Source organism: Hoplias malabaricus, chromosome 9 (genome assembly GCF_029633855.1).
Source record: "Hoplias malabaricus isolate fHopMal1 chromosome 9, fHopMal1.hap1, whole genome shotgun sequence".
NCBI lineage: Eukaryota > Metazoa > Chordata > Actinopteri > Characiformes > Erythrinidae > Hoplias > Hoplias malabaricus.
The window spans coordinates 36,615,874-36,904,231 of NC_089808.1; the positions used below are offsets into that span (position 1 = coordinate 36,615,874).

At 42.7% G+C, this 288,358-nt stretch overlaps 7 protein-coding genes across 13 annotated transcripts in view; 4 read left to right on the forward strand and 3 right to left on the reverse strand.

Moving 5' to 3' along the window:
- Positions 1-24,988: 24,988 nt before the first annotated feature.
- adcyap1b (adenylate cyclase activating polypeptide 1b) lies at positions 24,989-30,841 on the reverse strand. 2 transcript variants are annotated; one of them, XM_066681721.1, is made up of 5 exons: positions 30,285-30,841; positions 29,616-29,720; positions 28,296-28,430; positions 27,292-27,396; positions 24,989-25,865 (listed from the first exon to the last, which is right to left on the reverse strand). In XM_066681721.1, the coding sequence occupies exons 2-5, from the start codon at positions 29,717-29,719 to the stop codon at positions 25,694-25,696; spliced, it is 516 nt and encodes a 171-aa protein (XP_066537818.1). In that variant the 5' UTR covers position 29,720; positions 30,285-30,841; the 3' UTR covers positions 24,989-25,693. The 2 variants fall into 2 exon arrangements, with proteins under 2 accessions (XP_066537818.1, XP_066537819.1); XM_066681722.1 differs by lacking the exon at positions 27,292-27,396 and having other exon boundaries at positions 24,991-25,865.
- Positions 30,842-43,704: 12,863 nt separating this feature from the next.
- Positions 43,705-94,425, forward strand: yes1 (YES proto-oncogene 1, Src family tyrosine kinase). Its single transcript, XM_066682083.1, has 12 exons — positions 43,705-44,153; positions 72,755-73,045; positions 76,032-76,131; positions 78,294-78,392; positions 78,863-78,966; positions 79,266-79,415; positions 80,729-80,884; positions 82,299-82,478; positions 83,107-83,183; positions 86,711-86,864; positions 88,643-88,774; positions 91,169-94,425. The coding sequence occupies exons 2-12, from the start codon at positions 72,763-72,765 to the stop codon at positions 91,375-91,377; spliced, it is 1,644 nt and encodes a 547-aa protein (XP_066538180.1). The 5' UTR covers positions 43,705-44,153; positions 72,755-72,762; the 3' UTR covers positions 91,378-94,425.
- Positions 94,426-96,432: 2,007 nt separating this feature from the next.
- On the reverse strand, positions 96,433-120,398 carry clul1 (clusterin-like 1 (retinal)). 5 transcript variants are annotated; one of them, XR_010804134.1, is made up of 12 exons: positions 120,188-120,321; positions 117,742-117,835; positions 116,719-116,853; positions 116,443-116,572; positions 105,302-105,439; positions 104,138-104,286; positions 102,541-102,711; positions 101,762-102,200; positions 99,929-100,051; positions 99,160-99,374; positions 97,734-97,960; positions 96,433-96,678 (listed from the first exon to the last, which is right to left on the reverse strand). XR_010804134.1 is itself a non-coding variant. In XM_066680212.1 (12 exons), exons 5-12 carry the CDS (start codon positions 105,402-105,404, stop codon positions 96,663-96,665), a joined length of 1,389 nt encoding a protein of 462 aa, XP_066536309.1. In that variant the 5' UTR covers positions 105,405-105,439; positions 116,443-116,572; positions 116,719-116,853; positions 117,742-117,835; positions 120,188-120,321; the 3' UTR covers positions 96,433-96,662. The 5 variants fall into 5 exon arrangements, 4 of the variants coding, with proteins under 4 accessions (XP_066536309.1, XP_066536311.1, XP_066536310.1 ...); XM_066680212.1 differs by having other exon boundaries at positions 97,788-97,960; XM_066680214.1 differs by lacking the exon at positions 117,742-117,835 and having other exon boundaries at positions 97,788-97,960; positions 120,263-120,398.
- Positions 120,375-184,180, forward strand: colec12 (collectin sub-family member 12). 2 transcript variants are annotated; one of them, XM_066680211.1, is made up of 23 exons: positions 120,375-120,509; positions 125,952-126,002; positions 150,732-150,854; positions 160,581-160,667; positions 160,768-161,811; positions 161,913-162,425; positions 162,536-162,678; positions 162,860-162,969; positions 163,724-163,789; positions 169,196-169,311; positions 173,098-173,182; positions 174,288-174,363; positions 174,642-174,737; positions 174,815-174,961; positions 176,556-176,646; positions 176,745-176,940; positions 177,046-177,140; positions 177,632-177,720; positions 177,969-178,056; positions 178,372-178,426; positions 178,734-178,884; positions 179,114-179,250; positions 179,407-184,180. In XM_066680211.1, the coding sequence occupies exons 1-23, from the start codon at positions 120,503-120,505 to the stop codon at positions 179,612-179,614; spliced, it is 3,774 nt and encodes a 1,257-aa protein (XP_066536308.1). In that variant the 5' UTR covers positions 120,375-120,502; the 3' UTR covers positions 179,615-184,180. The 2 variants fall into 2 exon arrangements, with proteins under 2 accessions (XP_066536308.1, XP_066536307.1); XM_066680210.1 differs by lacking the exons at positions 169,196-169,311; positions 173,098-173,182; positions 174,288-174,363; ... (9 more) ...; positions 179,114-179,250; positions 179,407-184,180 and adding an exon at positions 163,952-165,332 and having other exon boundaries at positions 163,724-163,866.
- A 2,974-nt stretch (positions 184,181-187,154) lies between these two features.
- On the forward strand, positions 187,155-196,709 carry tmem236 (transmembrane protein 236). Its single transcript, XM_066680298.1, has 4 exons — positions 187,155-187,408; positions 190,724-190,796; positions 191,877-192,000; positions 195,699-196,709. Exons 1-4 carry the CDS (start codon positions 187,155-187,157, stop codon positions 196,310-196,312), a joined length of 1,065 nt encoding a protein of 354 aa, XP_066536395.1. The 3' UTR covers positions 196,313-196,709.
- A 4,384-nt stretch (positions 196,710-201,093) lies between these two features.
- On the forward strand, positions 201,094-260,832 carry cacnb2b (calcium channel, voltage-dependent, beta 2b). The gene is made up of 15 exons (XM_066680938.1): positions 201,094-201,141; positions 241,951-242,028; positions 243,217-243,339; positions 244,976-245,115; positions 246,538-246,599; positions 246,883-246,905; positions 249,103-249,183; positions 249,915-249,973; positions 250,497-250,606; positions 252,196-252,204; positions 254,593-254,744; positions 255,360-255,455; positions 255,994-256,167; positions 259,455-260,049; positions 260,482-260,832. The coding sequence occupies exons 1-15, from the start codon at positions 201,094-201,096 to the stop codon at positions 260,664-260,666; spliced, it is 1,935 nt and encodes a 644-aa protein (XP_066537035.1). The 3' UTR covers positions 260,667-260,832.
- Positions 260,833-274,084: 13,252 nt separating this feature from the next.
- The window catches only part of LOC136707417 (macrophage mannose receptor 1-like), a 32,020-nt gene continuing 17,746 nt past the window's right edge, over positions 274,085-288,358 (reverse strand). Inside the window, exons 26-30 of the mRNA XM_066681474.1 lie at positions 287,511-287,669; positions 281,794-281,910; positions 281,358-281,567; positions 275,267-275,299; positions 274,085-275,186 (exon numbers count right to left, since the gene is read on the reverse strand). Of these exons, the coding sequence (XP_066537571.1) occupies positions 274,984-275,186; positions 275,267-275,299; positions 281,358-281,567; positions 281,794-281,910; positions 287,511-287,669 (722 nt within the window). The 3' untranslated portion in view covers positions 274,085-274,983. The remainder of the gene's footprint in view (positions 275,187-275,266; positions 275,300-281,357; positions 281,568-281,793; positions 281,911-287,510; positions 287,670-288,358) is intronic.

Consider the following 288,358-nt stretch of genomic DNA (forward strand, 5'->3'; position numbering starts at 1 on the left):
TGACGGACAGAGAGACGGAGAGGTGTAGACTGATAGATGGACAGATGAAGAGATGTAGAGTAACAGTCAGTGGCACATACAGAAATGTAGACTGATGGATGGTCAGACAGAGAAATGTAGACTGATTGACAGAGATATGTAGACTGACAGACAGATGTGGACTGAGACAGAAATATATACAGGCTGACAGATGAACAGAGAGACTGAGAGATGTAGACTAATAGACGGAAAGACAGAGATGTAGACTGACAGACAGTGGGACAGACATAAATGTAGCCTGGTAGATGGACAGGCAGAGAGATGTAGACTGAGAGACTGACAAATGAAGAAATATAGACTGATAGATGGTCAGACAGAGAAATGTAGACTGATGGACAGAGAGATGTAGACTGACAAACATATAGACATACAGACAGAGATGTAGACTGATAGATGGTCAGACAGAGACATGTACACTGATAGACAGATGGACAGATGTAAGCTGATGGACAGATGGAGAGATGTAGACAGACAGATGGAGAGATGTAAGCTGATGGACAGATGGAGAGATGTAGACAGACGGAGAGATGTAAGCTGATGGACAGATGGAGAGATGTAGACAGACGGAGAGATGTAAGCTGATGGACAGATGGAGAGATGTAGACAGACAGATGGAGAGATGTAAGCTGATGGACAGATGGAGAGATGTAAGCTGATGGACAGAGGGACAGATGGAGAGATGTAGACAGATGGAGAGATGTAAGCTGACAGACAGAGGGACAGATTGAGAGATGTAGACTAATAGATGGACAGATGGAGCGATGTAGACGGAGAGATGTAAGCTGATGGACAGGGACAGATGGAGAGATGTAGACAGAGAGATGTAAGCTGACAGACAGAGGGACAGATGGAGAGATGTAGACTGATAGATGGACAGATGGAGCAATGTAGACGGAGAGATGTAAGCTGATGGACAGGGACAGATGGAGAGATGTATACTGATAGATGGAGCAATGTAGATGGAGAGATGTAAGCTGATGGACAGATGGAGAGATGTAGACTGATAGATGGACAGATGGAGAGATGTAGTCTGATAGATGGACAGATGGAGAAATGTAGACGGACAGACGGAGAGATGTAAGCTGACGGACAGAGGGACAGATGGAGAGATATAGACTGATAGATGAACAGATAGAGAGATGTAGACTAATAGATGGACAGATGGAGCGATGTAGACGGAGAGATGTAAGCTGATGGACAGGGACAGATGGAGAGATGTAGACAGAGAGATGTAAGCTGACAGACAGAGGGACAGATGGAGAGATGTAGACTGATAGATGGACAGATGGAGCAATGTAGACGGAGAGATGTAAGCTGATGGACAGGGACAGATGGAGAGATGTATACTGATAGATGGAGCAATGTAGATGGAGAGATGTAAGCTGATGGACAGATGGAGAGATGTAGACTGATAGATGGACAGATGGAGAGATGTAGTCTGATAGATGGACAGATGGAGAAATGTAGACGGACAGACGGAGAGATGTAAGCTGACGGACAGAGGGACAGATGGAGAGATATAGACTGATAGATGAACAGATAGAGAGATGTAGACTAATAGATGGACAGATGGAGAGATGTAGACTAATAGATGGACTGATGGAGAGATGTAGACTAATAGATGGACAGATGGAGAGATGTAGACTGATAGATGGACAGATGGAGAGATGTAGACTGATAGATGGACAGATAGAGAGATGTAGACTAATAGATGGACAGATAGAGAGATGTAGACTAATAGATGGACAAATGGAGAGATGTAGACTAATAGATGGACAGATGGAGAGATGTAGACTAATAGATGGACAGATGGAGAGATGTAGACTAATAGATGGACAGATGGAGAGATGTAGACTAATAGATGGACAGATGGAGAGATGTAGACTAATAGATGGACAGATGGAGAGATATAGACTGATAGATGGACAGATAGAGAGATGTAGACTGATAGATGGACAGATAGAGAGATGTAGACTAATAGATGGACAGATGGAGAGATGTAGACTAATAGATGGACAGATGGAGAGATGTAGACTGATAGATGGACAGATGGAGAGATGTAGACTGATAGATGGACAGATGGAGAGATGTAGACTGATAGATGGACAGATGGAGAGATGTAGTCTGATAGAGGGACAGATGGAGAAATGTAGACGGACAGACGGAGAGATGTAAGCTGACGGACAGAGGGACAGATGGAGAGATGTAGACTGATAGATGGACAGATAGAGAGATGTAGACTAATAGATGGACAGATGGAGAGATGTAGACTAATAGATGGACAGATGGAGAGATGTAGACTGATAGATGGACAGATGGAGGGATGTAGACTAATAGATGGACAGATGGAGAGATGTAGACTGATAGATGGACAGATGGAGAGATGTAGACAGTAATCGATGCAGAACTAGAGCTCTAGATGTGTTTATAACAATAAAAGAAGTGTAAATGTATATGAAATATGTCTTGCCAGTAGCTGATAACATTTATTATATTAATGTCTGTTTGTTGTTGTTATTTATTCTGATGCTGTTTTCCCAAGTCTGTGTGTGTGTGTGTGTGTGTGTGTGAGAGAGAGAGAGAGAGAGAGAGAGAGAGAGAGAGAGAGAGAGAGAGCTTGAGCAGCACAGGCAGAGGCACGTCCCATCGTTCAGCTGCTGTTAAAGTCCTCCTGGGGGTCTGCTGTCTGTATTTCACAGGTGAGAATAAGGGGCTCTTGCTGAGACAAATACACACACACACTCAATTTAGTGGAGCAGTGCTGAGCTGGTTGGCAAAAAAGAACACACCCCACCCCCGTCCGCGTTTATAGCAGTGTCCTGCTGCTGTCCTCTCTTACTGAACCCACTCTGTTGTACAAATCTGAAAGTGTGTAACTATGATGTCCTCAGAACTAAGGACCCTCTCTCAATCCCTGAAAATCTGTGCTTCACCATGTTTTACGGTCAGCACTGTGCTAGGTTTCTCCTGGCATCTTCCAAACCCAGACAGGTCCATCATCCTGGTAATGAGGAGTGCTGCAGCAGAACGGAGCAGTTAGTGTTCTCCTGCTAGCGTGTTGAGCTTGGGTGAGTGTGTGAAACCAGAGGTGTGTTCCAGCATCATGTCCAGTGATTCCAAGTAGACTCCGGAGTCTACCCTCCCTGCCCCTGATTAGGGGAAGTATTTACAGAGGATGGATGGATGGGTGAACAATAATGTGGTCATTTGATATGGTGTTCTGCCATATCTGCCCCGAGACAATCAGGTAAGCCCATTGATGACTGTTTGCTTAGTGTGTTATTTAAAGTTTAAAGCCAGTGAGAGTCTTCTGTCCACTGTAGAATAAAGCAGCGTGTGATCTGTGTTCAGGAAGCATGAGTTTCATATGTGGAGCATGGCTGCTGTAGGTGGCAGAGCTATGAAGAAGGAACCTGACATGATCATTGGTGGGAGATACCGCTAACCAGGACGGGGGGAGCTCTCTTCATCTCCTGCCAGTATTTATAGCTCCTGTATGAACGGAAGTAATTGCTTGGGCTTGACTCTTGCCCTGACCTGACTGCTGTTTGACGAGTGGGCTTGTTTTAGGCCATTGACTATAAATGTTTGCTCCCTTCTGCAAGCTTCCTTCCCGCGCTCTGCCAGTGACAGTTGTGGGTTTATTTCTGGCCGAATGGAAGCTGCTGGGTGACAGGTTTTCAGCTGATTCCTGTCCCTTAATCATGAGCGAATCTGGCAATGTGTTTCCGTCCTCTTCCTGCGTTTAGCCAGGCACTCATTCATTACCACGGACTCTCATTCAGCAGATCAGTCATAGGCCAGGGAGAGGACAGGGGGGGGGGGGGGGGGGGGCGAGTGGGTGGCCAGGAGATGGAGGCTCCTTCTATTTTGCTTATGAAAGAAAATGGGATGGGTAAACAGATATGCAGACAGGCAGTCAGATGGATAGATAGACAGCGAGACAGAGTAGAACAACATTGATGAAATCATTTCAGTGATACCTCTCAAGGAGGGGTGGATATATTATGCAGTAAGTGAACAGTCCGTTCTTGAAGTTGATGCAGGAAGCAGGATAAATGGGGAGTATAAGGATCTGAGCAGCTTTGACAAGGGCCAAATTGTGCTGGTCATAATCAGATGCAGCAGGTGGGATTTAAGGTGGAAATCGAGGGTTCATATTACAGAAGAGTTAGGAGTGGAGGACAGTATGCGACTGTCAAATGACTCAAGTCTAGCAATGCTACTCTGATATCACTGCAGACTGGCAGAACCACCTGGGAACAAATCACCTTTAATATGTTCCACTGATGTATTAGGCTTTTACCACTTTGTAGGGAAGATTGTAAGTACTTTACCTTGTAACTTGACAAGATGACACTTGAAAACATGGGTAAAACATGAGAAAGGATTGACTCTTAGTTGAATACTGCCCGCCACAGCTACATAAATCTGCTCGGCATTCGATTCCAAAAGCTTGGTCATTTACTGAGGCCCCTCCCCTTTTGCAGCTACAACAGTTTCTGCCGAGTTGTTTTGTTTTCCTGATTTCAGAGGGATGTGCCTTGTGTCTGTGTTTCTCTCTCTCTTTCTTCTCAGAGTGCAGAGAGAAGCACTAGCGTTTCCCCCTCCAGGATCCACCTCCACCCAACCCCCCATTATCCCAGTCTCATTGGATGTTCCTGTTTAAAAGCCCACCAGTCACGTTCTCCACCCCCGTCACTGCCAACGACAGGGTTGTCTTGGGGAAGACGCCACTAACATCAGCTTACAGCTGCCAGAGTGAGAGAGATGTGTCACTGAGAGGGGGGTCCTGAGTCCCAGAAACGTGGGATTTAACAGGAACAGAGCTGTGTGATGAAAGCCTAAGGCTCCAAAGGCAGGTGTCAGAAGCTCTGGATTTGCTTATAGAGACGTTCAAGGCTACGTCAGCACTTTCAGCTGACCTTCAGTCAGTACCACTGTGTGTCCTGTAAAATCCCATTAGATGAAGATTCCAATGGCTTTGTTGCCCTTTAATTTATGCTCCATAGAGTGGGTCCGGTTGCTACCTGATTTGTGCTGCTGCATTTGCGCAACATCCAGGCCACTAGGTGACAGTATAGCGTCTTTTTTATACACTTGAAAAGAGATGTTTGTTGCTGTATTCCTGCGCCATAGATGGGTAACTGTGGCTTATTGCTGCTGTTTCAGATGCATTATTTAAGGTGGAACTGAATCCAAACTCAGGATGGCGCTAACTACGTCACAGTAAACGCATACCTAGTGCTACAAAACTCACCAGCTCAAGTTACAAATGAGTTTCTTTGGTAATTCAAACAGTGAATAACAACTTACACAAGTTAAACGTCAACCACAAACAAGGTACAGTCGCTTTCTTACTCAAACATATGGCTCCACCTTAAAAGATGCGCATTACTTAATGTGGAACTGACTGCACGTTCAGGGGACTGCTAACTTTAAATTAAATGAATCACACACCAATAGTGCTCCAGAACTAAACAGATACGATTCTGTGGTAACTGCAGTGAATAGAAAGTACATTTAGAAAATAGGTACATGAGCTTTGCTTGACGTAAACAAGGACTACTGACGTGCAGACTGACCAATTAAATGTTTACAGAGAAGGTTATCGACCAATAACGGTAGCTCTACAGTCAGACCGTCCAATCAGAAGATTTTAGGCCACTTCACCACGCCCCCTTCTCACTCGAGTGAACCAATCGGAGTAGGGGAGGGCGGGACTAGTTTGTGAAAGAAACGCTTCTCGAAATTCTATGTAAGTTCTAGAAAAACAAAATTCCGCCCGGACATTTTTTTAAGTCTAAAAAAGAGGACATGTCCGGGTAAAAGAGGACATGTCCGGGTAAAAGAGGACGTCTGGTCACCCTAGTTCAGTTCCACCTTAAAAAGGTATGGCACTCCTGAATGAACACAGTTTGTTCAGCTGTGAGAACAATAGTTCTCCAGAATCTTCTATGCTGCCCTTAAGGTTGATCTTGTAGATCCTTAATTCTTAGCATTTTGTCACTGACTGAACCTTGTATCCCCATAATGGTACTCCAGAACTTACATAGTGCAGTTTCTGAAGTGCTAAGCCTGGAATAGCCACAACAGAGGCTCTGCTTTCCCTATTACAGGTCAGTGAAGCATCCCAATGATTCTGAAGTGTGTATATTTAAGGTAATAAAACTACTTGGTGTTCCTTTAACGTTGGTTTTTGCACTCTTGCATAAACGTAGGACCCAGGCTGTGACTGGACAGAGGCAGGACAATTCTAAAGTGTGGGTACTCTGTGTAATTTGCAGCACAAAATCAGAACCGCTGGTTTTATCCCAGACCTAGGCAGCGTTTTTTTGTTTTGTTTTTTTTAAATAACATGTAACTTTAAGTCATTTCAAAGCATTTCTGTCGAGCCATTCCTTGCGAAATTGTGACACAGTGTAAAGGATGGCCAATGCCTCCAGAAGAGAAAACAATAACGGATAAATGACTCAGTGCCCTGGCCGTATATTATTGCCGCTGTGTTTATTGTTTTGCCTGAACATCAAAATGCATTGCTGCTAATAGGATTTGTACTGGTAGAAAAGGGTGAAAACTATTCTTTCCTTCTGTACTGGGTCTATTTTTCAACCTACCAAGAAAGCACTGCCAATTATAGGCCCTCAGCTTCATTCATCCCATATGTATGACAGATCAGCAGCACGGACTGCTCCCCGAGCTGCACCTGAGCCTTGGCTTCTCAGTGCCTCAGCTGCCAAAAATGCACGGACAGGGAGGCTGCTGAAAACAGCACCCCGTTATAGCCTAGAGCTAAATATACAGAGAAGTCTATATATGTGCATAAAGATACATTAAAAATCAGTGACTCGGCCAGTGGTCATAGTCACCATTCATTGTTTATGCCAGGTCTGTTGTTGCCTGTTGTTGTTGTTGTTGCTAAGCTAGTCCTCAGTCTCTTTTCCCCGGTTCTTCCCTAAAGACCTTCCACAGATGTTCTGCTTTAGTTTGTACAGAGATATAGGCGCCTGTGGCTTAGCAACACTGTCGCTCTGTATATCCCCCAGCTGCAGCATAAATAGAGGCGAAAGCATGATACTAATACAACCACTGCCAGTGTGCGTTCACACACACACACTGTTGTTTATTATGATTTGAGCTGGTAATTACATTGATATCCAGGTGTGTTTGGATAGGAACACTTCCCTCCTGGCTCTGACTCTGGCTCTGGCTCTGTTTTGGTTTTTGCTCACTGTCGTTCTCAATTTCAGTCAGACCCAGAACAACACTTAACTACTCTTTACAGTTTTAGTGCATTAAAGCAACTCTAGGTAGTATTTATTCTGTAAAATTACAGCTTCAGAATAACTGAATCTCCACTGATCTGTAATCGGCTCAGAACTGCATTATGTAACTTTTGGAAGGGTGTAGGAAACTTCCCCCTCTCGCCTTGATTCAGGACAGTGCTGTAAATGCGAATTACAGGGGGAGCCCTAGAGCAAACATACCAAACCTTACCTAGTGTTCCTTTAATATGTTAAGTGTGTTAACACCATAAATGATCCTAGCATCATTAACCCAGGTCCCTGGTTTCACATTGGGGCAGAATCTTTAAATCACTGAGCAGCAAACTGACAAAAGCAATAGTGCAAAGTACAGCAGTTTCTCTTGAACTAGAGCGAAAGGACTAGAATCACAGGAGAGTTACGACCACTGAGAGTGGGCTTTATAAGCCCCCTTAAGCCCAAACTATTATTCAGAATGGTGAGCTAGATCCTATCATCAGGAGTTCACAAGTCCCATCCCTGGTGATGCTTCAGTCGTACGAGGCTGGGTCATGGAGAGCACAACAGACTTGGCTTATTAGGTGGGTAGGATGGCCCCCTCCTCTCCTCGTCACACTGCACAGTGCTAGGCAGCGTGGGTGTCTGTCAGCTGATGTGACAGCTCTGGGAGGTTGGTGCTCTTCTCAGGGTGGAAGTGGCTATGACTGTGATCTTAGGCGCATGTGCCGCTGCTCCACTTTCCCATTCTTTTGGAAATGTGTTTTTTATGGCGATTGTAGGAAAGCATGAGTTGTGCATGGCTCTAAATGATCCTGGGTTCAACCCCTGCCACGGTTCACTGTCTGTGAGGAGTGTGGTGTGTTGTCCCTGTGCGTGTTCTGTGGTTTCCTCCCTCAGTCCAAAACCACGTTTGTAAGTGGAGTGGCTGTGTGAAATTGTTAGCAGGTGAGTGTGTGTGTGAGACTGGGTGAGTGTGTGAATTTGTCCACAGGTGTGAGTGTGTGTGACTGGGTGAATATTTAAAATTGTCCACAGGTGTGAGTGTGTGAGTGACTGGGTGAGTGTGTGAAATAGTCCACGGTTTTGAGTGTGAATGACTGGGTGAGTGTGTGAAATAATCCACAGTTTTGAGTGTGACTGGGTGAGTGTGTGAAATAATCCACAGTTTTGAGTGTGAATGACTGGGTGAGTGTGTGAAATAATCCACAGTTCTGAGTGTGAATGACTGGGTGAGTGTGTGAAATAGTCCACAGTTTTGAGTGTGAATGACTGGGTGAGTGTGTGAAATAATCCACAGTTTTGAGTGTGAATGACTGGGTGAGTGTGTGAAATAGTCCACGGTTTTGAGTGTGACTGAGTGAGTGTGTGAAATAGTCCACAGTTTTGAGTGTGAATGACTGGGTGAGTGTGTGAAATAATCCACAGTTTTGAGTGTGACTGAGTGAGTGTGTGAAATAGTCCACAGTTTTGAGTGTGAATGACTGGGTGAGTGTGTGAAATAATCCACAGTTTTGAGTGTGACTGGGTGAGTGTGTGAAATAATCCACAGTTTTGAGTGTGAATGACTGGGTGAGTGTGTGAAATAATCCACAGTTTTGAGTGTGAGTGACTGGGTGAGTGTGTGAAATAATCCACAGTTTTGAGTGTGAGTGACTGGTTGTGTGTGTGAAATAGTCCACAGGTGTGAGTGACTGGGTGAGTGTGTGAAATAGTCCACAGTTCTGAGTCTAAGTGACTGGGTGAGTGTGTGAAATAGTTCACAGGTGTGAGTGTGAATGACTGGGTGAGTGTGTGAAATAGTCCACAGTTCTGAGTGTGAATGACTGGGTGAGTGTGTGAAATAGTCCACAGTTCTGAGTGTGAGTGACTGGGTGAGTGTGTGAAATAGTCCACAGATGTGAGTGTGAGTGACTGGGTGAGTGTGTGAAATAGTCCACAGATGTGAGTGTGAATGACTGGGTGAATGTGTGAAATAGTCCACAGTTCTGAGTGTGAATGACTGGGTGAGTGTGTGTGACTGGGTGAATATTTAAAATTGTCCACAGGTGTGAGTGTGAATGACTGGGTGAGTGTGTGAAATAGTCCACAGTTCTGAGTGTGAATGACTGGGTGAGTGTGTGAAACAGTCCACAGTTCTGAGTGTGAATGACTGGGTGAGTGTGTGAAATAATCCACAGTTCTGAGTGTGAATGACTGGGTGAGTGTGTGAAATAATCCACAGTTCTGAGTGTGAATGACTGGGTGAGTGTGTTCCTGCCTTGTGCCCAGTGATGGCAGGTAGAGTCAAGCCCCATCCGGAAGTGCATACAGGTGATGAATGAATGAATCAGTGATTAATTGGTGAGTGCACTGTTGAACATTTCTTCACACATTTGTACGTACAGAGTGCATTTTTGTGAATGTTCAGAGCTGAAACAAATCGTCCTGCTTTGTCTTTTTTAGAGTCAGATTTTAAAGTGTTTTACAGTTGTGATTAATCAACATCAGAAACTAATGCAATTCATCTCAATACATTTCCTTTAATGCTGAAAGTGCTGCAGGCCATACACACAGTGATTCATTAGACCCAGATTCTTTTTAGATGTGTGTTTGTATGTGTTCATTTGGAGTCACAGTGCATGCACAATGGAACTAGTCTTAATTGGAGGCTTTGTTTTTGCTCAGTGTCCTTGGTTATAGGGACGCAACAAGAAGAACCCGAGGAAAATGCTAACGCAGGCAGAGGCGGTCATCGTACGGTTAAAACAATGAATTTAAATCAGTTTAAATCAGGGTTTGAGTACACCAGGAATAGCTGGTACATTTACAGGGCTGTTTGTCTTCGCTGAAACCCCCACTGACTCCTTTCTGCTCCCCTGCAATAAAGAATCCTTTCAGCTGTGAAGAAAACCTTCAAACAGCCCTACAACAAACCAGGAGCACTCATCAGGACACAGGTAGAGGGGGCTCAAAGGAGAAAAAGAAAAGACCTTTGGCACCTTTTTTTGGGCACAGCTGGTGCAGTTCAACTGCAGAACAGAATGGCCTTGTTGCTAAAAAGACCTACTTTCTGCTGAATTCGTTCTTATGAGCAAATAACACACACACACACACACACACACGACCAGGCACAAGGAAGCCAGCAAACATTCATTCGTTCATATCCTGTAACCACTTCATTCTGCTCAGGTTTATGGTGTGTTGCTTGGCCCAAGGCAGGAACACTCCCTGGAAAGGGCGCCATCACAGGACATCACACACTCACGCTTGTGGACAATTTGACGCATTCACCCAGTCACTCACACAAACACCTGTGAACAGTGAATTTCACACACTCATCCCTCTGGAGAAATTCACACATTCACCCTGTCACTCACACACTCAGCCCTGTGAACAAATTCACAAACTCACCCCTCTGGAGTAATTCACACACTCATCCTGTCACTCACACACTCACCCCTCTGGAGAAATTCACACACTCACCCTGTCACTCACACACTCACCCCTGTGGACAAATTCACACACTCACCCTGTCACTCACACACTCATCCCTCTGGAGAAATTCACACATTCACCCTGTCACTCACACACTCATCCCTCTGGAGAAATTCACGCACTCATCCTGTCACTCACACACTCAGCCCTGTGGACAAATTCACACATTCACCCTGTCACTCACACACTCATCCCTCTGGAGAAATTCACACACTCACCCTGTCCCTCACACACTGACCCCTCTGGAGAAATTCACACATTCACCCTGTCACTCACACCCTCACCCCTCTGGAGAAATTTACACATTCACCCTGTCACACACACACTCACCCCTCTGGAGAAATTCACACATTCACCCTGTCACTCACACACTCACGCTTATGGACAATTTGACGCACTCACCCAGTCACTCACACACTCATCCTTCTGGGCAAATTCACACACTCACCCTGTCACTCACACTCTCAGCCCTGTGGACAAATTCACAGTTTCACACATTCACACTTGAGGACAGTTTCACACATTCACCCTGTCACTCACACACTCAGCCCTGTGGACAAATTCAGTTTCACACATTCACACTTGAGGACAGTTTCACACATTCACCCTGTCACTCACACACTCAGCCCTGTGGACAAATTCAGTTTCACACATTCACACTTGAGGACAGTTTCACACATTCACCCTGTCATTCACATTCACGCCTGTGGACGATTTTATCCACTCGCCCAGTCATTCAAGCATGCATATACAACCCCAAGTTCAGATTCCAAGATGGCTGCCCATACATCCACAGCATTTTAAAACTGTTGTGTTTTACAGTTTATTATCGCTTCTATTATTGTCTCATTAAATCAGTCAAACACACAGTGCTGTCCAGCTGCTGTATTAGAATGTGTTTCCATGGCGTTTGGATGTAAAAGAATGTCCCAAAATGTGCTGCTATCCACTGGTATCGCTAACAGTGCTAACAGGAAACAAGCTAAGTATGAAAACCTGGGGCATCGTTTTCTGAATGTTTGGATTGAACTGTAACACGCTCAGCTCAAGTGTGACATCATTCCCCACATCTGATTTATGAGGGACAAAGATCGCAGCATTTATGTTGAAGAAGAAGAAAGCTATATTAAAACAATGTGCCCTGCCATGATTGAAATGTTTCAGAAATGTCAAATCAGTCTCTTCATCTACGGCTGCTGAGACTGTGGACTCCAATTCCCACAGTCCCTCAGGGAGTCACATGCCACCAAACTTTGCACTCAGGGTGTTTACCGTCACCTTAAAAGCACCGGTATGCTAGGCTTTCTCTCTCTGCTCACAGCAGAGAGATGGTATTTGGAATTTTTGCTACAGACGGAACTGACTCTAAATTCGGGAGAGCACTAACTGCATGAAAGTAAACGCAGAACGAACGTGCTACAAAACTAAACAGTTGAGTTACAAATGAAATTCTGTGGTAAATTCAAAGAGCTAATAAAAACGTACATATAAAGTAAACTTCAGTCACGTACAAACAACGCTTGAATTTGTTTTTCCCCTCAAACATACAGTTCCACATTAAAAGACGCAGAGCTTCTGAACATAAACAAACAAGAGAACAATGTTTCCCCACAGTCGTGGATCCCCTTTAAGGTGATGCTGATTGGCTGCAGTGTAAGGGTCTGGACGTGATTCCCAGAGTCCACAGTTTTAGCAGTCGTAGATGCAGAGGCTGCTCTTACAGTAAAGATTAAAGGCAGTGTGTAACTGTGTTTTATACTGAACATGGTGAAATAACATTGTGCATTCTAAAGTTTGGGGACACCCGCTAAAAGCAGTGAATTCAGCTGTTAATGCAGCAAAGGGAGACAAAGTTTATTAATATTACACCAGTGTACACCAGCTGCTGGCCAGTCCTTCAGCTGACAGTCCACCCGTGCTGTGTGTCCGGTCACTTCAAAGCCTTAGCAGAATAAAGGCATGTTTCACAAGTAAACAAGATTAGGGATTCAGGTTAAGTGGCTGGCCGGGCAAAAACAGCAGCAAAGGGATTGGCAGTCAGTGTCCATATGTGTTTCATTTCATCACTCTCTCTCTCCCTCTCTGTGCCTCCCTCTGCCTTTGTCTCTCGCCAAGTGTCTATGTGCCTCCCTGGAGGCAAGTGGAGTGTGTTAGAGTCAGGACGGTGCTGCAGGTGGGATGTCTGAGTGTGTGTATTTGTGTCTTATGTGTGTGTAGAACTCATTGTTCTGATGCTGCAGTTCGGTATCTTGGTCGGTGCCTTGCCGGAACTCCCTCAGCCCCGGGGCCCTTTAACACGGGCCCCTGAATGATTCATGGGTCCAGAGTGAGGTTGCATCAGCGGTTGCCTTCAGCAGCAGACTGACCTCAAAGTGGATGCTCCGAACGAGAGCCACGCCGGCAGAGTCACCGCGCCGCCACCCAGAATAGGAGCACAGACTCGGCTAAAAATAACCCCCACTGCTCCCCTCTCCTCCAGACCCCACTACCCCACCTCCCCAGTTACCACGGCCACATCACTTACCTCTCTCACACTGCTCTGTGACTGCAAATTACTCCCAATGGGAGAATGCACAAACACCGCCCCCAACACACACACACACACACACACATGCACATAAGCTTGTCATTTTTCACTAGCAAGAACAAGCACACAAAGGCAAGGCCATGAGCTACAATGTGGGACAAACAGTACACTTAATGTTTTTGTAAATATTCTGTAATTCCAAATATGATGTCTGTTTCAGAAAGGACGCATGTTTATCAATTTGCATCACTATAATAGTTTTGCTGTGTGAACAATGATCATTCAGGGACTGAAAACGTCAATTATGCTATTTTTGCTATGTTTCTATTAAACTGGCCTTACTCTGCATAGGAAGTAAAATGCAAAGTCTAGAAGTCACACTTGGAACACATGCAGGATGTGGTTTCTCTTTGTTATGTATAAAGGAAGTGCGAACATTCCCGAAAAAGACGTCACTTAGAAGGCAGCATATGTTGAGGTACTATCTGTTTGTGCATATATATATATATATATATATATATATATATATATAAACACACACAGTACTGTGCAGAAGTCTTAGGTACCTAAGATAATTATATATATTTAAACTAATGCCTTCTCAGGAAGTGTGGTTACTCCCTTCAATTCGGCACGGTGGCTTAGTGGTTAGCACGTTCGCCTCCCAGCGCTGGGATCTTGGATTCAAGTCCCATCTGGGTGGAGTTTCCATGTTCTCCCCGTGTCTGTCCTCCGGGGGCTCCGGTTTCCTCCCACAGTCCAAAAACATGGAGGGTAGGTGAATTGGCTTCTGTCTAATAACTGTCCTGCTGTGTGAGTGAATGAGTGTGTATGTGTGTGTGCCCAGATATGGATTGGCGCTCTGTCCTGGGTGAAATCCTAGTGCCCGATGCAGTCCCCTAGGTGGACGGTCGTTCCTGGTCGAGAGTACGCTGTGTGTGTTTGGCTGCCGCTTCTTGCCAGTGTGTGGTCTGAGCAGTGTGGATTGTAAAGCGTCCTTGGGTATCTAGAAAGGCGCTATATAAGTGTAATGATGTCTAGAAGTCACACTTGGAACACATGCAGGATGTGGTTTCTCTTTGTTATGTAAATAGGAAGTGCGAACCTTCCCGAAAAAGACGTCACTTAGATGGCAGCATATGTTGAGGTAGTATCTGTTTGTGCATATATATATATATATATAAACACACACAGTACTGTGCAGAAGTCTTAAGTACCTAAGATAATTGTATATATTTAAACTAATGCCTTCTCAGGAAGTGTGGTTACTCCCTTCAAATCCAATACATTTATATCCTGTCAGTACACTCCATGGGACATATACATACATTATTCAGTCTGGATTTGTGTGGACTTCCCTCTCAGAAGACAATATATGTAGTGGCATATTGTCAGTACAGTCCAGAATGTGAATAGTATATGTTATGAGACACTGTATAGCTTTTTCTGCATGGGCGTGTGTGGATCTGTGTGGATTTTCTTCTCTCCCAGGGCAATATATCTCACAATAGAAATGGGATACATTGGAATTGATTAATTTTTGTCTGTGGGTCGGTGTGGATTCCCCTTCTTAGAAGCTGCCCACCCCTCTTCCTTTGCTTCATCAGACCCTAGTTCACACCCGTCTACCCGGCTTTGGCACCTTGGGATTGTAGGGAGGGGTTGGCGGGAAGTGATTTTGTGTGTGTGTGTGTGTGTGAGTGCGCTTCTGTGAGTGGGTGTACAGGATTTAGATGGAGGCTTCCCACAAGGTGCCTGACAGGCTGCTGTTTTCACAGCTTTAATTGAAGGAAAGAAGACTCTGCTGCCTGTCGCCCCCCCACCAAAACAGCTCAGTCTTATTTCCTTCTTTCTTTCTTTCAGTCTTTTTTTGTTGTTAAAACTGTCTGTCTGTAGAGAAGTGTGAGTTAAGAGGGGGATAAAAAAAAGCGAGATTTACATGTGTGGGAGTATATTGATTGAGATAAAAGCAAATCCTCTGAAAAATATAGCACCGGATACAAGTCTTATAGCACTTCCTTGGGTTCCCTTCTACTTACAGCTCTTAGGTAATATCCCTCCATGAGTGAAGTATTTATAACTTCCATGGAACAACACAAAAGCAGGCTTTCTGGGCTTCTATTGGTTGAAAGGACTTAAAAATACCACCTCTCACCACAGCCAGCCTCCCCAGTGTCCCTGCTTCTACGATTGACCATTCCAGGAACTGACCTTAAATGGCCTTTATCTTGAAAACATAAGCTTACCTCACCTTGAAACAAAATGTCATCCAGCAGGACCTTACACAAGGTCTGGATACGCAACAGTGCGGAAGGAACGGCGAATACACAATAAATTCACACCTTACAACAAACCCTCCGGAGAAGACATTAACATGGCACTAACTAGACGAGACAGCAGTACAACACTTTAATTGGGCCTACATGGTGGCTCCACTGGAAGCCCCTTTCCGAAGTTCTCCGCTTATGATCACTTGAGCACATACGTACGGACGCATCCATGCACTCCTCTGTGGCCTGTTGCTCAGCAACACTTCCCTGATTAGGTTAGCTGACTGTGGCTGCGAGGATCTGGCATCCGTACGGACTGCCGGATCAGATCACACTGCACACTCGTCCCCGGTCCCACGGGTGGAGCGGCTCACAGAACCTCCATTATACTCCTAGCCTCTCCACGGCACCCAACAAGGTCATGGAAACACAGAAGACGCGCACGTTCACCAGTGGGGATCCAGGCTAACATCATGGAAACTTAGCAAGGTTAGATAGAACATTTAAAACAACAGGAAAATCCAACAATGTTGCACTTGTAGCGCATTTGCAAAGATGTGTTAGGAGTCTGAAGTCTTTTTAGGGCTGCATTGTGCTGGAGCTACAAGGCCAGTGTGGCTAATGTAATGGAATTCTGAAGACAGCTTTGTAGATATGTACCATACAAGTTACGTGCTTCAGTCATAACTCTGTTGTGGCCACTGGCCACAAAAACAGCAAGGCTAACAGTAACACATGTTGTTCATTTTGAATGAGAAGAATGAGAGTCACTCAGAGGCTAGCAGCAATGCTAATCAAGCTAACCGTGTGACTGTAAACTTCAGCCCAGCTTAACTTATATATATATATATATATATATATATATATATATATATATATATATATATATATATATATATATATATTTATATATATATAAAATCAAAGGTTATAGCACCTAACCTTTGAGGAGTTCACCTCTTCTCATATTTTTACTGCATTAGAAAATGAAGAGTTGCCTGCTCTATCTTCCTCTGGGACTCTTCTGGAACTTACATTGTGTATTTTACGAGTTAGCTGCTGTGCTGAGGTTGTCATTGGCTTATAACAGCAGAAACACTGCTTTACTGTCTGTTTTACTAACAAACTGAATTCAATTCCTGTACTTTCAACGTGTCCTATATATAAATGACTACAAATATAGCATGTTAGCTAACTAGCCTTTATTACTTAACCACATTTACTGTTTCGGACACTTCAAGCTCACGTTTTGGAGGGAAATGGGGCAGAAATTTCTTGCCCTCTTCTTATTTACTTTCTCTCTCTCTTTACCTGGTCCTAACATGTTTGTTTTGTTTTGGTTTTAGTCAGGTCTGCATTGCTAACCACCACTAAACAACTCAGAACTTACACAATAGATTTAGACAGAGGGGAATGCGGGAGAGTGGAGAAATTAAAGAACACAACACGCAGCTGAACAGAACTTATAATGAAAGACACAGTCGGACATCATTTTTTTTTCTATAATAACAAACAGTATAAACATTATAAACCAAAATAAATGTCTTCCTGAGGCTGTTGGAGGCCCATAGTAGGCAGGTCCAACAGTACCTTCGCTCTGGTGAAGGCTAGCCAAACTTCCTCTGAGGTATCCACGTCTTTTTAACCTGCTGCTAACTCTACATAATGACATAGTTCAACATGATTGGATGAGAACATTAGCTAAACAGTGCTGTTACAACAATTATTACAAGTGTCCTTTGGCTGGTATCATGCTGAGGGATGGGAAGAGAGGGCTATTATGCCAACAAAGAGAGAAGGATGAGAAGGGTGCTCTCTTGGACTCTTTGTGATTGTCTGCAAAATATTATTGTTACAGTGACCACTTATTTCTAGCTTAATTCAAAAGTTTAAGGAACATTGTGGAATTGGCTTATTTCTCACTCACTCACATTTGGCATATTCAGATATATACCTCCAGGTGTCGCTATAAGCTCTGAAAAGGCTTTCACTGTTCTTTATCAATCACACTGCGTTCTAGTGTGAATATAATTAGCTTTAACTTCCATACTGACCCAGTAGAACGCATTTATGGATATGAGCTTCCCCAGTGGCAGGGAAGTTAGTGAATCAAGCTCTAAACCTGGTCAAAATGAGGGCGAAAAAATCAGCACGAAGGAAGCACCTTGGCAGCAGCTGCTATTTTTTATTCAGTCCAGGGATTCTATCATTTCTGGCATAATAGATAATAATATTGCAGACACAGTGCCTCTAGACCTATGTAATGGTTTCTTATTGGATTCCCATGCCCTCGATTTGGAACAGCATCGCAGCTTGCCCTGCCTTTGTAGCTCGTCGGGACATGCTGATTGATCTGGTGTGGGAATGGCCAGAGAACGGGATCACTATTTTAGGCTAATCTCTTGTTGAATATGAAATGCTATTCAGGTTGGGCTTCTTTAACCAGGCTAAGGTTGTGTTTATTTTATGCTGCAATACAGCGCTAAGCTCTCTCTCCACCCCTGTTTATTGTCCGGGCAAAACAACCAGCTCGTCCATCCTGCGGATCCGCAGAGAACCATTACCGCTGGCATGTGTAATAAGGCTCCTGGACTCACCGGCCACTCATATCCTCAGTTAAAGTGCACCCATTTGCACTTAGTCTTCAGACCCCCACCTGCTAGAGAGAGTGTGATGGAGCTTTCAAAGCCTGGATAGAGGCTATAGAGGCGGACAGGGCTTTTGCCACTCGGACTGATGCCCAGTCCACTGCAAACACACTTCGTGATAGAATGATAGACTCATCACACACAGAGAGAGAGAGAGACTGTGTAAGGCCTGACTAAGAGTTTTCTGTTCAGGTCTGTATTGGTGTAAATGGCAGAACCACAATAAGGTCACTTCGAGTTCATTAGCGCTAATATGAGCTGATGTGCCTTAAAGAGCGCAAGCGTTTCCTCCAACACTGACACTAACACACTCAGATTGGAGCCAGTTCTGGAGACGAAGGTCAGCAGAGTGCAGTACATTGTGCATGTCGTGTATGTCATGTTTCTTCGTTACTTAAAGAGTCCAAAAGAGCAGGACACCTGCATATCCCACATTTCTTCCCAGGATTAAAAAATACACTGAAGTAAGTTGAGTTTGTGGCTTTGGATCAGAAAAGCCACTCCAACCCATTCAGGAGGTATTGGATATAGCTTCATCTCTCCAGAGAACCGGGTTCCACCGCCCTACAGCCCATTGTACTCCATGCTGACTAAAGCTGAATTCATTAGTTTTTAATGGGTGTCTGCACATGTTTGCCTGATTAGAAATTGGTCAGCAGATGGCCTTTTTTGGAAAGTACACATATCATGTGAAGTGACTGGCCAATAAAACATGCGGTGCAAAAGTCAGAGACCATTCATTTCGTTTTCTAAATTAGCAGCTGTTCATTCATTCACCTTCGGTACCACTTCATCCTGTTCAGGGTTGCAGTGGGTCTGGAGCTTACCTGGAATCACTGGGTTCAAGGCTGGGTGCCAGTCCACCGACCACTCACCCCTTCACTCACATTCTCACAACAATGGACAATTTCACACAATCACACCATCTCTCGCACAATCACACCTGTGGACTCTTGAACCACCAATCTACCAACATTGAACCAACATGTGTTGTTGGACTGTTGGAGGAAACCAAAGAACATGGAGGAAACCCGCACAGACACAAGGAGAACACGCCGGACAGTGACCTCCATTATGCACAAATAATTGATTTATCAGCGTCAGAGAGTCACTTAGCCTTAGTGTTATTTGGTGTAGTGTGTGTACTCTTCTCCGGAGTCTCCAGTAAGATAATTCCCTAGTGTTTGGTTGGTTTTCTCATAGTGGAAGGATAGACATTAAGAGCGGTTTGGGCGGTCTACCAGCTCTGTTGTGATTAGTAAGAATCACAGGGTCCCATGTTCTCTCTAATGTGCACTGAACGGCCTGAAGTTTGTGGACACCAAGTCTCAGCCAGAGACGCTCCATCCACAAGTTGACGGAGTCTGATCATTTCAGTGCACTAATCTGGCCTCACCATCAGTATTCTGCCAGTTGCATTCTGATTGGCTCTCTGTACTTCCGCATATACGCACTTCCGTGTATCGTTTTGTGCTGGCTCTGGTATTGGTCCGACGTGACTCGCCTCCTTCTACACGTCATGCTAAAAGAGCAGACTTGTGATTGGTCCTTTTGGGTGTCAGTCAGATTTCTTTTCCTGCAGTAGTAGGTGGTTCTTTGCCACATTAAGTTGCAAAAGGCACCAGACTCTCCCTAGAGTGTCTGGCAATGCGACACTAGAGGGCGCCTGCTCATCTGTAATTTTTTGTTAATTCACAGTTGGTTGATGCTCTGCTGCAGAACCAGCTCCTACTCTTGTGATCAATCGCCATAAACTGCAGACCCCCAGCACAAACTTGCCGATTGTGAAATCTCCAAGTTACAACAGCGGTCAGATTTGTTTTGATGAGACTTCCACCCGCAAACTCTCCTTAGCTAATGGAAAACCCCATCCAGAGCTGGTCGTGCAACAAGGAAAACTTTGCTGATTTGAGAACTGGGGCCTTGTTTGTTCTAAAAAGCAAAAACAACATGTGACTACATGACAGGTAAACAGCGCCTAAGAGTACTGTCATCATTGTTGTGGTTTTCAAAGCCCGCCGTTCCAGTTAGAGACCCGGATTTGTGATGTCACAAGCTCCATTTTATAGGGAGAGCTATGTTAGCAGAAAAGTGACCAATTGAGCAAAGTCGAGCAGATGCCATGCAGTGGAAAAGCACCAATTAGAGCTTGATTCTGAAAGATCCAGCACCTCATCCTATTTTCATGGATCCGGCACCTCTATCTTATAAAGAAAAATATTTTCCCCCTATATCACCCCCACCAGGTCCACTCTCTGTGCTCCCTTATCTCTTAGTTTACAGAATAAGCCCCTCCCCTCAGCACAGTGTAGGCTTGGTGTTGTGTAAGGCTCTTACTTTAAGGTGGACAGTGTAAGAGACATTTGTGTTGTCTTGACTTTCACTTCCTACCTGGTGTATGGAATGAAAGCTGTGAGATAAAGCTCTGCTTTGGATAAAGAGGCAGGAGCAGAAAGGAGAAAACACCCCTGCGCTCGGGTTACAGTAACAGCCACCGAGAACCCCCTAAACGCATTAATGGAATATTGCACTTACCTTTTTTTGTGCGTGTGTTTTAATCACGGAGAGTAGAAACCTCTCGCAGAAGACTCCCTGCATCATGCTCTTCTTGTGTTGTATTTGAATCCTTTTATTTTATGGCGTTAGCATCTGATTGCTTTTGGGTGAGTTAGCGTTAAGATTCATGGGACGCGTGGATGGGCGACATCTGATATGTTTCTGATATACACGGAAATCCAGTGTGCCATATGTTCCCATATTTCCGTATGTTCATAGATATATATTTATATATGCACCTCCATGCTGGTGGATGCATGGCTATATAAATGTGTGTATGTTGTTATTGGTGTGGGTTTTATACGTATTAACACCAGCTCTACGTGGGACGAATTCCATACTGTGCTATGAACACTGTGAGGAAACCTATATGCTGTTGAGTCACCATCCATCATTGCTCATTAGCATCCTATAAAGGTGTTGTCCATTGAGCCTATTAGCATTGGGACTGCAAGAAAATACACAGAAGCCTCCATAACTAAGTAATCAGATTTGTTTTTCAGTTTTTACTGTTTCCACCATTTAGCTTCCTTCCTTTTTTTAAAGAGATGTGCTCTGAGCTTTTCAAAAGGAACTGCGTGGATGTTTAGTAGGCAGTCATCAGTGTTTTGGTTAGTTATATTTTCTGCTTTAAGGTTTTAAAGCAGCAGAAGCTTCTGTGTCTTCTTTTTTGTCTGTTTCCTTTTCTCAGTAACGGCTTCAAAACACAGTAGAGTCAAATTAGAGCAGTTAGCTAAAGTGCGCTAGCAGATCTAGAGTAGTGTGCCTATGTAAACTGAGAAAGTGTTTGGTTGCAAAGATTAGACATTGATTAGAAGTTGCATTGTTTTACAAAAGAAATTTATTCATACAAATCTTACAACACTTTGTATATATATGTATTTTTTTGCTGTTGAACATTTAAAAACATCAGCCCCCTAAGGAGTCGTAGATGTGCTAATATGATCGACTTCACTTTTTGCTAATAATATCCACTTAAGTCACACAAAGTAGTTCAGATATAGAGAAAACTTTCACATTAAGGCTTTTGGCGCTCTCAGAAATGTACACAACAGGCTGGGGCTGTGGGTCGGGCTCCATCAGGCGTTTTTTTTTTTTTGTTTTGTTTTGTTTTGTTTTAAATTCGCTAGCATTCAATTAACCCTCAAGCAAATGCAAGAAGATACAACACAAAGAAAAAAAAACAAGCTAGGCCTCTAAACACACCTGTGTTTTAATATATATGTGTGCGCTTTGGAATGATAATATTATAATAATAACCATGAGTCAGAAAGGTGAGACAGAAACAACTTTGCTTGCCACAATAACACATTCATTGAACAGCCTTTAGAACAGTTAATACTTCTTCTTTTTCTTGTTTTTTTTAGCCATTTACACCAGTTAAACAGCAAATCAGATGACAACATAACGCTGGCCATGCTTTTCAGCTTTAAACCGAGTCTTGCTCCAATCGGATTTGAAAGAAAACAACAAAAGAGAAGGATTAAAAGTAGGAGAACTAGGAAAAGGAAGATGGAGAGAGTGAAATGTAAGCTAATAGTCTGCAGCATCGTAGGGCCACTAAAAATTGCCATCCGTATTAAGTGGCGATTTTTGTCGTAACGTTTGTAGCAAGGCACCGGAGCAGAAAGCCGTGCTGTCTGTCGCACATCGCCGTCATGCTCTTGCTCTCACACACTCGCGCACACACTCGCACATCCATAAAAACATCCACACTCATATAAAGCCTGGGGAATGATGCCAAATTGAAGGAAGATTGATTTCATGCCTGGAACGACGGGCTAGAGATTGAATCAGTGGGCAAATAAAGGCCTGATTTCCATTTTGCAGAATATACTGAACACAAACCACAGACAGCAGTTTATGGACAGTGTGAGGGGCAGCGGAAACAACAACTTTGGACAGTTTGCATCACCGACCTGGTGACGACGGATAGAGATTAAACTGAGGTCTAAATGCTGCGTGATACTTATCTCTGAATTAAACCTACAGAGGGGCAGAACTGGTTAAGGAGATACCGCAACTTCCACTCATCAAACTAAAGGTACCACAAAGGGTTCTTAGCAGCAATATCACAAAATAGTGGCTCTCAAAGCATTGCCTTAAGGAACCAAAGAGGTTCTTCTATGGAAGTGGTACACAAAGCCCACGTTTGCTTGACCCCAACCTATAGACATCCAGCAAAACTGTGGACCATCTGAGGGTTCTTGAAAATCACTTTGAGAGTCAGTGCCTGAGGTTCTTCTATGGTAGTGGTCCTCAAGGATCCCCAGATGGTCCTCATTGTTGCTCCAAACCACCTCGTAACACATAAAGACAAGGCATGAATGTGGACTGTCTGGTGGGGGGTGGTCCCTGCAGAACACGCCTGAGAAGCACGGCTTTAGAAAACCAGATGTGGTCCTTCTATGGCCGTGGTTGAATAAGTGGTCTTCAGGGAACCAGAACACGAAACGTGGACCTTGTTGGGGATCTTGAGGACCACTGGTTTAGGTTCTTCTATGGTGTATGGTTCAATGGTTTTCAAAACAATCCTCAGGGACCCCCTAGACAGTTTACATCTTCACTTCAATCCAAATCTCAACTCATGGAGCATATATATATGGACTGACTGTCTGGGGTTCGCTATGGAGCACGTTGAAGAACCAAGGTTTCAAGAACCCAAAAGCAGTTCTTCTGTCATTGTGGCAACCAGTAAGCGTTCAGAGATCTCCAGTCAGTTCTTACTTTTGCTCCAACTCAACACACAATGCAAGACTGTGTCTGGAGACCCCTGAGGATTGCTTTGAGAACCACTGCTTTAAAGAAACAAAAGGCATTCTTCTACGGCAGTGATTCTCAAAATTGTTTCTCACGGACATGCAGGAGGTGCACATTGTTGTCTCCAATCCAACTAGAGAACCACTGCCACAGAACCCTCCACTGGAAGCCTCTTGTAAATGAATGTGGAGAATCTTTTAGAAGTTCAAAGAACTGCTCAGAAATTTAGAAGTTCCAAGAAGAACCCTTTCACCACCTGAGACTTCCTTGAACCTTTAGAAACCTCTTCACACCCACAGCTCTCTTTCCTGGAAACCCAAATTAATTTGTTCAGAGCCCTTTGCGTCAGCCTTTTGTTTTCAGAGTGTTGGCGGAGCATCTGGACTTGTGTAACTGGCCACATCTGGCTTCCCTGGACACTCTAATTCCCCAATCTTCTCTTACTCTCAGGGCGTCACTCCCTCTCTCATTCTCTCTGCACTTTCTTTGAAGTGATGCACGTTAACACAAATGATGATTGGTTTTTTTTATCATAGCCTAAAGATGAGGTGGGAGATGGAGATGAGGGGAGGGTCAAAAATTAAAAATTCAAAGGCTATCCAATCTAATCAAAAGCAAGTGAGCCTTAGTCTCAGTAGCAATACTGCTTCGGATTCCACAGGTTTGGACGCAAGTGCATTGCCATGTTCAAACACTGGACGATATCTAGGAGCCGGACTGAAATTACTTTCCCTTTCCCCTCACTTCCACTGAAAAGAATACCTTCTCCAGTTGTCTTTTTTTTTTTTTTTTGGTTTTCTCTGTCAACACATACACATCGTCTACAGTAACACAGTTTCAGGAAACAAAATAGAGCCGTACACGAAAGAAAAGAAGCAAAACCATGAGCACAGTCACTCAGAACATGCCTGGAACCCAGAAGATGACATGCTAGGGTTAACAACACATTAGAAAGGGCCACGACATGCACTTGAGACGGAGTTTTTTTTTTTTGTGGTTGTTTTTGTCCTTCTCTTTGGAAAGAGGGATGATTCTTGTCCATTAAGGCTGAAGAACAGGATCAGGTTGTATGAGCATGTTGAATACTCTTTAGTACATAGATACACAGAGCAAGCCTAAACAATGGAAAATGGAGGTATCTCAGAAGAAAACAAAGAGAAATAAGCCATTCTTAAAGCCCACAGAACACAAGAATCTGGCTTACATAAGACACACAGAGGTGGACTGCACATGCATGTATACACCACGTATATCATGCATACCAACGCAGGTGAGATGGAGTTTGTTGGGTCTTTAAGAGGGGCAATGTCCACTCAATTCATTCCCTTTGGGATGCATCTTCTCTTCGGCCTCATTCACAGCGTGGACGCTCGTGTAGGTCAGACAAGCGACTCTGCAAATGTCTCAACACAACTCACACAAACACCCCCCCCCCCCCCCCCCCCCCGCCCAACCCTTCTCTTCCCCCTGCCTCCTGACCACATCACAGCCTGTGCTTTACAGAGTTCAGCCTACATTCACTACCTCCCTGGGCCAACACCGGACAAAATAAAACTCTATCACTTCGCACTCTTTCGTTTTTGTTTTTTTTTGTTTGTTTTTTTGTTCCTCTTATGATTACAAAAATAAGTATAACATTCAGAACTTTGATTGTCTTTTTAAAATCTATTTATTTTTTTCTGCATATGATGAATTCCGAAAAAGAGAGATATGAAGCGCATAACGTTCAAGGTGCACAATTTTCATAGATATAGATGTATATAGATATGTATATTAATATTTTCCTACTTTTTTTTTTTTCCTTTTGGATAGTTTTCAACAAATAAAGCTATGTACATGGAACTAAAACCGATTTGGTCCACCAAAAAAAAAAGAAAAAAAATAGAGGAAAGGTAAAGAGGATAACTGTGCGGTCTCAAGTGCTTTCTTGTCGTACAAAAAAGAAAAAAAATAACAATGTTCTTAGTAAAATAATCATTTTAATGGCTTTACTTCATACATAAGTACATGTTGAAAGAAACACAGGCGCGATGCACTGGATTTTAGTCGGTTATGTTGGAGGGGCTTTGGGGGGCTGAATGTACAGAGGGGTGGTGGGCAGGTGGAGGAGGGGGGCAGGTGTTTTTGTCTGGTGGGGGGGATTTTTTTTCCTGGCTACAAATAAGCAAACCGACGTCCTTTGTTTCTAAATCTTTGTCTGTACCTTCTGCCCAGAACTGCGGCCAGATATTTCTTGACGGCCATTTGCTTTCGGTAGCGGCTGTAGCTGTCTGTGAAGATCCCATCCGAGTGGCGCTTGGACAGTGGCTCTTCTTCATCCTCTTCACTGTTAAAACACACACACACACACACACAGTCTTATTAATAAAAACTGCCTGAGGGTATTGAGGCATTATAAGTCTGTTTTTATATATAAACAGCACAATGTTAACTCTGAACACTCTAGGTATAAAACCATAAACGATTCATATATATTATTATTATTATATATATCATCTAATATAGGTACTAATATAGTCAAATATATAAGTATAAAAATAATACACATTTTTTTTTTAAAAAAAGCATATATGTAAATAACTGTAAAACCTATAATATAAGGATATTTTTCATAAATCAACAAATATGAAAATAACATTAAAATTATGAATACATATATAGTACACTTTTCGTACACTAAGAAAACCTTATTCACGTTTTTTTAACAAAGCCTTCCCAGTAAACAAGGAACGTCCCTGGAAGTTCAAAATAGGTCTAAAAGTAGTCTGTCGTCAAGGACATATTTTAAACGTCAATGGACGTCCAAATTCCATCGTAATAAGTTAGTTAAGTGGTGACCAATCGATAACATCAGTGGACGTCCAAAACGCGTTTTATACAAGTAATTTATTTCAGGACCAATTAATAACGTCAATGGACGTCGAAATACGTCTAATAGTCGTCTTTTCAACGTCTGTGTTTGGACGTCTTTTCAACTTTCATTTTCAACCTTAAGAGAACGTTGATTAGACGGCAGTCATTACGTTATTTCAACGTTGAATCAACGGCTAAATGTTTACTGTATTATATGGCAATGACAATGAAACGTAGTGTAGGCACGTGTTTAACGAATCTTAAATTATATAACGTTAAAACTAACGTTTTTAAAAAATACATCCATATAACGTAGAATATGCACGTTTTTTTTTTCATATAAAGCCGAACATTGCGGCAGCATTTATACGTTATATGTACGTTCTACTAATAAATAACGCCGTGTTAAACGTTAAATGCGCACGTTTTCAATCCCAACGAATTGGCAACGAAAGTGGAGCCTTTAAGCCTCGGAGGAGCCTCATAAATGATGCATAGTGGAGATGGAGCGTGTTCTGGCGCCATTCTTTAGCACCCCCCACCCTTCCTCTTCCCAAGGCGTTTAACCACACACACATACACACTTCTACACCAGCGTACACACTTCTACACGCGTCTGTTATTGTCTGAGCGAGTTTTTAGTTCGTTTGGGAACAAAGAGTCGAGGGAAGACCCACAGACAAGACAAAGAATACAGATATTACAAATAAATAAAAAACACAGGTGAAGGGGAACGGGAAGGGAAAGTGCGGAGAGGATAACGGGAAGACCCCCACCCCGCCCCTCTGTGAGGAAGAGGAGGGGGTGTGGGAAATAAAACACACAGGAAAAAAAAAGAAGAAGCCAAAATATAGATGAATGCAACAAAGGAAAGCAAAGGAAAAGAAAAAGGCCCTTACCCTACACGCACTGCCATCAGAGAATGCAGATATTTTCGCGCTGATAACTGAACCAGGAGGTCCCTCAAGGCTCTATCTAATAATCCATCTGCATGCCTTTCCGCTCTGAGGTAACACACACACACACACACACACACACACAGTGTCAGTGAGAGAGATGGGACACCACAACAATGCGTCCGACTCCGTCACGGTGTCCCAGAACTTACTGAGCTGTCTCTAAACATAACTCGACCACTTCATTTCCATTCATTTCAGCAGCGCGCGGCCATTTTGTCATGTCCGGTGGATAGTTCTAAGCTACAGGTATTCGCCGATTAAGATGCAACCTGGCTCCGCCTCAGACTATTGTTCACTGGACAACTTTATACACCCCCCCCCCCCCCCCCACACCACCTCGAAGCAGTATTTACTGGAGTGACGTCACCAGGAGGTGGAGAAAAACGTACATTTTAAGCTTAAAACTGTAATGACTTTCAAAAATACTGAATATCACACAAAGCTTCGCGAGGAGGCACAATAGGGGAGAGGAATGTAGGGAGCAAGGCAGCTCCGTGAGAATTGAGACACACCCTGTGCCTCAGCCGAGAAACGAAGGAAAACTAACGAAACGCAGTGCTTCATCCTCAATATCCACCCGTTTTCCTCACACTCTATAAATCTCTCTCTCTCTCTCTCTCTCTCTGTCTGTGTGATTTCCATTTTATTTTCTAAACGGAGTATATTTCTGCCCGTACTCTCATTTTCTGTGCAGTTATCTACTACGCTATCTCATCTCTACCGTTCACACGGTTGTTCGTGTTGCTGGACTAACTGCGTTAAAACTACAGCGAACGAAAAATAACAACAACAACCGCAACAACAAATAAAATGACTTAAATTAATTTAAAAAAGCAAATGAAACATTACGGGACATTAATTCCGAGAAACAGAGGGAGCAGACAGGAGCATACTGAGGGAGGACGGAGGGACGGAGGGAGGTGTGTTCTCCGGCCGCTGCTCACCTCTTCTCAGGCGGGTAATACAGCGTGTACATGTCGTCCGACAGCGGCGGAGAACTGCGGATGGACAGCGGCTCCGAGTCAAAGGCGAGGTCCCCCAGAGAGTTCCCGTCCTCATCGAACACGTCGCTCTCTAATCTAGAACCAGGAACAATGCTGGAATTTAGAATCCGGAGTTTAACATTCCCCAAATCCCAGAATTCTAATTCCATTTGCTCTTTCAAATTTCAAAAATTCTCACTGCAACATAATTCCAAAATATATAATTACAGTTGTCTATCTATCTATCTATCTATCTATCTATCTATCTATCTATCTATATAAAATATTATATATAGTTTATAATAATATAACTAATACGTAATATAATTTATATATGTACCGTTACCCCTATACGTTTTGTTTTTAAAAAATATATTTTTGTGACGCATTTTACAAAGAATTACATTACTCTACTGTCTTAAAAGTATTTAAATATATTTTATACATTTTTAAAAGCGTTTACAAAAATAATAAACAAATAAAATATACGTACTAATTATAATAATGTGGAATTTAGCAGCCAGTATATTTCTTCATAATTATTTCACATTTTTTTAAGCAACAAAATACAGTGAACCAGTTCCTGTTTAAAGCCACATTCCACGTGTCGATTTCCCGCTGATGTTTTAATGGATCTACATCAAACTACAAAAAAAAATCAAACTACAAAAAAAAAAAAAAAAGGGAACGTTCCCAACGGCTTTCTTTTTCCTACCCGTATTCCGAAGAGGCCCCGCCCCTCGGTGCCGGGATTGGCGGGTTGTGTCCCGCCTCCTGAATACTGATTGATAACTTAGTTTTCGGCTCCTGTGCTGTGATTGGTTGGTAATTTAAATTTACAAATTGTATGCCCAAAAGAGCCGGGATGATTAGAGACTAGTGAGCCTCGGAGCGGGGCCGGAAAACGGGCGGAAATACGCGAAGTAAAAAATTATAAAGAATTATACAAATAATTATAGTAATTGTGATTTTTTTAACCGAAGTCTCCTTATGGCTACAATGGCCAATGGCCGGTCAATTAGTTTTCACACAACATTAGATCAATTTAAATGAAACGAAACGCTAACGAATTTGCGTTGGTTTCAGAGCACTTCGTTACAGAAGGCAGAATTAATACATTTATCAAATATGAAATCCCTCAGACCGTGTCCGTACGTTAATAATACGGCTGTAAATTTGCAAGAACAAAGTATAAGTGAAACATTATTAAAAAATGCATTAAACGGAAAAATCAAGGACGTTTTTAAGTGAAGAAGTGAAGCGAAATGTGAAGGTTCGTACCTCGTGTTGGGGAAGGTGATCCCAACAGGCGTGCAGTAGGCGCTGGAGTGCATTAAGATCCCATAGATGAGCAGAGCCAAAGCAGCTTTACTAGTCCTGGCCATGCTGGAAAAGAACGACACACGTCTATTAATAAACATAGCTGTACACACATGTGAAAATACTTAAACCGTTAAAAACACTAGAAATGTATTGGAACGGATGTAAATTGTAATAGTACAAATAACGCTAGCAGTGCGTGTTTTTAACGTTTTTATCTTGAAAATCTACCGTTTCTATGTACATCTATTTTCACAGTCAATTTTTTTAACGAAGTAATACATTTCTGCTTTGAAGCGAGGCGTCATTTCTAGAACGATGAGGGAAAAGCAGCTATTAAAAAAGTTATACACATTTTTTTAAAGAAACGTTTTCAGGGCTTAAAAAGCTGTTAATAATTTTTAGGAACGCCTTGCACAGTTTTTCTCCAATCAGACGACAAGAAAAAATACGGCGATGTTTTAAATAAAAACGTTAAATGTAAAAAAAAAACTACTGCACGCGGAATTCCGTCTAAAAAATAAATAAATAAAAAATCCGTGTTCTTTTTTTTCTTTGTTGTTTTTGTTTGTTGTTGTTTTCAGAGCCCGGATGAAGGCGCGAAGTCAGAAGAGGGAGACGAGCACGTACCTATAGCAGGGTTTGGGAGAGTGAGAGAGGGAGAGGGAGAGAGAGAGGCTGGCTCTGCTCGGGGTGCGGCTGGATGTGTGCAGGAGGGAGAGAAAAAGGGAGAGGAGAGGTGGAGAAAGAGAGAGAGAGAGAGAGAGAGAAAGAGAGAGAGGGAGGGTGGGGGGGGTCTTTTCCTCGCAGCGCCTCTCCTCCCTCAGAAAGCGCCGCTCCGTGCTGTTTTCCCGCCGAGCTCTCGCGCTCCTCTCGCGCCTCTCTCCACTTTATTAAAGCGGGAAAAGGGAAAAGCGCACGCGCCGCACACACCTTCGCCAAACAAAAGCACGGAGGAGAAAGGGAGGTGCGCGCGCTGCGTCTGCGGGGCCTCTGCTCGTCCGTCCGCACTTTTCTTGCTCTCTCTCTCTCTCTCTCACTCTCTCGCTCTCTCTTTCTCTCCGGTTCGTCCTCTTCTTGTTGTTTCTGTATTGTTGTTCTTTTTTTGTGTTTGTTTCTTATTCTCTCGCGCGCGTCAAACTTTCCGCCCCTCCACCGTCCTCGGAGTTTTATCCATGAGAGCGCGAGCTCTGCCTCCTCTTCTCTTTTTTCACCTCCGAGGCGCATTAAGTATGCTGCTGACGTCACCAGCCTTCCTCCCGGAATATGACGGCGCAGCGCCTTCCTCATCCTCTCTCTCTCTCTCTCTCTCTCTCTCTCTCTCTCTCTCTCTCTTTCCGAGGCACGAACTTTACTCGCTTTTCGGTTTTTTAACTTCTTGGGTGTTTTTTTCAAAGAATTGGAAAACTCCAACTTTCTTTCTTTCTTTTCTGTCTTTATTCTTTCTTTCATTCTTAGTTTTCTCTCTTTCCTGTGATTTTTCTTTCTATTTCTTTATTATTTTTTTGTCTTTATGACTTTGCTTGTTTCTTTTTATTGTTCCACTTTTCTCTTTCTACATCACGTTTTTACTTATCCTTTCTTTTGTTTAATTCTTACTTTTTTCACTGTTTTAACTCCTTCACTCTTTTTTCTATCTTTTATCATTCTTTCATTTTCTCTCTTTTTCTTTATTTCATCATCTTTTTCTTTTTTCTAGTTTTTTTTCTGTCTTTCTCTCTTTCTTTCTCTGCTCTACTAAGCGGCTTGTTGGAACATTGCTCTGAGGATTTGATTTGATGGCACACGGCTGTATGAGAGCATCAGTGAGTTTGGGTACTGGTGATATTGATTGATTAATTGATTGATTGATTGATTGATTGTTACACTTTTCTAGCGCCTTTGTAGAACCCCAAGGTCACTTTACAATCAACACTGCACAGAACGTTCAGTTCTGGATCCTAAACACCACCTCTCCTCCTCCGTGTGTGTGTGTGTGTGTGTGTTTGATCACGGTGATCTACAGCTCATGTGCAGCTGCTCCGGAGGGTCCCGTTTCGTTTCGTGCCTTTTCTGTGGCGCTGTCCGGGCTGTAAGTGCGGCTGAGGGGGCTCGTTCTGAGGGAGCCGTGTGGTAGAAACAGAGGGAGCTGTCCGCCCCTGTGGTGCTGAAACAAAACCTCTCCCTCATACAACACCCTCTGCTTTGGCCTGAAGGACCACACGCACCACGTCAGTCCCGCTGCTGAAGAACCCCAGGCGGATACAGCTGTGAGCCGCAGCTGGTGTTTATCTAGAACCAAAACCTCATGAATTCTACTCGTCTGACTGCACATTCACCATCACCCACACACACACACACACACACACGAGAGACTCCTCCTTCTAACTGGGTTTAGAACAGTTAATAAAATAAAGGGTTCTCTAAAGAAGCCCATACAAGAGGCTCTCCCCTTTAACCAGGTTTAGAACCATTAATAAAAGTAAGTGGACTACCATTCATGGTTCTACAAGGCTTCTGTAGTTAAGAAAATGGTTCGATATAGAACCCTGAACATGTGAAGAACTGTTTGCATGAGTTCTTTGTATTGTGTAGGGGTTCTTCAGATTGATGGAGAACATGCTGTGGATGGTTCTGTATAACACCTTTTAGAAAATGGTTCTATACGGCACCAAAAAAGGTCAAGCTTGTTACAATAGGAGAACCATTTTTGGTGCCGTATAGAACCATCCACAGTATGTTCTCCATCAGTCTGAAGATTAGTAAAATAAAGGGTTCTCTAAAGAACCATGGTTCTGAGCATGAAAGAAGGGCGAGAGCCTCTAGAATGTGGTTCTGTAGAGAACCCTTTAATTTATGAATGATTCTAAACCTGGTAAAATGGGAGAGCCACTTTTATGTGATTCATTCTTTCATTCATTCATTCAGTCAGTCATTTGTCAACCATTATATAAAGGTTCTGTACAGAACCGTGTGTAGAAGGCCAGGCTGAATCAGTCACATGGTGTTTCTGGTTCTATACAGAACCTCTGCCTCTGACAAAGCCCCCTGAAGACCCGTCTAATAAACGAGTGTATTGTGCCCCCTGGTAATTTCAGGCTGTGGATGTGAATCTATAGGATCCTATGGAAGTCTATGGGCCTGCTGCGGAATGACCGCACATCTGTCCAGACTCATCCAGCTGCTGCTGAACTGCTGTGCAAGGCACGCTCGAGACGAATCGATCTCGCGATCGTGTAACACTAATCCCATAATCATGATAAAGACCCCCGGTGACGTGGCGTGGGCTCTGACGTGGCGTGACGCGGCGAACAATACAGTGCCACAGTCACTCAGCTCCGCAGCCTCCTGTATGAATCGCAGCGTGGCTCCTCCTACCCTCCTCAAAAGCCCCGCCCGTTTTCCAGCAGCCACGCCCACTGAGCGGTGATTGGCCGGCGTGCTCTTACTCACCGACCGGGTGCCATTCATAGCGCGGGGGGCTACCTGAAAACGGGTGGAGAGAAGGGAAGGCGTCGCTGCTGGGTCTTTATCAGCACTTCAACAGCGCCACCACGCGGCCGTTTCTGCTTCGAGCAACTTCAGACCTAAGGGTGCAAAAGTTTGGGTACCCCTTGATAGCGCCCTTGTTCTGTAAATGCAGGTTCTGAACAGTGGAAATCGCTGAGATTCACACAGCAGGGGGCTCAGCCTGAAATTTGGGGGCCTTCTTCTCCCTCAACATCCACAGCTGATGCACCCACGAGCAACCCAATCAGAGTTATTAACCTCTGCTGCCAGTGGTTTTAATCTTGTGGCTGATCGGTGTACAGTTTATGTACAATCACCGTGACAAACATGCGAGCCACACACTGCAGGCCCCTGGGACATCTAAGCCTAAGTGTTACCGCCTTAAATACCACCTTAAATGGTACACAGTGTCCCTCTCTCAGTGTTAATTAAGGGCCCTCTCAGGCACTTAGCTCCAGGAATGTTGTAGGGGAGGGGAGGGCTGTGAGAGATGAATCACGGTGAGTCACTCCTGCTACAGTACGCACTGTCAGAGCGCTACACATGGCTGGACTGAGGCCACTCCTTCTACACTGTATGGCCAGAAGTTTCCGGACATCTCATAACACGATGTCCTCTGAAATCGATAGCGATAATAGGGAAGCAGTTCTCATTTTGAGGCTGTAATATGTCTACTGTTCTGGAAAGGATCTACTAAACACACACACACACACACACACACACACAATCTTGTATCTGTGAATAGAGGGGACACTACATAGACTACCAGTTATTTTGAGGAGATGTACCCTTAACTTTCCCTTAAATCACTACTACCTTAACCTTAACCCTAACCGTAACCTCAGTAATCAAAGGTAAATCACACTTTTTATTGCATTAAAGCACCATTCCTTCATTGTCTGTAACCCTTATCCTGTTTAGGGTCGTGGTGAATCCGGACCCTACCCGGAATCAATGGACGCTAGATGGGAACACACCCTAGAGGGGGTGCCAGTCCTTCACAGGGCAACACACACTCTCACATTCACTCAAATACCCACAACTATGGACACTATTTGAGTCGCCAATCCACCTACCAACGTGTGTCTTTGGACTGTGGGAGGAAACCGGAGCACCCGGAGGAAACCCACGCAGACACAGGGAGAACACACCACACTCCTCACAGACAGTCACCCGGAGGTAACCCACACAGACACAGAGAGAACACACCACACTCCTCACAGACAGTCACCCGGAGGAAACCCACGCACACGCAGGGAGAACACACCACACTACTCACAGACAGTCACCCGGAGGAAACCCACGCTGACACAGAGAGAACACACCACACTCGTCACAGACAGTCACCCGGAGGAAACCCACGCAGACACAGGGAGAACACACCACACTCCTCACAGACAGTCACCCGGAGCAGGACTCCAACCCACGACCTCCTGGACCCTGGAGCTGTGTGAGTGCGCCACCATGCTGCCCAAGTAAATGACCACCAAAATATTCTCACAGTATCATAAAATCTGAGATGTTTGCGAGGACATCTGCTCATCACAAATACAAAAACACAGCCATCCACTTTGTGGAGACCCACTGCCAATTTTTCCATTTGTACTGGTTTAACCCATCGATAGAGCCTTATCCCAGCGATAAAAATGTAAGGGACAAGCCACAGGGAAGATATGACAGGTCCCCACCATGAGAGAGAGAGAGAGAGAGAGAGAGAGAGAGAGAGAGAGAAAGAAAGAAAGAAAGAGAGAGAGAGAAAGAAAGAAAGAGAGAGAGAGAGAGAGAAAGAAAGAGAGAGAGAGAGAGAGAGAAAGAAAGAGAGAGAGAAAGAAAGAGAGAGAGAGAGAGAGTACATACTGTAACCTTAAATAAGTTCAAGGCTATAATGTACAGTGCGTCACTGCTGCTCGTCTTAGTCGCCTCTTCAGTTTGATTTGAATGAAGAAACATCTCACACTGTTTCACTCTTTGTTTTACAGCAGTCACTGACTGGAGCCTACGCTGCTGTAAAGACCAGGCTTTAATCTGCCCACAGGGGGGAACTGGGAGAAGTGGACACTGTGTACACAGCAACCCCCTTAGTCACTTTCAGATTTACACCGGAGTAAGAACAATGTGTGACTTTATTGATCCTGTGAGCAAAGAGATTCTCTGCATTTAACCCTTCACACACACACACACACACACACACACACACACACACACACACACACAATCTTATGTCTGTGACTTGTGGGGACATTCATTTTGTGAACATTTCTCTAAGTACTAACACCTTAATCCTAATACCAACCCAACCTTAAAACCTTTCTTCTCCTTAAAATATAATGATTTAGTCCTGTTTTGGTCCCCACAGTGTGATAAATGTCTGGTACACACACACACACACACACACACACACAAACTCACACATTTGTGTGAGCAATTGTTTATCACACACCCTGTTCCTTCACTCGCTCCTGCCACACTCTTCCTGAGGGTCCTGGAGATCAGACTAAATCTAAATGAAATGTAATTATTACATTGTTGGGCCCTGCTGATGGTCCCTACAAAGAACACAGGTCCCCACAATGTCAGTGTTTTAACCGGTATTTGTCCCCACAATGTGATTTATACCTGCTTCACACAGAAAGTTAGTTCTGCTATACTTGTGAGGACCTCCACTGAAATAATGATTACTGTAGCTATTTAACACTTCACCTCAGCCTTAACCCCAGTGTCCAAGAGGAAATCACTTCACACTTTTATTTATTTATTTATTTTAATTAAATTAAATTTAATTAAAGCACCAAAAAAAATAATAAATAAAATATTTCTCTCAATGTCCTCCTCTCGGGTCTTTACTCCACCGCAGACGGACTCCGCTTGGGGTGAGAAAAGACAAGTACAGAGCTCTGTCAGAGCGTCTGATTTAAGGATGCTGATTGGCTAAATTCATGTCACTACATGAGCACCTGTCTTTTGATTGGCTCCTGCATTGACCCCGGTCCAGAACGGTGCCCTGTACAAACAGAGCAAACAGAAACACTCAACTTTCAATGGTGGTCAAGTCATTTTGGAGCATTTCTATTGGTCCATTCATCACGAAACTGTCACACAGCGTGAAGGACAGGTGCTGCCTTCAAATGTTGTAGTAAACCAATCGTGCACAGAAAACGAGATCCATGTTTTTAATCGGACTGAATGGATGAATGACTAATGAGTGAATTTGGTTATTTTAAGATGCTCTAGTATTTCTGAATCTGAATCTGAATCTGAAGCTGAATCTGAATCTGAATCTGAAGCTGAATCTGAATCTGAATTTGAATCTGAATCTGAATGTAACGGTACTGAAATGTAAACGAGACGCTCCGGAGCAGCTGCACATGAACCTACGCCCACACCAATATCAAATCTCAGCTTGACGGATTTAACCCCCCCCCCAAGCGCTGGGCTTTGGAGCCGTAGAACCATTCCCGGGAGCGATGGAGTGGGACCCAACACTTGGGGATGAGTTGGAGTGGCTTTAATGTAGAGGACTGCATTGAAATTCTCACAGCGCTGAGTTCAGAAGAACGTTAGGAAACATCACTGCGGTGTGAGGTGGAAGAGCCGGTAAACGGACCCTCGTTGTAGGACAGAGACATGTCTAACTAAAGTCTGAGAAGAGTCTTCAGCCGCCAGAGTGTGAGAGCTTTGAGGTGTGGATTAACGTGGTTGTTGGCTCTGCTGCGGTTTACTCAGTCCCTCTGTTTTGATTTGATTTTTCCATGTTTCCACGGGTGACACATGAGTAACACTCATCGCCTCCCATCTGCTCTCCCTTCTTCACTCAGGACACATGCGGTGCGCTGTGTTAGAGGAGCGAGGGATGTATAGAAGAGTAGTTAAAGGGCCAGTGTCGGGGGAAGCCAAACTCGCCTCCGGTTTTTGAAGCATTTGCCGAAACGGTTGTATGAGTTTCCTAGTCACGAAAAGTTACAGCTTCAACCAAAGTTAGGAACCACAGCCCCAGAGGAAACGTGGCACAGTGACAGAGCCCCAGTGCGGTGCCCAATCTCACCCCCCTGTCCTGATTGCGCTCCCCAAGGAGCCTCGAAACAGGGTGAAATCAGGACTGGGAGGTGAGATTGGGCACCACACCTGAGCTCCTGAACACTGGAAGCTAAGCTAACAGACTTGGCTTAGATAACCTTTATAAATATTGTTGTATTCTAAAGTGGTACTGTTTAAATTTGCAGGACGTTCCTTGCCAAAAAATACCACACCGCAGACTGTGGCATGACTCTCATTATAATGAACTGGATAAACTGCAAGTTGCAGACATCGTTAGCTTCTAAGAGCTCAAGAAAGCGTGTGAAATTACGGCTGTTGTTGTAAAATAAAAGATCAATCAAATCTAAGTGGATTTGTTAGAGCAGGGTCATCACCAGACCGTGCTGGACACCCACCCACCCTCCAGGACACCAAGTGGTCACCCAGGTCTTGACGGGAGCTTTCAGAAGCTTTATTATTATTATTATTATTATTATTATTATTATTATTATTATTTATTTGTGGCTCTTTCCAGCAACTGGTGCAATGAAGACACACGACTCCATTGTTCTCATCTCAGCAGAAGTCACTGCCAGCATCAACACTTGTGTTATAGCACCACCTACCAGCTCTGAGCTCTGTGGTCCTGACCACTTTTACTCCGGAGTGACATAACTGTCACTCCAGCAGGCGCCCGGAGAGAACAAATACACTCATCCCTTGCCAGACACGTCCGCTCTTGTGAGATCTCAGAAAACTGACACTCGTGGGATGATGGGAGATTCTGCTTTGGAGTTGAACACACAAAACTATATCTCCATCAATACCTGACCCCACCATCGCCCATCCGTCAATGGCCTCGCAGCTCAAAAGCCTTGATGGCAGGATACGTTCCGTAGATTTGTGATGTCATAAACCCTGGCTGTCTGATTCTGCCCATTTGAGACAGGAGGTGCTAACAAGTCTATGATATATTTTTAGAAGACGGCACAGTTTACAAGGCCTTGGTTTGTATTGTATCTCAGTGCAACACATTTGCAGTGTTTTATGCTTCATTTACATTGATGACATTTGGGAAACGCTGTGCTGTTACAGTAGTAGAGTAAAGGAGCACTGTTACGTGTTAGTTCTTATTCAAATAACAATACTACTTCCGCTTCTATTCATTTAATGGATGAGTTTTCCATAAGAAATACTTGCCTTAACTTTACCTTTATGGCATTTATCCAGAGCGACTTACTGGAATTACAGGAAGGCCAATGCGGTCTTAGTTAGGAGTCTTGCCCAAGGACTCTTATTGGTGTTGCACAGACGGGGAATCGAACCCATGTCTGTCACATGGGAGCCAATGGTGTTATCGCTGTACCACACCAACCGCCCTTTGACCCTTTGACACTAACCCTTTGACCTTTAACCCTTACCTGTCTAACTCTAATCCTCACGTTTACCGCAGTCCTGACCCCAACACAGACCCTAAGAAGCACAGTAAACAGTGTTTTTGTTTTGTTTTTTAAGATGTGTGACACAATGGTAAACATGACCCTGTCCCAGCTTTTTTAGAAGTCTCTGTTGCAGGCATCAGATTTCTAAATGTGTTTGTATTTAAACTACAACATCAGGGTGTTCAGAGAAAACACCGGAAAAGTTGTTGTGCTGTTGTCAGTTAAATAAAGCCTCAAGACAGTTAAACTGATCACAGATCATTGTATTTAGTCAAGGCACGTTTATTTATAGAGCACCTTTCATACACAAAGGCCAATCAAAGTACGGTACAGAGTCAAAGGAAGAGTACAAAGCATTAAGAATTAAAACATGAAGAGTATTTAAAAGATTAAGAGGGTGCAGTTGAAAAATACACGGATAAAATGGTATATTTACAACTATATATATATATATTAGAATATAAAATATAGAAACAGTCTTCTATCTGTGTCTACGTAAGTTTCCTCTGTGTGCGTCTGTTTCCTTCTACGGTTTTCAAAAACCCCACGCTGGGAGGTGAATTGGCGCCCCCTCCAGGGTGTGTCCCTACATTGCGCCCAGTGATTCTCCAGCTCCTTCTTATGACGTTGCAATAATCCGTGTTGTGTTTTATTCATCTCTCAACAAAAAGTGCATTTCCTCAACACAGCACCCTACTCTCTGCCAGAATGTACCACAGTGGTCCAGCCTCGTGTTGGGCGCTTGTAGTGGTAGTTTACTGATTTACAAGTCGTCTTATCCTGAGGTGTAACATCAGACAGTTTAGTCCCCTAAACTACAAACTCGGCTCTTTATCCGTGCTTCTCAAAGACCATCTTTAGTTTTGAAAGTGTACTACAGGAACACATAGGAACAGCTTGCACGTTTTCAATTGAGAAGCAAGGAAAAATATGGGATGCTGTGGAGTAGCTGCACATGAATCTAGTGAACTATGGGCTACAGAGGTATGGAATTCTGCTGTATCACAATGCCACGTGGCAAATTGCTTTGTGTTTTTAATAAGAAAACAGTCAGTGAAACCAAAGAGTCTTGTGTTAAAATGCAGTTCACGGCTCTGACCATCTCTAAGAGCTCTCTCTCTCTCTCACACACACACACACACACTTTTCTAATAATCCCAAATGGCCGTGTCCTTGTCGTGTATGTGCCAGCTCACTGAATGCCTGTCTCCGTGTGTTAGAGGTGGCACCACTGCCTGAGTGCAAGGGTTTTATTTATAAACATGAAGAGAGTTCATGGGCTTTGTTCTCGTCAGAAAGGCAGGGTGGCAGCGTCCCTGGTCTTTTCAGACTCTGTGTAGTCTGCGACTCTCTCTCCACTGACTGACACAGCAGCTAAGCGACTGTTTCCCTTGCTGTGTTCCTAAGCCCAGGAGAAGCCTTGGAAGAGGTGACGTGTTTGACTGTGCACTTTTGCCAGACGCTGGCGATGCTGACCTGTTCAGAACTGGAATGAGCAGTAGGGGTCAGATGAAGGAAAAGAGGCAAAATGAAGAAACTAATAATAATAATAATAATAATAATAATAATAATAATAATTCAGTCATTATCTGTAACTGCTTAATCAGTTCAGGGTCGCGGTGGGTCCAGAGCCTACCTGGAATCATTGGGCACAAGGCGGGAATACACTCTGGAGGGGGTGCCAGTCCTTCACAGGGCAACACACACACACCTACGGACACTTTTGAGTCACCAATCCACCTTCCAATGTGTGTTTTTGGAGCGTGGGAGGAAACCAAAGCACACAGAGGAAACCCACGCAGACACAGGGAGAACACACCACACTCCTCACAGACAGTCACCCAGAGGAAACCCACGCAGACACAGAGAGAACACACCACACTCCTCACAGACAGTCACCCGGAGGAAACCCACGCAGACACAGGGAGAACACACCACACTCCTCACAGACAGTCACCCGGAGGAAACCCACGCAGACACAGGGAGAACACACCAAACTCCTCACAGACAGTCACCCGGAGGAAACCCACGCAGACACAGGGAGAACACACCAAACTCCTCACAGACAGTCACCCGGAGGAAACCCACGCAGACACAGGGAGAACACACCACACTCCTCACAGACAGTCACCCGGAGGAAACCCACGCAGACACAGGGAGAAAACACCACACTCCTCACAGACAGTCACCCGGAGGAAACCCACGCAGACACAGGGAGAACACACCAAACTCCTCACAGACAGTCACCCGGAGGAAACCCACGCAGACACAGGGAGAACACACCACACTCCTCACAGACAGTCACCCGGAGTGGGACTAGAACCCTCAACCTCCAGGTCCCTGGAGCTGTGTGACAGAGGCACTACCTGCTGCACCACCGTGCCGCTCATAATAATAATAATAATTATATATATTTTTATTAAATACGCGACCAGAGATGATGTAACTATTGTTTGAAACCCATGTCCATAATACTGTGAAAGCTCCCACTGCCTCTCAGCTTGAGAACTGTGATTCTGTTTCACTGTGTCTCAAATGTTGATTCCAAATGTCTTGGCAATCTACTGGATGCTTGATGTGGGACTAGAAATGAGCCATTCGTCTTATTTCAGAGAGGTCCCCGCAAACCTTTTGTAGATATAAAGTCCCCCAGGACTGTGATTTGCAGAAGTAATATAATATAATGTAGTAATACAACTTGGATGAATTAGCTTGGTATTTGTGATCCAGAGGTATTTATCTGAGATCAGGACCCGACATTTGTAAATTTCCATCCATCCATCATCTGTAACCGCTTATCCAATTTAGGGTCGCGGGGGGTCCAGAGCCTACCTGGAATCATCGGGCGCAAGGCGGGAATACACCCTGGAGGGGACGCCATTTGTAAATTTAATAACAATTAATGCAATTCAGTCATTACAGCAACACAAATATATTTCTGCCAAATAAATAAATAAATAAATAGTATGTCAGTGGTCACAAATGCAGACCTCTTGTTTCCTGTGGAAATTTGAGAGCATCAAGTGACTCTAGAATAAGTCTAAGGTCACACTGCTAAATGTGAAGGGTCCTCCAGGGAACGCAAAACACAATAAGACCCTGTTAGCAAACCAGCTAAATGGCAGGCACTGGATGCTTTAAAAGACTTAGATTGGATGCACCCCATTTCTGCGACTAAAACGTGGCAAATTCATCCAATTTCAGACAGTTGGCAGCAATTACTGGTGAGTTCAAGCTGAATTACCCCCAGAAAATGAAAATGGAGTGGAAAAGCTCTCTCCTGGGGATGTTATAGCTGTTATGGGATTAAAAGCCCTTCAATCAGTTTCTGCACTAACACAGACTCCACCGGAAGGGGGCGCCAAAAGACTGGTTTAAATCTCAGCGTCATTAAAATAGTCTCTGGTACAGGGTTGCTCCTCATTTGATTGGAGCTGAAAAACCGCGATGTGGGAGATTTCAGGAGCACACAAACATCGCACCTCGTTTTCTCAGGGGCTCCTGGTGTTATCGCAGCCTGTTAACGCGAGAGCGGCGGCGGCGGCCATTTTACAGTGCGTGGCCTCTTCTTGAAGATTGTACAAAGAGCCTCACTGGTCGTCTCAGAGTTGTTTTCTGTTGCGGTTTTGCAACCCAGTGAAAAACATGATTCTCAGTGTGAATAATCATTGTTTAAGCTTAATTTTTATCCCAACATCTCAGTGCTGTATTGGTCTGTATTAGGTCTGTGGAGGAGAGAGGGCCCAAACGCAAATAACTCCCTACGTTCTTTGTCAGCACTAGGTTGTAGCATATTTACATACACATATGGAGACGGGCAGTTTGGCTTTGTATAAATGTTTTTATATTATACTATAGAGCTCTATGTGTTGTGTTATTTAAAAGCCAACATATTGAGCCGATTAAGGCTAAGAGCTTGGCTGCTAAATGATTGAAACAGTTTGCAGTACAAACTTAATCAATACCTTTCAGATTCTTGCCATAATGCCCCCTGAGAAAGTGAGGCTTGTATGAAATATTATTTTCTATTGTAACATCAATATGTCAGTAATTACACTACTCTTTCCAAAAGGAGGTAGCAAATATGTTTTTATAAACAGCATATGTACCGTTTTTTTTATACAGCAGTGAAATAAAATCTGAACTCCACATTTAAGGCAGTGAACACATTCACCCCTGAGTCTACGGTGCCCAAGGATCCGTTGAGTGTTAGGTGCCCTTCTCAGGGGCACTTGAGCTGTGGGCCTTCACTCCCCCACAACTTTTTTCCTGCTTGTCTAGTGAATCGAACTGGTGAAACCTTTGGCTTCGTGCCCTTTAGGACACATGGAGTGGACTATAATTTCAATGTTTTGTTTGAGCTCTAACCCAGTAAACAAGGAACGTCCCTGGACGTTCAAAATAAGTCTAAAAGTAGTCTGTCCGTCAAGGACCTATTTTAAACGTCAATGGACGTCCAAAATCCATCGTAATAAGTTAGTTAAGTGGTGACCAATCGATAACGTCAGTGGACGTCCAAAATGCGTTTTATACAAGTCATTTATTTCGGGACCAATTAATAACGTCAATGGACGTCCAAAATACGTCTAATAGTCGTCTTTTCAACGTCTGTGTTTGGACGTCTTTTCAAATTTCATTTTCAACCTTAAGAGAACGTTGATTAGACGACAGTCATTAAGTTATTTCTACGTCGAATCAATGGCTAAATGTTTACTGGGAAGTGTAAAGATGAGTGGGGATTAGTACCATTTTATACAGGACTGGTTTAATGTACATTTAGAGACTAGCGTGCTATCAAGACATATTACTTTAAGGATGTCATTTTTAATGCATTCATCCACTCTGAAAATACACAGCACGTGTCTCACCGCCGAGACTGTGGGACACCATTAGAAGAAGTGTGAGGAACAACAAAACAATCTTGAGACATTACACCCAAAAAGACACGAGTAAAATGGAGACGTCGGGCTATAACTGAACTTTAATGCTGAGACATGTGTGTTTCCATATAGAAGTAGACCAAGCTGGAGGGGGGAGAGGGTTTGAAAGGACAAGGAGGGTAGGAGCGAAAGAGGGAGGGTAGTAAGGAGGGAGAGGGGGCGGGTAGAGAGGGAAGGAGGAGGAGAGAAATGAGCTCAAACTGTAGGGACTCCTCTCTTCTCTCCGGGCTGCCTTTTGTCATGTAACCCAGCCATACCGGTTCCGGTTTAGAAGGGTTTTGTTTGGCGGAGCTCGGTCTCCATTACTCTTTCTCCTCTGGCTTCGGTCCCGTGTCGCAGATATCGAGGGACGTGACTGGATTTTATAAACCTCGGATTTCCTTCAACCTCAGGAACTGAGCAACAATAACAACAACAACACTCAGATTCTCTGCGTGTGTGTCCTTCTGCCGGAGGTTTGTAGCGTGGGAAAAGGAAAAAAAAAAGGAATGGGAGCAGCTTGGATTCCCACTCTGTAGCCACCACAAGACTCCCGAGTCTCTTCTGTTAGTTTTTGCTGAAGTTGTGCTGGTCGCATGCAACGGCGGGAAAAAGGAGACAGTATCTGAGAGAAGGTGAGAAAAGGAAAAATAAGGTCTGAATCTCCATGTTGGACAGAAGTGTGGCGGTGGAGTGGCCTGGCCTCGGCGCTGCTGGCTGTTGTCGGTGTTAAAAGGGGGTTTTGGTCTAAAATGGACGCGAAAACGCGGCGGCTACGGCCGACTCGACGTGTTTTCTTCGAGAAATGGCGAACGTCGAGCTGTTTTGTCGGGTTAAAACACGTTAAACTGGAAAACAACCCTCTGCTTTCGGCGTTGGTCGCTGGTGTTTTCTTCGCCCCTCAGCGCTGCGCTGAAACGTGGCTCCTCTTGGAAGTTTCAAGTCTGAAACCGTGATTTTTCTCTCAGAGGCAAATGACCGTTATTGTTCCGTTATTATGTCTCTCAGCTTGGCCCCTAATGTGTCGACACGAGGCGTTGGCGTTGGTCGTTTTCCCCCCATACTTCACAGGTTGAGTTGTAGCCTTTTATTTGGCTACTGTATACAACAAGATAAGGAGGGAGGGAGGTTTGTGTCTGAATGGCAGCCCTCTTTTGCTTTGAAGGGGGTGCTTTGCTCTGATAGTTGTGGTAAAGTCGGGGATTTTAAGTATTGTATTCATTGTCTACACTCTGCTCAAGTTTACAAGCTTTCAATTTGGTCTCTGTCGTACAGGAGGTCAAACATATATTCAGGCTTCACCACAGAGTCGGTGAAAACACTGCCTGTACTGTACTCTATGGCACATGAATTTTTAATATTCTTTTCAAAACAGAGCAGTTTATGTGTCCAGTCGTGAACAAGAGCCTTGTCTGTGCCTCTTTCCCTCCACTTTGTCTGAGAACTATGGCCGTGGTCAGTTCCCCCAACTCCATGTTACTGGTAGCCTTTTGTTTGGCTACTGTAATAGCACTGAGGGACTAGTTTTTTTTGCCTGAACGACTGAAGGCTGTCCTGTTTCATACTTTGTACTGATTAAGTTGAGAGGGAAATGTGCTAACACCATACACGTTTTTTTTCCTAGGCTTCTACACCCCACGCCAATTGACGCCACTGCGTTTAATGTATTGGGAATCCATTTTTAATTTTCTTTTGAAAACAAAGCTGTTTGTGTCCAATGGTGAACAAGAGCCAGCGTAATCCTCCCCTCCATAATCCTGTGAGCACAACCTCACCCACATTGGGTGCTGTGTCCTCCCTCCCTCTGTGATCTGTGCCAGTTCCAGTGTGAAGATCAGTTTCCACTCATTGAAATGTTCACCATTCATTGCTTCTAGCCTCTGAATGGCGTTCCACTGCTGAGGTCTTTTCACAGTTTAACAACAAGGACAAACTGTGATTACACCCCCCTCCTCCCCTCCCCTAAATATTCTGTTTAGGAATAGCTGTTCCTAGTTGTTGGGGATGACTGTGCCATGGTCCTATTGAGAAGAAGAAACCACTGGGTTAGGATAAGTCCAGCTCAAGAGATTTTTTTGTAACAGATCAGACAACACAGCTTTGAATTTAATGAGCCAGGAACAGAAGAATAATGTAAACTAAAACCAGCAAAGAATAAGCGCACAGATTGGAGCTTCCGTGTTCTCTCCTCTGGAGTTTTCCTTGTTGTGAAATTGCCTGAGAAGCCACCAGTCCTTGAATTCAACCTTTGAGCTCTGCTTCATATGGAGGGGGGTGTTTTAAGTATGTTTTCTTCCATTGGAATTCAGTTTACCAACTCACTGAGCGACACAAACTGGTGTAGAACTCACCAGACCGGAGGTGTTCAAATCTAGACATTGAACCAAGATTCTAGGTCTGGAATTTATAATATGGCTGTCTCGTGGGACACTATATCTGACCAGTCAGGTACGTTATCATTTGCAGGTATAGTGTAATACTGGCTGGTCATTTTTTTCAACTCCGCTTTGGAACCAGGACCCAGTGACTGGATTTGAAGACCTCTGAACTACAGTGTCCCAAAAATATTGAGACAGAAATGGAAAGACGCGCTCATTAACATGTTGAACCAATTTTAGATATAAGATGCAAAACCTGTTAGGTCATGGTTCCCTTTGACCCACAAGTTTTTCTAAAGTTGGATCACCATCCTTTATATGGGCTGTTGCTTTTGGGACACCATACAGACTTATTCTAGAAAATCAGAGCTGGGTTAAACGGCCTGTGAAAGTCTGTACCAAATACTCTTACGGATCTTAAGAGTTGTTAGTGGTCTGAATGTCTGTGTTTATGTGAGGAATGATTTCAATGCTTGAGTAATGTTTCATTTACTTTCGGATCAAACAGTTTTGCTCTAAAACCCTCCGCATAATGCATGGCGATAGAAAGAGGTCACCACTTCTCTTTCCTTCATTTTCCGCCTCATTTTTTCTTTTCCACGTTTCATCTTCTCCCTCAGTCCCTCGCTCCAGTCTTTGATAGGCACAGCAGGTGGCTGTTGGGTATGAATGGACTCGGAAGGAAGTTGCTGCCCCCCCCCCCCCCTCCTCCTTTTTGCTTGGCTCTGATTGGCAGCAGAGGCAGGATGCCATGGCGATTAGACCGTTCTGCAGAGCTGTGAGCATGCCAGCGCAATTACAGAGTTACACTTTAAAGCACTGCGGCCAGTCGCAGCCCAGCTCTCTATTTACAAACACAGCATTCTCAGAGCTGCTTCTCCACTGGCGTAGTGAGACCCAGACGTGAAATATAGCAAGTGAGCACTGTGAAATCAGCCGTCCTGTTTATGGCTCAGGGTGGTTCAGTTTTGTGCTCAGTTCCCAGGATGCAGGGCAAGCGTCTTGCCACAGTGGCAGGGCAGTATTTTATAATTATATCTTACGTATTATAAAATGCCAGCTGCTCTTTAAATTGAGTTAAAACTTTCAGGATAGTCGGACCAGAAGAAATGACCGATTATTGCTTGGAGTTAACATGAGTTTAGGAGGTAGTGCATTAAAGTAATGGAAACACATACAATACCATAAGTAGACTGTATACAGTGTAACATGTGACACTCAGATCAAGTGGTTTATGAACAGTGTGACTTTCCTTTAAAAAAATGGACAAATCTGATTAGCGACTTTCCCAAAGTCTGACTTTGTGAATACCGATGTTTACAGAGAAGTGTGTCACATTGGTAGAACCATGACCCGAGGCAGTTCGAGACAAGTGTGGCCGATGATGAAGGTGGCAGTTTGACCGTCGCTTCATTAGCATCCTAGCTGCTAGACAAAACGATGGAGGCGGATTTCAAACAGGAAGCAAGCCTTTAGCAGTAGACTCCATTTTGAATAAGGGGAAGCTTTCCAGGTGAAAACCGCACGTGGTGCACCTGTGGCTTGCAGCAGTGCCGTGGGGATTAGACGCCTGTCTCTGGTTATTATGTAACAGCATGGTGTCGCAGAGGACCGTCTGCACTGGGAGAGCAGCTGAGTTAAACACAGGCTCTAAACAAGCTGTGGTTCTGTTGAAGAAGCCCCTGCCTAAACATCCAGAGCTGTCACGGTCCTGAAAACAGTTTGTGTTGTTTGTTTGTTTTAATATGAGCGTAGTGTGACTAAATGGCCTGTTTCACACTTTGCTGCTGTTCATACAGTGGCTCATTTCAACTGATAAATCTCAAGCTTTGAACAGTTTTTAGACCTGGTAATTGATCCCAAAGGAGGTGTTTGATTGTTTACTGAACCCTAAGGGTGAGTATTACTGTAACAAAGCTTTACAAACTGCACATAAGTTAGGTATTTTGGTGAATATAAGAGGGTGGGAAGATGTATGTTGGTGCTTTTATAAGGATAGATTTATAGAACGTGGATATACACTGTATTAGGGCGGCATGGTGGCGCAACACGTAGCATCGCAGTCACACAGCTCCAGTTCTGGTTCTAGTCCCGCTCTGGGTGACTGTCTGTGAGGAGTGTGGTGTGTTCTCCCTGTGTTTGCGTGGGTTTCCTCCGGGTGACTGTCTGTGAGGAGTGTGGTGTGTTCTCCCTGTGTCTGCGTGGGTTTCCTCTGGGTGCTCCGGTTTCCTCCCACAGTCCAAAAACATGTTGGTAGGTGACTCAAAAGTGTCCGTAGGTATGAGTGTGTGTTGCCCTGTGAAGGACTGGCGCCCCCTCCAGGGTGTATTCCCGCCTTGCACCTAATGATTCCAGGTAGGCTCTGGACCCACCGCAACCCTAAACTGGATAAGAGGTTACAGATAATGAATGAATGAATATACTCTGTATTTTGTTGATCAGACCCCAGCAGTGTTCAAAACACTTTGTGTTGTTTTGTATTTCACTGCACACGGTGTTGTTTTCTTTTTTATGGAAGGAGTAATCATCACAGCATTTTGCTGCTAGTTGTACAATGTATGACTGTGTATGTCACCGACTTTGATTTGATTTGGATCTAGCCCTTCAGACGAGCAGGTTGGGCTCCCAATGGTCTGTGAAAATCTGGACCAGTGACTGTAGTAAACGGTGTCCTACTGTCAGTGGTCAATGCGGCGTCGTCTTCTTTTCTGGTATGTTTTTTGTTTGACGTTTTGTGACACTAACAGTACCACCATGCTCCTCATATTATCAGATATGGAGAGGATAGACAGACTCAACAAAGCCAGGCAAACTGGCTGAAACTTCTTAGAGACCTGACGACGAGACCGTGCTGGTAGTCACTTACGGTTATTCAGTGCTTTATATTTAGATTCATTCAATATTCATCCACACCCCACAAATAAAACCCCCAAATAATCAATCTCAAAATTAAAAACCAAACACGTACCCAATGAATGAATATCTGAATATTCAGGGCCAGCCCTACTGGAGGTTACCCAAGCTCCTCTGCCCCGTGGCTGGGCACAAACCCAGTAATGTCCATTGTCCATCATCCTTTGACATGCAGTCTGAGGGCGAAAAACAAAGCTAAAAATTGACAGTGGTTTAGTAAGTGACTATTAAACCAGGTTTAAATTACACAGAGCGTTCCCGGCTCAAGACCGAGCAGGAGCACATTTGTTTGCTTCTACTCAGTGGATGAATACACACCTAGTTTAAATGGTCAGTTGCAAGGTAGACATCAAGTTCAAGCCATTGATTTTGGGGCATAATTACAGTCAGCTCTAATTACCTTCAGTCAGATTTTTTTCACAGTTGTGACAGGTCTGTCCCGGAGGAAACATCACAAACCTCATGTGGCTGAAGCACAGATGGTAAGTTATGTATTCAACCACAAAGCTTGTCTGGTTTGTCTTTTTTAAGGACAGTCTGGTGTGTCCGACAGCCTTTTCTTTACCTGAATAAACAGACTGATACCCAGACATGCATCTTTACTCTCTGGACTGAATGAAGCCTGCGGCTCAAGGACCTTAATCGGCCCTGGCTGGAGCTCCAGTCCTGGCACAGAGCTGTCTGTCAAGTCATTGTGGTATCCGGTTCTCTAGATGTTCAGTCGGGTTCATGCTTGTGTTAGATTTGTACAAATTCTTCAGTACGTTATAATACATTGATTTGAAGATCACAGTTTAGATTCTTTGGCTTCAGTAGGTTGGAATCACAACAAAATCTAATACCAAGAGGCCATTTGAAATGCCAGCTATTCAGCCTCCAAACAAAAGTTTGAACTCGTTTTCCTGAACAGGCTAAGTTGAAGCACTGGTCTCTCTAAGAGAAGTGCTGAAGCAGTATATTCTCTTTGAGAAGTGTCCAGTCAGCAGGAGAATCTATTGGAATTTTGGCCTGAGATCTGTCCAATCGCATTACCATTGGGTTGCCAGGTGCACACAATAGTTTGCACTAATGTAGCAAATATATTCCACATATAAGTAAGGGATATTGATGATTGAAAGGTGTAAGGAGTGTGCTTTTTGCGTTTTATATGAAGGTGAATAGCAACATGCATGGAGGGTTTAAACACCATAGTTTTTTTAAGAAACTGAGGCAGATTAATGTGTGTTTCTTCATGGTTGTGTGTTTTAAACAAATTAAGGAGTAAGATTTGTGTTTGAAAAGCCTCATGAATTCACCCATTTAAGGTGGAACAGGGAATTCAAGATGATAAATAAAGCCAATATTAGCATCTCACTAGGGTAGGTGGATGTTTTAGTCACATGGTGTATACTTGTAGGGCGGCACGGTGGCGCAGCAGGTAGTGTCGCAGTCACACAGCTCCCGGGACCTGGAGGTTGTGGGTTAGAGTCTGTGGACTGTCTGTGAAGTGTTTGGTGCGTTCTCCCCGGTCCAAAAACACATGTTGGTAGGTGGATTAGCAACTCAAGTGTCTGTAGATGTGAGTGTGTGTCGCCCTGTGAAGGACTGACACCCCCTTCAGGGTGTGTTCCCACCTTGCACCCAGTGATTCCGGGTGGGCTCCGGACCCACCTCGACCCTGAATTGGACAAGCAGTTACACACAATGAATGAATGAATGTACACTTGTTGGTGTGTCTTGAATGGAAAGTTTGGAATAAGAATATTTTCAAAACAAGTTGTGTTTCAAAAGCTAGTACCTTGGCATAGCTGTCTGTTTAAGGTGGAATGGAGTAATAAAGTAAGAAGCCGTTGAATAGTCTCGCGTTGCCAGACACTCTAGTACCTTTCACCATTTACTGTGGCCAATATCCTTCTGCATGATGTCTAGAAGGTGGCAAACGGCCAACCAGAATGCTGGAACAATGATGACAGATCTTTCAGTTTTGCCCTTCACTTAAGCAGGTAGATGTTTATTGAAATGTACAGTTATTTTATGTGTTTTAAACGGAAAAAGTGGAATAACCATTGCTTAAAAATTTTCCAAAAGCTTGCTCTATCTCTGTTCTTAAGATGGAACAGTAAATTCAAGAAACCAGTGAATAACCCTTAAGACTTGTAAACAGACCCATTTTAAGGTGGAACTAAATGGTAAAATATGAAAATTGTGAATAAGAAGCAAATATCTGCCTCCCAAAGTGACATTTATGGTGGAAGGGAAAGTCGATAAGACCAGCCTCCACCCGAAGATGATGATTGGTAGCGAACAAACAAACACACATTTCCTGTCCATGTTTCTAATCTTGTGGCGACGAGTCGACTCCAGAGTTGTTCAGCATTGTTTTGACAGGGAGCTAGTTCCGTGTTCTTTCTGAGAGGAAGTTCGTTTGGATGTGTGTGTACATCACTTTGAGTAAAGAAGAAGGAACGGAAGTATTTTATTTTAAATGTTACACAGTGTGAACCAGGACATGAACCAACAAGATAAACCAGTGCCATGTTCATTTCAGCTTGACGTTAATGGCGTTCTCGTCGGTTTATGGTGGTGATTATAGTTCCAACGGTCACGGGTTCCTAAGACAATTGATACACAAACAGAAAGTAAACACACAATGTAACTTTAGTTGCACAATATTTGAGTTGCATCCTGTTTGTCCAGGTGGTGACAGCTGGGAATATCCAGAAATGAAACAAGAAAGAGAAAAGGACAAAAACAAGACCTGATGAGCAAATCAAAAGGGTTATGACCCTGGGATGCTCTGGATAGTCTTTCAGTTGTCTGTCTTTGGAGAGAAGATACTCACTTGGTCACCGTTAATTACCTGCCACTGCTGTTGGACACTAAAATGTATACGTTTTGCTGCTCAATTTAAAACCACCCCCATGGCTATTATAGTGAAGGTAGTCGAAAGATCTGAATGCACAGTTATACCACCTCAGAAAATCATGGATTAATTTCCTGATGGTTCAGAATGACACTCTGTGAATCATTCTCCAAGATTTATGGCCTGTGTGGCCATTGATGCCTGTGTCGTGTTGGCTCAGTTGTCTTGGTTCTGTTCCGTAATTAAGCTTCTAAATGGGTTCTGTACAGTCTCGCAGCGTTAGTCATTCTCCACTGATTAGTGCAAACAGCGCTGCCGTCTCTAACAAAGCCGCCTCGTGTTATCTCATCGACACCGAGCAGATCATCTCGCCACTGTCAGGGTTAATTTTTGACTTTCGCACGGTGGCGCCTTGGTGAAGTGCACTTCTTCATTAGGATGTGGGTCAGGCAGTCACCGTGTAATGTGATTTACCCAAGGCGGAATGGGAGCGTCATTAGTTCTGCGATGCTGACATCACCGATAAGGCAGGGCAGGCTCGAATGGTTTCAATAGGCTCTTACACGCACCCTTGCCCTTTCTTTTGTAGCAGCTATTTAAGCGACTCTCCTCCCTCGGTATGTAAGCTGAATTCAGTTGGACCTACCAGCAGGATTAAACACAGTTAGAGATGCCTTTCTAGATGCAGAGCAGATTGATTGTGTTAATGGAGGTGCTCCATTTAAGGACTTTGTAGCCCAGGACTAGTCTCCTGCACCTGGGAAGAACACATGTTAAAATGATTAGCTAATTTTGGCAGTTGAATCTAATTTAAGTCTGTGTATAATTCGTCAAGGCGTCTGGTTTTCATTAGCCCTGTGGGTGTTACGGCCATGTATTGATTGAATGCTTTTATGGGTGTTTACATGAAGCAGGGCAGTAACCACATACCATATACTGGCTTATTGATTGCATAGGTGTGTTACATCGGTAGCAGTTTACTCTTCTATTTGGAACAAGGTTTAATACCTTGTCGTCTGTCATTGTCAGATGGCTGTCAATTTACTTGTGGTGGTAATCACAGTAAGGCATTGTGAATGTTTAATAAAGATTTGGAAACTCTTGAAACCTGGGCTAATAATCGTTGAAGACAGTGTTCCAGTTCTCTGTGATGATAAACTGTGCTTCCCCGTTTCCGTCCTGAAGGGTTATGATGCAATCAGTTCACCGCATTAGCTCCAGAAGAAGTGCGTGTGACCGGATGTTATGGTTTGTGGAGTGAACACTTCTTTCAAGAGAGTGTCGCAAGACCGAAGTGGCATTCCGAGGTTGAGCAAATGGCTCAGGTTCCAAAGCATTGTTCATCTTTGCTCACATTCCTTAAATTCTGATTGAAACAATTAAAGTAATCGCAGTGTTTTTGTCGAGAATCAACCTCCAGAATGTATTGGTTTATTTTCACTGTGTGGGATGCAACGTGAATAGGAACATGCACTGAATGCCATTCTTAGTTTTCTCTTCCCTGAGGGAAACTGTTGCTTTGCATTTTGCTGCAGTTATTTTTTTTTAGCTCGAAGCTTGTTGCATTTATCTGAGTCATATTTAATCAAACCTGAGTGTGTAGTATTTGCACCTGTAACTGACAGTATGAGCGGCTGAATTAAGGCAAGTCAGGTCAAGACACGTGACGTACATTGGTCAGGCACAGACCTGCATTTTAACCATGGTGTGGATTTAGTAATCTTCCTCTGACCACATCTCATATTTACCCCGTTTACTTAGTCCTCCTCCGCTACTTTCACTTGAGTCAAAAACCCTGCGCCTACGGCAAAACAGTTATGAAAGTGTGTTTGATAGAGGCTGTATGTGTTAATCACTAAGCATCCAGTCACTATAATAGACAATAGTGTTGCACAGATACCATAGGTGTCTTGCAAATGGCCCACTACTCACTACTCCCTACATGTAGGGCACAGGGCACTTTTCAGGACACACCCCGTGCACGCCGCTAGATGCAGCTCCATTTAAAGTTGGGGCAGATTATAAACAGACTGGGTATTTCACACTACACAACTGGGGATCACACTACATGACCCCAAACTCCCCAACCAAACATGCAACTCGCGCTTCCTTAGAGACACATAAATACGGACGTACAACTTGCTGCGGTTATTATATGTTTCGATCCACAATGAAAAACACATGTATAAATGTTTTTGGGTCGTGGATGGGAAAACATAGTCAGCACGGTCTCTACATACTGCGGTAGAAGCTGGAGATTAGGAGAATAGCGCATAGTTGCAGCTATGTTCCACATTAAATGGTTCAGAAACAGCGCTATAGCACACGCCAGTGTTGTCATTTTAAGGTGGAATGGAAATTTAGATTTCAGTTGGAATAAAGGCTGTAACAGTGTGTTGTGTGGTGCACCATGATCTCCTACAGGTAATACTCACTATCTGGGGACATGTGCACCAGCACGATGTAATAATATTGTAGTTTTTCATAGTTTTACTGTTTAATCCGTCCTCCACTGCACGAGCATGTGTTTACTCTCTGTGCTCTGTTCTCATTGGCTGTTTGCAGGGGCTCGTTCAGCCTTGGGTTGGTGGAGAGCTTCAGGTAGAGAAAAAAAATCAAATGTTTGATATACTGCAACTAGATGATTTTGAGCAAAATTATTAAAAATCAGGCTAAAGGTCGTGTAGTGGAACCCCAGCTAAAGGTGTGCCAAAGAACACTGACCTCATTCAAGTGACCACAAAGAATCACACTATCACAGGTCAGCAGCAGTCCTTAGAAAATGCATTTCACAGTCGTGACAAATATCCTCATGACAGTGCAAAAAGCTGTTGAGTCAGGCTAGACTATGTCTTCCTACTTGTTACTGCACTGTAGAAATATTCATTATTTCTTTTCCATGGCTTTGAAACATAACATTTTTTTAATATGCGGTTAATAAAGAAGTTAATGGTGTTCATTCAAGTTTTTTATATCTTATCATCGATACAGAACACTGCTTTAACAAAGTAAAATCTGTAAGTATAGCAATGTAAATATCTGGATGTATAGGCATCTGTCTAGTAGTTGAGAGGGATAGAGTTGGTATCGGTGCTTGTTATCAGCAGATACTTGAACATTAAGTTCTGCAAGACTTTAATTGTTCTCAGTCATATGCTGGTTTTAGAACTTGAATACGAGACATAGTCTTAATCACTGTGAGTAAGGCTCAAGCTATTTTCTTGGACAATTGTCCTCCATTCCGTTTTGTTTTTCTTTTACTCTTTTTTTAATGTCGGTGTCAAAGTATAGGTAATATTTTGAATATTTTCAAATGACAGCTTCAAAGTCATTGTGATGCTCCACTAAGCTGTAATGGGTGGAATAGAGGGACTGTGCAGGGCTTAACACTGGAGAAACTGAACTATGTAATGTTTTGAACGAGTGTAGGACAATATTGATGGATTGTATAATTTCTGGAACTCTGATTCTAGCTTCTTCATGTTGCTAAGTAGAGAAATGGATTTGCGCCTGTTGTTTTCCTGCTGTCTGTGATATCGATTTTGTTTGAGGTATGTTTGTTTGTTGGTTTTTTTTTATTTGTAAATGGTTATGATCATGAAAAATGCCATCCAGGATCCAGTAGGTTAAACCCCGTACGACAGCACATAAAAACGATCTGGTATCATACATTTATATTAAACTTATTTCCATTCCCAATTGTCCTGTTTCTAATCCTACTTTTCCAGAGCTGGCCGAAGTGAAAGGATTATATTTGAACGCTGCCAGCAGGTCTTTGAGAAGTGAGATTAGGAATGGGTGTGGAGTGATTAGGCTTCACACCGTCGCTCCTTACTCTCTTACAGTGGAAAAGGACTCACGGTTCGTTCTCATGTATCATCCTTTAATTTAATTCTTCAATGTAATTTCATTTTTTCATACGTTTTAATTTTCCTCTGTGTTCTCTGGAACTCACCAGGCCGGTGTTTGAAGTGTAACTACAGGGTATTTGCCCTGTCAGATCCAGAGTTATTGCTCTGGCACCACCCACTATGAGTCAATACAAAGGTCTCAGTAATGAGTAACTACAGAGGATTTGGAATCATGCAGCAGGTTCTCCTCAAAGGCTCAGGCTGCCTCTAAAATCATGTTTATGGAATTTTCCCAATTCCCCAGTGCGGCTTAGTTTATATAATTATGTAAATTAACTGATTAAAATGTGTGCCTTTACCTGTTTAGAAAGGGATGAGAGTCTTTGGTCATTTTGTCTTCTTTCTGTGGCTGGGTTTTGACTCGTTTTAACGATGAGGGGTGTAAACCTCAGGCTTTGTCGCTCTGTAGGTTCATCAGGTTGTGGTTCAGTGTTTGACATAGTTCTTAAATTGTTCTTAAAGTAGACTGAATGTTTGTCCCTCTTTGCTGCAGTAATAGCTTCTACTATTTATAAATCATTTAAAGTAAACATTAGAACACTTCTGTGAGGATTTAACTGCATTCAAACACTAGGTTGTGTGTGATTGTTTGATCACTCATTCCAAATGTATTGAATGGAGCTCTGTACCTGCAGAGAGCACTTACCCGATTAGATTACAGAAATCTGGCCCTGGAACCAGGTTTTTTTTTCTAGTCCCAGTTCATTTGTGTTTCCAAGCAAACAGAGGGATTAAACCATGACGTGTAAACCCTGCAGAGCACTGTTTGGCCACAGAGACTTGTCAATCATGCAGACATCCAGCACAAACTTGCCGTCCATAAAGTCTCCACGCTTCAGTAGTGATCACATCTGTTTTTATTTCATCACTTGCTTTTTATGGAAATGATACAAGTGGTGTGTTCAGCTGACCATCCGTGTCCAGAATGGATGCACCGTGAAGTAGCTGAATTCACCAGTTCTAAGGGGTGTGTACAAACCTTTTGAAGAATCTTGTTTAGGGCCCTGTGATTTATTTTTCCCACGATGCAGAGAGCACGCAATCATGGAATTGAGGCAGAAACATTTGGAAATAAAGTTGGAAATGCACATAACTGAACACGCATAAAAAAATAATAAATAAATAAATAAATAAAACACCTGTTCTGTACAAACACACACAAGCTTCCACCCTTAGTTTTGAGTGATGCAGCCGTGTGGTCTCTGTGGCATTAGTGCAGTCTGGTACGCCGCTTTCCCCAGTTCTGTTCACATTCGCTTGCCTATAGTCTGCTGCCTCTGGGGCAAACTGGCCACAGTGTGTTCTACATGTTAGCTTTTACCTTAGTGTTTACTGATGTCTAATGATGTTAGCTGGTTCTGTCAGTTTGTCCTAGCTTGGTGCATATTGCTCTATTAGAAAATTCTCCCAGTGTAAAAAGTACAGACAGATTGCTATGAGAACTCCCAGTATTAAAACTACAGGTGAGGCATTTATATCGATAGGCCCTCTATCAGAGTACCGTATGATGGTTATGATTCACTGTAGATTTTCAGAACTATAGAAAATATAACTGTGATGTAGGGCTTGGCAATTAATCTAAAACTTATCGAAATCGACGTTCAGACATTCTAATCGACATAATCTTGTCTATATTATATATTAATGTCCCCACTGTGTTCATGTACTGTCCCTTTAAAACCACGTTACCAAACTGTAGTCATGTGATTCTGCCTGATTCTGCAACCTAAACGCTGAGGCAGACCACACGACTCAAACAGCTCGTACCAAAGAAAAACCCAGTGTCTGTGGTTTGAACGTTTTGCTTTGACTTTAATTAAGACATCACTGGACAAAAAGAAGTCGAATGTAAACGCTGAGAAAAAACAGCCAAAGCACAATCACACACCACATATAAACAGTGCTCAGAAAACAAGAGAACAACAAGCTCCCAGCGACATTAGAAAAAATATCCCAGCTTTAACACTGGAGAAAATTTACAGCACAAGCCTCGTCACTGAACGCAAAAACACAAAAAAACACAAAATAATCGTTAATTAATCGTAATCATGGTCAAATGTACAATTAATCGTGATATTGATTTGCGCTCATATCGCCCAGCACTTCTGTAATGTAAGTTATTTTAAACTTGACTCCAGGCTGAATCAGAATAAGAGATGTATATAATCCAGATGTGTTCATGTTTAAGAACCTCTGGAAAGACTGTTGCTAAATTATAGCAGCCACTTCAATAAACGAAAACATGGCGTTATGCTTTGGTTTGTTTAAATGTTGTGGTGATTTCTCTGCTGGCTGTTTGTGCAGGTCATGGTCATGTGCACATTCATGAAGATTAATCACAGCTTGAGTGTGGGTTATCAGAGAAAGTTGAGAGCCCAGTGTTTTCACCATGAAAAGGACGCGAGGCTGAAGGTTGAGTGCACCTTGGAGCAGGGGTTGTTTGTGAGATACTCTGTAAACTTTGCTGTAAGCGAAACTCAACCCTGAGAAAAGGCAGTGCAGTAAACACTAGTCATACGTTGTCTGTTAATGACAGTAACTGTCCTGGAAGTACAGCGTAGCAGGGCTTTAACTGCAAAGCAGCAGCTGCATTACTCTTACGCATTTCATGAATGCAGACACATTTTTCTGCCCATTTAAATATCTGTAACAAACGCCGCCACACGCAGGGAAGCAGTATGCCGCCAATCTATTATTTATTTTATCATGTATTTGTTGAATGGATTATAATTTCTTCATGTGATAGCTGCATTTTTCCCCTCAGGATAATTTCCAACTTTCAGTGTTAATAAAACATATGTGGAATAAACAAAATGAAAGATACAACAACAATGTTCATGCTGTTTTAACAAATCAAAGATGCTGTGTTGGCTTCTTTTAAAAATCTGTAAAAAGGCTCTTTCTAAAACCCTGTTTTGGGGCTTTTATTGCTGTCTGAATGACTCTATTTGGAATTAAATTCTATCATAAAATACAGGAGGTCCTCGGGTTACGCCAGTCCCGAGTTACGATGTTCCGTGTTTACGACACATCTCCCATTTACTGTATAAAGCCTTGTTTCGACTTAAGTGGTTTTGTGTCGTAAACGTCGTAACGTGAACTTCGTGTGTGGTGTGCGCGGTGGAAGAATACACGGTTACGCGGCTCTGGACCGAGGAGGATAGGTGTTAGGATAGGATAAGTGCTTACAGTATGGTATTTACGTACAGTATGTTCAGACTTGCACTGAAAATCGGTTTACGACGCAACGTAGGAACAGATCAACGTCGTAAGTCGAGGACCCCCTGTATAAGTAATAATAAACATAAGGGCTGTGCCATTGTATCGTCTGCGATAATATCGTCATAATTTTTAAATTATACAAAAAACAAACAAAAAAAATCAGTATTGTGATGATCATATTCTGACTTGTTTACATAAAAACTCAGCACAGCAATCGTTCTGTGTTTGTTTTGTTATTTACTGTGAAGTTTTAAGGTTACTTTTTATATAGTAGTTTAAGTTTGCTGTTTATACACACACACACACACTTTTCTGCACTTTTTTTTGTTGTGTGGTAGATTTATGCCACATTGTATTCTACAAAATCAGAATCTTGGTAAGTTACAGTTTACAAAATAAGCAAATGTTTACAGATACAATTGTAATACGATTGCAGCAGTAAAATAAAAGTTTTAATAAATGCAACCATTTAATACTATTGAAATATATCGATTCTTGGAGATTTTATACCAAATGAACCAACACAACTGTGAAACAAGACCCCCCAGTCTGTTTTTAAGAGCTAAGACAACACAGGAAACAATCAGTCCTACTTCTGATGTCATGTAGAAAGACTTCCGGACCCCTCGTCTGTGCAACTCCAAGACATGGTTTATGTGAGAACACAAAGGCAAGGTTAAATAGAGCAAAAACAAACCCAGTGAGTGTGGAGTAATACGACCACTGATGAACTATAGTGAGAGAAGACAACTGAGCCAAAACGGCTAGAAGCCAGTGCTCCGCTCGCTTGCTTCTCGCTGCTGTGCTCTCAGGGCCCGAGTAAGTAGTGGCTACTATCTAGTTTAAAGAAACTGGTCATTTAGATGGTGAGAACACTGCTTTGGTGTTTGATCCTTGTGGTGTTTTGACCAAAGCCGGCCACAGACCCCAGAACTGTTCACCTGTGTAAACCTGTTGAACAGCCAAATAAATCAGTCATATCTGGGCAGTCCATCAAATTCATGCCACTTTTACCTGCGGTGTGTGTGTGTGTGTAGTGACAGCCCTGCTGCTGTTATTACTAAAAAGCATTTCAACCTATAATCCCCGTAGCCAAAGCCCAAAAGCTCAGCTACATCCGGAGTTCCAGCACTGAAATCTCTGAGGGATTAGTGTTTAGCTGTCACTTCCACTTGGCTTGCTTTGTCACAGGGCTTATGGAGGGGGTTTTTGTGTCTTATCAATACTGTCCAGTACAGTGCATTTATCCATTTGTTACACTTTTCTAGTACGTCTCGCACTCGCCTGCTTCTCTGCAAGAAGAATGTAAGCTCTGCAGCCTGCGGGCTGTGTTAAATGCGGTCGTCCAGTCATGCCTCATCATGTGCTGTTGTGCAGCCCCCAGGTGCATTTATGAGACACAGAGACACTCAGAGATGCTTAAAAAGGAGCATGAAGCAGGATGTAAACAACAGGGAGTTCTCTTGAGACATTTGCCCTTGCTCTGAACCCACCGTGTTCCCTGGGCTCTAAAAAGCCAGCGTCCTTTGTGATGGGGGGGGTGTGGACCATTGAGGAACCATGTGAAAGGTGCTTCCCAGTGTAGAGATGGACTACAGTCTGTAACTATAGAACTACACTGGGCTCCTGTATGATCAGTGGAGCTGAGAGAATGTGTGTCTACCGTTTAACAGCACTTCCTTTACCCAGTGATGAGCAGTTTTCATCCTCTGTGAACTATTATGTGGACAGTGATTATTTCATCTCCCCCTTTGAACGTGTGGCTACAGAAGATACTAAAATAAGACTGTTTTAAAATACGTTTCTGAAGAACTGAAGCCTGAGCTTCCTGTCTGTGGTGGCACCAACAGCGAGCGCCCACAACCCGAGGACAGGCGAGTTTCCTGCCCCGCTCTCGCACGCAGAAGGGTTGAGGGCAGGTCTTTACTACTTTAGAGCAGTGGTTCTCAAAACTGTGGTACGTGAAGCTGCAAAAGGTGGTACACCAAATGACCTCGGAAAATGTGCTACTGAATTAGGGAATTATTTTCAGAACTGAAAATCTAGTTTACACGTGAAAATGTTCATAATTATGCCCCAATGAAATTTGTTGGTGTTAAAAAATCCAATGTGCTTTGCGTACGCCGAAGTCGATCACGTCTGTAAGGGAACGGGGGCGGAATTCTCTTTTTCTCCCAGAGGGAATGCGATCCCCCAGTTTTTTGTTTTTTGAGAAATCTGTTTAAAGACGGCACAGTTTCAGTTGTATAAAGTTCGTAAGCAAATGCTACAGAAAGATGAGAGCAATTCGGAAACGAGAAAAACAAACCTGAGACGTACTCCGGAGGACTAAATTTAGAGGTAAAAACTGACAGAAACAAAGTAAGAATACTGTAAATGTGAATGAAAAAAAATAGAAGAAAACACTGAAGGAAAACAACGTGGCCGTTCTTCGCGTCGTTAAAGTCCTAAAGCACTAATACAGCGCCGCACCTCCTTCACCTTCTGATACAAGCGCAGAGAGCCGCTGTGAGCTAATGACCTCCATTAACTGTGGAGTTTTTTCCCTTCTCCTTTAAAGGAACTCTTTTCGTGGGGATGCACCGATTTAGAATTTTCGGGCCCGATACGATAACCGATCATTAACAACGTGGAATAGCCGATACCGATGACTATCTGTTTTCATGTGTTTTATACAAATCAAATCAAATTTATTTATATAGCGCTTTTCACAACTGATGTTGTCACAAAGCAGCTTCACAGAATTCCAGTAAGACAAGATTTGACATGAAATGTAAAGACAAATGTAAAACCCTCAAGTGAGCAAGCCAGGGGCGACAGTGGCAAGGAAAAACTCCCCCAGCTGAGGAAGAAACCTTGGGAGGAACCAAGGCTCACAAGGGGTGACCCATCCTCCTCTGGTCAATCTACTGGTGATGATAGTTAGTAGTCCATGAGAACTTCAGTTAGTTCAGTATACAAGGGCTCCTGCACTGTGGTGGTTGAGAGTATCTTTCTGTTTTTTAACCTGGTGTGTGTGTGTGTGTGTGTACGCTGCTATCTGTGTGAGTGTACTGAACGTCACTCATATTTTAAATTAGTTTTAACCAAGGATTTGATTTAGTCCCAGTAACTGTTCTCTGAAGACACTATGAAAAATGTCCTCACAGCAGACATCGTTGTGTATTTACAGGCGTCTGCGCCTAACAATGGCATCCACAAAACAGTTGCCATGGTATCGGTTGTAATATCGGCTAAAATTTCAGTATCGGACCAATAAGATAACTAAAAAAAAATTCCGCATATGGACAAAAATATATATCGTTCACCAATATATCATTTATCCTTAGTTTTTTGTGTTGTTTGATTGTTTATTTATTTATTTAAATCACAGTCCTCGCAGCCTGTTTAATAGCAGCTCAGATCAATTTAAACGACTAATGTGTATTTTTTCTAATGTCGCTGGGAGCATGTTCCCCTCTTGTTTTTTGAGCACTGTTTATATTTGGTGTGTGATTGTGCTTTGGCAGCATTTACATTTGACTTATTTTTGTTCGGTGATGTCTTAATTAAAGTCAAAACACAACACGTCCAAACCACAGACGCTGAGTTGTTTTTTTTTTTGTATGAGCTGCTCAAGTCTTGTGGTCTGCCTCAGCGTTTAGGTTGCTTCCATGTGGCAGATAGGGGCAGAATCATGTGTCTTCACCTTGGTAACGTGGTTTTAAAGGGACAGTACATGAACACACAGTGCAGACATAACAGTATAAAAATACTGTTGATACAGACAAGATTATGTCGATTAGAAGTTCTGAATGTTTTGATTATTTTCCAATTACTTGCCCAGCCCTACATCACAGTGATTTTGAAGCTGTAGTTTTAAGTCAAAAACACTAACTACTTTAATCACTATGAAATATGTAGCAGTGTGGCTACATTGGTGAAGCAGGTAGGTGTCGCAGTCACACAGCTCCAGGGACCTGGAAGTTGTGGGTTTGAGTCCCGTTCCGGGTGACTGTCTGTGAGGAGTGTGGTGTGTTCTCCCTGTGTCTGCGTGGGTTTCCTCCGGGTGACTGTCTGTGAGGAGTGTGGTGTGTTCTCCCTGTGTCTGCGTGGGTTTCCTCCGGGTGACTGTCTGTGAGGAGTGTGGTGTGTTCTCCCTGTGTCTGCGTGGGTTTCCTCCGGGTGACTGTCTGTGAGGAGTGTGGTGTGTTCTCTCTGTGTCTGCGTGGGTTTCCTCCGGGTGACTGTCTGTGAGGAGTGTGGTGTGTTCTCTCTGTGTCTGCGTGGGTTTTCTCCGGGTGACTGTCTGTGAGGAGTGTGGTGTGTTCTCCCTGTGTCTGCGTGGGTTTCCTCCGGGTGACTGTCTGTGAGGAGTGTGGTGTGTTCTCCCTGTGTCTGTGTGGGTTTCCTCCAGGTGACGGTCTGTGAGGAGTGTGGTGTGTTCTCCCTGTGTCTGTGTGGGTTTCCTCCAGGTGACTGTCTGTGAGGAGTGTGGTGTGTTCTCCCTGTGTCTGTGTGGGTTTCCTCCAGGTGACTGTCTGTGAGGAGTGTGGTGTGTTCTCCCTGTGTCTGCAATATGACAATATTAGGACCTTTTATAAATCACTGCTTTCACATGCTTGTGTACGGCCCTACTTCTGAGTCATAGACTTACACTAGAGGAGCACTTTCATTCTTCACGGTGGAGTCCTCTGTATGCAGCTGAATCCTGAATCAGCAGTAGACCCTTTGCTCTTTGTGTGTGGGTGTGCTCTCAACGTGTCTGTTGACCAGCGAGTCCACACTGAGTTCATTAGAGCGGAGTTAAAGGGGCCATGCAGCATGTTGCTGATGTGGACACAGCTCTCTCTCTCGCCCCTCTATAGGGACAGAGCTGCTATTGTGCTCCAGCCATCCTCACATCTGCAGTTCACTCTCTCACCCCTCCCTCACATGCCATTATTCCCCCTCTCACACACATTTGCAGTCCTCGTCCTCTCCATTCATACCGCATCTCCTCCTCCTCTTTCACTGTTCTCATATCATCATCGCTGTGGGGCAAAAACCCATAGATATGTTAACGTCAGCTACTGATGATGGACCATCACAACTCATCCCTAAGGTATTGGATGAGTGTACTGACATCCCTTAGTCCTCATCCTCACTGTAAATTTGTTGCACTTTCTGAAATAAGCCTTACCTTTGGTGAAATATGGACATGAAGACTTCAGGACGTATTCACTCTAGTTAAAGTGATCTGATATCCTGACTTGCTCTTTTAAAGGGGATGTATTTTACCAGTTCTGGGGTCTGTGGAATGTATGTGTCAAAATACCAAAAGGATTGGGGCTGGGCAGTTAATCTACAATAAATCGAAATCGACATTCAGAGCTTCTAATTGAAATAATCTTTTCTATATCTATTATTATATTGATTATTATTATTCAGTTATGTCCCCACTGTGTGTTTATGTACTGTCCCTTTAAAACCACGCTACCACATGGAAGCAACCTAAACGCCGAAGCAGACCAAGCGACTCGAGCGGCTCGTACCAGAGAAAAACACATTGTCTGTGGTTTGGACATGCTGTTGTGTTTTGATTATAATAAAGACGACATTAAACAAAAAGAAGTCAAATGTAAACACTGAGAAAAACGAGAGGAACAAGCTCCTAGTGACATTAGAAAAAATGTCCCAGCGTTAACACTGGAGCACATTTACAGCACAAGCCTCGTCACTGAACTATGAGTCAAAAAACAAACAAACACAAAATAATTGTTCATTAATCATAATCGTGATAAAATGTTAAAATAATCGTGATATTGATTTGCGCTCATATCGCCCAGCACCAACAATGATCAAACTACACAACACTGTTCAGAGGGACAGGTTTCAGCTCCTGTTCCTTTTAAAGGCTAAGCACCACTTAATGGACCTCCATGAATATTTCACATTATTGTAGTTACTGACATATATAAGTATGAATTAAAATGAAAATAGCAGCTTAATTTGCTTTAAAACAGACAATTTTATTAAATTGACGGAAAAACCCGAGCTCGCTACGGAAATTCTTGAACGTAACCGTGAGGTCACTGGTGGACAACAGCTGAACAACGCTGCGGTAAAACACCGTTATGACTGACTGTTATGACAGTATCTAGCTAAATAACCAACATTATTCATGACAATAGCCTAGCAATAAGCTAAACTCAAATGTAGAGGTACCGTTGTTCTTGTAAATGTGATCGAAGTCGAACTCGAATTCATCCGACACTATAAACCTCCGTAATGCAGCTACGTAGCCGAGTATAATCTGAGCACCGAGTTTAGCGAGTCAAGCTAACGTTAACTAACACCAACTAAAACAGGCGAAGTGAGTGTCCTTACCCTGTTTACCTCCATGTTACAGAGGCTCTTGAACACCTTTCGTTGGTGTCCTTACATGTTCATATTGTTGGAAAAGCGCCAGTGAAATGAGCTACAGATAACGGAGTGAGCGGATGGTCCTTTCCAAAGTGCCCGTTTAAAGTGGACAAATTTAGTCCATTTTCTGGATATTTTGGGATCTTTGGGCCATTTGTGCACAGATGTCCCACTGTACATTGAATGATTGCAGCCAAAAACAACACACCTTTTCGTCATTTTGCATTAAATTAAGTGCAGCTTCTAGAGTTGTTGTCCACCATCTACGTCACAGGCAAGACGCCTATTAGAGTTTCCCAACATCGTTGGGGGGGCGGGGCCAACGGTCTTTTAAACCTTATTCCTTGAATTAGTAAGAAATAACATGTTTTCTGACGATCAATAAACACAAGTTAGGAACTCAAATTCCACTGGATTTATTTGTTTGACACTTTCATAGTGCTGCTGCTTAACTTTTAAATGTGAGCCCAGAAATGCTGCTCTTTAATCATTTTTGCGTTGTTCTCGTATTTCTCCACCCTCGCTCTGTTCAACCTCGTCTTTGTGCTGTGATTGAGACAGGATCAATCTGAGGAGCCTGCCCCATCTACGTAAAACCCAACACAAAATCAGAACTCGTTTTATCCCATGCTTCAGACTTGAAACTGTTCAACAGCTCCAGTGTCGGTAGGCGCTCCAGATCCACACACTAATGTGCTAATGCAATGAAAAATGACTTTCATATGTCCTCTTTAAGCAGGGTTTCACTGGGTGTTGGTGCTGGAGTGCTTTTCTGAAAGCTGGGATTGTGTTGAGATGTCACATGCTTTTGGCTGTTTTTAGGCTCTAAACACACTCCCTGGCATTGTTGCTGAATGAGGTTCTGTTAGTGTTTCTGCTCGGATGGGGTTCACAGCTGTATGCAGTCACAAGCCCAGCGTAAGGGGTCTTAACTTTCTCGGGTAGCAAGCAAACATCAGGGCCCGGATATGAGCAGGGCCCGGACTTCTCAGGCTCATTAGCCTTATGCTAAGAGCACACACAGCTGTGGCTGAGTGAAGTGTCCATAGGCCCAAGGAGATTCTCTGAAAAAGTCCTAGTGGGGCATACAGCTGTTTCTGGCCTCAAATTTTCCCCACTGTATTCAACCGGAGCCAGGGTCCTATGGTACACAGGGCTCTCCTTTTTTGTCTGAGTCACTCCTCTCCTCCGCTCTCTCATTGGAGAGCAGCCTCAGAGCCGGGGAGAGACATTGAAGTAAAATAGATCCTTGCTGTCATGCGTTTGGTCACCCCTTGTTTTTAAGGTGTACTCTCACTTGGCGTTCTGTACTTGTTTGACCCCCGAAGTCCAGTACATTAGTGTGATTGCTCTGTCTCAGTTGGACTCGGGGATGGTACGTGTCGTTGTGAGCGCTGACCGTGCCTGCGACTCACTGTAAACACACACAGCGGCAAAGGCGCCATTGTAATCTACTCATAGACATGTTTACTGTACGTCTGATATTTTGTAACTAAACCACCTCCACACGATTGAATCACTCCGCTTTTGGAGCAGATCCTTCCTCCTCAAAGCCACTTTGCTGTCACAGTGCCTGGAAGACTCACGTAATGAATGTAGGCCATATCGTGTGCAGCTGCATGATGTTATTACGCAAGTCAGAACATCACTATTATCACGATATAGGTTTTAAAAATTATAGCGATACGACATCGCACAGCTCTAACGGAAATCACTTCACTGCGTATGAGTGTTGAGAGTCAGTGCAGACAAAACTGCTCAAAATAAACCATAAAATCCTGAACCACATGGTAGGAGAGGGGAGGAGGGACACACAAAAGATACCTCCTTTGAGTTAGAGAGTTTTTCTATGTTGATCGATCTCAATATTCATCACAATGTTAACATTTTGTCTCACTGTGAAAAGGAAAGATTGCAATGGAACAATAACATTTTCATTCATTCATTATCTGTAAGTGCTTATCCAGTTCAGGGTCACGATGGGTCCAGAGCCTACCTGGAATTATTGGGCGCAAGAAGGGAACACACACTGGAGGGTGCGCCAGTCCTTCACAGGAAGTGTGACACACACTCACTCACACCTATGGACCCTTTTGAGTTGCCAATCCACCAACCAACGTGTGTTTTTAGCCCGTGGGAGGAAACCCACGCAGACACAGGGAGAACACACCACACTCTTCACAGACAGTCACCCGGAGGAAACCCACACAGACACAGGGAGAACACACCACACTCCTCACAGACAGTCCACGCAGACACAGGGAGAACACACCACACTCCTCACAGACAGTCACCCGGAGGAAACCCACACAGACACAGGGAGAACACACCACACTCCTCACAGACAGTCACCCGGAGGAAACCCACGCAGACACAGGGAGAACACACCACACTCCTCACAGACAGTCACCCGGAGCGGGACTCGAACCCACAACCTCCAGGACCCTGGAGCTGTGTGACTGCGACACTAACCTGCTGCACCACTGTGCCACCCACAATAATATTTTCTTACCACAAAAAAGTAACTTGTGTCATGAAAAAGTTCTTAGGGCATTAGAACCTCAAGAAGAAATAGTAAAAAGATGGGTTTAAAATAATAAAATAATAAATAAATAAATAAACAATCCCAAGTGCTGAACTGTAAACATATTGCCCATGATCCATTAGAAGGCTTAGAAGAGTGGAAGGCAGGTTGAACGTTTTCACCAATTCGCTGTCTGTAAGCGCTTATCCAGTTCAGGGTCGTGGTCCAGAACCAACCCAGAATCACTGAGTGCAAGGCGGGAACAGTTCTACCTTTGATAGTGTTTATTTAAGAGCAGCAGCCTGATCTATGGCATCGGATCCAATTAAAGATTTGTGAGCGGAGAAACATTTCCCGGGAGGAGAATACACTTTGAGTGAATAAAAATCCCTGTGAGTGAGGGAACGGTTCTGTGCTTGTGTTCTGACAGGGGGTCACCATAGGAGACTATAACATATTTAAAACACACACACAATCGCTTGAATGAAACCCATTACGGTCATGTTTTATGCTCTTAGGTTCACGCCGCCTCCTGTGTTCGTTTACTGTAATGGCATGAGTATACGCGCCTAAAAGAGTGAGGGCTGTGTAACTGGGGATAGAAATGAAGGTTTATTGAGCTCTGTATCAGTTGGGTTTCACTCTCTGATGATGCAGGCTTTAATAAAAATAGCAGCTCTTCCGGTTTGAAAAGTGCACTCTGCCTAAACGCAACTGATTTAAAACCAGAGAATCTCTCAGCCCTAGTCCTGACTGAAGCTCCTGCCTGAGACTTTCATGGCATTGCATTTTTGGCTTTGAGAAGCAACATGTTGGGTCCTGTCTTGATTAAAGGTCACAGCTCGTGCTTCCCGTCTGCTTCTTTTTTGTTCTTTTTTCCCTCGGTTCTTCGTAGGTTCCTCGGTGCACAGTTCCGAAGGCAGGGTTGAGGCGACGGGGACGGAGCTTGGTCTGAATGGAAACATGGCGAGGCATGTTCTTCCTTCTGCGGAACTGAAGGCTATCAGTTACTGTATCTGTCAATCTTTTGGTGCTGTATCTTCACTGTGTGGTACACGCAAGTGTGTCTGTGATTTTTGTCTTTGTCTCCACCTTCATCTGTCTCTTATCTGGATACTGTCTATGATCTCCAGGGAGATGAGCACGTCATTTTATTGGAACTCTGTTTGTGTAAACACGTGTGCACACACACATCCACTGTGTGTGTGTGCATTGTGAGCAGAGTTTGTGTGTGTACAAGTTCATTATGATCAGAAATGTGTGTGTGTGTGCATTGTGAGCACAGTTTGTGTGTACAAGTTCATTGTGTGTTTGTGTGTGTGTGTATATGTGTATACAGACATTGTGACCGGATCTTACTGCATGTGACTTAGTAGTAGGCGATAGGACCGCAAATCAATATCACTTCAATGAACTTTTTTTAAATCTATGATAATAATTAAACATTTTACCTCAATTATGATTAATGAATTGTTAATGTGGTGCAGCAGGTAGGTGTCGCAGTCACACAGCTCCAGGGGCCTGGAGGTTGTGGGTTCGATTCCCGCTCCAGGTGACTGTCTGTGAGGAGTTGGTGTGTTCTCCCAGTGTCCGCGTGGGTTTCCTCTGGGTGCTCCGGTTTCCTCCCACAGTCCAAAAACACACGTTGGTAGGTGGATTGGCGACTCAAGTGTTAAAACCACACTACCACGCTGTAGTCACATGATTCTACCCCTATCTGCAACACGACGGAGAACCTAAAGGCCAAAGCCAACCGAGTGTCTCGAGCAGCTGTGTAAAAAAACACATCGTCTGTGGTTTGGACGTGCTGTGTTTTGGTTATAATTAAGATTACACTGATATAGGTCATTTGTAAAAACTGTTTCAGCCAAAGGACAATCACACACCAAATAAAAACAGTGCTCAGAAAACGAGAGAGGAACAAGCTCCCAGCGACGTTAGAAAAAATAACCTAACTTTAATACTGGAGCATATTTACAGCACAAGCCTCGCCACTCGGCTACGAGGGTCAAAAACACAACAACAAATTAATCGTACATTAATCGTAATCATGGTAAACTATACAATTAATCGTAATATTGATTTGTGCTCATATCGCTCAGTACCTACTTCACAAGAGTCAAAACACATCCAAAACAAACACAGCATTTTTCTTAGGTACAAGTTTCTCGACTCGCTCGGTTGGCCTCAGTGTTTAGCTTCTCCTCCATGTTGCTTTCATGTGGCACATTGGATGGTGGCTGAATCATGTGACTGCAACACAATAGCGTGAAGTTAAAGGGATAGACGTGGACACAAAAACAACAACAACAAAAATGGATTATCAAGAATTAAAAGAAAAATCAATATAATCAATGAAGGTGAGGAACTTCTGATCGACGTACTGAATGTCTATTTTGCTTGGCCAACTCTATCTTCCCACATTCTTATTTTGCTTGGAAGACTGAGGAGAGTCCTCTGTGGGGAATTTTTATTTATTTAATTTTTGAGCAGGTCAAATGTGATGTACTTTATCTTGATTGAAAATGGATCCGGTGCGATCAGTTAATGCCATGTATAAACAATGCCTATGTCCGTCTGGATGGGAGTGTGTCTGTTATGGTGACTCTGTGGGGCTCCTGCAGCACACTCGGGGCCACCTGTTGCTTCAAGGCCTTGCTCACATTCCTCAGGGTCCAGCACATGTGCAGCTGGCCCGGCCGAGCCAAGTGGGGCGTACAGACAGACACACGCACACAGTCCTGTCAGCAATGTGGGCAGGAAGAGGGCGAGATTACACACTCCTCTACCAGCTCGTCCTATCAGATTCCCCCACAGAAAGATGACGCTACTCCGCACTAGAGATGAATGCTGGAGAGGCACTCGAGAGGCGTGATGAGTAGTCTCACACCGGAGAGTCTGAGTCTTTTTGCCCATTAATGTGACAAGGAACAGCCCACTTTGGCAGGAATGTTTTTTTTTTGTGTGTGTGAGAGACATGTAGGGGCAGGCACGGAGAAAACACATCAGTGAAGATGCCTCATTTAAAAGCTCCTACATGTGTCAAATAAACCCATGAAATGATTTTCAGAAAGAGGGACATAGAAATGAAACACCTTTTGGTGAACTGACACCAAACACACACACACACCAAAGGAAAGTGACAAAACAACCTAAAACCGCTGCTCTCCGGTCATTTGTTATTAACTTATTTTTATGATTCCTGTCTTTCTGTGCTCTCATGAGTTTGTGATTCTAGCTCTGATTTTATTCTTTTTATGTACGGTGGCCTAGAGAGTCCTGAAAGGTGCCTATAAATAAAATATATTATTATTATTATTAAAACCTTTGAGTAGCCAAGTGTGTGTCGTAAGTTTTCTAGCTCTTACTAACACAACCTATTTTTTTTTTTTTTAATTATCTTTGTTTCTTTCCTAGAACCCCCACATTTACTGCAAATAGCTCTTCAGTTCTGTGCTTCAGGCACAAGGTCATTCAATAACGAAAGGCTCTGGATCGTATCTGAAGCTGTATCAAACCTAACTCTGCCCTCCCTCACACCCCAGAGACACGCATGAATCAAACATCACTGCTCCTCACCGAGGTGGTGTGTGAGGGTTATTTTTCCCTTTATTAGGAGCATGTTCCTGATTTCCTTTTTAAATTCCTGTTTGTCTCATTGTACTACAACATACATGGTGTATTTTATCATTGTATTTCCACGTAACGCAGATGCCTTCATTGGTGAAACAGATGAATATTGTTTAGAATAGGCCCTGTATTATTTACAGGCGTACGTATTTGATCAGTGATTTTATCCCGGTCTGTTTACAATGGAAGGCGTATGTAAAGGAGCATTGTCTCCACTTCATTGCACAATGGCAGTATTATGAGTATTGTATTTATTAAAAAAAAAAAAAAAAGCAGGTTTGTCTGCTGTTCGTTGCATAATTTGAGAGGTTTATTTCCTCACTGCTGTTTTACTCTGACAGCTTTCTGCTGACAATGAGAAAGAAGTCAAGTCTGGTCAAGTGTACGTAGGGCGTTCTTCAATTATTGGTAATACAATAACATACAATGACGGCGATGAATAGTTCTCCCTTCTTAAAAGCTTTTTGAAATCAGATCATCTGTTAGATCCGTGGTGAATTTGAACAGTGGATTTAAACAAGGATCTGAACCACATCTATCAAATTGCATATAATGAATTTTAAAGATGCTTTTGTCCATGGCAACGTAGCTCTCCCTGTGATTGACTGATATCTGGTCCATGGCGTGGTTATGCCTTGAGCACATCAATTCCAGGTGGGCACCGGTCCCATAATAAAATTGAGGCGTTTACAGGAGATATGTAGTTTTAGAAGAAATGTGTTTTTAGTTCTGATCTAGGTACAGAAAAGTAAATGCAGTGTTAGGAGTCTTGCCCAAGGTTTCCTATTAGTGTAATGTTGTTACCCAATCAGAGCACCGAACCCTAGTCTTCTGTACAGAGATGTGTTTATATGAGCATGTACAGCATTGGGCAAATGTAGTAAATAGATGTTGATTTGGTTTGTAATGTTATGAATGCTGCTCAAGGACCTAGGTTGGTGTGGTGGGTTTACACAGGAATTGAATTGAACTGTAGTGTGCCGTGTTGGTCAGAGGTGTTGCTCTGCACCCAAAACCACGCCGACCACTTCAGTATGGTAGCGGTGTTACCCACTATGCCACGGCACAAGTCAGTTACTATTCAATGATAGTGGTCATGTTCCATAGTTTAAAATGAGCAGGACAGACCAGAGCTGCCAAACATCTGTTAATGAGTGTTTTGTGCTGAGGATGGGCCAAGCCTTCCATTGATTACAAATATCGTGATATTATTTTAGGGCCATATCACCCACCCCTAATATTGACAAAGCCGTTTGTTTGATGGTGGTCATGTTACTTGTTTGTTCTTGGAAGTTTTTCAGTGGATTTTATGCTGTTCGTATTGATATTGGTATTATATCGTATCGACAGAATTCAACTTCCTTAAACAGGTTTCTGACTTTGCTCCTGAGTGCAATTCTACACCAATCTGCCTCTTTGTGTCTCCCCACAGGCTTGACTATGGGTTGTGTCAAGAGTAAAGAGGACAAGGGTCCGACGCTGAAGTACCGGCCGGATGCGTCCAACCCCAGCACCGTCCCCTCCCACATGGGCCACTATGGGCCCGACCCCACCCAGATCGGTCAATCCCCTGCTCTGAAGGGCCCCATGAACAGCTACAACAGCCACTCAACTGCGCTCACTCCATTTGGCGGCTCCTCGTCTGTCATCACTCCTTTCGGCGGAGCTTCCTCTTCCTTCTCCGCGGTTGCCGTGAGCAACCCCTTCCCAGGCAGTGTCACAGGTGAGCGGATGTGGGAACTTAACAGTGGTAGTGTATTTATATCTAAAGGAGCTATCAGTTCTTTTCTTCACTGGTTTTTTTGGAATGTTGTCTGCTAGTTTTCATGCTAAAATGATTGGTTTTGTAGATGCTTTTATTCTGAGCAGTTCACAGATTAGGAGTTTTGGCCAAGGACTCTTATTGGTGTAGCATTGAACTGTAATATATTGTGTGGGAGCTGCCGAATTACTCACTATTCTCTGTCTGACACTAAGATTAATAGTGATTAAAGGCCTGTGTTTGTCCCAGCCATGTTTGAGGCCAAAGTACTCGCCTCGCAGTGGAAGCCAACACTATAAACAGACAAAGTAATAAACCAAGGATGGTCTATTTATGGGGTGGGGCAGTAGCGTTCTGTGGACTAGGGCACTGTGTAATTATGCCACTAGTATATAACACAGACATCCACTGGCATATGCCAATCTCCTACAGTGTAAAGCCACATTAAATCAGGCCTGACACCATAGATGTTTTTATGGTCTATTTTATATATAGAGATAAATGTTATAAATTATATTATTGTCAACATAAACATACCCCCAGAAACCTTAAAGGGTCTACTTTTTAAATAAATGAAGGTTGAAAATAAATGTATTTTTATCTGGTTGTTATAGAAAGATGAGTAACAAGAGGCACGTCTCTCTCTGAGACTCAGACCACGACCCTTGAGGCCCACCCATTCATATTCATGTGATAACAGCGTGATAATCCGGCCGCAATTATTGGTGGTGTACGACGTGTGAAAACGCTCATTTTAGTCACGTAAACTAAAGAACATGGCTATGTCTTCACACTGAGTGGGGAAATCCACGACGGCGCAGTCACACTTTTAAGCTGCCTGAGGAGAAACGGCACGTGAGGCACTGTTAGCAACGATGCTACGCTATTAACGGTTAGCGAGGGAATTCGTGAAGCTAACGGCAAAATGTGCAAAGGCACAGAGTTCACCTGATAGAGGGGAAAAACGGCTTTTAATCAACTTTGGGTGCGCTCTGCTGCTTTCAAGCAGTCGTCTGAAGCTCATATGTATGGCTTTGTTGGTCAAAAGCTGTCTGTGTCTTTGCTAAGTAAATAAATGCCACCATTTTACAAATTATTCAGTTGGTCTCACTGTTGTGGTGGGGGCTAATGGGTCATTGTCTTTGACTGTGTGGAGGGGATTTCTCACCTGTGTTTCTCATGAATAGTCAATGTGTGAGTCGCAGGTTTAGAACAATGGTGTCACATAAGTTCATAGCAAAATAGAAGAAAAACGAATTAAAAAATTAGAAAGCTGTAAACACCTGTGTGACATTAGTTAAAATATCGAGGCACGTCAGATCACCTCAGACAAGGCTGAAAGTCTTGAGACTCCTGGAGGTTTAGGAGCAATGATGTTTTCCCCCCCAAAAAAAAGGATTTTCAGACATTGAAATTGGAATATAAAAATATTAAAATAAAAAAAATGAACAAATAAAAAAAAAATGAATAAGTAAAACCACTGTTTACCAACAAATTGACATAAAAACCCCAGAATATTGACCAGAAAATCTATATATAATTGAAAGCACCAATCAAAAAGATCAGATCCTTACAAAAGCAACAGTGTTCTGATAGTGTGCTTGATCCCTAACTATAACCTAGGGTGCCTTTGAGAAGACGCATTGAAAATTGCCTAACAACGTGTTGTAATCCAATATATCCAATTGTGACCACCTTGAAATAGCTGCTACGTAAAATACAGCTTTAATGGAGCCTCGCACACGCTGCAGATGATCAGAGCACGGCGTAAAACAAAGCTTCACATTGTGTTTAATGTTCTCTCGTCTCGTACTAAATGACATCCTCTTGTTCACCGTGTCAGATATGTGTATCGTCCCGATGCAGCAGTGAGCTCGTGCTTCGGTTGCAGAAGGGTTTTAAATGTGTACTTTACAGAGGCCAGATGTTATGCAAATGATGCTATGAGCACAAAACCCTGTGCTAATGTGTCACGCTCAAAGAGAATTTCAAATTACAGTTGTGTGGCTGAGGGGGGGAGTTTGAGGAGTGAAGCGAACGCGATTCGTTTCTGTTCTCTCACTAATAATCACTCCATTCCTTCAGGCAGGACACTGAATAGCTCTATTGATGCTGCTCGTCTCTTTTCAGCGACTTTTCAGTGGTGGGGGTTGTTGCCATGTCAGTCTGTACCAAAAAAAAAAAAAGAAGGGCAGACTGCTGATAACCAAATCTTTGTCTGGGTTCTACAAACTATTCATAGGTTACGTTTGAGCCATTATTCCACTCGTGGATTGGTGCCATTTTGTGACGTGGTTGAAGGCAGGCTCAGAGTTTAAAGCTGCCATTTCCTCTGATGAACTGTGACTAAGGGGTTTTCTGGACTGAAAAAGTCAGAGTAGCTTGTTTTATCAGTCGTTTCTGCGCACTGTGTGTACTAAATACCCCTCACTCTTGATGATATTGGATCTATATCAGTGTGTTGTGTGATAGTAATCACCAGGCTAGTGCTATGCTATTGACAGACTCAGTCAGTGGGGGATAATCTGGTGTTCTGAGCTGGGGTGGGGTGGATCTGCTTTAATCTAATTCAGTCCTCTGGGTTTCCCCAGCTCTCAAGACTGCCTAAGCTCAGCCATCAATCAGGACCCATCGCCACTACCAGTACATTTCACGTCCGGAGACGGACATTGTTTGTGTAATTAAAGACAAAGGAAAGTCGATTAGAAACTGAGCGTCTGGAGTAATTGGACACTCCACATTGATAAGTATCCCTTACAGGCCTCTGTAAGTACTGCACTCGGTTGCGTTATGTGAAGGCACAAAGAACATGACGGCTTAATTGTACACAACGGGGTTCTGTTACTTGTTGTAGTGTCTATTTCATGTTCTGTCAGTTCTTATCAGACTGTGCAGTGAGATCCCAGTCTGTTTGGATTCACAGTCTGTTTGGATTATTTTCTTGTAGGAGGTGTAACATTCTTCGTGGCCTTATACGACTATGAAGCCCGGACATCGGATGACCTCTCCTTCAAGAAAGGGGACCGCTTTCAGATCATCAACAACACGTAAGTGTTTCCCACTGCTTGAGTTCTCAAATCCAGCTCTGAGTGGATCGCCCTTTTCTGGAGCTTGACTTTTATGGAGTAGGATTTTAATGCTTATATTTCTCTAAGCTGTTATTGTATTGAAGCTTGGCACCGGTCAAAATGTGGGTTAATACTTTGTCTTAATGGTCCATCTGTTCAGTCAGTGGTGCAGTTAGGATCTTAATTACTCCACAGCTCGGAGTGGACGTTCCTCAGAGCGCGGTGGGCAGATCCACTCCTTTGATGGGGGAATTTTAGCTGCGTGCCTTGCATTCCTCAGGTTCATAACCTTCTTTCTGAGTGTTGATATTTTGGCCAGTTTGGGCTTGTTGACTCTGCTGGGGTGTGGTGAGAACAGGTGTGTTGGGAAATGCAGTTTGTCATTGTGCCGCTCAGTTTGACTAAGGATAGGATTTTGTGCATTTGGAAAAATAACTTTTAAGCTTTTGGCATGAAATCCACTTTTAAAGAACTCGATACTGCTTTAAAAAAACACGTACGGCGTGTGTCACTAAGGACATTGTAGAGTGAATGCCATGGTGAATACTGTCTAAACGTTGTAATAGGTTTTAAACTACAGTTTAAAAACTAAAAAAAAGGTTCCTAAATGGTTCTAGGCATGGATATACAGTTCTAGTAAATCATTTAATTTATTTGTTTTTTCTAGGGTTGGGCGTTATAACGATAATACTGTATACCACGGTACAGGGGGTCCTCGGCTTACGACGTTGATCCGTTCCTACGTCGCGTCGTAAACCGATTTTCGGTGTAAGTTGGTACACACTGTACGTAAATAACATACTGTAAGCACTTATCCTATCCTAACACCTATCCTCCTCGGTCCCGAGCCGCGTAATTGCGTGTTTTACCGCTGCGCACACCAAACACGAAGTTCCGGTGTGGTCCTCCTCAGTCCTGCATTTTACTCTGTGTTTATAGCTCTTAGACTTTAATGAGAAAATATCCACATAATATAATAATAATGATTGTATGGGTATAGCACCTTTCAGATTCCCAAGGTCGCGTTACACAGGGAGGCACCAAAAAGAAACAACAACAACAAGAAAACAAAAGAGATTTGAAAGAAGAAAATGAAGAGCAGGGGGCGGTGACTTTGTGGTAAAGTCTTAAAGCGTGGGGACCATAATGCTGAATCATTTACCACCAGCTGTGACTAGTCTGAATTTAGCTACTGACAAGAGACCACTCTCAGTGGACCTCAGTGATTTTGCAGGACACTAGTGGTGTCTGGTAAAATAAAATAATTTATTACATAAAAGGAATACATAATAAAATCTATAAATTAGGGCTGTGCCGTATCGTATAATTCACAGTAATATCATCAGCATTTTTAAAACGATTAAAAACAAATCAGTATTGTGATGTCGTGATGTTGTTTAAATAATGACTCAGCACAGCGAATATTCTGTGTTTTTGATATTTCCTGTGAAGTTTTAAGGTCACTTTTTGTATAATTGTTTACGTTTGCCGTTTATATGAACACACTGCATTTTCTGCACTTTGTTTGTGTGGTAGATTTATGCCACATTATTGTTTTATACGAAATCAGAATCTTGGTAAATTACAGTTTGTAATTTATTTATTTATTTATTATGTTTGTTACATTTGTAGTAAAATAAATTTAAATAAAAATAACCATGTATTACCATTGATATAGTAAATTCTATATAGAATTAATATTAGTATAGCATTGATTTCTCTTTCAATAGTGTGTCCTTGAAATTATTAAAAGTATTTTTCAGTGTTTTTTTTTTTTTTTAATATCGACAAGAATATCGTTATCACCAAAATACCCGGAAATATCGTGATATTATTTTAGGGCCATATCGCCCACCCCTAATATAAATAATAAAAGAACAGTGCTGATATAACAGTGTATGTGTTTGGACACACTTGCAGCATCTCCGAGAGCTACAGCCTGATTGTTATTAATGTCTATGGGATATGTATGTAATACGACTCCAGGAATTCAGTAAAATTCTGGTTTGTTATGAAAATAAAACCTTATTAATGTGAGTAGTAACCCGTAGCCCTCTACAATGGGCTCTGTACGGTCACAGTTCTTTGTTGTTGGAGCTTGTTTCCTTATTGGTGATTTTTGCTCTTGTTCTCCTCCACAGAGAGGGAGACTGGTGGGAGGCCCGCTCCATCAACACGGGGAAGAAGGGCTACATTCCCAGCAATTATGTGGCCCCCGCCGACTCCATCCAGGCTGAAGAGTAAGAGTCTCCTCTCTCCCTGCTCTGATCCGCCCAGCTCTAATTAAGAGTGCATGACGTCCAGTCACACTGACCCCAGCACCCGAGCGCTTACAAACACACCACAGCACACATGACTGGACGACAAAAGAGCTTCTCTCTGACACATACCCAGACACACACACACACTCCCACAGAAGCCTCTTCCACTGGATGCATTAATGCACTCTGTCACTGTGTTGTCCTCCCACTGCAGAGGCAGTAGAGAAAGCCTGCTGGCACAATTCACCAATGCATTAGAGTAGCCCTAGGGAAATGTGGCAGTAGACCAGGCCACGGCCAGTCCGACAGACAGCGTCTGTTCTCTGCCAAGGCCCTGTGCCGTCACGACCACTCCCGGTTCAAGTAAAGCCAGGCCGTACGGATGCACCATGCTTCAGTTATCCAAGAGCTCCCAGCTGTAGCGTCACTTCCTTGTCTCGTTTTTGCAGATGGTACTTTGGGAAAATGGGGCGCAAAGACGCAGAGCGACTGCTGCTGGTGCCTGGAAACCAGCGGGGCACTTTCCTGGTCAGGGAGAGCGAGACAACAAAAGGTGAGAGATCCACAGCGTAGAAAGGAAGTGGAAGCTTAGAGTGACTGAAGCAGATGGACTTTCCTGCTCCTCCACTGAGCAGGGACAGCCTAGTATTTACTGACCGCAGTCTACACCCCTCTATACCCTGCTTTAACATCTGTATAGGGGTTTTAGCTTGAGCACTCCTTCATGTCTTTGTCCCTTTTGTCCCTGTTGTTCTTAACAGTGAGGTGGATGGCATGAGGACGTAAGTATTGCTTGACTGTAAACAGAGGCTTGTGATTTGTGTGTAAGTGTAAATTCCTTCCTCCGCACAGGAGCCTACTCTCTCTCCATACGGGACTGGGATGAGATGAAGGGAGACAATGTGAAACATTACAAAATCCGTAAGCTTGACAACGGAGGCTACTACATCACCACCAGGGCCCAGTTTGAGACGCTGCAGAAGCTGGTCAAACACTACACAGGTACAAATATGGTGTAGATATATCCTCTTGTGGTTTACAGGGCACAGCCAATGAGAACGTGAGTGTGGTCAGGTGCTGGTGTTGGGTGATTAGGGCTGGATCACAAACCCCCCTCCTTTAGTCATTATAAGGAGTGTCTTTGGACAAATGTTAAAGGAACACTAGATAGTTTTTTTAACTTTAAAGTACAGCATGAAAAGTTTGTGATGCTCCACAGGACTGAAATAAAGACAAAAAAAATAAAATCACCTCAGTCCTTGCTCTGAGTCCAAACTCTGAAACTGCACTGTGTATCTTTTTGAAGAGGGGAGGAAGTAGGTAGTTTAAGCCTGGGAGGTCAGTGAGTGTCTGAGCAGAGCACATGTGCAGAAGGCTGATGGATGTGGAGTGTCTGCTGCGCAACTGGCAGCAACAGGTGAGCGACATCTGTGTGGGGCACTATTTCATTCTCTGGGATTGGCTGGAAATCTTGGTTTATTGGGCTAAGAAGAGTGTTGAGCAGATTTTTTGACACCGTGGCCACTCTGATCTTAGGAAGGTCGCATGACGGCTCAGGAATGAAGTCAGAAAGCTCTTGTTTTGGGAACATCAGAGACTCTACATTTAAAAAAAGGTTTCCTTGGAAGATTTCTAGGTTTCTAATGGGGGTGGGGGCTTCATGTAGTTGGAAGCCGATCGCCTCCTCCGTCATCCCCCGTGTAGAAGGCTCACTCCTCCAGTGGCCTTTGCTTCTGCTTGTGTGTTGGGTGTCCTGCGTTTTAAGGTTTTGTTTTTCACAGTATTGCACTTTTTTCATGTGTTAAGGTGTTGGTGATACGTTTTGTTGACGAAAGTTCAGTAATAAGCTTTGTGAAGGTTACCGAGCAGTGAGCCAGGTTTGCGGCTGTTAACTTTAGCCAGATTAGCTTATCTGTCTGATGCTGTGGTTATAACGGTTAGCGTAACACCCAAATCACACTATGGAGGTAATAACACAGTCCACTGTATATTATGAGAGATATATGGGTTTTATCATGCATTCGTCAACATTTAATTCGATTCAATACTGAGGTAGTGTGTGTGCACAAGCCCCGATTGTGTTTATACCTTGAAGCGCCGAGAGCCGGTCGTGACCAATGTGAATATTCCTCGGCTCAGAAGGTCTGTGTATGTGTGAGACTTGTTTTCACGACGATACTGTAAATGTGAATTACACTCAGCAACAGGTAGAGGGAGCTCAGGAGACAAAAAGCCACTACAGTGCTGATATTAACATCGTAACGTCTTTAAGTGTAGCCTAACTCCCCATTTGATATGTCTCTCTGTGTTTGTAGAGCATGCAGACGGACTGTGTTACAGACTCACTACAGTGTGCCCAACAGTGAAGCCTCAGACTCAGGGCTTGGCTAAAGACGCCTGGGAGATCCCCCGCGAATCTCTGCGACTGGAAGTCAAACTGGGGCAGGGCTGCTTCGGGGAAGTCTGGATGGGTAAGAGAGAAATGCGTACACACCCCCACACACACACACACCACTTTAAAATACTTTACAGCAGCGTTTTTGCAGTTGAGCAGTAAAAAAATGTGCCACATTCCACCTCCCAGTAAAACTAAACCAAATATCAAATCAGCAGCAGTTGTTCTGGGGACTGCGTGGATTGGGTAACACTGCTGTACAGTTAGGGCATGACACGTGGACCATATGGACGCCAGCGCATACCAGTTTAAGAGTTCAGGCTTCAGCTCTGTCTATAAAATGTGTGAAGGTTAAACAAAATGTTTATGTAAGAGTTGAACTTGTGAATACTTGAGCCACCCAGGGACGGCGTACGTTAACAAAACAATAACAAACGCTACTCCAACTCATCCCAAAGCTATTGGGTGGTGCTCCATCACTCCTCCAATGCTGGGAGGCTTTATGTTTCTGTAACCGACGATGGCATTGGGCCTAGCGACTTTCAGCTCATGACAAACTTCTCCGCAGCAGTCATTATTTTCATTCTATGCCGAATATAAAGGCTTTCTGTTCTGTTCCGTTTCTGTTCAACTCACTGTAGCTGAATTCTCTCATTATTGGGGCCGTCATATTAACTTTCACGGATTTTGACGTGTTTAGCTCCAAACCTCCCACACACAAGCTGCAGAGAGCCTGTCACATTTAAGCATTTAACCTCCACATCCTGAGCTGATGATCACCGAGCCTGGAGCTGTGTATAATGGGCTGTTTGGAGAAGCTCGGTGCGGAGGGCTGCTGTGGAAGAGTGGGGTTTGGTAAACACTGCTTACCTCTTTCATCACGGCTCACAAAGCCTGGCCTACAGCAAGCCCCGACATGCAGCAGAACATTACGCAACCGGAGGAATTCCTCGCCTCTGCTTCGTGCAGGTTGCACACTCAGGCTAATAGCTGCCTTTTCCCCTGCAGTGAAACCTCAGAAGAGAAGTGGTGACAATTAGACCCCCCACTGAAACACACTCGGGAGTATCAGTAGGATCTGGCAAAGTAAAGCAGTTTACAGCAGCCTCGGCTTCTGACACAGAACCCGCAGCAGGATGGTGTTCTGTGGAAAGATAACTTTTTAATACAAAGGGCACACGTCCAGTTCTTGAGGTCCTCGGGCCATTAAACTCCTCCCATGAATAGAGAATGAAGCACTCAGGTGTGTTAGGAGCAGGAGCAGAATGAAAACACGGAGTGACTGCACGGACTGGATTGAAAACTGGATTAAACCACTTTGTTTAACGTCTTAATGTTTACAAATTTGTACAAAAACACCAAATGTATCTCTGCCCTCACTTTGTGTGGATTGCTGTGATTTCTAAGATTTCACCAACACTTTTAAAACATATTTGTGCACCTTAAAATATGAACGTGTATTGTATAATCTCTCTCTCTCTCTCTCTCAGGCACTTGGAACGGTACTACTAAGGTGGCAATAAAGACACTGAAGCCAGGGACCATGTCTCCGGAGGCTTTCCTGCAGGAAGCTCAGATCATGAAGAAGCTCAGACATGACAAGCTGGTGCCTCTGTACGCCGTGGTGTCCGAGGAACCCATCTACATCGTCACTGAGTACATGGGAAAAGGTAACACAAAAAGATGTGCATCAGTGTAAGAGAGGGAATGTTATATTAGGCGGTGGAGGTGTGTGTGTGTGTGGGGAGCTGACATTGGGGGGTATCCATATGTACGTCAGTAATACAGCCCAGTGTGTGAGACGACTTAAAATAATCTACGCACGGCATCTGTGATGGGGATGGGCAGAAAAGCTTGTTTGGCATTTGAATATCCGCATGAATCACATCTGTACCCAAACCACCCACTGCATCACTAGCTCTTCACAGGGGTCATCAGGTATGCACCTCCCCTCGTCAGTGTTTCGCTGAATTAAGCCCACGACACCCCCCAGAACGTACAACAGTGAAGTCTGGCATCCCAGACCCACCCCCCTCCAAGCTAGCTTTACAGTCATTCCTTACCCCTAAGCTTCAATAATCGTAAATCCACACTGGCCTCCCTGGTGACTAAAGCTGTACCTAGCCCCACTGGCACCGTTAATGCATGCTCAGTGCAACCAGTTACATGTGATTTTACATGCTACGGTACTGCTAATAAAGTACTGTTAATGTTAAACCACCCCCCAGACTCTGTGATGACAGGCAGAAGGAGAACATGACTCTGTATCATTCTCACGTCTGTGATTGTGTGTTCCAGGGAGTTTGCTGGACTTTCTGAAGGAAGGTGAAGGCAAATTCCTGAAGCTTCCCCAGCTGGTGGACATGGCGGCGCAGGTGAGAGAGGAGAGCCATCTGTGTTGTTTCCTGTGTGTGTGTGTGTGTGTGTGTGTGTGTGTGTGTGTGTGTGTGTCTCCTCTGCTCTGTTTTCTCTTAGTCAGCCTGTTACGGTGAACACGAAGCCAGCTGTTTTCTGCGCCTCCTGTCAACAGTCTGCAGACCAATTTAGAGGCGAGGAGAGTGTGGCAGAAGCTGAGAGAAAAGCATGTCTCAGAGCGGCTGGCTCTCACTTTCTTCCCCGTCTGGCTGTCATATCTCTTTAATATCTGATCTGACATCTCGCCACCCGCCTTCTTCTCCCAGGAACCTCTCATGCTCATTTTCCACCTGATGCTTCGAGCACTTAACCTCCGCTCCCCAGAGAACACTTCACTCTAATGCAACTGCTCACTTGTTTCTCTGTGCTCTTAAGGCAGCTTCTTCCGTCACTTTTCTCCTTCGTTCTTTTACTGTCACCACCACAGCGTCTTTACTTACTCCCTCAGAGCGCTGTAATCTCTGACACACAGAGGTCACTGTGTTGGAAACATGGATTCGTTCCGTGAGTTGAAGCTCATTGTGAGATCAACTGTAAGATGTCAGTTTGCTGCTGCTCAGCCTCTGAAGACTTTGGTTAAATGACATTACTTTTAAAAGACTCATATTTCATGTAGGGCTTTTTATTATTGTACTATTACAAGGGGGGTCTTCTCCTACTTGTAATGGGGCTTTTCCACTACATGGTACTTAATGGACCCTGCTGGTCTCTGCTTTGCTGTTTACCTTTCCATTAGTCAAATTTGGTCCCTGGAACAGGGCACCTGGTTGCTCGTAGTTCCAAGCGAGTCGAGTAGGTACTAAACCGTGTAGAGCACTGATTTGCCAGGGAAATGTGATCGCATTTGTTTTTGACTCTCAACGGCAGCACGTAAAGTCACGCCATAGACGCTGCTACAGCGATTGAAAACTCTTGATGCTCAGAGCTGTGTTCATTCCCAAACAACAACATGTGAATACATGATGAGTGAACAACATTACCGCTGCTGCTACTGCTGAGGTTTCAAAAACCTGCAGCTCCTTTTGCAGACGGTGTTTTGCAACGTCACCTGCTACATTCCCGTATTTGTGTGTGGAGGCGGGGTAGGGACTACTTGGAAAAAGTACCAGGTAGCGAAAAGTGGAGCAGAGCAGGTAACATGTAGTGTTAAAAGCACCATATATTTCCGTCCCATCTAAAACACACACAAGCTAATGCTCTTTGTAATTTTAACAGTAACCTATGGATAAAACTGTATTTTTACTCTTATCCTTTCCTTTGCCCTTTATGAAATACTTCTACTTACCAGTGGTTGAACAGCACATGCTACTAATTACTGTAGGTTTGTATGGGGATGGCATGAAGGAGTTTAAGAGAGAAAGTATTGCCCTTTTCACACATGAATTTCTAGAGAAACTCCGGAGTATCAGGTCTGGAAATGTCTCGGAAAAGTCGTTCACACATGTAGCTCACAGCAGCAGATCTTCAGCCTCAGGCACGTTCTCGCAGCGGGAGATGAAACACGTGCTTTAGGCGTGGCACACAGCACATGCTCGAGTAACTCCAGAACATTTCCCGAGTTGTTTTCACATGCACTGACTCAGACTTTACTCAGAGCACTTACTAGGGCTCGAGGAGGATAATGTCCAGGTAAAGTCCGGGACAAATGTAAACACCAGAACATTTCTGGATGACCGCGCAAGTGTGAAAGGGACTTATGAGTTAAGACACTGTCATGGTGACAGCAAAAAGGAGAGAGAAGAGCATGAGAACAATCATTGAATGTTTTTTTTTTTTTGTGTGTGTGATCAACAAAATGGAGTCTGTCATAAGAGTATTTTTATTTCCCTCCCTCCCCTCAGTGCTGTGGTTTCGTTGGCCATCTCTGACACAATTGAGTGGTTGACCATCACAGTCCAAGATTAACTATAGAGTCAGATTCTGTAGTATTTTAATGCCATCTGAAGGGGGGGGCATTAGGGGCTTTATGTCAGTGTTTTCAAAAGTCAGTGATTTCCCGTTTCACACAAATGTCCTAAAAACAGTTCTCAAAAAGCTACTTTTTCCACAAAAGTTTTCAACTTAAGGACATAGCAGAGATGTTGGGTCATCACACTGCGTCATTTAACTCCCCTGACACTGGGACAGGAACTCTGAATATAGTCTGTAATTGAAATACAACTCCAGCTATGACCCCCAGCTTAACTTTTCCCACATTCACACTGTTACGTTCAGTAGCATAGTTGTGCTCCTCAGAACGGCTCGGCTGCTTTGGGATCTGGTAATTGTTCTCAGGCTATTTGTGCACTCTCCTTAATTAAACTGCTAATGCGTCAGTAATGCTCTCAGCTCATACTGCTCGTTTGCTCTCTTTAATTAAACTCATGATGGCCACATTCCCAGGTTTTTACCACTTCCGCTCTGTGGAGTTCTTGTTTACTTGCGGCTGTACATCAAGGGCATGAGTTTATATGTAATAGTGAGTTACACAATTTTCTGGTGTTGCAACAAGAAACGACCCGTGTAAAGATGTGTTTGTTTGTGAACGTGTGTGACAGGTTTAATGTATCTTTACGTTCACGTCATACTAAAATACTACTGTATTTCAAACAAAACATAGCAAACAATTTTAATGAAATTGAATGTTTATTAATATAAATAAACTCGAATCTCCCAGTTTAGAATCCATAGAGTGGCCCACCATATGGGGGCGGCCATTTTTAAAATGGTTTTAGTAAAAAATCTGATATTTTCAGGTCACTAGAGCCCCTTTCACACATGCACTCTAGCGCCCTAGTGGAGACTCTGGGTAAAATTACTGTAGATTTGTATGGGGACGGCATGAAGGAGTTTAAAGGAGAACGTATTGCCCTTTTCACACATGAACTTACACATGAATATCTAGAGAAACTCCGGAGTATCGGGTCTGGAAATGGCTCGGAAAAGTCGTTTTCACATGCAGCTCACTTCTCACATGCACTGACTCAGACTTTACCCAGAACACTAGAGCCCATTTCACACATGCACTCTAGCGCCCTAGTGGATACTCTGGGTAATACAGGGTCAGGTGCTGCTTAGTTTCCTCAGAGCTTCTCTGGAGAACATATTTGAAATGTGCTTCGGTGTCATTCTGCTGGTTGTTATCGACGATAAAGACAAATCTTTGCAGTCTAATGACTCCTTTCAGAAAGTAAATATGGTAACACTTTAAAACCCTAGAGCTTTTTTTGTTGAGTCTCGAGTGAAAGGAATTAATATAGGGTCAGTTTCCCAGAGAGGGATTAGGCTTAGTCCTGCACTGCAGTGTTCTGAATTGAAAGGAAAATCCAGGACTTGGCATAAACCCTGTCTGGGAAACTAGCCCATAATTTTACCACATGCATTTGTTGTTCCCTGTAATAAAAACGGCAACATCTAAGGGTTAATCAGACCTCAGACCTGCAGGCTCTAGCTTGTGGTAAACCTTTGCCGGGGCGTAGTTTTAAGCCTGGTTTGCTTTCTCCTGCAGATCGCTGATGGCATGGCCTTCATTGAGAGAATGAACTACATTCACAGAGACCTGCGGGCAGCCAACATCCTGGTGGGGGATAATCTCGTCTGTAAGATCGCCGACTTTGGCTTGGCGAGGCTCATCGAAGACAACGAGTACACTGCAAGACAAGGTGCGTGTCTGACAGGGTGTTGGCGTCAGCAGAGGTGGTATTTGTTAAATAAAATGAAAAAATTGTAAAAAGCAGGAAATAAAATGGAACGCTCTGGAGTAGCTGCACATGATCATAAGTGTCCACAAGCTCCACGTCAAGTGTCAGAGGCCAGCGTTCAGCTTGTAGGAGGCAGCCATGATTGGTCAGATCAGTTTATTACTTGCTGGAGAGTGGGACGTTGCATGATATTGCCCTGAAATTCATTCTGTAAATGTTCTTATAAACTTTGGATTCACTTATTAATAATGGAATACCTCAATGAGCGGCACAGTGGAGCTACATGTAGTGTCTCTGCAGAGTCGTCTCAGGGGACTGTCTGTGTTGTGTTGTGTTCTCCCTGTGTCTGTGTGGGTTTCCTCCCACGGTTCAAAACCACATGTTGGTAGGTAGTTGATTATAGTCCTGTTTTACTGGAAGTTACAGTTTATATCACTGACATTCCAGGGATTTTAATGACTTCCTTCAAAAACAAAAACAAAAATGGGAAGTGGACACTGAAAAGGTCAATTAGGATGTTGCTCAGGGTCAGGGTTTATCCTGTTTGGCTTTATCTTCAGCTCCTTTTGGGTCACTGTGTCTGATCATGTTAATCGCCCCCTGCTGGAGGGACAGTTTGTTTGCCCTCGGGCCTTTTAGCCCTGGCCTGGGCTTGTCCGGTCACTGCTTAAGAACAGCTTCCTGCATGTGTCCAACTGTAAGAACCCTGTCCTCACACCTGGGTTCTGTCTTCCATCTTTAAATGAATATAATCGTGTGAAATGTGGAACCGAGCCTGATATTTCTGAGACCCGTGATCCACCTGGGTCTAGACCTCCCCGGGTTCAGGCAGGATCAGGTGAGCTGAATTCCACACGTCGCAGTAATCAGTAATTACACAAACGCCGTGTCGTCTGGAGCGCTGTAGTAGGAACTTCAGCAAATGGCTGTGGAAGTGCTCGGACAATACGGCTAAAAGGAAATCAGCATCTCGTTCCTCTTTGCTGTAACAAGAGCCTCTACTTCCCTAGGAAGGCTTGAAACGAGATGTAGGAACCTTTTCTGTGAGGATTTGATTGCATTCAGCCATGAGGACATTAATGAGGCCAGGTACTGATGTTCTGCAATGAGTTTCAGATCAAAAACCTCACTCTTAACTCACTCATTTTATTTTATGCTCCTTCTATGGGGATTATAAAGCAGTTGGAATGTGTCCAACATTCAAGATTGTAATAAAAAAAATACAATTTTTATTAATCTCCTTCCAAATGTTGAAAATCATGAACCAAGATGAGGATATCGCTTTATTCCTGCTTCTAAGGTGGGAAATATTGACTTATTTTTGCTGTTTTATGTTGTTTAGGTAGGAACCCACTTTTAAATTCAGGAGGCTGCTAACTGCATGAAAGTAAACGCAGACCCAAAGTGCAACAACTCGAGTTTCAAATGAGATTCTTTTTAGTTCAAACAGTTAATTAAAACATAAAGACAAGTGAAACTTCAGCCACATTCAAACAGCAGCCCCCCCTTCTAATGACTGTAGACGTCCCCTTTGAGCGGTGCTGGATTCACAAATTCAGAAAGTCGTCCACAAGCATTTGAAACTCTGCTCCAAATCCACGTTATATTCTTGTAGCTCTTTCAGGATATCAGTTGAAGTGAAGTTGTCATTCCTGGTGTGCATCACTCTACACTAACAGACACAGCCTCGAGCACTTTCTCTGTCACAGCTAAAGAACTCTGTCTCACTGTTCCTCCAGGAGCAAAGTTCCCCATCAAGTGGACGGCGCCGGAGGCTGCACTGTACGGCCGCTTCACCATCAAATCAGACGTCTGGTCCTTCGGCATCCTGCTGACCGAGCTGGTCACTAAGGGCAGAGTACCGTACCCGGGTAGGTCTCTCTGTCTACCTGTCTCTCTCGCTTTCTGTCTGTCTCTCTCGCTTTCTGTCTGTCTCTCTCTCTCTCGCTTTCTGTCTGTCTCTCTCTCTCTCGCTTTCTGTCTGTCTCTCTCTCTCTCTGTCTGTCTCTCTCTCTCTCTGTCTGTCTCTCTCTCTCTCTCTCTCTGTCTCTCTCGCTGTCTGTCTCTCTCTCTCTCTCTGTCTCTCTCGCTCTGTCTGTCTCTCTCGCTCTCTCTCTCTCTGTCTCTCTCGCTCTCTGTCTGTCTCTCGCTCTCTCTCTCTCTCTCTCTCTCTCTCTGTCTGTCTGTCTCTCTCTCTCTCTCACTCTCTGTCTCTCTCTCTCTCTCTGTTTCTCTTGCTCTCTGTCTGTCTCTCTCTCTCTCTGTCTGTCTCTCTTGCTCCCTCTCTGTTTCTCTTGCTCTCTCTGTCTGTCTCTCTCTCTCTGTTTCTCTTGCTCGCTCTCTCTCTCTCTCTAACAGAGAGAGAGAGAGAGAGATTAGAGTCCCAACTGTACATTTGCTTGGAAACAGTGTGCCAAACACCATCATATACCTGTGTCCTTAATGCTCTAACAGAACTGGAGATGACAGAGGGGTTAATAATGTTTACTTTTTAATATGTTATTATTCAATAAAAACGAAGTCTTTTTTTTTTTTTTTTTTTTTTTTTTTTTTTTTTTTTTTTTTTTTTTTTTATTATGAAAAAAAAACCTACCCAGGTGAAAGTTTAAAGGTGACATTATGCAGAACTCACTTTTTTGCTTGCTTTTGTGTTTCCACTCGGGTCTCTACTGCTCCAATAAACACAAGTGCGGAAAAAAAAAAACAGAAAAAAACGTTTTCAGAGTTTTGTGTCCGGAATCATAAGCTTCTACGAGCCGTTTGGATGGTTCCCTTATTGTGATGTCACAATAAGGACATTTGCATAGAACCACCCTGGCACCACCCCTCACCTGCGTAAACATAAGATGGGTGGGGCGTGGCTAGCAACAGCTTATTTGCATAAAAGTGACAGAGCCCTTAAACATCTCGTTCTGAAAGGGACTGAAACTGGCGATTACTCTCTACGTGAGAGTGACTTTGTACAAAGCACTTCATGAACACGTATCTCTCATAGACACGTTCTAACTTGTTTCAAAAATAAAAGGTAAAATGTGTCCCCTTTAAAACGCGAGCTGAGACAGAGGGTGCACATCTTCAGGCAGTAATTACTTTTTTGTTGTTTTTTTTTGCAGACAATCCTCGCTGCTCCTATGATATTAGCGTCATTATGTAAACAGACAGCACGTCTCTACCGGGAAACTGGTGTAATCCAGTTGGGTTTAGAGTCAAATCTGCGTCAGTGCTTTGTCGTATCTCCAAATCTGCACTTTTACCCAAACAAAGCACACCAACAAGGATCAAGAGTTCACATTAACATCCGACACTGTCATCTGAACTCATGTTTATGTGGCTGCAGGCCATCCAGAGTTTACAGCAATGTTCTAGCCTCGGGTTCAGAGCCTTCCTGGAAGATGGTTTTAGAGCAGCGTGCCGTACACCACACCTGCTTCTGTAATGTGGCTCGGTGCGTTTAACGAACACCTTTATCCACGGCGAAGGGCAGTGAGATGATGTGTGCGTCTGTCTGTCTCTTGTGCGCCCCCTGCTGGAGCTGTCAGACTCTGTTTAGTGTGTAATGACTGATCAGAGGCGGCCATCTGTCTGCGGCAGGAGTGTACACCGACTGGGCACCATTTCTTATTTACTGCCATCTGTGCTGACCAGCCCTGCCCAGCGGCCTCCGCAGCACATCACTAACCGCGTTATTCACATCTCTCTCTCACTCTTTCACTTTTTTTCCTCATGTTTTCTCCCATATTTTCTGTCACTCTGTTCACGTTCTATGCATTTGTGTGTCCCCCGCTGTGTTTTTCTCTCTCGCTCTCTGGTGTATCATTAGTGTTGGTGTATAATTGATGAGCTGGTCGAACGCCAGGGCGTTGGAAGAGTAGCTCTGTGAATGTGAACAGTTTAAACGCTGGTGTTCAGATGTAATGCGATGGTCTCTCGACGCTGTAAAAAGCTCCGGCTCGAGCCGAGAGGAGGATAAGTGGAGTCTCGAGGCTGTTTGAGAGCGGAATGGAAAAGTACGTCATTCACTCAGCACCCGAAGCATTCATTAAGGTGGTCTTGAGAAGCACTTAAACAGAGTGTGAGAAACTTACTGTCGCCTCCCCACAGTGAACCAGCGTCCAGCTCCTGAGCGTTATATAAGAGTTACTGATGGATGTGAGACAGCAGACAGACTTCGTCACTGGTCATCACCTCCCCCTGCTGCTCACGCTGGGTTTGTGACAACTGTAGATCAGAATCTGACCTTCCCCTGGTGTGTGTGTGTGTTGCAGGTATGGTGAACAGGGAGGTCCTGGAGCAGGTGGAGAGGGGGTACAGGATGCCGTGTCCTCAGGGTTGCCCCGAATCCCTTCACGAGATGATGCGGCAGTGCTGGAAAAAGGAGCCGGACGAGCGGCCCACCTTCGAGTACATCCAGTCCTTCCTGGAGGACTACTTCACCGCCACTGAGCCCCAGTACCAGCCTGGAGACAACCTGTAGAGAACTGCTCCCTCTACAGGCCGCAGCAGGTCATGAACACCACGGCCTCGTCCCAAACCTGCGCACAGCCACCTCCCCTACACGCTCCCTGCACACTCCTCCTCAGCGGGACTTCCTCCCTTCCCAAGAGTTCTGTTACCTGCCTCGGTATGAGCACCGTTCCAAACCGCTTCCCCTGAGGACAAGTGTGTAGTGAAGTTCATCAGGGAAGTGCGCGAGTGTTCGTTTGGGACGGGACAAGGCTGTGCTCTGTCTTTCTCTCTCGTTGCTCTCTGGGAAGTGGGGGTTCTGCAGAGAGGGAGCTGCAGAGGAGAGGTTGCGGTTGGTTCACAGTTGCACAAACGTTTTGTTTTTGTTTCCCACTAATTTTATTTCATATTTCTGTTTTTCCCCACTCCACGTGTCTTATTTTTCCTCTGTTTTACCCAAACACGTAGTTCTGACTGTTTTAAAATCAAGAACAGGTTATTTTTTGGTTTGCTTTGCAATGTAATTGATTTGATTTTATGTTTCTCTTGTTTCTGTAGCTTCAGTAGATTGTTTAAAAAAAAAAAAAAAAAAAAAAAAGAAAAAAAGTGACCAATAACTGTGGTTAAGAACTGACAGCGTTGTCTAAAACAGTCAGTTTGTGCCGTCACTGGGAGAGGGACAGAGAGAGAGACAGAGGGGGGGATGTCTGCCGTTGTGAATGTATGAGTGAATTGTGAAGCGCGTGAGAATGAGACGGAGAAGGGTTTCGTAAGTTAAACACGTGGGTACAAAGAAATGGAGAAGATTTGTTAATGTCGGTAATCGGAAAATCATGATGTAATGATTTCGTTGATTATGTTTTTTTTATTTTTGAATCTGTTCAAGAGCTTGATACATGGAGGATAATGATGCGGACTCGTGAGCTCCACCTAGTGCCAGCCGGAACATTTCTGTAGTGCTGTTAAAGACGCAGAGACAATGATGCCCTTGTCATTTCAGCCAGTTTTGTCAATTCTGGAGACTTTTTACAGTCTGTGCGCGTGATTCTCTGTCCAAAACAGTTCAACAAAGAGGTCACATTCTTCAGAAGCCCCAGACCTCGAGGGGTTTGAAATGCACAAAAAAAAATATAAAATGCTACTTATGTGCAGTCTGGATTATCCAGTGGAAATCGGTAATCTTCAGCTCGGTTTAAACCCTATTCACACAGGATTAGTTTCACATGAGGAGGTGAGGTGATGCAGTATAACCTGGGATTATTTCTACAGTTTGTTGTATGGTACGTAAAAGGCTGTAAATAATCTGTGACATAACATGGTTTTCGGGTGGAACTAAAATCACAGTGTAACTTTGGTTAAAATCGCATTATCCCACCTCCTCTTGTGAAGCTGTACTCTGTGTTGGGTGTGATCTGATGTGTTTAATTCCTACAGGGTCACAGCACTAGGAATCAACTAAACCATAGCTCCTCGTGGAGGAACATCTGTCATTGTATTTCACATTAGAATAGAACCACAGAGAGGTTTGTGAACAGACCCAAGATACTTTGCTTTGTCACAAGAGTTGTCCAACTCTTAAATCTGCAGCTCACACTGAACAATGTCTTTTTTTATTTATTCATCAAAATTAATTTTGGTTCAGGACCGACTTCATTTTTAGACAGATTATTACATCGTACAGTGTTTACAGTTGTCTAAATGAGGTGTAGTGGGTACGTTTTAAAGGAGCAGTAAGTCATTTTTCCACCAATCGTCTGTAAACAGTATTTATGAAAGCGATTATTTATTACACGTTTTTCTATAAAGTGAAGACCACATGGTATTTAAACAATCAAATTGCTTTGCAGTCTGTGAATGAACCAGTTTATGCTCCATGGAGTGGGTCCCCCCAAAATGTATGAATCCATGTTTAAAATGGCGTAAATACAGAATGATTGATTGCTCCTTTAAACTTGCTTTCTGAGTTGTCTCCTGGTAAAAGGTAATTGGATTTAAAGAAACACTAGACGAGGTTTGGTGGTTTGGTCGTTGGCTCCCCCTACGTTTGTAGAGTTTAAATTTACCTTTCTAGCACTGCTGTGAAATTAATGTTACATAGTGCAGTTTCTGCAGTGCTGAGCCTAGGGATGCAACGACAGAGCCTCTATTCTCCTTATTACAGCATCTTATTGTTCTTTTGAAGCTGTAATGTTAAGGTAAAACTAATACCTAGTGTTGCTTTAAATCTCGGTAGCAATATTAGCCTGAAAAATGGGAATTGGTTATTTGCCACCCACATTCAGCCCTAGCTGCAGCATGTTTCTGAAATTCTGTCGCCCTCTGTAGTTCACATTTGGCCTAAACACTAGCGTGTACACTTCATATGGGCTTCCATTGAGTCGCTTTGGCCCAAGAACTGATCCCAAGCTCACAGTTCCAATGAAAACAAAGAGCTTTAAGTTGTTTTATGGTTTTTGAGCCGCATTGTCTTTTCAATCTCCTCCTTTTATACTGTAGAGACAGGAATGGGTACAAACGTGAACTTAGTGATTTCACCAAGTTTTTTAATTGGAGTTCAAAATGGTGGTAATAATAATAATAATAATAATAATAAGTGTATTAATGATCCGTAACAGTTCTTACCTCAGTAACAGTGTGATCAGAGCTCTGAAAGTGCTGTGTGTGGTTGGGAGATGTCCGCCGTCATGCCATTGGCCCAGATGCTGTGTGAAAGTAAACCAGAGAAGAGTTGCTTTTTCTGTTCACATCCTCTCCTCTGGAGAGTGGAGAAGCCTGAGCTGTTTGTCCTCTATTGTGATTCCTTTGTTCCAGGGTCAGAAGAGCAATCCCTGCTTCAAACCCCCTCCCCCCTCCTCCTCCTTTGTTTTTCTGTCCCAGAAAGCTGTGGGGTATTTAAAGGGCTATGGACAAGTTTGTGATAAACCTTTTGTTGTTTTCATGGGGGCTTTTTAAAGTGAAGATGGAGGGGCAGCAGGGCCGGAGCAGAGCCAGTGGAGGAGGTGTGTGTAACCACTTGTCAGCTACCAGTTACTAATCTGAAGAATTTGTACAGTGAAAAAATAAAGTTTTACGTAATGCTTTTCACACGACTGCAGCCCACTTTTTTTTTTTTTTTTAAATGATCACAAACATGTATCTGGAATTCTCCACCACAGCTATTTTTTTTTCATTGTCATTCATTCACTCATTCATTCATCGTCTGTAACAGGACACACCCCCGAACAGAGCACCAGCCCATCACAGGGCATCTCAAGTATCTCAGGCATAATACTACGTAATACTTGTGGGCAGTTTTACACACACACACACCTGTAGACAAACACTCACCAAGTTGCTCAAATTCTACTGACCAACAGTGACTGTTTGGACTATGGAAGGAACTGGAGTAAACCCCTCCACACACAGGGAGAACGCACACTGACCCAGGACAAGGATTCAACCCAAGACTTTCTTCATTCATTATCTGTAACCCTTATCCAGTTCAGGGTCGCGGTGGGTCCAGAGCCTACCTGGAATCACTGCGCGCAAGGCAGGAATACACCCTGGAGGGGGCACCAGTCCTTCACAGGGCAACACAGACACACACACACAGTCACTCACACCTACGGACACTTTTGAGTCGCCAATCCACCTACCAACATGTGTTTTTGGGCTGTGGGAGGAAACCGGAGCACCCGGAGGAAACCCACGCAGACACAGAGAGAACACACCACACTCCTCACAGACAGTCACCCGGAGGAAACCCACGCAGACACAGAGAGAACACACCACACTCCTCACAGTCACCCGGAGGAAACCCACGCAGACACAAGGAGAACACACCACACTCCTCACAGACAGTCACCCGGAGGAAACCCACGCAGACACAGGGAGAACACACCACACTCCTCACAGACAGTCACCCGGAGGAAACCCACGCAGACACAGGGAGAACACACCACACTCCTCACAGACAGTCACCCGGAGGAAACCCACGCAGACACAGGGAGGACACACCACACTCCTCACAGACAGTCACCCGGAGGAAACCCACGCAGACACAGGGAGAACACACCACACTCCTCACAGACAGTCACCCAGAGGAAACCCACGCAGACACAGGGAGAACACACCACACTCCTCACAGACACTCACCCGGAGGAAACCCACGCAGACACAGGGAGAACACACTCTTCACAGACAGTCACCTGGAGGAAACCCACACAGACACAGGGAGAACACACCACACTCCTCACAGACAGTCACCTGGAGGAAACCCACACAGACACAGGGAGAACACACCACACTCCTCACAGACAGTCACCTGGAGGAAACCAACGCGGACAGGGGGAGAACACACCACACTCCTCACAGACAGTCACCTGGAGGAAACCAACGCGGACAGGGGGAGAACACACCACACTCCTCACAGACAGTCACCCGGAGCGGAAATCGAACCCACAACCTCCAGGTCCCTGGAGCTGTGTGGCTGCGCCACCATGCCGCCCAAGACTTTCTTCATTACCATTATTATTAGAGACAGGGACGTATTTGTTAATTTATCTCTGATCGTTGGGCCCACTGTTCTTAAGACTCGTGTGGCTCTTGTAAAATCTCCTGCGAGAGAGGCTTAAAAGTGTAAAGGCCGAATGATGAAGGGACTGGTGTATGAAACCTGCTCTGTATTTCTCCCACGTCCAGAACTTCCAGCTTTACTTTCCCTGGGAAGGTGTAGATTTCATGGATGAGATTCAAACTAAATATTGCCCCAGATTATAGCTGAATACATTTCAAATCCCAAGAAAAAGAGAATATAGACTCTACTGCGTAGATAACCTCCTGATAAAAGGAGAATGTAGGGTTTGGAACCTGCCTCTGTTGAGATAAAGGTCTGCTTCTACTCCCTTAGAAGAGAGGAACGGGAGCTAGAGCACAGACCCTGAAGTGTATCAAATCGGGAATGTCCCGGACCTGTGGCAGCTCCGACATGAAAGATGCTCAGGGATCTGGGAGCGTTACTGTACGACGAGAGCCGAGATGAAGAATAAGAATGTGGTGTGGGAGAAATACGACACTTTGGTAAAGGATGAGGAGGTGTACGGTGTTAGACCACAGGTTTCTGTTCAAATCTTATTTATTTGAGGCAGTTAAGATGACAGGACATATACTGAATGTGCAGGTTGCGTGTGATACAGCTCAGAGATTTTCCGTGAGCACTAACATGCTGTAGATTAAACAATCGTTCACCGTTACTGTAAGGGTTTTACTGTAGCTGTTGTGTCTAGTGGACTATGTTCATGAACACGTTCTACAGGTTCCACATTTCTTCGCCAGGTCTCAAGCATCTTCCTGCCTGAAATCAGAAGAAAGAGACGGCGTCAAAACAAGCATCCAGTCTATACTTTCCACACCTACAAAAAAAAACACTTCCAAAGCCGTTGAGAAATAACAGTAAAAGCCAAAAGCAGTGAGTAGTAAGTTTGGTTTGAAAACACTGAATGTTTTCCTTATGAACTTTGTGTTCCGTCATCGTTCGTTTAACAGTACGTAATAATCACTGATTCTCCAGTTCGTTCTGAGAGCTGCGTTTTCTGTTTCACAGGTGAGCAGCAGAGCGACAGCGACTGGTCTTCCGTGTCGTATTTTGCGTGAATCTCCACACGCTGAGATTTCCCCAGATTCCCTGAGCCTTTTAATTGCAAGTCAAAGTGGATTCAAAATCACTCCTCGGTGTTTACGTGTTTCACCTGCAGTCTTTGAGAAAGAAACCCTGGAGAACATTAAACCTACGTTATAAATATTTCAGAATTTCTAAAGGCTGTATCCATAAAGACACTGTCTCTGGTCTGGTTTTTTTAACTTCTAAATCTAGTCATATTTCCAGTGTCCATCAGACCCCACGTACCAAAGGGACTCAAGTCTCTCACCCGGACTGAAGTTTACAGGTTGACTGCATGTGACCAAAGAAATCCGTTTCACATTTTTAAAACATCTGTGTGATGATGGGGTGGGACACATTTTAAGGTCAGTGTCGTAAGAGAGAGTTCATAGAGACTTCTTTTACAGAGAAAGAGCTGATCAAAGCTGTTCCTCAGAATAAATAAAAGTTGAATCTGAGGTCAACACTCCTAGGTCCTGTCCCAGTTCTTGCTTCACGAGCTGAAACACACGTCTTATCAGTAGGTCTCTGTGTGTGTTTAAAACATGATGTGATGTTTTAGCTTGTTGTATGTGTTCAGAAAAACCTACACTCCCACCACATTCAGACTGACCACACTACTTTGATGAGGAACATGTGTCAGAACCCCAGTGTTGCACAGCCCTACGGCACAATCAGCGAATCCCCTGTGGTACATGAAGAAACTACACGTTGAAACCTATGAATTGACTGTTCTTTCTTTTACTAACCATAGTGTCTGTTTGGATCTGGTTTTATGGGCATCCTGTTGTCGCTCGGTTTACCTGGCCCTCTGCTTGTACAGGCCCAGAGCCTCATGGACCACGAACTGGATGAAGGCAGGGTCTTGTGGCTGCAGACTGGCCGGGACGCTGAGTGTGAGAGTAGGAGAGTTCAGGATGTGCACCTCCACCTTTGTGAGTGCCGCTGGAGTGTTAGCCGCCTCCTCGGTCCTCACCTGGTAACATGAAGTTTTATCGCATTAGCCAAGAGGTGTGTGCAGTGTGCTGGGTCTGACGGTCTAAACACGCTTGGAGGAGAGCACTAACCTTAAGACTGAAGATTTTTAAAGCTTTTAAAACACAAGTCTAATTCCTCACTTCCTCAATTGTTTAAAACACACAAACCACAGAGTTTACACCTTTAATCCACACATAGGCTGTATGTACTTTTATAGTTTTATGGAAATGCCTTGCTGTCACCGTGGAAACGGGGCGGGGATCACAGTCCAAACACAGAGTTCCACTGCAGAACGGACACTCCTCGAAGGAGAAACTACTGGCTGCTGTCAGAGACGCCCGTGCCTCAGCTTGATGTGTCATGGGATTAATGACACACTGGTCTTATGATGATTTAGTACCGTTTACATATTACATACTGCTGCAAACAGAATACATTTTCTATGTCTGTGAGTTGAGAGGAGGGACAGCTGAATGTTACTCTGGAGATCAGTGGCTGGACTTTTTTATTATTGCTATCTGTTTCTATCACAAATCCCTATTTTCACTTTGTGCTTCTTTCATGTTCTTATCTATTTATTATATTTCTATTATGTCTTTGGATGCCTGTTGTTTTACACACGCATCCTTGCTGGCTCTTTATTTCCATGTTTTTATTATTCATCATTTATTTGGTTATAATTATATATGCACTATATAAATTAATTATTATTATTATTCATTCATTCATTATCTGTAACCCTTATCCAGTTCAGGGTCGCGGTGGGTCCAGAGCCTACCTGGAATCATTGGGCGCAAGGCGGGAATACACCCTGGAGAGGGCGCCAGTCCTTCACAGGGCACCACACACATTCACTCACACATTCACACACTCACACCTACCAACGTGTGTTTTTAGAGCATGGGAGGAAACCGGAGCACCCGGAGGAAACCCACGCAGACACAGAGAGAACACACCACACTCCTCACAGACAGTCACCCGGAGGAAACCCACGCAGACACAGAGAGAACACACCACACTCCTCACAGACAGTCACCCGGAGGAAACCCACGCAGACACAGAGAGAACACACCACACTCCTCACAGACAGTCACCCGGAGGAAACCCACGCAGACACAGGGAGAACACACCAGATAATGAATGAACTGGCTCCATTTCATATTTATTTAAAAAGCAGACATTCTCAGCTCCCCTCACCATGGCGATGCTGAAGATGTTTTGAGGTGTGGAGTTATCCCGGACCAACTCGGCCACCCAGCCAAACTCTGACGCCATGCTGTTGAGCCAGGACACCGTGTCCTCTGTGTGACGCTGGACAATGCTCAGCACCTCCTCATACTGCTGCTTAGAGACGTCCAATAGCTCAGACACTTCATTCAGCTCCACGTGAAGCTCTCGCACGCTCGGACACTCTGAAACACACACACGCGCATACACACTCAAATCGATCAACAGTTTCTTATGATAACACACGGTTTAACACAGCTGATAGGAAGGCTTTGCATGAAGTATGGGAACACTGCTGTGAGAATTTGATGGCACACAGCCACATAGGTTTTAGTAAGGCCAGGTACTGAGGTTGGATTAGTTCTGGATCACAGACAGCACTCCATGAGCATAAGATTAGCATTCCCACTGCCAAGTAGAGGCTAGTGTGGTACAGGTCCCTCAGCATCGGGCTTCGGGCCAGTGGACCTGTGTTCTCTGGAGTGATGGAGCACAGAACTAGTTCTCAAACATCACAAATGTTCTTGTGGCTGAATGCCATCAAATATTCACAGTAGTGTTCTAACATCTAGTGCAAATCTTTCCCAGAAGAGTGCTCAGATAGGAAGCTCAGATAATGCCCTTCATAACAGAAGGAATGTTGGCCAATATTTCGACCACATAGTGAACGCTCGTGTTGTGGACGTTAACTGAATTAAGAGGAAGTACTTATTTTCATAAAGAGATATTTCAGAGTTACCAGTCAGCAGTGTTCCCTGGCAGGCGTCACACTTGCTCTGCAGCTGCCAACACTCTGCAGACTGTCTGCGCAGATCTCGGCACAGCTTTCTTTTGTAGAGGAATCCAGGGAACAGCTGCTTCTCTGAAACAGAGACAGAGCACTCAGAAAAAAATTCAGAAGAGCATACCCCACAGACTGGATAAATAATAGTGGACTGGACAGCTGGAGACAGTGTGAAAAAAGGGGAGGCCGCCCTCTGGTGGCTGGCTGCAGTACAGCTTTTAATCACAATCCATTCATTCAGTATTTAGGGTGGCTGTGGTGCAGCAGGTAGTGTCGCAGTCACAGCTCCAGGGACCAGGAGTTTGTGGGTTCTAGTCCCACTCCGGGTGACTGTCTGTGAGGAGTGTGGTGTTTTCTCCCTGTGTCTGCGTGGGTTTCCTCCGGGTGACTGTCTGTGAGGAGTGTGCTGTGTTCTCTCTGTGTCTGCGTGGGTTTCCTCTGGGTGACTGTCTGTGAGGAGTGTGGTGTGTTCTCCCTGCGTCTGCGTGGGTTTCCTCCGGGTGACTGTCTGTGAAGAGTGTGCTGTGTTCTCTCTGTGTCTGCGTGGGTTTCCTCCGGGTGACTGTCTGTGAGGAGTGTGGTGTGTTCTCCCTGTGTCTGCGTGGGTTTCCTCCGGGTGACTGTCTGTGAGGAGTGTGGTGTGTTCTCCCTGTGTCTGTGTGGGTTTCCTCCGGGTGACTGTCTGTGAGGAGTGTGGTGTGTTCTCCCTGTGTCTGTGTGGGTTTCCTCCGGGTGACTGTCTGTGAGGAGTGTGGTGTGTTCTCCCTGTGTCTGCGTGGGTTTCCTCCGGGTGACTGTCTGTGAGGAGTGTGGTGTGTTCTCCCTGTGTCTGTGTGGGTTTCCTCCGGGTGACTGTCTGTGAGGAGTGTGGTGTGTTCTCCCTGCGTCTGCGTGGGTTTCCTCCGGGTGACTGTCTGTGAGGAGTGTGGTGTGTTCTCCCTGTGTCTGTGTGGGTTTCCTCCAGGTGACTGTCTGTGAGGAGTGTGCTGTGTTCTCTCTGTGTCTGCGTGGGTTTCCTCTGGGTGACTGTCTGTGAGGAGTGTGGTGTGTTCTCCCTGAACTGGATAAGCACTTACAGATTATGAATGAATATTCAGTTTTTTTATTTTTATTTAATTTGAGTTGTGTTTTGTCAGTTCGACCAGGTAGTGTGTCACTAATAAACTGTCTGATGTGTTTATTAAGGATATATTTATTTTAAAGACGTATTTGGTAAATATGTTAAATTTTAAAGCATTTTTTTGCAATGTATATTTGTGACACAAAATTTAAACATTCTCCCAGGCTATAGTCCACCTGTTGCTCTGCATACTTTATATTTCCAACTTCCACCTTGTTCTTCAATGGTCAGAACCCCCTCAGAGGACCACCACAGGGCAGATCTGATTTGGGTGGTGGATCATTCTCAGTGCTGCACTGACAATGATGTTGTAGTGAGGTGTTAGTGTGTGTTGTGCTGGTGCGAGTGGATCAGACACAGCAGTGCTGCTGGAGTTTTTAAACCACTCACTGTCCACTCCATTAGACACATCTACTTCATTGGTCCACCTTGTAGATTTATGTGAGACACAGTAGCTGCACAGTTTGTGTTGGTCGTCCTGCTGATCCACTCATACCATCACACGCTAACACACCACCACCCTGAGAATGAGGCACCACCCAAATCATGCCTGCTGTGTGGGGGTCCTGATTACTGAAGTGAAATGGGGATGAGAATGTATGCAGAGAAACAGGTGGGTGAAGCAGACGAGTGAGCATACAGTACAGGCTCCTCCCCTGCCCTGGTACCTCTTTCCTTCTCTGCCTCCTCTATGGTGCTTTGCAGGCCGTCGAACGCCTTAGTGACCACAGCCCCGAACTCATCAGCCAGCCGCCTCCCGAAATCAAAGAACGACTCCAGCACTTCATCCAGCCCTACTCCCTGCAGGAAAGCAGAGTCCAGTTCCTCAGGATCATCAGGAAAAGGGACCATCTCGTGGTCCTCATCCTCCAGGAGATCTGGAGAGAAGGCCTTCCTCAGAGCCTGGTCCAGCTGCCGCTGGAAACGAGACACCAGGACCTTGCTGCAGTTCACCAGGTCACCCACCCTGGTCATGAGTGTGCGGAAAGAGTCCTCGATCCTCACCACTTCCAGATCTGGACTCTCCCCACTCTGGATCATTTCAAACTCATCCTGAGCTCCTCGAGAGCCGAAGCGGGCACTCACTCTCCGGAAGAAGCCCTCCAGCTGAAAAGATGAGGAAAACCTTTTCATTCTGATGTGTCCCACAGATACACACCACTCATAACGAGGGAATTCAGCTCCTTTAAAGTGGATTATTGTGGGAGGACCTTCAAAAGTCCACACGCAGCTTGTATGATCTACTTATAAATCTAGGAATTTAAATGGGATGCTCAGGAGCAGCTGATCATAAGCCTAGTGTCCCCAAGCTCAATGCCAAGTGTTGGCAAGAGAAGTATAAAAAAGATCCTAAGCGTTTTATTTACAACTCTAAAAACTCTTGTTATTCTATGACTAACAGATCCTGCCTCTGGAAGCTGTGGAGATAGAGCTCAGCCGTTCCTACTTTAGTGGAGAAGGTGCTGAAGCCTCTGCGGCAGGTGTTGATGAAGAAGGTCTTGCAGGTGTCCTCCAGACAGGGCCTACATTCCTCCCATGAAGATTTTAAAGTGTCCTTACACTGCTGCTCTGCTTCGTCCAGCTTTTTCAACACATCCTGAGCCATCTCTGCTGCCCCCTGTTGGAGGAGAGAAGAACACAACATTGACTTTGGGGCTCATTTATAAGACGTGCATACGTGTAGCCTACAGATTAGATCTTAAACAGGTCAGAAGTGAAAGTCTATGTTTAAGTAAACCACATTTCACAGTTCATCAACAAATGCTTCACAGCAAATCATTAAGGTGAAGATCAAGTATATTTCATAAACGAGCGCCTGAAATTCCCTGTGCACTGCTGTGAATAATATCTTCAGTTAAAGCTGCACTATTCATATTTGGGGCGGCACGGTGGCGCAGCAGGTAGTGTCGCAGTCACACAGCTCCAGGGGCCTGGAGGTTGTGGGTTCGATTCCAGCTCCGGGTGACTGTCTGTGAGGAGTTGGTGTGTTGTCCGCGTGGGTTTCCTCCCACGGTCCAAAAACACACGTTGCAGGTGGATTGGCGACTCGACAGTTTCCGTAGGTGTGAGTGAATGTGTGTGTGTCTGTGTTGCCCTGTGAAGGACTGGCGTCCCCTCCAGGGTGTATTCCCGCCTTGCGCCCGATGATTCCAGGTAGGCTCTGGACCCACCGCGACCCTAAATTGGATAAGCGGTTACAGATAATGGATGGATGGATGGATTCATATTTGGCTACTTTGGCGACCTCTCTGGTGGACATGGGTAATTGTCCCAAACATGAATAACAATATATTATGGCACAGAGAGAACTTATCCGCCAATGTGAGCATGTTCACACTTAAATGGAACGTCTATGTTCTCTCTGTTTTGTTTACATCCAGAAGCTCTGCTTTTTTTTAAGGTGGAATGGTTTGTTTGAGGAAAATAACTGTTGTTTGTACGTGGTTTTTATTTACTGTATGAATCACCACAAAATCTTATTTATAACTTGAGTAGTTTCGTTGTGTAACACTTTCGTAATGCAGTTAGCAGTCTCCCGAGTTTAGAGACATTTCCACCTTAAGTGATCCAAAACAGCAAAAATCTAAAGTCAATATTACCCACTTATGGAGCAGGAATAGAGCACTATTCTCATCTCGGTTCAGGCTTTTCAATGTTTGGGGGTCTCTCCATTGCTTAAAAAAACTCCAGCTGCCTCTGCTCTGCAACTAGCATAGCATAGCATACCAAGCTAGTCACTCATTTAGAGACACTGGGGCTTCGTATACACATTAGACTGGGCTCCAGCGCAAACTCAGTGGAGCACAGCAAATGGTGGGGAACATTTTGTCCCAGTACTAAATAATGTGAAATAAAATATTTAATATTGTACAGAATATAGCGGTTTATCATCTTTTCTAATGTATAATCTTTAAACTAACCATAAACTACAAAGGGTTAAATAAAGGAAAAAACGAATAAAGAGTTTGCACAATGCTGGCACTTATTTATTACATTGTCCTATATTTTAATTAGTTATTCACACAAGGCTACAGATATCTGACCTTCTTCTTCTCTCCACTGTTCTTCAGTGATTTCATCAAGTGTTCGTGCTTCTCCTCATTCCTGGCCATTACCTCCTTCATCTGTTTAACTCCATACAGAGCTCTCCTCACCTCCTCGTCCACCAGCGTCTCCCCTTCCAGAGACAGGCCTGAGAAAACAACAAAGTCGTGAGTAAATGTTTGAACACCTCTGGTCAAGTGAGGTTTTGTTGATTTTGAAACTAAAAGTGTGTTTCCACATCCCCCTCAAGATCAGGATTAAACAGGGTACATTTTAGATGAATAGGGGATATTGTTTTATAACATTTGATAAATAGGTAAATGCACAGGCCACACTTTAGAAAGCACCTGTGAATATTCCAGCAGTTGAAGTGCAATGAGTGGCTGTAGATGTTTGACATTCTGCAGCACATAAAATCATCAAAAGATTCAGGGTCATTGGAGGAAACTCAGATCAAGGTGAAAAATATTTCTGGTAAAACACTTGTGAAGCTGAATACTTGTCCAGGATCGACTGATGATTAAGTGTTGATCAAACAAAAGCATTTTTAAAACCTGAAACTCATTCATTCATTATCTGTAAGCGCTTATCCAGTTCAGTTCAGTTTGTCTGGAGCCTACCCGGAATCATTGAGTGCAAGGCAGAAACACACCCTGGAGGGGGCGCCAGTCCTTCACAAGGAAACACACACACTCACTCACACCTACAGACACTTTTGAGTCACTAATCCACCTACCAACATGTGTTATTGGACCGTGGGAGGAAACCAGAGCACCCGGAGGAAACCCACGCAGACACAGGGAGAACACACCACACTCCTCACAGACAGTCACCCGGAGGAAACCCACGCAGACACAGGGAGAACACACCACACTCCTCACAGACAGTCACCCGGAGGAAACCCACGCAGACACAGGGAGAACACACCACACTCCTCACAGACAGTCACCCGGAGCGGGCCTCGAAACCACAACCTCCAGGTCCCTGTAGCTGTGTAACTGCCACACTTACCTGCTGCTCCACCATGTCGCCCAAAACATGAAATAAATGAATATTTTCAGAAAATCTATGTTTAACATGTTTTAGTAAAGACATGTGATTTGTTTTTGTAGTAATCAGAGTTTAGAACTTTTCTGGAAGCGTGGTGCATGTGTCAGACTCACGTTTGAGAGTATCCACTGATATGACTTGTGGACTGGGATCAGGAGCCGAGTGAAAAGTCTCCAGAGAGGTCAGTAAAGCCAGGGACAGCAGCAGAAACCTCATCTTCTGTTCTGTTAGTCTCTCCACTCCAGGACACTCTGTTTAACAAAGACAGGTCAAGTTTATTTCTAAAGTTCTATTCATTTTTCAAAAGATTGTCAGATTAAACTAAAATGAAACTGCAAGTGATAAAAACTAGGCAGTAAAAACATTGAAAAATAAAAATAATAATTAAATAAAAATGAAAGCAAGCAGTTAAAAAGTTTGACTAAAAGTGGTTGTGGTAAACTCTTTACTGTGGACTTTAATCGCACCAAATTTGTGACAGTTTTAAGGCCAGTTTGAAGTAGTATTTCTGATATTATATACAATTACATATCAAAGAAAAATCAATGTGTAACCTGATGTTTAAAAATCCAGTGCTGAACTTGTTTTTTATGATCACAGAAGTCATAAATCAGTATATGATCAGCCCTTTCTTTGTGAAAATCATGTTACAAAAAGCCAGATCTTTCAGTAAAACAGATCATTTAAGTCTAAATGTGACAATGGTAACAGGAATGGTAATAAACACCCACCTGACCACATTAAACATAAGAAATCATGTCCAAACATTTATAAACGCTTCTGTGAACGAGTGAATTCAGCTGCCTTCGGAGGGCAGTATGGACACATATTCAGTTGTGTGCACAGTTGATAGAAACTCATGAAACCAAAAAGGACGCTCTGGAGCAGCTGCACATGAGCCTTAGTAATCAATGCCAAGTGTCAGTTCTATGGATATAAAGTCCCATGTGATCTCTGGCTGGAGTTGTGTCAATCTAATACCTGGCAAGTGAAACTGACACTATACTAACTGACCACAAAGAGGCGCTGCAGCTTACGTTGAGAGGCTTCAGACATGTACCTAAGACTCAAAGAGCTCGGAGCTGTTCCCAACTCATAGTTCCGCTCAGAAACATGAGTCGCTAAATGATCGATGTAGCCCCTCTGGCCAAAAGTCTGGGGACACCCACTCATCAAACATTTCTTCTGAAATCAAGGCAAATGATAGAAGCTTCACTTGAGATGTTGGAACATTTCAGTGAGGATCTGACAAGAGTATCTCACAAGAGTATTAGTGAAGTCAGGTGCTATACTTGGATGTTTGGTTCTAAATCAAAAACCTCCCCTTCAATTCATCACAAAGTTCTTGGAAGTGCTTCATCAGTTCCACTGCTATAACGCAAAAGGCTGCTTTCCACTGGACACTGACCGTAGACTCAGTGTCTAAGTGCAGCTGCTCCAGAGTGTACGTCTTGGACATACTGTATAGTGTATGAGAAATGTCCGCTCTGGGAGACCCCTCTAAGTTGTGAGCTCGCTCTGTGCTGAAGACAATATCCACGGTGAGTGTGTGGATAAGGAATGTGAGTAAACACTCTCAGCTGAGGAGCTCAGGAGATCATGTGATCCTAAGTTCCACTTTAACCTGAATCTGCTGTTTTGGCATGATGTCAACACCCTGCAACCTGAGAGGGTCACCATGACTTGAACACAACGGGTTCCTGAGGACATTCTGAGCTAAAGCTTAGCAATAAATGTTCAGTTTTAACAACATAACTTATTTTTCTCATGGAGGCATTCAATTGGCTCTGTTGCCTTTACTAACGATAGTCCTCTTAGGGTAGAGATAAACTTGCTGTTTGACCATATGTTCGTGTAAACCACCATCTGGGTCGTGAACATAACTTCACATACTCGGCTATGTGCTACACCTGGAACTGGAGGCTTCCACAAGAGGGCAAACCACAGAAAGACGCGGGTAATTGCGGACTTGGCTCTGACACAGCCTTATTTGTGATGCGGTTTTCACCTGCACTGCCCCCTAGCATTTATGTATGTACTGCACCTTGTGTACGCATAGCGTTTATTTTCTGAGGGGCAAAATGGAGGCAGGATACGTGAGGCAGCCATGATGCCTAGGCGAACATGTAGTTAACAGCATATCTCTACCCTTAAGGTAGAATTATGTTATGGAACAGTGATACAAAACCCCATTTCCAGAAAAGATTGTAGGAAAAGAATGTAGGTCTTTTATAATCAACCTTACGTAATTTAGTGAAATGATTCAGGAAATCGGGAGAAATACCACTGCAGTCCTCAGATGGCACTGCATAAAACAAACTCATGCTACAGTGATGAAAATGGGCTTGGGATTACTAATATATATATATAAATCAAGAGTCTGCCACGGTACCAGAATGAGTATCCACAGGTAGCTCTGGAGCAGCTGTACACAAGCCTAAGGTCACCCCATGCTAAGTAGCATGTAGCGCAGTGTTGGAGCACCTTTGGTGTTTGTGATACAGCGCTAATCATCATCCAACATCAGTGCCTGACCTCAGCTGTCCTCTCATGGCTAAATGCCGTCATATCCTTACAAGAATGTTCCAACACGTACTACAATGTTTTCCCAGAAGAGTGGGGCTGTTACATTTTTAAAACCCTCATTTCAGAAAAAATGTTGGAGCTTTGTTCTCCCTATGTCTGTAACCCAGTCAGTAGGACTGTGATTGTGTGCTCCTTGTAGACCAGGTTGGCAGATGTTCCACTATGGCGAGCCCTCGCTGGAGCAGATAAATACTGGATGAGTAGGTGTCCCCCCCACTTTGGATACGTTAAAAATAGACAACAGATGTGTTCTGATGTTCCTTCTGAGTGACGTTTCTGTATATAACCTTTCTGTAGAAGAATATCCACTCAAATGGAGTTAGCTAGGACCTCGATAACACTGGAGAAGCCACCATATGTTTGAGTGAAAGTATGCCAGAAAAAAAAACACCAAAAGAGTAACTTTAACAGGCCTCTTTCTCCGGAGCTCAGCACGTAACTGGATTTGTGACATGGTCTCATCTGCTGTCTGTAGCTAAGGTGAATCAGAGGCCCCTGGACGGTCAGCCATTTTAGGTCACATAATGTAAAGACTCGAAGGCAGAATCTTTAACTGTTTACAAGGGCTAAACATTCATTTCTTCATTATCTCACTTTTTTATTCGTATTTCAAGTGGGCTTTGGACCAAAAGGTCATTGGTTCTATCCTAAGGGCAGGCAGGAGAATTCAGGGTTGGGGAAATTTAATGTTACACTTATAGCACCTTTCTAGACACCCAAGGACACCACTTTACAATAAACACTGCAGAGAACGCCATTCCGTTCAACACTCAGTCAACAAATACACTGCCAAATGTGCATATCATACTCTCCAGCAGGAACGACTGTCCACCTGGAGGACTGCATTGGGTACTAGGGGGTTTACCCATATCTTGGCATACGCCTACACTGATATTCATTTACATACACACTCATTCAGTCTCACCAGGACAGTTTTTTAGCCGATTAAACTAATCTCAGGTGAGAGGAAATTGAATACGCCGGAGGAAACCCACACAGACACAGGGAGAACATGGAAGCTCCACTCAGATGAGGCTAGAACCTGAGAGCCTAGCACATAGACTTAGAAGGGAATATGCTAACCACCAAAGAACAGTGCTTTGCCCACTCTCAATATCTACAGCTGAAGTGCCTTTGAGCAAGACACCTAACCCCCAAGTGCTCCCTGGATGATATGGTTGGCTACGGTGTGTGTGTGTGTGTGTGTGTGTTCACTACCATGGATGGGTGAAATGCAGACACTCCATTCCCTTATCAGTGTCTTTATCAGTGTCATGGTGGGTCTGGAACCTACCCAGAATCACTGTGTGTCAGGCGTGAACACACCCTGGACAGGGCACCAGTCCTGGCTAATTTTGGACAACTATCTAAGGTCCAGACCTGTTCTTTTGGCCAAGAAGACTATCATATCCACCTTGTGTGACTTGAACCTTTATCTCTGGGTAACCTCAGGCAGATTACATGTTGGTCATGGCTGTGATGTCACCGCCTGAGTGCTTGTGTGCTTCTGTGTTTCTGAGTTAAATATCCCAGCTTATAAACGGCAGGTTGTAAATAGATTGTCAGCTCTAGGACTAGAAAATAGCAATTTTTGTATCAAATTAAATACACTTCCCGCCCACTGGAGACTAATGACGATGCTGATGATGTTGTTTAAAGCTCTGTTTCCACTGCTGCTTACTATAACAGTAGAGCACTTAATTCTATCCATAGTACCAGTTCTTAAGTGATTACTGAGCTAAATGTAGCAGCCGTCATGCTGTTCAAACAAACAGCAAAGTCCTCAGATAGACCCCAGAGGAGGGTCTTACACTGTGTTAAGTACCATCATGGTCACTTAGCACTGAAGCTGTGTTATACGTGGCTGTACTTCCAGAATCATTCCACTGAGGCTTAGCTCAGCCTCAAGCTTCTTTCCCTACAGTAATTCTGACCTTTCACAGATGCATTGGAAACCCTGCCAGTTTAACACCAGTGAGCTATATTCCTTTTGCAGTGTGGAGTGGATGGTGAAGCTTCATTAAACACCTCTTTAAAATGTCCATTTCCTACATTGACCTGTATTTGATTTACCATGTGTTGTATTTAACTCTTCTGTCACTGCGCCTTTAAGACTGGTGTCTGTAAATGAACTCTATCCCTGTTACACTTTACTGAAGAAGTAGTCTGAGTTTAACACTTCATATAACTTCAGATCATTCATTCATTTATCTTCACTTCATCCTAATGAGGGTTATGATGTGTTACAAATCCTACCCGGAAACAGGGCATCACACGCACACACACACACACACACACACACACACAAACACAGACCTGTGGACAATGTCTCACACACACTCACCCAGTCACTCACACACTTACACCAGTGGACAGTTTCACACACTCACCCAGTCACTCACACAGTCACTCACACACTCACCCAGTCACTCACACAGTCACTCACACACTCACCCAGTCACTCACACCTGTGGACAGTTTCACACACTCACCCAGTCACTCATACAGTCACTCACACAGTCACACACTCACCCGGTCACTCACACACTCACACCTGTGGACAGTTTCACACACTCACCCAGTCACTCACACACTCACACCTGTGGACAGTTTCACACACTCACCCGGTCACTCACACACTTACACCAGTGGATAGTTTCACACACTCACCCAGTCACTCACACACTTACACCAGTGGACAGTTTCACACACTCACCCAGTCACTCACACACTCACACCTGTGGACAGTTTCACACACTCACCCAGTCACTCACACAGTCACACACTCACCCGGTCACTCACACACTCACACCTGTGGACAGTTTCACACACTCACCCAGTCACTCACACACTCACACCTGTGGACAGTTTCACACACTCACCCGGTCACTCACACACTTACACCAGTGGATAGTTTCACACACTCACCCGGTCACTCACACACTTACACCAGTGGACAGTTTCACACACTCACCCAGTCACTCACACACTCACACCAGTGGACAGTTTCACACACTCACCCAGTCACTCACACACTTACACCAGTGGATAGTTTCACACACTCACCCGGTCACTCACACACTCACACCTGTGGACAGTTTCACACACTCACCCAGTCGCTCGCACACTTACACCAGTAGACAGTTTCACACACTCACCCGGTCACTCACACACTCACACCAGTAGACAGATTCACACACTCACCCGGTCACTCACACACTCACACTTATGGACAGTTTTACACACTCACCCAGTCGCTCGCACACTTACACCAGTGGACAGTTTCACACACTCACCCTGTCACTCACACACTTACACCAGTGGACAGTTTCACACACTCACCCGGTCACTCACACACTCACACCAGTAGACAGTTTCACACACTCACCCAGTCGCTCGCACACTTACACCAGTGGACAGTTTCACACACTCACCCAGTCACTCACACACTCACACCAGTGAACAGTTTCACACACTCACCCAGTCACTCGCACACTCACACCTGTGGACAGTTTCACACACTCACCCAGTCACTCACACACTCACACCTGTGGACAGTTTTACACACTCACCCAGTCACTCACACACTCACACCTGTGGACAGTTTTACACACTCACCCAGTCACTCACACACTTACACCAGTGGACAGTTTCACACACTCACCCAGTCACTCACACCTGTGGACAGTTTCACACACTCACCCAGTCACTCACACACTCACACCTGTGGACAGTTTTACACACTCACCCAGTCACTCACACACTTACACCAGTGGACAGTTTCACACACTCACCCAGTCACTCACACACTCACACCTGTGGGCAGTTTTACACACTCACCCGGTCACTCACACACTCACACCTGTGGACAGTTTTACACACTCACCCAGTCACTCACACACTCACACCTGTGGACAGTTTTACACACTCACCCAGTCACTCACACACTTACACCAGTGGACAGTTTCACACACTCACCCAGTCACTCACACACTCACACCTGTGGGCAGTTTTACACACTCACCCGGTCACTCACACACTCACACCTGTGGACAGTTTCACACACTCACCCAGTCACTCACACACTCACACCTGTGGACAGTTTCACACACTCACCCGGTCACTCACACACTTACACCAGTGGATAGTTTCACACACTCACCCAGTCACTCACACACTTACACCAGTGGACAGTTTCACACACTCACCCAGTCACTCACACACTCACACCTGTGGACAGTTTCACACACTCACCCAGTCACTCACACAGTCACACACTCACCCGGTCACTCACACACTCACACCTGTGGACAGTTTCACACACTCACCCGGTCACTCACACACTTACACCAGTGGATAGTTTCACACACTCACCCGGTCACTCACACACTTACACCAGTGGACAGTTTCACACACTCACCCAGTCACTCACACACTCACACCAGTGGACAGTTTCACACACTCACCCAGTCACTCACACACTTACACCAGTGGATAGTTTCACACACTCACCCGGTCACTCACACACTCACACCTGTGGACAGTTTCACACACTCACCCAGTCGCTCGCACACTTACACCAGTAGACAGTTTCACACACTCACCCGGTCACTCACACACTTACACCAGTGGACAGTTTCACACACTCACCCAGTAACTCACACACTCACACCAGTGGACAGTTTCACACACTCACCCAGTCACTCACACACTTACACCAGTGGATAGTTTCACACACTCACCCGGTCACTCACACACTCACACCTGTGGACAGTTTCACACACTCACCCAGTCGCTCGCACACTTACACCAGTGGATAGTTTCACACACTCACCCGGTCACTCACACACTCACACCTGTGGACAGTTTCACACACTCACCCAGTCGCTCGCACACTTACACCAGCAGACAGTTTCACACACTCACCCGGTCACTCACACCAGTAGACAGTTTCACACACTCACCCGGTCACTCACACACTCACACCTATGGACAGTTTTACACACTCACCCAGTCGCTCGCACACTTACACCAGTGGACAGTTTCACACACTCACCCTGTCACTCACACACTTACACCAGTGGACAGTTTCACACACTCACCCGGTCACTCACACACTCACACCAGTAGACAGTTTCACACACTCACCCAGTCGCTCGCACAGTTACACCAATGGACAGTTTCACACACTCACCCAGTCACTCACACACTCACACCAGTGAACAGTTTCACACACTCACCCAGTCACTCGCACACTCACACCTGTGGACAGTTTCACACACTCACCCAGTCACTCACACACTCACACCTGTGGACAGTTTTACACACTCACCCAGTCACTCACACACTCACACCTGTGGACAGTTTTACACACTCACCCAGTCACTCACACACTTACACCAGTGGACAGTTTCACACACTCACCCAGTCACTCACACCTGTGGACAGTTTCACACACTCACCCAGTCACTCACACACTCACACCTGTGGACAGTTTTACACACTCACCCAGTCACTCACACACTTACACCAGTGGACAGTTTCACACACTCACCCAGTCACTCACACACTCACACCTGTGGGCAGTTTTACACACTCACCCGGTCACTCACACACTCACACCTGTGGACAGTTTTACACACTCACCCAGTCACTCACACACTCACACCTGTGGACAGTTTTACACACTCACCCAGTCACTCACACACTTACACCAGTGGACAGTTTCACACACTCACCCAGTCACTCACACACTCACACCTGTGGGCAGTTTTACACACTCACCCGGTCACTCACACACTCACACCTGTGGACAGTTTTACACACTCACCCAGTCACTCACACACTCACACCAGTGGACAGTTTCACACACTCACCCAGTCACTCACACAGTCACTCACACACTCACCCAGTCACTCACACAGTCACTCACACACTCACCCAGTCACTCACACCTGTGGACAGTTTCACACACTCACCCAGTCACTCACACAGTCACTCACACAGTCACACACTCACCCGGTCACTCACACACTCACACCTGTGGACAGTTTCACACACTCACCCAGTCACTCACACACTCACACCTGTGGACAGTTTCACACACTCACCCGGTCACTCACACACTTACACCAGTGGATAGTTTCACACACTCACCCAGTCACTCACACACTTACACCAGTGGACAGTTTCACACACTCACCCAGTCACTCACACACTCACACCTGTGGACAGTTTCACACACTCACCCAGTCACTCACACAGTCACACACTCACCCGGTCACTCACACACTCACACCTGTGGACAGTTTCACACACTCACCCAGACACTCACACCTGTGGACAGTTTCACACACTCACCCGGTCACTCACACACTTACACCAGTGGATAGTTTCACACACTCACCCGGTCACTCACACACTTACACCAGTGGACAGTTTCACACACTCACCCAGTCACTCACACACTCACACCAGTGGACAGTTTCACACACTCACGCAGTCACTCACACACTTACACCAGTGGATAGTTTCACACACTCACCCGGTCACTCACACACTCACACCTGTGGACAGTTTCACACACTCACCCAGTCGCTCGCACACTTACACCAGTAGACAGTTTCACACACTCACCCGGTCACTCACACACTCACACCAGTAGACAGTTTCACACACTCACCCAGTCACTCGCACACTCACACCTGTGGACAGTTTCACACACTCACCCAGTCACTCACACACTCACACCTGTGGACAGTTTTACACACTCACCCAGTCACTCACACACTCACACCTGTGGACAGTTTTACACACTCACCCAGTCACTCACACACTTACACCAGTGGACAGTTTCACACACTCACCCAGTCACTCACACCTGTGGACAGTTTCACACACTCACCCAGTCACTCACACACTCACACCTGTGGACAGTTTTACACACTCACCCAGTCACTCACACACTTACACCAGTGGACAGTTTCACACACTCACCCAGTCACTCACACACTCACACCTGTGGGCAGTTTTACACACTCACCCAGTCACTCACACACTCACACCTGTGGACAGTTTTACACACTCACCCAGTCACTCACACACTCACACCTGTGGACAGTTTTACACACTCACACAGTCACTCACACACTTACACCAGTGGACAGTTTCACACACTCACCCAGTCACTCACACACTCACACCTGTGGACAGTTTCACACACTCACCCAGTCACTCACACACTTACACCAGTGGACAGTTTCACACACTCACCCAGTCACTCACACACTCACACCAGTGGACAGTTTCACACACTCACCCAGTCACTCACACACTCACAGCTGTGGGCAGTTTTACACACTCACCCGGTCACTCACACACTCACACCTGTGGACAGTTTTACACACTCACCCAGTCACTCACACACTCACACCTGTGGACAGTTTCACACACTCACCCAGTCACTCACACACTCACACCTGTGGACAGTTTCACACACTCACCCAGTCACTCAGACAGTGACCCAAACAGAACAACATCAAGATCAACATTGTGGCAGTGTGGCAGTCACTGTTGTATAAATCAGTATAAAGTCTTATACTCACCAGAAATCTCAGCTTTGTGTCTGGGACTCTATGAACTTCTCTGCTCTGTGCAGGTCGAGGTGATGTTTATCTTTACCTGGACTCTTCTATTTATACTGTGCTGAGCAACAGGCGATCCAATTAAAGCATTGAGGGCCTGCTGCTGGACACTAATCCAGCAATAAACACACTGACTCAAGCCCTTCTTAATCTTCTCTGCACACAACACCAATCATTTGTTTTCAGAGCAAAAATCTGTTAGATGTAGTGCTGCAACTAGTCAAAGACTGACCTTGTTTCTCTGAGTGCTATAGAGCTGCTATAGAAAACACTATAGTACTGTTCAGAAGTATGGGCTCACTTGTCATTTTAGTAATTAATGATATATCATTGACATTCATTCATTCATTATCTGTAACCTGTTCATCCAGTTCAGAGTGGCAATGAGTCCAGTGTCCAACCGGAATCATTGGGGCACAAGGCAGGAACACACACCCAATGGCTCGCCAGTCCATCACAGGGCATCACACACTCACGCTTGTGGAACATTTTACACACCCAATACCTACCAGCTTGTGCTGGAGGAAATCCTCGCAGACACTGAGAGAACACAGACGGTGACCTGAGGTGGGGTTTGAACCCCCAACCCTAGGACACTGCATCTGTGTGGCATTGACATTACTGGTCTAAGTACTGTGTAGCCCACAGGTAGAATCAATTACAGATGAAATAAACCCAAGACAAAGACCTTCTAGAAGAGTCTGTCCACTTGTCTGCCATCTTAGTAGGCTATTTATTTTCAATGGTTCTCAGTGAGTCGTAACCAAAGTTCCCCAAACTGAATGCCACAGCAACTTCATTTGAAATCACTGCTGAAAATTTTATAACAAAAATGTCATGACACCAAAATGTAATAACCATTTCGAACATGTTTTTTGTTGTTTTAGCAACGGTGAATATCTCGAATGAGGGCAGGCTTTGACACTGAGAGCATTAGCAGCAAAAACACTGACTCCAAACTTTTGAGTGGTGGTGAATGTTCTGTGTACTGGCATGACCACGCTAGCCACATCAGAGTTACTCACCCTCCTTTAGTGTGACAGCAGCGGTCAATCAGGGAACATTTCAGAGCAGCGTGGTGACTGGACAGCTCTAGCTGGCTTTCAGTCTGGTAATCCCTCCAATCATCTGAGCCACGTCGGAATGCTGAAGTCTCTTTGAAACGACAAATTACAGGGCGCTTTTTAGTGGAAATGAATAAAATGCTGTTACACGTCCATGTCAAATGTTATAGATCTTTATGCTCAAAATGGCCCATTATAAGAGCCAGACAGGGGTGTGCATGCATGAATTCCTCTTACGGTTCTCATTAGTGAAGCATATTCTTTGAAAGTGCCCTCTTCACATGGCTCTGACCCTGAAAATAGTCCTCTCTCACCCGTAATCAGAAGCAGAAAAGGCCACTGGTAGTGCCCCGTCCCTCAGTACTTCCCCACCTGTTTTCCATAAGCAACAGAACAGAGTGCCTTACAGAAAGAGCTGAGGGCTGTTCAGGACAGTAAATATAGCATAAGGGTAGGAAAATGTGCATAAGTAAGAGTACATTTCTAGTTGTCCTCATACTTGTGTTACAGATCCCCACTGCCTAGTAATGAAAATTTGCCAAAAAAAAAAAAGAAGCATTGTTACTTTACATATATACAATTATCAGAATAAATGTAATAAAATCACCCACCAAAAAGAAGCTTGAGGTGTAATAAAAACCTGTCCAATATGTGTGTTATAACAAACAATCTCAGGGCCATGGAATCAGTCTATTTTACTACACATACAGAGAACGCTACTGGTGGTAGCACTCAGTCACAGCAGCGGTGCCGTGTCGCGCATGCGCAGTCTCACGTTGGAATTTGGCGTGAACACGTGGGAGGAGTAACGGACACGAGCCAGAAATAATGACAAGAAAATAGAAAACAAAGTAAAAAGTGGGAGAGAGAGAGAGAGAGAGAGAGAGAGAGAGAGAGAGAGAGAACACACGGTATTTCAGTGAACACAGCACACTGAGTGGAAAAAAAACAGCTGCAGAGGTCTTTATTTTTTTGGAAGACTGTTTCAGACACTTGGAAAAAATATAACATTTCTAAGTCATATAAATATATATGTATAATATATATAAATAATATAAATGTGATTGGTGAGTCAAAATGTATATGTATTATGGGAAACATATATATATACGAATATTAAATTATTTTAATTTTCATTATGTTCCCAATGGAGAAAATGTGAATAGCTGAACCTATGTGTGATTTTAGGTCCTTTACACCTTTATTTGCTACACATGGGAAAACATGAGAATTTCTTTTTTAATTCATCCGAGAACTTACATTTACGTTTCGGTATAGCTGCTCGAGATGAGGGTGGGTACAGGAGCTTTGCCTGACGTAAACAAGGACTACTGACGTGCAGACTGACCAATGTCTACAGAGAAGGTTATCGACCAATAACGGTAGCTCTACAGTCAGACCGCCCAATCAGAAGATTTTAGGCTACTTCACCACGCCCCCTTCTCACTCAAGCGAACCAATCGGAGTAGGGGAGGGCGGGACTAGTTTGTGAACGAAACTTCTCGAAGTTCTATGTAAGCTCTAGAAAAACAAAATCCCGGGCGTTTGTGAAATTCCGCCCGGACATTTATTTAAGTCTAAAAAAGAGGACACGTCCGGGTAAAAGAGGACGTCTGGTCACCCTAAATAGGGCCCCATCCAAACTTCTGCAAATATTTCTGAAAACGTAGGGGCTTTTCCCTCTCATTTTCAGAAACATACTGTGACTTCCCCAGAGAAGGGCTTTGAGGGCACAGTACAGAATGCTACAAAAGAACACGGCTGTATTTTAGGTTTGGTGTGTAGTGTGATCAGCATACACCCTTCTGCGTCACAGTGAAGCCCCCACAACCATGCTTCTTGTTACTCACCAAGTCCACACACACACACACACACAGAGAGAGAACAACAACATAAACAACAGCATGCTCTTAAATAACCCCTAAACTACAAACAGGGGAGCTGTGGTACCTGATGGGATCTCCCCTGTGAGTTCCAGCCCTGCCCACTGTCCTGTGTCCACTACAATATTCAACCACAACATTGGGGTTTTTCGAAAGACTGAGGCCTGTTCCAAAGTCACCATTCATAATAAGATTTGTAGATTCCACTAGAGGTTGAGCGCAGTGCATTCACACACTGTTGCAGTGTAATATACAACTAAAAAACCAAGAAATCCTGCTGTAAACATGCAACCATTCCCCAAATCACACTGCAAACCGCAGCAACACAGAGACGTCCCTTGATAGTGCATGGTCAGTTAATAAAGGAAACAGATCTGTGCATGGGTTTTCAAAAGCCACAAACAACACTTGAGTCATGGAATCAGCCAGTGGTGGTATGATGCTGTTAGTGTTGTAATGTAGTTAGTTCTTTCCCATTTTTTAAAGCACCAATTATTTTCTACTGCACATAATGAAACAGCTGTGACACTGATGCCTACTGGCCTGGACATACCTATGATTCCATAATAAATCTGAAACATGGTCAGTCGCATTTGGGGGACCTCTCTATGGAGCATAAAATGGTTTATTTTGGAACCACTAAACCAAATGCTTCATCTTATATGAGCTGAACTTCACAGAAAATGTAAAAATATGTATGCTACTTTTCTGTGGTTAAAAAATAAATGTATTGCTCCATTAAAGTGTAGATTCTCAGCTTCCTCCTGGCCACACACAGAGAGAGAGAGAGAGAGAGAGAGAGAGGGGGAGAGTGAGAGAGTGAGAGAGAGAGAGAGAGTGAGAGAGAGAGAGAGAGAGAGAGAGAGAGAGAGAGAGAGAAGAGTCAAGCAACAGAAAGAAGAGAAAGAGAAGTGTGTAAATAAGAGTATAAGAGCAGGTGAAGCAGAGAAGGAAAAACGGGAAACAGAAATAGAGTGAGAGAGAGAGAGAGAGTGAGTGAGAGAGAGAGAGAGAGAGAGAGAGAGAGAGAGAGAGAGAGAGAGAGAGAGTGAGAGAGAGTGAGAGAGTGAGAGAGAGAGAGAGAGTGAGAGAGAGAGAGAGAGAGAGAGAGAGAGAGAAGAGTCAAGCAACAGAAAGAAGAGAAAAAGAAGTGTGTAAATAAGAGTATAAGAGCAGGTGAAGCAGAGAAGGAAAAACGGGAAACAGAAATAGAGTGAGAGAGAGAGAGAGAGTGAGTGAGAGAGAGAGAGAGAGAGAGAGAGAGAGAGAGAGAGAGAGTGAGAGAGAGTGAGAGAGAGAGAGAGAGAGAGGGGGAGAGTGAGAGAGAGAGAGAGAGAGAGGGGGAGAGTGAGAGAGAGAGAGAGAGAGAGGGGGAGAGTGAGAGAGAGAGAGAGAGAGAGAGAGAGAGAGAGAGAGAGAGAGAGAGAAGAGTCAAGCAACAGAAAGAAGAGAAAGAGAAGTGTGTAAATAACAGTATAAGAGCAGGTAAAGCAGAGAAGGAAAAACGGGAAAAAGAAATAGAGGGGGAGAGTGAGAGAGAGAGAGAGAGAGAGAGTGAGAGAGAGAGAAGAGTCAAGCAACAGAAAGAAGAGAAAGAGAAGTGTGTAAATAAGAGTATAAGAGCAGGTGAAGCAGAGAAGGAAAAACGGGAAACAGAAATAGAGGGGGGGAGAGAGAGAGAGTGAGAGAGAGAGAGAGAGAGAGAGAGAGAGAGAGAGAGAGAGAGAGAGGAGGGGAAACAAGGGCTGAGAGTAAAGGAGAACCAGAAAGAGAAGACATCTATCATCACTCAGCTACCTCAGCTCTTCACTTAACACGGATACATTCCTACAGAGGAGAGGGGACACCTCCATACCCTTTAACCTCTTTGTTGCCTACTAACTTTTTAAAACACTGACCAAAGGGGTCCAAGAAAAACCTAAAACACTCCACACGGCTCAGGTGGACTACTCGACATCCGAGAACTTTCCCGAAGTGAGAAAAACAGGAGAAGTATCGTCGTTGTTTGCAGCCGTTGGTTTCACTGCCCCGGGGTTTATCCGCGCTCGAGCGGCGACCGTTAGGTTGCAGTTGTCATGCAGTTGATGTGAGGCACTGGCAACGATCCGCAGCGGTGCACTTTTCACCACTTTTACGCGATGAAGGGTAAGTTAAAGCCCATAAACCCTCTCAGTTTTAAAAAACCTTTGTCGAGCGGAGTTAAAAGGGTGAGTTGGAGAAGTTCAATTTCTTTCTGTTTGTCCAGGTTTTTTCCTCGTTGGGAGAGGAATGTGTGTCACTCCTGAGTGCCGAGCATCTGGTTGTCATTAAAACTATTCACGTCAGGGTAGTTTTACCAGGTATATATTACGTAGTGGGGACTGTAACCGTTTTATGTACATATTGTGTGAAATTATCTTACTTGTGGGGACCACAACTATGTAAATTATTAATTTGTAAGGTTTTAAGTTAAGGTGAGGGCGTATTATATTTAAGGTTAGGATAAGTCCCCACAAAATGAATGGAAGTCTTTATAATGTCCCCACAGTTCACAGAAACAACTGTGTGTGTGTGTGAGAGAGAGTGTGTGTATGTGTGTTTGGTCTCACTACCAGATTTTAAGACAGTTCAATTAAAAAAAAAAAAAAAAACAATTCTATACGCACCACATGTTTTTTTTTTCTTTGTGTTCCTGACCCGGTCACTCTTTTACACGTGCTACGACTATTTTTACAACACACACACACACACACAGGAAAATAAAGCCAGAGATGAACTGGAGCAGTAACATCTGGCTTCAGTGTGTTGTTAAATATTTTTATGAATTCCTCAGATTATCTGAATTATGTAACTCAGTATTTTGCAGACACTTCAACAATAAAATACCCAGCTTTTTTTTTTAAATGTCAGAGATATTGTAGTTAGGTGTTAGTCATGAAAACATGCACACATCACTCCATTGTGCACAGCTCCACAGCCCAATGCTGATGGGCTTTATCCCCCTAAAGCCAACACTTTGCATAGAGCATGGTGAGTTTAGGCTCATGTGCTGCTGCTCATTTCATTCCATGCTCTTTTTTTTTGTACAGATTACAGCCTACAAGATCTGTGTGCACAATTAAACATCTGTGTCCACAGTGGGTCCACCTTAAATGGATTTAATTATACGTCTACGGAGTGAGGACCACCACAAAGCAGGTCTTATGTGTGTGTAGATGGACTGCATTCTGTAACTGTAGAACTACTCAGTGCACCAATATGATCAGTGGAGCTGGAAAAAGGGACAATGAGTGTAAAAACAACGTTAAAGCAACACTAGGTAGATTTGTACTTTAGAATTACAGTATCAAAATCATTGTGATGCTCCAGTGACCTCGAATAGGGATTATAGAGCCTGCAGAAATTGCACTATGTAACTTTTGGAGGAGGGTAGGACTCCCCCAACCCCCACCCCTGCAAATGTTGGGGGACCCCATGAAAGAAATACCAAAACTTACCAAATTTCACATTGTGTGCTTGTGTCAACAACCCCCAAACCACAACGTCTGGGTTTTTTTTCCACGGTTTTTCTAACAGTGGTTTTGGTGAGCTTGTCTTTGTTGAGGGGATCACAAGCTCATGAAGACAAATTGTTTACAAACCTATGGAAGGCTGCAAAACAATACTGCTCAAACAATGATAGTTTGAAACACACCAGCAACTCAATTAAGGAACATGACAAATACATTTGGAAACACCAGTCCAGACATGCAGAGTTTGAAGTCATGAGAGAGTAGTGTCTGCACCTATGCGCCTCTCTCCCTTAATACACAGTGGACCCTGAACTCTCAGGCTAGGTAAAGGTGGTGTGGAGTGAACAGTGGAAAAAAGTGAGTCAGGATTATATAATTAAAAGAAAAGCTTCAGTGTGTTCCCAAAACCTGATGTAATTTGCCATGAACGAGGGCTGGGAAGCTGCTATTTTGTTAGGTTGATTGAGTGTGACTTGGGTTTTGCTGTAACTGCCACCTAGGAGATTAATCTGCAGACTTGGGGGTTGGTAAATAAGCTTGTGTTGAGCATCAAAATGTGTTATTGCATTTTTAAGAGAGAGCAGCATTGTGTTTGAAAGAAATCACGTGCTGTAGCATCATGGTGTTATTGGTTTTTTGAATTACACAATGCTAGAGAATGTCTGTGACCTCTCTGTACTGCCACCTAGTGGGAAATACAGATAAAGCTTGAACTAAACCTCCTCTGTGCCATACTGAATACCTGGTCCAGAGGTGTTCAGACACTTCTAATTGGTGAATTCAGTTGCTGAATTCTTTGCCTATTCTTCTATTACTGAAAATGTTGGATGGGAAAAAATAATAGAAGGATTGATGGGATCCAAGTGCTGTTTATTCAGAGCATTTGTTGCGAGAAGACAGCTTACATGAAATAGAATAAACAGGCTTTGATTGTTGTGTAAATGTTTGTTTCTGGCATGTACACAGTTGTCCTCCGAGAGGTGGTTTAATTTATTCTAGCACAAAATTAAGGTCATGGTCATTTTCTTTGAAACTGAGAAAAACACCCGCCAGAGGTGAGTCTGCCCATGGCTGAAGTAAATTAAACATATTCTGTGCCATGCACCTGTATTTTAGTGTGTATGTTCCTCTTCTTAGGTCAGTTTGTCTCTGAACTATATATAGTTCAGTTGTAGCATATTCGTTCATTTATTGACTGTAACTGCATATCTAGTTCAGTGGATTTGGAAACTACCCGGAATCACTGGGCACAAGGGAGGAACAACAAGGGAGGGGTGCCTGTCCATCTCAGGCCAACACACACTCACACATTCACGCTTATGAACACTTAAGTAGCCAATCCACCTAGTGGTTTTTGGACTGTGGGGAAGAAACCGGAGCACCCGGAGGAAACAGCTCCAGGTACCTGGAGGTTGTGTGTTCTAGTCCCGCTCCAGGTGAGGAGTGTGATGTGTTCTCCCTGTGTCCTCATGGGTTTCCTCCGGGTGACTGTCTGTGAGGAGTGTGGTGTGTTCTCCCTGTGTCTGCGTGGGTTTCCTCCGGGTGACTGTCTGTGAGGAGTGTGGTGTGTTCTCCATGTGTCTGTGTGGGTTTCCTCCGGGTGACTGTCTGTGAGGAGTGTGGTGTGTTCTCCATGTGTCTGTGTGGGTTTCCTCCGGGTGACTGTCTGTGAGGAGTGTGGTGTGTTCTCCATGTGTCTGTGTGGGTTTCCTCCGGGTGACTGTCTGTGAGGAGTGTGGTGTGTTCTCCATGTGTCTGCGTGGGTTTCCTCCGGGTGCTCCAGTTTCCTCCCACAGTCCAAAAACAAATGTTGGTAGGTGGTTTGGTGACTCAAAAGTATCCATAGGTGTGTGTGTGTGTTGCCCTGTGAAGGACTGGCGCCCCCTCCAGGGTGTGATCCTGCCTTGCGCCCAATGATTCCAGGTAGGCTCTGGACCCACTGTGACCCTGAACTGGATAAGGGTTACAGATAATGAATGGATGGATGGAATGGGATTGCAAATATAACATTAGCTCAGTTGTGTCTGCAGGCACATTGCCTAATTATATGATCAGTTCTATTTTTTTTCTCACTGAGATCTGGAACTTATTTGTCTGATATCTGGAACTTGACACTGATCTGAGAGTGTCCTAAAATGTCCATTGAACTATGAGTGGGGTTTTCTACAGACCGGATCTCAGCCCTCAGTGCCAAACACATTCAACCAGTGCAGCACAACAGCCACGATTCCACATTGTCATCTATGTTAGATACAGTTAATGTGGTTTTAAAGTAGGATATCAGTTCACTACACATGCCTGGAAGCTCATGTGTGGGAAAACTAGTGTCTTGCTATCATTTGCAGAAGATAAATGATCTAGGGAATGACGGTTTATTAAACCGTTTAAAACCATCGTGATAGTCTCAATCAGCTGTCACTAGGCACAGGCCTAACACTTGAACAGGTTCTCTGGAGGTCTGCTGTAGCTGGACAAAGAAGCTCCAGTGTGACTTGGCAATGCTCATCAGAAAGACTGCCAAATTGACACAGTTTTAGCAGGAACTAAGGAATAAAACTGAGGATACTGATGAATGTGTTGTATGTTCTTGAAGTGCTCATCTGTTCTGAGTTAGTATTCATCTGTTTTGGAATTTTGCACTCGTTTCTTCAACAGTTTACCTTGTTTAATTCATCACTGCCTTTTTTTGTTCCAGCTGCGGAGTGCATTGGCCAGTGTTGACCAGATTCCTTTATAGTGACTTTGATTTTGGATTGTGTGTGGAATGCCGCTTTAACATTATCGAACTTGAGTGGTCTTTGCGGACCTGCGGATGTGTGGGTTTCTCAAAAACAGATTGTCAGTGAGAGCAAAATGTGCAGTTTTCCACTTCATTGTTAAGAAATACCAAAAATAGCTCTCAGTGTGTGGGCAGCACTACTACACATGTTAAATCTGTGTTCCATTTTTAAGAGCAAGTGGTGTACTTTAGGGTTCGACTGCAGAAAAACATTCCCCACTCCCACCCTTTGTCCAGTTAGCCAGTTTGTTGTTTATACCACATATAAGTATGCTGTGCTTTACTCTATATGTGGGCAGGATATATGTTTGTGTGGTACATGTCTGTGTATTTACACAGCTCTGCATTATTCCTGAGGTCACTCTCTGTGGGTCTCTTCATCACACACGTCCGCCACCCACCTGCGGATCTAACAGTGACACTTAAAAGAACCTGGAGTCAACCCTGTGTTTGTCTGTGAGTGTGTTACACACATGAAAGAAGAGTAGTCTGGATGTGTTGAAGACCAATAAGACTCAGAAGAGGAAATGGGCTGGTGTCGTTTTGTGTTAACCTGAGGATTGATTTTCTCTCCAATGTTGATTCAGACTCATAACAGGAGACCACAAGCTTAAGCAGTTTCTGGGACCATGAAATAATAACCTTCTTATTAAACAGCCACCACCGACTGTTTTTTTAAACTTAAGAACAACCCAGACAAGTCCTGTTATTCTATTACTGGTTTGCTAAAATGACATTTCACTTTGGACATTTCCAGACCATTTCGTTTGCAATGGAAAAACATTCCACGCACATTATTTCAGGTGCTCTCTATCGTTGACGAGAGTTTTGTTTCTTAATAGAACTGATTTCACATAATGGAGTAATCTGTAATACTTTCAGAGAGCGGTAATAGTGAGTACTGCACTCCACATTCAAAACAGTTCAGAGAGTTTTCTGCTCCCACACAAAACCCCGGTGAAGCCCACATGAGTTGCACAGAAAAGGACAAAGGGTTATCGCACCTATTAAAGGCAAAAAGTGAATGAACAGCAGCTGTTTTTTTTCCCTGTATTTACAACATTTCATATTTGATTTACCATATTTCACTAGACAGGTCTTTAATCTTTCTTATTGATTCTTCCCTTCCACATTTAATGTCATTTTAGGAGGCGGATGTTTGATTCTTATCCACAGTTTTTATATTCAAACGTTTAGCTTCACGTGGGTCAGTTTACGAGGCTAATATTGGCCTCACTTTATTCGGTTAAAACACACAAACCAAGCAGTGCAGTTGGAACATCTATCTAACGTTGTTGTCATTGTGTCTTTCGACAGACGACTTCAATGATGACGAGGATGTGCAGTCCTTTGGCTACAAGAGGTTTGGTGAGTAACTCATAGTTCCTGACCACCCAGAAGTAACATACTCTGTTTGGCTATGAGCATTTGGCATCAAGAAGATGTTTCTTCCTTTAGGATTCCCTCACAAATCAAAACAAACTCCCTATAAGCCTTTTTCTCTCTTTTAGTGCAACTTAAGAAGGTGAATTGAGCTTTATGTTCTAGCTTCGGACTTTGTTTTCACTGTAACCATATGCTAACATCATTAGCCAATTTGAGGGCTTATCTAGTTTCACCTTTTTTAAATAGACAACCCCCCCCCCTCCCCTCATTAGTCATGCTTCTTGTGGAGGATAACATGTAAAAGTCTCAGTTTATTTCAGGCAATCATTGTAAATTTACCTATCTTTATCTATCTTTATGTAAGTTTTGTAGAGTTTCCATCTCTTGTAATAAACTTTCACGAGCACCAACAGTGTTTGTGAGGTTCTGACAACAGTTCAGGCTCCATCTGGGTTTCAACGGTTCCTATAACAAAGACTTTATTGTTTACACTTCTTGTGAAGTAATGCTTATGTTTCAAGTTACAACAAAGTGGCTACTTACTAGGACACAGTGTTCCAAAAGGTATTACAAAACTGGGTGTCACGGGAGATCTTTGAATATTTTTGCCAAATATGAACATCTGGTTGTTCCCTTCTTGGCCAAGTATGCTGAGTACACCTATTATGATTATGAAATATAAGATTATAACACTTGTGAATAATTGTGAATTACATATAAACGGTGTTGTTTGTTTACTGTGTGCCACGATTAAGGAACAAGCCAGTACCAGAAAAATGAAGAAAACTAATATCGAGCTTAATAAACCTTAGCTGATGACAGAAACAGAAAGAACATTACTACGCACTGCCTTCTAAATGTCGTTTAGACTTTAAAACCAATTCAATGTCTGTGAGTGCTTCTTGCCTCAATGCTATTTGATGGAACGTATAAATAGGACTGTGAAAGCCAACTGCTAAAACAGCCCAAATAAACACAATAGGCCTTAACAGCATCAGGTCTGAGAATGAGCAAATAAAACCTGGTTTGGTTCGTTCAGGGTGGCAGCATGTAATTTAAAAGTGCTGTGAGTTGAGGTGGTCTGAGGTGCATCAGGTTTCTGTCTGTGCATTAAAACAACACCAGGTATTGGGGTCTCTCCAGCAGACTTGTTTCAATCCAGCCTAAAGGCAAACTAATACTCCACAGGACTCTAACCCCAGTCCCAGGGTAAGTCGTGGTGGGTTATTTATCTAAAGCCAGGTGGTATTGCTGAAGTCCACATAGATTAAGGATGTTTTTTCAGCAGGAGGAGTTTAGATGGCATCCAATCATGTGCTGTCCCCCACTGTGCATAGCTTTATCTAGGCCTGAAGCTTGGAGAACCCAAACCATGTCGCAAAAATGCCACAGTCAGACTAAGGCCCTATAAGGTCTGCTGTAAAATAACAGAGGGTTATAGAGAATTCCTTTATAAACTACATGTTTATACTCACATAAACACAAAATCACTTGGAATAAACTGGTTCAGTTTGATATAAATGCATATGTGTGGAGAATTTTACTTACTCCTTGCCGAGCCAGGCTAGCTTAGCAAACAACATGTCAAAACCACAGCCAGCCAAAATACCAAACTGTCAAAGACGCTGAAAAATGAATTGCTGTCATCCAAGCTCAAGACTAAGCATACTCCAATGACTAATGAATCAGATTCTATAGTTTAGCCTTGCGTATGTTAGCTGGGTCTTACATTCTCTTTCCATGGAGCTCATTGGATAATAAGGAAAGCTGTAATATAAGGTGTACAAATAAGTTTTATAGTGGGTTTTTTCCTTGTGTGTAAAGTATAACTACAAACATTCTTCTAACCATCCCCTGTTTTTTAATAGTAATTGTTGTGTTGTAATAAAAATGACAGTTGTTATTTAATTCAATAAATTAACTACGAATTATTTTGAAAATAAGAAATGAGAAGTATTTTTTTAGCACTGCATTTGTTACGATTTCCTTTAAGATAAAAAACAGCGGCGAAAACACGTGCATCGATTTTGTTCTGTTATTGGGGATGATATTGTATCCAAGAGTAAGTGTGAGTTTTGGTTTAAACGATTTTGATGTTAACGCTCATGAGTGTAGCGTATAAATGCTTAAATTTTTAGAGGATTTTTACGAAAAGACAATTGTTATTTTGCACCTAATAAAGCAACGTTTCATATATATGCAGTTATTTACAATATATTTTACCTCAGCTCAGTATTTACGTTCATTAATACTCAGAATTGTGGTACGTTTACTTGCGTTTTGACTCTTTGATATGATTAATGCCTTCTGTCGTTTTACTATGCACTTCGGTGATATGAAACAGCAAAAACAAAACTTAATTATAACCCATTGTAACAAATGTTAATGTAAGAGGCAGAACGATCACAGCAGAATACAGAGAATTTCAGAATAAATCAAATATGACCCACAGGCCCCTAAGAGCTTGGAGTCCCATCTTTATTGGCAGGCAGCACAGAGCTGATTGAACCAAAGGGGCTTGACAGATTTGTGAGAAAATGTACATGACTTTAGAGCGCTGAACCTGTAGCCTCCAGCTGGTTTCAGTTTAGAGACAATGTGAATCTTTCTGCATGGCTGATATACGCTGATCAGCGACAACATGAAAACCACTGGCAGGTGAAGAGAATAACATGGATCATCTCATTTCAGCTGCATCTGTCAAGGAGAGGGATAAATTATGCAGCAGGTGAACAGTCAGTTCTTGGAGTGTAAGGATCTGAGCAAGTTTTGAGAAGGGAGCGTTTGTGATTGTCACATTGTTTTGGTCGGGGCAGCAGGTCTTGTGTGTTATTCCTGGTATGCAGTGGGTAATACCTACCGAAAGTGGTCCAAGGAAGGTGAGAGGGTGAACTGGTGACAGGGCCGTGGGTGCCCGTCTCAATGGGATGCACATGGAGAGCATCTATGATCATTTGTATACATACCCCAGCTGTAGCAGTGATACCTAAATGTGCACACACTGGTTACACTTCATTCTACCAATACTACAACTAGGTCCATCAGAATCACAGTGAAACACATTAGTACGGTTGGCAAACATGATGATGGGGCTCTGATTAGTGTTTTATTCATCCATACACCCAACCGAGGAGTTCCATTATTGACCCATGAAGTGGGCATTTAAGCTGTGCACTTCTTTTAAAACTGAGGCCAATTACTCTGTTCATGCACATACACTGTTCTTACAGGACGTTTTGGACTTCAACCAGCACTTCATTAACCCAGTCTTCCACTTTCACTTATTGGCACTAGTGCCTTGTGTCAATAGCACAATCTCACTATGGCAGGAGTAACCCGAGCCGCTCTTATCTCCAGATCCACACCGTTTGAAATGCCGGTGTCCCTGGGAGAGATTATCTCCAACCTGAAGAGTTGCTGACCTGTTTCCTGCACCCATTTGGGGGGTTTATTTAACTGGAGCTCATACAGCTGGCTGAACGACTGTGAGTTGGGGGGGAGGGCAGGTCGGGCTGGAGGGTGTAGGGGTCTGGCGGCCTGGATCCTGCTGTGTCAGCACAAGAGCGAGGGGCCGTGTGAGTGAGGGATCCGCCCAGGGGTGTGCTCCCGGCTAGCGGCTATCGGATACCTTCTTCTGGAGCCAGAGGAGACACAGGCAAAGGAACTGTACGGTTTCTCTACTTCTCCAGCAAAACCAAACAAGCAGATATGTCTGTTTTAATCTCGCAGACACGCTGGCCTCTACGCTTTTCCATTTTCACTTTTCAGTTGTGGCTCAAAGCTCCCACGTCCAGTCAAACCCTTTATCCACCCACATCCTGTCAAACCCTCCAGCCAGAATATCCATCCACCCCCTTGACGGCATCTTGGTCGGGATCTTCGGCTCTGCCAGTTTTATGGGAAAAGTTGCACTTTATGATTCAGCCGAAGAGAATTCCAGACACCATTTTTCTTTCCAAATACACACTTGTTCTTTGTTTCTTCTAAACAGCTTATGCAAATGTGGTTCCTGTGTGGTTTAAATAAAAGTAAAAAAAGTAAAAATGTCCGTTGCAGCAAGTAACAAACCAAACCATATGCAGCATAGGGTTTTAGAGCTTGTGGTTTTTTTTTCATATCATAATAAATCCCAGGCTTGCTTTTTATAGGACTGTACTTTTATGTAAATAGTTCCAAATACGTACAGTCAATAAAAACACATGGATGTTATTGTATTTATTTCATTTATAATTATAATTTCTCTGCAACGTCCTTGTCCTCCATTGTCCTTGAGCACATGCCCCTTTCTGGCAGTTCAGCTCTTTTTGTTTAAACCATTTTAAAGTTTTAATGACAGCACTGAATAGACAACATTTAGTTTGTTGTAAACTTTCAAGAATCGTCAAGTCTTAAGAGTCTTAGAGTGTTCATTTGTGATTATTTCTTTTATACACGGTAGAATGTCCCCAGTTTGTGTTTGCGACATTATACTGGACGTAATGTTGGACGTTTTTATACTTCTGATTTTGCCTTTAGACATTATCGCTTTAGACATGGTAGAAGTTTACCACGCCCATGTTTAGTACCATTTTTCAGCAGTCTCTCTCCTTTCTCTCTTTCTCTCCTCTCTTTCTCTTCCAGCAAATTTGCCCCTCCACCACCCACTTACTGTGTTCAGCTTGTAGTAAAGAGTCAGTAGATAAATTTTTAAACATTTTTATTTGTTTATAAGATGAAAAATAGTAAACATTTTAAAATAAATGCATGTTCTGTCCCATTTTCTGCATTTTTTTTACTCACGTGGGAGGGGCCTTGGGGTGTGGTTTCCTACCATCCTCCAAAATGTACATAGTGCAGTTTCTACAGTGCTGAGCCCAGAGTAGCAATGACAGAACATATATTCTCCCTATTAAAGTCTAGTTAGGAGTCACAATAACTGCAATTTTAAAGTAAAATACTACCTAGTGTTTCTTTAAATCTACCTTGATGTTGCCCTGGTATGCGTTAGACTGCATGCGAGTGGTTTTCACTCCACATTATGGAAGGTTTGCAGTGAACCTGCTAATTGCTTCTTTCCTATGGCCTTTTTTCAATCTCTGGCAGTAATTGGAAGCTAAAATATGTCATGTTTATGCTTTCAGAGTGGGTCCAGACAAGCAGGGAGAACGTTACTTTATCTCCAATGTCACAGAGTCTTCAGGTTAAGCTCCTAGGGCTTCTGCAGCACTTCAGCCTTATCTCAGATTGCTTTCCCCTGAACCAGGAGAATGGTACACAAAGTTCTCAGTAGAAGACTTGACTTTAATGATTGTGGTTTGTTTTGACCCCAGCAGAAGGTTCATGGCATGGGTCATAAGGGTTCTGAAGAGGGCATTAGTGTAGAATGGCCTGGGTTACTGCTGGGTCAGGCGCACTGGAATCTGGCTCTTCAGCTGCTCTTCTGCTGAGCGCACTCATTGTAAGCTCTTGAGAAAGGACAAATATACAACCATGGAAATATGTGTTTTGTATCTTGCAGAGAAGCGCTGATTCAAAAAGAACAGCAACAAAATGTTTCACAGTGACAGAGGACTAAATGTTGAGTGTTTTTCCCCAAGCAGTCCCCTCAGCACATCTAAACCCAAGGCCAAAAGAGCCTTGCAGAGGTCAGGAAGGGAAGTGGTCAGGAGTTGGTGGTCTACTTGAATAAACCAGAGTCACCAGTGAATCTCTGGACACCATGCTTCACTTTAGACAAATAGACATAAATCCACAACGTAAACACCTCATCTATCGTGCCCTCTCCCACGTCACCCCTGTGTGAGGAACACATACAGATCAAGAGCAGAATAACTTTGGAGAGCTCTCCTCCAAGCCAACCCATCACCAGAGCAGGCCTCCAGGGACGCCCTCGCCCACAAACAGCACCCCTGTAACAAGCTGTCATATGATAGGATGTCACACTTCTATGATGGATGAAGCCGGTGCCTCTCCTCCTCAGCGGGATCTGGCACCCAGTCAAAAACAACACATATGTTAGCGATGGAGATCGCCGCTTTTTCTTTCTTTGTGGTCCCGAAGTGCTGCACTGCGTCTGATATATTAATGAAAGTCTTTTGGCTCGCACACTGGCCAAAATCAACTCCATGCTTCCTGGACTCAAAAACAAAAAAAGAAAATGTGCGAGTGAAAGAAAGATGTGTATTTTCCTCTGCTCTGTTCAGAGTCAAAAGCACTACTTACTGGAGATCCCATTTTCAGAGCTGGCCAAGACAGAGGCACTGGGCCTTTTGTTGCTTAAACTTTGATTACGTTGGCTGTCGGGGGGAACCCGTCCCATAGTGTTACTCTTACTCATGTTTCATTCATTTTGATTTTTTTACTGTTTTTTTTTTTACTATGTTTTTACTCAAGAAAGGTGTATAAATTACGCTGATTGAAGCAGTAAACCACACTCTAGATTTGATTTAGTTAGTTTTATGCCAGTAGATATGTAGATACAGCACCTGGAGTGTCGCTAACGTACAGTACGTGCTAGTGCTGGGTGATATGACTTCAAATCATTATCACAACTATTTGAACATTTGACTTTGATTACAATTTGTGAACGATTTTGTTTTTGTTTTGTTTGAAATTTCCATTTCCACCTTAAATTCAATATGGCCCCACACCTCCAAACAATAACAGTGACACACATCGGTAGCTTGTTCGCCTGCTAGCCACATGTGTGGATGTACGGCTGCATTTGTGTGTGGATGAGGTGAAATGCAAAAGTCTTAAAATCCAAAAACCTGCGAGAGGAAACAAAAATATGTCACGAAAACAGGCGAACGATTGATTCATAAATGCAGATTCAACACTTTACATTTCAAACTTTACCAAAATATACAATTAAAATGTAAACAAATTCATTCATTTTCACATTAAAATGATATAATATCTATGAAAACCAAAATGTAATTGTATTTGTACAAACTGCAGACCATGATATGTCTGTGACATATTTATTCGTGAATAGAGAAACATATGTATGATTTGTGTCTAATTGGTAGAATATGATTTAAACGGGATATTATATGTAAATCTCAGTTTTTGCATGCTTTTCTATTTACACTTGGGTATCTGCTGCTCCTATAAACACTCTAAGTGTTACATACGGCCCTGCAAATTAACGAAGGCCCCCTCGTCTCAAGTTCGAGAGAGTTTGTGTATAATCAGTAGATGAAGAGAAACTATAGCTCACGGGAACAGCAGTGAGATAAACCTGTGACCGCTCTTCTTGAGGTTGGATTGTTAATAAATAATAGTCTACGTACGCTCTGTTTGCAGGTGGCTCCTCTTCTTCCTGCTCTGGGTCAGACTCAGGGTTGATCATAAAATGTTGGATAGCGCTTCTGTTTTCTGTCATTTTCACGTGTGGTAAATGCTCAGCGTAAACATTCGATTAGTGGTGCGTGACCAGCAACAGCTTATTTGCATAAAAGTGACAGAGCCCTTAAATGGCTCGTTCTGAAAGGGATTGAAACTGGCGAGAATAGAGCTCCTGATCTTTTTACGTGAGAGTGATTTTACACAAAGAACTTCATGAACATATTTTGTATCCCCATAGACCTATTCTAACTTGTTTGAAAAGTGTCCCCTTTTAAACATTGGTCAAGTGTTTTGAGACTAATCTCTCTACATACACGAATTGCTCAGTTGTCTTCAGCGTTTAGGTTCTCCTCCATGTTGCTTCCATGTGGCAGATTGGATGGGGCAGGGTCACATGACTACGTGCGCTGTGATGTGGTTTTAAGGGGTCAGTACATGGACACACTGTGGGGGGACATATTAACAGAAACAACGACAACAACAAAAAAGGATGAACAGAATTAAAAGAAAAATCATTTTAATTGATTAGAAGTTGTGAATGCCCATTTTGATTACTTTTTGATTAGTTTGATTAGTTTGATGATAAGTTTGATTAAATTTGATATAAACACTATAGATTGTAACATATTTAATCTTAAAATAAGATATATTTAGATATATCCACTCTGTTTTCCAACTATAATTATGTTTAGTAATGTTTTTGGACAATGGCTTTAGCGTCAGCACACAGCATTTATCTTGGGTTATGTGTTTAGTTATGTCTATTCCCATTTCAAGGAAATTTCTGAATACCACAACAACACTCTCCTCTTTTTCCATGGCTTTCCCAGATTAGTGACTTGCTGTAGGTGGAGTTCTGTTGTTTTCAGGGCTCGCTGCGCTCTGCTGTGGTGTAATGCATAAGTGCTTGGCATGTAGGTTCATCTGAAAGCTTTGTGGTTTCTTTTGCTAAGGGAGGCAGTTGTAACCCGTGCGGTTTTCTTGGATGCCTCTGGCTTGTATCAGCCTGGGCTCAGCTGCGGCAGTAAGAGACAGTTATCCAGTGCGATGGAGGCCAGTGCTGAGTCAGAACACAAGGCCCTGTGCTGGGCCACCCACCATAACGAGCCTCATTTACTCCAAACTTCCAAACCTCCACTCCACAGCCCAGTCCCAGCACACAGCCTTTGGCTGCTGCTAGAAAATCCTGCACAGATGAGGGAACATTGGAAACAACACCCACGGGTTTAGCTTTGTTTGTCTTTGCTAAGCATGAATGTATTTGGCAAATTTTTAATTGCTTTATTAATAGTTCTCGGTGTGTTTGGGATTTTGATAGAACACGATTTCCTAAGAGAACTGTTTCATTCTGATTTATGGTATCCCTGTTCAAAGTCATTTTATTTCATCGTTCATTTGACATTTTCTTTGCCAGGCGTGCTTTTGGGAAACCAGCTGAGATCATGCTCCCCAGGAAAAGGCATTGCAATTTACAGGAATTTCAACGCTAATTTTGCCATGAATGTAGCAAACAGAAAAAGCTACATGACCAAACCCATTACATGTTTGATGCAGAAAAAGCTGGCAGTGAATTGGTATCAATGCCTGTTTCCCCAACCCTGGCCTTCTACATAATTCCTCCAACACAGTCCTCAAAGAGACATATAGAATGTGTGTGATTTTAACATTGGCTCCTACACTAATCATATCTGCTCACTGACAGTGGCCAGTTTTTCTCATTTCGTTCATCAGTGCTCAGGGCTAGGTGCCAGAACTTTGCAAACTAGTGAATAGTATGAGCCAAGAAGTGCAACAGAGCTACGGTATGATATCACATAGCTGTCAAAAGCATAGCAGTGTGCTGGAGAAAAAAAGATCCATCTCTGTTGAGTGGCTTTTTCACGAACCCCCGTGGTGCACATGCTCCTCGGGCTCTTCTAAAACTTTAACCATGAACGATTGAAACCAGGAACTTTTTTATTTCTTAATATGCTCTCTATCACTGAGGTCATTAGTACGAGTCCCGCTGGACTTGCTTTAAAGTAAACGTTCCTCCCATGAGCCTGACAGTAATATCAGTCATGCCTCCGTTAACTGTAGGCATAGGCGAAGCTCTTTGGCTGTAAAACAACTGAGCCAGTTGGAAGCAGACCAAGCTGAACCTGATGGATCTTTTGGACCTGTAGAATAATGAGTGTACTGCTGGAATGAGTGTTTAGCTGTCCCACCGGATGCTGGGTGATTATGATGGCATGTGCCCCTCTGGCCTGTTCTGTAACATGGCCCCTCATAGCAAGGCATGTGGTCCCGCTTTACTGGAAATTACCTCATGCTAACATACTAGTTCAGAAGTATGGAAGAGAAAAGACATGCAGAGGAGGAAGTGTGTGGGGGGCTGTGCAACTGTATCACAAAATGTGATGGTCTCCATGATGCTGCACTGCAAGTTTGGAGTAAGTTACTGTAAAGAAAAAGGTCTAATCACGCATGCTAAAATTGTTTCACACAAAACAACCGATGCTCTTTTTAACTTTGTAGAACTGGTTAAAATCTTCCCCTTCAAAAATCCTTCAAGAGCTTGACGCATTATCAAAACACAAATAGAAAATAACGAAGATTCATTCAACTTACAGTGCTCTCTAGGCAGCTCAGCCCGTCTGTAGTGCTATCAGAGGACTTCAGTTAAATTTAGGGCATCACGTGCCTTCAGCAGCATTCCACAGTCAAAAATTATTGTCCACTCCTAATGCTTCTGTGATGAAACTGAATTCAGCTTCTTATTCTGCAAGCTTTGTTCTAATTTTCCAGTTCCACCTTAAAATTTGCAGTAGTGTTAGGCACCGGAATGTAATTGCTTCCCTGTTTGTGGTGGACCTGGAGATTTATGCTGTATGTGAAATGAAGGATCACTAATACATTGAAGCTACATTAAGATTATACAATATTTGGGGTTTCTTTGCTCACTTGGGCAGCCATTTTCCTGGTGATTCACAAGGCAGGCATTGATAACACAATTTGCCTCTGAGAAAAATCTCTATTTCAAAGGCTATATAGCCTTAGCCCTTCACCCTTCCCCTTCTTCTCAACAAGGATTTAGACACCCTACCCCTAGGCAAAACATAATGGTAGGGGCAAGGGATGAAATAGAACTCACCTTTATGATAATAATTCTGCACATTTGTACACCAAAATATACATGTAATCAACCATGAAACTATCGATAGGCATTGTTCCCTGTTCACACCTGTATGATGCGATGGTCACATATGATCAGATCACCCAGCACTCCTTATGGGGCCTTACTGTAATTCACCAGATTCTCACCAGGTCGGCCTTGTACTTTAAAGAACATCCACATGTTTTATATACAGCAAGTGAAGGTCATTTTTTGCATGAATAAATTATAATACAAAAGTACAGTTCTGACATTGAGTTTACATTCCTTTGGCAGATGTGTAAATTACTTAAAAATGTATCCGTTCAAGTGATCACATTTTAAGTCCAGTTTTCCGACATAGTCTCTTTAGTGCTGTGATAAAAAGGGAGTAGAACAGACAAATCATTTAGAAAAATATCCTTGGAACATCACAGTTGAAATGATTGAGGGACTGTGTAGTGAAATTATAGTTTGTAAAAGATTTAGAAGCGCATTTCTTTCTCTGGTGGTGTTCTAGGCAAATTTAAAAGAATAGCGTCTGGGTTTGGGTTAGATAGGCCCAAGGCATTTCACTTTGCAGCCTGTCTCAGACCCTAATTGGAATCTGTCTGCCTGGCTCATCTTGAATCATTTTGGTTTTAGTGTCAGATTTTCCGCACATCCCCTTCTTCTGCCTGTCTCTTCAGGACTAGCTTAAATCGCTCATTCGACGGTGTGTCGTATAACGCAAGGCAGATGCCTCCAGCACAGAAATAATCACCTCAAAACCTACTAATCCTAGAACATTTTCCACAACAGTCGGGTCATTTATTTGCCTTTGTCACTTAGCAGTTCTATCACTGTACAGACGCCGGCGATGATGGCAGCATTAAAGGAATTACAGCAGAATTTCACTTGACACTGGCAGCAGGTCTGTCTGGGTTTTTAACATCTCTGGTTTTCAGACTCTCTGGATTTGTTATCTCATTCAGTCCAGTCCTTGCCAAATTTCGAAGAGCTTACTTTTTTCGTGCACATGGCCTTGATCACATATGGAAGCGATTGGAGCCAAAAAGAGTCCACACATGGGCCACTAAGCGTGCCAGTGTGTTAGGCAAGAGCTTATTGCCTTTGCCTGAACTCACGAGAGGCCTCATTCCTTTACTCTCTCTCTTTAGGCCTTTCTATTGTTCTCTGATGTCATACACAACTGCTGAAGTTCACTGTGGATACTTCTTCTATTTCTGAACGTCGTTCTGAACTGACCTTTTATTCCTGAAATTGGTTTCATCATCAGAAACTGCAACTCAGAAACCAAAAAAGACAAACAATGAGTTTATTTAGTCTAGACCCTGCAATGAGTCACTGTCAACAACTGGCTATTTAGGCAGCAGTTCAAGAATAAGTTCAGCAGTACAGGTCCAGTCTTGCTTCTAGAATTATTATGCAGCTTAATTAAAATCTCTTCTTCTGGCCAAACCACAAAGCATACCTTTTTAACACAGACTTAATACGATTACCTAAAATAGAGCCATGCATTTTTGTTTTCTTTTTCAAGGTAGAGTTGGGTATTCAAATCCTTTTATAGTCCTGACTGAATTACATCAGTACTACAGAGTAGCAGGCAGTTCTGTAACGCTTAACACCAAATTTCAGTTTCTAAGAAGGTAGTCTTAAAGGGGACATACTCTACCCGTTTTCCGGAAGTGAACAAACTCATTCCTGACTTTCTTGGTCTTGTTTTACAGTTTGTTGTCTGGTAGTAGCCACAATAATGATTTATTGAGACTATAGCTGCATTTCAATTCAGGGGCTGCGTCCTTCAAAGGATGTGGTCTACGGAGGACTGTCCTTTGAAGGCTGTTGAGTGTCCTTCGAAGACAAAACGGAAATGGTAGTCTACTCTACGGCAGATTTCCTTTTTGACTGCTGTTACCGTCACTAAACGCAACTCCTGTTCGCTCCTGCGCCTTAAAGGTGCAGCCAGAAACGTTCATTTAATTGTTTTTCTCAATCTATTATTATAGTAGATTTCACTGAAAAGATATCATAAATAAATCAATCCTAGTTTGAAACAGATGCAGTCTTTTTGATTGAATGTTCTCCTGCTGCATTTACTGTTATAACACCTTTGTGGCTCCGTGCTTGTTTTTGATTATTTTTCATAATGATAATAATCTGCACCCATTCATTTTATTTTTTCACAAAAACCCAGTGATGACAGCAGATGCTAAAGTAGTTTATTGAACTTCATTAATTAAGCAAAACAAAAATTCTTGCTCTGCTCCTCGTCTTTCTCTTTTCTCCGGCGTGCTCTCCTCACAGTAATTATAACACACAATACACATAACGGTAAACTTTAAAATAAACAGCGATCACAGTTAGTGATTGTGTAAAATGGAAAGACTATATTAGTAACCACGACAGCTTTCTGAAGTGAACAGATCTCAGTAGCACTCTCCTATAATCAATATTCATTCATTCATTCATTAACTGTAACCCTTATCCAGTTCAGGGTCGCGGTGGGTCCAGATCCTACCTGGAATCATTGGGCGCAAGGTGGGAATACACCCTGGAGGGGGCACCAGTCCTTCACAGGGCAACACAGACACACACACTCACACATTCACTCACACACTCACACCTATGGACACTTTTGAGTATAAACAATATTTTACAAAAATAATCGCTATGTGTTCTGTTGAGGCTTCAGTCGCTGTGTATTTACCTCAGACCAGAGTCGTTTAACACGGCGGGAGCTAGACGAGAGATAAAACCCAGTAAACAAGGAACGTCACTGGACTTTCAAAATAGGTCTAAAAATAGTCAATCGGTCAAGGATTAATTTTAAATGTCAATGGACGTCCAAAATCCACCTTAATAAGTCAGTTAAGTGGTGACCATTTAATAACGTCAATGGACGTCCAAAATACGTCTAATAGTCATCTTTTCAACGTCTGTGTTTGGACGTCTTTTCAACTTCCATTTTCAACCTTAAGAAAACGTTGATTAGATGGCAGTCATTACGTTATTTCAATGTTGTATCAACGGCTAAACGTTTACTGGGAAGAGTCCATTCACAGATAAACACTACATTTTCCTACAGTTTATAAAACAGCTCATTGCTCCTTAGGAACAAAGGAAACATTTGAGTACATTTTCCTTCTCCATATTTGTATTAATAATGATTTGATGTTTGACATTTAAAACCTGTTCGCACCTCTGCTGACATCGCAATATACTGAAATCCCTGCTGCACTTTTCACTTCCAGCACCTCATACAACTTTGGTTTAAGTTACAGCCGCACTTATGGCTTTTAAATAAAAAGAAAAAAAAGGTCCTGGAAGAGTATCATTCACGAAAACACATGTATTAGTTTTCATATCAGTGCTGTTATCAAGATTTATACCTTACCCACCCAGCCCTTATAGCTATAAGGTGAGCTCTTGGAGAAGTTGGTTGTGTAGGTGTTGTGCTCCGTTCCAGGATACTGGAAAACTGGTTCCACGCTTCCACCGAGGCTGTGGTCGTCATGTCAAGAAGCCAGACCCACACAGACACTTTTACTGAAGCGTTTTCTGCATCCCAGCTGTAATTTGAATTGACATTTTAGATGTTTACTCTTCAGTGCTTGGCACGGTGGGGTGATGTATCAAATGTTCTCGTGTATCCTTTGATACTTGCTTTGTTTAATCAACTCCAGATGGTGTAAGAGGCTGTGCCTATTTAAAGAGTCATAAACCTGTTTGGAGTCAAAAAAGCCCATGCTGCAAGCTGGTGCTGCAGGGCCGTGCAGTGCAGGGGTTTACTGACATAACGGTGTGGTAATTTGTCCCTGTGGTTGTTTCCTCCTTTTGTGCCTGTTTGCTTGTTAACATTCCACAGAGTGATTTTCGGTGTTGAGGGGATGGTTATTGGTCCCAGAAGTTCACAGCAGTGAGATGAGTTGTAGAGCTGTGGAGTTGGAAAGATCGGATGCAGCATCTCTTTGGGAGTTGCATAACGACTGGAAGAAAAAAGATTATTGTCTTCTTCCTTCACAAAATAAGCCAAAGCTACTCCCATTGGATCTGATCAAAAGCACAACAATGAAATACAGATGCAGTGAATAAAAATGTGTGTATCATTTCCAGTCAACAACTCTAATATCTGTACGTACTGAGGCAGGTTGCTTTCCCTGATCTTTATGTAAAAGCTTGTGAAAAGCTTCACTGCTGTTTGCCAGACTCTGTTGTGAAAAATATAATCAAATTTTTAGGAGATTAGCTGGAAGGGTGAATGTTTCAGATCAGCGTATGAAAGTCAGCGGGTCTGCCGTTACTAGGAAACCCTCTGTATAAACCTGCCTGCCTTTATTAGTTCTGTAATGAAGAACTGAGGGGTTGCCAGATTAGCCTTCTCGCACTTTTGGTGCCCAACATGACGCTTATGATTTTCTTCCAACTCCAAGTCTCTCTGAGAGTGTTTTTGGTCCTGCTCCACAGTAACCACTAAACGAGCCAGAAAACTGCTCCAGAGAGGTGAAAAACATCAAAACCAGGGAACACCAGGCGATTTAGAAATCTGTGAATCTACAGGTAGCTCTATGTGGCATCAGATTTTCAACTAAAGCTGTGTGCAAAATCCTATTGTTTTTTCTATTACACAATGTTTGGTAAATTAGTTACATTAGACTTGCTCAGTCAGGAGTAGTGATACACAATATTGGAAACTGTGAGCAAAAACATATGTTGTGTATGTTGTAAATTGTATTTTCAGAGAATACAATAGCTTTGGGTGGTGCTGAAGGGTTAATCCTTTGTAATCTAATACTGGAATGAGCAGCCGCTTTAAATGGAATATTTAGTCTAACAACAATAAGAGAATGAACTGCTCCAGATGAATTTGAGCAGTTAGAATCAGACACAGTATGTGGTGTGAACCTGTGAATGTAGAGCTAAGATATGTTGGTAATTATGAATATCCGGGGACTGATATGGACTTTAAGCAGGCCAGTCTAGCATCCACTGTCTCTGATTATGCTGAAATAAACAAAGAGGCCACTGAAAAAGATGTCACCTAGAACAGTGTTGTTCAAACATTCAAAAAAAATTATAAGTTAATTTTAACAGGTACATAAACACACAATGAGCGTGTACACAAACAGGCTTTACATTATGCTACAAACCGGACTGTGTAGACTAACTTTGAATCCCACTGCTTATATTTACTCCTACTCCCTGTTTTCTAGCATCATGCTTGGAACCAAGCTACAGGGTGTAGCGCTTAAAATCTTCCCCTACAAAATGGGATGACCCTTCAAGAGCCTGATACGTCATCAGAACACAAATAAACAAGAGGCTGCTAGTAGTGATCTTAAGGTAGCTCTGCACCGGTCTGCAGCAGTAGCCACTGGTTGACATTAATTACATTTAAGGATTCATACACCTCCAAAAGTGTTCAAAAATTATATATTATCACACACTCCTAACTCTTCTGTGATATAAAACTGAATTCAGCTTTTTTCAAACACTAAATGTTGCAGTAACATGAGGTGCTAGAATGTAATTGATTCATTGTTTAATGTGGAATTCAAAATTAATTAGTTACCTACCAAGACATCAGTGTACTGCTAGTGATGTTTTATGTTTGTTATGAAGAAGAGGGTAATAACACATTAAAACTACATTAGACTAAGTTAATACAATTGTTATCATAGTTCTTAAAGGAGTAAATACGGACATGTATGGGTTTATTTTTCAAAAAGAACTGAGACCACCTACCCTTAGGCTAAACATAGAGATGGTATTCACCCTAATTCTGTATGTTTTAATAGTGGTGTGGACAAACGAATAGGCCAATGTCAGTTATATATTGTTAATAATTGTTCAGAGTTTGGGTTGTGATATATATCAGTAACAAAATATGGGTCACTTGAAAAAAGCCCTGACCTAGAAGGCAGCATGCATTACTCCAAAATATGTATACGTCATTCAAAGTTACTGTTGCCTAGCAGCTAATACATCCCATGCCATACACTGGCTTTTAAACTTGTGCTGGTAACAGTGAGATGGTCATTTTCTTTTTTGCACCAGTTCACATTATGTTCATTATTTCCATAAATAATCTGAAGGTTGACTCATCAGATGACAGTACACATTTCCACTGTGCTTTACCAGTGAGCTGAGAAGCTGCGTGAATTTCTGACACTTTGACAATGATTTGTCAAAGTACTCCTGGGCATATGCAGATATATGCATCACAGATTCATGTCAGCTATTTATGTTGTGAAATGTAAAATATATCAAATATCAGGTGCACTGAGTAGGGATTTCCCACCTAGCAATTTACACACAAGTTTCTTCTGATAGTATTTTGAAGGTACCGATCAAGGTGGGTTTAGAAATGATGGTTCTGTTTTTATTTGCATTTCACTGTTGTCAATCTTTTTGGAAAACACTTCTTTGTGTCCAGATTTGGCGTGTCTGCTGACCTCTGTGCAGAAGTTAATTTGTTCAGTCAGTGGTGAAACACGACCTGGTGGTGGCCTGGAAGCTGTGTTAAGCTTTCGCCCTTTGTTTGGTCTACACAATTTGAACGGTTCACTTCACTGGAAAGAGAGGCTAGTGAAACCAAGCTGTCTGACTTTGACAGTTTAGCTTTGCAGCAAGCAGAAAGAGCTTAGCACAGAACTTTGCCAAAAAGCAGGTTACTTAAGGTTATAGGGTTGTTGGAAAGAAAGCACTGAAAACCTGAAAGTGCTTAAATGTAGTTTGAGGAGCATTTGAGCTGTAATATGTTTTACCCCAAAAAAAATCTATGGAAAGCAGAAAGAAACAGACGTGAACAGGCTGCACACTGTAGAAGTATGTTCAAATAGTCTGTAATAAACCAGTGGTATCCTGTCGACAGACTCCAGTCTGTGTCTGGACTAAGGGTGGGCAATATGGCCGTAAATATGATTACAATATATCAGGGTATTTTTGCAATGACAAGATTTTTTTGAAATATGAAAAAATGACTGAAAAATATCTGAATAATTATTAAAGATATATTACTGCAAAAAAAAAAAAAAATAGTATCAGTTTCAAACACCAAAACAGTAACTTTAACAGAAGATTGTGTATTTTAATATAGTAAATAATAAAGAGTAACAAATGAATCTGCCAAAAAACAAAATCCAAATAAATATGATGCATGCATATAAATATTCATTCATTCATTATCTGTAACCCTTATCCAGTTCAGGGTCGCGGTGGGTCCGGAGCCTACCCAGAATCACTGGGCACAAGGCAGGGACACACCCTGGAGGGGGCGCCAGTCCTTCACAGGGTGACACACACTCACACATATGGACACTTTTGAGCACCCAATCCACCTACCAATGTGTGTTTTTTAGACTGTTGTAGGAAACCCACTCAGACACAGAGAGAACACACCAAACTCCTCACAGAGAGTCACCCGGAGCATGGCTCAACCCCACAAACTCCAGGATCCTAGAAACAAATAGAAAATGGATGTTGTGCTGAGTCAGGTTGGTCTGTCTGCTTGGGTTAAAGCTCAAAAAGCTGTTGAGCTCCTCACTGCATTTTAACCACAAACTCAACTGGGTGTTTCTGCTTGAGGTGGTTAAACAGATTAGTTTCCCCTTTCATTGTCACAGGATTCTTGCGTTGGTGACATATTGCAGTGGTTTGTACGTCTGATATTCTGTATCCAAACCCTCTCCACACGATTAAAGTCACTCCTCTTTATTCTGGAACAAACTCAGAGACGAATCTCGTCATACTTGTGGCTGTGCCTAAATGATTCACACAATAGACATGTGCCATATTATGAATAACTGCGTGACATCATTACGTAAACAAGTCAGAATAATACTGTTACCACGGTATTGATTTTTAATTGTTATTGGGAATGATATGATATGATATGATATGATATGGCACAGCCCTAGTGTGGACCTAACAGCAATCTATTATGGATCAACAACAAAACATAAGAAAGAGAATACACTCTTTGTTCTTTGTTTCCTGAGACCAATCATGGAGTTTGACATCACACAGGCATTCGATTGTGACTTATGTTTGTGAAAAGCTGCTTAGCAAATCAACAAAGGTAGGATAACATCACGCCCAAGATCTAAAATATCAGCTTCAGTGCAATGGACAATGAAAATCGCACATTTAAGGAATAATTTGTGTTCATTTATCTCACTCTTCTGTGGAGATATTGAAAGTGGACCTCTAAGAGTCATATTTTTAAACCCTGATCTAGACCCACATCGTTCAGAACTACATCAGGCGGTAATTACATCTGTAATTTAAAGCACGATTAAACACTGTGATGAAACTTAGAACAGATTCATCTCAATGCGGAGAAGTGCAGTCTTTGATGGTCTGTGTGAGTCTTGAAATGCTTTTTTTCCGCAGTTCTTTGGGGACATAAGTCAGTCGAACATTTCATTCAGCACCTCACAGCAGTTTCCCTCAGAGCTTGCTCCCAGTGTCTGTAATGTGGTAGGACTGTCTCCCTGTTGCTTGGAAATTTCCACCAGCAGTGTTCGGTGTGACTGGCCTCTTACTCCAGGTACAGAAAAAAACTGAACAGGAATTTTCTTTGACCAGCTTCCTGAACCCAAATGAAACACAGCTGTTTTACATGTGCATTGATGTGAACCTCAGCATTCTCTCTCTCTCTCCCCTCCCTCCCCCGCCCTCTCTCCCTACTTTTACTTCTGTCTCCACATCCCTCTCTTTTCTCTCTCCTGTCTTAGCTAACAGTACCTCCTCCTCTACACGTCTGTTTCTCAGAGCTATTAGTCCGTCAAATCCTGTGTTGAGAATGTTTACGACTCCAGCCTACACCATGTTTCCGTCGCCTTTACAGTTGAAACCACAGACCCCAGCCCTATCAGTCATTAAGAGGACAGCAGTAACTCTGAGACCACAATTTATTTTTATAATTTCCAGTCTCAGTGGACATAGAGTATAATTCATTTTCAGTACATTTCTGAGAAGATTAGATAGTCCACTTTTATGAGGAAGGGGTCAAAAAGAGTTTCCAAAACTGAATAATTATTAGTTGGGATTCCTAACAACAACCTGGTCGACCCCCAAAACCATCCCCATTCAGAGAGAGACAAGTACGATATACAGTTTTGCCTCAGGTCTCCTCAGATATTTGTGTTCATCCTTCCACTGTGAGATGACACTCACACTATGGGTCTGAAAGGACGTGGAGCTGGAAAGAAAACTTTACTAAGAAACTGAACACACACAAAAACGTGTTCAGAACAATGGTGCTGAAAATGTCTATTTCCTGGCGTGTGATTTGCATGAAAAAAGCAACAAAAATCTAAGATTGAATTTTGGAGGTTTGGAAAATATTGCTTTAGTTTTACAAATTAAGTAGAAACCCGGAGGAAACCCATGCAGACACAGAGAGAACACACCACACTCCTCACAGACAGTCACCCGGAGGAAACCCACGCAGACACAGGGAGAACACACCACACTCCTCACAGACAGTCACCCGGAGGTAACCCACACAGACACGGGGAGAACACACCAACTCCTCAAATAATATACTATAACTTATAATATCTGCTGAATACACTAAATGATAATGTTAATATCACTCATACAGAGAGACTAATTGGAAAGGGATAAAGGAGACCAAAGGAGGGGTGGTAAGAAAGAGTAACAATGACAGAGAGAGTGCTGTTACTTCTAATTTAATCATAACGGTTCTTCTTTGTTTGTTTTTTCTAACATTAAAAAGTGAATACGTTTTACCTGACCTTGGGATTTAAATGAATGAAGAGCCTCTGACTTTTGCACAGCCCTGAATGCAACTGTGAGTGAAGTGTTTAATTCTGTGAAAAGGCTGGTAGCATGTTGTTCACAGAGACGTAAATCACCATCAAGATCTAACAAGTGCTCAAGGATATTTCACCTGGGCATCCTCGCAGGGCTTTTCAAATACTCTTCTTTTCTTACTGTGCATTTAAAGCTGCAAAACGTTTGAAATATCTGTCCCTAGTTCCCTGTCCCTGTAAGAGGTACCTTAAATTCTTACAAGGAGCTCTTCTGTTTATATACTCTATGGAATTTCATGGCCCAGGTCGATCTGATGACCAGCACATCTGACCTCTCAGAGCCCAAAGCCTTGTAGTAAAAGATCACATATGGAGAGTGGTGTCCCCTACAGGATGTTCACTTCAGGCAAGCTGCGAGTGTGTGAAATGTGCACAGGGGCCTTTGTGTGTGTGTGTGTGTGTGTTAGTTCCTGTATTTCTTTACTTAATTGGAACAGCAGACTAAATTTCCCAAATCAAATTAGCATTTTTTTCCCTGATGCCTTTCTTTTGTGACACAGCTGTATCAATTTCTGAGCATGTTCCAGATTAGATTTGAGGAGATCAGCTCTCAAACAGTGGCGGCGTGGTGGTGCTGCAGGATGTGCCGCTGTCACACAGCTACAGGGTCCTGGGGTTGTGGGTTCGAGTGTGTGACTCTGTCCACAGGTGTGTGTGTGTGTGTGTCCTGTAAGAATTCTGTAACAATGAAAGGGGGAAAGACAACTCATTTTTTAACCACCTCAAGCAGAAACATCCAGTTGAGCTTGTCACACAGCTCCAGGGACCTGGAGGTTGTGGGTTCAAGTCCCGCTCCGGGTGACTGTCTGTGAGGAGTGTGGTGTGTTCTCCCTGTGTCTGCGTGGGTTTCCTCCGGGTGACTGACTGTGAGGAGTGTGGTGTGTTCTCCCTGTGTCTGCGTAGGTTTCCTCCGGGTGACTGTCTGTGAGGAGTGTGGTGTGTTCTCCCTGTGTCTGCGTGGGTTTCCTCCGGGTGACTGTCTGTGAGGAGTGTGGTGTGTTCTCCCTGTGTCTGCGTGGGTTTCCTCCGGGTGACTGTCTGTGAGGAGTGTGGTGTGTTCTCCCTGTGTCTGCGTGGGTTTCCTCCGGGTGACTGTCTGTGAGGAGTGTGGTGTGTTCTCCCTGTGTCTGCGTGGGTTTCCTTCCTTCCTATTTCTGAGTGCAAACAGTGGCAGCCAAAACTCGTTTTTACAAACAGCATATAGCTGAGCGTCAGTACTTTTTTCAGCCTTGCAGTAGGTCCTTTATGCACTAATCTCTTCCCAGTTTTTTGCTCATTGAAAGTGGAACTAGGCAAAGATGCTTTTTTATCTTGTTTAGTAAATTGTGATGATTTCTAACAAAAAAAAATAATAAAAAAATTGAAATGACACAAAGCATGACTCTGTTCTTCGATGTGCTGGATGTGCTGATGCTCATTTTAACTATTAACAAATAGTGTTAAGTCGGCACACAGTGCACAGTTCCTAGACTGCGCTGGGAGCATGGAAGGCATCTCTGGGAAAATAGTTTTCTTTCAATGGAGCAAACAGCGAAGCAAACATGTTTTCCTTAAATGAAAAAAAGAAGTGGATGGATGCACTCTAGTGCATTCTTTTCCATACAGCCTCCCTCCCTCCCTCCCCCTGTGTCCCTTGCTGTGTTTGATGTTGCTTGTTTGCATGGTGATGCTAATCTGAAGATAAGATGGGAGTTGGAGTATTGCACGGTGTATTGTTTGTTAATCATTATCACAGGGATTAATACTGCAGGAACCATTAACCATTACAGTGCTGAGATCCAAGAAGGCAGCAAAGTGTAAATGAGCCCTGTAACAGATCACAATCTCAGACATTCCAGATGTGCGACTGTGCTGTTGTGATGACTCAAGGTTCTCCGTCCAAAACGCTAAATATTTCAGTCCTATGAACAAATAATTTAGGTCAAAATACTGTGTTGTTACATATTGCAAGACAATTGCAACAAGGTAGTCCTACGACGGTTATTGGACTATAAAACTCAGCCCTAACCCAGACCACCTCTCTGAGCTCTCAGGGCCGCTGGAGGCCACGGTTCCCACATCCGGGGCCACGGCTGAGGCCTTTGAGGCGTTCAGCCGCAATGTTTACACAGATGTGTGGGTCCACGGACGTGTCTCCGCCCTCCCACCCCCCATGACCTGCTCCCTACATCCCCTTCATCTCCCTCCTGGGGCTTTCATTAGAGCACAAACCTAGATGCCCGGGCTGCCACTGTGACCATCTGCTGATGAAGGCCCACATTCTGATCAAATTTGAGAGGGGGGAGGATGTCAGGCCAGCTGTGGAATGTCTAAATGTGTTGTGGAGGAGACCGTGCTCCTGGGGATGTTTATTTGCTGAAGGCTGACTGCATCAGCTCCAGCTCCACAAGACCCCTTCTCTGCCCTCAGTCGGCCTACACTGCGTCTGCTTGGGATATGCTGCGGAAACATGATGTTGCATATGTATGTTTTTGTGTTCTCTAACTGTACTACACTGGCAAATCCAGATGTTGAGAGTAGAGTAAACATTCATTAAGCTTTTGAAGCTGTTTCTTTGCAAAGAATTAAACATACTCATTTGTTTCTATTAGAACTCAAATTCCGATTAGATTATTAGCAATCTTGAGAAACAAGAATTCAATATCAGTATCTATCACAGTATAAAATGTTTTAATATATAAACACATTTTTAATATTTCAATATACTTTATTTACAGCAACTGTCACTGACTGACGGTCATTAGAGGGCGCTGTCGTCAGTTCAGCACTCAATTTTAAAGTTAGTTTTAAAAGATGAATATTGACGAAGCTGTTGTTTGATGGTGATGTCATAGAGCTTTCAGTTCTTTGAAGTTTTTCTGTGGATTTTTTATTGTTCATATCGATATCTGAATTATATCGTATCAACCGAAATTAAGGAATATATCGTGATATCAATTTTGGTCGTTTCGTCCAGCTCTACTTTGCGTGTCTAAACTCTAATCGCCTAATCATCAAAATAATCATCTGACTGTTGATCCAGTGAATTGTTTAAGAGACACAATATTTCTTGTTGCAATCTGATCAACGTGTTTACATGCACTTGTGAAATCAGATAATGTGAAAGCTCAGTTTACATGTTGGAGACCGACTCATTACTCAAACACACAACTCAATTTTTTTATTGTTGAATGGATCCCTGACACATTTATCCGCATCACGTTTATAAGCAGAGCTCTGTTCCTCTGTGTCAGTCAATAGAGGAACTCGGGGCGTGACTCCCTACATAGTGCACATTACAGATAATAAAACGAATAATACAGACAGTAAATATATGATAATTCCACAAGGAATTGTGAACCTTATAGAGCAGTGATTCTCAACTAATGGGTTGCGACACAAAAGTGGATGCGTGCAGCATTCTCGTTGCCATGGTAACCACCATTCGTTTGTCGGTTACCTGGGATGTTTGGATGCAAGATGGCGAACCGCAAATATAACACGGAGTATTTGAAATGTAGATTTTTTTGGCCCATGAGAGCATGCATCCATCCAAACTAATGTGACGTTTACAAACAAAACTTTTATACATGCAGTTGGCATAGTCCTCCTCGGTTTCTTACTAATCTTGGCAGTAATCTGATTTCGTCTTTGCAACTAATAATATCACATAAATATATGACAAACTTCCTGCTGTGGCTCTTTGTAGACATGGACCCACTTTACCTGCAGATATGGATTTACTTTTATTTTTTAATACGCAGTGCTGTCCTTCTCACAGCTTTCTCTACACTGCAGCTAAGATGGAGAACATATCTTGTTTCTTTAAAGAAGTGTCTGTTTTTGGATGCCGCGTGTGTCCCTCTGTTACAGACAAAGACCCGAGCTGCCGGACACATGTATCCAGAAAGGACTTGTTCGAGCAAGTGGTACTTAATGAATATTTAGATACAGAATGTTGATAGAACTTCGGAATATGTGTCAGAGACGGCTCTGTTCTGTTTTGTTTGAGAAATGTGAAAGGAGTTGGGTGCGAGCTAAAACTGAGCTAAAATCCAGCTCTTTTTTATTTATTTATTTTTTTGAAGACTTGATTCTCCATTCACATCAATAAACAAAGGCATGGGAATGTGACCTGCAAGTGTATTGCTTTTGCATGCTTTCCTCCAGAAGCTTCTACATCCTTGAACGAGCCAGATAGAGCTGTAGCCAAGGAAAGTTCATGTCAGGTACTAGGTGTCCTCTGTGCTACTCTTTTCCTCTGGAACTTGGCATTTAAGTGAAGCAGCTAAGTAATACACCATGCACGTACAAGACTTTGCTGGAGCACCAGCTCCAGATATCGAGTGATTTAGTAAAAGCTGCATTTCCATCATTCATACTGATCTAGCGTCATCTAACTAAGGTTTGTGCTGTTTTCTCTTGCAGGTATCCAGGAGGGAAATGAATGCACTAAATGTAAGAATGACTGGGCACTGAGGGCAGCCATCGCACTTTTGTACGTCCTTTGTGCTTTGCTCACTATAGCCGTGGCTGTCTTAGGATACAAAGGTAGGAAGATCTCTTTTCTCTTCTAGTGGGTTGCACCTGACATCACTGTGTAGAGTAGCCGCCATTTTGGAAACCTACCAATTACTCAAACACACAACTCAATTTTTTTATTGTTGTATGGATCCCTGACACATTTATCCGCATCACGTTTATAAACAGAGCTCTGTTCCTCTGTGTCAGTCAGTAGAAGAACTCGGGGCGTGACTCCCTACATAGTGCACCATACAGATAATAAAACAAATAATACAGACAGTAATTATATGATAATTCCACAAGGAAATGTGAAACTTATAGATCAGTGATTCTCAACTGGTGGATCGCGACACAGAAGTGGATGCGTGCAGCATTCTCGTTGCCATGGCAACCACTATTCGTTTGCCAGTTAACCACAAATATAACACGGAGTATTTGAAATTTAGATTTTTTGGGCCCATGAGAGCATGCATCCATCCAAACTAATGCAACGTTTACCAATGAAACTTTTATACATGCAGTTGGCTTGGTCCTCCTCAGTTTCTTAAAAAACAAAATTGCTCTTAAATTAACTTTGTATGCATATGTTATGTTTAAATGTATTTTTGAAGGCTATTTTTTCCAAAATTTCTATAAAAGTGGGTCGCGACTTAATGACCATGAGAAAATGTGGGTCCCGGGTTGAGAACCAGTTGAGAACCCCTGTTATAGATGACTGAAAATTATTTTTGGACATACGATGCAGAAACTGTTACTTTATACAGTGGATGTAGTGAGACGTTTGGGATTCAGCCACGGCTTCACTGTGGCATAAAAGCACTTCACACTGATCACTGACACTTTTGGACATGGAGAACTACATTATTAAACTTTAAGCCAAACCAGAGAAATAATTTAGCCAGACATTAGCGATAAAATATTATCCTCCAAGAATCTGTTAAACTCTCAGTGCGAAGGGAGAGCGGAGTCTGATTATTTACCGTGTAAACAAGGGGAAAAGTATAAGACAAAATATACCTGGCTTGTGCCTGTAGTCTCTTACACATTGAACCAAAACACTAATGACTATATCATCTGTGTATTATTAACTCTCACCGATTCAGTCACAAGATCAGAGAAATGCATTGGAGTCTAAAGCTCTAACAGTTTTCCATTACAGCCTATGACGAAAATGCTTATGTGGCTAATAGAGGATAATGGTCTTTTCCTCCTCATTATGCACCACTGTGGGATCCTTTTCATCTCTGGCACAAAGAGGCGGTGGGCGTCTGTGTTCTGAATGTTGTGAGACTCTCTCCAGTGTAGGGAGAGGAACTGTGTATGACATGGTTTATCAGTCTTTCCCATCTGTTTACATTAGTGATGGGATCTGAAACCTGATAATCAGTCCCCACTATGGCGCCCACGCATAATTAATCACGTGACTGCAACCCATGGATTGTCAGTAAGGCCATATTTAGAAAAGTACACGCAATCAAACACATGGTGTTTAAAGTGATACACTGTCTTTTCATCAGTCTTTGAGTAAAGGGCAGTGCTAAATAGACGTGGATATGTGATGCGTTCTACTGATAATTATTGTCTGATGTTTGAGTGAAAAAAAACTGAACTAAACCGTGTGTTCATTCCCTAGCCAGCTTATACTTGTCAGATATCTTCCACTGTTTGACAGAATATTTGTGTTTTAATGCCTTGCATCTCATCTGCATTTCTTCCCTTTGGATTTGACATAAGGCAGCCATATTGTTCCGTAGAAACAGGAACGTTACTCCAAATATTATCATCGGGGCCTTTAGAATGGCATGTGTTTTCTGTATTCTCTTGGAGAGCTTGAAGCATTATGAAACGCAGCCTTGTAAATTATGTCTAATTCATGCATTTTTTTGTGTCGTAAAAAAGATGACTTGCGGACATTGACCGTGAGGTGCAGGAAGAAGATATCTCGCAGAAATCTGAAAGCATTTTTGGCCTCCTGGAGACCCGACAGCTTGCAAATCTAAACATTCTGAAGTTCTTAGATGATTAATTCACATAACTATAAAACACAAAAGGACTTAATCTGTCTTGAGGAACTGTTTAAGCCACACAAGGGTTTTCTTGTGATAGTTTCTTTCAAAATGTTAAATATGAGGATTTTATCTTATTATTTTGAGTAGAGCCATGTGCTGATGTTAGAACTCCCATCGGTTTTATTCCATGCTTTAGGTTTAAAGGCTGCTGAAGGTTTTCTCATCGCACCGCTCAAACAAAACTATTAATCAAATGATCTAAGACATATAAGCTAAGATGCACGACGTATCTTGTGTATATACAGTACAGCGTATATATCCCTTGAGTCATGTCCATATATGAACGTCCTTGCTATTAGCTGGAGGATCTCAATTGAGTTTTACTCTCCAGATCATGTCCGCTGATATACATTGAGTCCATATGTCATCAGTAGTGCCTTAAAAGGGGCTAATTTCAACCAGATGAGGGAGTGATGTAGGGCAGCGAGCTCCATTCCAAACCCACGCTGCAGGAGATTTTATGCCTTGGCAGCAATTTGTTGTCCCAGCAACCGCAAGTTGACTGACAATTGCAGCGGTTGTCCACATCACTTTGCCTTCTCAGAGAGTTCTGTTTTCAGTGTATGTGCGTACAAGTCTACTGCAGTGTTAAAATGACCCCGTCTGACTTTTAAACCGTGTCTAAAAGCATAATCTAAAACCCTCACTGTCATTTTATCATTTTATCATAAGGATAAAACCACAGTTTTGGCCACTTTGCCAAAAGTGCTTTGATGATCTTGTGTTCAAAAGGACTCTGAACTGGATAAGGGCTTACAGATAATGAATTAATTAATGTTTTAAAACTAGGAGTGTGGTGTGTTCTCCCTGTGTCCGTGTGGGTTTCCTCCGGGTGACTGTCTGTGAGGAGTGTGGCGTGTTCTCCCTGTGTCTGTGTGGGTTTCCTCCGGGTGACTGTCTGTGAGGAGTGTGGTGTGTTCTCCCTGTGTCTGTGTGGGTTTCCTCCGGGTGACTGTCTGTGAGGAGTGTGGTGTGTTCTCCCTCTGTCTGTGTGGGTTTCCTCCAGGTGCTCCGGTTTCTTCCCACGGTCCAAAAACACACGTTGGTAGGTGGATTGGCAACTCAAAAGTGTCTGTAGGTGTGTGTGTGTGTGTGTGTGTGTGAGTGAATGTGTGAGTGTGTGTCACCCTGTAAAGGACTGGCTCCCCCTCCAGGGTGTATTCCTGCCTTGAGCAAAGTGATTTTGCAACAATGCATTACACACTGAACAATCACTTGTTCAGGAACGGCTACTTACTACTTGTAGTTCTACAATTACACACTGTAGTCCACCGGTTGCTCTGCATACTTTCTTATCCCTATTTCACCCTGCTCTTTTATGGTCAGGACTCCTACAGGACCACCACAGAACGGGTATGATCTTGGGTGGTGGATCATTCTCAGCGCTGAATGTGATAGTGGTGTGTTAGTGTGTATCATGCTGGTACCATTGGGTGAAGGACTAGAGAATGACCAACACAAACTGCGCAACAGCAGATGCCTCTGATTTGCGTCTACAAAGTGGACCAACGAGGTAGATGTGTCTAACAGAGTGGACAGTGCAACACACACTCACACACCAGCAGATCGTTGTCGCTACAGCACTGAGAATGATCCACCACACAAATTATACCTGCTCTGTGGTGGTCCTGTGGGGGTCCTGACCTTTGAAGAGCAGGGTGAAATGGGAATAAGAAAGTATGCAGAGAAACAGATGTACAACACTCTGTAATTGTAGAACTACAAAGCGCTTCTGTGTGGTCAGTGGAGCTAAGGAAATGGACAGTGAGTGTAGATACAAAGTAGGTGTTCCTCATCTAGGGATCGTTCAGAGTATTATACAATGTATTCTTTTTTGTGAAGTGTATTCTAGGAGTTCTAATCTCTAGAAACTTCCTAATTTGATTCAAATCAATTTGCACACAGTGATTCTGGGATTCCGGGCCCACCTCGGCCCACCTGAACTCGATAAGCACTTACAGATAATGAATGAAGGAATGAATGAATATTTAAAAATTAGGAGAGTGGTGTGTTCTCCCTGTGTCTGTGTGGGTTTCCTCCGGATAACTGTCTGTGAGGAGTGTGGTGTGTTCTCCCTGTGTCTGTGTGGGTTTCCTCCGGGTGACTGTCTGTGAGGAGTGTGGTGTGTTCTCCCTGTGTCTGCGTGGGTTTCCTCCGGATAACTGTCTGTGAGGAGTGTGATGTGTTCTCCCTGTGTCTGTGTGGGTTTCCTCCGGGTGACTGTCTGTGAGGAGTGTGGTGTGTTCTCCCTGTGTCTGTGTGGGTTTCCTCCGGGTGACTGTCTGTGAGGAGTGTGGTGTGTTCTCCCTGTGTCTGTGTGGGTTTCCTCCGGGTGACTGTCTGTGAGGAGTGTGGTGTGTTCTCCCTGTGTCTGTGTGGGTTTCCTCCGGGTGACTGTCTGTGAGGAGTGTGATGTGTTCTCCCTGTGTCTGTGTGGGTTTCCTCCGGGTGACTGTCTGTGAGGAGTGTGGTGTGTTCTCCCTGTGTCTGTGTGGGTTTCCTCCGGGTGACTGTCTGTGAGGAGTGTGGTGTGTTCTCCCTGTGTCTGCGTGGGTTTCCTCCGGGTGACTGTCTGTGAGGAATGTGGTGTGTTCTCCCTGTGTCTGCGTGGGTTTCCTCCGGGTTTTCTGGTGTTTTGCAATAGGTGTTCTGTATATTTCAAATATGCTCAGAAAAGTTTACCAAGGCATAATCATCAAGTTCAGCCGTCCCTACACAGTCTCCATGTGGCGGTGGTGAAATATGAATCTCATTGGTCATCTTCCCGGTTAAGCGCCTGCCCTGAAGCCAGCAAAATCACATTCAGAGGGCCTTGATGCAAAACTTTGCTTAAAAATAGCCTTTTTCAACATCTAATGCTGAAGGGGGAGGTCTGGAGAGGCAGAGGGCGAGACAGCTTGGGCCTCCCACTGATGGACCCCCAGCACGAGGCCAACCAACGAACCTTTGAAATAGACCTCCATGTTATGTTTTTCCACAAAGCATGTTATTGTTTTGTGTTTGGTTACACAAGTGCTGTCTGGAATGATAACACTCAGGGTCTTGGATGGATTTCAGATTGTTTTGCGACGTCAAAGCCGTCCAGAGCCCTGTGGTATAACACATCAGCACGAGGGAAACAGGAAGAGCAAATAATCAAACGAGTCAACAGTGGACCTCTGCTCTCTTTTTCATTCATAATTTTACATCCATTGAGAATGTCATTGAGGTAGTTACTGTGCAGGAGGTTTGTAATTATACTCTACTACAGTCTCTGAAGATGGAGCAGTGTTTACACAGGAAAATAGGAACATTTGTGTCCTTAGAAATAAACATGCCATTATGGAGAACAGTGAAAGAGCCGAGCAAAAACACTAATAGTGCACCCTCTAGTGCTGGAAACTATTTATGGACTGGGTACCAGGTGTATATATAAGCAGTGGAAACTCCTAACAGTTATATAGGTCCACCCCCAAGGCTAATATCATTAGTACTTTAAGAACACTGGCCAAAAAAAAAATGTAATCAATCAGATTTAGTGTTAGTGCAGTATATTATAAATAAATTATAAATAATGTATGTTCATATATTTACAGCTTACTCAAAAAAGTTTCCGTAGGTGTGAGTGTGTGAGTGAATGTGTGTGTGTGTGTTGCCCTGTGAAGGACTGGCGCCCCCTCCAGGGTGTGTTCCCGCCTTGCGCCCAATGATTCCAGGTAGGCTCTGGACCCACCGCGACCCTCAACTGGATAAGGGTTACAGATAATGAATGAATGAATGAATGTTTACAGCTTTTGATATTTTTTAATCATATCACAGTTTTTTATAATGAATTTTTTTATTACAGTTTTTGTCACAGCACAAAAGATGAAATGCCATGTCTGAAAGTCCTTAATTTCTTTATAGACATTGTACATTTCAGAGCAGTACACTGCCAAACACCTCCAGGGTCCTGGGGTTGCGGGTTCAATCTTTGTGTCGCTGCCTTTGAGGAGTGTGGTGTGTTCTCCCTGTGTCTGTGTGGGTTTCCTCCGGGTGACTGTCTGTGAGGAGTGTGGTGTGTTCTCTCTGTCTGCGTGGGTTTCCTCCGGGTGACTGTCTGTGAGGAGTGTGGTGTGTTCTCCCTGTGTCTGCATGGGTTTCCTCCGGGTGAGTGTCTGTGTGGTGTGTTCTCCCTGTGTCTGCGTGGGTTTCCTCCGGGTGAGTGTCTGTGTGGAGTGTGGTGTGTTCTCCCTGTGTCTGCGTGGGTTTCCTCCGGGTGACTGTCTGTGAGGAGTGTGGTGTGTTCTCCCTGTGTCTGCGTGGGTTTCCTCCGGGTGAGTGTCTGTGTGGAGTGTGGTGTGTTCTCCCTGTGTCTGCGTGGGTTTCCTCCCAGTGTCAAAAGCCCATGTAATGGCTGTGCTAAAGGGTGTGATGCCCTGTGATTGACTGGTGCCCTGTCCAAGGTGCATTTCAACTTTGCTCCCCATAGTTCTGGGTAGACTCTGAATGTATTGTCAAGGATGGAGGGCTTATGGAAAATAAATAAACGAAACGTTTGAAACGTTTTATTACCCACAATAAATGGTCAGAAAAATGTGATAATCTCCATTTCCATGTTTAGAGCATTTATCAATCAAGGCAATCGCTGCCAAAGCAGAAGTGTTGATGTGTCCATGTGGAAATGAATATGTTGTGCTTTAGATTACAGAGGACAACAGTCTAAGGCTAAGTTTAACAGTGACCTGTGATTTTGCTGATGGGGTAAAGGAAGCCCCCCCCACTGCACTAAATACTGTCAATAATGACAGAGTGTATTTATGTATTATATAGTGTTTACGAGAGCAAGAAACATAACATAAACAGCAGGAGTGGTGCCAGAGAGACTGGTGAGAATCACCAGCGCAGCTCAGGAGACACCCAGACGGTCAGATCACGACCCGCGAGCGGCCACTCCACATTCCAGAGGAAATTAAGTGTCATGCATTTCCTGTGCGACTGTGCAAGCGGAATGCCTTCTCGCTGTCGGCGTGTGTCTCTGTGTGTGATCGCCAGTGGCTTGTGACAAATGTATCCGCCACAATGTCTGCACGGTGCTGGAGAAGCTTCCATTTGTGTTTCGCAACTTCTTTCTCTCTCCTTCTCTTTTAAAGTGTGTCCAGGGTTAGTAACGGCCACATCCATACACCTTTCACCGCAAACGCTGAGCAAAATGTAAATAAATACAGATTGCAACAAGGTTTATTGGCAACAGGTGAGTGACTGGGTTTAAACAGAGGTAAAAGCAATTCAAAGTGTTTTACAGAAGAAACAGTTCAATTCAAAGCAAGAATAAAAATCATAAAAGTTCAATAAAACAATTCAAATATTGCAGTAAAAAAGGAAATACATAAAAAGAGTAAAATGATTAAATGATTAAAACAATTTAAAATGATCCAATAAAAGAACAGGACTAAAGTGTCGTTACTGAATAAAAGTGAAGAGTAATACAGAGCTAAACACTGCTTCTCTATGTTTAGTTTTCAGGGAAAGGACTGAGGAAGGACTAACTCTAGTTCCTAAAGATCTGAGAGCTCTGCTCGGCTCATATCTCTGCAGCAGATCTGATAAATACACTGGTCCTACCCCATTTAGACATTTATAACCAGTAATAACACCTTAAAGTCTATTCTGTAACAGACTGGTATCCAGTGTAAGGATTTGAGGATGGAGGGGTGATGGGATCTCTTCTTTTGCTCCGAGTGAGAACTCTAGCAGCTGCGTTTTGAATCAGCTGAAGCTGTTTAATGGTCTTTTTTGGAAGCCCAGTTAAAACACCATTACAGTAATCAATGCTAGAAATAAACACATGGATAAGTTTCTCCAGCTCTGGTTTAGTCAGAACATTTCTAACCTTACTGCTATTCCTAAGATGGAAAAATGCTGATCTAGTAACCGCTTTAATATGAGACTACAACTGAGATCTGAGTCCATTAATACACCAAGGTTGTGAGCCAGTTCTTTAGATTTGAGGGCTCACGAGTCCAGATACGCAGCCAATCTTTGTCTCTCATTGCTGTTCCCAAATAGTATAATCTCTGTTTTATCTTTATTTAGCTGCCGAAAGTTGTGTGGGCAAAGAGTGAAATAAGGTTTCTCAACATAAAATAGCAAAGAACTTGGGGATTTCCTCATCTACAGCTCATAATACCATTAAAAGATTCAGAGAATCCAAATAAATCTCTATGTGCAAGGGTATTGTCATAGATGGCACTGAATTAAAAGCAGACATGACTCTGTAGTAGGTCACTGCATGGGCTCAGAAACAATGCAAGTTAAAACTCACCAATGCAAAGAAGAAACCATAAATAAACAGGATCCAGAAACATTGCCACAATCCCTGGGCCCAAGCTCATTTAAGATGGGTGAAGTGGAAACGTGCCCTGTGGTCTGATGAATCAAAGTTTGAAATTCATTGGAAATCATGCCATCTAACTATAAGCTTACAGCCCAAAAACCAGGATCCGTGTTGGTATGGAGGTGCATTAATGCACATGGCATGTGTGCAGTGATGTAGACAACATTTTGACAGTTGGGCTGTTGTGGAGGATTTGACAAACATGAGCCACAGCTCAGTTCAACGCTAGATCCCAGGAGTGAGGTGCGAGGAGCAGAAGCTCTGGTTTTTAGCCATTTTTCTCAGTACTCTTATTTCTCTGCATTTATTGTGTTTGCTTTGCTCTGTTTAACCTTGTCTTTGCACTATCACAAACACAGTCCAGTACTGTGATGGGCGAGACTCAGTGGAACAATTCTGAAGTGCCTGAACTCTACGTAAGACGCAGCACAGAATCAGAACCACTTGTTTTCAGACTTGGGCAGATCACAAACATTGACCAGGTTGTTTTATTGGGTTTCCTCCCACAGTCCAAAAAAACACGTTGGTAGTTGGATTGGCGACTCAAAAGTGTCCATAGGTGTGAGTGTGTGTCGCCCTGTGAAGGACTGGCGCCCCCTCCAGGGTGTGTTCCTGCCTTGTGCCCAGTGATTCTGGGTAGGCTCTGGACCCACTGCGACCCTGAACTGGATAAGTGTTACAGACAATGATTGAATGAAGATGCAACATTTTGACAATGACGGTACACAAATTACACAAATTGAATTCAGGATGATGATGTAGACATAGTGGGGACCAATGTGGCAAAAATATTATCACACAACATCCCAATACAAAAGGCATATTAGAGTGTTTCCGTTTTCTTTCTGTGTACCACATTTATCATCGAAAGCTTCCCTGCACTAAATTCTATTATATTTATATATATATCGTTTTTAAAAACATGTAGTTGGTATCCACAATATTTAAAAAGGTTTGAGTTTGCTTTATTTATTTATTTGTTTGTTTGGTTGTTTAAAAAACTGATCACATATATTTCAGTGGAAATGTGTATAATTTATAAAAATGGACGTGAGCTACACTTTTGTCTTTGTAACTAATTAAGCAAGGGACCGTTTACAAACATGTTTTTGGATGCTATTTTTGTTTTTCCTTTTTTTGTGATGAAATACGTGACAGTTGTGTCTTTTGCATAATGTTTTTCCCTAAAATTAATAAAGGTCCCTTGACACTGTAAATCATCATTCGAAATAAGTACAACTAATGTCTGTCTCTAATAAATGGGTAATTGAGCTTGAGCTTGGGCTTACTCCAGAGCTTAGTTGTTTTTTTGCTGTGTGTATTCCTCAGTGGTCCAGAAGATGGATAATGTGACAGAGGGCATGGAAAACTATGGAGGTAAAATCATGGCTGTGGAAACAGACCTAAAGAAGCTTGGTGAGTTCCATCTGCTGACACACTACAGCCGTATTCACAAAGGGACTATCGTTGGTGCCATTTATGCTTGAACTAATGGAATCGAAACTTTTCCGTGCAGATGATCAGACGGGGGAGAAATCGGAGAATGCCACGAGTGAAATTATGTCTTTTAAGGCAGAAATCCAGTTACTGCAGAGTCATCTTAATGACATTGCCCAGACTGCGTCCAGAAACAAAGCAGCTCTGAACGAGCTGCGCTTGGCAGGAGACGACATACAGAGCGGCCACGGTTCCCTGAGGGACCTTCTGGAGAGCAATGCCAACACCATCCGCAAGGTCAACCGCACCTTGAACACCTACAGCGATCTCATTGGCGGCCTGAAGACAGACACTGAGCGCCTACAGTCAGACCTGCAGACGCAGAAGAGGGAACAGAGCAGCTCTGTCAATAGCCTCAATGCTCTCAACTTCACCCAGAGCCAGCAGAGGAACCTCATCGGCTCCCTCCAGAGGTCGGTGGAGGATGCCAGTCAGGCGGTGCAGAAGCTGAAGAATGACTACCAGAGCCTGCAACAGACAGCCAGGCAGGCCAAGGCAGATGTCGAGTGGCTCAGGGAGAAGGTGCAGAACCTCCAGGCGCTGGCAGCCAACAATTCGGCGCTGACCCGCTCCAACAGTGACGCTATTGAAGACGTAGCCTCTCAAATCAGCTCACTGTCTGAACAGGTCCAGAACACCTCAACAGTCACAGAAGTTCATGACCAAAGCCTGCGGGAGCTCATGGACCAGCAGAGAGACCATGACAACACCACCTCTCGCAAGTTCGATGCTCTGGAGGGCCGTCTGGACCAGAATGAGGATCACATGGACCGCATCACAGGCAACATTAGCTTCACCACGCAGCTGCTAGGAGCCATCAGCACGGACCTGAATGGCCTTCGCGGCTGTGCTGAGACGGTCATCAGGCACACAGATCTGCTGCTGACCCTTAATAGCAGCGTCCTGGAGGCCAGGACTGAAAGCAATGAGCTCAAAGCCCAGCAGGAGGAGCTAGCCTCCAGGCTTGATAAAGAAGTGAGCAAGCTCTCTATCGTGATGGAGGAGATGAAGCTAGTGGACAGCAAACACTCACAACTCATAACCAACTTCACAATCTTGCATGGTAAAGCATTAGATATGTTCTTGGAACTGAAAGGAGCTGGTAACTCCTTTGTTATCCATAAGATACTAACTGCATTTTAATGACTGATATTATATTTCCAGGCCCACCAGGTCCTAGAGGCCCACGGGGAGATAAGGGGCCCCAGGGGCCTGCTGGAAAAACCGGCGAGAAAGGCGACACTGGGGAAAGAGGCCAACCAGGGCTTCCAGGACCTAAAGGAGACAAAGGGATTCACGGCCTTCCAGGGATCCCCGGCTCCAAAGGTCCACCTGGGCCAAGGGGGAATCCTGGGTCAAAGGGCTCCAGAGGTTCAGGAGGTCGAGCTGGGCCTCCAGGTGAGAGGGGTGACCCTGGTTTACCTGGGCTTGCTGGCAGAGATGGTCAGCCAGGTCCTCAAGGCCCTCAAGGACCACAGGGACTCAGAGGGTTAACAGGACCTCCAGGACCACAGGGACCACCTGGCCCTGTCGGCCCCGTTGGTCCACCTGGGCCATCTGGACCACCTGGACCACCAGCTGGGCTCCCTGTCCAAGTGACTAAACCTTTGCCTCCTGTAGTACCACAGAGCTCAATGTCCCACCAAGTCCAAGGGCCTGTTCCCACCACGGCGCCAGGTACAACTTCCTGAACAAATTGTTCTTTTGAGTCAAATCTATTTGATTTGATCAAAGCAAACACATTTTTTTTCCATCACATTTCCATTTTTTGTCCTTGTGCACTTTAGGATGCCCGCCTCAGTGGAAAAGCTATAAAGACAGTTGCTACTATTTCTCAGCTCCATCAGAGAGACTCAACTTTGAAGAAGCCAAAGTAACATGCAGCAACAAGTCCGCTTCTATGCTCATTATCAATGATGAGGGTGAACAGGTAACAAGATTTCCTGGATACAGGTTAGACTTAGTCTAGATGAGTGTAAGACTAGCCTTTTTGTAGTCGAAGATCTAGTCTAAGATCTGTCTTTGGAAGCAGCCTTGTTGTGTTTTATTTTTTTTTTATTAAATTAAATAAATTTACTTAAAGGTTTTTTTTCATTGTGTTTATTCACCAGCTTTGGATCCGCAAGCAAATTGCAGGAAAGGGCTACTTCTGGCTGGGCCTTACAGATATGTTAGAGGAAAACATCTGGAGATGGGTGGATGGGAGCCTTCCCAGTTTTACGTGAGTGAGGGGCAGGGTACACTTCGACACATTTTGGCTTCTGTTCAATTATTTTGAAAGTTTTTGATGAATATACAAAGTTTCTATAAAAGAACGTATACAGAGGAGAAGCACAGACTGTTTATGAACCTTTAGCTTGGAAGTGGTGTAAATGTTACAACTTTTAATGACAGTTGAACGTGGGAGCCCAGGAGTGAGGAGCAGAAGCTCTGGTTTTTAGCCATTTTTTTTTGTTCTCTTACCTCTCTGAAATCATTTGCTCGGTTTAACCTCGTCTTTGCCCTTATTTGTTAATGTGGGTCCAGTGCTGTGATTGGACAGATTCGCGTGATTGGAGGCTGGACTATTTTGAGGTGCCTGCCATGTATATAAAATGGCAGACCCCCTCCCCAAAAAAAACTGGTGGTCTGGTTAAACAACACAGTCCTAGTACAGTACTCTGACCTTTTCCATACTTTTGTATATGACTGTATCTGCATCAAATGAGTTAAATCTGTGCTTCCAAAGGGTGATTAATATAATGTAGGGACTCAGTAATGTTGCTTTCATGGCACAAAACCGTCATCATGTCAAATCACGATTATATCTTTCACACAATGTAGAGCACATCTGCAGTATTTAACTGAGGTAGTAATCTTTTTCTTTTTTCTTTGGGCACTGACAATGTCTAAATTAGTTTTGTCAGAACCCTTGGGAAAATTTTACATACGGGACACAATAAATGTATTCCATCCTTTTTCATATGTGACGCTAGGAAGTGGAAACCAGGCCAGCCTGATAACTGGAGCCATGGCCATGAAGAGGGCGAAGATTGCGCAGGGCTGATCCATGAGGCCAACTGGAACGACTTCTTCTGTACAGATCTCAATGGATTCATCTGTGAACGTACAAATGAGAGTAAGTAATTATTTTAGTGTTGACACACGATACTGCGTGAGAATTTCCATACCAAACTAATTAAGTCCTTCTGTCGTCCTCACAGGAAAAGTTCCAGTTTTATAGCATCCATTACTGAGCCAAGGGAAGAATGGATGTGACAATCAGGGAGACTCAAGTGGCTTCTTTCATGGGAATTCCTTACAAAGCAAGGAGAGCATGGCTTTGCCACTAGACTTTTAATGCTACCTGATGGACAGGAAAGAAGATGCCTACAAATCAGCAATAGTCAACAAAGTCTGAATGCCACAAACTGTTTGTAGACAACATGAAAATCCCATTAAGGTCATGTCTCAATACATTTTTAGGTGACGGGAAGGCTGTAAAGTATTATAAGCACAGTTGTAAATACCCTTTATAAAATCATAAAACAAATCAATGCCACATTACTCCAGTGCAATACAATGAGCTATGCAACTCCTACTTCAGTTATAATGAGCTACAGTCACCCAATAGAGTAAGCTACACTCAGTATGAAGCTGTAAACAGATTTGTCATAAGGTTTCTTTATCCTGAGCTTTTTTTATAGTCTGGAATATCAGTGGTATGAATTATCATGAATGAATCTTTTGAATATTTGCAGCAGCTGTGTATAAAAATAGTTGCACATTTGAACATACAGTATACATGTAGTCCTAAAATCTAGCCTGAGATAAATCATAGTTGGTATTTTGCATTACTTTTCTGTTATAAGATGAATTATCGTGTTGAAAGTCAAAATAGCTCGTCTAATGTAAGGCCTAATCTAATCACAACACATGGTGCCTCTAGGTAACCTCAGTCATCTCTCTTAATCAGACTTCTACAGCAGCCTGACAGAATGTGCACTGAGAAACACGATTACACGCCACGTTGCTCTGTTTCTGTTCTCCATGTTTGTAAACACTGCAATCCGGAACCTTTAGGAGGAAGAAAGTGTCACTGAGTTCCTGGGACATGTTTTTCCCCCCACGTACTGCAATAAAGCTGGATGAAAACCAAACCACATGGCAGTGTGGTTTTCCGTAGCCTGCTCAGTTCAGTTCACTTCAGTGCTTCAGAGTCAGCTCTGCAGATCTTTAATGAGCTCACTGTGTGCAAACGTGACAGGTAAACCACCTGATATTGGAAATACTATGGTAGGTTGTACCATAAATAACTAAATAAAGCTGGAAAGATCATGACTGACGTGAAGAGCATAGACATATGCGTGTTAGTATAAATATGTATTATGTGGTGGTGTTGCGGGTGGGTTCCAGGGTGCTGCTAGGGTTTTTTTGGTACCACTGGTGGTTGTGAGGGCATTGCTAACTGATTGCTGCGGTATCCCACCAGATTCACACATTAATGGAATAATTATTATATTTTTATAGCATTTTATTATTACATTTTAGTTAAATGTTTTAGACACTGGCTCCTACAATGTTTCTTCTGAAATAAAGGCTATTATCAACCAGCTTGTTCCCCCTGTGCTGCAGTAACAGCTTCTACTTATCTGGAGATATTTTCAATATATGTTGGAACATTGCTGTGAAAATTTGATGCCATTCGACCACAAGAACATTAGTGAAGTAAAGTAGTGGTGTAGGATAATAACGTCTAATTCTGGAGTTACTGAATGGAGCCCCATCACAAGAGAGAAGACACTTTAAATCAGTGGCGGATGCTGGTCTTTCAAGGAGGGGAAGCTCAGTTTCGGCCTACATCATAAAATGTGTCGGTTTATTTATACGTAAATTCTACCCTCCGTTCCTTTTTAAGAAAATGATCTGTGACCCTGTCGTACCAACAAGGCGTCTTTTCCAGGGACTTGACTAGTGTCCTCTCAATGGCCAGCAGAGCTAGGCTGCTTAAACGGGCTTGGCCCATGTGAAGTGTGTCCCATGGATCTTTACACCAAAGGATCGCTGATTCGCTGATTTCGCTGTCAATCAAAAAGGGATTCAGCCTCAGACAGATCATCCAATCATCATGCAGAAGCTGAGCATCCGGGCCAGCCGAGGCCAGCCCACTGCCCCATAGACCCCCAGAGACGCTGAGCGTCCGATGGGTGGGACAAAGCCCGGCATTTATCCAATGACTCGTCTCGTTTCGCTGCACTTCGCTGCTTCGCTATTGAACTCTGTTTAAATCACTGTGAAACTGCGGGAATGATTGAGAGGAAAGCCGTGTCTTTACCAGTGATAAGAAGCTGATTCTGAACAAAAGTTGAGCGCGTTGTAGTGCATATTTATTCAATGACACGTACACACAACAGTATATATTTGATCACTTATTTTTTGACATTTTAGGGGAAGCTGAGCTTCCCTTGCAGTCTTAGAGCAATCGCCTCTGCTTTAAATACTTCCCTGACCAGTGCTGGGGGGCTTTAAATCAGTTGTGTACAGATGACACACTTCCCTGACAGGATCTTTGTTTTCACCTCTATTCTGGGGGCATCCTGTTATCAATGCTATTCAGTAATTAGTTAATCAACTTTGGGAATCGTCTTTTTATCCACTTCCTTTTACTGGCGAAACTGTGATATGTTCCATGATGTAAAAGCGGCATGGCGGCACGGTGGCTTGGCGGTTAGCACGTTCGCCTCCCAGCGCTGGGATCTTGGGTTCAAGTCCCATCTGGGTGGAGTTTCCATGTTCTCCCCGTGTCTGCGTGGGTTTCCTCCGGGGGCTCCGGTTTCCTCCCACAGTCCAAAAACATGGAGGGTAGGTGAATTGGCTTCTCTAATAACTGTCCTGGTGTGTGAATGAATGTCTGTATGTGTGAGCCCAGATATGGATTGGCGCTCTGTCCTGGGTTAAACCCTAGTGCCCGATGCAGTCCTCCAGGTGGACGGTCGTTTCTGGTTGAGAGTACGCTGTGCGCGTTTGGCTGCCGCTTCTCGCCTGTGTGTGTGAATTGAGCGTTCTGAGCAGTGTAGATTGTAAAGCATCCTTGGGTGTCTAGAAAGGCGCTATATAAGTTTAACAATAATAATAATAAAAAAAAAAAAGTAAAAAAAAAATTAAACTACTGGGTAAAATCCTAAGTCTGATTAAACCCTTTACTAAAATTCGCTTCAGGACATAATATAAAAATTATTATATATATTATATATATATAAATACAGGGGGTCCTCGACTTACGAAGTTGATCCGTTCCTACGTCGCGTCGTAAAGCGATTTTTGGTGTAAGTCGGAACATACGTAACATACTGTGCGTAAATAACATACTGTAAGCACTTATCCTATCCTAACACCTATCCTCCTCAGTCCCGAGCCGCGTAACCGTGTATTCTTCCACCGCGCACACCACACACGAAGTTCACGTTACGACGTTTACGACGCAAAACCACTTAAGTCGAAACAAGGCTTTATACAGTAAATGGGAGATTTGTCGTAAGCACGAAACATCGTAACTCGGGACTGACGTGTATATATATTCACTCATTTAAACCCAAAACAATGAAGACTGTAAAATCCAATGCCACGTTATCACTCTGTCTGCGGTCGGGTCGTATCGATCGATATTGTTAGAAGAGGACAGTTCCTCCAAATGTCAGTCTATGGTTTCCTTGCTGGGTTTGTCTCAGCGTGGAATCGCATCACTTTACTCATATGCTTCTCCAGTTTTAGGGCTGTCACAGCTGCCCGAGTTACAATAATGTACGTACTTCACTGTTTTCACTGTTTGACAAGACCTGGGAAATGGGTTATTGGTGACGTCACTGGCAATAATCACATGACAGACAAAGGCGGACACACTTTTGGCACTGAGCAAGCATCCAGTTTTTTTCATGCTTTTCTATTGAGATTACAGGGGTGTGGCCAAAAGCGGCTGAATTTTCAATTAATATGTTGATTGATTGATTGATTGGTTAATTAATTAATTCATTAATTAATTATAAAAAGGATGAGAAACGGTATGAGGAGTATTAGTGCTTCTCGTATTTTATTAGTATGTCAAAATAATGAAAACATTCTCATAATTATGAATAAAGATCTCCTAACTTCCTATCTCATACAGATAAAGCATCTTATTATTGTGAGATGGCAACCCCTAATTATAATATAGGATTTCCTAATTACGTGATTTGTACATATAACGTCATCCCTTGTGAAAAAAGAAAGTGTGCTTTAAGTGTACAGTTTTGGAACCACTTAGTACTAAATCATTATTAATATATAATTTAAATCACATTAGGTTACACTTAATATATACTGAGTGTAGTGAGTATAAGCGCAGCAGGTAGGTGTCGCAGTCACACAGCTCCAGGGACCTGGATGTTGTGGGTTCGATTCTCGCTCCGGGTGACTGTCTGTGAGGAGTGTGGCGTGTTCTCCCTGTGTCTGTGTGGGTTTCCTCCGGGTGACTGTCTGTGAGGAGTGTGGTGTGTTCTCCTCGTGTCCGCGTGGGTTTCCTCTGGGTGACTGTCTGCGAGGAGTGTGGTGTGTTCTCCCTGTGTCTGCGTGGGTTTCTTCCCACAGTCAAAAAACACACGTTGGTAGGTGGATTGGCGACTCAAAAGTGTCCGTGTGTGTGTGTGTGCTGCTTTGCGGCCAATGATTCCAGGTAGGCTCTGGACCCACCGTGACCCTGAACTGGATAAGCGCTTACAGATAATAAATGAATGTCAAATTCTTATCATTTAAAAGTATTATAATTTTTAATACTAATATATATTAGTGCATACAGCACTCTACTTAGAGTGTCTACCGTTGCCTGAATACTTAGTGGACCATTTGAATTCCATCTGTTTTTATAGAAGAAGAAAATATATTACGATTCCTACTCTCCTCCAAAAGTTACATAGTGCAGTTTCTGCATTGCTGAGTCTGGAGTAGCAAAGACAGAGGCCCTATTCTCCCTATTACAGATCAGTGGAGCATCACAATGGTTATGAGGCTGTAGTTTTAAGGTGAAAACACTAACAGCTGTTGCTTTAAGACTCCTCAATATGAGCCGGTTCTCAACGTTCAGTTCAAAGAGCCGGATAAAAGAGCCGACTCCAGTGACTCATCCCTGACATGTCCATGATGTGTTCGGTGGCTCAGTCATGTGATTGAATCATATGATAGAGGGGCGCTTTACGGTCTCTCTCTCTCTCTCTCTCTCTCGGTAGTAAGACAAAACAACAATAGAGAATCGATATATTTACAGCGGATTCGGTTAAACCGCCGTGTCTTATGATTGGGCACCGCAACTTCAGAGTGTCTGGAGTCAGGTTAAAAGCTCTCTCTCTCTTCTGCTGAGGAGGAGAGGAGCCTGTGGTGTTTATATCGGGAGTTGTTACCCTTTCTTTATGTGTACTGATACTGATAAATTAATCGAGCGCTGAGAGAAAGAAGCGCACAGAGATTAGACGCTTTTTCATTTTCTTGGTCATTTTGGTCCAGTTTTCCCCGGCGATGCCTCTCTTCACGTCTAACCCTTTCGATCAAGATGTTGGTGAGTAGCGTTGCCGTTCAAACAACGTTAGAATAACGTTAAGATCACGTTATAACGTGCTCGCCTACACTGAACCTGCTAGCGTTAGTTCCACTGGACTGTTAGCCGTTAGCTGTTGACCGTTATGTTATCGCTGGCTCCTTTTTGCTTCTATATATTCAGTTTTCACGGGTTTTTAAATAGAATAAAGCAACAAAAGTACACAAAGGGAGGCTTTAGAGGGATACTTTGGCCTAGAAACGAAGAAAGCTTATTATATAATAAAAGCTAAGCTAATTTTGTATTATTTTGAATATGAGTCGTTTTTATTCAGTCTAACGTGATTGGCTTCGATTCGGAATAAAGTAAAAACATCAGAACTGTTTAATGTAGGGCTTAGAAAAACACCACGAACTCAAGGTAGTGAAAATAAAAGGCTAATGTAAGGAAAGCGGTGCGGAGGTAACTGGTAACATTAGCTGTTGTTATTAGCCCCGTTCACGCCAGTTGTGATGTGGACCAGGCTCAAATTTGACATATTTAGAGTCCGGACTACACCTTAAATTATTCTTATAAATAATATAGTGGGTTTTTTCTACGTTATGATGGTTATTTTAATGCTGGAAATTCAGCTGGAGCTACAGTGACACTGCAAATGTTCAGCACTGCTAACGGCTAACGCTGTCCTTAAGAAGAGGGCGATAAGGCAATAAATAAAATATCAAAGTACACCCTGCAACAAACCACGAAACACACTACAATATTGCGACACATACACAATACACCAATACTACATACACAAGCCGTTTTCTTCTAACTGATATAATACAGCCTGGGTAAAAAAAATATTTTACAATAACGAGAGTTTACCTCATGGTTATGAGCTAAGAGCTTATAATTATGGCTTACTAAGTTACTCAACGTACAGAGGTTTATCTGTCTCTCTAAGACATGATATCATAGTACTGAGGTGCTTAATTCCACAAATAGTCATTGATTAAACCCCTAAAAACTCATCCTAGTTCAGAATTATATTATTAAGTCATTTCAACAATTGCTGAATGCCTTAAAAGTGGCTTAACTGTAACTCCACATTCTTTCAGTGTATGTGCATTTATGAATATGGAGTTTGTTCTTGCAGCTTGAGATTGCCAGCTCATTTTCAACTCTGGTCATCAAACACACACACACACACAGATTGTAAATTTTCGAGGTATAATAGCAACTGTACACGACATGGTTTCAAGTGTCAACAATAGAGTAATTCAGCCACATCATTTCAAACCAGAACCCCGCCCCACTCGTCAACAACGAGCCGTCCACAGTGACTGCGAGACACAAATCTGCACCAAGTTCAAAGATAGTCCAAACAATAACGAGGCAGTTTCCTGTAATTATGAGTTAGCATCCTATAAGTATGACCTACCAAGCTTTCCGCAATAATGAGGGAGTTTGTCCTAATTATGACTTGCTACAAAGTCCCTTCTCCCACACTATGGCCTCTGATCCTTACCCCTTCGCTGATGGTCTCAGTGCAGTGTCTCACCATCAACCGTGGGTGTGCCCACCGATCTCAGCACTTGCGTCAGCCTTGTCGCCCCTTTAGCGTTTCTATTGTTTTTTAAAATAGAGCAAAGTAGCTTGTAAAATGTTCTCCTTTGGCTCTTCAGGGTTCCTCACTGCAGCATTATGAGAATGGTAAAGATATCACCCCTGCAGCGCAAGTTAACGAGATTGGTTCTTTAGGTTTTTGAGGTCAGAAATCCTGGCTGTCTGAATCCACTTAGGTTCCTAAGCCTAAATGCTCAGACGTTGTGTTGACTGTTAAATTATTACACTCATAATAATAATAATAATAATGTGCAATTATTTGTCATTGTACAAAGTACAGAATGTGTCTTCCATAGTTAATCCATCTGTGGCAGTGAAAACAAATACACACACACACACACACACACATACAACTGCATTAGGGTTTGTAAACACACACCCAGATAGGCGGGCTGCCATCCCAGGTGCGTTTAGAGGTTCAGTGCCTTGCTCATGGGCACTTCAGCCTTGGATTTTCCTGCCAGTCCTGGGGAACAAACCCGCAACCTTCCGGTACCAAATCCAGTCCTTTAACCATTAGGTCAAGGCTGTCCCCGCTCATGTCTTCTAGCGTATAAACAACGCCACACGGAAATATTAACACGGCTAAACACTTGATTTTTACTGAAAGGCCTCTTTAAGTCATGATTATTATTAACTTAAATCTGATCTTAACAGAACAAAGAAAACAAACATTGTATTATTGTAATTATAATGCTATTGGAAATGTATTTTTTTCTCCTGATGGTTCTGGACTGTTACTCAGTGTGACTGCAGTTTTGAAATTATGCACAACAGTAAGAGATGGCGAGTGGTGGTGACAGTATGTGTTATCAGTTTTTATTAGATGGCCAGTCAGCGAGCTAATGTTTACAAGCTGTTTTTCTGCGGTCATTAGAGTTCAGTTCAACAGTTTTAGCCACTGTTTATCTAGCGAGCTGTGTGAAATTAAAGGATTATACTTCTTTGTATCTTCTTGATTACCTGCAGTTATGTATATGGTGGTTTGTTTTAATGTAAACAAATTTTAAATGTGAAATGGTTGAATGTTGAAAATTGCACTGATTATTCTCTGTGCGGATAGGAACCAGGTTTAGCCATTTTAATTTATATTCAACAGAGGCAAGCATTCATGTGTATTAGCAGATAGAAACCCCCGCAGACAGGGAGAACACACCACACTCCTCACAGACAGTCACCCGGAGGAAACCCACGCAGACACAGGGAGAACACACCAACTCCTCACAGACAGTCACCCGGAGGAAACCCACGCAGACACAGGGAGAACACACCAACTCCTCACAGACAGTCACCCGGAGGAAACCCACACAGACACAGGGAGAACACACCACACTCCTCACAGACAGTCACCCGGAGGAAACCCACGCAGACACAGGGAGAACACACCACACTCCTCACAGACAGTCACCCGGAGGAAACCCACGCAGACACAGGGAGAACACACCACACTCCTCACAGACAGTCACCCGGAGGAAACCCACGCAGACACAGGGAGAACACACCACACTCCTCACAGACAGTCACCCGGAGGAAACCCATGCAGACACAGGGAGAACACTCCTCACAGACAGTCACCCGGAGGAAAAATTAAATTATTCAAACATCAGCTGTCAGTAACTGTGTATTAGTTACTGAATTAGTCTGTTTCTCCAAAGCAGAACATTTCACGACAAGCACTTCCAGCTGTTACTAACAACTTGTTGGTGAATTGTTGTGAACATTTTGAAGAGTCAGTAGAACTCTCTTAGAAATCCATATTTTAATGCAAAATAAATAAGTGCAGTTTTAGTTCCTGCTGGCCTACATACAGAGTAGTACTTCAGCTTATCAGTAGTGGGAAAAGATCTGAAAGGTGTCAGATAAATGTTATTCATCTGTAATCTCATTGGACCTCTTGTTTGGACTCTCTTCATATGGTAGTCAGTGATATGAAATTGTGTTTGGATGTTGTTGTATTGCTGACTCATTCTTGTTGGCCATTAATGAATCATAACGGTAGTAGTAAAGGTCAATATTCTGCTAATAGAAACCAATCCAAAAAACTTGTTGTTACAGCACAATGTTTGTAAAGGAATATAGGCCTATGTTTGATTGACGTTTTGTTTCCGCAAGTGTCTCATTCATAAACAAATCTGAGTGTACCATAACACACTTTCTTACCTTGTTTCTTTGTTTTGGCTCAATGTTACTCTGCAGAGAAAGCAACCAGTGAGATGAACACAGCGGAAGACTGGGGCCTTATACTGGACATATGTGATAAGATCGGACAGTCACGGACAGGGTCAGTTGAATCATATATTTGGAATTTACACGGGTCCTAGGTGTGTAGTAAATACAGGGGTTGGACAATGAAACTGAAACACCTGGTTTTAGAGCACAATAATTTATTAGTATGGTGTAGGGCCTCCTTTTGTGGCCAATACAGCGTCAGTTCGTCTTGGGAATGACATACACAAGTCCTGCACAGTGGTCAGAGGGATTTGAAGCCATTCTTCTTGCAGGATAGTGGCCAGGTCTCTACGTGATGCTGGTGGAGGAAAACGTTTTCTGACTCGCTCCTCCAAAACACCCCAAAGTGGCTCAATAATATTTAGATCTGGTGACTGTGCAGGCCATGGGAGATGTTCAACTTCACTTTCATGTTCATCAAAGCAGTCTTTCACCAGTCTTGCTGTGTGTATTGGTGCATTGTCGTCCTGATACACGGCACCACCTTCAGGACACAATGTTTGAACCATTGGATGCACATGGTCTTACTGGTGCAGTGTTCAGTTAATGAAGATTGGCCACCAGGCTGCTCCAATTTAGCCATGAAACCTCCCACACTACAATGACAGGTGTTTCAGTTTCATTGTCTAACCCCTGTATATGAATTTGTGAATGCTGAATGAAAACTGGGTGAACTGTATACACCCAAAAGGTTGACCAAGGCTTGTGTAAACATTACATCTGCTTTTTTGTGAACACACAGCTTGTATAATCTCCATAGAAAAGCTTGAAATGGTCTACAGCAGATGCAAATGTCTAAGTTTGCATTATAATTGTTATTTATTGTGGAGAGAGGGTATATAAATCCAGCCAGTTTAGGTTGAGGAGATGTGTTCTCTGAGTGATGCAGCTCCACCTTAAGGAGGAATTGGAGTGGTTTGTGATCTGCATTTTTAATCACATCATCTGATCACGTCACTAATGTTGATGTGGTCAAATGCAGTAAAATCTTCAAGGCAATGTTCCGATATCTATCATATAGCCTTCCAAAACACCAACAGCTCCCTATTAATACAAGACATTCCTGAATTAACGGTGGATATACAGGTGTTATATATAGTGTTATATGTGATGAGATTAGCTGGTGGTTCATGGTTTTTTTCCCTTGTCGTCTGTAGGCCTAAAGATTGTCTCCGTTCTATAATGAGGAGAGTCAACCACAAGGATCCTCATGTAGCCATGCAGGCACTGACAGTAAGTCTATCGATCCCTAAGTCTCTCAAGGAAGTATCCTCTGGTTTCAGGAGCATGTTGTTTACTGAGGGCTGTCACTGAGTACAGGAAGAATGATTTAATCAAGTCCTGATAGCGAGCAACGGAGTGAAATAACGCTGAGTGCCTTTTTCGATGGACACTCTGGTTCTATTTTTGATGTGTCTCACAGATGTTTCAGTAACACTGAAAAAGTTTGGCTTGGAATAAGGAGTGATGCCATGTTTTACTTGGTGCTAAACACATTTTTCTTTTCACAGTTACTAGGCGCTTGTGTGTCAAACTGTGGAAAAATATTCCATTTGGAAGTGTGCTCCAGGGAGTTTGCCAGTGAAGTCAGCAATGTTTTAAACAAGGTATGTGTATATGCTGATTAATTCAGTCGGCCACTTCTGCCAAGCCTGAGACTGATGCCTAGTTATTGCGGTTCCAGGGTCACCCGAAGGTGTGTGAGAAGCTTAAGGCCCTGATGGTGGAATGGGCAGAGGACTTCCGGAACGATCCCCAGCTCAGCCTCATCTCTGCCATGATCAAGAACCTGAGAGAGCAGGGCGTCACCTTCCCCGCTGTTGGCTCCCAGGTCGGTACATGAAAACCAGTACTCTTACCTTGCTCTCTGTGGATGGATAGGACACCTCTCCCACACCTCTGGGTGTTGGTTAGTTAACGTAACACAGTTGGGGAAGCTTGTTAGCGCTTCGGTGATGTCATGAAAACAAGCACATGTTTCAAAGGAAGAGTCTCAGGGTTCTGGGTTTGATCCTTACCTCAGGTAACTGTTTGTGAGGAGGATGGTGTGTTCTCCCTGTGTCTGTGAGGGTTTCCTCAGTCCAAAACACACATGCTGGTAGGTGGATTGGCTGTGCAGGGTTGTCTACAGATGTTAGTGGCCCACATTAAATTGTGAAGACATTCTGAGTTCTTGTACCTTTAAACATTCTGCCACTAGCATTAGTATTAAGGTCGGCTTTAAATGGTTTGATGTTATATTCAGAATCATTCCCTTTGCGCTCTAGAAGGTGTTTGGGGGGGAATGCTTTTTCAGAAGGGACCCTGGTTTTGTCTGAGCCAGAAATATTTCCACATAAACAACAAAATTGAGGTTTATAAATATATGTTTACTGATTACCTCTTGGGTAAATTCATTCATTCATTCATTCATAGTCTGTAACCGCTTTTCCAGTTCAGGGTTGCGGTGGGTCCGGAGCCTACCCGGAATCATTGGGCACATCCACACTTTGGATGGAACCCTAGTCCTTCACAGGGCAACACACACACACACAGACACATTCACTCACACACTCACATCTATGGACACTTTTGAGTCTCCAATCCAACTACCAACGTGTGTTTTTGGACCGTGGGAGGAACCCGGAGCACCTGGAGGAAACCCACACAGACACAGAGAGAACACACCACACTCCTCACAGACAGTCACCCGGAGGAAACCCACGCAGACACAGGGAGAACACACCACACTCCTTACCGACACTCACACAGAGGAAACCCACGCAGACACAGGGAGAACACACCACACTGCTCACAGACAGTCACCCGAAGTGGGACTCAGGTCCCTCAATATTGTTGTGTCACAGTGTGACTGTGACACAACCTGCTGCACCACCATGCCGTCTCTAATGCTATAATCATGATATTAAATTTCATACCCATTCCTGTCCAAGTCAAAGGTGCAAAAAAGTGTGTATTGTGTGCTATGGCAGTCCTGACCTCCTTGGATTGAGTGAACGTCTTGATATTATCCAAATGCCTACACACAACTCAGAGAAGTCAACGTGTATCAAGGTTTGAGAAGTGTTAAAAAGGGGCAGGGGAGTGTTTGCAATATGTAACAGTGGAATCACAGTGTGGTATTTTGTCTATAGCATGCAGGCTTGGCTTTAGGTTTGATAATGTGCACTAGGAGCTGAAGAGCTGAACTGTTGTATCATTTAGTATTTTTTTTCCCCTCCAACAGATAAACAGTAACATTGTTTCTGCAAAAATTACCATAATTGCTCAAGGGTTTGAGTTTGCCAACACGTAGGATGAATGTTATTGATGGCTCGTACAGTACTGTGCTTGCATCACACATACTCTGCAGCGTCCTTTGAGCAGAGCCCCAGCCCAATGCAGACTGCTGAAAGCTAATGTGTAATCTTTGTGCGGTTTTGCAGGCAGCAGAACAAGCGAAAGCAAGCCCTGCATTAGTGGCCAAAGACCCAGCAACATCCACAAACAAGAAGGAAGAAGAAGACCTGGCCAAAGGTTTGCCTTTTGAGTCCTCTCTATTTTTAAAGCCTCTACGAAGAACATTAAAGCAGAAGCTTGAGCTTGGTCTTTTTCTCTCTCCTCCTCGTGTGCAGCCATCGAACTGTCTCTGAAGGAGCAGAGGATTCAGCCACAGACCTCCCTCTCTGGGCTGTACCCCAGCGCTAACAGCCTCCTCACCTCGCACAAAACCGAGGGCCGGAAAGTCAGGGCCATCTACGATTTTGAGGCAGCCGAGGACAATGAACTCACTTTCAAATCTGGTGAAATCATCACCATTCTGGATGACAGGTTCTGTTTCATGATGTAGCATTTATTGTATCAGAACTGTGTGTAGCATAGTAGCGTAATACCACCACGTACACTGCCTTCATGGTGACTGTTTCTTTACCACAGCGACCCTAACTGGTGGAAGGGAGAGACATATCAGGGCATCGGGCTCTTTCCATCAAACTTTGTGACGGCAGATCTGACAGCAGAGCCAGAAATGAGTGAGTAGTGAGGTTGTATTGTATTCCACATAATCTTATAACAGCTCAGATACCCCTCAAAAGCACAGGTTTACATCACAGTTTGTTTGGATTATCATGCTCCTAACACAATAAATAAACCTGGTCCTGAACAGGAAAGTCACCAGTGTTCTGGACTTTGGCTGGCATGAGCTGGCGTTCACTGCCCCCCATTTTATACAGCGTGATTTAAAGCTTATCTGACTCCTTAGTGGAGCTGAAGAGCAGGACCATGCCCAAAACTCATCCTCTTTATGCTCTATAAATCCTGCCTGATTCTCCATGTAATTTTGATCAAATTTAGCACTGATTGAACTGTGTCTGTTTTCTGGATCAATGTTTTCTCAGCGGCCTTTATTTTGTTTTGTGCCTCAAAACGGTCACCGCCGATGGTTCTCTACAGTGTGGCGTACACTTTAACATTTTGTTTTTGCTCCTAAATCTGTCACATCTTTGTGTTACTCCCTTCTCAGTGAAAACGGAAAAGAAGACGGTGCAGTTCAGTGAGGATATCAAGGTGGAGACCATTGAACCAGAACCTGAGCCTGTTTACATTGATGAGGTGAGGGCTGTCTCTCTTCCGTGTAATGCTTATCGTAGCATTTCTGCATCAACATTTTGTGCTCTTATCTGTTAATGTAGTTAATGTAGTAGCTGTACATTTTGAAGTTGTGTAGATGAGATGGACTCGGGTCAGTAGCTGCATTAGACTCACCACAGTGAAACGGGCCTGAGGATGATGACAATAATAATAGAACGGATGGACTGATAATATGGCAGAGTAATTTTATTATGTTGTAATGTGTACAGGAGAAAATGGACCAGTTGCTACAAATGATCCAGAGTGCAGATCCAACAGACAACCAGTCAGACAGCTGTGAGTTACTCCAGCTGGAAGGTGAGGCACAGCATAACTAAGCTCTCTCCATTAGTAAAACAATAGCATCTTGCTACCTTTCTTGCCATGAATGTGGCCCTATGGGCAGATATGGCATTATGTACTGTCTAACTAAACAAATAATTAGCCCCCTCCAGGGTGTACTCCCACCTTGCGCCCAATGATTCTGGGTAGGCTCTGGACCCACCGTGACCCTGAACTGGATAAGGGTTACAGATAATGGATGAATGAATAAACAAATAATTAGTTTGTTAGCTTTGATCATGAATGTTATATGTACATTTTTGATTCATTCTCGTATTATGTTTTCTCCAGGTGCCTGTAATCAAATGGGACCTCTCATCGATCAAAAGCTAGAAGACATTGACAGGTATAGAAAAGCAACAGCTGTTAATTTTGCTAATGTATCTCATGGATATTCGATGTGGACGGCAAGCGGCTACTGCAGTTGCATAATGTGACTGTGTTTTTAATAATAAAATCATAAACAATTTGTAGAGTACTTTCAGTACCAGTATCAGTTCAAAATGATTCACACACAGGGGAAAAGGTAAGCTTTTAGGGTCATATATATATGTATGTATGTATGTGTGTGTAGCTTTTGCAGTGTTCAGAAATGCAGCTCTCATTTTTCAGTTTCTATTCCTGATGGATGTGTTTGTGGTTCCTGCTTTCAGAAAGCACTCAGAGCTGTCCGAGCTCAACGTGAAGGTTATGGAGGCCCTCTCCTTGTATGCCAAGCTGATGAACGAAGATCCTGTGTACGCCATGTACACCAAGCTGCAGAGCCAGCAATATTACATGCAGCAGCCCAACGCTTCCCAGCAGGTGAGATCAAAGATACATTTTTATGGAGTCAAATAAATGCACTACGTTTATATTTATGGCATTTGGTAAATTCCGTTAGAGTGACTCAACGTTTTAAAGTGTAGCCTGGTTTTGCTGCTTGCTGTGGAGGTCTAGCTTTATTTACCTGTCACTAAATGCAGTGTTATTAGCCTGATCACGTTGGGTTCTTATTTAAGGTGATTTATCTTTTTGTTTGTTTGTGTATAAGCAGGTGTACCCTGGCCAGGTGGCTCCAGGGCAGTATGCAATGCCTGGAACAGGTGTGCAGGGTTACAGCGTACCTGTGGAGCAGCATCCTGCCATGAACCAGGCAGCCACTGCCATGTCAGGCCAACCAGCCCCCAGGTACTGAACCCTACAGTGTCCTCCAGGGAAAAGACAAGATACTTAGTGTGCAGCACTGCTGTAACTTATGCTTTTGATTTAGTAACTCTTTTGTAATCAACATTCTTTGAAAACATATAATGTATGTCATTTAATGTGTGTGTTTGTCTCTTCCAGTGATGTTCATATGTATATGGGGCAACCTCCAGTGTACAGCTCTGCTCCGGGTAGCATGCCTCCTGCAGAAGTGCAGGCTTACCAGAACCCAGCCAGTGGACCTGCAGGCATGGTCCACACACCAAGCTACAGCACCCCCGCCACCCAGAACCTACCCAACACCACAGACACCCAACAGACCCCTTATCCGGAGAAAGCCCTGTTATAGGACTCTTACAGACTGCTCTCCAATCTCATCTCATTCACACGCACTACGAACAAAGAGGCCGTTCATGCAAGCTGACACTAAAACAATACGACTAAAGGTCACAGGTACAGGCTGATCACCGTTCAGTCGTTCTGTACATTTCCTTCAGAAAGCGTATCCTCTCAGTTGCTTTCTCGTTTCGTTCTCAGTAATGCATCTAGTCACTTAGGACGCCTCCACACAAACACTAAATCTGATCCCATGTAAAAGATGCCAAGTACTGACTACTGACTTACATTGTGCAATTCGAAAAGCTGATGGATCAGCGTCTTTTCTCAGAATAATATTTTCTTAAATGAAGGATGACTACCCTGCCGTTCGTCTCCTCCTTATTTCTGTCTGCTGCAAGTGTGTAACTTTAACATGAGTTCTCAGTAGGAGTGCTTAGGAAAATACAAAACATGCATCCTCCATAATGGAAGTCAATGAGCATTTGATTTAATATGAGGATGTTTTGTATTTTACTAAGTGAAGGAAATGTGTTGATTAATGTCCAACAGTATATTACAGACACAGCAGATAGAGATCAGGTGGTAAATTGTTGATGTATTCCTTTAAGCTAGCGGTCACGGTCTTGCTTCTGGATATCCACTGTTCTGTACCGTGTTCTCAGCCTTAATCAAACACCTATGTTTCAGTTATTACAAGTGGAAGTGGTGTATTGATGCTAATCCATAATAGGCTCTTTTAAGCTGTTTCATGGTAATACACTTGATTTTCACAGGAGGGAGAGTTTAAATATGTGGCTTCAGATGTCTCTCAGATGAAGCTTATGCTAGTCTTAACCCGCTAGCTTGGTAGTGAATCAGCAATAGTTAAATAAAAAAAGATAAATCAGCCTGAGATATTAATCAAAACTAAATATCTCTCCACTGCAGATATGTCGATGCAATTCCCGTGTCATTCTGCCACTCACTGTCTTTAGAAATGTCGATAGGCTGTATCTGGTGTTAGCTCTGGGTGATTGGGAGGTATAGGAACAGTGCAGGAAGGTGGATATTCAGGATAAAGATCAGTGACCAAACCTGAAGCAGTTTGCCCCGTCTTGTGGCGTCTTTTTATTTCTCACTTAAGACTAGACCCTTGTTTCAAGAAACCTGGAGTGCACTCCTGAAGAGAGCATGCACATGTTGTACATACTACTTCTTCCCTTACTGGTCTGGACATCCCAGTAGTCACAGGTGTTTGTTGCTACGAGGGTCTTTAGGAGCAGCGTTTGGTTTCCTGTTTCTCATCTCTGGAAGCCCAAACTCTTATATGTGTGTGTGTACACAGGGGCGGACATGTCAGTGTGTCTATGGTCTTTCTGGGACATCTTTTCTCAAAGCGCATGGTAACAATTCTGTCTTTCCTCTGGACCGTGTAGCACAGCTCCCCCCATGGTCCCAGACAGAACGGTTCAGTCCGTACAGCAAAGCCCCTCTGGCCGGGTGGTACAGCCCATGTCCCCAGTGTCTTGAAGCATTTCTTTATTCCACAGTATTCGACTTCAACCATCTTATAAGTAGTATGTTTTTTTTTTTTTAATTTATTTTTTGATTGTCGTTTTAAATGCACTGTACTTTATTACGCGGAAAAAAAGGAAGATATTCTGCCTACATGTAGATGTGTGTGTGTGTGTGTATATATGAGAACTCACCTATGTTGTTAGAGCAGCTGCTGCTTCTGTTAAAAGGGCACATGGAAAGGACAGGTAGTAAACATTACTCGATGACGTTATGCACTTTTTTTGATTTAGCCTTTTGACTCACCCACCTCAAATTTCAGCTCAACTCCACTGTAGAAGATTTGAAGTGGCTTAAATAGAAAATAACCGTAAACATTTAGGCACTAACAGCCAGTTTTCCTGGACGTGGATTAAGCCTAGTCTAGACAAAATTGCAGAAAAAATCCATTTTCATCCAGGACTGGCCTCGGTCTGGGTCAGCTCTGTGGGTGGGTTGCACTAAAAGGTATGAAGGTAATTAATCAAGGATTCCAGGCTAGTGAAATACCTGTTAATCTAGGTTTTATATAAAAGAGTGATGCTTGGTGGTAGTTGCAGTGCTCTAAGCGTCCCGTTGGTCCTATTGTCAGGAGATCGCTGGTTCGATCCCCAGTGATGCTTCAACTGCCCAAGTCCTAGAGAGCACAGTTGGACTCGCAGTCTGGGTTGGTGGCTACGATGGCTCACAGTGGGTGTCTGTCAGCTGATGTGACAGATCTGAGCTGTTTGCATTCTCCTCAAGTGCTTTTAAGCTGTCAAGTGGCATTGCATTAACTGCAGGCAGAAACCAAGTGATGGGTTGGCCTCACATGTTTTAGAGGAAGCATATGTCCAACCAACTCAAAAGTGTCTGTAGGTGTGAGTGAATGTGTGAGTGTGTGTTGCCCTGTGAAGGACTGGTGCCCCCTCCAGGGTGTAGTCCTGCCTTGCGCCCAATGATTCCAGGTAGGCTCTGGACCCACCTCGACTCTGAACTGGATAAGCGCTGACAGATGAATGAATGAATGAATGAATGTGTCCAACCACACCCTCCCAAGGCTGGTGACACAGTATGTGATCGGGGGGACTCACAGACTCTGGTGGAATTGGAGACAACTTAATAATTAGACAGAAAGAGTTCAGAAAAAACTTGGGGATGAAAAAAAGATAATGTACCACTTCATTTTAAAGTCAAGTAAAAAAAAAACAGCCTTTTTCTGGATTTATTATAAAATTATTGTTTAAATTTAACACTACGTTAAAAAAAAACACTATGTAACACTATGTATAATTTTTCAGTTTCAAAATCATTGCGATGTTCCACTGAAGTGGAATGAGGAGAATAGGGTCTCTGTTGTTGCTTCTCTGGGCTAAGCGCTGCAGAAACAGCACTATGTAACATTTTAAGGACCAACCAACCCCACCATTAATTTGAAATACACTAAGGGGAGCTCCAGGAGCTAGAAACAGTTCTTACCTAACAGTTCTTACCCACGGCTTGTTCGCGCCCACTGCACGTGATCAGTATTTACTTACCTCAGCTCTGCTAGCGTCCCCTCGCGTTAAAGCGCGATAGATTCTGCTCTTCCCATTTTATCGCAAATTTAATTTTTTTATTTTTTGCTCTGGATGAAGAGTGAAATAGACAGGAGTTGTGCTTGCATTGCATCATGGGATTACCTTGATCCTAAAGAATAGTTGCCTTAAAAGTTAGCCAGATTATGCTATCTCAGTAGGTGAATGTATGGAGAATGCAGACTATGATGTATAATGTTCTCTACGTAGACGGCTCACTGTGTTTTGGGACAGAACCATAGTGTTCTTTTAAAGGTTTGATACGAATAGTTTCTCAGATAAACCTTGATTTAAAGTTTACCTCAGTTGATGCAACCCACCCAGGAATTTTAAAATGCTGCGTAAAAGCACCTCAAACGTACCCCTACTGCTTTTGGATTCGAAGTTTGTTTCGACCTCTGAGAAAGACTGTAGCGTATTAATCTACTAATCGACTCTGGCATGAAAGCTGAAGTCTCGTGAGCTCATTTGGGTCTGTGTTTGGGTTGTGAACCAAGCTGGCTTCCTCTCTACTCATGCTGTCGTCTGTGTAGATCACACGGTCCCAACCTTGGTCTAGAAGGCCTCCAGTTCTTCACATTTTAACGTTTTCTCTGTTCCTCAACTATATCCTGTACGACCAAGTATTTGTGGAACTTTTAAATTGCTTTTTAAAATTTTCTTGGTCCTTATTTTGCTACAGTAACAACTTCTACTGTTGTACGACAGATACTGAAACACTACTGTGAGGATGTGATGGCCTACAGCCACGTATGCATTGTTGAGGGCGGACTGAGGGTGGAAGATTAGTTGTAGACAATAGGAATCACTTCAGCTCATCCCACATTTACTGAATAGAGCTCCCTCGCTCGAGAAAAGAGAGTTCTACTAATCTACAGCCTTAATTAGGGACCGTATACTCATCTAGATAGACATGACAAGCTAAGGCTCATATGCAGCTGCTCCAGAGTGCCCCTATTCTGTGGAGATTATACCAGCTGTGTGTGCACAGTTGAAACACCTGTGTCCAGAGTGGATTCACCATCAAGTAAATGAATTCACCAGTTGTGAGAGGTGTCTATGCATTTTTGGACACGCTGGATGTGATTCAATTAATGAGGTCTTTACCAACGCCTGACTGAGCTCGGACGTCACTCGAATGTGCAGGACCGGGATGTTCTAAGACCCAGGTCGGGAACCTGATCCACAAGAAGCATGTCATTTGGGAGTTGTTTGAGAAGCTGCTGACACTGGGACCATAAGCCAGTTCTAACATAATCCTCAGTGGGTTTTAATTTAAATTTTGTTTTGTTCTGTTCTGTTTAAGCACGGAGACATGATCCTGATGTAAACTTTACTCACAGGGAGAATGACTGTTTTTATGTTTTAAAAGTTCAGTGTATCAGTTCCGTTACATGTACCCAGTTGTTTATGTACTATTTTAATCATCTGAATTATTAGTATTCACAATAAAACTAGGCCAAATGTACAGTTCATTGTGGTGTGTTTTGGCGTTATTAATAGAAAAATAAAAACATTTAAATCCAAATTACTTTCAAATAATCATTGTGCTTAAAGCTAACTCAAAATTCACAAGGGTGATCTAATATTGAGCTCCAGGGTCTTGAGGTTGTGGGTTTGAGCCCTGCTCCAAGTCTGTGAGGAGTGTGGTGTGTTCTCCCTGTGTCCCAAGGGGTTTCCTCCGTGTGACTGTCTGTGAGGAGTGTGGTGTGTTCCCCCTGTGTCTGCGTGGGTTTCTTCTGGGTGACTGTCTGTGAGGAGTGTGGTGTGTTCTCCCTGTGTCCCAAGGGGTTTCCTCCGGGTGACTGTCTGTGAGGAGTGTGGTGTGTTCTCCCTGTGTCTGCGTGGGTTTCTTCCGGGTGACTGTCTGTGAGGAGTGTGGTGTGTTCTCCCTGTGTCTGCGTGGGTTTCCTCCGGGTGACTGTCTGTGAGGAGTGTGGTGTGTTCTCCCTGTGTCTGCGTGGGTTTTTCTCCGAGTGCTCCTGTTTCCTCCCACTGTCCAAAAACACACATTGGTAGGTGGATGGGTGACTCAAAGGTATCCATAGGTGCGAGTGTGTTGCCCGGTGAAGGACTGGCGCCAGTGATTCTGGGTAAGTTCTGGACCCACCGCGACCCTGAGCTACAGACAATGAATGAATGAGTAATCTGTTATTGTGGTGTTGAACAGAATGTGAATGGTGTGTAATGCAAGTGTAAAATATCTGCTATAACAAACAACATCAGTGTAATGGTAACCTCAGTGACAACACTCCTGTTTTCTGATTATTTTCTAGTGAGGTCAGGTTCTGATGCTGGATGTTCGGTTCTGGGTTTTAAACACTCCACCCCGCCAAGTCCCACTCATCCCAAAGGTATAGAGTAAAGCTCTGTCACTGAAGAGAATGCAGTTCATGGACATGGTGATGTTAGGCTCATGTGCATCTGCTCCAAAGAGTCCCATTTGACTTCATGATTTACTATAGAGATTATACACGCTGTGCTCGCAAAACTGAGCATGTGACAACACCGTTATCATAAATATAAAGTTACAAGGGGTGTCTACAAATCTTTGTGGTGCTAGTGCAGTGTAAGGAGAGTTGGAATGTTGAAATCAACTGCAATTAAACTATTATTTTGAATAACAATGATGATAATAATAAAGAAACTTTCCAGGAAACAAAAACTAAACCATAGTTCAGAAAATCTGAGCCTGACACCAGTCTGTCGCAATGTTGTCTTCCACTAGATGGAGGCAGAGGCGCTTATTCACAAGCAGAAGTAAACACTTCTTTCTGGCACACTTCCGCAGGTTGGATTCAGAGATTGAGGCGCACACCATTTCTTATGAACTGTGTTTATCCTGTCTTTGACACTTTCTGGACAAATTGTGCCCCTCGAAAGTAACGAAGCATGTGTATTGAATGTGCCACCCCACCTCCACAACCCCATACCCTCAACACCCCAGTCACGGCTATAGGGCCCCCTTCAGCTTTGCACTTGTGTCTTATTTATGGAGGTAAATTGTGCCCACCAACGTTTTGCCAAAGGTCAGTTTCTGGCTACACCACTAGTAACTACACCTTGGCTTACATTTCATATGCATAGGGTCTATGAATATGCAAATAGCCCCCACTCTTTTAGCTCAAGCTAACAGCTCAGTTTCAGCTCTAGTTTTCAAACGCTCATCTCTCAGTCTTTTCTGTTCTATTAGCAATGGTACACCACACAGTGAGGGGAGTAATCCAGCTTTACAGGTTCATATCAGAAACTCACCTCCCTCAAAATGAGTCCTCCATGGCATCCAACAAGCTCAGCAGATATATAGCCGTCTTCTGCAGGGATTGGTTCTTTAGGTTTATGATGTCAGAAACCCTGTCTGTCTGAATCCGCCCATTTGAGACTGTCTTTGTGGCGCTGTAGGTTTAAAGTGGAAACGCTCATCTGGGATTCTGACTGCTTGTTTTCATCTTGATGCATCATCTGTCGCACAACACCACGACAACATTTTAACAAGTGTAAATGCTGCATTTTCAACAAAGGGAATATCTGTGATCGCGGGGAAGTGCAGTTCTCTCTGGTTTGGTTTCGTTCAGAAGCTCTGTCTCTTTTAACGGTATGTTTGAGGAAAAAAATGACTTGTTAATAGGTGGCTGAAGTTTAACTTCTCTAACTCTTTATTTTTAGAGTTTGGAACTGTATTTTTGTGGAGCTTACGCTCTGCGTTTACTTTCATGCAGTTCACAATCTCTGGAATTTAGAGTAGGTTCCTATATTAAAAATAACAATATTACCCACCATTACCCACCTATGGAGCAGGAATATAGCAATATCCTGATCCCTTTTCATGTTTTTCAATGTTTTAGAGGACTCTGTGCCGTTTCTCTAAGGTGAGAAGAGAGAGAGTGTGCAAGCCTAGCATTGCTGAGCCACTTTTTTTTTTTTTTTTTTTTTTTTAATTACTTATTTACTGACACTGGGGCTTTGTAAAACATATTGGACTTGTTTCCATCACGCAGACAAAACCGCAAAAGAGGTGAGGAAACATCATCTGAATTTTATAAAAAGTGATTTTTGATTGCAATTGTGATCACTGTCTTTGTGTGTGTTTGTTCTTCTTAGAGGTTTGTATTTGATGGTAAGCACTGTTACCCAGTTCTTCTTCAGTCCCACCAGTCCGCCTTGTTACTGAATCTGTTTTGAAGCAATTTCAGTTTGGATTGGACTCGTGGTCACCTCCATTAAAAAAAAAGAAAAAAAAAAAAAAGCATGACTGCTTCACCACTGTGGCCATTAAAAAAAAAAAAAACGAGAGTGGGAGTGCAGTGTAAGCAGCGATACTGTCCAGAGTCCAGAACTGCCGTCCACTCTGTGTGTGTGTGTGTGTGTGTCTGTGTAGCGGAGATGGTAGTGGATGTAGCTGACCTGGGATCACACTGACCACTCTCTCATAGGGAAATTTAAGACACAATCTCCATCAGGATGGTCTCCATGAAGAAGGTGAAGCTGGTGGTCTTTGAGCTGCTCCAGTTCTCCTGCCTCTCCGTACCGGTCTTTGTGGTTCTGGAGCGGTTCGCTTCGCTCCTGAGGTTCGTGAAATCAGACGACACCACGGCCTACTGGCTGGTGGTGGCAGTGTCCATCGCCTACGTTACCACTGTGACCCTCTTTGTGTGGGTTCCACTCAAGTTCTTCATCCTGAAGACCAGAGGGTTCTTCACAGACATCACCGACTGGTGAGTTTACACCGTTTGACATTCTCAGATCACAAACTCCACTCAGGCTCATCCCAAATGTACTGAGTGGGCTCCGTTATTGTAGAAATGGAAGTTCCACTGCTCCATGGTGAAAGCTGGGTGTGCTTTATCCCTCTCTAGCCCACTCTCGCCCTTGGACTTGTTGACCTTAGGCTCATGTAAACATCTTCCAGAGCTCAATATATTTCTCTGACAATGCCGAGTTTGGAGTTTCTTCACCTGCTTTAACTTAATGATGTACTTAATGAGTTATTGATTAAAACAGGTTGTGCATCTCAGACCCAAGTTCCAGCTCGAGAAGAGCTCCAGAAAAACACAAAAGTCTGAATATTTGTTCGAAGCAAAGCCATAAAAGAAACACTCTGGGTTTGGATCATTTCAAGAATTTTGTGGATGAGCTGTGAATGTTTATGAGGGTGAAAGGTAATGTAAAAGCAGTTTACACAGAATGTATCATTTTTGAAGACTTTTCCGAATCAGAATCACTTTATAGCGCTGAGTGTGTTACACAAGGCATCACTGCATGTAGTGTCTCTGCCACACAGCACCAGGGCCATGGGGTCCTGGCCCTGTCACCGTCTGTGAGGAGTGAGTGTGGTGTGTTCTCCCTGTGTCTGCGTGGGTTTCCTCCGGGTGACTGTCTGTGAGGAGTGTGGTGTGTTCTCCCTGTGTCTGCGTGGGTTTCCTCCGGGTGACTGTCTGTGAGGAGTGTGGTGTGTTCTCTCAGTGTCTGCGTGGGTTTCCTCCGGGTGACTGTCTGTGAGGAGTGTGGTGTGTTCTCTCAGTGTCTGCGTGGGTTTCCTCCGGGTGACTGTCTGTGAGGAGTGTGGTGTGTTCTCTCGGTGTCTGCGTGGGTTTCCTCCGGGTGACTGTCTGTGAGGAGTGTGGTGTGTTCTCTCTGTGTCTGCGTGGGTTTCCTCCGGGTGACTGTCTGTGAGGAGTGTGGTGTGTTCTCTCAGTGTCTGCGTGGGTTTCCTCCGGGTGACTGTCTGTGAGGAGTGTGGTGTGTTCTCTCTGTGTCTGCGTGGGTTTCCTCCGGGTGACTGTCTGTGAGGAGTGTGGTGTGTTCTCTCAGTGTCTGCGTGGGTTTCCTCCGGGTGACTGTCTGTGAGGAGTGTGGTGTGTTCTCTCAGTGTCTGCGTGGGTTTCCTCCGGGTGACTGTCTGTGAGGAGTGTGGTGTGTTCTCTCTGTGTCTGCGTGGGTTTCCTCCGGGTGACTGTCTGTGAGGAGTGTGGTGTGTTCTCTCAGTGTCTGCGTGGGTTTCCTCCGGGTGACTGTCTGTGAGGAGTGTGGTGTGTTCTCCCTGTGTCTGCGCGGGTTTCCTCCGGGTGACTGTCTGTGAGGAGTGTGGTGTGTTCTCTCTGTGTCTGCGTGGGTTTCCTCCGGGTGACTGTCTGTGAGGAGTGTGGTGTGTTCTCTCAGTGTCTGCGTGGGTTTCCTCCGGGTGACTGTCTGTGAGGAGTGTGGTGTGTTCTCCCTGTGTCTGCGTGGGTTTCCTCCGGGTGACTGTCTGTGAGGAGTGTGGTGTGTTCTCTCAGTGTCTGCGTGGGTTTCCTCCGGGTGACTGTCTGTGAGGAGTGTGGTGTGTTCTCCCTGTGTCTGCGTGGGTTTCCTCCGGGTGACTGTCTGTGAGGAGTGTGGTGTGTTCTCTCAGTGTCTGCGTGGGTTTCCTCCGGGTGACTGTCTGTGAGGAGTGTGGTGTGTTCTCCCTGTGTCTGCGTGGGTTTCCTCCGGGTGACTGTCTGTGAGGAGTGTGGTGTGTTCTCTCAGTGTCTGCGTGGGTTTCCTCCGGGTGACTGTCTGTGAGGAGTGTGGTGTGTTCTCCCTGTGTCTGCGTGGGTTTCCTCCGGGTGACTGTCTGTGAGGAGTGTGGTGTGTTCTCTCGGTGTCTGCGTGGGTTTCCTCCGGGTGACTGTCTGTAATGAGTGTGGTGTGTTCTCCCTGTGTCTGCGTGGGTTTCCTCCGGGTGACTGTTTGTGAGGAGTGTGGTGTGTTCTCTCAGTGTCTGCGTGGGTTTCCTCCGGGTGACTGTCTGTGAGGAGTGTGGTGTGTTCTCCCTGTGTCTGCGTGGGTTTCCTCCGGGTGACTGTCTGTGAGGAGTGTGGTGTGTTCTCTCAGTGTCTGCGTGGGTTTCCTCCGGGTGACTGTCTGTGAGGAGTGTGGTGTGTTCTCTCAGTGTCTGCGTGGGTTTCCTCCGGGTGACTGTCTGTGAGGAGTGTGGTGTGTTCTCTCGGTGTCTGCGTGGGTTTCCTCCGGGTGACTGTCTGTGAGGAGTGTGGTGTGTTCTCTCTGTGTTTGTGTGGGTTTCCTCCGGTTTCCTCCAAACACCACATCCAATTTCCTCCACAGTCCAAACACACATGTTGGTTGGTGAATTGTCTGGGGCTGTGTTCAAAATGGCTCCTATTTTACATTTTAGGGCACTATTGAGTGTGTCACCAATCCAAATCCTAAAGTGAAAATCCAGCATTATTTTGAGGGCACTACAATCTCCAACAATGCACTTCTAATTTTTATTAAACATGGCAGCTCACTACATGAGCAGAATGTGGACCAGTATGCATTGCAAATGTCTTTGTTACTAAGCAATGGGCAGTGGAAGTGTCTGAATCCTCTTTTGTTTCTAACGCTACTAAGTGAACTAAATGGTGCCTCACTGTATAGCACACTACTACTGAGGGATAAGGAAGCCATTTTGGTCCTACCCTGGTTGTGTGAGATGCCCTGTGATTGACTGGTGTCTTGTCCAGTATGTGTTCCTGCCTTTTACCTAGTGAATCCAGGTAGGCTCTGCACTCACTGTGACCCTAAACATGAAGCTGTTATGGAAGGTGAATGTATGAATGAATGTTACACCTGCAAGGAAACTCAGTCTCAGTGTACCCTCACATTTACGACATGTAACACACTACAACAGGCTGTGGACAAGTGCACAGAACATTTACACACAGTGTAAGTAAGAGAGAGTACGAAATTAAAGAAACGAACAGATAGCAATAAGGATTACGGTTGAGTAAACAGAGTGTAGTTATGAGCAGAGTCTGAGACGACATGTTACAAACTCTTATTTTGAAAATTGTAGTCAAATTAACTCTGAAAACCAACAATACCTTATGTTAGTGATTAGTTAAAGTTAATTTAAAAGTAAGCAGTTTATTTACCGTCCAGACTTACAGGGGAAGTCCAGTGATTTTTCAAAATATCAGGTCCCTGAAGCTGTGTGACTGCGACGCAAATGTTGATTGATTGATAGATGAATTGATTGATTGATATTTAACTGTGTTCCCTCTCAGGAGGCCTGTGACTCTGGCTTTTGTGATCCTCAGCACTTTACCGTGTCTCTCTGTCGTCCTGGCTGCCTCCAAGGTAAAAGTTTCCAGATTGTTTTTTGACTAAACTCATCAACGTACACTGGCTTTAAGGGGATCATTAGCTTCCAAATGTATGAAGCCCTAGAGAGACGGAGTCCTCTTAGAGAAAGCTCTATTTAAAGGAAACAGTTTGCGGTTGGTGAGTGTTATCTTAATTTGTAGCCACCGTTTCTTTATCCATTCACACAGAGAACGTCTTGTCTCAGTTTATTAAGGTTCTCTTTATTTGTTCCCATACGAGTGAATAAAGAAACTGTGGTCACCTCTTAAAATAGAGAGGGCACAATTTTAAAAAAAGAATTGTAAATTGTGGGAAAGTTTTTCAAATTTTCCCTCAAAACACGTAAAGTCCTACACTTGACCCTTGTGGGACTCCATTCAAATGGCTGAGTAAAGAAAGGATGTGGTTATAAAGGCCTGTACAGTGTTTTTTATTGTTTTTCCTTCCTGAAAGTGGAGAGGAGCCCATGTGACAGCAGCACTGACCTCATACTGAAGACTTCGGGCCTCACGCGGTACACAGTAACCCACTGGAGAACAACAGGTTTAGCATTAACCCAGGGGTTAGCTCTGGAATGTTAATGGCCTCCAAAGACTTTGATTATGATTGTTTCATATTAGAGTCTCTTCCTTGAAGTAATAGTTTACTTTGTGTTGAAAAGTACACACACATACACTTGGGGCTAGGACCCTAGAACTCAGGGTCCTAGCCCCAAGTGAGTATCCAGAGGAGGCCATGGCAGGAGGACTACAGAAAGAACCAAGACACAGAACAAACAGTGAGTCGAATCAAGAGGCAGGAATCAAATACAGGAACAAAGCGTCAAAAGAATCAAATCTCAGAATGACCACAGAGTGGAATTAAGACTCTCAGAGGAACCCTAGATTTGGAAAAACTGAGAGAAACCAAGACTTTCGAGACTGTGGACAGCTGCTTCCTACAGTTACTTATTTCACTTACGGTTCGCATTCATCTCAGACCTGAATCCTTCCTCTCTGCTCTGGAAGTTCTCTCTGCTTTGTGCTGAAAGTTCTTCAGTGTTTCTCCTGAACTCTCCATCTTTGTTTTGCTCAGGTTCAGGTGGACAATGGCCTTCACCGTGACGTCTTCACAGAGCTCCCTGTCTCTCTGGTGCTGTTCGCTCTCATCTGTGTGGACATTGTTGAGAGGATTCGTCCGTATCGCCTCAGGGGACAAGGTAATCCTCCCAGTTTCAGAGGTGTCATGTCACTGATTAATCGATTAATATTAATACATCTTCAGTCTGTGACATCACGGCTATTAAGAGCTTAGTTTCTATATAAGCTTTAAGCACTAAGAGGTGATCTGTGTCGCATAAACAGGAGGTAATTTACCTGCTCTGTTCACACATGCACTAATTCAGACGTTACCCAGACTCTGAGTTAGGGGGCTGGAAGGATAAAGTCCAGGTCATGACCTGTGCGAGTGATTCAGACATTCGCTTTCACACCTATAGCACTTCGGGGTAATGTCCAGAAAGGTTCTGGCTTATTATAAATGTCTGTACCCTGAGAGCACGGAGACGGCGGACCACTGTTGTCCCCCTGAGGGAAAAGTTGGAGGTCCACTAGCTGGTGATTAAACAGAATTTTAGACAACATGCCACATTTTAGCACTTTTCCATTCACAGTCCAGTTTACATTTTTTTCCTTCGTTAGGTTCTTTTTGTTATTCTTTATTAATAAGATTAGTAAATAATTTTAATCACGCACAGTGTCCATAATCATTTTATATCAGTCTTAAACTCATTATTATATCTCTCATAGTTGTTGGTAATATTCGTATTAGTGTGTTTTCCAGAATAAAAGTCTCTGTGAGTGTAAAATCTGTGTGAGGAGATTATAAATGATTTATATCCTGTACAGGACAGTAATCTGAGTGCTCCGATGGTGGACCAGCAGTGAGCTACAGTCAGTGGTGTGCCAACCTTTTTATGACAGTGGACCGATATATGCTCACTGTCTAAGGGGCTTTAGTTTGCACGTCCTCTACCGAGAACTCACTTCTGCTTACTCTAATTACTCTTTATTGGCAGAATATTACATACTGAAAAACTGAAACTGTGGCCACAAATAGTTGCCACATTTAGCAGAAAAAATGCCATGTTTAAGTGTGGTCTTCACAGAGCAAGTGTTAACTTGTTTTTAGTCACAAAGCATGTCGTTTCAGCAGGGGGCAGTTCAAGCTTGGTCTTGGTGTGAAGTGTTTTTCATGTATAGAGTTCTGTGCTCAGGTAAAAGTCATTGTTATTAATGTAAAATATTGACCTAATTAAATGTAGCTGGGCAAAAAAATGAATAAATAATCTTTGGGTAGCAGCACAAATAATAGCTAAAAAAATACAGCTCCAAAAACACCTAGGGGTGCAGTGTACTTAATATTTGATCATATTTTAACTAGAACAAAATAACTGAAACAAAGTGCCTCAGGACAGCGGCACTCTGGATCTGATAAAACCTGTAACACTGCACTCTGAGCTGCCTGTGTGTTGTAGTTCAGCTGCTTGTCCACTTGATGTCATGTGACTTAAATATTGACTAATGCACTAGTGAACTGTTGTGGGTTTGGGATGCGTGACCTCTGGTGGCGTGACTTCCAGAGGAGTATGAAACGTCTCTCAGCAGGGCACTGAAGTGGGGAGTCCGTGTAGAAAATGGAATGGAAAATTACTCTTTATCAGATTTCTGATGAAAAACATAAAGTGCCGTAGAAATAAACCCAGGAAAGTTCACTGTGTTTCTGGGGCTGTGCTCTGGGCGACTCGAGCCGCGTCTACCGTGCTGTTCATATGGCTACTGTCCGTTTTAAACTAGTGTGACCAGACGTCCTCTTTTACCCGGACGTGTCCTCTTTTTTAGACTTAAAAAATGTCCGGGCGGAATTTCACAAACGTCCGGGATTTTGTTTTTCTAGAGCGTACATAGAACTTCGAGAAGTTTCGTTCACAAACTAGTCCCGCCCTCCCTTACTCCGATTGGTTCGCTTGAATGAGAAGGGGGCGTGGTGAAGTAGCCTAAAATCTTCTGATTGGACAGTCTGATTGTAGCGCTACCGTTATTGGTCGATAACCTCTGTAAACATTTAATTGGTCAATCTGCACGTCAGTAGTCGTCCTCACCCCCATCTCAGGTCTGGTTATGTAAACAGGACATAAACTGATACTAATTCACTGTTTATTCAGCGGTTCAGAGTGATATATGATACATATTTGGAAAGAGTGTTGAGTTGGGTCTGTTTTTATATTCACATTAAGCAGCAGAATGTAGTCGCAAACCGAGACTGAGTCGACTCCGCGTGATCGATTCTCTGAATCATTGGCCAAGGAGTTGATCCCATTTACTGTCTGTGGTTGATCCGATTCATCTCTATTGCCTCATGCTCAGAATAGATTCACTAGGAGTAGACTTCTCATCAGTAAATACGTTTAGACGTTATTTGGCGAGACGGTTTTGGACACATACTCTGAATATTGGATATTTCACATATCTGCCACGTGTCTCAAGAATGTGAGGCAGAAAATGTTAAGTTATTAAGTTAAAAAATAAAATAAAATAAGCATTTCAAACGAAGATCTCCTCAAACTCCTAAAGAAAAACACATTTTCTTCCCCATAATCATGCCACATCGTAACAGATATTCCAGGTTTTATCTTTGAACAGTGCCCCCCCCCCCTTTCAGCAGGTAATCACTGATTTGTAAGGGGGACAGGAGTGTAACTTGCATTGCACAGATTCACATATTGGTTTGCGAATGTGCAACATTTGTGCATGTTTTTTGTGTGAATGTGTTTTGCACCATATTTCCCGCTGCAACTGGAGCAAAATATTTTGTATGATATTTTTGAGCCAATCACAAAGCAGCACAGCATTAAACAGAAAATAATTCAACAGAAATTAGGAATCAGTGACTAAATGACTGTCTGTGAGGAGTGTGATGTGTTCTTCCTGTGTCTGCGTGGGTTTCCTCCGGGTGACTGTCTGTGAGGAGTGTGATGTGTTCTTCCTGTGTCTGCGTGGGTTTCCTCCGGGTGACAGTCTGTGAGGAGTGTGGTGTGTTCTCTCTGTGTCTGCGTGGGTTTCCTCCGGGTGACAGTCTGTGAGGAGTGTGGTGTGTTCTCCCTGTGTCTGCGTGGGTTTCCTCCGGGTGACAGTCTGTGAGGAGTGTGGTGTGTTCTCTCTGTGTCTGCGTGGGTTTCCTCCAGGTGACTGTCTGTGAGGAGTGTGGTGTGTTCTCCCTGTGTCTGTGTGGGTTTCCTCCGGGTGACTGTCTGTGAGGAGTGTGGTGTGTTCTCCCTGTGTCTGTGTGGGTTTCCTCCAGGTGCTCCGGTTTCCTCCCACAGTCCAAAAACACACGTTGGTAGGTGGATTGGTGACTCAAAAGTGTCCTTAGGTGTGTGTGTGTCGCCCTGCAACCAGTGATCTTGGGTAGGCTCTGGACACACCGTGACTCTGAACTGGATAATCACTTACAGACATTGAATGAATGATTAAATGATTGTTTTACTTTTTACTTTTTCTTGATAACCCACTTGTTTAGACTTAGGTTTTGGGGGATCTGGACCCTACCAACCAACAAGCTGTGAAACAAGACCACCCAGGCAGGCCTTTTAGTCTGCTCCACTTCTGAAATAAGAAAGGGAATCGAGTATATGTGAGAGCTGAGGGGAGGGGGGAAAAACCATGTGAAACTGACACAACAAAAGGGGAGAAATAAGAGAAAAGAGCTAAAACCCAGAGCTTCTGTTTCTCACTTCTTCCTGCTCACTTGGGGTTGAGGTGAACTGTGTGTGGCTCATTCTCATTTAAAAGAACAGGCATTGAAATCTGTTTTGAAAGATGTGTATAATTTCCTCTTCTATTTTCTCTCTGTGTGCAGCCAGTGGCTTGGAGTCTGACTTTGAATCTCCTGGTCCGGTGCTGACTCATCTGGAGCAGGTGAACTCTGTGTCTGCGCAGCTGCAGGAGGTGAACAGAGCTGAGAACGGCTCTGCGCTGAGCCCTGACGTCAGGACTGGGTCAGTGTCTGGATACTGGAGAACCCTAGACGCACCCAGTATGTCCCGAGCGTCCAGTGCCGCGTATCTGTACAATTCCCGCTCGTACTCAGGGTCCAGGCGCTTCCTCTGGGCCAGAGACCCCCGGCATGAGCTCTTCCTGGACACCTTCCTGTTCTGGCTGGACACCGTGGAGATGGTCAGGGTGGGTGGGGACGAGGCGGTCTTCTTCTCCAACTGGGTTTTCCCGGTTTACATCTTAGCCTTTGTCTCCATGCTGCGAGTGGTGATCACTCCTCACAGCCCCCTGCTGGCCTCTGTGGGGGTCCTGACCCAGGACCTACCCTTCCTGGTGATTCGGATCTGCCTGATTGGAGTCTTTGGCTTCGTGACACCGCTGCTGTATGTGATGAAGAACTTGCTCACGTGTCTGACGTTTGTTTACTTCAGGTTGCTGACCAAACTGAAAGTGTTTAACAGAGGCAGCATGTTCTGACAATCTCGGGGAACCTTGGAGAACCTTCATTGGTTCTACCAGTTACAAGCACTGGGTAAAGATACACTGTATGGCCAAAGATTTGTGTGCACCTTCTTGCCCAACATTTTAACATTTCTACTGAAACGACAGGTATTAACATGGAGTTTGTCCCCGTTTATCTGCAGCAATGACTCCTACTGTTCTGGGAACACTTCAGGTGTTGGAACATAGCTGTGAGGATGAGATGGAGTTTGAACAAGGTGAAATGCTGATGTTCCAGGACTAGTTTCAGATCCTAAAAGTATTAGACGGCGCTCCATCACTCTCAAATAATGCAGTTCCACAATTCCACAGCCCTGGGATTGGACATAGTGAATATAGGCTCATGTACAACTGCTCCAGGGTGTCCCATGTACTTCAATACAGATCATACTCTATAGAGTTTAATCTACATGTGCATTTGAACATTGGTGTGCATCATGAATGTGCAGAAAATTAGCTGAAGTGACTAATCATAAGGGGTGTCTGCAAACTTCTGGACATTTAGTGTTGTATTCTAAACCTCTCTGTGTAAATAAATGATCTTCTGAATTCAAATCAATACGCTAAACAGCAATATACTTATCCTACTGTATAAATCATACTCTGCGTTTTCAGCCAATGGCATGTCACCACAGGACACACAGGCCTATTAGAAAGCTTGTTTGCTGTCGTCCCGAGAAAAATGCAATGCACCCGTTAGCTACTAATGCATCCATTTTTACAGTTCAGTGGAGCTGCTGAAGACCCCTCCTCTGATGTATGTTTAGCTGGAAGCCCCCTCACAAACCTGTCCCTCTTAATGCTAGCAGTGTTCAAACATGCCTCATTCATTTGCCCCGCTGCCTTTTTCTATTCTTCCTGAATGTTTTGAGGTCTTGAACTGCTGTGTTTTTGGATCTGCGCTTCACTTGTTCCCTCCCGAGACTCTGGATGACCAGCGTCAGAATAGGTTCTACAGTTCTGAGAACCAAAAAACAGGATCCATACCCAGTAAACAAGGAACATCCAAAATAGGTCTAAAAGTAGTCTGTCCATCAAGGACATATTTTAAACGTTAATGGACGTCCAAATTCCATCGTAATAAGTTAGTTAAGTGGTGACCAATCGATAACGTCAGTGGACGTCCAAAACGCGTTTTATACAAGTAATTTATTTCAGGACCAATTAATAACGTCAATGGACGTCCAAAATACGTTTAATAGTCGTCTTTTCAATGTCTGTGTTTGGACGTCTTTACAACTTTAAGAGAACATTGATTAGACTGCAGTCATTACGTTATTTCGACATTGAATCAACGGCTAAATGTTTACTGGGAAACCAATACATGTGATTTTATAATTGAGAAAGCTATCATTAATATTGAGAGTTATAAAACAAGTTTAAAAACAGAATATTTCCTTGAAGAATCTGTTTTCGCTTTCATTCCACCTTTTCTCACTTTCGCCTCCAGAAGTTTCTCGCTTTTGACTTTTGACGGTGTTGGGATCTACATTGGCTGCTAAAGTTAAGCCCCGCCCACCCAGCAGATTCTGCACACCCTAACCCTGATTGAAAATGACTGTAAGCCTCTATGAGGAACTGTGCGTTACTAAAAGACATAATCGTTAATAAGTATTTGGTTTGTTACCAGTGTTTGATGGTCGGTCTTTTTCAAGTCAGGGTAAGATTGGCGCGCTCTCGCTGACGTAGCCGGGTGAGCAGAATGGGCTGGGTGGGCGGGGCTTAACTTCAGCAGCCAATGACTGTCTAGATCCCAACCCCCGTCAAAAGCGAGAAACTTCTGGAGGCGGAAGCGAGACTGAGAGAAGCGCAACTGAGTGTTAAACTCTGAATATTAATGACAGTTTTCTCATTTACAAAAAATGACATTTATTGTTTATGGAGTTTTTTTTGGTTCTCAGAACTTTAGAACCTATTCTGACGCCATACACACGTGCCTTAGCACTTAATAGTTCAGCAGCTTATATTTCAGGAGTGATAGTCGATGCAGGATGTCATTGATTCTGTATTATTTAAATCCAAATGTATATCTGATAATAAATCATTTTTTATCGCATTAATTCAAGCTGTGTTTGCTTCCCAGCACAGTCCCTGACATTAGAGCAGTGCTGAGTCTGCCCTGGTCACGGTGGAGAGTGTCTGGGAGGTGTGGGATGTACAGATGGAGGTTTGTTGCTGATGCTCTGTGTTCTGCCAAAACTGATATAGAAGACTCACACCTTCAGAACACTCAGTGTTTCCTCACAGGGACAGATTCATCACGACATGATACAGAGACATTAGAATACACACACACACACACACACACACACTCGTCAGCTATAAAATTATCCTCCTTGTTTCTACAACTCATGTGCTCCACTTATATAGGTACAGTTTGTAGCTCAACAGTTACACAGACTGTAGTCTCTGTTGCTCTGCATACTTCATCAGCCCCCTTTCACAACATGGCCCCCTAAAGAGCAGGTATGATGTGTGAGGTAGATCATTCTCAGCGCTGAATTGACCTCCTCACACCTGGTATGAAGCGAGCAGAGTAGGTAACCTTGCAGAGCCCTGATTGGTCAGAGAGATCTGTCAATCACCACCAAATGCAGAGCTCCAGCACAAACAACTTTTAATATTTCTTAATTTACAGCAGCCGTAAAGTTTGTTTTTATCCAACCCACAATGGCAGCTAGTGACATTACCCTGAGGCGTTCAAAAGAGGGTCAAACGCTCCTTGGTTCGGTGGCTGAAGAAAAACTCCAGCAAGAGCCCGGCACGGCAACAAGGAAAGCTCTGAACTGTGAGAACTCGGGCGTGGAGCCGGGTTCAGTTCGAAAAACAAAAACAACCGGCGAGTAAACAGTGCCACAGTGTTGTTGTTGTTTACAAAGCCCACGGTTCCCGTTTGAGATTTGAATTTTCTGATGTCACCAGCTCCATTTCATAGAGGAGCTGTGCTGCTGGAAAAGAGACCACAACATCAGGGTCACTGCAGCACTGAGAACGATCCACCACCAAAATCCTCTGTGGACGCTTGTCCTGGGCTCCCAGATACAGATGGCGAAGGCATCCCCAGGACTGAAACACCTGACCCGTCCAGCTCAAGCTCACTGTCCTCTGATTATTGGTCACAGCCTTAACCTCTGAGTCGTCCTGAAAACCTGAAGGACCCCTTTCTCCTCTGTATCATGGTCACCACTCAGTGGCCAAAGAGGTGTGATCTGTGCCATGAGATGAAGTGTTAAGAGTCACCTCTCAGTTTGTGTGTGTTGGGGAGTTGTGTAGGGAGGTGGATGGTGGTTGGGGGAGGGGGTGACGTTCATGGGTCTGGAGGAAGAGGGGCTTAATCTGAATTCATTCAGTTTAAACCTCCAAGTCAGCGTATTGAACAGATGCAGCAAATGAAATTATACATGCTCTCACTCACCCTTCAGGAGACGCCAGAGAGTGAGAGAGAGGACGGGGAGAAAGGACAGACACACTGATACAGTACGCTGATAAAAGGAGCGGCCGATAAACAGGAGAGAGAGAGAGAGAGAGAGAGAGAGAGAGAGAGAGAGAGCGCACATTGGGGCCACATTTGAATTCCGACAGTGTGAGTCCTGCGCTACCTCTGCCACAGCGTATAGCAACAGGAGGAGAAAAGAACAGGGAAAAGTATCTGCAGAGAGAGAGAGAAGGGAGGAGAGGAGAGGTGGGGAGAGAGAGAGGAGAGAGAGAGAGAGAGGAGGGGAGAGAATGAGAGGAGAGAGAGAGAAGAGAAGAGGAGAGAGAGTGTGGACATTGGAGAGGAGATCTGAAGTAAAGTATTCACTTGTTTTTTTTCACCTGTCACTGCTACTTTGAAATGTCAGTCACAAAAAATAATTCCAGAAAAAACAAAGGCTCTGTGTCTTTGAGCAGTGATTAAAGATGAGAGGATCACAGACTCAAACCTGCTGAGAGAAAGGAAAAGAGAAAGGAAAAGAAAGAATGGGAGAGTCTGGAGCACTGGGGAATAAAGTCACTGAGACACACAGAGAGCAACATGGGGAGATGTGTGTGTGTGTGTGTGTGTGTGTCTGTCTAGGGTGGACTGGAGCTTCTGCCTGAGTGGTGTGGAGACAGAGCTGAGACGTGGCTGTGTTCTGGGCTCTGATTGGTCGAGTGGGAGGGGAGCGGCTGACGCAGGGAAAAAGTCTGACGGGAAAAATGACATTTACACCATCGTGTATCAATCCTGAACTCTGAGCCAGAGCGTGTGTGTGTGTGTATGAGAGAGAGAGAGAGAGAGATGGGGGGTAGCAGGGGGTCGGGGAGGGGTGTGTGTGTGTGTGTGTGTGTCTGTGTCTGTGTCTGTATAAATAAGTAAAGCAGCAGGCTCCGATCAGGATCACTACAAGAAGCACACGACACACTCACTCTCTCTCTCTCTCTCTCACACACACACACACACCTGAAGCTAGTGCCTGTGGAGTCCCAGAAGCCTCTGAGAGGAAAAGGAAAAAACCCAGTGAAGAGGACGCGAGCGGTCAGTTTCTGAATGGATCGTTTAGTCTCTCAACATCCGCTCACCTTCCAGCACAGAGCTGAAGGCACTGGAGAGATCTGCGCTCTCCTCCGCTCACATGTGTGAGACTCAGACATGAACGGAGTGTGTGCGGACAGGTCAAACACCTGCCGTCCCTCAGTGGCCGATGGACCTGTCCCCGCTGGAGGCTGGGAGCTGAAGTGACCTGCGGCTTTTCTTCGGCTGTCCCCTTCATCACGACCCTCTGGATGTGCTCTTGATGTATTGCTGTGGTCTGGGACACTGGCGGAGAGTACAGTCCACCTATGTGAGTAACCTGTCGCCCGAGGTGCATGAACAACGAAAAAAAAAAGGACGAAGGTGACCATTAGAGTGCCGTCACGTTTCGATCGCAGTGGGTTCGGGTCAGATCCTCTGGTCCTGGAGGACTGTAATCCAGGGAGGTTTGTTAAAGTGGGATCTATTGAATGGACTGGAATTCAGATTAACCATCAATTCCACTCTAGTCACGATTATATCCACGGGGCTATTACCCAGGGTTCAGAAAAGTTGATCATCTTCAGCTAGTTCCTAAGTGGAGGTCTTCAAATCCTGACTTTTGATCCAGGTTCCAGGCTGGGATTTTACAGCACCAGTATAGCGCTGTACCTGGCCAGTCAGGTGCATTAACTGTTGCAGATACATTGTCATACCAACCAGCCGTTATAAATCCTGGCCTGGAACATGGATCTACCCGACTGTCTACTTGACTTGACTTGGCTCTTTTTCCATGAGGCAAATCTGATGCCTGGTCCCTGGAACCCGGTGCTTTTTTATTTGTGCCTGCTCATTCATGTTCCAAGTGAGTCAGGTAGGGACTTAAGGTTTACACGTCACATTGTTTATACTAGAAAGCCAACCAGGGACCAGGCGAGGAGAGCCAAGTAGAGCTGTGTAGACTCGACGACAGTAAGTACCATACAAAGGATTATGTGGAAGTCTTTGAAAAATGATATTGAGGGGACATAACTCAGTGAAAATAGACTGTCCAGGGTTGATTTTCTTACAACATGAAACTGTAAGACCTGTACCACTTGTGCACGACTCTACTAGCTTTTTAGTCACTGGTACCTGGTTCATTTTCCATTACAACAGCTCTTCCCTTGAATGTAGCTGGTGAAATCAAAATACACTCTCTCTAACAGGAGCCAAGGGCTTTGGAAACCACAGCAGAGACCACTGCGTCATGTTACGAGCTGCCGTTGAGAGTCGGATAAAAACAAATGTGATCTTTGCTGTACTTTAGAGATTTTACAGTTTGTGCTGGGGCGGCACGGTGGCGCAGCAGGTAGTGTTGCAGTCACACAGCACCAGGGACCTGTAGGTTGTGGGTTTGATTCCCGCTCCGGGTGACTGTCTGTGAGGAGTGTGGTGTGTTCTCTCCGTGTACGCATGGGTTTCCTCCGGGTGCTCTGGTTTCCTCCCCCAGTCCAAAAACACACATAAATAGGTGAATTGGTGACTCAAAAGTGTCCGCAGGTGTGAATGTGTCTCTGTGTTGCCCTGTGAAGGACTGGCGCCCCCTCCAGGGTGTATTCCCACCTTGCGCCCAATGATTCCAGGTAGGCTCTGGACCCACCGTGACCCTGAACTGGATAAGGGTTACAGATAATGAATGAATGAATGAGTTTGTGCTGGACATCTGCATTTCGTCGTGATTGTCAAGTCTCTGTGGCCAATCAGTTCTCTGTGAGACTTATACGTAACGTTTAGTCCCTACTCGACACACTTGGGACCACAAGGGAGCAGGTACTAAACAAGTTCCAAAAATAATAATAAATCAGCGTAAAACTAAGTGTGAAAATGCAAAAGTGCCACTAGACACTGGGAAAAAAACACCCTGGCAACTTTAAAGAAAGTTTTAATGTCACCCAAAAGACGTTGGTCAATCAACAAAAACCAAGTACATTCTGAAGAGCTGCACTTTTAAGAGTCGTAAAGGGTTCTTTAGTGAAGACAAAGGTTCTATATCAAACCACAAGCTCTTAAAGGACCACTTGCATGCTTAAAGTAATTCAGGCATCATGAATGTGGCCAAATGCAGGGCACAAGGACCCAGAGTCCGAAAGGCAACCTGTTAAAGGAGAAGCAGGTGGCGGATTGAGATGCACTTCCTATGTGTGCTGTCCCCTGTGTTCACTTCCCCCAGCCTCCCTCACGGCTGTGAATAGGACTGCAGTTAGAAGCAGAGTGGTGGAGCTGCTATAAATAAATATGTAATCCATATAAATAAATAATATAAATACCCTGCCGTCTATTTTGAGGTGCCTCACTGTGTGCAGGCACCTGCGCCGCAGTGTGAGGATGAAGAGCCTGAGCTTCCTCACCACTTCCAAACATGCTGGGGGCGTAAGCTGGTCCAGGAACAACACACAGATCAGACAAAACATTGAACTGATCTGTTTTTACACTCATCGTCCATTTTATTAGCTCTTCTGACCATACAGGGGCACTTTGTAGTTCTACAACTACAGACTGTAGTCCATCTGTTGCTCTGCATACTTTAATAGCTGTTTTTTCCCCACTGGTCACAACCACCACAGAGCAGGTACGATTTGGGTGGTGGATCATTCTTGTGCTGCTTTGTATGGATCAGTCACAGCAGTGCGACTTGAGTTCTTAAACCCCTTAGTGTCTGGACTGAGAACAGTCCACCGACCACAAACATCCAGCCGACAGCGTCCCGTGTCACTGATGAAGGACTAGAGGACGACCGACACACACTGTGCAGCGACAGATGAGCTACTGTCTCTGACTTTACATCTACAAGGTGGACCAACGAGGGAGGAGTGTTTAAATACTCCAGCAGCACTGCTGTGTCTGATCCACTCATGTCCTATAAGGGGTTCTGACCACTGATGAGCAGGTTGATCTGTACATTGCATTGTTCCATTGTTTCATCACTAGTGCTTATAGTGAGTAATGATTTGGTGAAGACTCAGTGAGTGTGTATTGCAGTTTGTAGCACTGCAGTATGAGTCCTAACATCTCAAATCTATGATCATTGTCAACTGTGGGATACTCCATTTGTTCTACTACACAATCTATGCATTTTATTAATTTCTGATGCATTTAATTCCCAAATGTCTAGTCCTTTTTTTTCAAGAGCTACACGTTCCTGGTTTAGGGTTATCTTTCTGAGGTGAAATAGGTGCATTGCAGAGCAAGCAATCCACTAGCAGGAGAACCATACGTGAGTTTCAGGCTAGTTTTATAACAGGTCTGCTAGTATCACGATACAGATATTGTTTTACAGTACACACAATAAATACATGAAAATACATGGTTCTTAGCTTGACCATATGGCTTCAGAATTATTTTTGACTGGTCCAAATCCTTTTATATTATGTGGAGGCCCCTTCTTCAAGTCCCTTAGAACATCGATAATCAGTTAAACAAAGTTTTCACTGTAAAACTTACAACACTGTAGAGTACTGTGACTTCACGTTGAGCTGCTAGTGAGCAATGTGGTGTGAAAAGACAAGGATTATAGCCTCGGGCGGAGAAAACAATTCACAGCTCTGCTTTAGGATGACATTTCAGAGTTCTGGCAGCTAGCATCCTGATGTTAATCCAAGCACCGTGCAGTTTAGGGCTGTTTTTAAGCCTGATTTAGTTATTGCTGACTAAATTATTGTCACTTTTCCACTGTACGGTCCCTAGTCTATTGAAGCTTGAAGCCCATTTTAACCCAAAAAATAAAGGCACTAATTTTTAAGTTGCTATCTCAATATTTCGCGATACTATCTCATGAGGAATAGTGGCTGTTCCTGCAGTTTGAGCTAATTTACTGACCATCACAATCTGACACCATTGTGCCATAAAATACACTGTAACACACAGTAAGAAAGCTGAACATGGTTTTTCCTTACACACAAACAGAACTGGCCCTGTTTTCCCAGCCACTAGTTTCGTGTGCCCTTTATTTTTGGGAGGTTTAGCTTCTGGGCACAATACAGCACCAGTCAGTAAAGCTGTATGCTTTTTCAATGTTGCACTGAATGGAGAGCCTGCAGCTCAACAGTAATGTCCGTATAGGGCTGCATTTCATGTAGAGGCTGAGCACCCACATCACACCCTGCACTCGGGCCGATTACATTCATACAGATTGAGCAGATGAAGTTAACATTTTGCTGGTGTATCAAGCTGTGTAAAGGTGAAGATCTTGAGAATGTAGATATTTTGAGCTGTTTGGTGTTTCACTGAGTGGTGATTCACTGACTGGTTTTCACTTAGGTCCAGGCTGTCTGACTTTACAGTTTGATCTCAACAAGAAACATCATGTGTGAAAGCTGCCTCAGCCCACGGTCCAGACCAATGGACCAAAATTTGGTCTGACTAGAAGAGGTGGTGTCACGTGGTGGTATGTAGGGGAGGTCAAAGAGCAATGAACAGGGAGGAGGTAATCGCAGGAGACTTAATTAACACAAAAAGGGAACTAAACAGAGAGACAAGGGAACTAGACAAAGACTACTATACTCACTTAGCAAGACTAATTTAACTCATAGAACAAAAACAATAAACACTAAACACACTAATACTAAACAAGACTAAAAACAAAGTAAACAACAAAACAGAACAGGCTTAACACTTAACAGATGAACACAAAACAGAGGCTAAACTATAAACAACAAGGCTAAACACAAAGGCTAGGACATTAAACACAAGAGCTAAACACAAGAGCTGAACACTGGGCTAAACACTAAACAAGAACAGATCTAAAGGGGCAGGACACTAAACCATAAGATAAACATCAAACAAGGCTAAACAAGAAGGCTACACAAGATGGCTAAACAGCAGAACACAAACTAAACAGAACACCAAAACTTAGCATCTTGCACACAGCCATGACCCGCAAACATACATACAATCATAATGTCCCACAACCAGGAAACACTGACATGGACTATAAAAAGACTACACAAACAAGAAACACCTGGGACAGATAACGAGGGGGCAGGAACACAAAGGAGGCACAAGAAGGAGGAGCCAAGGCAGAGACAAATTAGACAGACAGCAGGAACACACTAGACCGGGCTATCAGTCTGGATCAAACCAGAGCTTTTTTTTTTTAACAAGGTTCAGACATTTGGACCAATCAGAGCAAGCCATAACCATACCATGCTCCTTCAGTAAAAACTGTCATCAGTGAATAGTGGACATCATTTGAAATAAAGATACACTCAATAGTGCAGGAGGTACGCTGTCACTGTGGTGGTACCCTCAGGGGTTCATACTCGTATCTCTAGTTAGGGAACATAATTGTACCTTATTGTATAATAATTGTAGATTTTAAAATGGTGTTGATTTAAATGCACCGTTTCATCTCCAGGACTTATATTATGTTTTTTTATTTTACACAGTTCTGTAATGAAAGATTACAAATTTAATGTACCTTTAAGGAACACAACTGGACTTTAACAGCACTGTTGTACTATTCAGAGTACATTTGCACTGTCTGTACCTTCAGTGACAATAATGTACCTCTACTGTACATTTCTTTCTAAGCGTGTATGGTGCAGGCAGCTGTAATTATAGGACACAACATTAAGCCCAATTCACACATGCAGGAATGCAAACATCTATAACATTCATCCCGGACATTACTCAGACTTTAACCCACTAGCACCCTGATAAAAGCTCTGGGTAAAATCAGGGTCAACATGTGTGAACAGAGCCGCTAATGTCCCGAAGTATCTCCTGCATGTGCTGCACAGGCACTGCCCCATGCCTAAAGCATGTGGAAAACGCCTGACACAGATACTCCCAGCAGTGTGCTGCATGTATGAAAAGTATGAAAAGACTTTTGTCTGCATGTATGTATGAAAAGACCACATCGGGAAATCTCCAGATTTCATCATACTTGAAAGGGGATTTAATCAACCTGGGAAACAAGTTCAGGCATTTAAGGTGGAATCGAAAATGCAAAAAAAAAATGAGCTGGTAAATAAGTTGGACTGCATATTGTTGCTTTCAAATTTAATTCAATTGTGTGTCTCCATTTTTGTGGATTTTGAGTTTACTACAATTGAATACAGCAACTGTCCTTCACATTGTGTGAAAGTTTCATGTTGAATAATGGACCAATAGTAATACTTAAAATTATTTAGGTAATCAAATCTTTTTACATGTTATTTCTTGTTATTTCTTACTAATTCAAGGAATAAGGTTTAAAAGACCGTTAACCCCCCCCCCCCCCCAACGGTGTTCAGAAACTCTAATAGGCGTCTTGCCTGGGACGTAGATGGTGGACAACACTCTAGAAGCTGCACTTAATTTAATGTAAAATGATGAAAAGGTGTGTTGTTTTTGGCTGCAATCATTCAATGTACAGTGGGACATCTGTGAACAAATGGCCCAAAGATCCCAAAATATACAGAAAATGGACTAAATTTGTCAACTTTAAACAGGCACTTTGGAAAGGACCATCCGCTCACTCCGTTATCTGTAGCTCATTTCACTGGCGCTTTTCCAACAATATGGGCATGTAAGGACACCAACGAAAGGTGTTCAAGAGCCTCTGTAACATGGAGGTAAACAGGGTAAGGACACTCACTTCGCCTGTTTTAGTTGGTGTTAGTTAACGTTAGCTTGACTCGCTAAACTCGGTGCTCAGATTATACTCGGCTACGTAGCTGCATTACGGAGGTTTATAGTGTCGGAGGAATTCGAGTTCGACTTCGATCACATTTACAAGAATAACGGTACCTCTACATTTGAGTTTAGCTTATTGCTAGGCTATTGTCATGAATAATGTTGGTTATTTAGCTAGATACTGTCATAACAGTCAGTCATAACGGTGTTTTACCGCGGCGTTGTTCAGCTGTTGTCCACCAGTGACGTCACGGTTGCGTTCAAGAATTTCCGTAGCGAGCTCGGGTTTTTCCGTCAATTTAATAAAATTGTCAGTTTTAAAGCAAATTAAGCTGCTATTTTCATTTTAATTCATACTTATATCTGTCAGTAACTAAAATAATGTGAAATATTCATGGAGGTCCATTAAGTGGTGCTTAGCCTTTAAGAAGTTTTTTTCCTTTTTCTGTCAAGTTACTATTTTGGGAGATACATGTTTTTTTTTGGACAGAGATGATTTGTAAGAAATGTGTCTTACATAAAATATGTATTAACCTAAACAACAAATAGTAAATTGTAGAAATAAACAAATTAATTCATTATTACAGCTACCTGCAGACACACAGCCCTCTACAAGCCGATCAGTGTTAAGTCAGTGTTAAGGGTGGGAGATGTAGCCCATGTTGGTGATGACGAGAGGACATAGGGAAGTCCTTTAGTTCGCTTGCTACATTGCAGTGTGAAACCAAAACTTGCCAGATCAAATATATACATCGTAACAAAACACGGACATTGTTTCAGACCTTCATGTGTGGAAAGGCCCTCATACGTACAGAGGACTTGTGGCTGAACTGTGAGGCCATCCTCGGGGGTGTGGCCGGAAGCCAGTGGCGAGGGTAAGAGATTGGGGGGATATTAATGGAACACTTCTGTGGTTTCATACTCAGCAAACAAGGGACGCATTAGCGCCTTAACGAAGGATGAGGGACAGGAAACAGAGACTTCTTTAATGTCCACTTTACTGGCCTCCTTTGACCTATTGTGCCCCTTTTTACCCCTCACTGGGTTTTGTCTTTAAGACTGAATTATATTAAGTGCTTTTCTGGTCCTCTGTGTGTTTTCACACAGTGATTCTCTCTCTCTCTCTCTCTCTCTGTGCCAATCCGTTGGGTACAGAGAGAGTGCAGGGCAGCAGGTGAAGGGCATGCCTACGTTAAGGCCTGTTTCTGGCACTCACACATACAATATTATGCAAATGAAAAGCTCAAACAGGCCGTCCATGCTGCTGTGGGGGGCAGGGGGCCATAATTTCAGCCTCAGAACCTCCGCCCACAGAGGTACATAGATAGTCCTGTGATTATTGCACATTTGGAGGGACAGAACTTGTGTACGCTGGTTTTTATGAGTCTAGGGTGGGGCCAGCTCTAGAGCAGCTGCACATGAGTCTAAGAGCACCATGCCCAGTACCAAGCATGGAGCTGTGTAAAGCCTGCCATTACTGTACTCTGGAGCAGTAGAGCTGCTTTCTCTGGGCCGATGGAGCTCCAGCCTGAGTTGGTGTGATATTTGAGATTCAGAACTAATCTTCCAACACTATAACCTGTCCACTCTAATGTTTACACGTCTGAATTCATTCCTCACAGCAATGTTCCAGTGCATCTTAAGCTTTTCCAGGAGAGCTGCTGCTGTTAAAGTATAGTGTGTGTGAAAAAATGAATTAGTTCTTTCCTAAATGTTGTTTTTCCACTTTTACACTAATGATGTAAAGGGTTTAAATTGTTGTTTCACATGGGACTGTTTTTGTTGCAGCACATAAAGCAGTTTTATAAATTGCTTCTCCTTTAATGGTCTGTCACTGGTCAGTTCTGTCACACTAGGAGGGCTCTTGGCTACAATGAGTGATGAAAACGCCTCAGACTTTGGCAGTAGTTGGAAGTCAAGTTGGTGCCGTATGACACTATGTATTCATTATAACCCCAGCTCCCTATCAACACCCGATTCCCACCGCTCTGTTTTACTGCTCTGGCTGGGAACAGCCCATCACACATGATTCGTTTATAGCCTCCCAGCAATGGACTCTGCGACCTTGTAAAACACTGGGGACTTTTATGCTTTCGGTGGCAGGGCTGTGGTTCATAAAGGAGGCCAATCCAACCAGCCAAGGGCAAAACCAGTGAATTAAAATGAATGAATGAATGAATGAATGCTCAGAGATTCCACACTGGCCTCATTACAAACACACTATCTGAAACGTTTGATGTTGTCACATTTATTGTGAGAATTTGATGGCATTCAGCCACAAAATAATTAATGTGTTCTGGGGCTGATGTTGGATGATTGATTTCACATCACAACCACCATTCCAGCCCATCCCAATAGTTCTGAACAGAGTTTCATCTCCCTAGAAAACAGGTCCACTGCTCAATGCATAAAGAAGACAACGCAGTATCTGCCGCTATGTTGCATGACTATGGGGAATAAACAGGGTTTTACTTTAGAAATAGTAGAAAACTTTGGTCTTACATGGAATGGATCAACTGTATTAGTATCATAAAACCCCTCTTTCTTCTTCACAGCCTTGTGACAAAGGGCAGATAATATTCTGAAACATCCAAACATATTTTCAGAGTCTGATTCCAAAGAAGGAGTTGGTGTGTTCTCACTGTGTCTGTGTGGGTTTCCTCCGGGTGACTGTCTGTGAGGAGTGTGGTGTGTTCTCCCTGTGTCTGCGTGGGTTTCCTCCGGGTGCTCCGGTTTCCTCCCACAGTTCAAAAACACACATTGGTAGGTAGATTGGCGACTCAAAAGTGTCCATAGGTGTGAGTGAATGTGTGAGTGTTGCCCTGTGAAGGACTGGCGCCCCCTCCAGGGTGTGCTCCCGCCTTGCGCCCAATGATTCCATGTATTTTCCTGGAATTTTCCTGAACTGGATAAGGGTTACAGATAATGGATGGATGGATGGATAATTCCAAAGCCATTGTCTCGCTGCAGTGAGTAAGTAAATGTCTTAGTCAAGAGAAGTCAGCTCCCAAAGAATCGATTCTTCAAATTTCTGGGGGTTGCTTGTATCAACTGTTTGCCAGTGATTCATAGAATTGAAACTCTTGGGGTCTACTCGGTCTCAGTTTGCAAACACCTTCTGTAGGGCTCTTTGAACTTAAATTGTGTTAATAACTATTAATGTCTATGGGGCTGAATATCATCAAATCCCACAGAAATATTCCAGCATCAATTTCAATGCCCTCCTGGAGAAGCAGGGGCTGTTAGTGCTGCAAAGAGGAACAAGCACCTGACACAAAACACAAAGACTGCTGATGATGTAGAATGTCGATGAATGTGTATAAGGTCATAGAGAAATAGCATTAAATACTGCAGCAAAAAAGAAGGGTGATAGCTTATTTAATGTTTAACAAGGTGTGGGAGGCAACCCATCCAGCAGCTAGTATCAGTGAGCAGAGATAGTGTCTGTGATGTGTGCCCTAGCTGGCTTGTTCCTTGCTTTTGATGGGCACTGATCGTATTTGATCGGTGTTAGAGGATTATGTTGAGCAATGCTCATCCTGGTGTACAGAGAGATGCTTGATCTGTCTGACAACACCGAGGGAGGACTTGCCCTGTGCTCCTTCCCCTCTCCCTCGTCCTCCCTCTCTCTCTCTAAATCTCCTCTCCCAGCTGTTAGCTGGGCTGGATTGGCCATTCCCCGGTGCCTGCCTCTGGTGCCTAAGGGGAGGGGCTTGGGCCAGATGTTGCAGATGTTGCAGTGCAGGCTCATGTGGTGCTTCAGTTGGACAGACATAAAGAGGACAGGATGGAAGTTCTTGCTCATGGATCGGGTCTCGTGGAGGTTGAGATGTTGAAGACCGCGTGGGTGGGGCATTCTCTTTCCCTCTGGATTTTGCTGGATGTCAAGGGTCTCGAGTGAGCGGGACTGGACCTACACCTGCGATGCTGCTCTTAATGGTGGTCTCCAGTGGGCCTGATGTTAGCAGGGGTCAAGCAAATCAGCGGCGCTAAAGGAAACGTGGAGCTCCGTGGATAGTGAGGTTGACGTTGAGGAGATCTGAAGCAGGTCTTCCTTCTCCTCCGCACAGACAATGCCCAAAACGCCCAAGAACAAGAACGTCTCCTGGGTGAGTACCACATCTAGAGCAAGGAACACTAAAAATGTACTAGATATGTACAGATATATAGATCACATTGTTTCAAGAACCTTATTGAGGTTCAACGTCCAACAATTCTTCTGAAATCAAAGGTATTAGTAGGTAATGTTGCTGCAGAAACAGATTCTACTCTTCAGTAGATGTTTAAACACATCTGTGTGTCTTTGATGGTGTTCAGCCTTGAGAAAATGACATTGGATGCTAAGTTCTGAGCAGATGATTAGACAAAGTTGCACTGCTCCTGGAGGGCTGTAGACCCCTTTAGCTAATTCTTGGCATTGAGCATTTGTGACCTTAAGCTTGCAGTGTCTATAGCTGAACACTTGCGTCCACAGTGGGTCCACCTTAATAAAGTAGGGCCCTCTACTAAGATTTTGGACACAGTAAATGTTAGTCAGTACATGTGCATGTGCAACACGGTTCTATCACTTCTGAGGGGTCTCACATCATGGGGGCAGTGTAGCCAACAAACTGTCAGACAAAAAATTGACCTGTACAGGTACAATGTTGTTGGCCAAAATAATAGACAGCCTCCTGGACCCTTCAAAAGTTAAGCAGTGTTCTTCAAGTCCAACTCTGTTCCCTGTAAGTCGATTAGAAGGACACTCGAAAATGGTCCAATTATATTCCCAAGTTAAAAGTACAAAGATATACCAACTTAGAGGCAGTGAATAGTACCACCACAGTACTCGTACAAATGATGGTTCTTTGGTAGGGTCCTTTAGTAAAGAATTGCTCTATATAGAACCATAAACTTTTTAAGAGACCTTTGCATGATTACAGGACTTATGCATGAGGAAAGCCTTCTTCATATTCCTGGAAAAGGTTCTAAAGACTTCTAAATGGCACCAAAAAGGATTCTTCTATAATTACAGTGTTAAGCTTGTTACAATAGAAAAACCTTATTGGTGCCATGCAGAACCCTTTTTAAAAGGTGTTAAATAGAACTGTCTGTAGCACATTCTCAGTCAATCTAATGAACCCTTTCACTCTGCAATGGGTCTGTGAGTGTTCAGGGTTCCATCGATCAACCTTTATTTAACCTCGGAATATAACGAGGGTGATCCTCATTTAGGGCGTCACGGTGGTGCAGCAGGTAGATGTTGCAGTCACACAGCTCCAGGGACCAGGAGGTTGTGGGTTTGATTCCCGCTCCGGGTGACTGTCTGTGGGGAGTGTGGTGTGTTCTCTCTGTGTCTGCGTGGGTTTCCTCCGGGTGACTGTCTGTGAGGAGTGTGGTGTGTTCTCCCTGTGTCTGCGTGGGTTTCCTCTGGGTGAATTTCTGTGAGGAGTGAGGTGTGTTCTCCCTGTGTCTGTGTGGGTTTCCTCCGGGTGAATGTCTGTGAGGAGTGAGGTGTGTTCTCTCTGTGTCTGCGTGGGTTTCCTCCGGTTGACTGTCTGTGAGGAGTGTGGTGTGTTCTCTCTGTGTCAACATGGGTTTCCTCCGGGTTCCCCCGGTTTCCTTCCATGGTCCAAAAACACACGTTGGTAGGTGGATTGGTGACTCCAAAAAAAGTGTGAGTGAATGTGTGTGTGTGTGGCTCTGTGAAGGACTGGTGCCCACTCCAGGGTGGGTTCGTGCCTTGTACCCAATGCTTCCAGGTAGCCTCCCTACCCACTGCGACACTGAACTGAATAAGCGGTTACAGATAATTAATTAATGATCCTCATTTACAGCTGAGATGATACAGAAAAAAGGGAATGATCATTTGAAAGAACACGTCAAACAATGAAAGTAAATTTAATATTAATAAAAATAAATAATGTAAATGTAAAATATTAAAATACATTAATACTAAAAATACATAAAGAACTTTAAAATATTAAACTAATTAAATTGTAAGTAAAATATAAAAGCTAATAGAAAGGACAGTTAAAACAAAAGACAAAAAATTACATAAAATAAACTGAAATGAGGTCAAATAATAATTTTAATGCAAGTAATATATTCATAAAATCACCTATTTATTTTAAGTTGTAGGAAGAATCAAGTAAAACAGTTGCAAGCAGAGCTGAGATGGCCAACAATTAAAAGTTTAAAATGTATGGCACCGGTGAACTGAAACTCTTGGTACCTGACATTATTTATAGACATCATTGAGGTAATGTATGTTCTATATAAAAGCTTTTTTTTAACCAAATGACCCTTGGAGAACCAGGTTTTTTAAGTGGGTAATCCAAGCAGAACATGAGGTATGAGGCACAATTTGTTAGTTCCCATGCTTGATGTGGGGGGTGGGGGGTGGGTACTTGGCGCAGCAGGTTTGGAATCCACCAGCAGACGTCTGGGAGTGACTTTCATGGTCATTTTCTCTCATTGATGACATAAGTGTGAAGTAGTCTCCCTCCACATGTTGTGGACTCGCAGACCACCGCTGTGTTAGTTTTTATCAGAATCTTTTGTCCCTGAGGTGAAACTATCGTTAGCCTCTATGCTAATGTAAAGGATGATTACACTGTTTGAAACAAACATACTCAATTTCATGTGTAAAGATAGCATTAATGAGTTATAAAGTTGTCATAGCATGTCCTTTGCAGAGTCCCATAGAAAAAACACTTGTGGCTCCCAAAAGGACTTTTTACCTGATGGCTCCTGGAGAAACGTGTGAATGTCTGTGTTTGGGTAAGAATCATGCAGTTGGTACTGAACCAGTGAAGGTTCTTTCAAACTCAAAACCAAGTCTCATCAGATTTCTGAGGCTTCTTCGTGTAACACATTTCTTTAAGTGTTCACTGTAAAGTGGGGAATGTCAGTGAGCTCCAGTGCTGAACTCCTGCACTTTGTTGGTGGTCCTTTTCTAGGAGGTCTGGACTCACACAAACTGTACAGAAGGTCATCCCACAGAGATTATGTGTAGGGGTCAGTTGTTGTGGCTGGACCTGTTTGGAAACTGAACTTTTAACTGAATGTGGGTTCCTCAGCAGACCCCAGCTTCTGGCTCCTCATTGATTTTTGAATAATTTAAGATGAATAGCCAATGATCAATCAATGATTTACTCCAGCAAGTTTAAAACAGCCATTATTCTGACACCTAGTGGTCTGGGTGTGTCAGAGCTGCTATACTAAACCTATTTCAAACATGGCCGCTCCCTTTTTTAAGACCCACTCTATGGAGCATAAACTGGTTCATTCAGATCTGTGTTTTTCAGCCAGTGAGCAAGTCTTTTTGACTCCATTTCCTGCTCAAACAACTGTTGGTGCTGTTGTTGTCTGAGGTTGGTTCTATGTTTTATGGTCCATATTAGAAAAGACTCCCACACAGATGCTCAACAGTAAATCTAAAGGAAAAGAAAGGGAACTGCTCTTAAAGGCTGGTCACTGATGCTCTTTGAGGGAACCTCTCCATGTCTTAGAGATGTTCTACTAAAACAAACGTCAGACAGGTTGAGATTGATGGTACTGAATGAGAGACAATAATAAAACCACTCTCATGAAGTTCATTTTCTTATCTCTTATATGTCTGGAGCTAAAGGCAAATATTTTATGAGAAAGGTTTTAATAAGAAGACCTTAGGGCATTAGTGAAGGGTCAAATATAATATAATATAATATAATAAAATTTGGTGTGGTGCACAGTGGTGCAGCAGATAGTGTCACAATCACACAGCTCCGGGGACCTAGAGGTTGTGGGTTCTAGTTCCACTCCGGGTGACTGTCTGTGAGGAGTGTGGTGTGTTCTCCCTGTGTCTGCGTGGGTTTCCTCCAGGTGACTGTCTGTGAGAAGTGTGGTGTGTTCTCTCTGTGTTTGCGTGGGTTTCCTCCGGGTGACTGTCTGTGAGGAGTGTGGTGTGTTCTCCCTGTGTCTGCGTGGGTTTCCTCCGGGTGACTGTCTATGAGGAGTGTGGTGTGTTCTCTCTGTGTCTGCGTGGGTTTCCTCCGGGTGACTGTCTGTGAGGAGTGTGGTGTGTTCTCCCTGTGTCTGCGTGGGTTTCCTCCAGGTGACTGTCTGTGAGGAGTGTGGTGTGTTCTCCCTGTGTCTGCGTGGGTTTCCTCCAGGTGACTGTGAGGATTGTGGTGTGTTCTCCCTGTGTCTGTGTGGGTTTCCTCCATGTGTGTGTGTGTGTGTAGCCCTGTGAAGGACTGGTGCACCCTCCAGGGTGTGTTCCTGGTGTGACCCACTGCGGACCCTGAACTCGATACGCACTTACAGACAATGAATGAATGAATGAATAATAAAATATAACCATTTCAACCCACAACCTGAAAAATCTGTATAAATTACCTACTGTACAGGTGATATTACGCCTAAAAAAACATATTTTATCCAGTGTCCTCTCCAGGCTTCTGCCTTATTTTCATGCAGTTTAGATGTTTACTCTATTATTATTATTGAATAATTAAAATTTAACTGTGTATTCATGAACCTATAGGATAAAAAATGTTGATATTATACAATGCTACACATACATTTGATGCATTTCCTAAACTTCTGTGCCATACGCTGTCTTTACATGAGTCATCTGTGGCCTCTAAAAAAGGGATAGCCTTTATATGAACAATATGAAGCCTCATAAACATTGCTGGAGCTGAACATGCTTGGAGGAGAACATTAACTATGCAGTCCCTTTATGTTACATCAGCTAATATATATCAACCCCTCCAACACCCAGAGAGAGCCCACAATCTCCTGATTTATGATTCCTAAACACACCACAGAACCACAGCACGGTTATTATTGCGGTCCAGCAGTGATCACCCTGCACCACTCAGCAGGGGTCAGTCATCTCACCGCTGTCCTTGCAGACCCCATAAGTCGCACACATAATTCCATCTTTAAACAGATGTGCTGCCAAAAACGCCGTAAACCTGTTTGTGCTTTCGTGACAGAGCGCTTTTTCCAAGCAGGCGTATAAAGAGTGACCTGAATGCTGTTAAGAGCAAGGATTACTGGAGGGTGGGGGGTGGGGGGTAAATAAAATAAACCCACACAGACAGAGAAATTAAGCCCTCCTGGAGGATTCTACACACACAATAATACACATTATCTAACTGCAGATAGCCGTAGACACTCTCTGTCTGGGATAGGGTCCAGTCTGTAGAAACCACACTTTAAAGTGCCTCCACCTTCACACACAGGTGTTCAGTGGTGCACACACAGTGTGTATAGTCTCCTGAGAATCTCTATTGAAAAAACGGCATGCTCTGGAGGGAAGGTTGTGTCACTTTTGGACACATAGTGTCCTTCTCCTGGATCCAGAGAAGCAGAGCTAGTCTTCCTTTGGAGGCCTGATCTTATATCGGGTGGGGGGGGGGGCATCCTCCATTTTGGATCATCATCTTTAAGTGCTTATTACTATGGTTATAAACACCCTATAATGTATTACAGTGACCTGTTCTTTGATTAACAGTGAGATTATCACAGAACTTACTGAAGATGTCTAAGTAAAGATTACGCTAAAACCTTGCACTCATTTCATTTGTAAACGTACACCACATTATCATTAACGTCTAAAACGTACTTTCTGTTGATGGTATATTCATTAAACTCGGTGGTTAAATGGTTAATCTGAGGATGCTGATTGGCTTAATGTCGACTGATGGAGAAGGCAAAGTAAGGTCATTATCTTGCAACATGTTTAACAGGTTTAAAGGTATAGATGAATGTGGGTTCACTATTTGGCAAAGAATAGCTCACTGCTGTGTGATTATTAATGGCTTTTAAGGTGTTTACTAACCATTCATAAATGGATTAATTACATTTGTAAATAACCATTTATAAACCATTTATACACATTTGTTTAAGAGATGCGTGTGTGTGTGTGTGAAGAACCTTTTAAAGGTTTAAAAATCCAAGGTTCCTTATACAGTTAAATGCTTCATTATAAAACCAAAAGTGTTCTTGTATGGTATCACTCAAAGGAACTTTATTTGTAGAATTCTGTGTGTGTGTGTGTGTGTGTGTGTGAGATGTATGACCAGCCCAGCCCCTCTCCACTGTGTATTACAGAGCGCAGCTTTACACCAAACAAGCCCCACTCTAAGAGGCTTACAAACAGATATATGTGTGTGTGTGTGTGTGTGGGTTTGTGTGTGTGGTGCATGGCTATGTGTGCATGCTCACAAAAACAGTAGTGTATTTGTAATGCACATGTTCAGACATGCATGGTGCTAATACAGCACTGAAACATTAAAGGGCCCATACACTACAGTTTGCCTTGATTTCATTTTTTTTCCAAATCCACAGACAGATGTTCGGCTGCACACAGCTTGTGTGATCTCTACAGAAAATTATGGAATCAAAGAGGGTGGTCTGAAGGCCACGGCGCTGCAGTGACACTGACGTGGTGGTGGTGCGTTAGTGTGTGTTGTGCTGGTGTAGAGTGGATCAGACACAGCAGTGCTGCTGGAGTTTTTAAACCCTGTGTCCACTCTCTGTCCACTCTGTGAGACACTCCTCCCTCGTTGGTCCACCTTGTAGATGTAGAGTCAGAGACAGTAGCTCGTCTGTTGGGGCAGTGGGAGGTGTGTGGAGGATGGAGGATGTTCTATAACTACATCTTACACTGTATAGGGACCAGACGTCCTCTTTTACCCGGACATTTCTCTTTTTTAGACTTAAAAGAATGTCCGGGCGGAATTTCACAAACGCCCGGGATTTTGTTTTTCTAGAGCTTACATAGAACTTCGAGAAGTTTAGTTCACAAACTAGTCCCGCCCTCCCCTACTCCGATTGGTTCGCTCGAGTGAGAAGGGGACGTGGTGAAGTAGCCTAAAATCTTCTGATTGGACGGTCTGACTGTAGAGCTACCGTTATTGGTCGATAACCTTCTCTGTAAACATTCAATTGGTCAGTCTGCACGCCAGTAGTCCTTGTTTACGTCAGGCAAAGCTCATGTACCTAAAAGACGTGTCCTCTTTTTCACCATCTCAGATCTGGTCACCCTCTTACTGTCACCACATGAAAACAAAGTGGATAAATGAGTGAACTACATGAGCTTTCTTTCAGAGCTGTGAACCAACATTAAACAACTGAAATGAGGCTGAAATTAGTTTTTTATATTTGAATTCTGGGGCATCATTTAAGGTGGAACTGCAAATTAGAAAAAATAAAACTGGTGAATAAGTAGCCAACTTTATCTTTGTCCAAATGCTGGTTGAAGCTGGTTTTTCTTTGATCCTGTCTTCATAAGTGCGGCGAGTGACGAGACTGATATGGGCTCTGTGCTGAGGACAGACTCTGGACTGAGGTAGAAGCGTGATATCTAGAAACTGAAACTGAATTTTAAGATGTGTAAAAGTGGGATATGAAACATAAAACTGAACTGTAAAGTCTGTAAGACAGCGATATCTAAAATCTCAAACTGAATCAAAGCTCTAGTGATTTAAATAAAATTATTTTTTATTAATATATTGATGTTATTGATGTATCATGTATTTAATTTATTATCTTAAAAGACTACATTTAGAGAGAATCAGAAATGCTCTCACTCACTTGGAGAACTGTTGCCACCTGCTGTGCTGCGATATACTGCAGTGTGTGTGTGTGTGTGTGAATGTGAATAAGTAAAACGGGGGACTAGGATTTGGAGCTGTACAGAGATGAGGAAGTGGGTGTTGAATCTGTGTTTGACTACTTTAGTCTGTTAAATATTAATTTCGGGTATTTTCAGGTATTCAGTTGTAGATCAGCAACAGGAAAATATATTTTCAGATTTGATATTATTTTCTTACACATTTAATTTTTTTATTTTTTTGTAAAATAAGGGTTTCAGAAAAAACAAATTGTTTTCTGAATTAAATCCAGTTTTTTTTCTTTTTCTTTTTCTCACCATTATTTTTTTTATTTCCAGTTTTACTCCTCCAGTCTCACAATGTTACTAAGCTGATGGTCAAGGCACCACATGCTCTCTCCAAACACGCAGACACTGCTTCTCTTCACACAGCTGCTAACACCACATTTAGCACATTTAGCACGCTAGCAGGAGAACTCTGACAATAATAACACACGCTTTTGTTGGTTAAAATTTGTGTTTTTTTTATAATTCTAAACTTGGGTGTTATGTGAAACGTTCAGTAAAGGTTAAATAAAAAAAACTCAAAACAGAAATATGATAAATCTCTCCTCAAAAATGACCTCAGAGCTCTCAGAGAACGGTGTGGGCGTGGTCCAATATTAATGACCATGTATGACTGACAGCTCTCTATCACTGGAGAACAATATTGCTGTTACATTACCAAGGCAACACACAACCGTGAGACAGAGCAGTTGCTGGGTCATTTCTATGTGGTTTGATGTGATTATAAATACGTTAACGTAATTGTACGAAATGGATAGCTACCTTATAGAGTGTCTCCAAATTAGTGCTTTACCCCGCTGCTACTCTGTTGGACTGCCGACCGAGTGTGGCTGCTACCTTCGCTGTACTGCTGCTGGCAAAGTGGGTCTGCCTTCCCCGCAGTTACTCTGCTCTGTGCGCCGGTCCGGATGATGTCGCTGCTGATACCGAGCGTTGCTGCTATCTCTGCTATACTCAGACTTAATCCATTCAGGTTTGTTCTGTATCGATTTGTGTTCTGTTTGCTCTGTCTTTGACTCCCATACCCCATAGCTTGGAGTGGCTGGATAGCTAGCTCATTTACTAATGGCTCCTACGCTTTAGCTCACCAGGCTCTTCAACTCAGAGAGGAGGCGTGGCTATGGTAGCTTTGTGATTGGTCAGGGTAATAGTGACATAAGAATTACCCACCTTTAGGACTGCCCTTTCCACATCGAGAGCAGTACTGGTCATTTTTGAGGAGCGATTTATCCTATTTCTGTTTTTTTTTTTTATCTAAACTTTGCTGAATATTATTCAATTGTTAAACAAACAAACAAACAAAAAATAAAACATAGAATTTCAAAATGGGTTCCCAGGGGCTTTAAGTGATGTAGAGAGAGAAAGGGGCCAGATGTACTCTCTTGAACTCCCACTTATAGATGGCTGGGGAATCACCTGGGATCAAACCTGAGCTCTATTATCTTTATTATTATTAATTTATTTATTTTTAATTCAGTCAGTTGAATATATTCTCCCAAAATTTTTGCCATCCAAATTCAGCCAGAGCAGCATTTCCTTCTGCTGTGGGGCATGTGACCATCCTGAGAAATCCCACCTTCACCCCCCACCCCCCCCTCGACACACACACTCAGCTTGGCCTGGGCTCTTACGTAACTCTGATTTAAAGCTGTATCTGTTTCTCTGGGCACCGAAATAAAATAATTCTCTGGGGATTTGGAGCCCTGATGGAAACACTTGGTCCATCTGCCGTCCACAGAGTGTACTACTCTACAGCAAGGCCACACATACACATACACACACCCACACATACTAAGCCCATCATGCTAACAAATACAACAGACATCTTTCTGTTATTTAAAAATCATAAAAACAATGTCAGCTTTTTTTTTTCATGTTGTACAACATACAGTTCTTAGTCCTCTCTGGATCTTCCAGAAAGATTTGACCCTAAGCCCATGATCTAATCAGCAGCCACAGAGTCTAATGCTAATTTTAAACATAAGAATCCAATTCAAATGATTAATAATTAATGATAATGAATAAACAACGACACAGGAGCACATTTGCATTATTAATTACATCAGGAATTGTATACACAGTGGATTATTTCCTGTATCAAGATCGTCTTTTCACTGTTTCCTATTGTTTTGATGGCGTAAATCCCATAGCTGACCCCTCAGGTGACCAATGAGGACACTGGGTTTGGCCAGACATTCACCTTGACCTTACCCCATTTCTTTTTACAAACATCAGCCATAACTTTAAAGCCACGTTCTTTTTTCTAAACATATTGTCAATTTTATCAGCTCCAATAGCCCTATTGATACACACTGTGTTTCTGTATTCAGACTCTAGTCCACCTACTGCTCTGCCACCTTATCATGATGTTCTTCAATGGTCAGGACCCCCACAGAGCAGTGGTGTGGTAGAGTGTTGTGCTGATAAGAGTGGATCAGACACAGCATTGCTTCTGGAGTTTCTAAACACTGTGTCCACTTACTGTCCACTCTGTTAGACACTCCTACATCGTTGGTCCACCTTGTAGATGTAAAGTCAGAGACGAGAGGAGCTCATCTGCTGCTATCACTACAATTATTTATTTATTTATTTTTTTTTTTTAAATCTGAAGCTTGTAAAATCTCCATAGAAAGCACTAACTAATAGAACGGCTACTCTGAAGCATGAAGGGAAGGTCTCAGTGTCCAGTGCCAAGTGTTGGCGAGAGAGAGAGAGAGAGAGAGAGAGAAAGAGAGAGAGAGAGAGGGAAAGAGAGAGAGGGAAAGAGAGAGAGAGAAAGAGAGAGGGAAAGAGAGAGAGAGTTCAGGTTGGGAGATGGTGTGGGAGCAACAGATGTCACACTGGGGAATAAAGCCCTCAAAGCCGCTGCTGAGCTTCAGCACACACACACACACACACGCAAACGCGCGCGCGCTGAGAGTGAGTGGCGCTCACAGCGCGCGCTGAAGGACCCGCTCTCTCTTTCAGTCAACGTTTTGTGAGGCGCTTCAGTTTCGCGCGCTTTCTCAGCCGTATGTAACGGTTAGCAACCGCCGCCTCATCGGTTTTTTTTTTATTTTGTTCTTTGTTTGGGCGCCAAACTGAGGCGCGCACTTTGCTCAAGTTTGGCTCGCGCGTCCCGGGACCGAGGGGATTACGAGGGGTTTCTGTTTCTCTTTTAATTTCTCTGTGTTTCTGTGCGCTGTGGAGGAGCTGAGGGGGTCGGGGAAGGGGGCTCATCGTGGAGGGACGAGGCAAAGACCGCTTTAGTCGGTATGCCGCCCAAGAAAAAGGTAAAAATGTCTCTGTGGGTTTGCCCCTTCCCCCCCAACCCCACCCTCTGTTTGTCTGTATGTAGTGAGAGAGTGATGAGGTAGACAGGAGAGTTGCCCATCTGTTGCGTTTTGCTGTAATCCAGGATCTCTCTCTCTCTCTCTCTCTCTCTCTCTCTGCCTCATTGCTTTCATTCTTTTATTCACTGTGGACAACGCTCTTAGACTGAATCCCTGCTGCTGCTGTTATACAATGGTAGAACTGTCATATACAGTGGTATGGAAAGTTTGGGCACCCCTGATAATTATCGTGATTTTCCTTTATAAATCATTGGTTAAATCATTGTGATTTCAGTTAAATATATCATATAGCTGACGAACACAGTGATATTTGAGAAGTGAAATGAAGTTTATAGGACTTACAGAAATTGTGCAATATTTATTTAAACAAAATTAGGCAGGTGCATAAATTTGGGGACCCCCCCAAAAAATTACATCAATATTTAGTAGATCCTCCTTTTGCAGAAATAACAGCCTCTGAAGTCTTCCTGTAGCTTCCAGTGAGAGTCTGGAGTCTGGTTGAAGGTATTTTGGACCATTATTCTTTTCAAAACATCTCCAGTTCAGTCAGGTTTGATGGTATCTGAGCATGGACTTTAAATCACACCTCAGATTTTCAGTAATATTCAGGTCTGGGGAGTGAGATGGCCGTTCCAGAACGTTGTTCTTTGTTCCTCTGCATGAATGCCTTAGTAGATTTTGAGCAGTGTTTAGGGTCGTTGTCTTGTTGAAGTATCCAGCCCTGGTGCAACTTCAAATTTGTCATTGATTCTTGAACATTGTTCTCAAGAGTCTGCTGATATTGACTGGAATCCATGTGACACTCAACTTTAAGAATATTCCCAGTACCTGCACTGACCACACAGTCCCACAGCATGATGGAACCGCCACCAAATTGTACTGTGGGTAGCAAGTGTTTGTCTTGGAATGCTGTGTTCTTTTTCCGCCATGCATACCGCCCCTTATGTCCAAATAACTCAATTTTAGTTTCATCAGTCCACAGCACCTTATTCCAAAATGAAGCTGGCTTGTCCAAATGTGCTTTAGCAAAACCTCAAGCGACTCTGTTTGTGGTGTGTGCACAGAAAAGGCTTCTTCTGCATTACTCTCCCATACAGCGTTGTCTTGTGCAAAGTGCGCTGAATACTTGAATGATGCACAGTGACACCATCTGCAGAAAGATGATGTTGTAGGTCTTTGGAGCTGGTCTGTGGGTTGACTAAGACTGTTCTTACCATCTCTCACCTCTGCTTATCTGAGGTTTTTCTTGGCTTGCCACTTTGGGCCTTAACTAGAACTGTGCCTGTGGTCTTCCATTTCCTCACTATGTTCCTCACAGTGGAACTCTGAGATAGATCTTTGTATTCTTCCCCTAAACCATGATGTTGAAAAGATTTGAGAGTTGAGAGTTGTTTTGAGGCTCCCATGTTGCCACTCTTCAGAAAAAATGCAAAGAGGAGAAAAACTTGCAATTGGCCCTTTAACCCTTTCTCATAATTGGATTCACCTGTATATGTAGGTCAAGGGTCAATGAGCTTACAAAGCAAATTTTGTGTTCCAATAATTAGTGCTAAAGGAACTCAAATCAATAAAATGACAAGGGTGCCCAAATTTATGCACCTGCCTAAGTCCATCAACCATCAAACCTGACTGAACTGGAGATGTTTAGTAAAGAAGAATGTTCCAAAATACCTTCAACTAGAAGTAGTAGTGTCGCAGTCACACAGCTCCAGGGACCTAGAGGTTGTGGGTTCGATTCCTGCTATGGGTGACTGTCTGTGAGGAGTGTGGTGTGTTCTCCCTGTGTCTGCGTGGGTTTCCTCCAGGTGCTCCGGTTTCTTCCCACAGTCCAAAAACACATGTTGGTAGGTGGATTGGCGACTCAAAAGTGTCCGTTAGTGTGTGTGCAAAAGTGTTTTTAACCTCCAAAATGTGGCCAACAGATTTAATATTGAATATTTACACATTCCGAAAGATTTAATTCCTTTGCTGTCACAGGAAAAAGTTAATTATCCACAAACTTTTCCCCCTGTGCAGGGCTGGCATATTTAAACCAGATTTTTGTGGACCCAGGGAATCTCTCACACATCCAGGCCACTAGGCGTCAGAACAACATTTCATTACATAAAGTAGAGAAAGTGCCTTACTCCCTTAATTCAGCTTCATTTTACCTAAAGAACATGAGGTAACAGGTTGGCTCAGAAATATTATTAAACATAAACTATTTTATTACAGTAGTCCTGTTTTATACATAGGGACCACATTCCAAGACCTTCTGAGAACACCTGAAACAGTGGGACATACCAAACCCTAAATATACACAGATTTGTAGATTCATCCTTATGGGGATAAACTGGATAAAGAACTGGATTTTATAAAGATGCTTATGACTTGATTTTTCATTTAATTTTTACTGAAACCTGTAGTGGGTCTACTATGATTTCAGCTACATGGATATAATCACTGCATTTTTATTACAAAGGGTGAATCCCATACTCCCTTTAGACCTACTCCTCCATTTTGACAAGGGGTAGGGCCAAGGGGGTGGGCTATATACCCCTTGAAACCAAGAATTTACAGGGGCACACAGAGGTATATTATTGGTCACTAAAGACACACACAGTGTAAATGTACCTTTGAAGACACCTCAGTGGTGTTAAAGTTCAGTTGTGTTCCCTAAAGGTACATTACCTTCTATATATAATATTTATATAATATATAAGATATTTGTAAGCTTTCATTATAGAACTTTGTATAATAAAACAATATAAGTCCATATCCCCTTGTTAAGTTCCTGTTCCCTAATTAACGGCACAGAATATGAACTGTGAACTGTGAGGGTACCACCACACTGACAGTTTTTCTGACAAGTGTATAACTGGCAAGATGGTGGCACAAGGGCCCAAAGAAAGCCACAGATGTCAGTATTTTGTCTTTTATAAACTGTGATAGCCATTGTATTATCTTAGTTTAATGTAGATTTAATGAGTTATCCCAGTAAACATTTAGCCGTTGATTCAACGTTGAAATAACGTAATGACGTATTTTGGACGTCCATTGACGTTATTAATTGGTCCTGAAATAAATTACTTGTATAAAACGCATTTTGGATGTCCACTGACGTTATCAATTGGTCACCACTTAACTAACTTATTACGATGGATTTTGGACATCCATTGACATTTAAAATGTGTCCTTAATGGACAGACTACTTTTAGACCTATTTTGAACGTCCAGGGACGTTCCTTGTTTACTGGGATGTCCCTTTACTCTTTACTTCATAATATGCATAAAACTAATGTTTGTTAATTTCTCTAAATTTCCAGTTCCACCTTAAATGGTGAAGCAATTACATACACCTGTGGCTACTGCCGCATTTAATGTGGAATGAGTAGCTGAACTGAAGACGTTGAAGGTGTTCTTGAACTACGTTAAAGTCCAGAAGCTCTGATATTACTGCAGACTGGTAGCAGAGCACCACTTTTTGTGTTGTAATGACAAATCAGGCTCTTGAAGGGTCATTCCATTTTGTAGGGGAATATTTAATCGCTACAACTTGTAACTCAGTTCCAATTAAGACATTGGATTCACCCTAAATGAGATTTCAAGAAAATATTATTAGTCATTGTGAAATTGTTTTATTAAGGGCTACATAAGGCAGGGCTACTCAAATTTGGACCATAATGGTCCATGTGCCAAATTCCCACAGAGCTGCAGGTCCAGAGGTCCATCCATGTTTTCAGTACACATTACTGCAGTCCACCGTGTTACATCACACAATGTAATACCTCAGCCTAGCTCTGAAAGAGCTCAGATGTTTTATTTAAGATTCCCATTCTGCTGTAGCTCAGAGAGGGATATTTCCCCCAGAGTAAGGTGCACTACTGCCCTCATTTTATGGCCAGGACTTTACAGGAAGTACCTGTTACCTGCAACTAAGAATAGAAAAAGCCTCTTAGGAGCCGCCACTGTGGCAGGATACTTACGGCCTTCTGTCCGAGGCTTAATGCCAGACGAGCTGGGCTTCCAGAACGTTCTGGATAAATATGAGGAAGAGTAACATGTTCAGAATCAGCACAGTCTGTTCACTTAATAAATCAAGCTTACCATAAATCTTTGTGCCTTAAAACAGAATCATTACCACATTGGCGACTAAAGAAGCCTAGGTGCCCACAATTTCTGGACTGTTGGTCGACATCATAAATTGGCTAATGCTTCAGTTTGTGTGGCCTGTGACCAAGACCCAAAAAACCAAGGATCATGTGACTGAAGCATAGGTCCTGGTTCAGAACCGATTCAGCCCTGCTTTTATCTGAGATTTAAACATAAAGCAGTGTGAATGTTAGGTTGGACCCACTTAGAATTAGACAGGGCTTGATTCCCCCCTTAGGGAAGTATGCTACACAACACTGCGCCAACAAATGTCCTCTGGCAGGACTCCTGATGCCACATTAGCCTACATCTGTAACATGATTATGGATGGGAGCATTGGACAAACGTATGAGTGTCGTTTTTGGAAATAGTGACTATGATTTTTCAATTCAGATTTTAATGGAAATGTGCAGAAACCCAGTTTAAAGGTTTCGATGTCAGGATTCTTTGGTTCATTAGCACTGAATGTGGCACGTTTGTCGGTAAAATGGTTTGCGATATGTCCATCACAGGGCTGGATGGTTAAGGGGAGTTTGCATTCGTCTCTTTCTCTCCAAATCCTGGATTGACGCATGGCATCTTAATCTCCTTACAGAAAAGCAATCACGACAAGAGGGGGAGAGAGAAAGAGAGAGAGAGAGAGAGAGAGAGAGAGAGAGAGAGAACGTATCCAGCTGTGTAGCTCAGTCCTGTGTCGCTGTCCCATTGGTCAGACCCTCGGGTGTTGTTCCATGTGTTTCAGGCTGGTGTAGAGATGTATCTGATCAAGGCCTGGTTGACTCTCTTATTAAAGTCATAATGATAACCCTCGTTATCAAGTAAAAGGCGTGGGGGGTACTTATCGCCAGTCGATAATTACGTCAGAGATTGTGTTGTCTTTTGCAGCAAACACTTCCAGCATTGTGTGATAGAGATTCTACACATTCCTCAACAACACATTTCAGGGTATTGCTGGATTTGGGATCACATGAACCAAACTAGCAACAGATGATTCCCCATGCGATACAGCACTGAGGAACTCTGGGAAATGCAGGAACCAAGCTTCATATGTGTGGAATTAAAACAATTAGTATCTCTAGAACTACACTATAAAGCCGTAGTTTTGTTATGCTTGGTTGTTATTAAAGGCTATAAGCTGGGGCAGGACTCTCTAAAGCCATGACTGGTCACCTATTGTCACGAATTCACAGATGGCGGACTGACGGAGGCGGACGCAAACGCTAAAACACAGTGATTATATTTAGAAAAAAACAAAACAAACACAAACGAACTAGAGGGCAAACACGACGAATGAATAAATGAAAGGGCTTGAAACAACAACAAGAAATGAGGCAACGAAAACAAGGAACAACTGACTAGAATTGGGAACAACACGAAACAACACGACTTGAACATAGCAAACAACACAAAACAATATAAATGACCGATAACAGGAAGTGACAAAAGGGGATTTAAATACTAAACACAGACGAGACGCACCTGAGACAGATAATGAGAGGGCAGGGTAACAAATGAGACACAGTCGAGGAGGCGGAACACGGGCGGGACATGGGAGGAGACATGGACAACAACAAACAGACAGAGCCATGTGCTGAGCGAGCACATGGCGGGGAAAACAAACAAGATTGGGCCAGAATGTGACACCTATTATGAAAGAAAGGAACATATAGAGCCATGCCTTTAATTCTCATGGTGATTTTATGGTGGCATTTGCACTAGGCTACAATATGCAAACAAGTCTCTAACAAGCCCCTGGGTTTTTACTCAGTTGTGACTGGCGATGACATACCACTGTTGTATCAGTATCAGCAGTATAAGCATGCTGAGAGGGATAGTCGAGTGAAACTGTTCGTGCATTACAGAAAGAACGCACTCATGCTGTGTGATTATGTTTCGCATTTTTTATATAAAGTTTTATATGTTGAATGTATCCCAATCACAGCACTGAATCTAAAGCAAATCTTCTGCAGTAGCCTTTATCACATTTTTGCTATTATTTATTTATTTATATATTTATTTGAATTGCCTCACCACCACTGTATTTTTTTTTATTATATTATGTGTGGTGAAGCTGGAGTTCTAACTCTCTTAAAGGAACAGTAGGTAGTATTTGTACCTTAAAATTACAGCTTCAAAATCATTGTGATGCCCCACTGACCTGTAATAGGAAGAATAGAGTCTCTGTTGTTGCTACTCCAGGCTCAGCACTTCAAACAGTGCACTATGTAACTTATGGAGGAGGGTAGGAAACTACCAACTTTTGATTACACTCATAATTTGCACCCAACTGTCTCCCCAGTTTTAGCCCTTTCACATTCTACCCTTTAACAAGGACTCTCCCCACTCTCACACTGCTCCCAAGCTGATGGAGTGAAGGCAGCACAGGTTTCCTCTGAGCACTGTGAAGCCAACCTCTGCTTCTTTCCACACTCCTGCTAACACAACAACACTGGATGTCACCACGCTTGCAGGAGAACATTAACAGCCGTGTTCTGTTGTGCCTACTAAAATGTATCAGGGTTGATCCTGTGATTTCCTGATGATAAAGCCAACATTTCAGAGCTTCGGTGACGATGTGGAGTGTGATGATGTGAACACAGTGTATGTGGATGTAGGGGTGACCTGGCAAAGCTTGTTAAGTGACAGAGAGGAAACTAATTAATTAGATTACTGGAGCATTTTACATAAGGACAGGAGGTCAAGCTGAGCCACTGTATTCACCACACATGTTCTGCTGTAGCACAAGCTTATACCGCACACCAAATGCACTTTATATTCCCTGCAAGAGATGAATAATCTCTTTCTAATGTCATTGTTGTATTGTCGCTTCCATATTTAAGCTCTGGTGTAATGGCTGGTCTCAAGGTTAATAATAAAAGTTCAGTATACAGATACGATATGAGGACCTGAGCCAATACTATCAGCATTACTGGATTCTGGCATTTATCCGATTATTCTAATGGTCACATAGATTTCTTGTCAGGGCCATGTAGGACTAAACCCATTAACAAATTTTAAGAATCAAATCTGAGAGAGAATTAGTTTTTGGAGCCAAATAAACCTAGTTTTTCAGACCTTTACTCTGATTTCTTTCATTTAGTGGCATGTACAACTGTGCCCCATATATACAGTGCCAGTCAAAAGTGGTGGAATTGGTGGAATAGGGCTCTTTACTGCATAGAACTGTATACCAGCCCCTACCTCTACACAACCCAAGTTATGATCTCAAAAACATTAAGGCGGCGAGTAGTTCTACAAATTAACTCTTGACGAGGCCACAGCTGTTCACTGAAAAACATTCCAGGTGACAACTTCAAGATGCTGATTGAATGAGGAGGACGCCCAAACTTTTGACTGTTACTGTACATACGACATATGTGAAAAGTAAGGAAACCCTTCTTGAGTGGGTGTGTCAAAAAATTTGTACTATATATATATATATATATATATATATATGTGTGTGTTTGTGTGTAGTACAAATTCTTGTACTATTTTGTGTGTGTGTGCAGTATCCACATTTTTCATACCATCGTACCGGTTTTGCCATGGGTTGGGTATGTGTGAGCACAAAATTGAAGGGTTTTCGGTGCTGTGCAGTTCAGCTCAGCCCAGTCTGGCGGTGCACTCTGACACATGTTGACGATAAAAAACACATTTCTGAGAGAGCAAATTTCAGCTAGTGGTGTTGGAAAAGTTCTGTTGCTCCAATATGGTTCTAGCCTGCTTAAAAGCATAGGTTAATAGGCACTTGTGGTTTAGCACACTACAGCAGATGGTTTTCTAGTGAAATTCAGCTCAAATCGCACATATTTCGAGATAAATCCTCATGCCTGTGAGCACAAAGTTGAGTGAATAATCTCATAAGTATTTGTTTTCAGCTTCTTTTACCAAAACTCAGCGCTAAATTCACAACTGATTTTCAGAATGTGACATCAGCAGTCAATGAGCACCCACAGCGCCTCCTCCCTGTGACTCTCTTAAAGGCACATTATATATCACGGTATATGGTATTACCGTTATACAGGCCCATCAAAATATAATTCATACATACATACACATGAGTAAAGGAGTTGATGAATTAATTCAGGATCACAAACACCACTTTACTTCATGTTCAGTGTTACACAGCCCAATGTGAGTTGGTTTATACCTCTGTAGACCTCCTGTCTCACTAGACAAGCTCATTCCTTGGCAATTGAATGGAGCGCCATTATTCTAGAGAACACAGCTCCAGTTTTCAACTGCCCAATGCTGGGGTGTTTGTAGCCCTCTAGCCCATGCTTTGTATTGGGTGTAGTGGCTGTGGGCTCATGTGCAGCTGTGCCTAAGTGTCCTGGGTGCCTGATTACACAAGTCTTTTGTGTACAACAGAATCCAGTACATACAGCTGTGCATGAAAGCATTCTGGACACAAGCTCAGAGAAAACTCACAGAAACTCCTCTGTGGTAGAAGATGGACTTCTTAATGTGTGTGTGTGTGTGTGTGTGTGTGTGTGTGCGTTCCTGTCTTGACGTGTCCATGGCAACTTGTTTTCCTTTTTCTGATTGTGTGTGGGTTGAGCGTGCTTTAGCCAAAAGCTAATCCTGATCGTGGAGCAGAACGTTTGGACGAATATGGCATATCAGCCCTCAGAGCAGGGCAGAAGGGCAGCTTCCATCAGCTCCATGTTCTGCTGTGTTTCTGCTCAGAGTTTACTGTTATGGAGATAGTCGAGTGATTACATAACTGAATCAATAAAAGCCAGAATATGTGGTGTGGTGATGTTTGGCTTTATTTTGACAGGGCATGTTTTAACTCTTGTGAAAAAGACCATAGAAAACTTAAACACACCTGAAAACTGAATCTGTTCTCCTCTTAAAAGGCAATATTCATGATTTTAATCAAAAACAAAGTGTCTCAGTCCGGTATGCTAGGCTCTCTCTCTCTCTGTGCTAATAGCAGCGGCATCTGGAGCTTTTTTAGACAATGGAGAAGGAGAGCGCTAACAGCAAGAAAATAAACACAGACCTAAAGTGCTACAAAACTAAACAACTGACTTATATTTTGCTGTTTTGGATCACTGTGGAAAAACTAAAGTAAACTAAACAACTTGAGTTACAAGTGTTTCTTGTAAACAGGTTTAATGAGGTACACCAGTGAATAAAAACTCACAGACAAGTTAAGCTTCAGCCACGTACAAACAAGAGGCACACAAACATACCGTTCTACCTTAAAAGACGCTAAGCTTCTGAACATAAACAAACCAGAGGGTACAGTGTTTACCTACAATCATAGACACTCCCCCAAACTGGAGAATTTTCTCAGCTTTATGTTTCAACTTGATGTAGACATCCCATATACACAGATGTTTTATTGGCCTTCCAGATTTGACAATCTGTAGAAACTCATTCTAAAGGTGTTTGACAGCATCCCATCAAAACGAAGAGCAGAGTTCCACTGCTCCATAGGCCAGTGCAAGTGGGTACTATACAGCTCTAGTCCAAATTAGGCATTGAGAAAAAGTTAACATAAGCACAAGGGCTTCCATTCCATTTAGTTCCATTCCATTCGGTTTAATTGTGTTTGTATAACACTATTCACTAAACAGAATCAGCATTAGAGAAAGAACATAAATACCAGTAAATCTCCTTATTATTTGTTATTGTTTCAGTGATTGGTTCTTTTCAGAATAATTGTATAATCCCTCAGTGGTGGAATATGATACAAGACTCATTTTTATCTTATACGTTTATTCAGGAAACAAAGTATGGTTGCCACGCAACTGCACAACTTTGGCTCCTTCTCCGTTCGAGTCCTCCACAAATGAAAATCACTGGGTCCGTATCGCACTCCTTTTCCCTTATTTGGAGCTGACAGCAGGACATGGCATTTTGATTCATACTGAGTCACTCAGGGTGAAAAGTGTGGTATTAAAGGCAACATCTCCATCAGTGCTGCTCAGAATCGGTTAATCCTGTCTGTCGTGACATAACGGATCTGTGAGCCGACTGCAGCACAGGGAGCAACCTGTCTTCAAACGAACACCCCCCCCCCCTCTCTCCACCAACACCCCACACCACACTACGGTCCTCACGGGCCACAGCGCCCTTCTGCCTTCAGCCTCATTAAACACAAGACACACACCTGATTCAAGAGATCAGATCAGTTGCAGTGGCTTCAGGAATTAGAGGAGTGTTTGAGGGAGGAAAACCCTAATCTCTGCAGCGCTGTGACCTGGAAGGAACACAGTTTGATATCTCTGTCCTACCATCTCAGGACTTGCCAAGTTTTTAATGAACACTAGGTAAGAGTTGGTGTATATTCTCCTGGGCTCCCCCTACAGCTGCAGAGTGTGCAATCAAGGTATGAAACTGAGGTGAAGGGAGTGGGTTGTTTGTCCTCCAAAAGTTACATAGCACAGTTTCTGCAGTGCTGAGCCTAGAGTAGCAAAGACAGAGGCTCTGTTTTCCCTTCTACGGCTGAGTGGAGCATCACAATGATTTTGAAGCTGTACATTTAAAGTAATAATGCTACATGCTTCAAACCCATGTAAACAATATCCTTAAAACAATGTGTTGTATTCAAACGCCAGGGGTGAGCTAGAGCAGAAGAGTCATATTTATTCCCAAGAGGTACCAAATGTATGAGTTTTCCCGGTTTATAATGATACAGACTGTAATGATAATTTCCATCACGTGCTGTGGTGAGTTTCTAAGCCACGGTAAAGATGCATGTCCTCTATTTAGACTGGAACCTGATTACTGAGTGACTCATGTAGACTCTGGGATTTTTCATTATTAGTTTTACAATATTGTGTGTGAAGATCCAAGAGCTTTATTGTGAATATTATCTATGTTTTACAGCTGGACCAATGCAGCCACAATGATAACGGCCATCTTAGTTTTGTCTACTGCTATTCCGCAGTCAATACACTAAGGATTCATTCATTCATTCATTCATTCATTCATTATCTGTAACCCTTATCCAGTTCAGGGTCGCGGTGTGTCCAGAGCCTACCTGAAATCATTGGGCGCAAGGCGGGAATACACCCTGGAGGGGGCACCAGTCCATCACAGGGGAACACACACAAACACACACACTCACACCTATGGACACTTTTGAGTCGCCAATCCACCTACCAACGTGTTTTTGGACTGTGGGAGGAAACCGGAGCACCCGGAGGAAACCCACGCAGACACAAGGAGAACACACCACGCTCCTCACAGACAGTCACCCAGAGGAAACCCACACAGACACAAGGAGAACACACCACGCTCCTCACAGACAGTCACCCAGAGGAAACCCACGCGGACACAGGGAGAACACACCACACTCCTCACAGACAGTCACCCAGAGCGGGAATCGAACCCACAACCTTCAGGTCCCTGGATATTTACTGAATAGAAGCTAGCTTATCCTTCCATACTAGACCGTTGTTTCAACTAGTCCCTTAGAGACTTTTCAGACGTCCTGACCATCTAACTGCTGAGTAAAGTGGGACCTGTCACTTCAACTTTGCACCTATTTACACCAGTTCTGTAGAGATTCTGGGCATGATGTACTGAGCATCTTGGGGGTCGTTTTCATGTGTAATGAACAGAACTGTTGCACAAGCCCAAATGCCTTGGGAACAGGTCACATGTGGAATATCACAGAATGTGCTTCTCTCACTCAGGCATATGCATTTGCCTAACGTAAAACAAGTGAGGAGGCGGCAGAAACGGATGGAAATACTCCATTTGTGGGGGTCTTTTGCAGCTTGGAAGTTTGTTTTATAAAATGAAAGCAGAAAATTGCATCTCATGCAAAATTTCTCTTAATAAATGGCTGCAAAATAAATGCAGCCCGTCTCCTTGTATCTTTTTAGCTGTCTAAAAAACCCCTGCACAGAATTTACAAGGACATTTCATGACGGCTCCATCTTTTAAACTCTGCGGTGGATGTTAGTGGACAGTCCTCTGCAAGGTCTTAGCGTTTTGGAGGCATTTTGCTGTTGCTTCGAGGCAGGTGTGCGCTCATGCATACATCTGGTCCTCTGTTTGTGCCAGATGTGCAAGACAGGGAATTTAAATGCAATGCTAGGCCGTATAGAAAAGAGTGGTCAGTATTCTGCCCTCCAAGGGTCAAGGTTTAAGCCTAGTCTTGGACTAAACAGCACTCTGAATGGTGATTCTTCACTGAAAGGATTGTTTAATACAGGACTAGGATCTATGAACACACATCTATAACCTATGAACACATTTATTTTATTTGTTCATAACAAAAATAACCTTCACATGTTACACTTTTCCCTTTAATTGAGCAGAACCCTCTCGTTATGAAGCATGTGTAGCTTTAACATTTCTGAACACCCCCCCATTTCTTCAATCTCTGGAGTCTAATCCTTATCTGAACTCTGTCAGGTTTTTCCAAAGACATGTCAGGTTAATACTCCAGGGCTCAGCCTGCTGCCAGAGACGCAGTCGCCGAGCTGTGATATCTTAACCGCAGTCACTCCACTGACGGGGTGAGGAGCCGAGGAGGCATGCTGCTGTCTGACTGAAAGAGAATAGTTTTCAGCTAAGAACCACCTTCAGAGGGTGCTCCACTAAACAAAAAGCAATTTAGCAGCACATCTGTGAAACCTTAGTTCACACACAACCCTCCCATACCTTTAGTTAATGGTTTCTAAAGGGTTACTTTGTCACATTTTAGGAGATATTCCGCAGTCCAGACTGTTACGTAATTAGTCAATTAACAGGATTAGTCAAAATAACAGGATTTTAAATCAGGGTAAATCCCCTGCTAAATGCTGCTTCATCCATAGGGCTGTAAACAGACATGATGTTTATAAAAATGAGGAGTATTTTCTGGTTTAGCACACTGTCAGATATTGGGTTGAGTAAATCTATGATATAATCATAATACCGTGCCTTAATGGGAGAAAATGACACTGTTCATTAAGGCTGCGAAGCTAAGTACAGTTTTGTTGATCACAGTCATCATACCTTTGCTGTTATTACTGAATTATCACAGTCCTTCGCTCAAAACGGAAAGACAGCCAGGATCGAGCCATGCTTTGATTGTGACAGTACATTCAAAATGGTGCACTGGGAAAATCACACAAGACTTACAAAGATAAACTGACAATTCCGTATTTCATGCGCCCAGTTGGTCCTCCGCCTCAAGCTGGTCGTGACCAATGTGAATATTCCCTCCAGCACCGTTTTTTCTATACTGTAACATGCTTTGTAAAAGTTCTGATCTGACTCTGCTGGCCATCGTAATTGAGACTTCCTGTATTCCTCATTTCAAATTAAAAGCCTTCTGCAGAGTTTCCATAAAAGTCTGAAGCAGCAGTAGGAACTCTGCTGGAGGTTTTTATTAGTTGCGACTGTGAATATTAAGCTACTCGAGCACTTCAGAGTGGTGTAGGGAATATATTACTCGTTTTGGAAGGTTCTATTTTAACTGCTGCAGTGCTGCACTAGATAGAATTTGAGCTGTTTGTTTGTGTTTGAGCAGCTTGGGTGCAGGCAATTTCTTTCTTAATGTGAGATGTTCAGGGCTGAGCAAATTCACTGGGCTGATTCTAATAACTGTGATTTATTTGAAGTGTTCTCTGTGTAACAGTACTGTGTAGGAACTTGGATCGAGATCAGGGGCAAGACATAAACCCAGTCAGCTTTTATGTGGATCATTTCTATTGGTCCAAAATTACTGTTACATTAACTTCTGTCAAGTTAAGGATGCTTTCCTCTCCTTCTCATGTAATATTAGTATTTTAGAGGAAAAAGGTATTTGTTCTGGGAGGGACAGTATGTTGTGTTGTGTGCTGTGCTGGTGATGGTAGTGTTGTTTAATAATTCAGCAGCGTTTTGTCCTGAGCTCAGTGTGACTCTGAGGAGCAGGGGACTCGGTGCTGGGTGAACAGATGTCTACGGCAAACACAAGTAAACAGAAAAAAAAGGAAAGCTTATTTACAGGACTTTGCCTGGGGGGGGGGATCTCTCTCTCTTTCTCTCACTCTCTCTCTCTCTCTCTCTCTCTCTCTCTCTGCTGTGATTCTCTCCTCTTTCTCATTTTCCTCCTCACTCTTTAGTCCCTAATTAGACATGTGTTCTGTGCATATGCTCTCACTTTTTCCTCAGGTGAAATAAGCTTGTCCCAGCTCATATTCAGAGCCACATTTGATATAGCAGGGCTTTGTTTTTTTAAACTTCCACAATTGAAGTGTAGTCATTTGTAGTGTTAGGTGATACTATGTCATACGCTATTTGTCCAAATGTTTGTAAATACTAATAAAAGATTTATAAATTCAGATGTATCTGGATACAGATTTTCAGTTGTTCACACATGGTTAGTTCAAGCCCCGTAGAAAAGCATAAGCCGGTACGATGGGATCATGTGGTACAGGCACAGATGGGCCCCAGTGTCAAGAGTCAGACTCAGGGGTATGAAGCCCCCAGCACTGGGCAGTGGACCAGTGGAACTGTGTTCTCTTGAGTAATGGAGTTCCATCCCAGTAACTTTGGTAAAAAATGTGGTGTTTGGGATCCAGTTGTAATCATCATATACCTGTAAAATGGAGCAAAAATAAAAGGCCAACTAAATATTAACTGTACTTATGAAGCCTTGAAGAAGCTGTGTCTTTATAAAGAGTGAGATGTTGGATTGTTTTGACCTGGATTATTTGTTGATACGGTGTCAGATTCAGTGGTGTGTTCTCCCGGTTTCTGTGTGGGTTTCCTCCGGGTGACTGTCTGTGAGGAGTGTGGTGTGTTCTCCCTGTGTCTGCGTGGGTTTCCTCCGGGTGATTGTCTGTGAGGAGTGTGGTGTGTTCTCCCTGTGTATGTGTGGGTTTCCTCCGGGTGATTGTCTGTGAGGAGTGTGGTGTGTTCTCCCTGTGTCTGCGTGGGTTTCCTCCGGGTGACTGTCTGTGAGGAGTGTGGTGTGTTCTCCCTGTGTCTGCATGGGTTTCCTACGGGTGACTGTCTGTGAGGAGTGTGGTGTGTTCTCTCTGTGTCCGCGTGGGTTTCCTCCGGGTGACTGTCTGTGAGGAGTGTGGTGTGTTCTCTCTGTGTCCGCGTGGGTTTCCTCCGGGTGACTGTTTGTGAGGAGTGTGGTGTGTTCTCTCTGTGTCCGCGTGGGTTTCCTCCGGCTGACTGTCTGTGAGGAGTGTGGTGTGTTCTCTCTGTGTCCGCGTGGGTTTCCTCCGGCTGACTGTCTGTGAGGAGTGTGGTGTGTTCTTTCTGTGTCTGCGTGGGTTTCCTCTGGGTGCTCCGGTTTCCTCCCATGGTCCTAAAACACACGTTAGTAGGTGGATTGGCGACTCAATAGTGTCCGTAGGTGTGAGTGTGAAAGTGAATGTGTGAGTGTTTGTTGCCCTGTGAAGGACTGGCACGCCCTCCAGGGTGTATGATTCAGGTTTCAGCTTGTGCTGTAAATATGCTCCAGTGTTAAAGCTGGGATATTTTTTCTAATGTCGCTGGGAGCTTGTTCCTCTCTTGTTTTCTGAGCACTGTTTATATTTGGTGTGTGATTGTGCTTTGGTCGCTCAAACTGTTTTTTCTCAGCGTTTACATTTGAAATTTTGTTCAGTGTTATATTAATTTTAGTCAAAAAACAACACGTCCAAACCACAGATGATTTTCTTTGCTACGAGCTGCTCGAGTCGCTTGGTCTGCCTTGGCATTGAGGATGCTCAAACCAATCTACCACAAGGAGGAGAACCACAACACAGAGGAAAACTGAGCAATTTGAGCAGCTTGTACCAAAGCAAAATGCTGTGTCTGTTGTTTGGTGTTTTAACTTTAGTGAAGAGGACACTGATCTAAATAAAACAAATGTAAACACTGACAAAAAAACCCAGTTTAATTAATTGATTTTCGTCAGAAATAGAAACATTCCTCTTAAGTGTGTTTTTAGTCCTAGTTCTAGTGCTTTGTAACAGTAAACTACAAATGGAAAACACACAGAGCATCTCCATCTCTTTCCCAGACAATGCCTCAGTGTTTTGCCTTGACTTCTAACTGCTCACTGATGTAAAAGTCTTTCCAGTGGTTCATGTCCTGCCCTTTGTCTGCCGTTAGCGATAAAACTGGTGCTGAAGTATTCCTGAAGGATAACACCCGAGATCATGTACGCCCCAGCGCAGTCGCGGCCACTGCGTACCAAGCACATCCCTCCTTTAACAAGCTCATGACATCACAGGAAATGCCAGCTTTTGCTGTACCGATGGTAAAGTATGATCCCCTTGAAGCTGATATTCATTGCAGGGATTTGACAGAGGGATTTTACAGGTTTTATCAGACCGCCCAAATCAGCACTTTGACTGTTTTATAATTTAATATGAAACACGGCTGAGCATTTTCACTGAGTATTTATTCTGGTTGTCGACAAATTCCTTAGGCATTTAAAGGGAGCTCAGACTGCTGGGTCATGGTTAGTTTTGCGTATGTGAACATATCAAACTGGATGCTTCTAAAACACATCTCAAAATAGCCTCAGTGTGTTTTGTTTGTGGTTTGCTATCTTTTCCAGTTGATTCATGAGCTCCCAGTCCTTCCCTAAAACCTCACAGTCCTCACAGGGACAGCAGAGTCTCGGTTTCCAGTCCTTTATTGGTTAAAAAAACTACTGTCTCTCCAACTGAGTTTGTTTTGCTCCAAGAGCTTTTACTGAGCATTTATTTTTTAAAAATTGGAAAGAGTGTTAATAATGTTATAGTCTTTATATAAGAATCTCATGAAAAATACTGTCTCTTTACCTGATTAAAGCGACACTATGTAGTATTTTACCTTAAAATTACAGCTTCAAAATCACTGTGATATTTCACTGACCTGTGACACTAGCCTTTGAAGTGCACTGGAATATAATACTGCACAATCCAGCAAGGTGGACCACTAAGACTGTTATGGTTGAACCACACTCCCCATTATTCACTGGTATACAGCTGGGGTCCCTCCAAGTTTATTACACTGTGACCACAAAAAAACACAGATTTGCTGCTTGTTTCCTTTCAGGTTTACATTAATAAACCTAAGCTTGGTTTATTTTTAAAAGGGCTCTGTGTAAAAACAATCATTGTGAGTTGGATTTAAAGCAGAAAGCAGGAGCCACAAAGGGAAATAATGAAGGCATAAAATACAAAGAGGCAAACAACTAAAGAAATATTGATAATTGATTGATTGATTGTTTATGTCAATGCTAATTTAGACATTAAAATGAAAGAAATATTACTATGGTTCCCTGACCCAATTGTCCACGTCAGGTTTGTAAACAGAGCTCGGGTCGTGTCCCAAAATAGCGCTATACTGCCTACGTAGTGCACATCACAGAAAACATTACTAATGACACTGCACCCAGACAGTAATCAGATGCTGAAACGTGAACTTTATAGCTCACAATTTTTTTTGACATACAACAAACTCTGGTGGCACAGCAGGTAGTGTCTGAGTCTTGCTGCGGGTGACTGTCTGTGAGGAGTGTGGTGTGTTCTCCCTGTGTCTGTGTGAGTTTCCTCCGGGTGACTGTCTGTGAGGAGTGTGGTGTGTTCTCCCTGTGTCTGTGTGGGTTTCCTCCGGGTGACTGTCTGTGAGGAGTGTGGTGTGTTCTCCCTGTGTCTGCGTGGGTTTCCTCCGGGTGACTGTCTGTGAGGAGTGTGGTGTGTTCTCCCTGTGTCTGCATGGGTTTCCTCCGGGTGACTGTCTGTGAAGAGTGTGGTGTGTTCTCCCTGTGTCTGTGTGGGTTTCCTCGGGGTGCTCCGGTTTCCTCCCACAGTCCAACAACACACGCTGGTAGGTGGATTGGTGACTCAAAAGTGTCTCTAAGTGTGAATGTGTGTCGCCCTGAGAGGGAACAACGCCCCAGCCTTGCGCCCAGTTGACCGCGACAGTTGCAGACAATGAATGAATGAATGAATACAACACATTACATAAGTGCAGAAAGGGTTATTTTTGACTGACACTGTGATTACACTATGGAGGTTGTAGGGAGACACCGGTCACTCACATTTTGTGTGTGTGTGGATTGAGTTTTCTGAGCGTTCTGAGCAGTGTGGATTGTAAAGTGTCCTTGGGTGTCTAGAAAGGCGCTATATAAGTGTAAACGTACATACGTACATACATACATACATACATACTTGTGAAACCAGGCAACTGGCCCCCAATATGATGCCCACAAAAAAAAAAAAAAATAAAAAATAAAAAATCATGTGACTTCAACCCAGGTGTGAGTGTGTAGTGCCCCGTGCTAGACTCAACCCGGTCTCACACCTGCTTATAATAGTCACATATTTAGAAGACTGCAATTTGCATATTTAGTCATATATTTTTAACATTTTATGAGACAATATCACAATCATAAGTGTATGGGTAATTACCATAGAAACACTATGCGACAGTAACATGAAAACTCTTCCTCATTACAGGCGTCATTACTCATATAAAGGCATACTGTGAATTACATAACATAGGTTCTTATTCCAACAAAGGCATAAAGTAATACTTCTTCCCCTAAGCAATGCTTGTTATTGATGTCCTACGTTAGCTTTAACACTAACAAAAACATTTCTTTTACTTAACATTATTTTGACTAATTTTCAAAAGGTTAATACTGAAAAGGACATTTCTCTAGCCACTATTTGCTTCGATGTTTTAGCAAATAATGAATTAGTAACGTTATATTAAGACAGTGGTATTAACGGATGGTAATGACGCCTGTAATGAGGAAGTGTTGTCGTGTTACTGTCTCATAGTGTTTCTATGGTGATTAACCCTACACTTATGATCGTGATATTGTTGCATAAAATGTCGAAAATATGTGACTATATCACGAATAGGTGTGAGACCGGGTTGATAGACTGGCACCCCGTCCAGGTTGTGTTCCTGTCTTGCAACCAATGACTCTGGGTAGAACTCACAGTGAACCTGAACAGGATGAAAAGAGTTCACAGAAATGAATATTTCCAATAAAAAAACTGAAGTTATAATTAACCTTGAAATGATCCTTGAGACCATTTCCTGAGAATCGCATAGTTCTCAGATAATTAGCCAAACTGAAACTGACGGGCTGTAGTTTATCCTGACTGACCCGATAAGTGGACATTAGCATTTGCTTGAGTTGTGGAAGTGACATGAAATAATAAGCAGTGAAATTCAGGTCAGATTCAGAGCTACAGTCGCTCAGACACGACATCAGAGAGTAACTGGACGAGACAGAGCATGTCACACACAGTTTAACTACAGCTCAACCAGAACAAGCGAATGCTCCAGAAGACATTTCAAGAACTATTACCTACCTCTCTCCCTGTCCCACACTTGTTCCTGTACCGTCCTGTTTGCATGGTATTTATCCTCTGTGTCTGACCCCATCCATCTCTGACGCTGGTGTTCTGTGTGTTAGGGTTCGGCGGACCGTCAGGACTCAGGGGCCACTGAGGAGAAGGAGAAAAATGCTCAGGTCCAACTTGAGAAGGCCAAGGTATGGTACATTTCTTGTCAAAGTTTTAACTGGCACATTTACATAGACGAGCCAAAACATTAAGACCACTTACAGATGTATTAAAAATTAAGAGAATACTTTGTTCACATGGCTGGATGCTGGAGGAATATTCAGGATGCGTTATTTTGAAAAGTGCTTCTCTTTTAAAGGTACACTCCTAATTTTAAAATACACATGTGCAAGTTGGAACCGTTAGTTCAGCCGTATTTCATAGAGAGAGCTTAAGGTGGCACTACTACACTGTCTGTTGTTGTTAGTTCAGCCATATTTCACATTACAGTTCATGAACTAAATTTGGAACCGTTCAGCGTGTTTTCACCGACATTAACTGGTTCACCGGACCAGAAAAATTTGTTCTCGCCTGGAACCAAAGAACAGCAGGTTCTTCAGCTGAATAATAGTAAAAAAAACCAGGAACACACTCTGTTTGTGTGTGTTTCTGGGGCTGTGTTTGGCACAAAATCCATGCGCATTGGCCAGAGCCTTAGCTTAACGTTGGTGCTGCTCTTTTAAAGTTACACGACGTAATATTTTTATCCAACATTTACAGCTTCACACCGACTTGTGATAGGGAGAATAATGTCTCTGTTGTCACTACTATGGGCTCAACATTGCAGAAAATGCACTATGTAACTTTTGGAAAAGGGTAGGAACTGATTTCAGTACAGTGTTGTCAAAATGAATGTGACTTATCTCCTTAAACCCTGCAGTTTCACAGCAACTTATTTTTGGATTACTTAAGGTGGAATGTCTCCAAATTCGGGACACGGCTAACTGCATTACCGAAAATGCTACAAAACTAAACAACTCGGGTTACAGATGAGTTCCTGTAATTCAGACTGAATAAATACTTACAGTTAAACTCAAGCCATGTTTAAACAAGTCATTATTTTTCTCCCTCAAACATTATTAACTTATTACTTATTTACCTAATCAATATTTCATATTTCAAGTCCTCATTGGACATGTAAGTTCACTGGTCATTTGCATACAGCATCAAAATCTTTTATTACCAAAAATGTGAAATGATTACTGAAATGAACCCTTAACTTGTAAATGAGGTTGTGCCTGTCTCTGTGGTGGTGGGGTCCGGAATTCTAGTCTTATTTGATTCATTATGTATTTCATGGTGTGAATCAGGAAGCCATTTTGTCATGTCTTTGGCAGTACAAGCCCGTTGCGTTCGCCGTGCGCACAAACTACACTTACGTTCCTGCAGACGACGACAACGTCCCAATACCTGGACATGGAGTTTCCTTTGAGGCTAAAGATTTCCTACACGTCAAAGAGGTGAGTTCACTTCTCAAACACTGCTTCATACATAGCTTCAGCAGACCTTTTACAATCCTGCAGCTGGACAGACCACTGATGTGCAGTTGGTGATTGGTTCCAGGTTCAAGCTGGATTTGTGTCGTAGAAATTTGAGTTAAGAGTTTAGTTAAGAGTGTTGCCCAAGGACTCTTATTGGTGTAGTGTGGTGTTTCAAATTTTATTTTGCTGTGTGGAGGTCAGCGATATCACCCACTATATTAAACCAACTGCTTTTTTGCCGGACCGCCTACATGGTTGGCCTAGAAGAGGCATTTTTGCTTTCTGACTGTCTGACTCCTAATTTTAAAATACAGTAGGAGTGAGTAGGAACCGGTAGTTCAGCCGTATTTCATAGAGAGAGCTTAAGGTGGCGCTACTACACCGTCTGTTGTTAGTTCAGCCATATTTCACATTCCAGTTCATGAACTATATTTGGAACCATTCAACGTGTTTTGACCGACATAAACTGGTTCACCGGACCAAAAAAATTTGTTCCCAGTTGGAACCAAAGAATAGCAGGTTCTTCAGATGAATAATAGTAAAAAAGACAGGAACACACTCTGTTTGTGTGTGTTTCTGGGGCTGTGTTTGGCACAAAATCCATGCGCATTGGCCAGAGCCTTGGCTCAACGTTGGTTAGTTCACAAGCTCAGCAGGACAGCTCTGAACTCATCAACATTTACACAGTACAGGAGGTCCTCGGGTTACATCAGTTCCGAGTTACGATGTTTCATGGTTACGACACATCTCCCATTTACTGTATAAAAGCCTTGTTTTGACTTAAGTGGTTTTGCGTCGTAAACGTCGTAACGCAAACTTCGTGTTTGGTGTGCACGGCGGAAGAATACACGGTTACGTTGCTCAGGATAATTAGGGAGGGGGGTTACTGTGCTGAACAAGTGTTCAACATGGATGAGACAGGCTTGTATGTACGTATGTTCCGACTTACACCGAAAATCGGTTTACGACGCAACGTAGGAACGGATCAACGTCGTAAGTCGAGAACCCCCCTGTATTATATCTCAGAGAGAGAGGAGGACTGCTGAATTTGTCTTATTTATTTGTGTGTTTTTGTGGTGGGAGACATTTTGTGGCGTTAGTGTGTTTATAAAACTCCATGTAGCTGCACACAGCCTCCTTAAACGTAACCTGTTACATTGAATATATAAGTAATTGTAATTCTAAAAATTAACAAAATGTTCTTGGTCTTTGTTCTTTGTTGGTAGATCATCTAGTATTTATTTTTAAATAAAATGAACAAGAAAAACACTGATGAGTTATATATTATGAACAAAACGTTGTGCTCCTTTTTTCATTTCTGCATTTATTAGTCCTACCCTCCACATATTTTCTGTACAACACAATCACAGAATAAAAAAGCACATGTAAACAAAGAAGACATTGAAATGAAGCACCAAAGCTTCTCCAGACCTTCCAATGACAAGGGTATGTATTTTGGGTTTTCCTGTTTTTGAAACCCCTCTGTGACAATAGCTATATGGCTAATGGCAGTCCGGCTCATACAGACTTGCCTAGTTTCTCTTTGCTCCTGTTTATTTGTGAGTAAAGGAGATATAAGTAATGGTTTTAAACTGGTTCTTTGATCTTGTTGCAGAAGTTCAACAATGACTGGTGGATCGGCCGGCCTGTGAAGGAGGGAGGGGAGGTGGGCTTCATTCCGAGCCCAGTCAACCTGGAGACCATCCTCATCAGAAGAGAGGTCCAAGCCAGGAAGGCCGCCAAAGCCCTAGCAAAGTAATGAACCATGCTTTTTACTGTCATTGCACAGCAGTAAAATAAATTAGATCCTCCACATTTAATCCATTTTTGTCACTGAACACACAAAAACCACACAAACACACACACACACACACACACACACACTGGTGCACTGTCCAGGAAGCAGTTGCTAAAGGTCTCACCAGCCGTGGATGCTGAGAAAATGCCAGTAAAGTTTATTCACTCTCAAACCCTCAATTATTCTTCCAGCTCAGGAAATCACACTTGTAAATTATAGCCTGAAAGCATTTAAATTAATGTAAACAATATGACCCAAGATTAGCAGATACACACTTGTAGAATACTTTTAAAATAATGATTTTAATGAGGAGTTTGTCCCCATTTCCTGCATTAACAGTTATTTCTTCTTCTGGGAAAGCCGTAAACAAAATATTTGAACATTACTGTAAGGATTTGGTGCAATACTGGTGCAGCAGGTAGGTGTTGCAGTCACACAGCTCCAGGGATCTGGAGGTTGTGGGTTCGAGTTCCGCTCCGGATGACTGTCTGTGAGGAGTTCTCCCTGTGTCTGCGTGGGTTTCCTCCGGGTGACTGTCTGTGAGGAGTGTGGTGTGTTCTCTCTGTGTCTGCGTGGGTTTCCTCCAGGTGACTGTCTGTGAGGAGTGTGGTGTGTTCTCCCTGTGTCTGCTTGGGCTTCCTCCGGGTGATTGTCCGTGAGGGGTGTTGTGTGTTTGAGTTGGTGACTCAAAAAAAGTGTCCGTAGGTGTGTGTATGAGTGAATGTGTGACTGTGTGTGTTGCACTATGAAGGACTAGCGCCCCCTCCAGGGTGTATTCCTCCTAATGATTCCAGGTAGGCTCTGGACCCACCGCGACCCTGAACTGGATAAGCGCTTACAGACAATGAATGAATGAATGAATTATTGAACTGAAGCAGGTAAACTACTGGTTGTACACAGGGAAGGGGAAAAGCTATTTTGCATAAACAAACCACTGTTTATTTCAGTGAATGAATGAATGTAAAGGTTTAATGACATTCAGCCTCAAGAACATTAGAGAGGTCAGTTACTGATGTTAAATCATTCCTTGCGGATAACAGCTATCACTCCCACTCCCACTAAATGTATTAAATGGAGCTTCAACACCTTGACTGCTCCTCATCCCAATGCCGGGGGGCTTTTTAGCCCTCCTGCTGAAACCTGGCAATGGACAATGTGAACCGAGACTTAGTGCTGCTGCTCCAAAGCGTCCAGCAATAGACACCCCTAAAAATAGAGGACAATTCCTGTGTAAGTGGTGTCTACAAACATTTGAATAGTGTTCCAAGCACATCTCCAAGCACATTGAATACCACATGGGAATGTACACATTTAAATTCTGAAGCTTTCTTCACGTGGTCTGAATGCAGTGTGATGAAATCACCCTTCTGTTTTTCCAGCAAAGCCACAAGCGCTGCCAAAGATGACATGAACTCGAAAAAAGTCACTCCTCCTCCGACAGGTAAGGTCACCTGACTGACAGCCCACAGAGCTTTAAACTCCCAGCAATTCCATTAACATGCTAATGAGGTTAGATCAAACATGATTAGCTCAGAACGTAATGTCCAGCATGGGCGTGCTATTAGTCCAGTCCCAGTCTTCCAATTACTCATTAACAACACTAATAGCATGAAATAGCACACAGTAGAGCTGTTAATAAAGAAAAGAGGAGAGAAAAGGAGGTTCTGTATCATATAATGAGCTCAGGCAAAATGTAATTTTTACCCTCTCTCCGTCTCACACAGTTCAGCAAGTGAAGAAGAAGTCGGTGAGTACATGAGTTTACTGCCCAGATCCTCTTCACTGAATGCAATTCTCTTCATCCACCACAGTCCACAGAGGCCTTGAGACATTGTTCAGTCCTGTTATCTTCAGATCACAATATAACAAGATCTCAGTCTGAAAAAAAGGTTTTTTCTGGATAAAGTCTTATTTTGGGGAGATTTTATTGGGTATTTATTTTTATGCAAGATAGCAAGTTTTTTTGTGTGTGTGTGGTTTTTTCCCTTACAAAAAAGTAAACTTCATTAATTCTTGTAAGTATACTAAAGCAAATGTACGAGTTGGATACTCGTTAAGTGAATTAGTTCAAAACTTCCTGGCACTAAATTGACTAAAGTTTTAGTTTATAAAATTACACTTAAGTATATTGTCACACAGCTCCAGGGACCTGGAGGTTGTGGGTTCAAGTCCCGCTCCGGGTGACTGTCTGTGAGGAGTGTGGTGTGTTCTCTCTGTGCCTGCGTGGGTTTCCTCTGGGTGACTGTCTGTGAGGAGTTTGTTGTGTTCTCCCTGTGTCAGCGTGGGTTTCCTCCGGGTGACTGTCTGTGAGGAGTGTGGTGTGTTCTCCCTGTGTCTGCGTGGGTTTCTTCCGGGTGACTGTCTATGAGGAGTTTGTTGTGTTCTCCCTGTGTCTGCGTTGGTTCCCTCCGGGTGACTGTCTGTGAGGAGTGTGGTGTGTTCTCCCTGTGTCTGCATGGGTTTCCTCCGGGTGCTCCAGTTTCTTTCCACGGTGCCAAAACACATGTTGGTAGGTGGATTGGCGACTCAAGAGTGTTCCTAGGTGTGAGTGTGTGTGAATGTGTGAGTGTGCGTTACCCTGTGAAGGACTGATGCCCCCTAAGGGATGTGTTCCCAACTTGTGCCTAGTGATTCTGGGTAGGCTCCGGACCCACTGCGACCTTGAACTGGATAAGCAGAAAATGAATAAATAAACAAATAAATATTTTAGGTGTAAGAGTAATAAACTTAACAACTAGTTTACTTCTAAGTTTTACTTTGTAATTTGTAAAAAAAAAAAAAAAAACATTTGTAAATTGTGTAAGGTAAATATCTGGCAACCCTGAGTGGATTTTTTAAAAATATTTTTAGTTGCCGTACCTTTGCTGTATGTGTTCCTATGGCATTTGGCATCTGCATGAGACATTCAAAATGTTACGACCCGGTCTGGGTCAAGCCACAACACATCAAATGAAACAAAGGAAATATTAACAGACAGAGTAATGTTGACTAAAGGACTCCAACCACTTGGACAGTTTTCAGAAAGTGTATTGTTGCTTATTTAAAATGGTAAACAGGATAGTGACTTCAGGAGTGACCAAAATAACAAACAAAACCCGACACTAATTACTTGATAGACACTGACTAACCTATACAAATAAATAAAAAAACAAAGGCACAGTGCTAACCTTGCTCCTTTGCTACATATAAACAGAGACGAAACCCCAGTTCCCCAAACAAAATGGCAGCCACTCCTTACAGCCAGGACTGGTTTACAAATATATACAATATAACCACAAGCAATCAAGAGTAAAGTGAATAGGCAGAGGTCAAAAGTAATAAACTAGCAAGGTCAAACACAAGCAGAGGAAAACACTCAAGTGAGGAAATATTCCTCCTGAGTGTAAAGTTGGCAGCTTTTATAGTGGAAAGGTGGAGCCCAACCATGGACATAAATTCCAGAATGGAGCAGGCAGGAACCCAGGACTGGATCTAAAGTAAAATATGGACTGGGTAGAGACACAACATGCAGGAACATCCATGCCATTAACAAAAAGAACTGACTTAAACCCAAATGAACATCTATAAAGGCTTATTCCAGTGAGGATCAGTTGTTATTACACTTTCCAGGTTAACTGCAGCAGCTTTTATTACCACGGCCACATGTTGGAATAATCCTTTATAGATGTCTTTGTTGATTTATTTTAGATCAAAGTCATGTAGTCATCAAAAACAATTGATGACTTTATCTTGAGAAATCATTCAACTTAAGATCACAAGAGACTTAGGTTGAGACTTCTGGATAATAGTAGAGAAAAGCGTAAAATACTCCTGGCCTCTGTGGATTGTACTATTTCCTCACTTTGTTTCCTAGTGATTTTACAATCATTAGCTCCTCTCTCCACACATACTCATTGTAATTAAATCCAAAATCCAAATATTGATCTTTACACTGATGCTTTCAGGGGGAGCAACTGGCAGCGTATGACGTAGTGCCTTCCATGCGCCCCGTGGTGCTGATGGGGCCTTCTCTCAAGGGCTATGAGGTAAATATTTATTTCCTATCTCAGATTTTCTCTGTGTGTCCTAAAGCCAGATGTATTCTACAAATCATACACAGTCATTTTCTCTGATATTTCTGCTTCACGTTATGAAACTGCCCATATACTGACATCTAGAGGCTGAGATGGATGAGGGGTTCATCTATTAAAGCTCTTTCATTGTGCGTCTGCAAAGAAATGTGTTCTTTATCTCACGTGAGTTGCCCAAAATAATCACTTTCATAAATATTTTGACTACTTTCTGGTGAAAGTTCACGACCTATACACACAGGTCGTGAACTTCCACCAGAAAGTAGTCAAAATACTTATGAAAGTGATTTTACCGAGCTTCACTTCTCAAAGTTTCTGAAGATGTGGACTGAAGTGAAACTGCAACTCTTGTGATTTGAGGATAGCACACTTGGAGGTTGTGAATGCAAGATATACAATGTTTCAGTTCTATTTTGGGGTATAATATAGATGTAAAATACAGACAGTGGCTATAAATCGCAGATGTAGTGTTTCATCCATATCACACAGATGGGCTTTAAGAGCCAATTGTCCAGCCTTGTGTGGGAGACAGTTCATACACAGAATTTAGTGCGCCCTCTAGTGTACAGCTCCCACTTCACAGTCTGCCTTCCTGAGGATTTAACCGTGCTTATGTACGGATTATATGGCGATTAAAGTTTCCCTCGCCCCTCCTCCACTTCTCTCCCTTTCTTTCATTTTTACAGGTTACAGACATGATGCAGAAGGCTCTTTTTGATTATTTAAAACACAGATTTGAAGGGAGGTAAGCAACAGACCACAAGCATATATTGGTCTTCTGGCATAAAAAGGCCGGCACACCACTGACTGTAGACCACTGCTGGTCCACCGTCGGACCACTCAGATTACTGTCCTGTACAGGATATAACTCACTTATAATCTCCTCACTCAGATTTTACATTCACAGAGACTTTTATTCTGGAAAACACACTAATACAAATATTACCAACAACTATGAGAGATATAGTAATGAGTATAAGCCTGATATAAAATGATTATCATTAAAATGTTGACAATGTGCTGGATTAAAATTATTTCCTAATCTTATTTATAAAGAATAACAAAAGAATTTAATGAAGGAAAAAATTGTAAATTGGACTGTGAATGGAAAAGGGCTAACATTTTGTCTAAAAAAGCTTCAATTTGAATTATTCTTACAAATTACATTTAGTATTTATTTTCTGACAGTTTGATTATTTTTACACAGCAATAAACTGATTCCCTCACGGAATATTTAACGTCTGTTTTTCTTGATATTTTTCTGCCAGAATAACGATCACCCGGGTGACGGCAGACATCGCTCTCGCTAAGCGGTCGATCCTGAACAACCCCAGTAAACATGCCATAATGGATCGCTCCAACACTCGCTCCAGTCTTGGTAATGCTCATATATTTCATCTCAAACTCAAAAAGGAGTGAACACATCAAAATGATTCTGAGCATGTGTTGATTAGTTCAGTGGGTACTCACTAAACTCCGGGGTCAAACTCGCTAATTCTGCATTCGCCCAAATCTGTGACAGAATTAATACAGGAAGTCACTTTGAATAAAAGCCTCTCGTACACTGTCAGAAAATGTATCACTGTTGTCGTACCATTTGCTGTCACTGTGGTGTACCTCAAGGCTACATTTCAGTGTCTTTAATTAGAGAACACAATAGTACCTTGTTCTATATTAAATGTAGATTTTATAATTGTGTTGATGTCATACACCCTGTTTCATCTCCAGGACTTATGTTATATTGTTATATATCACACAGTTCCATAATGAAATCTTACTATTGGAGAAGAGAATGTAATGTACCTTTAAGGAACATAACTAGACTTTAACACCACTGTTGTACCTTTAAAGGTACATTTTCACAGTTTGTATGTTTAGTGACCAGTAATGTACCGCTACACTACCTTTTTTTCTGAGAGTGTATGATGGAATTAGTGTTTTGTTTTTACACAAATAAAACCCTGTATTTATGAATCTGAACCCAACATGGGACAGAGTGCACTCCTCTGCATACTCCAGAGGTTCTGTGTTCATAATCAGAGGCAGAATTACTGAGCAGTAGTGGGTAAGTGCAGTTATGGAGAAATAGTTTGTAATGTAATTATGACAGTAAGGTATTATTTTTATTCCACTCTCCTCAGACTTTTGTTTCAGATTTTTCTGAATGGGTCCCCCCCCATAAATCAGGTGGAAAAACATTGACTCCGAGGAAATCAGAAATTCGTGTTCACGTCATTTTTGAGGGAGCATGAAGGAAGTTTTATACATATGGCCCCAGGTGTCCTGTGGTTAGCGTACAGACGTACAGTGGTGTGAAAAAGTGTTTGCCCCCTTCATGATTTCTTATTTATTTTTTGCATGTTTGTCACTCTTAAATGTTTCAGATCATCAAAGAAATTTAAACATCAGTCAAAGACAACACAAGTAAACACAAAATGTAGTTTTTAAATGAAGGTTTTTATTATTAAGGGAGAAATAAAAATCCAAACCTACATGGCCCTGTGTGAAAAGGTGTTTGTCCCAGAGTTAAAACATAACTGTGGTTTATCACCTGAGTTCAATTTCTCTAGCCACACCCAGGCCTGATTACTGCCACAGCTGTTCTCAGTCAAGAAATCACTTTAATATTTGTGTTGCCTTTGACTAATATTTAAATTTGTTTGATGATCTGAAACATTAAAAGAGACAAACATGCAAAAAAATAAGAAATCATGAAGGGAGCAAGCACTTTTTCACACCACTGTAATTAACACTGTTGTTTATGGAGTCCCACTTACAGGGAAACCTTGTTCTGCCCCAAAACCAACAAACACACACCAGTGAAGTGTCCGTACTGTGCTGTGGTACAAGTGGATGGTCTTTTCCATGTGGGAATACGGAGAATGTGTAGTTAGCTACTGTACACAATGCTGAGAGGATTGATTACTTCTCTCCGCTCTGTTCCACACTTTGTCTTTTTTGCTTCAGACGCTGCGGGTACGTATCACTCCCAGTACCGGTTTCCTCTTGGTTTCAACCACTAGCCGTAATTACATCCCATTAGAGGTAGCACTGTTAGAGGTGCTAGAGTCCTGATAAATACTCACTGTGGGGTGTATAGGATCTGGCTTGCAGTAAAATAGTAAAAAAGTAAAAAAAAAAAAAATCAATTCATTAAATTATACAGCAGACCTGTGCCTTTTTGTGTTGATCAAAGGCTAGGATTTTTTTTTACATTTTCTGATTACTGGAGCTGCAAGGCTCTATGATCAAATTCAGCATATTTGGATCACATCTTAGTGGCCAAATATTTGTGGACACCTGGTGATCCATCATTTTTTCTTAAACCAACGGCTGTAATAGTTAATTATTCATTCATACATTCATTCATTCATTGACTGTCTGTAAGCGCTTACCCAGCTTACACACCCTGGAGGTGGCGCAGGGTGACACACACTCACACACTTACACTTAAGGACACCAATGTGTGTTTTTTTTTAATTATGGGAGGACACCGGAGGAAACCCACACGGATACAGGGAGAACACACCAAACTCCTCACAGACAATCACCCGGAGGAAACCCACACGGACACAGGGAGAACACACCACACTCCTCACAGACAGTCACCCGGAGGAAACCCACGCGGACACAGGGAGAACACACCACACTCCTTACAGACAGTCACCCGGAGGAAACCCACGCAGACACAGGGAGAACACACCACACTCCTCACAGACAATCACCCAGAGCGGGACTCGAACCCCTAACGTTCAGGACCCTGGAGCTGTGTGACAACGACACTACCTGCTGCACCTAATAGTGCCGCCCTAATAGTTCATTAAATAATATTCAATTTAATAGTTCATTTAAATAATTAAAATATGTACATTTTATTTCATGGTTCTCCATTCAGATTCTATAAACTGTGTCCACAAATAAATGTCTGTTCCCAATAGGTGCACCTTAAAGTAGCTGAATTCCCTCATTATAACTGGTGTCAAATGTGGACATACTGTGTGCATATGTTAAACTTGAATCCAGTCTTATAATAAGTGCTTTATTAAAGTGAATTCAGCTGATTCCTGTGCTAATATTTTGAGAGTATGGGGTTCCTATGACTGAATTGTTTGGGTTACAACTAAGAATCTCATAACGTTTATGTTCTTCTAAATCTAGAAGCGTCTTTAGCTTTTATAATACAGATTTTGAATTATTTTATTATTAATAATATTATTTTGCCACAGAATTTGGCAAATGTTAGAGGCCACCATTAATTTATTCAATTTTAATTCAAAACAATCATTTAGTAAATAATTAATTCTTCATGAAGGAGATCAGATATAAGACAATCCAGTAGACAGAAGAAAACCAAGCTCCAATTTGCTTTAGATCAGAAATGGACACTGAGTAAACACTCAACGGTGAAAGGATGTGGAACAATTACCCTTTACAGTGAAAAAAATAAACAAAATAGTAATGAAAGGAAAAATTGTAAATCAAAACTGCTGATGTTCTCTTGCTCCTCAAATAGAATGGACACTGTAATAAATGGAAAGCGATGATGCCTTAAACGCAGCATTCATGAAGTTAAAAATAAATAAATAAATAAAAATACACTTTAGTGCCAACATTTTTATAAAAATCTGAGGATATTCCTCATTATTTGTTGCTCTCCATTCTGTTGCCACTTGAAACCAGTCTAATGTTTTTACAAAGTCCGGATGTCAGTAAATAGGTAAAATAAAAAAACAAAGTATCTCAGTCCTGACTAGGCTAGGCTTCATCTCTCTGCTCATGGGCAGAAAAGCAGCATTCTGGAGAATTTTAGACAATTAAGAGAACGGCAAATGTTAAAAAGCATGAATAGAGATGAGGATATTGCTCTATTCCTGCTCCATAAATCTGTAATAATGTGTTATTTTGCTGTGGGTGGAACTAACTCTTAATTTGAGGGCACACTAACAATACGAAAGTAAACACGAAAGTAGAAAACTAAACGACTCAACTTACATCTGAGTTTCTGTGGTAATTCACAATTTTTTTTCCTCAAACATTTAGGAGCTTCTTAACGTAAACAAACCACAGACAATAGTGTCCCTCAACTGTAGACATTCCTTTAAAATTCAGATAAAATAATTGAATAATTGTTTTACGTACTTTACATATAAAATTTTGGAATGGAAAGTAGAGAAATAGAGTGGTTTCTGAATTTTGCTTTATAATGTGAAAAAACAAACAAACTTTAAGTAGTAATCAGCCGTATGTTACAAATGTGGCAGATAGGCACTGGTTTAAAAATCACGATTATCAAACATTGCGATGAAGTAAGTGCTGATTCTCTAAGGTTCTGGTTTATTGAAGTTTCTCTCCATGTCTCTGCAGCTCAGATTCAAGGCGAGGTTGAGAGGATCTTTGAGCTGGCCCGAAGTCTGCAGCTGGTGGTGCTAGATGCAGACACAATAAACCACCCGCTCCAGCTCAGCAAGACCTCGCTCGCCCCCATCCTCGTCTACGTCAAGATCTCATCCCCCAAGGTTTGAGCTCACAGCAGTTCAGTAACAGACCACTATTAGAGTGGAATGTAGAATAATTCAGTCCCTGTTTAGATCTCTGACCTATAGGAGTGGTAACATGATGTGTGATAAATGCAGAAAACATACTGTTCATAGAGAACAGCAAAAATGTGATTATTAGCCTAATGAGGATTTGCTTAATAAATAATTCGAGTTTGTGCTCAACAATGAAATACACAATGTTACTGGAGTGTATTCACAGTGCGCCGAGACATTTACAACACCACAAAAGGCAAAACATTAGGGCAAACCCAAGTAATTACAACACATGTCTGACAAATGATTTCCAATATGTATGAGATACTAATCGGAAGTGTGTGCTCAAACCACAGCTGATTTTAGTTTGATTGAGAAAACCTTTGTAAGTGGTAGGTGTCTGTATGGTTCTGATCTCAGTACTGGGGTCAGGAAAACTGCCAGGGTGCTTCCAGGATAGACCTCCCCTTCATCTTCTTCATTTAAATGATAGTTAACTATGAAATGTAGATATTATTGATTTTACAGGGGAATTAATCTTAATTAATCTTACAACGTCATTCCTGCTCACACTCACCATGCTTTACTTTTTTGCTCCAGGTTCTCACCAGGTTGATAAAGACCAGGGGAAAATCTCAGACCAAACACCTCAATGTTCAGATGGTGGCTGCGGATAAACTCGCCCAGTGTCCCAATGTAAGATTCTACGTCTTTGAAATTTCTTGAGAAATCAAGTCAAAACCTATATTTGCTTGCAGAAAGGTCCACCTGGGTGTCCTCCTTTTTAAAGATGCCCTTGTTTCCTTGCTTGTCCTTTCATTTCAATTATGCTTAAGGCCTTAATCAGGGACTGATTTACCTAATGATCAAGAGACTGGTATTTTTTAATTGCTTCTTGTTGCAAAGATCCTCCTGGGACCTTGGAGACAGACAGTGATATAGATTCTCAGTGTTGCTTTGGTGAAATGAGCAATAAGTACCTTTTACCACCAGAAAGTTGCATCTATGTTTATAACAGTGACTTTATTCTATGAAGTGTAACTCATGAGGTCAAGAATCAAATTCCTTTGTAGATTCCGAATAAACCAGTTTTGGAGGGCAGCTACATTTAGTTTAGAAGCTGAGACTTTCAGGCCAGTATGTGTCATTAGAATGAAAATATAACTTTATAACTGGAAGAAAAATGATGGGATAATAACCACTCTCGCTCACTCATCGCTACTTTATCTTTTAGGAGATATTTGACGTCATCTTAGACGAGAACCAGCTTTCAGATGCCTGTGAGCACATAGCCGAGTACCTGGAGGCTTATTGGAGAGCCACTCATCCGCCAGAAATGGAGCCAGCCAACCCCCTTGTAGAGAAACTAGCAGAAAACACACTCCCCACCAGCCCCACACCTGCTAAGGTACACACAAATATTCATGAGCAGCAGCAGTAGAGAGACAGAGTTGGGAATCTCTAGCACAGATGCCACAAATATCACTGTGTAAAAGTCAGAGACCATCGTTAATGCATTACATTTTAAATGAGATGAAAAGATGAAAACACATTTAACATAAAATTTCACAGAAGCTACAACCAAATAGTTTCTACATTCTTTCATTTGCCCACACTACTTTTAGCCTCCATTTTTCCCCAAAGACAAGTTAGTTCATTAACCTCTGTCTCAGCTGTAGTTTTTCTGCCCTGGTTTCACAAAAGAAAACTGCAGGAGCATTTTTCAGCACTGCAGTTTTAGAAGATGATTGCATGTCCTGCTTTTCACAAACCACATTCTACAATCCCAAACATATTCAGTGATATCTGGGGTAGCCAGTCTATATATATATATATATATATATATATATATATATAAAACAGTCTATGTTTTTTTGAGAACATTAGCAGCTTCTTTGTCAGATGAAATGTATTCTCACAGTGGAGTGATGGACACACCAGTGGATAATTGCCAAAGTGGAGCTTTTCTTCTGTCACTAAAAGATACAGACAGTGCTGTTTGTCTGATGTAGAGACTTTTAGCACTCTCCCTAGGATGGGCGCCATTTCTATTCACCCACCAATGCGCCTTTTACCGTAAGACTAATTTCTAAAAAAGAAAACAAAACAAGCACAGCCAGTCTGTTGTTACTATTTTGCTGCCCCCTTGTGTCATAAAGACGTGTTGCTCTGTGATGGGAATTGTTTTATGGCTGTAACAAATGTCCCACAATCCAAAAATAAACTGCTTTAATGAAAGAACCTCAGTGGGGGTTGGTGTAGGTGGCAAATGCACCCGCCCCCCTTGCCCCCTCCGTCCAGATGTCGCCCATGCTCCCTAGTATGTTTGAGCTTCAGATTTAGAGCTGGGCTTTAACGTAACATATGTGGAATATTACATATCTAACCAGAAATATCTACTAAATTATAAATTATTTCTACTCTTGTACTTAAAGGTGGTTTTGACTCAAAGCTATGTAGATGTGGTCTTTGATGTATTCCCAGTAATATACTCTTAAAAATCTATTTAAAGAACACAATATTTTAATCTTAACATTACAGCTTCCATATTATTGCTTCACTGACCTTCCCTAGTGTTCCTTTAAGTTTGGAGCAGGGCATTGCATAACATTTGTTGTTCTAACACCACAACTGTGTGGTGACTTGAGTTGGTAGGTTTCTCTATAATGAATCTTCTCACATTAAAGATGACTTTAAAGTTAAGCAACCAAATTCCACTTTAAGTGCAATGGATAAATACACCACCATCATGCCATATGTCCTGTGATTATGATACCTTTCAATTTCTCCCCTATCACTAAAACCTCTACTGGACATTTAAAGAAGACAGATTTGAGGTAGAAGAACCTCTGGTGAGTGGCATGGTATAGTTTGTGAGCTTCATTGTATCCTAGATTTTGATCCAGTTCTAGTTTTAGGCAGTAGTGTTAGTTTTTAATTATTTGTTATGTCATCAAAACAGTACACAGAAATAAACAGTGGTTTTTTATGCAAAATAGCTTTTCCCCTTTCCTCTGTACAACCAGTAGTTTCCTGCTTCAGTTCAATAATTCATTCATTTATTCATTCATTCATAGTTTGTAAGCGCTTATCCAGTTAAGGGTCACGGTCGGTACAGAGCCTACCTGAAATCATTGGGTGCAAGGCAGGAACACACCCTGGAGGTGGCGCCAGTCCTTCACAGGGCAACACACACACTCACACATTCACATTTATGGAAACTCCTGAGTCACCAATCCACCTACCAATGTGTGTTTTTGGACCGTGGGAGGAAACGGGAGCACCCGGAGGAAACCCACACAGACACAGAGTGAACACACCACACTCCTCACAGACAGTCACCCGGAGGAAACCCACGCAGACACAGGGAGAACACACCACACTCCTCACAGACAGTCACCCGGAGCAGGATTCGAACCACAACCTCCAGGTCCCTGGAGCTGTTCGACTGCAACACTATCTGCTGCACCACCGTGTCGCACCCATTTCAGTAATGCATCCCAAAAAATCATGGCGTCTCTGAAATAATGTCCAGGAAAATTGACGCCTTAATTAAGGGATTTCCAGCATTTTCAACACAAGGTCCATCTATTTACATCTGCATTCTTTTATTTTGTCCTGAAAACAATTTTTGGTCATTTCTGAACCACTTATTTACAAAGTGCTTAGTGAACTTTTGATTCCAAGCTTGTCGTCATTAAACGCTTTATACCTGTTTTCAATACATTTTTAGTCAATTTGCTGATTATAGCTTGTTATGGACAAATTACGCCCACCAGAAAACACAAGTGAAGTAAGACTTGTAAATGATCTGTGCATGAATAACTCTCACAGATTTGGTCAAAAGAGCACAGAAATGCATTTAAGTCAGATGTGCTAAATGTGTCTATTAGATTCTATGATTAAAATTCTAATGTGTCTAACAAAAGATCACTGCCCTTATTATGCAACACAGTAAGTCCCTTTACCCACCTAATGCAAACAGGCAATGGGCAATGCATATGTGCTTCTAAATGCTGCGAGACTCTCTCCAGCACAAGGAGAGGAGCTGTGTGTGAGGTAAATCTTTCCCATCTTTCCATCTGTTTACATTATTGTTCCACTCTGAAACCAGACAGATGTTGCCCACACCAAAAAAAAAAACATGGATTGGGAAAACCCAACACCAGAGACCCAAACCTGAAAACTGGAGATCCTGTCATAGTTTTTCCTTGATACACAATTGTTCCTTGAAACTCAGCAGAAATAATATTTAATTCTGTCAGAAGGCAGAGAGTACAATCTGCTATTTCAAGCAGTTGAATGGTATTCACAGTCCCGCTCACTGCCCTACAGACCCCTAGACCATGACTCATTTGTCGTCCTCCAGCAATTTTACTTCTCATTCTTTGATTGTGAGAGTGCTGGCCTTCTGTGGACATTCTCTCACACTCAAATGCAATGGCAGCACTGGTTAAAATGCTGCTAAGGTTTGATTTAAACTGAAAACTGGTGGACTGTGCATTTATATTAACTCAGATGAGTGTCTGTGTAAATCATCATCAACTATACTGAATTATACTTTTGGACAGGCAGGTATCTACAGTTCTGGGAGTATGCACAATACACTCACCCTACTGCAAAGTATATTAAGTCTAGCGAGTAGTGATTATTACATTTCATGACTAACTTTATGTTTCTAATCCATGATGTCAGGACGAAACAAAAGGCAAGAGGACAGCAGCCACCAAGAGGAAAGGATCTCAGGAAAACCAACGGGAGCTGGAGCCTCAGGTTGAGGACCCTCGGGAGGACGAGGAGGAGGAGGCAAGGGATGAAGAGGCAGAAGAGGAGGAGAGGCTCCTGAGGAGTGAGCCGAAGAGACCACAACACAGCCACCATCATCACCACCACCACCATCATCAGCACCACCACCGGAACAGTGTGACTCGTGCAGAGCACCACAATCACCACCCGGCCCACATACAGCCGGGTGATATAGAGCTGATGCCCAGCAAAGACTTGGCCTACCCTGAGCCTCAGACCCACCACCTGCTGATGGATGAGGAAGAACTGGACCAAAGTGAGGTGTACCACAACAGGACCTCAGCCCACAGAGACCACAACCACCAGCACCACAATCACCACCATCACCATCACCACCACCATCGCCGGGGGACTACGGACCTCCAGGAAGACCAGGACTATGAGCTGAAGCACAATGAGCGCAACAGGCAGCACAGGCACCAGAGACACATACGATCCCACCACCATGAACAGCCAGTACGCTCCCACCATGAACAGCCAATGCATTCCCACCACAAACAACCAGTACGCTCCCACCACGAACAGCCAATGCATTCCCACCATGAACAACCATTACGCTCCCACCACGAACAGCCAGTACATTCCCACCACGAACAACAAGTGCGTTCCCACCACGAACAGCCAATGCACTCCCACCACGGACAGCCAATGCATTCCCTCCACGAACAGCCAGTACGTTCCCACCACGAACAACCAATGCGCTCCCACCATGAACAACCTGTACGTTCCCACCACGAACAGCCAATGCACTCCCACCATGAACAGCCAATGCACTCACACCATGAACAGCCAATGCATTCCCACCACGAACAGCCAGTACGTTCCCACCACGAACAACCGGTACGTTCCCACCACGAACAGCCAATGCATTCCCACCATGAACAGTCAGTGCACTCCCACCATGAACAGCCAGTACGTTCCCACCACGAACAGCCAATACATTCCCACCATGAACAGCCAATCCGTTCTCACCATGAACAGCACTACACTGTCCCTCACAACCACTACCACTACCAGGGCCGAGATCGAGACAGAAACAGGGACAGAGACAGACGTGGAGATGCTGCTAACTGGTCTGAAGATATGTACATTCACCACTGAACCATGTGGATTTGCACTGTGTCGATGCTGCTAAGTGAAATGTAGGCATAATACCAATGTTTGTACTGTCCAAACGATTCAACACAAGCATGCAAAATAGCAAACGGCATATTCCTGTATGCACAGTAGTTGAAATCAAAGTGTACTTAATCTTTTCTGAACAGAACTAGCAGCAACTTATTTCACTACAAGTGGATGGTTGATTTTAATAATTTCCATGGCAAAGTTCTGTTAGTCTGAATATTGTTTTGTTATGCTGAAATTCCTTATGAATTCCTTATGTAGTAATCAGATGCATTATCTTTAGTTAATTTATTGACTTGAAAACAATTCTTGAAAATTCTGCTGGATTCCTGTTCATTTCCAGATGTTTGGGTTTAACTAACAAATTCTTTTGGTCCTAAACCAGTAGGGAATGGCAATTGCTCAAAAATGGATGCCATATTAAGTTATAACAGTCATACCTCAGATTTACATTATTACAAGATTTAAACAGTTAAACTCGCCACTGATTTCACAATTTTACCCCATTTCTTTACACAGAAAGATGGTTTTAAAGAAGCTTTGAAAAGACTAAGCACAGAATAAAATTTTTGGCTGACGTTGAGCGAGTTCTTGTGTAGCCACAGAGAGCTGAGGAACAGATTTCAGTTCAGCTTTTTACGACACAGGTTGGAGATTCAGACAGAGATAACTAGGCTAAACAACTGATTACTTTAAATCAAATTTAGAACACGTCAATAAATATAAATAGCAAGCTTTCAGCTGTGAATTAGATTCATGATTTTAGGCTGAAGTAAAATAACGGACTATTTTCATTAAATACCAAACTATATGAAACAAACGACTAAACAAAATGTAAGGATAATAATAAAATATACATGTGTTTTGAAGCCTGTAAATTCAAGACTGTGATTCAAGACCGAAGAAAGTTTCTTCATGTTCAATTTAGGTGGAATATTTGCTTCCTTTCTTACAACTATTATTGTCTCTTGTAATTTTCTTATGAAAAAAAAAAAAAAACTTCCACAGAGTGTTTAATATTAGCATAACGCATAGCTAATAGCTAGCCTGAACTCAAATATGTGAAATAAGCAAAAGTTTAAATCAGCTTGGTCACTTCATATTGACATATATTGGGTATATCTGCATTCAATTTGAATACTGCCGAGATGGCACCTCAATATTTTATGCATGTTTTTAAGTGAAATAAATTAGCTACACAGAGCTAGCTTTAGCCTCTTTGTGATCCACACTGTGCTGTGTTTGATGTTAGAAACAAAAATGCATTGAGTTAGGAATTGTGAATGTTTTATGAGAGCAGTGTTCCTTTATTAGTGTCCACTTATTCATCTTTTTAGCAGTGCCTTCAGACAATGCGCTTTCTCTTTCGTAACACTACAGTGGTTCTCAAATTTTTTAGACCATGTATGACTCATTAACAAAGTGAAATGAGTCATACCTTAGTGAAAGGGCTGAGCCTAGCCATGCAGTGGAGGAGACCATTTCAGTGAGCGTTAAATGCAGATCTCAGCATCCATTTTGTTACAATACAGGATCTTAGTTGTATCTTCTCTTTGGCAAGTGGCAAACAAAACATTTACAAATTCTGTATGGCTCACCTGCTTTTGCAATCCACAAGACATATTTTGGGATTTGGAAACTGGTGTGGTGGTATTTTTTTTATTGTTGCAGCACACAGCTTGAGATTTATAAAGTTGATATTTGCCCACACTGTATTTTTAATAAAAAAAAAAACATAAATTTGATTTAAACAGTATTTATAAAAAAACTGATTTTTTCACAGGAAAACTTTAGATTTTCACTACTGCAGTAATTGCTTTTTTCAGTGAATGTAGTAAATTCATCTGACATACCATCAGTGGTACACTTACCACAGTTTGAGAACCACTGCACTACACTGTATGTGCAAAAGTTTGGAGACACTCCTTATAGATTACAGAAATTAATTATTTAGGTGGCACATACATAGTGTAATATCAATAGAAAAACATTGACTGTTACTCTGTACCAGCCACATGAGTTTTAGATCACCAGCCCCAATGCTAATACCTTATTAGGTATAAATTCCACCCCCAGGACTGGGCTTTAAAAATAAACATTGTGTTCTTTAGAGTTAAGACGTGCCATCCCGTACCTTTAGGAAGGGGTTAATCATCCGACATCAGTCTGATCACACTGATGTTTATGTGGCTGAATGCAGTCAAATCCTCACAGAAATGGTTCCACAATCTATATCTTTAAAGCCTTCCCTGAAGCTCCCTGTTAATCCCCTTTATTTTAGAAGAAATGTTGGATGAGCAGGTGTCAAGAAACTATTGGCCATATACTGTTCGCATGGTATTTTAAAGCTGCTCAAAGCCTGATCAGCAAGTTCAAATTTAAACAGCAATTGTAAATGTGGCATAATGCAGAATATCCCTGTGCAGTACAGATATCCCTTTGTTTTTGCTTGACTTATCGTGGCTTGCTCACAGTTTGACAGCGACTTTGTATTGAAATGTATTTCAAAATACTAGGAAAATTACCTGTTCAAATTCTTTGAAACTTCAAAACTTATTTGGAACATTGCACACAAAACACTGGCATTTTTGAATACAGTTGGAAAAATTGTTGGACAGTACAGCGTTTGGTATTACACTACAACTACAGTACGTACTCAGGATGCTTTTCATTTCTGTCTTTACATTCTTATACTATCTTACCTTGACCTGACACTAAGTGAATATGAGTATTAATGTATCTTTTGAACTATTTATTTAACCCCAGTTGAAGGAGGGTTGCTCTGGTAGAGCAGCTTTTATCTTTGCCCTCACATTCTACTCACATTAATACAGACCCATGTTATTTCTGATAATGTTTAAATGAGGGGGTTATGTCATTCCAAACCAGGCATAGACCATAAAGCTGTTTCGTTTTCTTCCTTGGTATGATGATTTTCTTTGAACATACTTTATTACAATGTACTTTATCATAAACTTTAGAGATGCTCAATAACTAATAGCAACGGAAAGAAAATAGAGAAGGGTCATTCAATGTAAACACTGACCTATCTGGTAATGCCATACTTTACTTTGGGGGAAAAAAAATCAAGCAAAAACTATAAAGCTAAGCTCCATATATTTGAAAATTTGGTCTAATTATGGTCTAAATTGCATTTTAAACACTGGCTTTAACTGTTTACACAAAAGGGAAATGAGGCTTTATTCTTATAGTACTGCAGCATTTGAAAACGTTTAGAGAATAGTTTCAGAAAAAAAGAAAAATCACTTGATGACAAATTTATTGGATAAATTAATTATTAAATAATTAAAATGGAAAAATTAAAGCCAATACCTTAAACAGGCATTTATCCTTAATTTCAGCAAAATGTATTTTGAATGTATACACTAACCCACTACAACTAGGTACAACTATGGGTGGCACAGTGGCGCAGCATGTAGTGTCGCAGTCACACAGCCCTGTGAAGGACTAGCGCCCCCTCCAGGTGTGTTCTTGACTTGGCCCAATGATTCCGCCATCAGTTATATTCAGTGTTTAAAATGTAGTTTAGACCCTGATTAAGAAAACTTGCAAAATCATAACTAATAAAAATGGAACACAGCTTGAAAATATCTCGGTAGATTGAAAGTTTGGTTTGAATATTTTCCATTTATATACATTTTACATTTACATTGTACTGTTTTGTTATGAAAGACAGAAAATACAGCAGAACGTCAGTTAATAAGCTTGTTTTTACATTTATCTCATATTAATGACAGTAAAATAAACCCAACCACCTTGGTCTGTTCTACACATCTTAAAGGTTGGTTCTTATCTTCAGTCCCAGAGAGTTAACTATGTACCTATTACACTATGCATTAACTTATCATAATATTAATAATTAAAATAATATATCCATAGCTTGAATACAATTTCTATGCATTTGTGTATACCGCATAAAGGCCTTTGTAGGTTTGCGCTGATAAACAGTTTGAGTTTTCCTGAAAGACTCTGATCTATTATTCAGTCACACTTTGTGGTAATAGGTCTTTTGTCAAACTGGAACAAGTGGTGAACATTCCTACACTTCACTGCCGTGTTAGATCATTCTTTGCATGGGATTTTTTTATAAAGATTTTGGTAGGATTTAGATCCATCTTGTATTCATTTCCTGTTGGGAAAAACAAAGGGAACAAAATTGATTTTTCCTGAATGTTTTGGAATGATTCATTTGTGCTAACACTAACATTACACTAACTAACACTAACATTATTATGATCAGATCTGTATTTCACATAGAACCTGCTTGAGAAAAGTAAAATGATTACTTTAAGACATTTGAAAACTGACTATTATAGTGAAAAGCCAGTTTTATCAACCTTACAGCCAGTTAGATCTAATCTGAACATGGACTTTTTAATTTGCTGAGATCCGAAGCCCAGTCCAAGTGTATCTGGAAATTTTTAAAAATGCAGGTGTCCATACGATCAGTTTTTGAAAACACATTTCTCCACAGAACTCACTGACAAGTGAGCAGCAGTCCACGAGACTGAGTGATGCCCTTGACATTCCAAAATTTCTCACCACTCTTCAGTTCCTTTTTTAAATTTTCCAAAAACATCTGATTCCATTAAAATCCCCATATCCTGTAAAGTCCATAACTTCAGGAAGGCATGAGTGTAGCACAGTTTAATTCCTGCCATACATCAATGACAATAAAGTGACCATTAGCTTTAAACATGTAACCAATCCCCAAACAGGAGCACAAACAGAAGCCATGTTATTTTATTAATACATGTACATTTAATGGACAGAAACAGACATGCCCACATTGATGCATGTTTTCAGATTTTCTAAAAACCCGCATTTCCCCCTATTTAACAACCACACTGAAAAGAGAAGGAACTTGCAAAAGCAGTTCACACTGTTAGCCTTCAGGGGCTCTCCTTGAGTTATGTTTAAACCTTTTTAATAAATAAACCTTTGTGTTGACAGGATGAAAAAAACACAATAAAAAAGTATGTAAGGCAACAGGTCTCAACAGACATTTAAATTATGTTCATTCAGTCAATTTTCCTGCTTTGCTCTGAGTTTAGGTTTTGTCTTTGGAGAAAAACTGCTATACAGTGTACTCCATATGTTTATAACAATTCATGTTGACAACAATCAACAACACAGTCATCTCCTAGGGTTTGTTCGTAATAAATACAACTGAACAACATGCCTTCATTCATTTACTGTTTAGCTTATTTATGTATGACTTACAGGAAGATTCAGAATCCTACAGGTTGTTTGCATGATGACAGACGTGAAAATAAAACCAACAGCTACACCACCACCAAGCTTTGAACATCTTTTAAGAGCACTATGACTGCAGAGAGACCCCAAAGCTACATTTGCTTTTCAAGCTGCAATGGAATAAGTGTTTATATGTTTCCAGTTTCTTTCAGTTCCTTCTGTGCTAAGAATACAGAATGGTGGCCCCCAAATCATTATCAACTAACATGGATTAAAGGTATATATCAAGAACATCAGTTGATTCCTTTTCACCAACTGACATGTTAATCAATGCATTTTGTTCCTGCCTGAAACAACTTGTGTGTTGCTAAAAAGGCAGTCATTCGGTCATTTGGACAACTGCCTTCTCAGCACTATGGCACTATGCAATGACTACCTCATTATGCCACATGGTTTAGCTAATTCCTTGTCTTGTTTCCAGTTAAAAGTGGCTACCAGAGCTTCTTTTGACATTCAAAATATCTAGCTACAAACTATGTGTGAAAGGGCAACGTCCAGAGTTCAAATGAGAAAATTGTTCTTGACATGCAACAACTTCTGGTTGTGTACGTACATCAATGAGCAGTAGAAAGTTGCAAAGTTGCTGAACAAACAAGTAGAAAGTATTAAAAAAAAACCTTATCTACCCCCAAAACACAGAGCTTTTTCTAGCTCCAATTTGACAACTGACCTAACGTGCATTTCCCAAACCATAGCTGGAACTATCAAGGTAACTACACAGGTGTTTCTTAAAACCGTAGTTCCAAGAACATATGCAAACACTATCGTTAAGTTTTAGACCTGTGATTTGAAGCTTCATTTCTGGTGACATCAGCATCGATGATGACAGACACAGTAGAAATGGGGTAGTTTAATATTTTTTCATATGTTTGCAGATTATGAACACAATAGTGTAAGGTTTACCTATTATTTAATAAAAAAGGATGTTAGTCTTAAACTTTCAATGAACCACAAGTTTAAAAAAGAAATTGTGAACATATGTATACAAATTACACATATTATTATTATTATTATTATTATTACTATTAATGTTTATATTTAATTGAATTTACATAAACATTATAAAAAATGTAAGAGTATTATATATAAAATACCTTAAGAGTCTTTGTTAATTCCTCCATACACCAAACCCAGATTGCTGCTGATCACTTTCTTCTTTGTGCCTAGTGCCTTTCAAGTGCACTTGTTAGGTTGATAAAGGTTGATAATTGCTGTAATGGCTCAGCCTTATTATTATTTTTTTTAGCAAAATATATTGAAAGCCATTTTGGACTCCTTGTGTTTGTCCAGCCATTATGGCTATATAATACACTGTAAAGAGAAATTTGCTTATTACTAATTAAGTTAATGTTCATTTACTTATTTTCTGTAGTCTATTCCTCATTTTCAGAATCACAGTGATGCTCAAGTAGTTTTCTATGGTAAAAAGCCTGTTTGTTGTATATGAGAAGTATTCAAAGAGAGAAGAAAACAGTTAAGTGGCATCTTACTGCTAGTTCTGCACTGACCTTTGCAGGCTCTCCCTTCCTTCTCTCATACCTCATTCTGCTAAAATACTGGAAAGCCTTGTACATATTTCATACGTACTGGAATTTATCATGAAAGAGTTGATTTATTTAATTAATTCCATTCAGAAAGTGAAACTTGTATATTATACTCACTCATTACACACAGACTGATATATTTCAAGTGTTTAATTTGATTTTAATTTGATTATTATAATTGACAACTAATGAAAACCCCATGCAAAATTTACTTTCATCAGAGAACATAACTTTGGACCACTCAGCAGCAGTCCAGTCCTTTATGTCTTTAGCCCAGATGAGACGCTTCTGACACTGTCTCTTGTTCAAGAGTGGTTTGAACGGAATGCGACGCTGAAACCCATGTCCTGCATACGTCTGTGCGGTGGTGGTTCTTGAAGCACTGACTCCAACTGCAGTCCAGTCTTTATGAATCTCCCCCACATTTTTGAATGAGTTTGGTTTCACAATCCTCTCCAGGGTGCGGTTATCCCTATTGCTTGTACACTTTTTTCTACCACATCTTTTCCTTCCCTATGCCTCTCTATTAATGTGCTTGGACACAGAGCTCTATCAACAGCCAGCCTCTTTTGCAATGACATTTGTCGTCTTGCCCTGCTTGTTTAAGGTTTTACTGGTAGTCTTTTGGACAACTGTCAAGTCAGCAGTCTTCCCCATGATTGGGTAGCCTACAGAACTAGTCTGAGAGACCATTTAAAGGCCTTTGCAGGTGTTTTGAGTTAATTAGCTGATTATAGTGTGGCGCCAGGTGTCTTCAGTATTGAACCTTTTCACTATATTCACATTTTCTGAGATACTGAATTTGGGGTTTTCATTAGTTGTCAGTTTTAATCATCAAATTAAAAGAAATAAACACTTGAAATATATCAGTTTGTGTGTAATGAATGAGTATAATACACAAGTTTCACTTTTTGAATGTAATTACTGAAATAAATCAACTTTTTCATGATATTCTAATTTTATGACCAGCACCTGTATATGTGCAATCCAAATTGGGCAGATAGCACAAATCAGGTAAAAAACCTAATTTAATCAGTCAGTCTCTGTCTTTAAACAACTGATCACTTGCTGCACAGAAAAGCTGCAGCCTACCAGCCCTTCATGGATAAGTTTGGACATCCCTACACCCCCTGAGAGTTTAGAATAACTCTCAATTTCAGCCAGCTTACCATGGCAGTCATGTCGGGCCAAAAAGGTTTTCTCCTCTAAAGTCTGACTTAGTTTTGTATATGCCTTATTAAAAATCACAATTACTATAACAAATGAATAGCTAAAAAAATTCACAGACACAGGTTTCATGTTTAAAAGAGAACAGGTTCCATACTTCATTTAAACAGGTTAAAGTATAATCACATCAACCAGGGTCAGTCTAAAAAGAGATACCAAAAAAGCATTAATGAAACAGGTTAAGGTATAGACACATTAACTTGGGTTAGTCAAGGAAGACGTACAAAAAATCATTTGTGAAGCTCTCATTTTTTATGTAGTATTCAGGGATGATATGAATATTACCCCACCTTCTTCACAGTTGGATCCCATTAAAATCAAAAGGTACCTTATTCCCCATGCACAAATAAAGAGTTCTGCTTCCAGATAACTCTTCAGACATTGTTTACTAAACACTATTAGGTTCAAAATAAAGTTTGTGTGCTTCTTAGAAAAGGTGCTTATCTATATTCAAGGCCATTTTACTCTTTCCCATACTCATTTTATTTCTCTATATATAACTATGTTTCTGTTTTTCACATCCTCACAGCTTTTGAAAATCTCTTGACTAAAACCTGACGTCTCCCTACACTCCCAAATACATGACACCCCTTCATTATTATTTCCAAAGCACATGCTTTTTTAGATTGCTGTACAGACATTATTTGTTATATCATTAACAATGCTTACATTATTTTCCAGCCCAGCTTTACCAAATAACAACCTCAGGCTTCAGGTCTCAGACCTTGAGCTGGTCCATTCTCACAGTTGCCCCGTGTGCTAATAAAGCAAATTGATAATAACATTTTAAAAACTATCACTGTCTCAAGCCCTACTCCACTGACAGATCATAGAGTTATATCTATCAACATTAAGATACCCTCTGGAAATTCTTACACCTCCCGTTTATTATATTGGAAGCTCAACAGTTCATTACTAACTTGTGAAGAGGTTAAAATAAGCATTAAAAAATATCAGATTTTTTATACAAAGATAGAAATGAAAAAATAAATATGGGTTAAACTGGCAATGTTTCAGTTGAAACAGGGAAATACTTAAGGAAATTTGGAAGTATCATAGCTAATGTCAAACTAATTGAAAAGCACAAAGTAATAACTAGAATAACTAATTTATTTCGGATGAACTCTGATACTAAATCAGAGGAGAAATTGTAATTGGCCGATTTGCAAAATTAAACTTGCTGTTCTTATTCAAAATAAAGCAGAATGTGCATTTATCGGATCAAGGAAAAGATGTTTAGAAGGATGGTTATCAGATCAAGGAAAAGATTGTTATTATTTATTTAATTTAGAAAAAAGTAATTTTAATAATAACTGTGTTAATAAGTTAAAAATTAATGTTATTATTACAGAAGGCCACTGTAATAAAAACAAGTCAATTTCTAAGCACTGCAGTCAATTTTACAATAATCTATATAGTTCTAATTACTGCCCAGAAATAGCTGGTGATTTTCTAATTTCCCTTAGGGTTAAAGCCTATAAATGAAAATGAAATGGAATTTTGTGATAAACCTATTCATACTGACAGTTATTGATGCAATAAACAGTGTTAAAACCAATAAATCACCAGGTGTAGATGGTCTGGTAGATGTTTTATAAACTCTTTCATAAAGAATTGACGCCATTCCTACTGGAAGTGTTTACAAAAAGTATAGAAAAAGAATGTTTAACACAAGGGCTGATCACCCTACTTTCTAAACAAAATTAAGGTAGACTTTAAGGAGACTTAAGGAGAACCTGCAAAGTGTGTTTATTTACAACTGACAATATCCCTGTTGAGGTAGTCTTCTGTTTAAAAAAACCATTAAGAATAACATTTAAAAGGCATCGAGGTACTTCCTTCTGTTTCAGACACCCTGCAATAACGTCCAAATATGGTGGCTCGCCAAGTCACATGACAACGTTCAAAGCAAGGGATACATTTCAGAAACGTTCCTTCTGCACACTCGCTCGCTCAGATACATACTCTCACACAAAGATTTTACTGTTTACCCTAAAAATAACATTGATTACTATATTAAATACAATGTAAAATGTTTGACTGCTGTTTGAATTTGAATGTTGTGCCAAGGTCCTGCATAATTGTTTATATTTATTTACAAATACATAGCAATTCTGTACATTTGTGTTAATGTTATATTTTGTTTTACAGTGTTAGTAATGTTTAAGTCAACAACGCTATCAGGTATCGGCTGATACCCAATGTTTATGTATCATATCAAATTTGAAAAAGTTTGACTGGTGTATCCCTACTTTAAGCCCCTTGGTCCACAGCTGTGTGCAGGACTTGTTCACATTTTGCCTGAAGTGCTGCAGTCATACAGTCCTAACCACAATGTTTTATCTGGCTATAATAAAAAAACATGTGCTTTGCAAAGCATCCTTTATTTATATATATTAAAACACTATATATTACACATTTTGGCTTTGATGATGAAGACACATAATAATGTTTATAAGTAGACCTTCACATAATCTTAAGCCAGAAAGATATTTCAACCAAACTTCATGTTAAAAAAAGTGTCATGCCACAACCCAAGGTTCAACACAATGCTAAAGTAAACAAAGTTTTTTTTTTTTTTGATCATGTTGAATATTGTGTTTTTACAGCCCTATGGATGAAGCAGAATGTCGCAAAGGATTCTAACCCCATTGTTAACTTTAAAGTTGTGAAACAGTATTTTACACAACAGAATTATGCAATTTCACCAGTAAAAGGAAATAAACGAAAGTGCTCAGTGTTGCCTAATTGTAAGTCAGCACATGCAACAGATTCCTGGAAAAATGGCAATGAAAACATGGGCTCTGTTTATGAGGAAAGCCCTGCTATTTATTAAAGACCCTGTCAGCTAATTGGCACTGCCGCATACAAGCCTCCTGTTGTCACGGAGACATGCAAATGCAAATTAGCTAAAAGAATAAAAAAAAAAATTGGGGGCAAAAATGACGGTTTTTACCAGTGATTTAACAGTTTTAATTTAATAAAATCAATCAGTCAATTAATTGATGAATTATTTAAATATTCTTCTTCTGTCAGCTGCTCCCGTTGCAACCCTCCCTATGTATTGATTAAGTATTTAATTAACTTAAATAAATGCTTTATTGGCTTTTAAGTTAGGGGTTACAGGCTTTTCCTTTTCATAAAACAAGAGCCTGGTCTTCCATCAGTGTTAATAACTGTTTGGGGCACTAGTATGATGGCAGTCATGTGGATTTCCCTATGACTTTTGGATATTGTGTACACTTCAATGACATGATAGTGTACACTTCAAATAGGACCTAGGGTTTAGGACCAAACATTTGTCCCAACTCTCTCCTTATAGTCATTACTTTAGCTTTACAATAGAGGCCATGTGTTACCAGGACCATGTCCATTTTGCTTTTTTCTGCACAGTTACCACAAAGTGCAAGAACAAGCCAAGTTATGGGTATGTGAACAGTCAAAGCATGTCATGGAACTAACTTGTAACTTATTAAGATAATGTTTAATACATTTATGAAAATGCTCCATAAAGGGCTGTATTTAGCACATTGCAACAATGTCCCTTTTTAAATATAAATCCCTCTTTTAAGATCTTTCCTCAGCAGATTTATGAAGATTTAATGACTGGAGCTTTGACACACTTCTGCAGTTCTTTTATTTACTCTGCTTTTGAGCATGACACAGTTCCATATCTTCCTAAGTATCATGTCATATTGTTCATTTCAAGGTGAACAAAGTCCCACTCACTTTTACAGCATGTTTGTGCAGTTTAGTTGGAGGCTTGGGATGCATATTCTCACAAAGTGTTTCACAGCTACCCAGAGAAGGATGTTGAGTGCTTTCATTTCCTTTAACTGATTTCTTGCTTAATGTGGGCTTTGTATTTTAGTGTGTGTGTGTGTGTGTGTGTGTGTGTGTGTGTGTGTGTGTGTGTATGACCAAACCAGTAATGCTGTAGCAGCAGAATTTCTGAAGACCAACACTATGACAGAGATAAAACACAGCAACATGAACATGAAATAAAGTTCATGAATACTCTATGGCAGTATGTGGACGACTTCTCAAATAAATTCTATTGAAATAGAACAGAACACTAAGCATCAAGTGAATCTCTCTGGATAAAAGCATCTGCTAAATGCTGTAAATGGAAATAAAAGGTACTATTGTGGAGCCAGAAATGGAAGGGAGACTTGAGACTAGATGCTTACACAATTCTGTGAGGATTTGGTTGAGTTCAGCTACATAAGCATTAAGCAGGGCACATACTGATATTGGATGATAAATGAATGATAATACACACCACTTTAAATCATCCCAACTGTTTTGGATTATGCTCTATCACTTCAGAGAGAATTTATGCCCCTATTGAATGTCATCCTTGGAACAATTATATATTGTAGTGGTTTAATATACAAAATGGGCCCTTGAAAGAGTCTGATGCTTCACCAGAACTCAAAAGAAGTGCTTAATTTCCAGGCTACTAGCAGTGCCCTTAAAGCAGCTGTGCACCAGTCTGCAGCAAAGGGTAATGTTCCTGTAATTGTAAATTTAAAGTATCAGAGGCCTTCATCAGAAGTGTTGAAAGTCCTATATTATTACCGGACCGCCTACCGGGTCGGCCTAGAAGAGGCATTTTCCCTTACTGAGTAACTGACTGACTGATGCATGCACTAGTAAGAACTGTTAGTTAAGCCATAATTCACAGAGAGAACTTAAGGTGCTGCTTCTACACCATCTGTTGTTAGTTCAGCCATATTTCACATTCCAGTTTGTGAACTTAGTTTGGTGTATTTCTATTGATATAAAGTGGAAAATTTGTTCCCAAATAAAAAATTTGTTCCCAGATGGAATCAAAGAGCAGTAGGTTCTTCAGCTCAAATAGTCGCTGAATAGTAGGAAATAAGACATGAACACGGCCTGCTTGTGGGTGTTTTTGAGGCTGTGTTTGACGTGACACCATGCGTGTTGGGCAGAGCCTCGGCTCAGCGTTGGTGAGTTCACAAGCTCAGCAGAACCGATCTGAGCTTAGAAACATTTACACAGTATTATATCTCACAGAGAGAGGAGAACTGCTGAATTTATCTTAATTCATGTGTGTGTGTGTGTGTGTGTGTGTGTGTATTTGCCTGAAATATTGTAAAGAGAAGTGGTGGGGAGACATTTTAGTTAGTTAGTGTGTTTATCATATAGTTGCACACAACCTCCTGAAACTTCACATGCTTTAACCTGTTACACTGAATAAATTATTGTAATTCTTAAAATCAACAAAATGTTCTTGGTCTTCTATGTTCTCTGGTGGTAGATCATTTAGTATTTATTTTTAAATAAAATGAAATTTATTTTAAATAAAATTCTCCTTTTTTAATTTTTGCATATAATAGTCCTGCCCTCCATATTTTCTGAATCAGAAAATATCACAGAATAAACAGCACACATAAACAAAGACATTGAAACGAAGCACCAAAGCTTCTCCAGACCTTCCCATGACAAGGGTATGTATTTTGGGCTTTCATGTTTTTGAAATGCCAGAAACACCTCTTTGACAATGGCTGTATGGCTAATAGCGGTCCAGCAAATCTAGACTTGTCACCCACTTCTAACTTTTCTTTAACATAAAATTTAATTAAGCTTCCTATTTGACAGCTAATTGTTTTCTAACAATACTAACCTTTATGAAATGGGATTAATTCTGAATGTTGTTAACAGTGGAGTAAAAAAAAAAAGAGGCCAACATATTTTGATTTATAATGTAACAAACGTTCAGAGTTTGTGTTGCCTGGATTGCGATACATCAATAGACAAAATATGGTGGGCTTTTTTCTATTTCTTTCGAGATTTGTTTTTATTTGATCAGTGCGTTTTTAAAGAGATGATCTCAGCTGAATTCAAAGGCAACATACAGTAATGGAATTTGCTCAATATCCAGTATTGAGCCAAAGCCACAAGCCTCCTATCTCAGCAGTTTCTCCACGTTACCCACTACAGCAACAGCCATTAACCACAACGTTGCAACACAACTGAGTCTACGTTTCAAAAATAGTATTTTTTACAGAATTTTTTTTTACAGATATTGATTGTGCAAACTTTATTATAATAAGCACTGATGAAATGGTAGTTATATTTGTGTATTTAATATATAAATCTGGTATTATAAGCACCTTGAAAGTATAATCTAAATCAACAATACTCCTGATCACAAAAACATTAATACAAATCAAAGAATCAAAATGTACATATACAAAAATTACAATAGGAGGGGTCTATTAGTCATTATTTACCAAGGACTTGGTATCTTTCTCCTTTGACCATTGGAATCCTGTAGCATAATACAGTGGGTTCACATGTGAGGGAAGAACAAGGCCTTTTGAATTTCTCTTGTAGATGTAAGCCAGTCCAGCCAGCACTAACAGGACAACAATCACCACCACCACTGACACTGCAGCAGTGTTGGAAATTTTAGGAACATCTGCAGGAAAATCAGAGAACACATTATTTATACTTCAGTCAAATACAGAACTATAAGAACAGTGTGTGTTGGAATATTACCTGTGGGTTTCACTGTAGTGGCCGTGTTTATAACTGTAGTGAAAAGAGAAGGCAGAATAATGCTCGGTTTAGTTTGTTTAACTTGGCTGTATTTGTGTGATGATTTATAAATGCAATTATTTAAAATGTCAGAATTTTGTTTTTAAACTTTTAAAAAGTATAATGTATACTGTTTGGAGATTACGTAAAAGAAACTCACACATATTGTCACGGTCCAATGAAGAATGTGTTTCCAATATAGCAACTTTACAGTAGAGGGGAAAAAAATTTAATGGATATCAATTTAAAGATAGGGCGGCACGGTGGCGCAGCAGGTAGTGTCGCAGTCACACAGCTCCAGGGGCCTGGAGGTTGTGGGTTCGATTCCAGCTCTGGGTGACTGTCTGTGAGGAGTTGGTGTGTTCTCCCTGTGTCCGCGTGGGTTTCCTCCGGGTGCTCCGGTTTCCTCACACAGTCCAAAAACACACGTTGCAGGTGGATTGGCGACTCGAAAGTGTCCGTGTGTGTGTGAGTGAATGTGTGTGTGTCTGTGTTGCCCTGTGAAGGACTGGCGTCCCCTCCAGGGTGTATTCCCGCCTTGCGCCCGATGATTCCAGGTAGGCTCTGGACCCCCCGCGACCCTAAAATTGGATAAGCGGTTACAGATAATGGATGGATGGATGGAATTTAAAGATATATAAATTTTGGAGCATTTTTTATTTGTCCATTTGCCATGAAAGTTTCACACTGTGTGAAGGACAGTTGCTGTTTTTAAATGATGAAGTAAACTAAATCCACAAAAATGGACACGTTTTTCATTGGACAGCACTGACGAATTAAACCTTTTGGCTAAAGCAATGAAATTCTAGCATTATGTGTTATTACACATATTCTTATTATTATATATATTATTACATAACTTCAATTTGCTAGTATGGACGCTCGTAGAGGGAGGTGAACTCAGAAATCTTTGAGGAGTTCAGGTTGGCTTGCCTGGGTGAATGCGTATGAAGCCGGACCCCCATAAATTTACAGGAATGCTGGTCATTAAGTGCTACAGAATGGACAGGTTCAGGTACTCTGGTCAAGGGTTTGATTGGTGTCCTGATTGTGTGTAGGTAAATGAAAGGGGTTAGAGAGTCTATGAATGATCTACTTTTAATAAACTTGTGCATGACTGAGTGTCATGTGAGATGGTAGAGAAATAGCATTAGGTTGAGTAAGTTGAACGTCCTTTATTGATTATGATGACAGAAATTCTAGCGTGATTGGTAATTTGAGTATTCAAATGCCGCAGCGGTAAAGGGGAAATGATTGTGAAATGCGACAGGGTCAGAGTTGGTTTTAAGATGGCCAAGATCGTCGTGTCTGCAGAAATCAAATTGTTCAACTACTAATAGAATTTTAAAGTATTACCAGCTAAATGTCATTAAGCTACAGTGTAACAGTAATAGTGACATTAATCTGGGGCCAATGCCAATGCAAAACTGGATGCATTGGACAGAGTGCTGCTAAGTCCAGTTAAATTGATGGTGGTTGGGTAATGGTGAGGGGTCTGAGGCTGGCAACAATGGGTGGATAATGGATTGGTACCAGCCTTGAAATCAAGTACTACAGAGGAGCAGCATTAATAAAGTGAGATGTCCTTCATTGGCAGGTGTGCCCTGGTGGTGCCTTTCCAATTGCATAGAGGGAATTGAGAACAGAAGGGTGATCTAGAAGGATGACAGATGAGGCCAGATGAGAAGCCCAAAAAGGGTCAGCGCCGCAGGAATGGTGAGATAGAGAGAAGGCAGTGTGTCACACGGGAGAAAACTCTGAAAGAGACAAAATCTAAAGGTGCTGAGGAGCTCAAGCAAGGGGGCAAGGTAATAAGTTGACTCAAAGATAGCGAAAATGCCTAGATGGTGATGAAAAACAGGTGCCAGGGAAGAGACAGCATGTAAGAAGGTGAATTGAATTTGAGGTGGCATCAAGTGCCTGAGTGCTGGTCCAAGGTAACACCTGAGGAGAGAGCATAACTGGAACTTAGGGGCTAGGAGAATCATGGTTGTGAAGATAAGAGGACAGGTTGAAGGCCCACAGCACCTGGAGGAATCACTGCGAACCATACCATAGAAGGCAGGGTGAGGTGCAGTTTCTAGCAGAGAGATGAAAGATGAAGGTCCTCAGTGGAATGAGCTGGAAAGTTAGAAGCCAAGAGCAACAAGGCTGCATGTGAAAGGGTGAATTGAATATGAGGTGGTGTCAAGTGCCTTAGTGAGGGGTAGAGGGGCTGGTCCAAGGCGATGCCTGAGAAGAGAGCAGAAGCTGGAACTTAGGGGCTCTGAGCAGCATGCTTGCGAAGAGGAGAGGTCAGGTTGAAAGCCCGCAGCTGCTGGAACAATCAGTGCGAACAGTATCATAAGAGGCAGGGTGAGGTGCAGTCGCTAGGAGAAGCTTAGCTACAAGCGAGAGAGACAGAAAGTAAGATCCAGCAGGAGAGAGCAAGTCGTACAGTGGGCACAGGGCGCTATTTGTCTGTGAGGGGAAGGCATAGGGATGAGCGTCCATGGCAGTTTCTGAGGAGAGAGTGCAAGCTGTGAAGTTGGAGGCAGGCGATGTGGCCGGAAAGCTATGGGCTTGGGACGAAGGACCATGGCATGAGAGAAGAGGGCTGTAAAGGAAGAGGCAGGATGCAATGAAACCGCAAGGGGAAGGGGATTAGGATGAAGTTCCACATTAGTATAGAGGGTGCGCTGTAAAGGAAGAGGCAGGGTGTGGGACAGCCTAAAAGGAGAGAGGATTAGGACATGGCCTGTAACAGCACCTGAGAAGACGATAAGTTGAAAAGTCAGAGACGGGGAGTAGTGCAGCAGCAATAAGTGGGGTGTGAAGGTCCACTGAAGCACCTGAAAACGTGCTTTCAGTGTGAGCAGCAAGGCAGCACAGAGGAGGGTACGGTACGATAGTCCACAGCGACATCTGAAAAGAATACAATCTGGAAGCCGGAGGGTGGGAAGAGCACAGCAGCAGAGGAGTCAGGATGAGGGTCCGCAGCAGCACCTGAATAGAAAAGTGAAAACTGTAAAGTTAGAGTCAAGGTATGGCACGGCCACAATTTGAAGGGGTTGGGATGAGTGTCCATGAAGTACACAAGCTGCTGATGTAGAGGGTGGGAGAATGAGACGATAGGATGACAGCGAATCTAGGATGAGGAAGCTCTGCAGCAAGGAGACAGCATAGAGTGCCCAGAGGGCCAGGGAGGAGGCAGGCCTGCAACAGCAACCAGTAGAGGGGGTGCGAGCTGGAAAGTATGATGCATAGAGCAGCAGCTGTTGTGGGGTAGAGGGTGGAATGAAGAAACTGCGTTGAGTGCCCAGAGCACTGGACAGGAGACAGGCCCGCAACAGCACCTATAGAGGGGTGCAGGCTAGAAGGTCTGAGGCATTCAGCTGCGGCTGCAACGGGGGAAGAGGTGGGATGATGAAGGGAGGGGTGGGATGATGTGTAGAGTAGACGGCGTCGAGTGCCCAGAGCGCTGGACAGGAGACAGGCCCGCCGCAGCACCTATAGAGTGGTGCGGGCTAGGAGGTCTGAAGCATGCAGCTGTGGCTGCAACAGGGGAAGAGGTGGGATGATGAAGGGAGGGGTGGGATGATGCGTAGAGTAGACCTACGTGCAGTAGACCGCGTCGAGTGCCCAGAGCACTGGAAAGGAGACAGGTCCGCCGCAGCACCTATAGAGGGGTGCAAGCTAGATGGTCTGATGCATGCAGCTGCAACAGGGGAAGAGGTGGGATGATGAAGGGAGGGTTGGGATGATGCGTAGAGACAGAGGTAAAGGAAGAGAATGGGAGAGGTGGGATGATGCATAGAGAAATGTAGAGGAAGATAAAGGGAGGGGGTGGGATGATAAAGGGAGGGATGGGATGATGAAGGGAGGGGTGAGATGATGCGTAGAGAGGCTAAGAACAAACAAAACGAGCACGGAGGGCTGTGTCTATGCTGTCAATAAAGGCCGTATTCAGAGGGAATGAGGAGCCGATTCAGAATGAAGGCTTAAACATTTTGCCTGCTTTCTTTTCTAACATTTCAAATAGGACCATCTTGGCAAGCAGTGTAGGTGAACTATTGCCCTGGTGATGCGCATGAATATTGACAGATTCCAAGCCATTATCCAATGCAGCTCAGGTAATTATATTATCAAAATCATGGGTCTCCAGCTTAGACCCAACCAGGAAGGGCAACAGGAAGAAGAAGAATGCTCCAGCAGGGGCGCTGAGTCGGGGGAGAGAGAGGAGGTTGTGACATCATCGCATTGCTACGCAGGGGCTCCATACACCAGCAGACGGGTTTCTCTCTTTAGCTGAATGAGCAAAGGGAACGCCATTGTTTCAGAGCACGTTACTGGAACGCCGAGGCTGTTCTGCTGGAGAGGAGGAAATGGGAGTCTCAAGGCACTGAAGAGCTCATAGCTGTGGAGCAGCAGCCATACCGATGGTAGTTTCGCCTTCCCCAAACATGAGGCAGTCCCGTAGCAGCGTAGCCAGAGATGAAGGTAAGGGGTTGCAGTGGGAGGAGAAGCAGGAGAGCAGAGCACCGATTCAGAGCGGGTAAATCTGTAGAGCATAGAACAGTCGAAGCGTTTGCAGGCGCGACAACGGCCGTACGTAACTTCAGATACAGGGCAGTCCCATAACAGGAGGCTCGGTGGGTTTGATAATGGCTGAACACGGCTCCAAATACGGGGATCAGTAGGAATGACCCAGCGCGGAGGACCGAGCTGACGTAGTGAAGCAGTCAATTAGTCTCCTGAACTAAATTAAGTGAGTTTGTCTTACGCGGAAATGACGTGAATTTGCAGGGTATATATAGGGCTGAGAGGAGGAGTTTGGGCGTGGTCCTACTCCCAAAATTATGTTATTACATAACTTCATATATATACATATGCCATTTTTAATGTAGTGGGTCCCCCACACCAAGTCCAACATGTTGTTTGTCTCAAATCTGAAATCACGTGAAGACGCAGTGAGAGGAAAAGGATATTGATTCATTGGTCAATGAAGGATGATGTATCACGGACAAGTAGTTTTCGCCACCATTTTGGCAGCCAACTGTGACGAAGGCTGTACAAGAAAAAGTAAACTCAGAGCATATTCTTTTCGCTCATTTCCTTTTACCAGTAAAAAAATATGAAAATATTAAAGATGTTTAAGGGCAGCATGCAGGTAGTGTTGCTGTCCCACAGCTCCAGGGATCAGTCTGTGAGGAGTTTGGTGTGGTCTCCCTGTATCTGCTTGGGTTTCCGCCGGGTGCTCCGGTTTCCTCCCACGGTCCCATAGCACACGTTGGTAGGTGGATTGAATCTACCAACACAGGGAGTTCAGCAGTTTCCGAAGGTCACTGGAGAAGTTTGAGGCTCTGCTTCTTCTTATTGCTCCTCTAATTAAAAGGGATTTTTTTTAACCATCACATTTTAGTAGTCAAGTTTTGTGTTACGAAAAGCTGCTACGAACAAGACAAGCTGTTCAGTCACCATTTCCTGCTCATTGTGACAGATCTGCAAACACGACAATGGTGCTCTGATTGGTCAGATTTTAATGCATCCGTAAAAAGCTGAAAATGGATCAGGAACTAATTTAAAATCTGACGCAGCTTGCAGTGCTTCAGTTTCGGATTCAGTGTGATACGATTAATATGTCTTTAGAAAACAAACATTGAATATATTTAACAGGTATTTGTAAATAATATTTTTAACGTGGCCAGCACGGTGGTGCAACAGGTAGTGTCTCTGTCCCACAGGTCCTAGGGTTGTAATGTTCTGGCAAATGAGAGTTTACAATCAGTCAGAAAGAGGCTTATTGAAACAAGATATTGTAATCAAGTGTGAGACTTCTCCAATTTCCACTTCAACACAGATTCTGCAAGAAGTTTAAGAACCACTGTGTACTAATAGTAATAATGAATAGTGAGGGTCCTCAGAACTGTGTAATAATTCCAGTATATCTCATTTTTGTTAGAGGAATCAAGCAATACCTGAACTTTATCCTATACTTTGCTACACTACTCATGTTTATTACTTCCAGTTCTTTAAATATAATTGTACAGGAACCTAATAAAGGAAAAATTACCTTTGGTGATTTTGCAGATGAATTGTGCTGAACTGTATCTGCAGTGGCGTTTCCCCCATTTTTTAGTAATGGAATGAATAGACGCACAGTCATTATCACGATAATATGAAAAATAAGAGCCATCATCATAATCTTCATCATCTTGACTGTCTTCAGACTGGTCCCAGTTAGTGTAATCCACCACACTGTTGTCCGTCCACAGCCAGTGTCCTGTATGATTCAAAGAGGAAACTCAGCTCGTTAATTTATTTAAAAACACTGCAGTGTAAAAGTGTTTTAATCAAGATTCTGTCATAAGGAAAAAAAATATATACATTTTAGAATTTAGAAATTAGAAGTAGCTGAATTAAATACTTCAAAAATGACCAAACCCTGCAGAGAGAAACAATTTTGGGATCCATGAGTAAATTTCAAACTAGAAATAGGTTTTATTTACCCCCATAGGTTTTGTAAAGGCCTATCCAGAAATTGCCATCATTATTCCCAAGAAAACTTATGTAATACTCTATGAATGATGACTCTTTTGTGTCTTGAATGCTTACAAGGCTGGCTCCTGGAAAATAAACACACAAACAAATAAATAAGCTATACAAGGATTATTCTTCCTTTATACAAAACACAAGACTCCTATACTGTCACTTCTTTTTTATACAGTTTTTGTTCTCTAAAATGCTGAATAATATAAATTGTGCATAATATGAATCCATTTTTTCCCAGAAGAAATAATGGAAGGTTTATTCTGGTTAGATGGGGAATGGAGTAGACGAGAATTCCATTCTCTTAGACGAGCATGAGGCAACTCTGAATGCATCCTGTGTCGTGCTTAAGGACAACTAAGCTGATTTCTAAGATTAAATCTCCAGGTGGTGTGATGGAAATTTGTTTATATAAATGATTCTTAATTAATAGAGATATTTAATCAGCAATGGCCACGCATGCTTGTGTAAACTGAAATAGTTTTATTCCTAATTCTCTGTGTGAGACCGCATACTTATGTGTGTGTGTGTGTGTTTCAAATAACATATTGACACCTCCCTTTGTCTCCAGACCAAGGAGGTAGAGGGGGAGGCACAGGCCACGTCTGGAAAGGTGTTAGAAATACAGGATATAGGGGAAAACAAATGGTGGGAAACTCTGAGTTTTGGGAACAGGATAAAGCGAAAGATGACTGAAATGTAAAAGAGCGAACAGATGGTGTACTTCAAAGGGGTTTCCATGTATAAAAAGACGCTGATCAAAAATGGTCAGCAGAGAGGTGAAAAACAGCGTTGTGCGCACGTCCCTGTCTCACGTTAATTAATAAATGCTGTCTCACTTGACGCCGACTCAGAGACTCAAAGAGCTGTCTTATTTTCTGTCATGATTTTTCCACCACAGTGGTGATATAACTTTAGACCCAGTAGAAAGGGGTGTCCAAAGTCCGCACCATCACTTTTATAATACATCATTAGTGGGCTGCTGACACTTGGCAGTTTTTCTTTCGCAGAAGTACATTAATCTATAGGATTTTTCACCACTGTGTTAATGAACTAAGCTAAATTTAAACACCATTCATTTTTCTAGGCCTGCAAAGTAATTCACAAAAAGACATTTGGTGATGGCTGCAGCAAAAAACAACAAATAAATAAATAAAAAATAAAATAAAATAAATAAATAAAAATGAACAATGCTACGCTTACATTGAGAAGCAGCAATTTTTTTCAACCTGCAGTAAAATGGAAAATCTTTTTTACAGAAATGTATTGCTGCCACACACAATTAAAAAAAATCTCCTCAGTATGTCATTATTTTGAGATAAGCATCTCGTTTTTATGAGATATGTCTGTCTCCATTCTTTTGTTTTCACACAAGAGCCATTGGTTTCACTGGGTCAAGGCAAAGTGACCAGCGATGATCCATTAGTCCAATTGTGTCTAGTTTGACGTCCATGTAATTTTTTATGTATTTGGACTTATTTTCCTGTAAGTGGCCTAATTGCTGCGCCTCTTACAAACACTGCTAAATATAAGCAGCGGCTGATTTGAGTGCTGTGAGCACCAGCTCTTTGCAACGTGACCCTGTCACAGTCACACCGCTCTAGGGACCTGGAGGTCGTGGGTTTGATTCCCGCTCCAGATGACTGTTTGTGCGGAGTGTGCTGTGTTCTCTCTGTGTACGCGTGGGTTTCCTCCAGGTGACTGTAGTGTGAGGAGTGTGGTGTGTTCTCTCTGTGCACGCATGGGTTTCCTCCGGGTGACTGTTTGTGAGGAGTGTGGTGTGTTCTCTCTGTGTCTGTGTGGGTTTCCTCCGTGTGCCCCGGTTTCCTCCCACGCTGCAAAAACACACGTTGGTAGGTTGATTGGCGACTCAGAAGTGTCAGTAGGTGTGAGTGTTTGAATGAACGAATGTGTGTAGGCAGGTGAATGTGGGGAGACAAAGCATAGATACGGCTTAACGTAGCACAAATTTTGATTTCTGCTATTTACACTATTGCTAAATTGCTAAAACTACAATTTGCTAATCTTCTATCTAGAGGGTTGAGAGAACGAGAGAAAATGGGTCAATGACTCAAGTCTGGGCGCGCTGGGAGACTCGCCTATTGGGGTCAGTGGCCATTTCCTGCCGCCGGCTCGGCGGAGGCTTGGGTTTGTTTCTGGAGTCATGGTTCGTTGGTGGAGGCAAAAAATATTCAAATGCCCGGTTCGTATCTTGGAAAGTTTGTTAGTATAGGCGTTTGTAAGTAGAGGTTCCACTGTAGAATTTTTTTTTTCGTAAAGGCAGCAGCTAATTAGTTTTAATTGGCTCTGTATAAAAATAATAAAAAAACTATTTAATAAAATTATTTGTAATATATCATGTCAAAAAAAAATTATTGAGAAACTCTTTCTGCTGTCAAAGGTCACATTCAGACATCTAGGTTATTAAAGGGAACTGCAACTATAGAAGAAATGTACATTGATTGTACCAGTCTATATTCTCAGTTTTTGAGCGTATGTGGGACCTGCTACTGTATGTAACATTATAGCTTTTCTTAATCTGTACCTTGTCAAAGAAATTTGCAGCTATGAGGCAATTACCTCTAGACACCCGGGTTAAAGCTTAGCCCCCCTAAGTATTAATCTCCAATGTCGGCCCTGAGTAAGTCTCCTAGGCCTGATGGTTTTACAGTTGAATTCTACAAAGCCTGTCTGCCCAGCTTGTCCCAATTCTGACCAGGTTATACAATGACTCCTTCAACGAGGGCAGACTTCCTCTAAGCCTGTTTGACGCAACCATTGTAAACTATAACTTAACATTTTTAGCCAAAGTTTTAGCCTCCCATCTCAAACACATAATGCCAGACTTAGTTGCTCCGGAAAAAAACAGGTTTCATAAAGGGGAGACTTTCATTCTTCAACACAAGAGGTTTACTTAACATTCTTTTCTTCCCCTTATAATTCTCCCTAATTCTAATTGTCTCTTGATCTTCTTCGGGTTTAACCTGTTTTTCAAATTAGTTAAATTTGGCTTTGATTTCAACTTTATTTTGCTGAATTTGTTGTATATGCCCCAAACTATACTCTATAAATTTATACTGCATCCATTTACACTAAGATCCAGTCACTCTAGCACCAGATACTCAGTCACTTTCTAGCACCAGACAAACTCCAGATTATAAACATCTCACTCATAAAGAGGTTTTCCTAGCTCATTAAAAACTGCTGTTGTGAAGTCTCTTCTAAAAAAGAAAAATTTAGACTCATCTCAGATAAATAACTACAGGCCCATTTCTAATTTACCGCTCATCTGCAAAATCATTGAGAAAATAATTTTCAAGCAAATCACTAGCTTTTTGTCCCTAAACAACTGACTAGACAAATTCCAGTCCGTGTTCCATGCTAAGACCTGGAATCCTATTATGGATTGCATTAAAAATCTCACAATTTTAAGAGGAATTTGATGTGTAAATTTGCAAGTCATAAGCAACACCCTGTTTAATATCATGTACATATTTATGATTAAATTCTGACACTATGAAGCAGCCTGGGCAGAAAGGAGGGATCTGAATGTGATGGGATGGTTAGGGCTAGGGGTTCGATATGGTTTGTAATGGCTACATTGTTCTTTTCTTAATCGTTTGTCAACATTATTTCATATTTGACCATCTGCAAAAAAAAAAAAAGATTCAGAACAATAAACAATGGCAAAGAAGTGTAGATGGGTTCCTTGCGTTAAATACGAAATGACATTTACCGTATTTTTCATGGAGAAACAAATATACAATAATAAACAGCAAAAACAATAAAACTTTAATGGATAAATAAATGCTTTAGCAAGGAAAAAATAAAATGTGAAATTTCTCTCAACCCTATCATATTGATTTTCTTGATCTGTTTTCACTACCCTGCTCATTTCCACTATCACCCCTCTTTACTGTGCCCTTGCCACTGGTTCTAATAGAAAAATGGCACATAACACTGAAATATAGCACCAAAAAGTACCAAATTCAGTTTCTGTTGAACCAGTACGGAACTGAGAACCGCTGAGGGTAGCAAGGCCTGGTTTGGCTCATAATATACTTACTGCACACTGCCTTGCATACTTTTATTATTCTATGTGAGTAATCTATTTCTTAATAACCTATAGTACCATTTCAGATTTGAAGATTATAAAGTCACATTAAATGAGGGGTGAGAGCACTTAATGAATCAAAGCTGAATCGATGGGTTAAAAAAAAGGATAATAATAAACAATGCTCCTTTTATGCTCCTATTTCTTCATTTACATTTCTTTCAATTCTTCATCCTTTTACTGACTTTCCTCTCCAGCAAACTTAAATATAATTTATGTGATAGACAGACACAAAGTAGCACATAATTGTGAAGTGGATTGAAAATGATGGATTGAACAGTGCTCCTTGGGATGCTCAAAGCTTGGGATATATTTTAATAACCTAACCCTGCTTTAAACTTCTCCACAACTTTATTTCTGACCTGTCTGGTGAGTTCCTTGGTAATAATGCTGTTTGTTCACTGGTGTTCTCTAACAAACCACTTAAATTACACACAGCTGGACTCTATTAACTAATTAAGTGACTTCTGAAGGCAGTGGATTGCACTTGATGTTATTTAGGGGAATCAGAGTAAAGGGGGCTGAATACTTCTGCATGTCAAATTTTCAGATTTTTATTTGATTATACTTTTGAAAACCATGTGTCATTTTTGTTCCACTTCACAATTATTTGCTACTTTGTGTTGGTCTATCACTTAAAATAAAATACATTTACTCAATAAAATACATTTAAGTTTGTGGTTGTGACAAAATGTGAAAAAGTTCATGAATACTTTTGCCAGCCATGGTATATGAATTACAGATTTAGATTTAAGCCACAATTTATTGTGTTAGTAAATTATGATGTGAAGGCGTATTTCATCTTTGGAATGTAACATTTATGCATTATACATAAATAAAAAATATATATATTATATGTTTGTAAATTATTAGTGTTAGTTATTTCAGTTTGTATGTTGTCTTTATTTTCCAGATCAGCTTCTACAAGCTTGAGTTTCAGTTTGCTACCTGCAAAATTTTGGCAATTGTGTTGTACTGCTCCCAGACAGTGAGCTTTGGAATATGTAGTAAACTCTCAATTGTAGGTGTGCAACACTCTGTGAATGTGAAAATACAAAGGCAGGTTCATACTGTACACGATTCTTGTAAATAATTCATTCACATTAACTTTACTTACTTGCAGAGTTGCAGAGTAGTGTTACTGAAGCTCTTATAACAGTACGACCTATAGATGTGTGTGCAGCTAGGAATGCGTGATCAATACATAAAAGTCTTTTATTGTGAAGTGCATCAAGCAATCATGAACAGGAAATGGCCAGAGCTGCCAGATTCACGCACTTCTTTGGGCCTCAAGATTATTATACAGTTCAAACCCGTCTTACTACTTTTACATTCACCAAGTGTAAAACACCTACAATTCAGAGTTTACAAGTATGATACAGATTGCAAGGCTTGCTGTATGATTGTGATTCAGGGAGTAGTTCAACAAAACTGACAAGTTTGCACATAGCCAAATGAAACACAAACCTGTACAAGCTGATCTGAATGAGTGAACATACAAATAAAGGCATGCCAAATGACTTTATGGCATTGTTTCTATTCTCATTATGATGTTTTTCTCACCTCTTCTACCACAGATTTTAGAAGCTGAGATCCATGATTCTGAATCTAATACAAAAGCATAACAGTGCCCTCTGAAAGGCACCCATGTCATCAGTGGCTCCTCGTCAGTTAGCTCAGGGCACACTCCTGGATACTGAGCTGGTAGAGTTGGAGCAACTTCTGCAAAGATAACATTTACTCAAAAAGTTCACAGCAGGGTTTTTATTTTAAGAGCATCATACAACTGTTAAAGATTAGAAGAAATGCATCCTCACCCCTGGAGCAGAAAAGCTGGGACACTGAGCAAAAATTTAATTGAAAACAGAACACAGGCAACATTCCAAATGTTAAAACTGTTGAATTGTTTCTGAAAACCATTTGCCCATTTTGTATTTGATGCCTGAAAAACATTACCAAAAATGTTGGAATAGGGAACAAATACTGGTAAAGTTGTGTAATGAGACCAAACAATAAATACATAAAATAAAACAACAATTAAGTTAATTTGAAATAAGATAGTGATGTGACTGGTCTTGAAAAGAGCATCTCAGAGAAGCAGAGTCTTTCAGAATAAAGATGGGGATTTTTCACTCTGTGAAAAATTGCATTGGCAAAGAGTGAAACCATGGAAAGTATAATGCTTCTTAACTTAAAACAGTATAGAACTTGGGGATTACATCTTTCATGGCACATATTATTAAAAGTTTCAGAGAATCAAGAGAATTCTCTAATATTCAAGGGATGAGGCCCAAAAGCAGAATTGGCTTACTGTAGTCTTCGGGCCCTCAGACATCAATGGATTAAAAACAGAAATGTTTCTGTAGTGGAAATCATTGCATGGGCTAAGAAACACTTCCTAAAAACACTGT

What these genes read in the sequence shown, in the direction of transcription:
- adcyap1b (XM_066681721.1), bottom strand. Translation starts at nt 29,719, where the DNA reads ATGGCCAGGACTAGTAAAGCTGCTTTGGCTCTGCTCATCTATGGGATC. An exon ending in ATCACCTTCCCCAACACGAG is followed by an intron (nt 28,431 to 29,615) that starts GTACGAACCTTC and finishes TCCTGGTTCTAG; the next exon opens with ATTAGAGAGCGACGTGTTCG. An exon ending in TATTACCCGCCTGAGAAGAG is followed by an intron (nt 27,397 to 28,295) that starts GTGAGCAGCGGC and finishes GTGTTACCTCAG; the next exon opens with AGCGGAAAGGCATGCAGATG.
- yes1 (XM_066682083.1), top strand. Translation starts at nt 72,763, where the DNA reads ATGGGTTGTGTCAAGAGTAAAGAGGACAAGGGTCCGACGCTGAAGTAC. An exon ending in CACTGAGTACATGGGAAAAG is followed by an intron (nt 82,479 to 83,106) that starts GTAACACAAAAA and finishes TGTGTGTTCCAG; the next exon opens with GGAGTTTGCTGGACTTTCTG. An exon ending in CGAGTACACTGCAAGACAAG is followed by an intron (nt 86,865 to 88,642) that starts GTGCGTGTCTGA and finishes CTGTTCCTCCAG; the next exon opens with GAGCAAAGTTCCCCATCAAG.
- clul1 (XM_066680214.1), bottom strand. Translation starts at nt 105,404, where the DNA reads ATGAGGTTTCTGCTGCTGTCCCTGGCTTTACTGACCTCTCTGGAGACT. An exon ending in GGAGGCAGAGAAGGAAAGAG is followed by an intron (nt 100,052 to 101,761) that starts GTACCAGGGCAG and finishes TCTCTGTTTCAG; the next exon opens with AGAAGCAGCTGTTCCCTGGA. An exon ending in ACATCTTCAGCATCGCCATG is followed by an intron (nt 97,961 to 99,159) that starts GTGAGGGGAGCT and finishes TCATGTTACCAG; the next exon opens with GTGAGGACCGAGGAGGCGGC.
- colec12 (XM_066680211.1), top strand. An exon ending in CAACTTCACAATCTTGCATG is followed by an intron (nt 161,812 to 161,912) that starts GTAAAGCATTAG and finishes TTATATTTCCAG; the next exon opens with GCCCACCAGGTCCTAGAGGC. An exon ending in TCAGGCCAACCAGCCCCCAG is followed by an intron (nt 179,251 to 179,406) that starts GTACTGAACCCT and finishes TGTCTCTTCCAG; the next exon opens with TGATGTTCATATGTATATGG.
- tmem236 (XM_066680298.1), top strand. Translation starts at nt 187,155, where the DNA reads ATGGTCTCCATGAAGAAGGTGAAGCTGGTGGTCTTTGAGCTGCTCCAG. An exon ending in TCGTCCTGGCTGCCTCCAAG is followed by an intron (nt 190,797 to 191,876) that starts GTAAAAGTTTCC and finishes TGTTTTGCTCAG; the next exon opens with GTTCAGGTGGACAATGGCCT. An exon ending in GTATCGCCTCAGGGGACAAG is followed by an intron (nt 192,001 to 195,698) that starts GTAATCCTCCCA and finishes CTCTGTGTGCAG; the next exon opens with CCAGTGGCTTGGAGTCTGAC.
- cacnb2b (XM_066680938.1), top strand. Translation starts at nt 201,094, where the DNA reads ATGTATTGCTGTGGTCTGGGACACTGGCGGAGAGTACAGTCCACCTAT. An exon ending in GGAGAGTACAGTCCACCTAT is followed by an intron (nt 201,142 to 241,950) that starts GTGAGTAACCTG and finishes TCTGTGTGTTAG; the next exon opens with GGTTCGGCGGACCGTCAGGA. An exon ending in TCCAACTTGAGAAGGCCAAG is followed by an intron (nt 242,029 to 243,216) that starts GTATGGTACATT and finishes TGTCTTTGGCAG; the next exon opens with TACAAGCCCGTTGCGTTCGC.